The following is a 280247-nucleotide window of genomic DNA, read 5'->3' as shown; positions in this document are numbered from 1 at the left end:
TAAGCTTTCCTCTGCAACCATGACAGCTACAAACCATTTTTTTAAAACAAAAGCAGAGATTCGCATGTAATGCCATGACTCTAGGGGCTGGGCCTCTCACTTTGTGATGAGGCTCAACTTTACTTGGCCCAGGATGACAAAATTAGCAACCACCAATATCGTTCTTCCAAACACTGTGTCCCACAGGAAGAGTTTTTGGTCTCTCTGTGGGTTGGGGGTAACCCAAAGGTGCTGGGGAGGGGCTGGGCAAAAGGGGGACTGGTGCTGTTGGAGTGAAGGGGGCTTCTTCCGCCCCACTGCTTGTCCTGCCTCCCAGCTCCAGGGATAGGGAAGCCGGCTCCCCAGACCTGGAGCCCTGTACGTTGGCCCGTGGGGCGAAGAACTGCTCTGGGACGAGAGGGGGCACAGCGGAGATGGAATCAGCAACGGGATTGGAGGTCTGTGAGGAAAGCTGCTCCTCCCCTCCTCTGCCCTGGGCTCCCGACGCGTCCAGGCAACCCCAGGATTTTGCAGCTCTCCGTCAGCGAGGTACGACCCCCTCAGCGAGGTACGACCCTAGCCGACAGGCAAGCCAACTTCTTACATTTAAAGGGGCGGCCCACAGCAAGCCGACCCCCCCCACACACACTACAATCCACCCCCAGCTAGGAACAGGCCATCGATCGCATGCTGCCCTTGTCTCAGCTGGGGGAGGGGGTGAAGCTCCCCAGAGCCCAGCAATTCCATTCCTGGGGCCCAAAAGGTGAAGATCCCAGGACCTAAGACAAACACCCTCCCCTCTTCCGCCAGTGGCTCAGCTTCCCTCTGTCAGCTCTCTAGCCCCGTCTGAATCTGGCAGGGGCAGCTGGTCATACCCATTGCCCCAGCCCGTTGCTTTGTGCGGGAGGGGGCAGTGCAGCACCTATGCTGAAAACTCCTCCTGGTCCTGCTGCGCTGGCCCTGTAACAGTCTCTGGGGCCCAGACCCCACCCCCTAGAGGTCGCTGGGCTGAGGGCCCAGGGATTCCGCTATCTAAGCCCAGTGACCTGGAAGTATCTTCATTATCGTGAAGCAAATTAGACGCGTCTGGTTGTTGACACGCCTGCAACTGCCCCCACGGCAGCACTCAGCCACTGAAGCGCAAAAGGCCATTTCTTTTCAACGTTCCTCCCCCCCCCACGCCCATACGCTGCCAAGAGCCCTGCCCCCAACCAGCTGCACCACATGGGGTTCAGAGGGCCCACTGCAGAGCTGTCACCGCGTCCCACTCGGAGACGCTCTCGCTCGGTTCTGCACGGGCTAACGTGCGAGTTGGTCTCTCACAAGCTTGAAACCCAGGGACCGAGTATAAAAGGAAGAACAGCAGAGTTATCACGGCAGACAGCTTGAAAAACGGCTGGAGACAGGTAATGGGGAGGCAGGATAATTATGCAGCCAGTTGGTATTTGGGACTGGGGCACCGTGTGGATGGAACAGAGCTGTTTCCACGGGCCCAGACAGAAAGGCAGCATCACTCACGCTGGCCACTGGCTCTGACCTGGGAAATCTGTCACCACTAACGCAGTATCCTGCTCTCACTTAGGGTAGCAAACGTAATCCCTGCTGCGTAAGCAGGAAAGAACTCAGCCTGGTCTAGGATGGGAATCAGCCACTGGGGACCAGCGCACAGCACCAATGCAAACCCCTCTTGGAGGTGGGCAAAGCCACAATCTGCATTGCCTGAGCTCACCCTTCATGGAAACTGCACCAGCTGAGAGCTGCTAACTCTGTCTACACTAGGGGTTCGCTGTGGGGCTAGGCCGATTGCTGGCCCCCGAATGCTGAAATCAGGAGTAGCCCCACTTTAGACCAGGCCTTGGAATCAGTTCTGCTCAGTCTGGGGGTGGGAACATTTGGCCAGGGATAAGAGATGCTCAGGAGGACGTTAAGTACGTGTGAAACTCTGAACACCTGCCTTTTAAGGCAGAAGTTGCCAAACACTTGTGGCTCCAGGGTGCGATATTGTACAGCTGTCCTGGTGCCTTCAGAGCTGGCCCTAAGTACCAGCCAGGCAAACAGCTGCTTTGGACCTGGTCCTTTCAGGAGCCTCGCATTCAAGTGGGGCTTTGCACCCCAGGACCTCGTCCTCAGCACTGGGGCGGTAAGGGGAGGGACTCTGTGGTAACCACTCCAGTCTTCCAACGCCACAACACATGGGCTGATTCACCCCCCAACTCCCTTTGGGCACCTAAGAATCTCATGCATTGTAAGAACCTTGGCGGCACAGTGGGGTTTTCCTCCCTCTAAAGTGGGGGTGTCAAATTCATTTGGAGGCAAGGGCCAGATTCCAGGTTTAATTCCAGTCTGTGGGCCAGAATACAGACTCAGGCCTTCATTCTTCCCCATGGATGTCAGGGGGAGGATTTCACAGAGATTAAGGGGAGAATGTAGCCTTCACGTAGTGAATAAGTTGTCATTTATTATTTATCCAGGACCTCATCGTCCCATTCGGTATCACTCGGTGAAAAGATCTGCTCCCCTTTCGGTTACCGCTGCTCCTGCCTTTTGCTTCTCTCCCTGACTGTTTTCACCTCCCTCTTTCCAAGCTGTACATTTCCTTCCCTGCCAGGAACTCCCTCCCCACCACTCGAGGGCTCCATTCCCACCCCTTTTCGGATCCACTACAGTGACCAGCCACGGAACAGTCAGCACTGACAAGAAGTTTATTGGAGACTAGAGCTGACAATCCAAGACGATTAACAGGGGAGCTCACGCCCAAGTCATTGTTTCAGGCTGTCTGCAGACTCAAGCAGACATGATGTTGGTTTACACTCACTTCACATCTTGAAAGTCACTCTGCAGTCAGGAAGGCTACAAACGATATTTGCAAACGAAAGCCGAGGCTCTGCACAGTGCAGGTCATACAGGCCACCTCCACACACCACACAGGCTGGTCCCAGCACAGCCCACAGGGCCGGTGCTTGACAGCTCTAATGCATGTTGATATGCGCAGGTGTGATGGGGTGTGCCCCCCACCCTAGCCTAGGAAGGGTTAATGAAGCTGAGAAAGGGCCAATTAAGTGGATAGGCTCCAGCTTAGGGGAATTAGGTGGGCTAAGTAACCCTGGATTGATGAGGGAGCCAATCCAAGAAAGAACAGGTGGGGCTATTAAAGATATATTGGAACTGGAAAAGATACAGAAAAGGGCAACAAAAATGATGAGGGGTATGGAACCGCTTAATAAGACTGGGACTGATCAGCTTGGAAAAGAGACAACCAAGGGGGGCATATGATAGAGGTCTATAAAATCATGACCGCTGTGGAGAAAGTAAATAAGGAAGTGTTATTTACTCCTTCTTCGAACAGGAGAACTAGGGGTCACCAAATGACATTAATAAACAGCTGGTTTAAAACAAACAAAAGGAAGTATTTCTTCACACAATGCACAGTCAACCTGTGGAACTCCTTGCCAGAGGATGTTGTGAAGGCCAAGGCTATAACAGGGTTCAAAAAAGAACTAGATAAGTTCATGGAGGATAGGTCCATCAATGGCTATTAGCCAGGCTGGGCAGGGATGGTGTCCCTAGCCTCTGTTTGCCAGAAGCTGGGAATGGGCGACAGGGGATGGATCACTTGATGATTCCCTGTTCTGTTCATTCCCTCTGGGGTACCTGGCATTGGCCACTATTGGAAGACAGTATCCGGGGCTGGATGGACCTTTGGTCTGACTACAACATGGCCGTCCTTATGCTGTAGAAAGCTAGGAAGTCAGCAGTGGAAATGGGGCTGCAGTGAAGGAGCCTGCAGCCACTCTCTGGATGCTAGACAGGGAAGGAAGGTCACCCAGGGGGAGTGTAGAAACCCCCAGGGTTCCAGGCCCTGATGGAAGGGTACATCAAGAAGAGTGGTGGAGCAAAAGCCTGAGAGCAGTGGTGTAGGAAAAGGCTCAGGGAAATGACAGCAAAGTGGGACATTGCAGACTTTGGCCACTATTAGAGGGTCCCTGAGCTGGAACCCAGAGTAGAGGATGGGCCTGGGTTCCCCTACCAAAGACTGGGGAAGTGACACAGTCAGGGCAGCGAGGGAGAAGTCAGCCATTTTGGATGGAAAGACTAACAACCCCTGGAAGGCGAAAAAGCACATTGAACTGGCTGGAGGGCCAAGCTCTGAAGACAGAGCACCCTGAGTAACAGTGAGTGAGAGAGGCGGCCGGGCGCCCGAACGGGTGGCAGAAGGAGATGTCGGACGGGGAAGAAGCTAATCCCCAGAGCAGTTAGGAGGAAGCGCACTAGCGGGGATCATACCCAGTGACAATGTGTAGCACTGTCTCCCCACTCTTATGTAAGGGGGCGGGCCCACTCACCAGCCAGCGCATCAAGGGACGCTCCCACCAGGGTCAGGTTGTTGAGTCCCTTGCCCCAGGGATGCATTTATTGCTCCAACAAAACAGTTCAAAACATTAATCGAAACAGGTGAACCAGGCCCTGCTCCCTCACCTCTCCTAAGGCCAGGTAGCTTCTGCTGGTGCCGACACAGCAGCAGGTATCCCAGCCAGGTCTTTCGCCTAGCTGGTGGGGCGAGCCCCTTTCTGGGTCTGTTCTCCTGAAGCACCCTCCCTGCCCCATGCAGATTTCCATCTCACCTGAGCTACTAGCTGCTCTTCCGAGGACTGGGTCATCTTCAGCCCTCACCTGGTCCCTGGCCTCACAGCATCAGCTGATCAGATGGGGCTGGGCTAAACTTCCCTTGTGGGACAGGACCACTACAGGATATCAGACTAGACTGACCTGAAGCACCTAGGAGCTCCGAAGATCTTCTTGGTGCACAGGATAGTTCAGTCTGGTAACAAGTGTGGGATTCCAGTGCACTAGAAACTGGTTCACACCCATCCGCTTGCAGTCCGGTGATTCCCTCCCTTTTAGGCCAGTATTTTATTTCAGCTGCATGAGTCTCTTTAAATTACCACATTCCTCCCGGCCCTTCCTTCCTACCTGCTTAAACAGAAAGTAACCCGCAAAAGCTGGCCTCATAACTAACATCCTGGTCCAGTCTCTCCAGAACAAGACAGAAACTCACGTGACAGAGCGGATTCACGAGGGCCATCCTTAGAGATAACAAGCAGCTTTTGGCATGTGTGTGTAAACAGTCTGATGGGCTAATTAATCAGGACTTCGGGGATTACAGAGTGACTTGAAGCATCATTTTAGAACTGGGCTGCTGGCACAGAATCGGCAGTTTGCCCACATGACTTAAAATAAAGATGTCAAAGATTTTTCTGACTTTACAGGGATTTTTTTTTTTTAATTGTCCCTCAGCTCAAGGCTCATGTTCGATCACAAACCACGTCAACATCAGCAGAGTTAGGGTTCTGAGCAGCGATCTGTACATATTGAGTGGACTGTTAAGTGGAATTTCCTTGCAAAGGAAATAAACAGGTTGTTCCCTCTTTGTGGCTTCTTTATGACATCTGAAGACCTCAACTGTGTTATAAAACTAAAGTTTTCTTTGTTGATTGCTTTTCACCTTTGGTAAATCAAGTCTTCCCTGGAAGACCCAGAGAACTGGAGTGGGAGCCTTCTCTGCCCTTAACTGGAAGGGTGAGGATGCTGAGTCTTTGGGTACATCTTCACTACCCGCCATATCGGCGGGCAGTGATTGATTTATTGGGGATCGATATATCGCGTCTCGTTAAGACGCAATATATCGATCACCGAACGCGCTCCCCGTCGACTCCGGAACTCCACCAGAGCGAGCGGCGGTAGCAGAGTCAACGGGGGAGCTGCGGACGTCGATCCCGCGCCGTGTGGACCCAAGGTAAGTCGATCTAAGATACTTCGACTTCAGCTACGCTATTCACGTAGCTGAAGTTGCGTATCTTAGATCGATCCCCCCCCACAGTGTAGACCAGCCCTTTAACAAAGATTTTCCTCCTAACGGTTAGTTGTGTGTTGGAGTTAAATAAACCAAAGAGTTTAAAAACCCATCTGAATAAGAATTTCTTCTCTGTCCAATTGCTCAGGATCCAATCGTTACATCATGATCTTACTAGTACTCCAGTCATCTACAGGACAGGATAGGTAAGACCAGTGTAAGACAGAAGCAGGAGACATTTTTGTTTTAAAAGCAACAAAAGATGCCTTTCAGGCCTTCTGTACAGTTAAAAACATATCTTTTATTCCCCATTTCACAAGTCAGCTTAAATTCTACATGGCCTGGAAAGGAAGTTTACGTCATGTCTACACTCTGGCGACTATAGGTATGGTGCTGTAGCTATGCCGATTAACCCCGTTCCGTAGATATAGCCTATAGACCCACATCCGTCCCTCGGGACCCTTCTGCCCAGCCCCCGAGCTCCTGGCCTGGGAGGCTAGCCCCTGGCCCCTCCTCTGCTGTTCCCCCTCCCCCGAAGCCTCAGCTCGCTGCGTTGCCGGCGCAATGCTCTGGGTGTCTGGGCAGCGCAGCCCGGCCTGACCCGGTGCTCCATGCTGCACGGTGGCGTGGTTGGCTCCAGCTGGAGCACCCATGGAGAAATATTAGCGGGTGCTTAGCACCCAACATCAGCCAAGCTCCCCTCCCTCCCCCCCACTCCCGTGCGCTGGCGGTCCCTGCCGATCAACTCCTCCCCCTCCCTCCCAGCGCCTCCTGAGTGCTGCGGAACAGCTGGTTTGTGGCATGCAGGAGGCATGGGGGGAGGAGCGGGGATGGGGTGTGCTCGGCGGAGGGGGCGTAAAGAGGTGGGGAAGAGGTGAGACGGGTGGGAAAAGGCGGGGTGGAGGTGGGAGCTTGGGGAAAGGGGTGGAGCGGGACTGGTGGTGGAGTGGGGGCGGGAAGAGGCAGGATGGTGGTGGGGGCTTAGGGGAAGGGGTGGAGTGGGGGCGGGACCTGGAGCTGAGCACCCCGGGGAAAATTAGAAGCTGGCGCCTGTGCCTCTTGGAGCAAGGGGAACTGGGACACAGATTGTGACTCAGCCTTTTTCTGCAGTGAAGACATCAAGATTGCTACCTCCCTGCAAAATCCCAGAGCAGATGAGGTGCTGTGGCTTTTGCCTTGATGTCATTAATGGAGGCCAGTCTCAAGTTGGGGTCCTAGGGTTGTCCTATGTGGCTGATCCCTAGGGTAAAGAACACATGTTTGCAGCCTTGATCAAATGCACAGCAATCCATTAACTCCTGGTAAGGACGTCCGGTGAAGACGAGCCCTCAGTCACAACCCATTTGCCAGTCAGCTTGCGGCAAAGCTACACGACGTGCACTAATCTCTCTCCACGGTGTGTCACTCGACAACTCACATATTGTGTGGAATTAACTGGGGATCCTTCTAGGCCTCATGAAAAGAAACAGCTCAACTCTATGCAAAGCCAGAGTGCTTCAAAAGGACATCGTAGGACTTGGAGCTCATGGAAATCAAACAACTGAAGACACTTGTTGGAGTCAATGCCTGAGCCAGATCAGCAGGGAGCACTGGCCCTTCCTGTTAAAGCCAATGAGAGTCGCCGGTCGTTGGCCTCTCGCAGGCCCAGGCCTGTACTTGGGTAGCTATGGTACAGGTTTCTCATAGTGCTGTCACAGCACCTCGGTCCTGTCCTCCAGCCCACTCCCTCACAGTAACACAGCCTGGTTCTGACTTATCGCAAGCCTGGCTCTGCAGTCCCGGGGACTCTCCTGAAGCACAGACTGCTACGCAGCGCCGTGGGGCAATCTGTAGTGGGGCCAGCCACCCGTTAGGGAGGGGATCCAGACTACTATCACTTTGTGCCCCCACCGGGAACTGAACCCGTGGAGCTCCAAAGGCAGAAAGCTGGTGGACTTACCCCGTGCCAGGCTGCCTCACCCCCCCCTTATCATCAGAACCCAGGTGGTCCATCGCTCAACTCATTCTTCCTGGGTAAGCTGCAGTGCTGCCTGTTTGACCACAGCATACAAAGCTGAACAAAACACAGGAGCCCGAGAGCCCAGCTCCCAGACACGAAACACTGTTCTACACCTGAACGACAAGGAGTCCGGTGGCACCTTTAAAGACTAACAGATTTATTTGGGCATAAGCTTTTGTGGGTAAAAAACCTCAAGGTGCCACCAGACTCCCCTTGTTGTTTTTGTGGATACAGACTAACATGGCTACCCCTTGATGTTCTACACCTGGAAAGACGGGCTCTGTATTAAACAGCATTAGCCCTCCCACCCTGCATTCTATTCCACGGACCAATCGTCTCCTCCTCTCCTGCCTATTGTGCTCATCACAGTGCTACTGGAGCGTTTGTGTTTGAATGACACCTATTAAAATGAGGGGCACGGGGAAAAAGTAGAGTTCCTTATTTTAGATGAATCATTCTTACAGTCTATCCTATCCGTGGGCAATACGTATTCATTGTCCGTAAACTGTAGCAAAATTAACACATTTCCCATTGACTCCCACTAACTTTTAATGGGAGCAAAATTAACACCGACACTGAATGCTTTTCCAAACCTCGCCCACGGAGTTTAACCTAGGAAATGACTCAAACTGTATTATGTCAATAAATAAATCAGACATTTGTTTGCCAGTGTGTTATGGGCACTGGAAAAAAAAGTCAATCAGATACCTGGTCCAGTGGTTGCAGTGCCAGCTTGGGATTTGGGAGACTCAAGCGGAGTTCCCTGCTCTGGTACAGACCTTGGCTGAGACACTTGGCCTCTCTGTGTCTCAGTTCCCCATCTGGCAATGGGGATAAAAGCACTGCCCTACCTCACACGGGTGTTGAGAGGTTCTCAGGCACTACGATAGTGAGATAAGTACCTAGGATAAACTGCATCTCTTCACTCGCCTGAAAACACACACGGCACAAGAGGAAGACGGATGGTCCCTGAGTTACTAAACTGGGGCTCGGGAGTTCAATTCTGTGTTCAATTCTTGGCTTTGCCACTGATTTCCTATGTGTTTGGGTGAGTTGCTTAATGTCCTTGTGCCTCGGTTCCCCATCTGTATTATGGAGAGAACAACACTTCCTTACCACCCAGGGGCATAGAGGTTAATTCCGTGGTGCCTACAAGATGCTCAACTGTTGCAGTAACAGAGGCTACAAGTCCCTGAACAGAACCTCAAACTCCTAGTAGTCTCCGAATTCCATTGTATCTTGCCTTTGTCATTGTATCTGCCTTTGACATGAGCCTACAGCAGCGGGTCTTACTAAAATCAACAATGTTTAAACATACCTGAAATTACTTCTTCCCTAGATATAGCTGTTCCATGCCTTTAACGGTGAGACATCCCATCAGCTTTTAAACAGAGCTAGTTACTGGCCTGTTGGCTAAGATCAAACCCGGGATGTATCACTGACATCGATACATCCGCTACCAAGGGACCACAGCCTGTGTATGCAAGGGATGGATTAAGTTATCTAATAGGTCTTTTTTATCTTGCACTTCTAGGATCCTGTGTCCTCTAGGAGATAACAAGATGGTAAGCTTAATGAGTCTTGCTTTGAAATTCCAAGCCAAGGCAGGGATACAGATAAAAGGACAGACTTGTTAACTTACTGCTGCAAACTCCTGCTGCGTGGCCTGGGCAGCAAACCGAGCCACGTGATTGACAATGGGAGAGAAGTTGGTTGGTCCGTAGAAGCGTATGTGAGGCAGACAGGCGGAGTATGCTTGGACAATGCCTTCCACTCCTTAAAGAGAACCAGACAAACCAGACATTAACTAGACAGCCTCCCAGCCGGCTCCTTGCAGTAACCTTCTACGTACACATCAAAATGGATTTCAGATACAATGGGCAGAAGCTTGAGATCGCCGAAGCTAAATTTCACTTTGCTACTTATCTTACAGTAACATCTTGTAGCCCCACCGGAGATCTGAGCCCACTTCTGCGAGAGACCATACAAACAAGTGGTAAGGGAAACAGACACAGAGAGGTGAAGTTATTCGAGGTCAGTGGCCGAATCAGGAGAAGACACTAGGTCTCCTGGGTTCTAGTCCAGTGCCCTAACCACTGGGCCATACAGCCACAGTCTAACACCAGAGTTTCTTGAAACCACCTGCTGACTTCCTCTGGAATTGTGGATGCTCAGAAGTTCAGAAAACAAGTCTTCAAATGTCTTTGCTGGAAAAGGTTTGTTAACACCAGACACCTGAGCCCTCGTGGTTAAGAGAGAGAGCTTCTAATGCCTGAATTCAGATAGGGCTTCCTTTTGGTTTTTTGGAAATATACCAAGCCACGTGAAGAATCTGCCTGAGCAGGAGCACAAATAAATGCCCTGAAAGAATCTCACCATGCCTAGGAAGGAACTGAGACAGCCATAAAGCAAGGAAAGCGGTGGAGAGACGCCACAGTCACAGGGACAGTCTGGCTGGAAACTTGAACCAAAAAGTTTCACTGAAGTTTTGAAAGTGTTGCTCTGATCTGTGAGTTATAGGAGGCTCTTTTGCTTTCATTACTGATAGCCCTGCTCAGGTGTGTACATGCTGGTCAGCACGTTAGACGAGAGCTACAGAACCGTCTTAGCTCAGGCTACACGAGGAAATAATCCATCCCTGGAGCGGACACTCCTTACTGACTGTTTGCCATGGGTGATCATATGATAATGATTACATTGCTCTATCCCTACCACGTCCATTGTCTGAACTCTCCCCACCAACTTGCAGGGCACTTCTACTTTTGCCAGCAGATCTACATGCTCGGGTTATGCAAGTGGCTTGGGTGTGGCTGGCTCTGAAGTTACTATATTCTCTCTTGTTGGCTTAGTTAGCCGAGAAAAATGTTTTGTTTTTTTTTAAAAAGTTCCTCACTTCTGAAATAACGAGGCCAAATTCTGCTCTGCAACGTGGGAGCAAAGGGAGCTGGAATTTCAAAAGGGAGCCACCCACACACATCAGAGGACAGAATGTGGCTTTAAACTCAATGCTCAGCTAACGTGTGACGCCCAACTCTGTGGCCAGACGGGAAGCAGGAATCCAAGCCGCTTGGACAAGCGACTGTTATATTGCTCAAATGGAAATATCTAGGAGTAAAGACACACAAAAAGGAAACACACAGGCTATTTCATGCCTGCAGCTTCAGACCACTAGCTGATGGCACCGCCTTCCAGCCTGACCGGAACAGTGTGACACCGATTTCCTCGAGGGTCATCTGTGCTCTGATCACCTAGGAGACCAGCCTCCGCCGAAGTCTTTGCACAGATGCAAGACGTGAATGTGGCCGCACTGAGAGGTTCAATTTCCAACTGTGTCCTGAACTCTCAGCTCCATTCTTTTCCATCCCTTCACCTCTCTTTTAAAGTACACTCATGCAAAAGTTACATCTATCTGCCTCTGAACACACACACACACACACACATTTTGAAGACAGAATAAATAACAACTGGAACGAATCATTTTCTCTCCCCTTCTTACTGACGGGTTAAGGCTTTGGCTCCAAAGAATGGGGCGGGGTGGTGGGGGTGGGTGGGTTGGATCACTTGGTGATTACCTGTTCTGTTCATTCCCTCTGGGGCACCTGGCCTTGGCCGCTGTTGGAAGACAGGAGACTGGGCTAGATGGACCTTTGGTCTGACCCAGTAGGGCCGTTCTTATGTTTGAATATAGCTGATTCCAAGTGGTAAATTATTGCAGGACAGTCATGGTGGGCCCAGCTGCCGTATGCATAATTTCAGCTACCAGTAAGACCCCTAATCTACAACCACCTGCGTGCATGAGGGCTGCTGGGCCTTGCCTGGAGAATTATTGGAGTTGACAGGGCTCCCCTTTAAGAACAGCAATCTGCCTGTATGCAAGAAGTTGCAGGATCTGGGTCTAAGTGTCTATTTTAGGATGGGATTTTCAACAGCGCCTAAGTGACTCGGAAGCTCAACTCTCATGAAAGTCAATGGGACTTGTGCTCCTCAGTCACTTAGATGCTCTTGAAAATCCCACCTGTAATACAGTGGGGGGAGACCCCCGAGCCCTCTGCAGTTTGAAGTATGTTTTGGCAAGCTTCCAATTTACCAAGTATGTTGCTATGACTGCCAAGAAAACCTTCCAAGTGTGCGCAGAGCAGAATGGATGCTGTGGTACCTGCCTGAGACTGCAATGATAGCTCTGAGAGGTCTGAGCGGCCCTGTTCATTTCAGTGGGGGTGTTACCACTTAACCCTAATGGTGACACTAACCCCCTTTTTAAATATAAATCTTTGGTATTCAATTGTGCACCTAATTTATGCACAGAATTACTGTGATTCCATGCAAAAATGACCAAACAAAGAGCAGAAATACAGCAGTGGTTCTAAGAGGCCCGGTGCTATTTTCTCTCATTTTACGAATGAAAGGTTTAGCATCATATTCTTCCCTTTGATATTTGTGAAAGCATCCCATTGTTAACTCCGCTGTGCTTCAAGGGTAGTATAACGGCATAATTTGACATAATTTGGCTCTTTCCACAGAATGAGTTTGATATCCACTTCCGAATAGAAAGAGAACTGTCTGAACTAGGGTTACCATACCTCCGGATTTTCCCGGACATGTCCAGCTTTTTGGTCCTCAAATCCCGGTCCGGGAGGAAATTCCAAAAAGCCGAGCATGTCCAGGAAAATAGGGAGGGGTCGGGGGGCTTGGATCCAGGCTGGAGCCGCTGGGGCTGGAGCCGGAGCCGCTGGGGCTGGCGGTGCTCAGCCGCCGGCCGGTGCCGCTTGGCCAGGGCCAGGCGGGAGCCAGTCGGCCAGAACCGGGGCCCGAGCCAGGCCGGAGCCGCTGGTACCGGGGCTGGAGGTGCTCGGCCAGCGCCGCTTGGCCGGGGCCAGGCCAGAGCCGCTCGGCCGGAACCGGGGCCCAAATTGAGCTGGGCCGGAGCTGCTGGGACCGGGGGGGTGGGGGGGGGCGCGGAGCGTTCAGGGGAGGGGGCGGAGTTTGGCAGGGACTTTGGGGAAAGGACGGAGTTGGGGTGAGGCCGGGGTGGGGAAGGGGCGGAGTTGGGGCGGGGCTGGGGGCGGAGTTGGGGCAGGGCCGGGACCCCGTGGAGTGTCCTCTTTTTGTTTTTTTTAAACTATGGTAACCCTAGTCTGAACATGACCCAATGCAGTGCTGTCCGAGTCTGTACATATAGCCCGGAGTGTAGCAAGGACGTTAGATCCAGAGATTCCTCTCAGGTGGGTGTTGAATCTGAAGCCTACTGATGACAATTTAAACTATTTCATGGTTTCTGCTGAAACATTCCCAGCCAGCTTTTTCTTGCAGAGAGGACTGTTCATCTGTGAATGGAACTCCAGAACAATGCAATCACCACCACCCACGTCGAATCGGATCTGTGCTCTCTTCAGATGTCCCGTTTCCAGGGAATTTCCTCCCCCCCTCTTTTGATTGAAGGCAGTTTATCATGAATAGAAGATAGGGCATGATGTGGCAACCTAAGATTTATTATGTTATTACCAAGAGGTAATAAGGACTGGTGCCACCCAAGCATGTGTGTCAAATAGTATTTCAACCATTATTTCTATGCATATGCACAGACATGCAAATAGTGCATAGTATCTTGCATTGCTCTGTTTACCAATCAGAGAAGTGTATTCCTATTTAATCTAAATGCTTAGTACTGGGTTAACAGCATGATAAAAGAAGAACAGGAGTACTTGTGGCACCTTAGAGACTAACAAATTTATTAGAGCATAAGCTTTCGTGGACTACAGCCCACTTCTTCGGATGCATGGGCTGTAGTCCACGAAAGCTTATGCTCTAATAAATTTGTTAGTCTCTAAGGTGCCACAAGTACTCCTGTTCTTCTTTTTGCGGATACAGACTAACACGGCTGTTACTCTGAAGCATGATAAAAGGCTACAGTAGCACAGGAGGTTTATGGAGGACCCTAGCACTGTGGTTCTGCAGAGTTACAATTATTAATGTCACTGTCCAGCAACATCTGTTGAAGGTACTTATCTGTCCCCCATTACCAGAACATCTGAGCACTACAGTCTCATTATTTATCCCCAGGAGGTAGGGCAGTGCTGTTATCAGATGGGAAACTGAGGGAACAGAAAGTTTAAGTGACTTGCTCAGGGCAGTCTGTGGCAGAGCCGGGAATTGAACCTGGGTCTCATGAGTGCCAGACTGGTGCCCCAATCATTGGACCATCTTTCCTCTCTCCAGCCAACAGAATCAGGACTATCAGTCTTGTCAGGTCGTTATCTCCATCCTCCCACCCCTGCCAGTCTGCCCGCCTGGAGGAGACAGAGTTCTAGTTCCAGGTGACCGGGGGCCAAGTCACTTTGCCTCTCTTTGCCTCGGTTTCCCCCCTCTGTAACAACAGGAGTAATACTGACCCATGATTACAAAGCTGAGCAGGTGCACTGGGGAGACACACGGGCTAACCCCATAAAGGGTTAAGTGGAACCTGGATATTAGATTACTTTAATCCAATTTAGTAGACCAGGTCTACACTGCAGATCTGTATCGGTATAACAACATCGCGCAGGGGTGTGAAAAATCCACACCCGTGAGCGACGTAGTTACACCGACCTAACCCCCCATATATACAGCGCTACATTGATGGAAGAGCTTCTCCCGTTGACATAGCTACCACCTCTTGGGGAGGTCGATTAATTACGCTGGCGGGAGAAGCTCTCTCATCAGGGTAAGAGCATCTTCACATAAGTGCTGCAGTTGTGCCGACGCAGCGTTTTAAGTGTAGACCTGCCCTTGGTTTATATTATTTAGATGGCAAACTCCATATGTTGGTACAAGTGTCTAGGACATTGGGCCCCTGGTCTGTGAATGCTACCGTAAAGAATAAAGAACAGTAACATAGAAAGCTCTCTGAAAATCAGGACAATCGGATAGTGACCTAGTGAAGTAGGTACAGCACAAATACTAGAGGTGTTCTCAGCAAGTACAAGGGGCTGAGACAGCTCACCTGAGATTGTCCTATTCTTGCTAAGACCTGTGTTATGCAGGAGGTCAGACCAGATGATCATAATGGTCCCTTCTGGCTTCAAATCTATCGTGGGATCTGTGAAAGTCACTGTAACCAAATTTCAACTTCAAGAGGACTTGTAAAGGTACAGGAGGCATGCAGTGCTCTTTGTCCTATGAGCCTCCAGGACACTGCACTTTTGCTTGAACACAGGTTCTTCTGAAGACTTAGTTAGGACCTGCTACGCTGCTCTTTGGAAGACACGGGTCTTTGGAAGACACCACAGGGGAGGTAACAAGTCCTAGCAGTCAGCAAATTCAGGTCCCCAAGCCAGAAAGGTCTGGGCCCACATATTTACTTACCAGAACAGAATGGGTTGGTGGGGTTGAAGTTAATGGCAAATTCGTCAGATACCTGGAGGGAAAAAAAACAACAACCCAAATTGACATGGGAGCTAAGCACAGAGTGGGGTTTCTGGCAATAGGCTTGGCAAAAGAACGTAAGGCGGTTTTTGGGTCTGATGGGCAGAACTCCCCTGCACTGCCCAAAGGGAGTCTTGCTTTGTTTTGGCAGGGCCACCGATTTATTAATTCCCCATACTGGGTCTGCAACATTTCCTATGCCCCCAGCTATGGCAAGCATACGAAAAGTGAAAATTAACCCACTCTGACTTCAGTAGCTTTGGGGGGCTGGGATAGTTCCTTTTGCCTTAAAGCCTTTTGATTAAATCTCCGCTCAGCTTCCTGTGAAATTGGGATTCCCATCACTAATTCCTTAGTGAACAGTAAGAAATTGGGTTTGTCCACGTTGCTTCCCTTTGCCTACCTGGAGGAAGAGCACAGGGAGAAGGGCCCAGATCCTCAACGGGTATTTAGGCGCCTAGCTCCTATTGATCTCAGTGGGAGCTAGACACCTACATACCTTTGAGGATGTGGGCAGAGCCGCGGAGACGGGCCAGTCGGCTGGCACATCTCTCACATACCCCACCAAGAATCACACTCGCTAGAAGAAGTGACATTAATTCCATGTAAGGTCACAAAAGGCTCAAACGACGTTAACCACATGACACACAGTCCCTGTTCCCCATCCCTTTGCAAGCTGGCACTGCAGAGCAGGTGACAGAGGTAACCCCCTGGAATTGCTTGGACTGGCTTTCCCAACCGCCAAGGAAAATGCCCACCTTCCTAGGCAGTAGCAAGAGACACTCAAGGTCTTCAGGCAACTGACACCACATGGGAGGAGTTATCCGCCTCTCCGGAAATGGGGAGATGCTTCCGAAAGGGGATTCCTTGGGACGCTGGCAACTGAAGAGTGCCTGGCATTTCCTATCAGTTCCGTGGCAGCTCAGCCCGACCATTTGCAAAATTAATAGCAATGCTAATTGCAAAGCTCTCCTCAGGAAGCTACTCCCAGCATCAATCACATTAAGAGGCGCTTGCTTTTATTGCTCCTAATAATTTCTGCTCAGGCCATATGAATGAATGACTCAGGAAGTGCTCTACCAGTCGGGCTCCCGGGGGAGTGCACAAGCGTAAGTGAGAGCACGAGTGATAAGAACAGTCGATGAAACACAGCCTGAGCCAGGTCTCAGTGCACATCTCTGCCATTCCAGTGTAGAAGATTTGCTCAGCAGCTCTGGACTGGTGATTGCCAGAAACCACTGCACCGTTTCTTGGAACAACTCCACGGAATGCCCTGGTGATAGGTGCAAAGGATTCTAAGGCCCAGCAGGGAAAGACCAGGGGTGAGGGACTGAATGGGGAAAGAGGCTGGGAACCCCTTCAGTAGCAGATGCTTTGAACTAATCAGCATGTACTGTTCTCTGACGCGGCCTAAAGAAATTAGAAGAGAGGAATGACTCCTTGAGAACCACTAGCGATCTTGCTATGCAGATTGGAGACTGTGGATACTGGCACGACAGAGAATCTCAGACTAGACAGATCAGCAACAGGGAGATGCACCACTTTAATCATAGACTATCAGGGTTGGAAGGGACCTCAGGAGGTCATCTAGTCCCACCCCTTGCTCAAAGCAGGACCAATCCCCAACTAAATCATCCCAGCCAGGGCTTTGTCAAGCCTGACCTCAAAAACCTCTAAGGAAGGAGATTCCACCACCTCCCTAGGTAACCCATTCCAGTGCTTCACCACCCTCCTAGTGAAATAGTGTTTCCTAATATCCAACCTAAACCTCCCCCACTGCAACTTGAGACCATTGCTCCTTGTTCTGTCATCTGCCACCACTGAGAACAGTCTAGATCCATCTTCTCTGGAACCCCCTTTCAGGTAGTTGAAAGCAGCTATCAAATCCCCCCTCTCTCTTCTCTTCTGCGGACTAAACAATCCCAGTTCCCTCAGCCTCTCCTCATAAATCATGCTGGGAGCTGTGCCCCACCCCCGGAGCAGGGCATGCTGCTTTCTTTAGCCTAACTCTGCTACCAGAGAGTGCGATGCGTTGGTTCAAGCACAAGGGTGGGCTACAACTCGGGTTCTCGTAACGAACTCTGCCAGTGATTTGCTGTGGGTGAGCAATTCACTTAGAGCTTAACTGTCAAACTCAGAGGAGTAAATGTAGGCACTTAAACTGATAATTTAGGCACTTAAATAACTAGTCTGACTAGCAGTAGTGCTAAGCATCCCCAACTCCCTTTTTCAACACTGCTGACAATTAGGCCGGTTATTTAGGCCACTAATCTCAGGTGCCCAAATGTGAAGATGCAGCCTCAGTTTGCCAGTGACATTGGGGATAATAAATCCCCCATCTCTTACGGGTTTTGAGGGTTAAATAATGTATGCAAAGCGCCTTGATATCCTCAGACAGAGGATGCTGCAGTCCACGAATATTAATAAAGCTAGTGAAATGAACCTTAGGTTTCAAGGGAAGTTAGCGTTAACTATCCCTGTATATGACACAAAAACCTTCCAGACTGCCAGGGAAATACAGAGCTGTCTGCTTCAGCATGTCCCCCATCTCCCCTTAAAATACATGCTATCTAGAGAATAAGATGACTTTCTTTTTTTGTAAGAGTCAGTGGAAAAAACTCCTAAAACTCTTTTCTGCGTTTAAAGCCGATTAGCCGTTGTGCAAGGTAACGTTACCATTTCCTCTCTGGGGCTCTTCATGCTGGTTTAGGGCAATCAATAATGCTGCCATTCATATGCACAAGCCCTGACCTGATGACCGAAGCATGTGCCAAATCTTCAGTGACTGGGCTCTGTAATGCAGCGTTCCCTTGGCTGGCAGCGTTCCGCAGACATTACACACCAGGCCTGTGTACCAGAGAGCAGACTGCAAGGTGACAACGTTACAATGGCAGCATTGGGCACTCAAGACCCTTTCTGCTTCTCCAGTCCCCTGATATTTCCCAGTGTAACCCCCCTCCTATCTTTGAGGCCGTCAGGCTTCCCAGCTGAGGAGAACGGATGGCACAGCCCTTTGCAGAGCCAATCAACAACAGTTCCTTGGGGCTCATTCAGTGCCGGTTGAAGTGAGTGGAAAGCATCCCATTGACCTCAATGGGCTTTGGCTCAGACGCCTCAGCCGGTTAGAAACACCCCCGCCTCCCCCGCCGTATGCTGCAACTCTCCCAGATGAGGAGTACGCTCAGAAATGGAACCGGTCTCTCCTAGCGAGCTGCACAAGGGCATTGCTCCCAAACCACTGGGTTGGCTCAGCCGGCAGCAGGGTTGGAAGAGAAGAAGTCATGGTGCTCCTATAACCCCGTCCCTCCCAACTCGACTAGAAACCCTCCTTCTCACAACTCATGGCTAAAGGTGGGCGCGGACATTCTAGTTAATTCAGGATCTCTCCAGCAAAAGCACTGTCTTCAGCCAGATGGTGCCTATAAGTGCTGCTTTTAGAGCAGACAGAGGAACACAGCCAGGAAAGATGGACAGTGGATAAGGCCCAGGACTAGGATTCAGGAGACCTAGGTTCGAGTTCTAGCTCAACTACAGACTGGGACCTTGGGCAGGTCCCTGGTCTCAGGGTCTCAGTTTCCCTATCTGTAAAATAGGGATCATACTTCTGTCGTCTGGTCTAGGTACACTGCTTTTTAAGCCACCGTCTATTAGTACAAAGGCGCCAAACTCTGATGGAGGCCCTCGGTGCTACCGTAATACAAAGAATAATAAAACAAACAACAACATTTGCTTTGGGAGCCTTCATCTACCAGCTCAGAAATTAAATCAGGTTGGATTCCAGAGTCTACCCGTGAACCCAGATCTCACGCCAGGCATTAAGCGGCATGGGGTTGGGGGGTGGGATTTTGAGCAAAAATCCATCCAATGCCATATACCCTCTGTGTCTTCCCACTGAAGTCTAAACCCATCTGCTTCCTTCTCCCATCTCCGACAACGAGACGGCTTGAGGTTCTCCTTCTGGAGACGCTAGAATTTCAAGATGTTCTTTGACATTTCCATTTGTGTGCAAAATATCGTATTCATATCGGTTCTTTGAGAGCATTTGGCAGCACCATGGCAACAAGCGCATCACGGGAACAAAGCATGATTTATATGACTCTTATCTTTAATGATCTTCCCCATTTCTATTCCGGTCCTCACACTACGAGAGCCACACGCCTCTGTGGTCAAGTTTTAACCTGCTGCATGTACATTTTATTACACATGGGAGGGGTCTTATTTACAAATTAACAGAGTGACAGGGATCTCAGTGAGTAATGGCCATTTTGGTTTTGAATATCAGGAAAATCCGGGCAGTGCTGAGGACCCAGGACTAGAAGAGCAAGTTACATGTGGGAGTCCGCACCTGAACTGACAGAGGGCTGCAGACCCAAGACTGAAATAAGCAAGGAGCGCTGGAAGAGAGGAATAAGGCTTATTTGCCAGAGTGCAAAGACCCAGGAATAAAATAGCACAAAGGCTGCAGATCGGGACTGAGTGGTCTATTTTCTGGTGTCAACGGTCCAGGGTTCGCTACCCAGAGCATCATTATCAACGTGGTCACAGTTTTACGTGGAGTCAGTGGGAATTAAGGGCCCTTCATTTCCATATATTCATTAAAGGCTTGATCTTCTGGCATTCTCCTTTCTGAATGTGAACAGGACTGGAATCCGGAATGTGAAATTATTATTAAGACGGTGCCAGTGCTGGGCTGGGGGTTTTACAAGCAGCTGTGAAGACTCGGCCCCTGCCCAGACTACCTCTCAGCAGTTTGAGCAGCGTGGCAATATTCAGAGAGAAACCAGCCCATGATGCATCTGGAGCTTCCATGTTCTCTTCAGTCCCATTATGTTTGCAATTTCTGGTTTCTGTCAGTCATAACAACCGGTGGGAGAATTATTCACTGCAAGTTGTTTATGGAGATTTGTCCCATTGAAACTGGTGACATGACAGACAGTGACATGTACTAGTTAGGGGGAGATGAATCATCTCCAAGGTGTACACTGGGAGCCTGATCTGCAGGCAGTCAAATGGCAGTCTGCCTGCATGCAGACCACAGAATCAGACCCAGCGTGGTTAAAACCCTCACGCAGAGAGGTGACGGAGAAAGAAGAGACAAAGAAGCCTGGAGCATATGGTCAGTCAACATCAAGTCACTCAAACACTTCCAGCGACATACCCAAACCATTCTTCGGAGAGCGTTTCGTTACCACGCCTTCCTCTCTTGGCTCCACTGGCAACAGACCAATGTCGGACAGCACACCTCCGCCCTGCCTACCCTGCCACTCCCACCATTGTCCTTCCTGGAGGAGCTGCACCAGTGAAGAACGGCAGATCCCAGTTTTGCAGCTGAAGATTATTTGGTAACTTCAGTTAGAGCAGGAGCCAGCCAGAGCATGCATGGAGCAGGGCACCCTGGCGCTCTCCATAGCACAAGTTACCCATTTGTTGTCAGATTGAACACCAGCTGTTTATGTTGATCCATAAGGTGTTCATGGTTGGGGCCCTGTGCATCTCAGCTGAGGTGCATTAGCTGTATGGCTGGAGGGGGCAGGGAGGGAAGGGGAACGGAGTCTAGCAATGGCCTGATCTGCACTACAGAGTTAGGTAACTCTGTAAGCGTCCACATTAAAATGTAGCTCCCACCAATGTCAGTCGCCCACTACATCGACTTAATAACTCCCCCTCATGAGAGGCACAGTGCTTAGGTCAATGGGGTTCGGGCGACGCCGTGTCTGTGTAGACACTGCGTTACTGACATCGCCTGTTCCCAGCTACAGCCCGTGCTGACTACGGGCTTCCTGCAGCAGAGCACTAGCATCAGGACAGCAGCAGGGTCCACACCAAGGGAAGGAGGGTACGAACTGATTTTGGTGGGGGAGAGGGTGGCTGTAGCAACTGACTTATATGGGGCAAATGGCTCCAGGTCTCAACCCTAGGGCAGGGCAGGACGGGGGGGCTCCATCTGTCAATACCCCACCATGCCCCACACAGTTAAGTCGGCGGAAGCGCTCCTGGTGAGGACACGCACCGCCCACAGAAGTGGCCCAGAGTGGACATGAAGCATCGCTTTAATGACTTAAGTTGACTTAATTTTGTAGTGTAGACATGCCCAGTGAGGTTCCCTCCACACTGGAATTTGCTTCTCCCTTTGGCCCCCACCCAGCGCTGACTAGGGAAGACAAGGCCATTTGGGGCAAGTTGCAAGGCCTCTCGATGATACTCAGGCTATTTTCCAGAGGAGATGATTTGAAAGGAAAGTGCCCTGAGTTTCCTGTGATGGACGTATGGTGTGGCAGTATTTTTTCGTACATGCACCTAGAGAACACGGTAGGTGTATTTTTGTAAGTAACTATAAGTCACTGATGCAACCAACGATTTTATCTCCATGGGACTTTGTGGCTGAATAATCAACAGCAGAGAAACTGCATCAAGTTCACAGAATCATAGAATATCGGGGTTGGAAGGGACCTCAGGAGGTATCTAGTCCCACCCCCTGCTCAAAGCAGGACCAACCCCAACCAAATCATCCCAGCCAGGGCTTTGTCAAGCCGGGCCTTAAAAACCTCTAAGGAAGGAGATTCCACCACCTCCCTAGGTAATCCCATACTGAAAAAAGCATAAGGGAGAAAATGCTCCGAGGGCTTGGCCAATGGGCTACAGAGCAGTTCACCTTTAGCCCACAGGTTCAGGCCCAGCCCACATGGGTACAGACCTTAAGGGAATGTCTACACTCTAATTAGACCCCCATGGCTGGCTGTGCCAGCGGGCCCAGGCTAAGGGGCTGTTTAATTGTGGTGTAGATCTCCAGGCTGTACATTTTTCAGGGCAGGGCTTTCTTTTTTATTCATCTGTAAAGCGCCATCAAATCAATACTGAGGCTAGAAATCCAGACGCTCCCCAGCTGGTAGTTTTCAAACAGAGAGATAAGGAAAAAATCACTCAGCGGTATCAGCTCAGGTAAAGGCCTGTCTTTAAAGCTAAGGTGGGTTGCAATTAGGGGGCTAGGGGGCCACGACCCCATCACTTTTAAAAGTGGGAGGGCTTTTTACCAGCTGTAAGGGCGAGTGATGGGGGGAGGGGTGGACAGTAGCGAGCAGGGGGGCAAGGTCTTGGGAGGAAGAGGTGGCGCAGGAGCGGGACCTTGGGGTAAGAGGCAGCATGAGGGTGAGGGCTTGGGGGGTGGGCCACGGTTCGGGCTCCCGTGGCCTCTCCATTTTTAGGGAGTTTCCTCTGCTCCTGATATTGCAATACAAGGCGAGCAGGAGAAAACAAACATCTAAAACCACCTCCCTTTATAAGCCCTGTGGGACGTAGCCCAGGGCATTTCATGCGTCAATGGAAAGGAGATGGGTAGAGCTGACTGCAATGATTTTGCCTGGATGATTTTCAGTAAATGCCTTTTCTGAAAAACCAAACTTCTCCACAGGACAATTGTGATTTTCCACACGGAGAAGCGAAATGACGGCGCCGATCTCAGTCTCTGCCATGAATCTGACAAAAGCTCTGTGAGCTCCCAGATTCTCGGCTGCTGGAGCCGGGCAGAGAGGGAGGAGAGAGAAAGGCTGAGTTCTTGACTCAGCCTCTCTGGCCTCCGGGCTAACAACACTTTTCCCGTGGGAAGGGATGTCCGGCTAGCCCCAGAGCCTGGATGGGAGGTTAATTTATGTCCTAGATTGGTGCATTTTAAAGACTGTTTGAAAACCATAAAAACCAGGTTACATAGGCCTTGCTCAACATTTAGCATCCTCGCCTTTGGTTATGAAGTGCACAGCTCAATAGGGCAGAAAATCAGCAATGGGAAAAGACCTATTAGGCCATCTAGCTCGTGCTGACAGTGTATTCTCCAAAGATTCAGCCCGCGCAGTTTGAAGTGCTCCAGTATGGAGCCGCCAGATCTTCTCTTCTACAGTTCACAAACCCCACTGTCGAGAGTTTTCCTACTACTCAGATGTTTTGCTGCCTCAATGCAGAAGTCGATCCAAGGCTCATTGAAGTCAACGGAAAGACTACGAGGCCCCAAAGCATGTACCGTGTCTGGAAGTGGGAGAGTCTCGCTTGCAGTACAAAGAGTGCCGGGGCTGGTGGAACATCCTACTCACTAGATATGCCACGACGGGCACTGCTAGGATGTTTTCGCCATTCAGAAGCAGAACATTTCAGAGCGAGGGGGGTTAGTTAGCAGGCATAGCAATCCACCCACTCCGGACACAGAGAGCACCGCTATAGACATGAGACACAAGCTGAAGTTTGTTTGACCATTGTAACACCTCACATAAACATGCCTCTGAAGCCACGTGTGGAAACAATGCTGTCATCAGAATTCCCCATCAGAAGGCCAGCTTTGGGTTGCAGCCTGTTCATGATAATGAACTTCCAGCGTAACCACTTTTAAACAGCCTGACCTCACGTCACCTACGGACCCAATCGGTGGTGCTGAACATCCTCAACTCCTACTGATGTCACCAGAGGCACCCAGTGACTCATGGGATCGGGGCGGTAGACTACTTTCTTTATGGCAGGATCCACATTGTCCTGTCTGAAGCACCATGCATATTTATGGGGCTGGAGAAATAACAATTTCACCACAAAAGGGGGGAGAGATGTGTACTGAAATCTCCCGCTGTAAAGGCCTCAGAAAGGCAAACAGGTTACCAATAAATCGCTGTCCCATTGGACAAGACCAGGTCCCATGCCCTCCCTCAACCAAAAGCAGAGATGCGGTAGTCCACTTTGGTCTAGAACCCCGCCAGAACCAATCTGGATACCGGTCAGATTTTTGTCACTGTACAGAGGCCAATATTGCATGTACACAAGAACAGGACAATGGAATGAACACAAATAACTGTGATGGGGAGACGCAGACAGGTTCAGTGTTCAGCCTGTACTGTTCAAAAACACAGAGAGATTTGCTGTGTGCTAATTTACTACAGGTCTTAACCCGACAAGATTTCACGGGCTAAATTCATTCATAGACACCGGAGGAGTTCCACCACAGATAAACATGGCCCAGTATTTAGAGCCAGAAACTCAGCAGGAGGATCACATATACTCTAAAATGCCTTCTCCTATAGCACGGACTGGCTCTTCCGTGAGCCACGGGTGTGAATTCTTTGGGATCGTAATTCTGCCAGCTGGTCCAAAGTCTCTGCAGGACGTTACAGCAAACAAACAGAAATGCGTGTTTACTGTGGAAACGCTGACTGAGCTGGGTGTGTAACGATGCTCCGAGCACCGCACCATATGCTAGGGGAGATTTTTTTTTTTTGGCACGGGCATTTGTAGAACCACGTCTGCTTTAACCATTTGAGTGCCTATTCCCAACAAAGATCAACACGGCTTTCAGGAGATTCGCGGAGAGCCAGCACTGGAAGTGACCGGGCTTTCAGCACACCTGAGAACGCAGACTGTACAAGAGACAATCCTTAAGGTGTAAAGATTTTAAACCTATGACTATCTTGCTGGGTCCATTTCCACACTCTGCGTGTAAAACTTTACACAACGGACATTCCATTTCCAGCCCCTTTTGTTTTCTCCTCTGTGTCTGTCTGACACACTTACCAAGTGGGCTCTGCCACTTTCCCCGAATCATTCCTGCCTCCTGCCAGGAAAGTGACTCAGTGGCTGACTAGGCCAATTAGTGCCAATGCGGCTGCTTTAATGCCAGCTTGAAAGGGAGGGAGAAATTGGCTGCCAGCCTCCCTCCCCCCACTCCACAGACATATACAATCCTGTTTCCTTCTCCAAAGCCTGAAAACCAGAGCCCTTCTATCCCATCCCCCCAGCCCATCCCCTGCATAAAAAGCTCTTGCAGATGCAACAGGCAGCCATTCTGTTCTGAACCCTCAGGAAACGACACACCGCTTTATTCCTGCTCAAGTGAATGCACACATTTTAAACATGCAGCGCATATGGCAAGCAGAGTACTTTACCTTCCAGTCTGGCGGTAACTGGGCACCAAATCCCAGAGCAGGAAACATTTTGTCTCTTTAAAAAACCCAAAACAAAACAGGAAGTGTTACTGACTTTGCACCCCCCCCCCAAACACACAACAACACTTCTTTACTCATGAAAGGTCTGACGACTCTGGAAGGTACTCAGCACCTGAAGTGGTCACTGAATACAGTGGGCGCTGCAGATCTGTGGCACCTTCCCACAGTCATTCCCAAATCGCGAGATTATCTTTTTAATATCTCATGAGTCTTAGGCCAATAGATGTGGGGGCTTTATTAGCCCTTGGGTTTTTCAGCCTTCTAGGGGGTCACGTTTTCAGGCTTTGCTCTGCAATCACAAGAGCCAGACATTTCTGACCTCTAATACAAGGGCTTATGACTCAGGCTCTCTTCCTACTACACTCACCCGCAGCAGAGACAGCACAACTGGCAGCCATCTCAAACTCACATCCAAAAACACTTACCCTGACACTAGCACAGCAATGTGTCCTCTCTGCTCTCCCACTCTTCTCTGGGTGGCTCCCAAGCAAATACGGTTGCTGATGTGGTCTCCCAGCCACTTAAAGCTCCAACAGGCTCATCCAGGTATTCCGTGTGCAGGAAGTCCAAGCTGGGGAAGAAAGAGCAGAGTGCCCAGAGACTATTATACAGCACAGCCCTCCCCTCAAGTCACCAATGGCTCTTGACAGGGGGATGGGACACTAGGCACCATGTATCAAAGGAGATAGCCCCATGCACAGCATTCAGCTCAGGGGGAAAGGCCCCTAACCAGGCCCACTTGCCATCCCACACAGAGCGGTGCAGGGCTGCAGGTTCTGAGTGCCTGAACCAGCCCCATCAATCATGGAGTGCAGGGAACTCCAGGGGGTTCCTTCACACTGCCTGCTCCTCTCTACCAATTCCTTGGCCTTGACATGAACTTAATTCCTAGAGAGCCCAAGAGGCTGACTCTACCGCCCCCAGCAGCTGAAGAGCTGCAGTGCCGGGCTCACATCTGGGGGTGTAGGTCTCACCCAGCACATGGAACTCTGCTTCCTTTGGCAAGGAAACTTCAGGGGATTACAGAGACAAACACCTGAGGGAGAGGAGTCTCAGGCTTTCACCTTGGACAGGTGAGCACAGGGCACAGAGCTCCAGGCACACCAGACAGCTCACAGCCATTGGGGAAGCGCTGCCAAACCCAGGGCTCCATTTCAGAGCAAACTATAACATTGCAACAGAACCTCAAGCTCAGATCAGGCTCTGTGCAGCAAGAGCATAGCAGGCCAGCTAGGATTAATACTGCTCGGCGCAGGGGGAGGATCACTAGCTGCTCTCCTACAACGGGAATAAGCTCCTTCACCAAGACACCAATCAGTACCCTGGCCAGGACTGTGATAGCATCTCTAGAGATGAGAAAGTGCAGTACTGACAACTCTTGCAATTATATTGCACATTTCCCAATATTTGGTCTCTTTCTTAAAGCCACACCTCCTGAAATGCTGTAATGAGGGGAGAATCTCAGCTTGCTTTTTAAAGAGTTTCTAGCCTCCAAGTTGCAGAGAAAAGCTTGAAAACATCACCATTAAAGGCTCCGAAACCAAACACAAATAAACAAAGCCTCAAATATGGTATTAAAAATATCCCATGATTTTCTAGCCAATCTCATGATTTTGGGGGACCTGAATCATGATATGTGAACCTTTGGGGGTGGCAGTTATGGCAATTGACTCAGCTATGTGCCCATGTGTGGCTCTGTCCACCTGGAGGGTGGCACAAGCATCCAGAGCTTTGCTGATATTCCTGCCCTGCATGATTACAAGGGTTCTCTGACTTCCCACCTCCAGCTATGCATTGGTGTCTCCCCCTGTGCTTCACTCCCTAGCTTGGCCCTGCCTTGCACCAAGGGGATGAAAAAGGATGAAAACCCACTAATGAGTCTTTAAAAATAAAATTCATCTGATCTTCTAAAATGCCTTAATCATTATCACATGATTATTGTATGGTGTCAGGACAGGGCAGAGTTAAAGTTGTTTGGTGCCTTAATTGTGCACCAAATTCTTCCTTTACCATGTGTGGATTTCTTCTGTGAAACACCTTAACTCTCAGTTTCCTTTGTTTGTAATGTTTGGTTTTGGATAACCTCAGCACCCCTGCACTATTTTTGACCCTTAAATTAATGATACATACTCCCAACCTTAACTCCAGTTTAACTCAGAATTCCTTAACTTAGAATAGTTATTAAGGAGCTGCTAAAGTTCCCCAAAAGAGGCACATTGGCACTGGGGTCACAGCAATCTGTGTCTGTTGGGCAGAGGAGCCACATGGCTTGGCAAGGAAGCCAAGCCTCCATGTAAAGGAGAAACCGAGAAGCCCAGAGAAGGGGCTGGAGCCAGTCAAGGTAAAGGGCTGGAACGGAAGGTACTGAATGCAGGCTGTGCTTGCTGCAGGCCCCTAGCTTCTGCTGGCATGTTGCATGATGGTCACCTGGCTGCCATAACCCTGGAGACAGATTCAAATGGCAGCCGGGTCCTGCCCAAGTGGGCTTGGCCTCTGCCCACAGAGGAGGCAACAGAGCAGCTGCGGGGAGGGGAGCAGGGAGGCATCTGCCCTGGAGGAGTCTGGTGCCCCACAGGCTGGGAATTGGGCGCTAGGCCAAGCACTGGAGCACCCACCGTGGTGTCATGACCTCACAGGAACCCCACGGGGGCTTAGCTACATTATGCCCTGTCATAAATATACAGCTAAGGCCTGGTCTACACTAGGCGTTTATGTCGAAGTTAGCACCGTTACATCGAATTAACCCTGCACCCGTCCACACCGTGAAGCTATTTAGTTCGACATAGAGGTCTCTTTAATTCGACTTCTGTACTCCTCCCCGACGAGGGGAGTAGCGCTAAATTCGACATGGCCATGTCGAATTAGGCTAGGTGTGGATGGAAATCGACGCTAATAGCTCCAGGAGCTATCCCACAGTGCACCACTCTGTTGACGCTCTGGACAGCAGTCCGAGCTTGGATGCTCTGACCAGCCACACAGGAAAAGCCCCGGGAAAATTTGAATTTGAATTCCTTTTCCTGTCTGGCCAGTTTGAATCTCATTTCCTGTCTGGACATCGTGGCGAGCTCAGCAGCACTGGCAAGGATGCAGAGCTCTCCAGCAGTGATGGCCGTGCAATCTCAGAATAGAAAGAGGGCCCCAGCATGGACTGATCGGGAAGTCTTGGATCTGATCGCTGTGTGGGGCGATGAGTCCGTGCTTTCCGAGCTGCGCTCCAAGAAACGGAATGCAAAGATCTACGAGAAGATCTCTAAAGACATGTCAGAGAGAGGATACAGCCGGGATGCAACGCAGTGCCGCGTGAAAATCAAGGAGCTGAGACAAGGCTACCAGAAGACCAAAGAGGCAAATGGACGCTCCGGATCCCATCCCCAGACATCCCGTTTCTACGAGGCACTGCATTCCATCCTAGGTGCGGCCGCCACCACTACCCCACCACTGACCGTGGACTCTGAGGATGGGATATTGTCCACGGCCGGTTCCTTGGACATGTTAGCGGACGGGGAAGATGAGGAAGGAGATGAGGAGGACGAGGCAGTCGACAGCGCTTACAACGCTGATTTCCCCGACAGCCAGGATCTCTTCATCACCCTTACAGAGATCCCCTACCAACCGTCCCCAGCCGTTAACCCGGACACAGAATCTGGGGAAGGATCAGCCAGTAAGTGTTGTAAACATCTAAACATTTATTTGTAACAGAACAGGAATATTAACCAAAACAAAAATGGGTTTCTCATGATTAGTTTGCCCTAGGCGCTTAACGTTTCAGTCCTGGGCAGTGCAACTATTGAAAAAAATTCTAACAATGTCCGGTTTTGCATGATTGTCCTGCCCAAGCCGCTCTACTGTTTAGTCACTGCCAGTGCAGCTAGAGTAAAATGCGGTCTATATGTCCGGGGATAGAGCAGAAATCCTCCTGGGACATCTCGATGAAGCTCTCCTGGAGGTAATTGGAAAGCCGTTGCATCAGGTTCCCGGGGAGAGCGGCCTTATTGGGTCCTCCGTAGTATGACACGTTGCCGCGCCACGAGACAATCAAGTACTCGGGAATCATTGCTCTGCACAGCAGGGCGGCATACGGCCCTGGTCTTTGGAGGCTTTCCCAAAGCATTCTTTCTTTCTCGCTGTCTGAGATCCTCATGAGGGTGATGTCGCTCATGGTGACCTGCTTTGAATTAGGTAGGGGAATGTTAGTGTTGGGACTGCTTGCCCGTTCCTTTACAGAACTGTAACCGCTGGTTTGCGGCCACGCGGTGGAGGCGGGAGAGGGGCAGCCTACAGGGATCGTTCCCGGGGACAGCCGCGAGGGGGTGGGACAGGAGCACAGTTCCTGCTTGCCGGATTGCTGGCAGCAGGGACTGACATTGCTTTCTATGTGAAATGAGGCCATTGCTAATATTAAAGTTTTAAGCTGCCACAAGTCTACGGCTTACCATGTCTGCCTGCTACAGAAATTCCGGTGTCCTGCCCCGCTTCTCAAATCTGCTGTGCAAGACCCCAGGCACTGAATGCGAAGGCCGAGAATTCGACCTTGTGCTGAGTGCGCATGTGATAGGTGCTGTGCATGGTCTTGTTCACAGAAAAAGACTATGTTCTTTGTTCACAACTACATTTATCTTTCTGAGGAATTCACTCCCTTTTTCCCATTCCCACAGCCACATCTGCGACTGTCTCACAACCTAGCCTGGCATCACACTCCCAGAGGCTAGCGCAGATTAGGCGTAGGAAGAAGAGGACACGGGAGGACATGTTCTCGGAGCTTATGGCCTGCTCCCGAGCCCAGGCAGCACAGCAGACCCAGTGGCGGGAGAACTTGTCCCAAATGCACCAAGCAAACATGGATCGGGAGGAGAGGTGGCGGCAGGAAGACCAGCAGGCGACTCAAACACTGCTTGGACTACTGAGGGAGCAAACGGACACGCTCCGGCGCCTTGTGGATGTTCTGCAGGAATGGAGGCAGGAGGACAGAGCCCCGCTGCAGTCTATCTCTAACCGCCCTTCACCGCCACCAAGTCCCATACCCCCCTCACCCAAAGTCCAAAGAAGGAGGAGCGGCAGAATCTGTGCTAACTCTCACTCCACCCCTGCAGGGAGCTCAAGTAGTAGAAGGCTCTCATTCCCCAAAATGTGACAAGTTCTTTCCTTCCTGCCTCACACAAGCCCCTGTCCAAGTTTCACCTCCCAGTTCCATGTGTAGTTGATAATAAAAAATACGTTTCTCTTAATTACTGTTTCCATCATGTTCTTTTGGAGGAGGGGGGGAAGGGGGTTGGTAATTGGACAGGACAGTCACCTTTGGCAGGGTACATAGACGGGGGCAGGTCCAGCAGCAGGGCACATACACAGTGCAGTGACTAGTTACCCTGGTCAGTCTGGGAGGTGGTTTTCATGTTATGTGGTGGGGGGTGGGTTGCTCTGTGACTTTGTGGCGGGGGAGGGCAGTTACAGATCTTAAGCGGCGGTCCTTATCCTGGATCACAGAGCCACGCAGCAGGGGATCTGTAACCGTCCTCCCCCCGCCACAAAGTCACATCGCCCCCCCCATACACACAGTCCCGATCAGGAGGGGTGACAGGCTCCGTTGAAACAACCAGTCCACCACAGCAGAGCCTGTCAATCCTGGAGTTTAGAAGCTTTCTTTGCGTCACTACACTACACCCGCTCCCCATCACAGTCTACGTCCCAGTTTTAAAACATTCCCACGAAAACAGTAGTAAAGAAAACGGTGTTCATTAACAAAGTAGAAGTGATTTTATTTCGAAACGTGTGTTGGAAGGGGGTGAACGGGGTATGTAACTGGATAGGATAGTCAACATTAACTGGGTAAAGAAACGGGGGCAGGTTCGGCTTCTCTGTACACTAATTTAAAAGTCACAGGTTACCCTGCTCACTCAGGAACCTAGCTTTCAAAGCCTCCCGGATGCACAGCGCTTCCCGCTGGTCTCTTCTAATCGCCCGGCTGTCTGGCTGTGCGTAATCAGAAGCCAGGCTATTTGCCTCAACCTCCCACCCCACCATAAAGGTCTCCCCCTTGCTCTCACAGAGATTGTGGAGCACACAGCAAGCTGCTATAACAATGGGGATATTGGTTTCGCTGAGATCAGAGCGAGTCAGCAAGCTTCTCCATCTCCCCTTGAGACGGCCAAAAGCACACTCCACCACCATTCTGCACTTGCTCAGCCGGTAGTTGAAGAGTTCTTTTTCACTGTCCAGGGCGCCAGTATAGGGCTTCATGAGCCAGGGCATTAGCGGGTAGGCTGGGTCCCCGAGGATCACTATAGGCATCTCCACATCCCCAACAGTTATTTTGTGGTCCGGGAAGTAAATACCTTCCTGCAGCCGTCTAAACAGACCAGAGTTCCTGAAAACACGAGCGTCATGAACCTTGCCCGGCCATCCTACATTGATGTTTGTAAAACGTCCCCTATGGTCCACCAGTGCTTGCAGCACCATTGAAAAGTAGCCTTTTCTGTTAATGTACTGGCTGGCCTGGTGGTCTGGTGCCAGGATAGGGATGTGAGTTCCATCTATGGCCCCACCGCAGTTTGGGAATCCCATCGCTGCGAAGCCATCTATGATCGCCTCCACGTTTCTCAGGGTCACTACCTTTGGCAGCAGTACATCAACGATTGCCTTGGCTACTTGCATCACAACAACCCCCACAGTGGATTTTCCCACGCCAAAGTGGTTCGCGACTGACCGGTAGCTGTCTAGCATTGCAAGCTTCCAGAGGGCTATGGCCATTCGCTTCTGGACAGTCAGGGCTGCTCGCATCCGGGTGTCATTGCGCTTCAGGGCAGGGGACAGCAACTCACAAAGTTCAAGGAAAGTTCCCTTCCGCATGCGAAAGTTTCTCAGCCACTGGGATTCATCCCAGACCTGCAGCACTATGCGGTCCCACCACTCAGTGCTTGTTTCCCGGGCCCAGAATCACCGTTCCACGGCATCAACATGACCCATTGCCACCGTGATGTCCTCGGCGCTGGGTCCGTGCTTTCTGAGAGGTCTGTGCTACTCTCAGACTTCAGGCCCTCACCGCGGTGCCGTAGCCTCCTCGCCTGACTTATCTGCATCTGCCTCAGGGAAAGGTGGATGATAAGCTGCGAGGCGTTGAGAGCGGCCACAATTGCAGTGATGGGTCGCAGCGGGCTCCATGCTCGCAGTGCTGTGGCGTCTGCGCTGTCACTGACTAGAAAAGTGCACGAACTGATTTCCCGCCAGCGCTTTCAGGGAGGGAGGGCGGGAGTGATGGACGGATGACGACAGTTACCCAAAAGCACCCTCGAGACATTTTTTTTACCCAGAAGGCATTTGCGGCTCCACCCAGAATTCCAATGGGCAGCGGGGACTGCGGGAACTGTGGGATAGCTGCCCACAGTGCACCGCTTCCAATGTCGACGCTTTCCTCGTTACTGTGGACTCACAAAGTCGAATTACTGTCCTTAGTGTGGACACACACGATCGACTTTGCAATATCGATTCCAAAAATTCGATTTAAGTAAAATCGAACTACTCTCGTAGTGTAGACATACCCTAAGGGTAGCATAAAATCCCTCCTTACCTGTAAAGGGTTAAGAAGCTCAGATAACCTTGTTGGCACCTGACCAGAAGGACCAATGGGGAAAGAAGATACTTTCAAATCGAAAGAAAGGACTTGAACAGGGTGGAGGGTGCGCTAACCACAGAGCTATGGGGTATTATGATTTGGGGGGGGGTGTGTTAGGGTTACCAGACAGCAAGTGTGAAAAATCGGGACAGGGAGTGGGGGATAATAGGCGTCTGCATAAGACAAAGCCCCAAATATCAGGACTGTACCTATGAAATCAGGACATCTGGTCACCCTAGGGTGGGGACTCCCTCAATCTCTCCTGTTGATGCTGTTCCACTGTGGACAAATAATGAAAGGGGGATTGGACCTTGGATCTCCTAAATGGTTGTCCTAACCACTGGGTTACAGAGTCCTTCCCACTTGCTTGTTTTTTCTGTCTCTTTGGCCTAATGACTAGTTAATTAGTTAATTCACAGTGGAACAGCTTCAACAGGAGAGACTGAGGGACCCTCCTATCAGAATATCCATCCATAGCTCAGTGGTTAAAGCACACGCCTGAGAGATATGAGATCCCCGTTCCCCTCTTCCCATGGGCTAGCTTAGGCCTAGCGTGCTGGCTCATTTGCATTCACCTATCTCTCCCCATTCATTGTATAGGGAGCCTGGGAACCTAACTCACGCTTTGTGCATCACAGTGTTGTTCCTCAAGTATCGGGGTAGCCGTGTTAGTCTGGATCCACAAAAACAACAAGGAATCTGGTGGCACCTTAAAGACGAACAGATTTATTTGGGCATAAGCTTTCGTGGGTAAAAAATCTCACTTCTTCAGATGCATGGAGTGGAAGTTACAGATGCAGGCATCATATACTGACACATGGAGAGAAGGGAGTTACCTCACAAGTGGAGAACCAGTGTTGACAAGGCCAATTCAATCAGGGTAGATGGAGTCCACTCCCAATAATAGATGAGGAGGTGTCAATTCCAGGAGAGGAAAAGCTGCTTCTGTAATGAGCCAGCCACTCCCAGTCCCTATTCAAGCCCAGATTAATGGTGTTAAATTTGCAAATGAATTTTAGTTCTGCTGTTTCTCTTTGAAGTCTGTTTCTGAATTTTTTTTGTTCAAGAATGCTGACTTTAAATCTGTTATAGAATGTCCACGGAGACTGAAGTGTTCTCCTACTGCCTTTTGTATGTTACCATTCCTGATATCCGATTTGTGTCCATTTATTCTTTTACGTAGGGACTGTTCGGTTTGGCCACGTACATGGCAGAAGGGCATTGCTGGCCCATGATGGCATATATCACATTAGTAGAGGTGCAGGTGAATGAGCCCTTGATGGTGTGGCTGATGTGGTTGGGTCCTCTGATGGTGTCGCTAGAGTAGATATGGGCTTATGCCCAAACAAATCTGTTAGTCTTTAAGGTGCCCCTGGACTCCTTGTAGTGTTGTTCCTGTGATTCATTAGGCACTACGATGATGTTCATGGCAACGCTAAGTCCCTTTGCAGATCCGGGCTCACGTGTTTATCTGACCTGCCGTACTGTCTCTTCTTGCTTTAAATTAACTGCTCATTTGAAAGTTACACTGCTTTGAGCCTTAGGGCTTGGCTACACTCGGGACTTCCCAGCGCTGCCTCTCCAAAGGGAGTAGCGTGCAGCGCCGCAGGCACTGATTACACTGGCGCTTTCCAGCGCTGCACTCGCTGTGCTCGGGGGGGTGTTTTTTCACACCCCTGAGCGCAGCAAGTTGCAGTGCTGTACAGTACCAGTGTAGCCAAAGCCTTAGAGAGTTTCCTTAAATACACAGTTCAGCTCATAAACCCGTTATCCCACTTCTCTGAACTTGCTTAACTTCTTGGAATTCAAAGTATCATCCAATATACCCACTTTTGTGTATTCTGAATTTTTCTCATGTTAAAAACAATTGCAGATATTCCAAAGCATCTTTAGCTAAGGGTCTCAAATCTAACTTGCAAACATGAATTCTCCCAAACAGCCCATGAGGTAGGTATTATTCTCTTCCTTTCAGATGGGTACCAAAGAGGCTAGAGAACTTCCCCAAAGTCATCCAATGAATCACTGGAAGTGCTTCACTGGAAACTGGGGTTTAGGAATCCCCTGCTTATTTTACCATTATACAACTCTGATATCTGTGAGCCTGGGGGATCGGTTTAATTGCTTAACTCTACCAATTACTTTGAAAGGGACATTGCATTTTAATTGCATTGTAATTAGAGTTGAGAAGCAGCACTATCTCGTAGCAAGGAATCAGGACACTTGGGTTCTGTTCCCTGCTGCGTGACCTTAGACAAGTCATTTCCCCTCCACCCTTTCACTAATTAGAATTAATATCTTTGAGGCAGAGACCCTCTGCGACTATACACATGTATTGCACCTTGCTCCATGGGGGCTCAACTAATAATCAGGGATAAATTTTCTTAATCAGGATAATAAGACATTCTGATAAAGAGGCAGGTGATTCTCTTCTCTTCACCAAGGCACCCTTTTTGAGATGGCTTCTTTCCCCCGCTCTCTGATCTGAAAACATGTCTATGAAGATTTATTGCATCTGACGAAGTGGGTATTCACCCACGAAAGCTTATGCTCCAATACGTCTGTTAGTCTATAAGGCCTTGGCTACACTTGCAGATGTACAGCGCTGTGAGTTAAACCTGTCTTCGTACACCTGAGTAGGGAAAGCGCTGCAGTCTGTCCACACTGACAGCTGCCAAGCGCACTGTTGTGGCCACATTTGCAGCACTTGCAGCGGCATTGGGAGCAGTGCATTATGGGCAGCTATCCCACAGAGCACCTTTTCCCATTCTGGCGCCGTGGGTTGTGGGAAGGGGGCGTGGGTGCAGGGCATTCTGGGTCCTGTCCCAACGCCCCATGATGCATCACTTCGCATCCCAGAAATCCCTTTGTTTCCGTCCACCTTTGGCGCCATCTTTCAACGGTTTCTGTGCAGCGCGATCTGTCTGCGGGAAATGGAGTCTGAACTGCTGAGGCGTATGCTGACAAGTCTCGCCAGCACGTCACGTTTGGCTGTCGAACTATTCCTTAAGATCCAAAGTGACAGTGAGAGTGAGGGTGAGGAGTCCGACGATGCTATCGAGCCGCGTAACACGTACGACATGAAATTGCTTGTGGCATTCACAGACATACTCAGCACCGTGGAATGCCGCTTTTGGGCTCAGGAAACAAGCACCGAGTGGTGAGATCACATCATCATGGAAGTCTGGGATGACGAGCAGTGGCTGCAGAACTTTCGGATGAGAAAAGCCACTTTCATGGGACTATGTGAAGCGCTCGCCCCGACCCTGCGGCACAAGGACACGAGATTGAGAGCTGCCCTGCCAGTGGAGAAGCGGGTGGCTATTGCAATCTAGAAGCTGGCAACTCCAGACAGCTACCGGTCGGTCGCAAACCAGTTTGGAGTGGGAAAGTCGACCGTTGGAATCGTGTTGATGCAAGTTTGCAGGGCCATTAATCGCATCCTACTCAGAAGAACCGTGACTCTGGGTAACGTGCAGGAAATAGTGGATGGCTTTGCACAAATGGGGTTCCCTAACTGTGGAGGGGCGATAGATGGGACGCACATTCCTATTCTGGCACCACCCCACCTAGGATCCGAGTACGTTAATCGGAAGGGGTATTTCTCTATGGTTCTCCAGGCGCTTGTGGATCACTGTGGGCGTTTCATTGACATTAACACAGACTGGCCCGTAAAGGTGCATGACGCATGCATCTTTCGGAACACTTGGCTGTTCAGGAAGATGCAGGCCGGGACTTTTTTCCCAGAGCGGAAGATCACGGAAGGGAAGGTGAAATGCCCATTGTGATCCTTGAAGATCCCGCTTACCTGTTAATGCCGTGGCTCATGAAACCCTACACAGGGAGCCTTGACAGCAGCAAGGAACGGTTCAACTACAGGCTGAGCCGGTGCCGAATGACTGTGGAGTGTGCCTTTGGCCATTTAAAGGGCCGCTGGCAATCTCTGTATGGGAAGCTGGACTTGGCCGAAAACAACATCCCCGCGGTTATATCCGCGTGCTGTGCCCTCCATAATATTTGTGAAGGGAAGGGTGAAAGCTTCACTCAGGCATGGACCTCCGAGGTTCAACACCTGGAGGCTGAATTTGCACAGCCAGAGAGCAGGGCTATTACAGGGGCCCAGCGCGGGGCTGCAAGGATTAGGGATGCCTTAAGGGAGCAATTTGAGGCTGAAAACCAGCAGTGATATCTGGTGCCCTGCATGGGAGTGAAGTGCAGTAGTTCCAATCTTTAGGAATCAGTGTCTGCTTAGCAGACAAGCAGACTTGCAGTGCCTGTTTGTTTCCTGGGCTAAGGAGTCTTTTACTTTATGCAATAATAAAGAATGTTTTCAAAGCCAAAAAATCCATTTATTGAAAAGAAACAAGGGGGTGGAGTGGGGAACGGTACAATCATAGATTCGTGTATATCCTGTCTGGTATGCTGTGCAGTGAGTGCTGCACTTCAGGACAGCTATACTGCATGGTGATGGGGGTTGAGTACAGAGGGTAAAGGTCGTGGTTTTCAGGGCTGGGTGGTGAAGATACTGGTGTTGGAGGCGGTAGGTGGTGTGAAAAACACGGAAGTTGGGGAAAGTGGGGTTGGAGGTGACAGTGGGGCACAATGGAAAGAATTTTGGGACAAGAGCTGTGGGGGGGGGGCGTTTGCGGTACTGCTCCTCTTTCTGCATGGCTATGAGCTCCTGGATAGCGTCTGCTTGGCGCTCCAGTATGGTTATGAGCCAATCAGTGCTTTGCTGCCGGTGCGCGGTGCTTTGCCGCTGGTGCGCTGCGTTTTTCTGGCGGATCCTGCTTTCTCTCTCCCTCCAGTTCTGTGCTTTCTCATTCTCTTTAATAGATTGATGCATCACTTCTTGCAGCATGTCTTCTTTGCTTTTTCGTGGTCTCTTCCTGAGTCTTTGCAGTCTCTGAGCAGGCGATAAGAGGGACGGCTGAGGTCTCAAGGTTGATGCTGCTGTATAGGCAAAATGCAACATTTAACAGAGGCAGCACTGTTTATACCAGACAGAGTAATGATTCCCCCCGCACTTAAGGAGTAGAAAACACACAGGGTCTACACAACTGCATAATTTTCCCGTCCGAAACAGAACACACATATTCCACGGGAGCCTCAAAATGGTGAGTAAGGGGGACTGATTGTTTCAGGGCTGCACTGTCCTCTGGGTTTCTGTGCCTTGGGGAGAGCCAACAGCTTCAGGGGGCACCTACACTGAACACTGTCCCAACATTTTCCACAGGAGTTCGTCCTGGACGATATCTCGCTACTGAGGGTGACCTGGGAAGCAAGGGAAAGTCTTCTACTGCAATGTGGCTTCCGCCCTGGCCCATATGCAGCTTGCCTGTGTGCAGCAATGGTCCCCCCGCCCCTCATGGCACAGTGGCGCGGACACGATAGCCTGGCTGGGACAATGACCACGATGGCTCTCCCGCTAAACCTGCACAAGCGCATTGCACACGTTCTGGATGAGACATTCGAAGAGATTACCGAGGCCAATTACCGCGATGTGATAAACCACATCAATGCACTATTCCGCATCTAGGCATGCATGCCTAACCCTCCTCTCCCAAAGAGCCCGCACCGAAAAAATTCCCTCCCCCCAAAAAAAAAACGTTTCCCGGGAACCTGCTCTTCTGTTTGTCCTCCACCAAGTACCGACCGCTGCGACTGGCTACCTTCCTCCTGGCTTGAGAAGAGCTCCTGGCTGCATGGCTCCAAGGATTCCGGGGTGTCTCCATCCAGCCCACCACCATCACTCCCGTTTTCCTCCTCCTCCTCCCCCCCCACCCCGGCTCTGAAGTGTCCATGGTGGTGCTTGGAGTGGAGGTGGGGTTAACCCCAAGTATCGCATCCAGCTCTTTGTAGAATCGGCAGGTCGTGGGGGGAGCACCCGAGCGGCCATTTGTATCGCGGGCTTTGCAGTAGGCACTCCGCAGCTCCTTCACTTTAATCCTGCACTGCAGGGTGTCCCGGTCATGGACCCTTTCCATCATGTCCTTTGTTACCTTCCCGAAGGTATTGTAATTCCTACGGCTGGAGTGCAGCTGGGGCTGGACAGCTTCCTCCCCCCAAACACTGATGAGCTCCAGCAACTCGCCATTGCTCCATGCTGGGGCTCACTTGGCGCGTGGAGGCATGGTCACCTGGAAAGATTCGCTGGTAGCACTCCACGTCAGGCCGGGCTGAGCAAACAGGAAGGGGATTTTTAAAATTTCTGGGGAATGTAAAGGGTGGGTCACATGGTTGGTTACCTGAGGCCAGGGCAGTAGAGTTTGAACTGATGACCAGTGTGGCTAGAACAGGCATTGTGGGATACTGCCAAATAATTCTGGAGGCCATTCACAGCGCATTGGGCAGACACACTGGCGCTGCAGCGCTGCACTCGCTATTCCTCTCGCAACCACAGAGATACCGCGCTGCAAATGCCTTGCCAGTGTGGACGGGGAGTGAGTTACAGCGCTGGGGGCGGCTTTACAGCGCTGCAACTTGCCAAGGCCTAGGTGCCACAGGGCTCTTTGTAGCTTTTTACAGATTTATTGTGGCTGTCCCGGGCTGCATCCTCTCGGCCCTGCAAAGCTTGCTGCGGATGGCTCTGCTGGTTCCTCCCCTTACGGCTGCCCAGGCCCAGCCGGAGCAGGTCACAGAGCTGGAGCCAGCGGGCAGGTGGCACACACCGAGCAGGAGTCTCTCGGCCCCAGGTGAACGGGACATGGGCCAAAGCCTGCGGGCTGGGGGCGCAATGCACCCTGGGAAGTGTAGTTTAGCCCTGCGTGGCGCGGGCCCACTCTGGAACCCGGGGCGGAGGCGCCTCCTTTAGCCTGGGCCCGGCTAACGAACTACAGCTCCCAGCATGCAGCACGGGGCGCGGCCGGCGGGGAAGGGGCTGAGGTAAAGGGGCAGCGCCGGGAAGCCCCGTCCTGCAGCCGCGGGTAAGTCCAGCCCAGCCCCCCGGGCGTGCCGGGGCCGCCCCCGGGCGCAGGCCGCTCCCTTCCCCGCCGCCGGGGCTCGAGCAATGTTCCCTTCGGCGCTGGGGCAGGGCCCGCGTCACACCCGGCCGGGGGCTCAATTCGCAGCCGCGCTGGAGCCCAGCTCCGCAGGAAGCGACGGGGCCTTTGCGCCTCCCCGTAGCTGGGGGAGCTGCCCCGGGGCCGGGGCCGGCCGGCAGCTGGGGCGCGGGAGAGCAGCTGGGCGGCCCCGCTCTGCCGGGGCGGGTACTGCGTTGGGCCAGCCAGGGGCTCTCCCAGCAAGGACCAGGGGGCAGTGGTGAATCTGGCTCGGAGAGACCGGCTTTACAGCAACCTGGGCGGGCCTCTGATCCGCACGGGCGTAGGGTGACCAGACAGCAAATGTGAAAAATCGGGATGGGAGTGGGGGGTAATAGGAGCCTATGGAAGAAAAAGACCCAAAAATCGGGACTGTCCCTATAAAATCAGGACATCTGGTCACCCTACACGGGCGGGCAGGTGCAGCTGGCGAGGTGACCCCCTCGAACTGATAGGCACCTGGCATCCCAGGCACGCAAGGGTACAGCAGGTGTTCCCTACACACAGCCTCATGCTGGGGGGCGAGCAGGAGCTGCTGCTTCCTGCCCACATGCAGGCCCAGAGGTGCCGCTCCCGTGCACATACATGCTGACATATGACAGATGTTCCTGTCGTGTGTGCATAGGGACGTAGAGGCAGCATTCTCTGCGCCCCTTACATTGCAGGGCAAGTAACTATGATATGCACAAACACACCCTCCCTTCCATTTCCTGGGAGCAGTAACCTATCGATATTCATCGTGTGTTGTTTAGTTAGACTCTGGACACTCTTTGCAGCAAGAGTGTCTCTACTGAGTGGGTTTTTCCCAGTGATCATAGAATATCAGGGTTGGAAGGGACCTCAGGAGGTCATCTAGTCCCACCCGCTGCTCAAAGCAAGACCAATCCCCAACTAAATCATCCCAGCCAGGGCTTTGTCAAGCCTGACCTTAAAAACCTCTAAGGATGGAGATTCCACCACCTCCCTAGGTAACCCATTCCAGTGCTTCACCACCCTCCTAGTGAAATAGTGTTTCCTAATATCCAACCTACACCTCCCCCACGGCAACTTGATACCATTGCTCCTTGTTCTATCATCTGCCACCACTGAGAACAGTCTAGATCCATCCTCTTTGGAACCCCCTTTCAGGTAGTTGAAAGCAGCTATCAAATCCTCCCTCATTCTTCTCTTCTGCAGAGTAAATAATCCCAGTTCCCTCAGCCTCTCCTCATAAGTCATGTGCTCCAGCCCCCTAATTGTTTTTGTTGCCATCCGCTGAACTCTTTCCAATTTTTCCACATCCTTCTTGTAGTGTGGGGCTCAAAACTGGACACAATACTCCAGATGAGGCCTCACTAATGCCGAATAGAGGGGAAATGATCACGTCCCTCAATCTGCTGGCAATGCCCCTACTTATACAGCCCGAAATGCCGTTAGCTTCTTGGCAACAAGGGCACACTGTTGACTCATATCCAGCTTCTCGTCCACTATAACCCCTAGGTCCTTTTCTGCAGAACTGCTGCCTAGCCAGTCGGTCCCTAGATTCTCAGGGCTTATTTTGCGATAGGTTAAATCCCATTTATTAGGAGTGAAAACCCTGTTTGAGGAGCATTTCCAAGCACTTTCCGTTAAATTACACCAAAACCAAGCCTCCTCTGAAGCCCTGTGCCCTGCAGAGGAATTCGCAGCAGCGATAGGTGGGTCTCTAGGGTCTACCAGCCCTGCTGTCCCCTGCGAGCTATTTTCAGCACAACCTTTCTGTGACTGTTCTTGTTCAGATCCATTCTGAAATGCAACACAGGGTTTGTTCCCTGGAAGCAGAAGCCCTGCTCCAGGGGCACCGCTGAAGGCTATTGGAAAGTCCACAGAAATGAGATCAAATGGTTCTGCTTTATCCTCGGGTTTGCTGACGTGCTTGTGGACTCCTGGTAGATCCGAGGACAGACTCACTGGTGGGAATGTGAACTTGGCCTTTGTTCTCTCACCAGCTTCTGGGCAGGAGAGGGCTCCTTTGGGGCATTTCTTTCTGATTGCTAATGGATCGGCTGGAGAAAACTGCATATGGAATCACAAGCTGACCCCTCCCTCCCCCCGGCTGCTCAGGGCTGGATGTTGTTTATATCCCTCTGTACACCTAGTCAATGGGAACCTTTCCATTGATGTCGAGGGCCCAGGAGTTCACCCTCTGCGTTTATGGCGGATGGCACCTGCCTGACATTGAGGGACTGTTAGTGATACGCTTCTCCCATTGGTTACAATTTTGGAACGTCTCATTCACGCCACCGTCTCACAAGACAGGTCAGTGGTCAGCCAGGGGACATGACAGGAGGTGGAGCCAGGAGAGGCGTGAAATGATAGTAAATGCCTGCAGGAGAGAGGCAGGGTTTGAAGCAGGCGCTTGTAGCTGGGTGGCAGTAGGATCTAGTGGGTGGAGAGGAGCATTGAGGAGTCCATGGTTCTACTCTCAGCTCTGATGCTCCCTCTCTGTGTGTCCTTGGGTGGTCACGCCCCCTCTCTCCGTTTCTCGGTCTATCAGACGGGGGTGTTGTGGGGCTGAGCACGTTGAGACCCGCTATGGAAACGGAGAATATTAACATTTACCGGGGGGTGTGGCTGTGAAAAAGCAACTTCTGACGGCAGGGGGGGCCCAAGACCAGAGACAATGGAGTAGGGGAGTGGCCCCCAACTTTTGAGGGTCATGTCCCCCCTTACCCCGTCCATGTTTCCTCCCTCCCCTGGATCCGGGGCTGGGAGCAGGGTGCGGCTTGGGTGGGCATGGACAGGGGTACAGGCGCCAAGGCCTGGGCCGCAGCTGGGGATGGCTCTGGGGCAGGGAGCAGAGCCACAGCCAGGGGCCAAGGGTGGGGGCAGGAGCGGAGCCACATCTGGGCCCCCGTCCGGGTGCAGACCCACGCTGAGGCCAGGCCTGGGGCCAGGAGCTGTGGCTGGGGCGGGGCTGGGTGACGCTCCCTCTTTGCCCCCTGTAGGAGCTGACCTGGGCTCACTGTGCCCCCCTGAACATTCCTCCGCACCGCCATGGGGGGTGCACCCCACAGTTTGGGGACCTCTGCTCTAGAGGAAGCTGCTGCCATCATGTCTGGCTGAGGAGGCGGCTACAGAATGAGTCTTCTGGCTGCCTTGTGTCTTGCTCATCTAATGGTGCCTTCACCAGTGCCACTGCCTGCTCTGGTGGGACCGTGAGTGGGAGGAAGCTGTCCCTCCAGATGAGCGAACAAGGGACAGAGACGGTGCCTGGAGACCTGAGCATGAGTTGCTGAGCTTCTCGGGTGGTCTGAAATGTGCTGCTTTCACCCTTGATCTGCCAGCCAATGTGCATTGGATTTCTCCCAGGCACGTTTCTTCATAGGTTGTTGATTTGCGAGGTATTGCAGTGCCGCGTGCTGGCCAAAACCATCTAGAGGTACACTGGAGGAAGGGGAGGCACTTACACTTCACTGGTGGTGCACTGGCATGCATTTTGTGCATCGCTCTGTGAGAGCCAGTGCTTTTGAGCATTGGGCCAGCATCCGAGGTGCTAACAACCTGTATCTTACTTATATAGCACCAGTTGGGTCTGGACTTTCTTGGATTACTTTGTTGGGGCAGGTGAAATATTCTGGACTTTGTCCCTTATAATTCAATGGTTTTCTTCCCTCTTTTAGTCCCGTATTTCTTTGCTTCGATTCAGGGAAAGTTGGCAGTGACGATTGCAATGTACTGATATGTGCACGTAGTGTTTGGAGCGCCTCTAGTGGTATTTCTGATTATAATACTTCTTAGAACAAGTAATTTCCCATTGGGCTAGATGACCCAGATTTTTCACAGGAGGTTTGAGTGTTTCTGTGTCTAGAAAGTGGAGACACAATAAAGCCTGGTGGTTTCTTAGGAGAGGATACATTTGAGGTGTCTATCCTCTTCTGTAGATAAGCTTGTTTCTGGAGGGGATGGTACGATGAGGTTGCTTACAATGGTATGTGGCCTGTCTGTGACTGCTAGTAGCAAATATCTCCAAAGGCTGGTGATGGGGCACTAGACGAGGAGGACTCTGAGTTGCTACAGATAATTCTTTTCCAGGTGTCTGGCTGGAGGGTCTCACCCACATACTCAGGCTCCAACTGATCACCATATTTGGAGTGAGGAAGGAATTTTTCCCCAGGTCAGATTGGCAGAGACCCTGATGGTTTTTCACCTTCCTCTGCAGAGTGGGTCACGGGTCACTTACTGGTTTGAACTAGAGTAAATGGCGGCTTCTCTGTAACTTGAAGTCTTTAAATCAAGATTTGAGGACATCAGTAACTCAGCCAGAGGTTAGGGATCTATTACAGGAGTGGGTGGATGAGGCTCTGGGGCCTGCAATGTGCAGGAGGTCAGACTAGATGATCATGATGGCCCCTTCTGGCTATACAGTCTATGAGTCTGTGTAGAAACAAATTAAATCTTGTGCTTGCACAATACACTACAGGCACAAAGTGCAGTACAAGCATTTCCAAGATAGTATAAGATTAAATTTGATTTCTGAGCCTTCTGAATTCTGCAAACCACCTGGGTTTTCCAAGAAAACTCCTTGGCTTTGGAGAGAAATCCTTTTGGACGTACACCTAGGGAACTGAACAGAGCCAACAGATCCTCAGTATGCTTTGTGAATGCCAAACACCAGTTGAAAGTTCCTGATCTGTCTCATATCGTGATCTGTCTTTGCTAAATATTTACTAGCTAAGAACCTGTCCTCAGAGTTACGACCACCTCTGGAATGGAGGCTGTTCAGAACTCTGAAATGTTCGTAACAAAACATTATGGTGGTTCTTTCAAAAGTTTGCAACTGAACATTGACTTCATACAACTTTGAAACTTTGCTATCTTAACTATCTTCATTTAAATGCAACAAGCACAGAAACAGTTTCCTTTCTTTGTCAAATCTTTTTTTTTTAAACTTTCCCTTGATTTATTTAGTAGTTTACATTTAACACAGTACAGTACTATATTTGCCTTTTTGTTTTTGTCTCTGCTGCCTGATTGCATTTTCTGGTTCCAAATGAGGCATGTGGTTGAGTGGTCAGTTCATAACTGAGGTTCTACTGTACTACTGTTGCATAATGGGGCATAATCTGCAAATTAGGTACCAGTTGCAAGTATCAAGCCTTTTGTCTTTTATTGGACCAACTTCTGTTGGTGGAAGGTATACGTTTTCAGGCTACACAGAGCTCTTCTTCAGGTCGGTGTAGCTCAAAAGCTTGTTCCTTCCACCTTACAGAAGTTGGTCCAAAAAAAAGATGTTACCTCACCTACCTTGTCTGACTCAAATCCTCACAGCTACAACAGCACTGTAAACAAGTCCTATGTCTGCATTTTAGTGACTAGTGTCTTTGTTGTGCCATTCACCGCCGCAGCTCTAATTTAAGAGGTATGATCATGCTGACACTATTTGACCCTGGTCTCCAGCACCTAGCTTGTATGGCAGATGGGACTCTGTAAATACGTAGCTAGGTGTCTGTAGCTGACACTGGTCTAACTACATCGCTCAGGGGTATGAAAAAATCCACATCCCGGAGTGACGCAGTTATACCGACCTAGTGTAGACAGCGCTCCGTCGATGGGACGCTTCTCCTGTCGCCACAGCTGCCGCCTCTCGGGGAGGTGGAGCACCTTCACCCATGGGAGATGTTCTCCCCTCAACATAGGTAGCGTCTTCACTAAGTGCTACAGCGCATCTGCACCGCTGCAGCTTTTTAACCGCCCTCGGTTATTGCAAGAGAGTCAGATGCCATCTGGTTCCCCCAAAAAGGAATTGGCCAAAACTCCTCCACCACTTTCTGCCGTCTATGCTTTGACCAAGGGAACGTGCGCTCATGTACATTGCAGAGCCTGTTCCTGGCGAGTAAGCCACAGGATAGGTGTGGTGTTGGTCACCAGGAAGAAGCAAAACCACATTTGACCAGCAGTGATTAGGAGCTTTCGATTGGTGTCTGGCATTCATAGGGGCTCTGTAGGAAAGAGGGTTTTTCCTGGAAGCTGCAAGGATAAGACATTATCTGTCCTGCCTTGAGATGGCATTTGCAGGCCAGGCGGATGGACAGATTTCCTAGTTTCACCGCAGCATCTTAAGGTCTCAATAGCCTGTAACACGGGAATAGTGGAAATGCAGGCTGTGGGCTGGATGGAATTCTGTGCTGTAGCTTGTGGTTGCCCTTCTCTTCAATAGCAAAGTGGGGTTCGGGGTCACATGCCCACACATACCCATGCTACATTTTGCGTCAAGCAGCCAGCCACTGGGGACTAAATATCCCAGTATGCAATTCTACAACTCGTAGCTGGCCCATGGAGACTGCCCGTCCCAGCCTGGAACCAAGCAGCTGGAGCCTGCACATCCCAATAGGCAACGTCCCATCTCGTCCCAAGTGTGACCCATATTCTTGATGAGAGCTGGGGCAGTCTGCTTCATCAGCGGACTCCCTGGCAAGCTGCCAGTGTGGCCCTGGGCTGGGCAAAAGCTGGGTCCCCCTGTTGTGAGGCTGCAGTCGTCAGGGCCCACTGTGCTAGGTGCGGTACAAACACAGAGAAGCAGTGTGTGCCCCAAAGAGCTCACAGTCTAGACAGACAAGATAAAGAGCGGAAAAAAGCCACTTGCAACACTTTCAGTGCCAGTGGTTTGGGTGATACCCAGTGGAGCAGGCTGCAGCTCTTTAAGGCAGCTCCTCCCAGCTGGCCCCATTAAGTTGCCCTCAGCAGGTTCCCCCACGCTGGCAACAAAGTCTTTCAAACCCGAACAGAACTTGGACCAAAAACCCCTCCTGAGAGAAGTCTTTTCCTCTCAAGCATCTCTGCTGGGGCACAGCCTTTATCCCTGGCATGGAGGCCAGGTCACCCCTCAGTCCTTTCCCCTGGGTTGGGAGAGGTCAGCAGACCTTGCCCTGCTAACATCTTCCCCATTGCAAGGGAAGAGGCAGCTTATATACTGACCACTTTCCCCAAGCTCATCTTGATTGGCTGAGATGAAGGGGAGCCCTGCCCCACCCTACACTCCAAGACTCCTGTTTCCAGGCCCTGAAAGAAACAGTAGCCTGGCATTTCCCAGGGATCACTTCCTTTCTCCCAGCACCTGCCTCTGCCATTCCCTAGAAACTTGTCTGTTCCTAAACCCCTGGAACAGAGTAGCGTGGCCTCCCAGATTTCCCCCTCTCGCCTTAAAGGGCCAGTACACCCCATTACACCTGATTTGCACACAGATTCTTATAAGTAGTCCAGTTTTTTTAACCGACGTGGCTATACTGTCACTGGCCCAAGTGTGGACACAATTATAATAGCACCAAGGTGCCTTATACCAGCATATCTCATTCCCCTTCCCAAACGGGAATAGCTCTGCTGCCATAAGCGCACGTACTGATCTAACTGCGTCCACACTAGGGGTTGTCCAGTTTTAACTCTTCTGGCATAGTCAACTTATGTGAGTGGACAAGCAGGTCTTCGCATGTGACTGCTCAGGGCACAAAGCAGAGCCCATCAAGCAGGTGGGAGCTGCAGTGAGACCAGACTGCAGCGTTTCTGATTCCTGAGGTTAGGTGCCATTGCATGCTCCCTGGCAGTTTTCACTTGCCCCCAGTGGAAGGAGGCACATTAGAGAGCATAGTTAAGGTTGGCGCTTAAAGCCGGGCTTGTTCTGTATGAAGAACACAGCGTCTCCTTCCCGAATGTACAGCAAATTTCTAGAATTTACAAGCAAATCCATTGATAGAGCTAAAATAATGACAGCTTGGAATTGGCAGTTTTCCCCTCCTGCCTGCAGTTTGCTCCTGTTCTCCAGTCAGCGGGTGAGTTTTCCTGCCTGCCCCAAAGAGATCCTCAGGGTGCATCTACACTGCATTGTAAACCCAGGTCTGTAGGATCCAGGCTTGTGGACTTGGCGTTGCCAACCCCGCACTTAAGCATCCACACTGCATTGTAAACCTGGGTTTACAGTTCCCAGCGGTGCTAACACGTCCATACAGCGCTACGCAGACCTGTCTTGGGTCTGCGGTGTGAGTTGCATCCACACGGCAGCATGAAAGGGCTTGGAGAACTCGGGCTCTGACCCCCCTCCTTAGAAGGTCCTAGGACCTGGGTCCTGCGTGTTTGCTGAGCTGAGTCAGACCAATCGGTGTGTGGGCGATTGGATCTGAGCCTGAGTTGCAGTTTGGACAGACACTTGCAGCCTCAGAACAGGTTTTACCCAGTGTCTTTGGCTGTGCTCACAGCTAAGCTGTGTCCCGCACCGGTTCAGATGTATCCGCCGCCAATGATGGTCACTTTTGCAGCCTAGATAAGAGCATCCATTGTCCAGGCCACTGTGTCCATTCAGAGAGGAGCTGGTGGATGAGAACTGGGCTGGAGGCACAGCTACAGGGCCAGTTTATTTCACAAACCATCATCGGATGCAAACAGCTTTGGGTCTCTCCTGACCTGGCTTTGAACAGCGCCCAGACATGAAAGACTGGGTTCCCATCACCTGAGCCATGCCATCCCCGTCTATTTCATCGACTAGCATATTTATTAAATATGGAAAGTGTAGGGGACAATTTCCTGGTGCAAGTGCTGGAGGAACCAACTAGGGGCAGAGCTCTTCTTGACCTTCTGCTCACAAACGGAAGAATTAGTAGGGGAAGCAAAAGTAGATGGGAACCTGGGAGGCAGTGACCATGAGATGGTTCAGGATCCTGACACAAGGAAGAAAGGAGAGCAGCAGAATACGGACCCTGGACTTCAGAAAAGCAGACTTTGACTCCCTCAGGGAAGTGATGGGCAGGATCCCCTGGGAGAATAACATGAGAGGGAAAGGAGTCCAGGAGAGCTGGCTGTATTTTAAGGAATTCTTATTGAGGTTGGAGGAACAAACCATCCCGACGTGTAGAAAGAATAGTAAATATGGCAGGCGACCAGCTTGGCTTAACAGTGAAATCCTTGCTGATCTTAAACACAAAAAAGTTTACAAGAAGTGGAAGATTGGACAAATGACCAGGGAGGAGTATAAAAATATTGCTCAGGCATGCAGGAGTGAAATCAGGAAGGCCAAATCACACTTGGAGTTGCAACTAGCAAGGGATGTTAAGAGTAACAAGAAGGGTTTCTTCAGGTATGTTAGCAACAAGAAGAGGGTCAGGGAAAGTGTGGGCCCCTTACTGAATGAGGGAGGCAACCTAGTGACAGAGGATGTGGAAAAAGCTAACGTACTCAATGCTTTTTTTTGCCTCTGTCTTCACGAACAAGGTCAGCTCCCAGATTACTGCATTGGGCAGCACAGTATGGGGAGGAGGTGACCAGCCCTCTGGGGAGAAAGAGGTGGTTTGGGACTATTTAGAAAAGCTGGACAAGCACAAGTCCATGGGGCTGCATCTGAGGGTGCTAAAGGAGTTGGCGGATGTGATTGCAGAGCCACTGGCCATTATCTTGAAAACTCATGGCAATCGGGGGAGGTCCCGGATGACTGGAAAAAGGCTAATGTAGTGCCCATCTTTAAAAAAGGGAAAAAGGAGGATCTGGGGAACTACAGGCCAGTCAGCCTCACTTCAGTCCCTGGAAAAATCATGGAACAGGTCCTCAAGGAATCAATTTTGAAGCACTTAGAGGAGAGGAAAGTGATCAGGAACAGTCAGCATGGATTCACCAAGGGCAAGTCATGCCTGACTAACCTAATTGCCTTCTATGACGAGATAACTGGCTCTGTGGATGAGGGGAAAGCAGTGGATGTGTTTTTCCTTGACTTTAGCAAAGCTTTTGATACGATCTCCCACAGTATTCTTGCCAGCAAGTTAAAAAACTACGGGCTCGATGAATGGACTATAAGGTGGATAGAAAGTTGGCTAGATCGTCGGGCTCAACGGGTAGTGATCAATGGCTACATGTCTAGTTGGCAGCCGGTATCAAGCGGAGTGCCCCAAGGGTCGGTCCTGGGGCCGGTTTTGTTCAATATCTTCATTAATGATGTGGAGGATGGCGTGGATTGCACCCTCAGCAAGTTTGCAGATAACCCTAAACTGGGAGGCATGGTAGATACGCTGGAGGGTAGGGATAGGATACAGAGACAAATTAGAGGATTGGGCCAAAATAAATCTGATGAGGTTCAACAAGGACAAGTGCAGAGTCCTGCCCTTAGGACAGAAGAATCCTATGCACTGCTACAGACTAGGGACCGAATGGCTAGGCAGCAGTTCTGCAGAAAAGGACCTAGAGGTTACAGTGGCCGAGAAGCTGGATATGAGTCAACAGTGTGTCCTTGTTGCCAAGAAGCTAACGGCATTTTGGGCTGTATAAGTAGGAGCATCGCCAGCAGATTGAGGGGCGTGATCATTCCCCTCTATTCGGCATTGGTGAGGCCTCCTCTGGAGTACTGTGTCCAGTTTTGGGCCCCTCACTACAAGAAGGATGTGGAAAAATTGGAAAGAGTCCAGCGGAGGGCAACAAAAATGAATAGGGGTCTGGAGCACATGACTTATGAGGAGAGGCTGAGGGAACTGGGATTGTTTAGTCTGCAAAAGAGAAGAGTAGGGGGGATTCGATAGCTGCTTTCAGCTACCTGAAAGGGGGTTCCAAAGAGGATGGATCTAGTGGTAGCAGATGACAGAACAAGGAGTAATGGTCTCAAGTTGCAGTGGGGGAGGTTTAGGTTCGATATTAGGAAAAACTTTTTCACTAGGAGGGTGGTGAAGCCCTGGAATGGGTTACCTAGGGAGGTGGTGGAATCTCCTACCTTAGAGGTTTTTAAGGTCAGGCTTGACAAAGCCCTGGGAGGGATGATTTAGTTGAGGATTGGTCCTGCTTTGAGCAGGACGTGGGACTAGATGACCTCCTGAGGTCCCTTCCAACCCTGAGATTCTATGATTTAAAGCTCCTGCCCCAGTTTCTGCTCAGATCGTAACCCTCCTGAGCCCCCAGCGGAGCCAGTCACAAAGTGTCCAGCTGGGGGCACCATTCTGTGAGACCAGCTGTGTGTAGAACGGCCTCCCCTGTGCAGACCTGTTGCATCAAGGCTGCTGCGCCAGCCGGGGACTTTGACGTCTCCTCCTCGGATAAGGTTTATCTGGCTAACGCTGTTGGGAACTGAACTGAGCCCTGTTTGGCTGCAACTCGCCAGCCTCATGCAGCCCTCGCTCACCAGCCGCACAGCACAGAGGGGTCCCCGATCACAGCCAGGCCCTGAGCCTGTTACACAAGGGCCCCATCCTGGGGGTGCCGGTGCCTCGTGAGGGGTGGGTCGGTGATGGGCAAGTGCTGCAGCCTTTGCGTCCCTTGTACAGAGCTAGCGGCGGGTGCCAGGCAGAGACGTCCAGTGCACCTGGATGGCGCCGAGAGGGGTGGAGTGGACCGTCATCGTCCTGACCTGCCAGCACAAGGACAGCGTGTGTGCCTTCCAGAAAGGCAAGTGGGGCAGGGGCCCGGTGCTGACACGGACGCATCCCGGCTGGGGGCGGTTCCCAGCCCTCAGAGCTGTTTGCCAAACTGGGGATGGACGTGGGCTTTGTGCGGGACAAAGCGCTGGCCAACGCCACGCGTAGCCTGGGCCAATTCTCTGCAAGCTTCCCCCTCCCGCAGCTCACTGATCCCTATCTGCAGCCAGTCCCACATGCAGCTCTGCTGGTGCCCCACAGTCCCCACCTGCAGCCACGTGTATCCCAGCCCTGGGCTCCCGCCCGCCATGGCTGTGTTAGTGCACCCCTGCTTCCCCTCCCCCCCATCCTGGTCACTCAGCACATCCCTGCTCCCCCCTGGTCACTCAGCGCCACCAAATGCCTCTGCTCTCGTTTGCTAGAGCTTGAGATCCGATGGCGGCGGGGTGCGCTGGGCCCACACCCCCTCCTGCTGACTGTCGAGGACCCCGCAGCATGTGTGGGCAGCGGTGGCGCCACCCTCAACGCCCTGCTGGTGGCAGCCGAGCACCTGAGTGCCAGGGCAGGCTGCACGGTGAGTGGCATGGCACGACGGGCTCCGGACCGCATCCCGGTGGCACCTGTACTGAGTAGCTGCTGGGTGTGCACCCAGATGAGCTGGCTGGGCAGCTCCAATGCTCCCGTCTCCCTGTCCAAGGCTCTGCTGGCTTTGCCCACCCTGGAGGTGCCTCCCTTCCACCCTGCTCGCCCCCAGCCCATGGAGCTGGGAACCCCAAGTCACCCCCTCCCCCGTGCCTGATTCAGCTAGCACAGGCTGGCTGCCCCATGGGCTTGGTACCTCAACACTATCCAGCACCCGTGGGGACCCCCAGGTACAGGGAGCTGTTGCAAAGCAGAGCTATAATACCCTTCACTAATGCACTGTAGCGACCCAGGTGGGCTACAATGACCCCAGCTCCCTGCCTGCCCGCTCTTGGGGGCCATATCTGGGGAGCAGGGGCGGCTCCGGACCAAGATCCAGAGGAGCCTTGCTCCAGACAAGAGCCCAGGCCAGCCTGCAGCATGTAACTGCTGTGGGGAAGGGCCTGCAGCTGTGTGCCCAGATGGCGATGGCAGGAGGCACTGAGGCCTGGCTGGAAGGGTGCCCTCAGCTCTGTGGCCCCATAAAGCTGGCACAGGCTGTTCTGGGTTATAGCGTTTGTTGGAGAAGGGGACGCTGGTCAGAACTGCCCTTCCTTGGGGCTGGTTCCCCAGCTCGGCTAATGGGTTCTGTCTGCGCTCCTCCAGGTGGTCACCGCTGATGTCCTGCGTGAGGCCCGGATCCTCATCCTGCACATGGTGAGAGCCCGGCGGGGCAGGGCACAGGCCTGCTCTGCAGTGGTGGACAGCGTTCACCTGCCCCTCCTCCGGGGCTGCCAGCCTGGGGGCATCGTGAACCCCAGCCTGGCTGCCGGTGGTGAGTCTCCACCTGGGGGGGATGGGATGTTGGGCTGTCCCATCCAGCTGCCACCTCCCTCATCCAAAGCTCCTACCTCCAGGGCGCATGTCACGTTACCTCCCACCATCAACCTCTCTGGCAGCAAACCCAGCCCACCTGGCACTGATTGGGGAGTGACACCCTGGCTCTACCCCCCGAACCTCGGAGCACGTTGGTACCAAGGGCCGTGCAAACCATTGCTAAATGCCACTGCATGTGCACGGGCCACTGCGGGTAACATTAGTCCCAGGTAGGTTGTGGGGGGTGAACCCCAAAGAGGCTGGGACCAGCGCGGCTGCACCCCTCATTGATAAAATCAAAGCCTCCTGGTGCATAATCAGCTGAACACGAGCTCCCAGTGCGACGCTGCGGCCAAAAGGGCTAACGCGATGCTGGGAATCATGAGGAGGAGCAGAGCGGTTATTTCACCTCTGTATTCGGCACTGGTGCGACCGCGCCTGGGATCCCGTGTCAAGCTCTGGTGTCCACAGTTCAAGGAGGATGGTGATCAATTGGAGAGGGTCAGAGAAGAGCCACGAGAATGTCTAAAGAGTTAGAAAATCTTCCGTATAGTGCCACACCCCAGGAGCTCAGTCTGTTTAGCTTAAGGAAGAGAAGGTTAAGGGGTGACTTGATCACAGTCTGTAATACCTGCATGGGGAACAAAGATTCTTCAGTCTAGCAGGGAAAGGTCTAACATGACCCAAGGGCTGGAAATTGAAGCTAGACGAATTCCAACTGGGAAGAAGGTGTATATTTTTGACAGTGATGGTAATTCTCCATTGTAGCAATTTACTGAGGAGCATGGTGGATTCTCCGTCACTGACCAGTTTTAGCTCAAGCTCGGCTGTTTTTCTCAAGGCCCTGCTCTAGGGATTATCGGGGGGGCAGGTGTCTGGCCTAGGCTCTACAGGAGGTCAGACTAGCTGATCACAATGGTCCATCCTGGCCTTGCAATCGGTGACTCTATCTGAGGAGCTCCTCCCCTGATCTCCTGCCACTCCAAGGCACTGCAGTGGGAGAGCGGGTATTCAATCGGTCCCACGGCTCTGCTTTCCTGTGGCAGCTGCTGAGGTCCCAGTGCTGCCATCCCCTGCCTTCCACGGGATGTGGGTGGAGCCATGGGACCCCTGGGCAGACGGCTCACACAATCCATGTGGACCCACTGGCTGCTGGATGACATCCCCCTAAGTTGCGAGGGCCCCAGCTTTATTCCACTCCCACACATTCCACCCCTGGGTCTCCCCTGCCCTCTCAGAGCAGCAGAGCGATAATCTCCTCCTAGGGCTGGCGTCTGCTGTCCTTTCCATGGCACCTCTCAAAGCCACCACGCGTTTCAGTGCTGCCCCGATCCCCAGCCCTGGACTGTCCTATCCGCAGCCTGGCTGCAGATGCAGCTGTCCATGCCTGTCTGACCAGCCCCCACCCCAGCACTCAGCCCAGGAAGGGGCTCACCTGCTCATGGGGTTCCAGGCAAAGCACCCAGGGGGCATCTGATGGGGGGTGACATTGCTGGGAGTGAGAGCCAAAAGGCCCAGAGGCCACGGCTCCTGGGTCAGAGCGGGGCTTGAGGCCAAGTCTTTTCTCCACAAGGCCTCTCGCAGGACGGAGCCTGTCACCCTCTCTGCCCTGTCTCCTGCTGACCAGTGCTCCGGCTCTTTCTCCCATCAGGGCCGCGACTTCCCCTTCGATGACTGCAGCCGGGCCTTCACCTGCCTCCCCGTGGAGGACCCCGACGCCCCGGCCGAAGCGCTGACCTGCAATCTGGACAGCCTTCTGGGGACCATGACACAGCAGGTCAGTGCCAGGCGGGGGCGGGAGGAAGCGCCGGCCGGGCTCCTTTAGGAGGGCAAGACTGGGCCCCATTCAGCCCAAGACCATCTCATCCTGGTCCCAGCCTGCACTGCTTTCCCTCCATCCCCATCCCCACGGCCAGGTCACATAGCATGTGGGGGCCTGGGGTCTTCTAGAGAGGGGCCCCTGGGCCCCTTGCCCAGGGGCAACGATGAGATCCAGCCGGGCAAAGTGTGGGCACCCCCTGCTGGTGAGGTGAGGAAGGCCAGACAGTAAATGGCTGCCCAGCTCCCTTCCGCCCGGCCCTGCAGCGTTCTGGGGTGGGGAGGGCACGTACTCCGTCCCTGTGCTGATCTCCTGGCCCATGTTCGGGTCCCAGGGGACCGTCCTCACCTCTTGTGTGTCCCTCTGTAGCTGTGCAGGGGCTCCCCGCCGGGAGTGTGGGTCTGCAGCACCGACATGCTCCTCACCGTTCCCTTGGCAGCAGGTACGGGCTCGCCCTGCGCCGGGGAGGGGATCCGAATCAGAACAGGGCACAACCCAAACCCAGCCTGGGCAGGGTGCGAGGGAGGGCTCCGTGGGGTGCCAAGGTGGGGTAAATCCTGCCTCTGGCACCCCACAGGGACCCTGGCGGTGGAACCAGTGAGCCAGGGGAGGCTTTGGGGGGCAGTGTAGAGGGGGGTCAGAGAATTCAGTGCTCTATGGGTCCATCACTTCTCCCTGCTGGGGGCTTCAGCAGTCCCCGGAGGGCTTGCGTTGGGTGGCAGGAGCCGCTGAGAGAAGAGGCTTGGCCGGCTGTCCTGGCCTCTCTGCGCGGCCCCACGGAGCACGGGGCAGAACCCCTCGGGAGGCTGTGTCTGATGGACGCCTCTGCCCCTCAGGCCTGTGGCTAAGGGCAGGAGGCAGCTTGAAGCCCGTGTTCCTATGAGCTCTGGGCGTGCCCTGGTGCCGCTCAGCCCCTGGCTGTGCGTGAGGTAGGACCCAGTGCTCTGATCCCCGCAGCCAGGGCTCTCCGCCTTGCATGGGCAGTTGCTGTCGGCCTGGGGACTGGCCGGAGTGATGGCCCATGTCTGCACACCACGGAGGGCCAGGCGGTGCCCAGGTGAGCGCTGAGCACCTTGTGGGTGCGTCAGGGCAGCCTGATGCGATGGGACCACCGCAGGCAAAGCAGGGTTGTGACGGCCGCCCTGTGCCTGCTGGGGCCCAGCTCCAGTCCTCCCCCTGCCTCTGTCCCAGCAGGCCTGACCCTGGCGCTTCCCACCCACTGACCCACAGCAGGGGCTCTTGGTGGGTGGCTGGCACTGGGAAGGGTGAAACAAGTGCCCCGAAGCCTATGTTGTGGGGTCTGGGCTGCAGTCAGCTCCCCCCGGCCGGTAAAGTGTCTTTGGGGCGGGAACTGGAGTCCCCCATCCATCGCTGCAGCGGCCTGGGGCAGGGGTATTGGTGTTAACAAAGGGGATCCCCCATATGGGGAAGGGCAAGTGACTCTGCCCCCTGGGAGGCTGGGGCTCTCAGCTCAGTGTGGTCTGCGTCCCCAGTGCACCCCGAGGCTGGGCTTGTCCTTCATGCCCTTCTCGTCCAGCAAGTCTGTCTGCAAACTGCCCAGGCTCAGGCCTGCCACAGCTGAGCACCCAGTGCCCATGCAAGCCGGGGGAGCTAGAAGTGCCCAGTGCTTCCAGGGTTGGCCAGGAAGCCATGGGCAGGGGTGGGCATTTCTGAGCTGGGTGCCCGGTGGCCCAGCTGCACATGCCTGGAGTGCAGTGGGGCACATGCATTGTGGAGCATCCATTGTGCCCACAGCTAAACAAACGGCGCTCGAACCCTCCAGCTAACACGGGAGCCTTGCTTCGGTGCCGCTCCCTTAGCGACGAGCCCCCAGTCCAGCCTCGTGGTGGGTGGGAGGTCTCCGGGCAAGGCGTGCACTGGTGTCTGCTCCTCTCTCTCAGAGATCCACTGGGAAGGGTTCCAAGGTGCCAAAGTGATCTCCGTGCCGGGGAGCATCTCGTACGCCAGAAACCACGGCGTCTACCTCGCCAACCAGCAGGTACACCGAGCCCAACACTTAAAGGGGCGCCGAGCCCCAGACAATGCGCTGGCCAAGCTCCCACCCACCTCTCTTAAAGGGGCGCTGAGCCCAGGCTGTGCTGACGCCTCTGTTAAAGGGGCGCTGAGCCTGGGGCAGCGAACTAGCCAAATTCTGTTTGTCAATGTTCACCTGGAGATCTCTTGCTCTGTGATTCCTCCTGTGCAGCGCCAGGAGCGTCCGGGTCGAGGGGCCCAGGACAGAGGGCCAGCCTGCTCGTTCCCAGGCCACAAGCAGTGAGGAGAGAGCTGTGATATGCCTTGCCCTTTGGGAGACTAGGCTGTCGGACAGCACGTGCCGAGGGGTGGCACAGCGTGGGGGGCAGTGCCCACTGAAACATTCTGCCCTGAGCTGCAGGAGGGCCCCTCGAGAAGCCCCTCAGTCTCCGTGGCAGCTGGCTCTCTGGCTCTGCACTGCGGTGGTGTCAGGGCCCTGCGTCTAATGCCTTCCCCTGGGGCTGTCCTCCAGCATCCCCCCTCTGGGCCCTGGGCCTCTCCCCTGGGGCTGTCCTCCAGCGTCCCCCCTCTGGGCCCTGGGCCTCCCCTGGGGCTGTCCTCCAGCATCCCCCCTCTGGGCCCTGGGCCTCTCCCCTGGGGCTGTCCTCCAGCATCCCCCACTGGGCCCTGGGCCTTCCCCTGGGGCTGTCCTCCAGCGTCCCCCCTCTGGGCCCTGTGTCCCTTGGGCCGGGGGGCCACACTCAGGGTCTGAGGCGGGAGGGGGGCTGGTCTGCCCCAGGGCTTTCCCATGGGGTTATCACTAATGTGGGTACCCTGAGCCTTTCTGAATGGGGCTCTACAGCTGCCGGGAGAGGTGCAGGCACTGGTGAGCCCATGGCTGGGTCCCTGGCTCTGCCCTTCAGCCAGGCCCAGATTGCACCTGCTGCTGCTCACTAGCGGCCTGTGAGCTGAGCCAGCCACTACCTGGCCCCCTCCAGCTCTGCCAATGCAGACTTCCCATGCAGCCCTTGGGGAACAGCCTCCCAAGCAGGCTTCTCTGCGGCTCCCCGAGGGCGCCCGGCCCAGCATCGCACTCGGGCGCAGGCCTCTGGACCGCGCTCAGCAGTGAGTTCAGGATGTGCCTAGAAGCCTGGGAGGGCCGTGCCGGAGGGGTGTGCCACTGAGCCAGGGGGAAGGCTCCGTTCTCCATTGCCGATTCCCCTGGCTCCTGCACATGGGATCTGCTGCGAGGTTCGAGCAGGAGCCCTGGAGCGCTGGGGAGCAGCAGTCGTGGGCACAGAGCCGAGGGCAGAGCGAATGGGCTCCCAGGCACCATGGGTGCTGCGGGGAGAGGCAGGGCCAGCCAGATCTCCACTTTGCTGCCTCAGCACCACATCCGAGGTGGCACCTTATCCCCAAGCTGGCATGTGTGAGGAGTTACCAGGATGCAGGATGGCAGCAGCACTCCAAGAAGGGAAGGACACAGAGCTCTAAGTGAACCAGCTACCCCACAGGGAACTGAGGCAGCTGGGTCCTGCCCACGGGGTGCTTTGGGGACTGGCATGCTAGGCCCGCCCATCCCCTTAACAGCCCTGCTGTGTGTGGGGCCCATCTCTGACACACGGTACCCTGCCCCGGAGCTCGGGCTGCTCCCAGTATCGGGAGAGGCTGGGAGGCAGATGGCCAGGCCTCTAGACTGGTGGCCCCCAAGGTGCAGGATCCATTAACCAGCCCTGGCCATTCCCTGGCTGCTTTGCTGAATTGCACAAGGCACCTGGGAGCTGCTGCCCGAAGTTAACGGGGCCTTTCCTCTTGCAGGGGTTCGTGCGTGACATCATCTACCAAGGCCCGGAGGCCCGGATCCAGGAGTGCGCTGGGCCGGACGGGAAAGTGCCGCTGGTACGTCCCCTGGTTGGTTAATGAGGAGTTCGCGCCAGGGCTGCAGACTGGGAGGAAGGGCTGTGTAACTCGGCCAGGTGAAGGGGTGTAGCTGGGGTGGGGGTGCTGCATGAAGCAGGAAGTCTCTGGGTTAACGAGCATCGGCAGATCCTGGCTGCCGTAGATGCTGGCTAGGGGTAATGATTGCACTCGTCCCTAGAGACCTCAACCAAGAACAGGTCCTCGTACAAACACACAGCGAGAGACGGTCCCTGCCCCGAAGCCCTTCCCACCTAACTCGACAAGGCGGACGTGGGGCGAACAGGCCCAGAGAGGGGTGGGGACTTGCCCAGGAGGTCAGTGGCAGAGCGAGGACTAGGACCCAGAGCAGGGCTTGATTCAGTATGTTCCACTGCCAGCCTCCGCAGACAGTGGCTGGTGAGGAGGAAGGAGAACAGCATCTGGCTCCTTTCACCCGTAGCCCTCACAACGCAGAGCAATACCATTGCCCTCCTTTTACAGATGGGGAAACTGAGGCATGAGGCCGAGTGAAGTGATTTGCCCCACAGTCAGTAGCAGCTCTGTGACTAGAACCCAGGTCCTTCCAGTCCAGTGCTCTACTCACTAAGCCTGACTGTCGTCCCAGCTAGGGTACCTGCTATAGCAGGCGAGCTAATCCTGCTCCTGCTGGGGACAGGACAGAGAGCCGATGTTACAGGCTAGGGTACCACGGGGTGCCTGCTGCCTGACCTGACCGAGCCATGCCACCCCAGGGTAGGGGGACCAGACAGCAAGAGTGAGAAAGCGGGAGAGGGGTGGGGGGGTAATAGGCGCCTATATAAGACAAAGCCCTGAATATCGGGACTGTCCCTATAAAATCAGGACATCTGGTCACTCCCGCAGGGAGACACAGCACCAGCCCTTTTAGAGACAGTCCGCAGCCCAGACAGGGGAGCGGCTGCTCCTGGCCTAGGGCAGGATCTACCTCACAGCCTCCTCCCAAGCTGAAGACACCACGGGCTTGTGCTGTCCCATGAGCCAAAGGGGAGTCGCCATCAGCAGGGTCGGATTAAGGCAGGGACTTTAGGGGCTGCATCGGCTCAAGGGGGGCCCCGCAAAACCAAATCACAGGCAGTGCTCTCTGGGGTGCACAGGCTGCCTGCCCTGGCCCCACACCGCTCCCAGAAGCAGCTGGCTGCTCACATCTCTGTGACCACTGGCGGGGGGAGGCGGCTCCATGCACTACCCCCGCTCCCACCACTGTCCCCGCAGCTCCCATTGGCCGGGAACCAGGGGTGGCGCTTGCGGGCGCAGGCAGCGCACAGAGACACACTGTCCCCCTCCCTGCAGGGGCGTGCAGAGACATGCCAGCAGCCAGCCACTTCTGGGAGCAGCATGGCGCCAGGGCAGGCAGGCAGCCTGCCTGAGCCCTGTTGCGCCACCGGCTGGGAGCCACCTGTGGTAAGCGCCTCCCGGCCAAAGCCTGCACCCCACACCCCCTCCTGCACCCCACGCCCCGAACTGCACCCAAACTCCCTCCCAGACCACTCTCACTCTCCTGTACCCCAACACTCTGCACCAGCCCGGAGCTCCTCCTGCACTCAAGCTCCCTCCCAGACCATGCACCCCCTCCTGCACCACAGTCCCCTGCCCCAGATCAGAATCCCCCTCCTGCACCAAATTCCCTCCCAGGAAAAAGACTTGTATACAGAGGTCTCACAAAATTTAATAGCCCTGGGCCCACAGGAGAGTTAGTCCGGCCCTGGTCACCAGCCACCACCAGCAGAAGGGGTTAGCATCAGTAACTCTAGGGGGTGACATAATCACACACCAGCACGCAGGCCTGAGTCTGCCCACTAGAGGCAGCAGTGAGCAGCAGGAATGCTCTACATGGCCCCCAGGCGTAAATTGCAGTGACACCCCACCCAGCCGGCTCTGTGGTTTCAGGTGTGCGGGGTCGTCTTCTTCTCCTCGGAGACCGCAGAGCAGCTCCTGGCCACGCACGTCATCCCTCCTCTGGATGCCTGCACCTACCTGGGCCTGGATTCGGGGGCCCAGACCATCCAGGTGATGCTCTCAGCCGTTCGCCAGTGGCGGTGCTGAAGGGTGCCAGCCACAAGGAGAGCCGCCCTCACCTCTCCATAGCTGTCTAAAGCACTGCCAGGCCAATCAGCCCTTCCTTCCCCCCTCCCCCCAGCAGATGGGTCTGACGGGGGCAGAGGGAGACCCTGGAACCAAGGGTTAAATCAGCCCATGCTGGCGTCAGGTGACCAGCAGGGGGCACTCTGTGCACGTGCAGGATCATGGCTGATCGTACCTCCCCAACTCCCCGTGGTGGAAACTTCTCTGCACCCCACTCCCCAGCCGAGTAGCAGGGTGTCCCCTGGACAGGGTTCTGTTGTCTGCCATGCAGGGAGCCGAGTCTCCGGGAGTGCTGCGGGGGCAACACACAGCTCTGGGGCCCATTTTATCACCCCACGTCCTGTCCTCCAGACCCCATGCAGCAGCGCGAGCTCCCCCTGCCACCTCCTCCCCATGGGGCTGCCCCTGGGACAGCCCCCTACCCTGCCCTCCATCCCTGGGGCTGAGGACGGAAGTCATCCTACTTGCCCTTTGCCCAGGGAGGGGCAGGGCAGAGAGATGCCAACTGTCTGTGGCAGCCATCTTGCTCCAGTCACACAGCTCCCGAACCAGCCAGTGCTGGCTTCTCTTGCCATTCCAAGGGCCAGGTGCTGCTCCGTCCCAAACCCTGCTCATTGGCACAGCCTCAGGGTCTGTCACCCCTTTTCTTTTGTCCTCCCTTGGAATCCCCAACTCCAGGAGCCCTGCCCCTCCCTGGCACTCACACCCCCTCCCCGGCAGTGCTGTCACCGCTGTATCCAGTGTGAAGCCCACCCAGTGTAGACACACTGCAGTCACAGTCTCCAGCCTGTGGGTCAGAGCTGGAGGGCACTGCTCGGCAGGGCTGGGGGGGTTGCACAGACTGAGCATTTCCGGTTCTCTGCCTCCCTCCAGCTGTCCCTGTTCTTCGATATCGTGCTCTGCATGGCCGACGGGGTGACTGAGGAGGACTTTGTGACTGGCAGGATCCGGGAGGTGGGCAGCGGCCATGCCAAGGGGACGGCGGCCCTGAGGAGTGCCCGCTCCGTGCTGTGGAAGGCCCTCCATGCCATCCCTCTCAGCATGGGTGAGTGCGACCCCCCCTGAGCGCTGCCCCAGCCCCTCATGCCTGCCCACTCTGGCTAGAGTTCTCTGGGGCCTTGGTAGCCACCGCGTGTCCCAGCAGATGTTCCTTGGCTGGTATCTTGCCGAGGAATTGGGGATAGTCTCTAAAGACACCAGCGGCCTGTTTCCTCCCCCGCCGTTCCTCCGAGGACTGTTACAACTCAGAAGCCAGGCAGGTTTAGTTCTGGTCGGTGTGTGGAGGGGAGGCCTCAAAGGAGCCACCACAGTGGAGCTGGCAACTGTGCTCATTAGAAACAGGACATGGCTGGTCCCAAAGACTCTACGGTTGCTGGGGAGACGCGGGCTGTCAAGGGGTGCTTTGTTAGTGTATTGAGGATTTTGGCACGTTTCCGTCAGTCCCACATGGGGCTAGGGGGCGCTGTGCCCCGAGTGCATGCCCCGGCAGCATGTCGCTGGCGTCGCCGGCCGCCCTCTGTAAGGGAAAACAGGGCCCCGGTCTGCCAGGAGTTATTAAAAGAGCCTCAGCAGGGTAAGCAAGAACTGACTGCTTGGCTTGTATCACTTCAGTGCCTTGTCATCTAACCCACTGGGGGCGTGAGGGGCTGCGCATGTCCCTGCCGTGCCCTGGCTGGCTGCCGCGCGGAGGTGTTTGGACTGCGCTCGGCGTCTCCCCCTGACCTCCTCTCTCAGCTCGTGCGTGATGCCGAGTTTGCTCCTCGGGATCTCGTTGGTGGGCATCAGCTGCCAATCACAGCCAGATGCCAGGGCTGACCCCTTCGGTCTCCCGCTGGGCGAGGCCCTCCCTGCACTCTGGCCTGGGTTCAGTCCAGCACCCACCCTGCTGGGTGGTGCCCGGCTCATGGCGCCCAGAGGGGAGGGGATGGCCCTCTGCCAGAGACAGAGTGCTCCTACCCCTCCACTCCCCTGCCCTCCCCACCTTGATGGACCCCTGGCGCCAGCCAGGCCCCCATCCCTTGCAGCCTGGCTGCCACCCCAGAGATCTGCTGGCAGTGCATTAACGGTGTTGCCTCTCTCCTGTTTCCTGGCAGCGTGTATACCTGACGGTTGCTATGACTACATGACTATGGCCGCTAGCGACCACATCCACAACCTGACGCTTCGCACCAGCTCCGCCAACGCCCTCCATTTCCGCAAAGTGGCGCATTCCCACATAGCTGTAGGTACCTCCCGTCCCAGCCCCCAGTGTGCCCCTCCCCCTGGCATCTCCTTTCCTGCCCCCACTGCCCTGGGGCACCAGTGGCATCTGGACCTGCTCTGAGACAGCATAGCGGGAAAGACGCCAGCACCGTCTACACTACTACCCCATCCCTGTGGGAGAGGCAGTGTGGCCTGCGGGTCGGGAGACCTGGGCTGTGTTCCCAGCCTGGTCTTGGACCTGCTGGGTAGCCTTGGGCAAGTCATTGCTCTTCGCTGGGCCTCAGTTCCCCTTCCCCACCATGTCTGTGTTGGCTGCTGTCAGCTGTTTGGCGCAGGGCTGGGAGCCTAGGACAGCGGGGCCTCTGGTGCTCCCCTAACCCTCCATCAGTGCCACCTCCATGCGGGACCTTCAGAGAGTGCTCAGTACTCCTCCCCAGCTCCCTTTCTGCCCTTCCCCCTCTGCCCCGCCGGGCTCCTCTCCCCCACTGCTGAGCGCTGGTTCCTTCTGCTCCCGCAGCAGCCCCAGCTCCTGGAGGACGGCTGCTCCGTCACCAACAGCCTGCTGGAAGGAGCCGTGCGGGTGGAGCCCGGAAGCGTTCTCCAGCACTGCCACCTGCAGGTACAGCTCCCTCCCCATCCCGCTCACTTGGCTGGGTCCCTGGGGGTCAGGCGCTTCCCAGGCACAGGGCTGGATCGCCCTATGGCTTTGGACTCTCGCTCTAACCAGCCTGGGGCCTGGCTGCTGGGGCCCCCTCTCTCTGCATGTTCAGGCCCAGGCGGATCCTGGGTCTCTTCCCCCAGGCGCTTCAGCACACCCGCCCCAGCTCCTCTCCCGATGCGTGACCTTGTGTCCAGGAGCTCTAGGGAGTGAATGCAGGACTCCCACAATATCCCCCCTTGCTAGATTTTACCAGTGACCATCTCTGCCCCCCCGGCCGTGCCACTATTCAAAGCACGGCTGTGTATGGTACATGGAATTGAAAGTCTTTCTGAGCCTTCAGCTCCCTCTGGGGGTCCCCGGTGCTGAAGGGTGACCACAGACCACCATGACGGGCTGGTTGTGACTAGATTAGAGGGAGGGGCTTCCCAGAGCTCTGATGGGGGTGGGGATCTCCGGCACCGCCCCGCGTTTCTGGAACAGGCCATTTTGTCGCCCTCCCAGGGACCCTTGCAGATAGGCTCCGGCTGCCTCCTCACAGGGCTGGACGTCTCCTCCTCGCCTGCCCTGCAGCGCTGCCGGCTGCACGACGTGGTCCTGCAGGGGCACGCCATCCGGCTGCGGGACGTGCTGCGCCAGGTGTTCACCCTGACTGGGCGCCACGACGACTGGCAGGTGCTGTCTGAGACCGGGAGGGGGGGGAGAACCCGGGGATAGAGCTCCGAGGGTCATGTGACCTCCTAGGTGACCAGTCACACCTACGGGCTGCCCGCCATCTGTTTCCCCTGCTGCGGGGCCCTGATGGGGGTGCCTGGGGGGAGGAACGTTCCCCTATGGGGGTGCAGAGGGGACCATCTGCCAAGGAAACTGGGCACAGGGGGCCACCCATGGGGACTGAGTGCTCTGGGGGAGGAGCGAAGGCCAGGGACGCTGCCCTGCCTCCCTGAGAGCCAGGGCGGGGTTAACATAGGGCCTGCCACCAGGAGAGGGCAGAGATCACCCCACAGCGGTGGTGCGAGTCCTGTCCCCTTCTAGCCCCACTTCTCACTGTCTCCTCTCTCCCCCCTCACAGAGCCCTGCCGGGGAGGCCGGCACCTACCTGAACGTGCCCTGGGCTGAGTTCTTCCACAGGACGGGGATACGGTATGTGCCAAACAAGCTGGGCAGAGAAGGGTCCCGGATAGGGCACAGAGTGAGCCAAGAGCAACTGCTTTCCTCCCCTGCATTGCGCCTGGACTCTGCTCGGCTGAGACCTGGGAAACTCGCTCTGTAATGCTGCCTGGAAATGCCTCGGTGCAAATGGAAAGGGGCAGAGAGGAGCTGCCTGATGCACTGGCCTCCAGAGCGCTGAGCCAACTCCTGGGGGCCCAGTGGGGTAGAGCGAGGCCTACATGAAGCCAGCACGCTAAAGCAACCTGTGCTGCAAGAGGCTGGGACGAGATCACTGGGAGCTTCCCCGCATAACGAGCACGTGTATCTACAGCGCCTCCTGCTGGGAGAGGCTGGCAGGGCTGGAGCTGTGCGCCCCTCACTGTCCTTATAGGGGTGCACATGGCACCTCCTGCTGGGACAGGCTGGCAGGGCTGGAGCTGTGAGCCCCTCACAGCTGGTCTCCTTAGCGCATTTCCCTCCAGCTGGCCGAGGAAGAGGCTACAGTGGTTCTGCTGACTCCTGCTTTCAGTCTGGGTGGAGGAGGCTCCATCCCAGCTGTGCAGAATGGGGGCAGGGCGGTGCAGCAGCTATCAGCCTGGGCACGGGGCTGTCCAGCTGGTGAGGAGGCAGCAGAGAGCTGGCAGGAGCTTCAGCTCCATGCTTCCTTCTCCCCGTGCCTTAGGGAGGTGCAGGCCTCTCAGGATCTGCTTTCCCTGGGGCAGAAATGAGGCTCTCTTTGTAGGTGGGGAGGCTAGAGGGGCAGGTGCTCACTGCCTAGGCCTCCTGCCCCCATTGCACGTGGCCGCGTGGTGCCCGCTCTCTGAGGCTGCTTCTCACTCCATCAGGGAGGGGGATATCTGGGGCTCCGAGGTCCCCCGGAGGAGCCGCTGCCTGCTGAACGCCCGCCTCTTCCCCGTTCTGCACGCTGCTGAGCCCCTGGGGGTCCAGGACGTGCTGTGGTTCCTGGGCTCCCAGGAGGGCGAGGGGCTGGGACGGTGGCGAGCCTCGTGGCGCATGTCCTGGGAGCAGCTGCTGATGTGCCTAGACCAGGAGGCGGAGCTGGCATCCCGCCGGGCACTCTTCTTCCGCCAGGCCCAGGGCAAGCTACGCAGGGTGCTGCTGGAGCACAGGGACTGCAGCCTCCTGCCACTGATCCGCACCGCCGTCAGCGAGGGCTACCAGGAGGCCGTGCTGAGCACTCTGGACCAGGGTGAGAGTTGGGCGGGGCGGCTGCCTGTGACCTTCGGGTCAGCCATACGTGCTGCTCGGGGGCGTCCGGATGCAGACTCCAGCCCTGCAGTGATTTAGCCCCCGTGCAGGCCCACGAGTGCTGGGGGGGGGCCCTTGAACACGGCCAGTCCCTCTCCCTTGCTAAGCAGGCTGTGCAGTCCGTACAGCGGCCAGGGGACTATCACTGGGATGTCAGCCCAGAGGCCCGCTGGATTCCATCTTTGCGGATCACATTGTGCGTCTCTGAGTCCCTCCTGCTGTCTTTGCAGTTGGCTACAGGGCGTTCTTCGGGTCCCAAACAGCTGTTCGGACTATGCCACAGTCCTCCCCCTGCCCCACCATGCACTCACCTCTGGAGAGGAACGTGGCCACTTTGAACATCCCTCAGGCACGTGGCTTACAGAGGCTGCCGGAGGGCAGTTTCCTCCCGTTCTCGCTAGCGAAGCCGTGTGGAAGCCAAAGCCTGAGTGCACTTTCCGTTGTGGCAGACAGCAGGTTTCCAGCTACCCTGAGTGGGTGGAGCATGCTGGGTAACAACATGCAAATAAGTAGCGCCAAGCAAGTCCCTTCTGCTCCTGGAATTGCCAGGCCTTGCGGGCTTTGGAAAGTGGAGCTGGGCTTGCCCCGGCTAGGTGGGCTACCAGAGCCTAGGTTCATTCTCGGTGTGCTGCAGGAAGGTGCCGGCTTGAGCGCCTCTATCTCCAGAACAGGCACTGCACTGGCATTGGCGGTGCCAGCTTCTGTCGGCTGCCCCAGCTCAGTGCCCCACCCCCAGTTAGCACGAGGGAGGAGTTCACTCCAGGCCTCATTCAGCCCTTGGATCCACCCAAGATAGTCAACGAGGGAGTTGATGATGATGATGATGGTGGGTCATGGGCTGTGGGCACTGGGCTGAGACCCAGCAAACTCATTCTACTCAGGGACCACGGGGGCATGCTCTGGTTCAGGACAACTGTAGATAAGTGGCTGGAGGGGCTTAGGGGGCAGAGGAAGAAGGTAACTGTCGTGCTAGATGAGGAGGGATGAAATCCTGCCGTGGACAGCGGCCCTCTAAGTCTCCAGCCTGCTGGGCCATGACTGGCTGCCGCTCTGATGGCTTCCCTTTGCTTTCCAGTGGCATCTGTTGCCGCTGACCCTGGGGTGGCAGCCCGGGCTCTCGCCTGCATCGCCGATGTGCTGGGCTGCATGGCCAAAGGGGATGGGGGCTTACGGAGCGGGCCAGCCGCCAACCGGGAGTGGGCCCCGGCCTTCCAGCAGCTGGAGAGAGGCGACATTGCTGAGGGAGTGAAGGCGCTCGCCACAGAGAGGAGGAAATGGCTGGGCAGGTATGGCTGGACGCATTGGGCTGCTGGGCCCTTGGTGCCCGGGGGCCAGCGGGGGTGGCAGAGATGTTGTGTTGGGGGCCGTGGCGCTGGGCTTGCCTCCCTCAATGGACCGGGGTTCCCCACAGGGTCTGCAGGGATGTCATTTCCATTTTGCCGCATTTCCAGCCGTCTCAGGGCCTTTCTGCAGCGAGCAGCGGGGTTTGCTGTGAGGTTCCAGGGCTGTCAGCCATCCACTGACAGACTGGCCTGATTTTCCACTACCCCCCCTGTAGGTGGTGGACTGATTGCCCCTCCCCACCAGCAGCTTGGGTCCCAGGTAGGGTGACCAGACGGCAAATGTGAAAAATCGGGACGGGGTGGGGGTAATAGGAGCCTATATAAGAAGAAGACCCCAAATCGGGACTGTCCCTATAAAATCGGGACATCTGGTCACCCTAGTCCCAGGTCCTGCTGGAAACCCATCAACTCTCCAGCAGATGCTAAGGACGCTGCTGGGCCCGAGCCCTGTGTCTCTGCAGGGGGCTTTGCGCTGGGCTGGCTGATGTTCCAGGCATCTCCGTCTCTGCAGCCCTGGACTGTGGCTGGGAGATTGGCTAAGGACCCGGCCACACACCAGGTGGTCAGTAACCATGACAACCTGTGCCAAAGGCCGACACGGGCACCACTGCTGTCCTGTGGCCAGTCGAGCGTGTTTCTGCTCAGTGTTGCCAGAGCCGCTAACTGGCCGTGCTGCTGGCATCCCAGGAGAAAGACGGCTCTGATGGTGCCCTCTGCCAGCTGGTGAGCGGTGCCTGTTTCCCCCTGCCGTTTCAGGCCGGCGCTGTTGGTGAGGGCCGCCCGGCACTACGAGGGGGCCGAGCAGATCCTGATCCGCCAGGCTGTGATGTCGGCGTGCCGGTTCATCGGCGTCGGGCGGGAGGAGCCCCCGCCCGTTGGTCACTGGGTGCTGGTGGAGTGCCCTGCCCGGATAGACGTCTCTGGTGAGCACCTCTGGGTGGGAGCAGCTTCCACAGGCCCCAGTTCAAAGGGCTTTCTCTTCTGGCCTGGCCATCATTGGGGCTGGCCCTAGGCTCTGTCCCAGTGTTGGGGTGGATGAGGCAGTGCAGGGCCGGGGCCACGGGGAGCCCTGGTGCGAAGGGAGCAGCGCCCAGGGGGTGGACAGCACTGGCTGTAAAGGGGCACAGTTTGGCAGCATGGAGAGGACAGGAGATGAGGGCTGGTTTGTGGGCGGCCGTCCTGCATGAGGCTCCGTTGAGTGCGCACCCCTCTGCCTTGCAGGTGGCTGGAGTGACACTCCTCCAATCACTTACGAGCACGGGGGAGCCGTGGTGGACATTGCCATCCTGGTGGACGGGCGCCGACCAATCGGGGCCCGGGCCCGGCGCATCGCCGAACCGGAGCTCCGGCTGGTCAGTGCTAGCGGCGCGCTGGAGGGCGAGGTGGTGCTGGAGCTGGTGTGCCAGGACCTGGAGGACCTGCAGGATTACTGCCAGCCCCACGCACCAGGTAAGACCCACCCCGCTGCTCAGGATCAGGGCTCACCAGCTGCTCTGCTGGTCTGGGCCTCGACTCCCCCCTGTGCAATGGGTGACAGCCCTGCCCTGCCCCCCCCGGGGGGGGGGGCGGTGATAAGAGAGGCCCAGGCTGGAGGCCTGCGTAGCGGGGGATGGAGACGCTCGTCCTGTTGCTGCTTGTTCCGGACAGTGAGGCCATTGGCACCTTTCCCTGCCAGCAGCCCCCCCACAATGAGCCAGCAAGTCCCCCTGCCCCCTCCTCCAGGACCTGCTGTTCTGTGCCGCGGGGAGAGCAGGCCTCCGAGCCTGGACAGCTGGGGCTGCGGCTCTGCCCTCGCCCTGCTGGCCTGGGTGGGGTCGCTATGAGCACCCGCCTGTCAGGAGCTTGGGTTAATGGGTGATCCAACAGCCGTGACCTGGCCGGGGCACCATGTTAGTCTGCTGGCAGTGAAGGGGTTAAACCAGCAGGGGCTGGTGGCCAGGGCATGGCTGCGCTGACCAGCCTTTCAGGGCTTCCCCTCTCCTTTCCAGGCGCCTTGCTGAAAGCGGCTTTCATCTGCACCCAGATTGTCACCCTCGCTTCCCAGAAGCCCTTGCAGGCCCAGCTGCTGGAGTGCTCTGGTGGAGGGTTTGAAGTGCACAGCTGGTCCAGCCTGCCCCACGGATCTGGCCTGGGTATGTTCGTGGCCCCCGTTTGCACAGGGCACAGTCTGGGCAGCGAGCGTAGGGATCCCTAGACCAGGAGAGCTCTGGGCCTCGACCTCAGGTCCGTAGGAGGCTACAGGAAAGTCGTTCACAGCCATAACCAGCCAGGCCCACCCTGGTCACGTTCTCGGGGCTGGCGGGTCTCTCCTAACAGAGTGCGGGACATTGAACAGCAGCGTGGCTGGGGCTGGGGCTCCCCCAGCCGGGCACTCAGGAGAAACTCGCTCTCCCACAGCACTGCAAGGTCTGCACTGAGAACAGGCTGGCTCCCGGCCTCCTGCTTGGGCAGAGCACACTGGACGCCCTGCAGGAGGAGCCAGGGGCTCGGCCGCTGGGGAGGGATCCAAGCTTCTTTCTGTGGCTTCCTTGCTGGGCTCTGCAGGCCAGTCCCCTCCGGCCGGGCAATGCAGAGCATGGGGATTGCAGGGGCACCCAGCACAGAGAGCTGCTTACGTCCTCTTGCGTCTCTGCAGCTGCTCTGGGAGGTGGGGATGTAACCTAGCTATGGCCCCCACGGCCTTGCCCTGCCCTGCGGGGTGCTGGGTCATTTCATGGGCCATGGCTGAGATGTTGTCCCCATGCACCCTCTGCCTCACCTCCCTGACCCATCTTTGGCTCCTCCAGGCACCAGCAGCATCCTGGCTGGGGCGGTGATGGCGGCGCTGTATCGGGCGGCTGGGAAATCTGCCAACGCAGAGTCCCTCATCCATGCCGTGCTGCACCTGGAGCAGGTGCTCACCACAGGTAACGGCACAGAGACCAGTGGCGGGGGGCCTGCCATGGCCTGGCCCGGCTGCCTGAATGGACCCCCTGACCAGGTGTGCGGCATGAGTCTGTGGCAGCTGGGGTACGCCATCCCAGGCTGCCTCTGCGCTGCCCAGCCCTGGCCTGTCAGACCCACTGCCTCTCTGCCATTCCCGCTGCCCTGCCTAGGGGCCCGGCCTCGCCACACAGCTGGAGGTTTGAACTGTCCCGACGGCCCCATGGCCCCGGCTGCTCGGGCCCATTATTCTGCCCTGCTGGTTCAGGCTGTCTCTGCAACAGGCAGTGTTAACCCTCGTGGTGCACGCTGCCTGCACCCCTACTAGCCCCCACAGGGGCTGTTTGATCAGTTCCCTGTCCCCAACCAAGCAGCCCGCCTTCCTCTCCCCCACAGCCGGCCCCTCAGCACCACGCTGCCAGGGCCTCCCCCAATATCCTGCCTGTTGGACTCCTGGGGGACTTCTGCACCTGCACATTCAAAATTCTGCACCCAATATTTTAAAATTCTGAAAATGTTATTTGTCAAAATAACACAATATAATCATGCCAGTTTCAATTTATTTCAAAATACCTGTCAGCAAGTCTGTCGGTAACAATCCAGACAACAAAAAAGATTCAGGAAATGTTTTTTGACAAATAGATTCCTCACTAGGCTTATTAATTCAGAACTTCGAGTAATAATTCATTTAAACTGTAATTCAGAAACGTATTTCCCGCTCTGTTCAAAAGCAGCGCAAGGGCTCGTGGGCGTCAGGGGTAGCAGAGGAGCTGAGGGAGAGGGAAGGAGCCTGGGAGTGAACCTGGAGGGTTGCTGGGTGTGGGTGGGAGAAGTATGGAATAGATTTGTGGGGGAGGGATTGTTTGGGAGTTGGAGAGCCTCCCTCATGCAGACCCTGGCTGACCTGTAGCCTCTCCCATTCAGTCAGGCACATCTGCCCCTGTCCCCAAGTGTCCCTGCACCCCACACTCCTCCCCATCCCCCTCCCATTCAGCCCCTGGCTCTGCACCCCCCTCCCATTCAGCCCCTGGCTCAATGCTGCCACCCCACTAGCTCCCGTGCCGCCGCCTCAGACTGTCCCCCTCACTAGCCCTTCTGAACTCATGTGACACCCCCCCCCCCCAGCAGCCGCATGTGCCCCGCTCTGTCCAGTCCCTATAGCCCACGTCTGCTCACCTGGCCACGCCTCTGCCCCCTCCCCCTCCATGGCTGGCTGCTCCAACCCATGAGCCTGCTGCCCTCTCTTCAGGCGCCACATCAGCCCCTGTGGGGCTGAAGGTGTAATTGCAGCTTCCCTTCACCTCCCCGTCGGAATCAATTATTCTGCAGAGGAAAGAAAAATCTGTGGGGGACATTAATTCTGCGCTTGCACAACGGTGCAAAATTCCCCTCAGCTGCAGGGCTGGGACTGAAACCATTAGCGTCCTTGTGGCCTGCTGCTGTGTAACGGGCCCTGTTGCTGGCAGGAGGAGGATGGCAGGACCAGGTTGGCGGGCTTGTGCCAGGCATCAAGATCGGGAGGTCGAAGGCCCTGCTGCCCCTGAAGGTGGAGGTGGAGCAGATCCCCGTGCCGGAGGGCTTTCCCCAGACCCTGAACCAGCACCTGCTCCTGATTTACACAGGGAAGACTCGGCTGGCCCGCAACCTGCTCCAGGTAAAGCATGTGCCCCTCCATGCCTCAGGGGGCACTCCCCACCCAGCCCCCAGCAAGGCCACAGCAGGCGTGGGCAGATCTAGCAGCCCTCTCCAACACCAGTTCAGCCATAGCTCTCCCAGTGCTCTACAGAGCAGGGTCACTCCCCTCCCTGGTCCACATCTGAGGGCCAGAGCTGGGAAACGACCTGCTCCTGTCCCATGCAGCTGAGCTGAGCCTAGTACCCTGCTCCCAGCCCCCTGCTTGGTTCATTGGCCCCAGCTTTATTAAGACGTTACTTTAGGACCCAGGTGCCCAGCCATGGACCCAGCCCCTGCTGCGCTAGGTGCTGTACAGACACAGGACAGCCAGACGGCCCCATGCCGCACAGTTGTTGTGGCTCATTGCAGGGGATTGGCTGCGTCCCTCCCTTGGCTCTGTCCCCGCTGCAGTGAAAGTGAACGCTGGCTCCCAGGAGCAGCTGTCCAATGCTCAGTGGGAAGGTGGCTGGTCAGAAATACCCAGTACAAGGGGACAGTGCCCAGGGCTGGGCGGGGATACTGAGTCACACTGGGATTTTCTTTATTTGTAACTCATAGAAACAACCTGGGCGCGCATTCCCATGCTCTGGAGACCAGCTCACAGCGCCCGCAGGACGGGGGTTTCCCCTAAACTGCTCCGCATAGAGGCCAGGCTGCAAATCATTCTCACACACCACCTCACGATCCCGCTCAGCAATTGGGCTCCCCATGGGGACCCCTGCCCCACACTCCCTGCTAGCGGGGCGCAGCTCCAGCAGCCGGGGAGCCGTAGGCAGGGGAACAGCAGAATCTGGGCCCAGTGCCAGCCTGCAGCACTCTGTGCCCAGCCCACAGGACAGCCAGGTGCACATCAGCAGGAACAGAGCGCAGGGCTGTCGGACAGCAGCTCCCACCTCTAACGGCAGAGCCCTGCCCGACGATTGGTTCCAGTGCGTGGAACGTAGCTGCTGGAAGCGAGAGTTGGGGGTCACTCAGCAGGGGCCTAAAGTACCCAGCGCCCTGCCTCTCCTGCTCAAGTCACGGCTGGGGGGGCTCTGAGGCAGAGGGAGTCCATGCAGCATGGTGGAGACGGGCCTTAACCTGAGCTCCTGCCTGCACTGGGGGAGGGAGGAGGTATTAAAGCTCTCAGAGGAGCATGGGGTTGGCCTTGCCTTGCCCTCCGCAGTAGGGGGTGAGGCTCGCTGCCACCCCAGGCCTGGCTGAGTCCCCAGAGAACGTCTGAGCCAGGGGCCCTGCAGAGCCGACTGTGGCACCTCTGCCCATTTCCCTTCAGTTACACGTGCTGCCGCTCCCTGTTCAGTCCCGAGCTGGTTCAGGTGCTGGGGCCAGGTCACAGCTGGATCCAGGGCCAATAGCCCAGCCTCAGGGGTTAAGTCCCGGCTCCAGTTCCTGCCTCCCAGCACGGAGGAGCCGCCCTCTGGCCATCACAGGACCCCTCCCCCCTTAGGATCCCTGGCCCAGCAAAGCTGCCAGGAGCTGCACTGAACAGGTGTGAAACAGGCACTCTCCTGCTTTCCTTGTGCACCCCAAGTGCCGGGGTATGTGGCAGCAGCAGGGCAGGGCCCCTCGGGCTGGGAAGGCCAGGTGAAGGTGAAGGTGATGCAGTTCATGGCTGGCCTCCCCTTGCAGGACGTGCTCAGGAACTGGTATGCCAGGCTGCCAGCTATCGTGCAGAACGCCGACGCCCTGGTGAGCAACGCGGAGCAGTGCGCCCAGGCCTTTCGGCAAGGTAAAACAGCCGCACGCTCAGCTCCTGAGCCTGCCCTGAGTGCGTGGCCCCACGGCCTGGAGAGGGGGTGCCCCTGCTCTTGTGGCTAAGGGCGTACATGCTAGTGCTGCTGGGGCTAGCAGGCAGGAAAGGCACCACGGCTCCTGGGCTGTACAGATCCCTTGGCTGGCCCAGGCCTAGCCGCGATGGGATTTGTCCCCTAGGAGCCCAGCTCCAGCCTAAGCACGGCGGCTGGCCTGCATTGCCTGCTGGGACATTGAAGAGGAAGGCAGCTGCCGTCTGCTCCGTTTCATGCCAATTCCATGGACGCCTCCTGCCAAGGCAGCCCTGCTCCGATGCCTTTAGCGCAGTTCCCACTTGTGCTTAGGAAACAGAACAACAGCTCTGTCAAGGTGGGCTGGGAGCCGCAGTGCTGGCTAGGATGTGATCAGGGTGCCACAGGGCCATGCCTTCATAGGGAGCCCCAGAACCCCACAGGTGCACCCAAGAGCTGGCTCCAGGGCTGCTCCTGCTGGGGCACTGTGCTTACAGCCTGGTTAAACTACGGTTTTGATCAGTCGTTTCCAGCCGCTGCATGTCGATGAGCCCTAACACCGCATCAGCAGAGCAAATTGCTTTCCCAGTCCGTTCCCCCCACCATGTAGCAGACCGTACAGGCCAGCGCCCCCCCAAGGCGAGCCCTGCTCTTGCTGGGGTGCAACTGCAGCTGGGTTGAAACGTTGGAAAAAAGAGCAGAAGCGCTGGCGGCTTGTTACTGGGGCGTCAGAGGCAGGAGCTTGTGTAACCCCCCCAGAGCGCAGGAGCAGCACATAGATCAGTAGGAACCAGCGGGCGAGTGACCGTACCTCTGGGCTCTTTACATCGAGGTGGACGCCTTGCTATAAAGCAAGCTCGAGATCTAGGCTTGATGCAGCATTTCCCTGATGAGCCGCTGGTCTGATCGAATGGCCCCTTCTGCCCTTAATCCACGACTAGCCACCAAGCGCCAGCCCCCCGACGGCTGGTCTGCAGCGCGGCTGGCGCTGATAGAGGTAGAACTCAGCAGCTTTTCCAAGTCGATGGAGCTTCTACAGCTCAGAAGCTGCCTCGTCTCACCGCAGCCTGAGCCAAGGGGCAGGTTGGAGAAAGAGGGAGCTGCACCGTATTTGCGGTGTCCCTTTTCTGACTACATCTGCCCTAAGAACAGGGAAAGAGCCAGACTCCACCCCCCTTTCCCCAGTGGAGCATTACAGATATGCAGACTTGGCTAGCAAGGGGGGCTATGGCGTTCACCACCAAGCGGGTGCAATGCTGGGGTATCAGGCCAGCCAAGCGGATCATTTAGTTCTGATAGCACTGGCAGGGCCGACCCTGCCCACGGCCCCTGCGAGACCAGGGGTGGGGAACCCTTAGGGAACAGCTGTAGCTCTCCTGGGCATAGACCAATTCTTGGCATTCTCTTTGTCTGCTCTAGGTAACCTGCCTCTCCTTGGAGAGTGCCTGACCCGCTACTGGCAGCAGAAGAAGTGCATGGCCCCGGGTTGTGAGCCTCTGGCTGTCAGACGCATGATGGATGCTCTCCAGCCGTATGTCTATGGGCAGAGCTTGGCTGGAGCTGGAGGCGGCGGGTTCCTCTACATCTTAACCAAAGAGCCCACCCAGAAAGACTTTATACAGCAAATTCTAGCAAACACAGAGGTGAGCCCTGCACGTTCGCTCCCACCCATCTCAGGAGCGATCAGGGCAGCGGATGGCTCTGCAGGGCCTTGCGTGTCCCAGGCACTGCGAGAGGGGTGCAGACTACAGCAGCCTGTGCCACGTGACATGTCGGCCAGGCAGTGGGGAAGGGGTTAGAACTAAGCAAACAGCCCCCCAGTGCTACACCCACAGCTATTACCACATAGCAGCAAGGCCCCCGCTGACGCTTTACTAACCATAATCTTTCATTGTAGGGCCTGGGGAATTTCAGCATCCACACTGTTGAAGTGGACACAGCTGGCTTCTCTCTGCAGCTAGTGGGGAGCGACCCTAAAGCAAGAGGCGACACAGGGAATGAGAGGGCCCAACCAATCATGTGAAGGCCAACGGGCCCTGGTCTTTGTGCACTGCCAGTGAATGTTCAGACAGCCAACCTCCCACGCTGGCGTAATTTGCCACTCACAGGAGCGTCAGGTGAATCTGTCCTGGTTTGGTTTCAATTCAGAGTGACTTCTGGTTTCAGCAGCAGCAGCTGCACAGGTTGCATGATCGTCGCTGTAGAGTACGTGCCTCTACCATTGGGCTGATGGCGCTGGGAAGCCCTCGGCCCTACAGCAGCCTGGGCTAGTGCCTACCACAGAACCAGGCCAGGTTCACAGGCCGGCAGAGGGAAGAAAGGCCCCTCGCTGTTTGACAGCGTCACTGTGCTGGATAAATAGACTTGGCACAATTTGTACTTTTTATCATTTCGACTATCGACGTTCATTTTTAAAAAGAACAGGAGTACTTGTGGCACCTGTTCTTTTTGCGGACACAGACTAACACGGCTGCTACTCTGAAACCGTTCATTTTTAAGCATTTTTACTGTTCATCAATTAAAATGTTCATAAGTGTGGGAAATTCTGGAGGGGTCAGCCGTGTTATTTAATGAGACAGTCCGAAAGTTAAAGCTGTAACCGTTAAAACACAAATCGTGAACATCACGTCAAACTCTGCAAGTAACCTTACATCACACCTCCAAGGCTTCAAGCAGCAGTTTGTCTTACTTTGCCTTTCTCAGGGGTGGGCAAATGTTTTGGCCCAAGGGCCACATCTGGGAATAGAAATTGTATGGCGGGCCATGAATGCTCACAAAATTGGGGTTTGGGTGTGGGAGGGGGTGCGGGCTCTGGTTGGGGGTGCAGGATCTGGGGTGGGGCCAGAAATGAGGAGTTCAGGATACAGGAGGGTGCTCTGGGCTGGGACCAAGGGGTTTGGAGGGTGGGAAGGGGATCAGGGCTAGGGCAGGGGTTTGGGGCATGGGGGGGGGGGGGTGAGGGCTCCAGCTGGGGATGAGAGGTTTGGGGTGCTGGAGGGTGCTCCGGACTGGGATCAAGGGATTTGGAGGGTGGGATCAAGGCTGGGGCATGGGGGGAGGCTCAGGGGTGCAGGCTCCGGGCGGTGCTTACATCAAGCAGCTCCCAGAAGCAGCAGCATGTCCCTCTCTGGCTCCTATGCAAAGGCATGGTCAGGCAGCTCTACACACTGCCCCATCTGCAGGCACCGCCCCTGCAGCTCCCATTGGCCATTGTTCCCGGCCAATGGGAGCTGCAAGAGTGGCACTTGAGGTGGGGGCAGCATGCAGAGCAAAGCCTCCTGGCTGCCCCTACGCATAGGAGCTGGAGAGGGGCCATGCCGCTGCTTCTGGGATCTGCGTGGAGCGGCCCCTGACCCTGCTCCCTGGCTGGAGCGCCCGAGCAGGGCAAGTCCCAGATCTCTCTCCCCAGCGGGAGCTTGAGGGCCAGATTAAAACAGCTGGTGGGCTGGATCTGGCCCACAGGCCGTAGTCTGCCCACTCCTGGCCTATCCGTACATTTCAATCATTGACTGAAATTGTTTTTCATCTATTTGTGTGTACAATGAAATCAATGTTTCAACGTTCGCCAATAAAAAACTGATCCTCCTAAGCCTCTGTACAGCGGAGATGACCACCGCAGTTGCTCGGGTTGTGTGCCTGTATTTTTATATGGACTTTCTGCAGATGGCATCAGTAACTGGGGCCATGGGAATGGTGACTAAGGCTTGGTTTGCAGGTAGGTCCTGCACTGAGCCTTCTCCTGAGAACAGGTTAGTGTAGCCGCTTTTCCTATTGCCAGTAGGATCAGACCACAAAGCCCGTTGGATGACTCATGCCCGGTCGAGCAGGACGGTGAATGGTCCTGCATGCTTTGAGACGTGGTCGTAGCCGTGCAGGAGCCAAGCCCAGCCTCCACCTTCTAGCTGAACATTCCCTGGGGCAGCCCAAATCACAGGGGATCCTCTGCGACCTGCCAGTGCTGCCTCGGAGGGCGGGCCTGGCTTCCAGCAGCAGCCAAGTCCCTGAACACTACAGAAAGCTTTGAGTGTGTGGTGAGTCATTGCTCCCCCCCCCCCCTTTCTCTGACTACCAAGAGCTGAGTTTCCTCCGTGGGAGTCCACTGTCTAACCCCCCCCCCGCCCCCGTAGTGTGCTGTCACTCTTCCCACCCAGCTGGAGACCAAGGCTTTGCAGAGCTCGTCTGCACCTGGGGAGGGCTGAGAGCATCACACGGCCTAGCTGCACGGGAGGGAGACGAGGCTAGCATGGAACTAGGCTAAGCAGTGCAAATTCAGCATCACTTAGACTAGCCCAGTGCCACCTCTGTGCTCTCAGGGCACCAGGCAGATGGACAAGATAAGCGTACACCACACGGTAGGTAGGGAAGGAGCCTGCAGTAGGTTGCGGCCTTAGCTCCCCTTGGCCGTGCGCTCGCCCAGCCCGGAACACACTTCACCGGAAGAACGTTACTCCCCCCTCCTCCATCTTTATTCACCGCCTCGCCGCACAGTGTAAACAGGTACAAGAGGAGCCAGAGCCCTGATTCCAGAAGGGACTTGACCATCAGCAGCCCCAGTGTAAAGTTCAGACAATCCCCACTTAGGCCCCAGCCTGAAGAACTAGCCCAGGAGACAGCTCCTCCTCCAGGGCAGGGCCTCCCCTGGAACTCCAGCAGCTGAGCTGTGAACTATCACCACTGCAGGGGGAAGAACGCCAGGATTACACCCCTGGTGGGCCAGGGCAACCATGGACTCTGAGCCAATGGTTTGTGGAGGGCTGCACAAGGTCACCGCTGCTTGAATCACCGCATGGGGCAGCATCTGGAACTGCAGCCACATACTCCACAGAACCGGTCATGAGACAGGAAGGCGAGCAGAGGAAGGCATGAGCAAGCTCTAACCCTCTGTCAGAACAGCCTGATCCTTTAGTGTTAGTGTCATGGGGGAGGCACCTCAGTGAGGAGCCCTGCTGGAACGCCACTGCTCGAAAACATGGGTGATTGCACGGCCGCCGTATCTCTGCTCCCTGAAGGGCAATGGGCTGCACTGGGCCTTCTCGAGTCCAGGTCTCCCATACCAGGAAGGCCGTGTGTGGGGCACTGTGGAGAAGCACTAGAGTCATCACCGGGCTGGTGGCTGACAGAGCCAGCCGGCCACCCCTGGGCCTGTCACAGTCCTGCTGCAGCAAGTGCTGGAAGCACGAGGACGGGCCCCAGGGGTTGCTACGTTCACGCTATGAAGCGCATCCGAGGATGGCCAGGCGCTGCAGATAGTGTGACAGCTACAGGCGCAGCCTCTTAATGTCCTCGCTGCGGAAGTCGATTCGGAGGGCCAGCACCTGACGGACCTCTGCTGGAGTGAGGCGCCAGGTCAGGGGGCCTGAGTTGGGGCCCCAATAATCCAGGATCTCTGTCACCTGGAGAAAGAAAGAAAGTCAGGCTGTGGGAAACAACAACACATGAATATGCCATTCTACTCCCCAGCTCCAACTACATGGAAGATCAGACACTCCAGAGCATGGGGTGGGAGTGATAGGTGGGCAGAAGGTCTAAGCTCCTGCAACTACCCCCCTCCCCCTCCCCCAGCAACAAGTGCTGCAGGAACAGCAGGCATGGGGGGAGCGCGTTGGGGGCTGCGCCTAGGAGACCTCTGTGGAGGCTGGCTTAGGAAGAAGCTGCTGCTGATCATTCTACCACCCCCAGCACGGAGAGTCAGAGGAGAGCTCACCCTTTCCAGATTGAGGATGGTCGCCATCTGGGAAAGACGAGCAAACTTGTCCCGGATGGTCCATGTGGTCACGGTGGTGAGATAGGCTATCAGCGATCTCAGCTCCTTATCGAACTGCAGGCCGCCAAGCTGAGCGCACCAAGAAAACCGTGTTACCCTTCCACATTCCATGGGCACATGGCTTTGCATCTCACAGATGTCATGATGGGTGAGGAGAGGGAAGAATTCCATGGAACATGGTGCTCTGGGGCTGGAAAGTAGGCAGTGGCTTATAGCCGGACACTTCATGGGCCAACGCCTGTTTCTCTGCAAGGTCTCCCTAGCCCCACTGCCAAAGCTTCCCCTGACAGTTCGCTCCAATTGGGACTCTTTTGAGCTGGCTAAGTCTAGACACAAGCACTGGGGTCACTGAGTGGGGAGGAAACCCGAAGCTTTAGCTTCGAAGGCTGGAATTGCAGGGTAGCCGGAAGCTCAGTGGCGCTGCCGGCGGGGGAACGGCTGTACGGCGAGTTCTAGCCCAGCCTCCCCACCCCTCTTAGGGTAGGAGAGGGGCAAAGGCAGGACTCTCCCGGGCCTGCCGTGAATCTGGCGGCTGCTGCGCAAGGAAGGGAGGACACAGCTGTCTGCTTACCCTGCTGAAGGTAGATTTGAGAACCACCTTCTCCAGCTCAATGGCAATGAGACTGGTGGTCAGGCTGCTGAGGCTGTCGTAGATCACGGGCGAGAGCCCAGCCTGGGGACAGAAAACCACGTCATTGTCTTGCAACCACTGGGCAGTAGTCAACCGAAACCAGCGCCAGTGAAAGGCCTGGAGTCAGCGACAACAGCCGCATGTACGGTGCTAATGGCCGTGCTTAAAGAGCAGAGCCAAACCCGCCAAACCAAACCACAACGGCTCAGCGGTCAGGCCTGGGGCGCCGGGACTTGGGAACACCCGCAGATGTGAGGCCTCTCGGGGAGGGCTCAGCGCTGGAGAATCAACGCGAAGGGGGTTCTTTGGGTTCTTTTAAACAGCAGGAGCAATGAGGGGAGGGCTGTGTCCATCACCCGCCCGAGCAGGGAATCAGTCAGGCCATGCCGCTGGGCACGACTGGCCCAAAGCCTCGGTTAGGTTATTGGTGCTCAGGACAACTCACCTTGAACTCTGCCATTTGCTGTTCCAGGTTGATGATGAACTGCTGCACCCATGGGTCATTGGCTTCATAATCATTGAACTCTTCCTAGCATTGGAGCAGAACGAGGGCTAATTACTTATCCCCAGCACCCCTGGCTTGTGAAGAGCCGCACTCTGGCAGGACTGGGAGAACCTGCTTTAGCTACAGCAGTCCTAATGGGTCTGACGTCCCTGCTGCACTGCATCAAGTCCTCCACAGTTTCTCTGCTTAGCTTTATCTGGCCTGCAAGGTTTAGCAGGCCCCACGATGCCCAAGTTATTTGCACTAAAGGAAGAGTCTTTTTGTGCTCATCTGTCCCCCCGCTTGGGAGAGGCCAGGAGAAAGGACAAGGACATGCCTGACCTGGGCCCATCACTCGCAGATGGCTAGGTAGATAGTAGCTGTGCCCGCTCAAGATGATTTAAGGCCATACTTCGGGGGATAAACGGATTGTCTGGGATTCCCCCTCCCTCCACATAGAATCACAGAATCGTCGGACTGGAAGGCACCTCCAGAGGTTGTCTAGCCCAGCCCTGCACTAACGGCAGGACTAACTCTTATCTAAACCATCCGACAGGTGTGTGTCTAACCCACTCTTAAAAACTTCCAATGACTGAGATTCCACAACCCCCCTGGACAATTTATTCCAGTGCTTAACCATCCTGACAATTAGGAAGTTTTTCCGAATGTCCAACCTAAACCTCCCTTGCTGCAATTTAAGCCCATTGCTTCTTGTCCTATCCTTAGAGGTTAAAGAGAACAATTCTTCTCCCTCCTCCTTGTAACAACCTTTTATGTACTTGAAAACTGTTATGTCCCCTCTCAGACTTCTCTTCTCCCGACCAAACAAACCCAATTCTTTCAATCTTTCCTCACAGGTCATGTTTTCTAGACCTTTAATGATTTTTGTTGTTCTTCTCTGGACTCTCTCTAATTTGTCCACATCTTTCCTGAAATGTGGCACTCAGAACTGGACACAATACTCCAGGTGAGGCCTAATCAGCGTGGAGTAGAGTGGAAAAATTGCTTCTCGTGTCCTGTTTACAACACTCCTGCTAATACATTCCAGAATGATGTTTGCTTTTTTTTGCAACAGCGTTACACTGTTGACTCATATTTAGCTTGTGATCCACTATGATCCCCAGATCCCTTTCCGCTGTACTCCTTCCTAGGCAGTCATTTCCCATTCTGTATGTGTGAAACAGATTGTTCCTTCCTAAGTGGAGGACTTTGCATTTGTCCTTATTGAATTTCATCCTATTTAATTCAGATCATTTCTCCAGATGATCTTGAATTTTAATCCTATCCTCCAAAGCACGTGCAAACCCTCCCAGCTTGGTATTGTCCACAAACTTTATACGTGTTCTCTCTATGCCATAATCTGCATGTACTTCAAAGCACAACTTGACCAGGTGTGTTACTAGCAAGGCATTTCTGCCTTGCTCTAAAGTATCAGATACAAGGCAAGGATGCAGGACTACCTGGACCAATGGTCTAATCCAGTACAGCTACTTAAAGCAACAACCCGCAGAGTTAGCCCCTCGGGCACCAGTGTAGAGCATCCTAAGGGACGTTCCAGGGGTGGGGAGCAGATATTCCTTCATGCCAAAATTTACCCGTCCCACACAAACCAGCTAGTATGATGCTTTTCAGAACTGTGTCACTGGCATGAGAAGTCTTGAGTTGTGATACTGGGATAGGAACGGTCCCTGACAGGGCAGCATTCTGCACTCCTCACCACGTTTTCCTGGGGTCCCATATTCTAGGTTTCAGTCCCACGGGTGGTCCTTGGACGGCCAAGGAGTTCATTGCCTGGCCATGCTGAGGTAACAGCAGGGAAGATCTTTGGGAAGTGAGCCAGGCCTGTCCCTCTGACCCCTCCCCGCCGTTACAGGTGCAGAGCCCTACGGAGCTGGACGCTTGGGGAGCAGAGAAAGGTGAGGCTTACCTCCTCGATATTATGGGAGACCGAAAGGAAGAGGTTGATCCAGGGTTTCACCTGTGGTTTGACAGCTGTGCTGTTCAGCTCACTGAGTCCTTCCTGGGGAGGAGAGGAAGAGGACCCGGCAAATGACTGAGCATGCCTTGTTTCCAATGAACATGCACCTGCTCTTCGCACCCTCCCCGGAGTCTGCCCCGTGAGCCAGGGGAGTATGACCTCCAGGGGGGACGAAGCCTGGAGAGAGACTTGTGCAGGATCAGGTAGCAAGTCGAGATGGGAATGGAACCCAGGAGTCTGGATGCCAAGCGCCGTGCGCAGGAGCCAGGTGAGGCTCTAGCCCCAAGGTGAGAGGGGGAAGGCCACTGACTGACGCAGCCTTCTGCTTGTCAGGGCCAGATAGGGCAAGGAGGCAGCCATGGCCAGATTCCAAAGGAAAAGCTCCGAGAAGAGATAGCTGTCATCGCAGGGACTCTGCTTTCCCGGGGAGCAGTAGTTCCACGTCACCACGCAGCAGCTTGTGAGTGGTGGCCGAGGTAAGTCCTAGGTAGCGGCAAGGCTAGCGTGCTCGTGAAGGGTCTCCCTGCCTGGCTCAGGGGACATGAGGGGTCGCTCTGCAAGAAGCTTCTCACCAGGCAGTTGGTGGAAGTTTTTAATTACAACTGGCATCTGAGTCCGCTGCCGGCAGCTGCCCTTTTCCACTGAAAGGGGATGCCTGTGACTCCGGCCGCATGGGAGCCCAATTGCTTCCCACCCAGCTTTAACAAGACTGGGTTAGCAGCAGATGAAAGACGACTTTCCTGCGGGGTTTCAGCATTAGCCATGGGCCTAGGAACCCGCCTGCAGGAGAGGCTCAACGCGAGCCGGGGATGGTGCATGGCAAAGCAAGAGAAAACGCGTTTGCTCTCCCCGCTCCTCTCAAGGAGGAAGATGGTCTCAGGGTTTGCTCAGACCAAGTTCTCTGCTGCTTGGCTTCCATACCCCAAACATTAAACCTTCCTCGTCCTCTCTTTGGCAAACTCGCTGGAGGACACGAGATTATAGCCTTAGCAGCAGCTACCCACTGAGAGAAGGGGAAGCTGGATATTTCGCTAGGGGAAGAGAGATGCTGGTTCTTGGATTATACCTGTGAGATGGCAAGAGCTCCTCAGATGCCATCCTTACACATACCCGCTGAAGGCCTTGCCAAGCTTCCCCCCAAAGAGGGAGAAGGGAAGATCGGAGAACTCATGCACCTTTCCCTGGCGAGAGCACCTTCACTCAGCACAAAGCAGCAAGGGGAACCACATTCCTTCTGCTCCGCAGCTCGCCTTTAGAGCTCCTCCCTCCCCAGCCAGGAGGCATCACTGTTACTCAGCGTACGATCAATGCTTACCCCCCCTCCACACCATCTGGGCTGGACTCACAGCCAGAGCTAGCACAGGCCCTGGGCTGATGATCTCCCATTTGTGGATGCGTCTCAGAGCCAGCCGAGTGGCTGTGTCACCAGAGCGCACCACACGCACGGCAAGCAGCTCACCTGCAGCAGATCCCTGAACTTGTTCGACACGGCAGCCATGTCGGCGAGGCAGCTGTCGAGCTTGGCTTCGGCTTGTTCGCCCCCAAAGCCTTGGCTGAGTAGCTTGGCACAGTCGCTCTGTGGGAAAGACACCCCCATACGCAGGCTGTGCTATGGGACACTTGGAGCGCTCTGCACTGGCCTAGCAGATTGTCAGCTCTTGGGGGCAGGGATCAGCTTTTACTCTGTGTTTGTACAGCACACAGCACAACGGGACCCTGCTACGGTCATAAAAAGAACCCCCCCCACACACACACCGATGCTTGCGGAGAACACTTGGTGCCACTTGGTAACTAACGCAGCTGTATTACAAAGGACCGGCCAAGAGGCCAGAAGGGCATTGAGTGATTCGAGGAGAGAGGCTGAAGGGGATTGGACATGTTGTACGGGTGTCAAAAGCCGTATTCCCAGACAAGCCCTTGACTGGACTTGGTGGAAAATGGGAAAGGGGAGGACAACAGATGTCACAAGAAAACCATTGAGAACGATGCCGCTGCCGTGGAAACAGACTACAATGGAGCAGGAAACGTGGCACTAGACAGAGTTGGAACCACCTGGCTCCCTCTAATCCAAGCCCTAGGGAAATGATCTCCGTGTCACAGATGGAGAAACAAGGGCTGGAGGTTCTTTTAGCATTTTCACAAGGTCTAACCGAACGCTGACAAGCTAGCCCTTGGCCTGGCCAGAGGAGAGATTTCAGTCCATTCAACGTGGTTTCGGAAAAGGACAAGTCCCAGCGTGAAAGTCTCTTTTACTGGGATGAACATCAACAGCCCAACACTACCGGAAATGGGATGAGCACGAATATTTATTTATTTTGCAGTTGCACCCTGGAACCCATCATGGAGCAGCACCTCACTGTGCTAGGAGCTGTACAGACGTAACAAAGACAGTCCCTGCCCCAAATGGCGTAACAGATGGAGAAGTTCGATCTTCCCCAGCTGGCAGAGTCTCAGCACCAGCCTCTGGATTTGGGCAGGCACAAGTCTGCATGTGCTTTGTTTGCACTGGCAAATCCAGTTACTCAATTGTTTGCGCAAATCAGGTTTTTCGACCACCTTCTTCCCCCCGTCCACCCCCCAGCTTCTACTTCCCCACTCTACGCCCTCAATCACTGCCCTTTTCCACTACTTCCCTCCCCAACTGCAACCCCACACGCACCCCAATAATAAAAATACGGATTAGTATTAACACCTACTGAAAATAACCCCCTGCTAATTTAAGAATCATTAAGATACCTGCTCAACTCTAACCAACCACAAGTTTTTCGTAACTTGTCCCCCTTCCCACGGCCCCACCCACAGTCTTTCTGGCATCAGCTGGTTGGATCACATCTATTTAGACTATAAGCTCTGCAAGGCAGGGGCTAGGTCTTCTACACACTTCGGACAGCAGTCACTCTGGTTTGACACTAGGTATTAATTTAGCAGCTGAGCTGAATCCCCTTTAAAAAAAAAAAATCAGGTTCTCATGACTGGTGGGGTTTTATTTTTTTCCAAGAGTCTGTGTGTGTATGGACAGTATTTTCTTCTGGTTAGTCCACTGGGCTACCACATATAGGTAGCCAGGACAAAATGAGTTTGGAGATAAGTCGTTATTAAAAATAACGAGGTAAACTGAACCGAGTTCAAAGGTGATCAGCAGAAATGGTATTGGAGATTTGGGGCTTGTCTACATGTACAGAGCTACAGCGGAAGACAAGGGAAGCGTCTCCCATCAGTGTAGTTCAGGGCTTCTCAAACTGTGGGCTGGGACCTCAAAGTAGGTCGTGACCCCATTTTAATGGGGTTGCCAGGGCTGGCTTAGACTTGCTGGGGCCCAGTGCTAAAGCCAAAGCCCGAGCCCTTGGCGGCGGGGCTCAGGTTACAGGCCCCCTGCCTGGGGCTGAAGCCTTTGAGCTTCAGCTGTGCCCCCTCTCCCCTGCCAGTGGTTGTGGGGCTCAGGCTTTGGCCCCCCCGCCCAGGGTAGTGGGGCTTGAGCAGGCTCAGGCTTTGTTCCCCCCCCGGGGTCGTGTAGTAATTTTTGTTGTGAGAAGGGGGTTGTGGTGCAATGAAGGTTGAGACCCCCTGGTGTAGTTAAGCCATCTCCCCGAGAGACGGGAGCAGCTCTCAGACACAGCACTGTCTACACAAGAGGTTAGATCGATATAATTGTGTCATTCAGGAGTGTGGTATTTTCACATCCCTGAGCGACACAGCTGGGTCTGTAGTGTAGACCTGGCCTTGGAAAATGAGAGCGATAAAGAAAGGTTAAAACCAGAAGTCAGTCAGTCAAAAGGAAAGAGGTCCAGATGTAAAAGCTGTATGCGAATGAGCATGTTCTCATTAGATACAGATCGAATGTGTAGTAATGGCCCCACAACAGGAAGATTTAGGTATTAAACGAAAACAGGAAACAAATCGCTGTCCCTGTAAACAATGAAGGCTTCAGCCTCACAGAAAATTTGGAAATTCACTAGGGATAATTACATCTATTCTGCCAGGAGGTAGGTGGATGGACTCAAGTAATTGATAGTGGTCCCATCCAGCCCATTTTTTTCTACCAGTCTATTTGAACTAGCAGGACAGGTCACCCGAGGTTAAATAAGATCCCTAAAAGTCAAGTAAGGCCAAGACCACAGGAGGCTAGGAGCATTCATTCCACAACAGAAACCCCTAAAATGTACCCAGCTGGACGGGAGTTGATTGTAAGGCTGGTTATAGGAAGCCAATAAAGATGCCAGACATTACCTCCAAAGTCTTCTTCAGGGTCATGATGTTTTCGCTGCAGACTTCCACATTGTTTAAGGTTACCTGGAACAAAGAGGAAGGAGCATAATGGAACTGCACAGTAAGTCAACTGCAAATAGGTAAGTGTAGAAGACACCATACGTGTCCAGTGATGTCCGATCTACCCTCCCACCCACTACTGTTTTATATATAAAAGTGTTTGAGTGACAGCTCTCTGCCTCATTCCTGCAGGAAGTCCCACCCTTGTGTTTTGCACTGCTTTTGCGGCAGCATCACAGAGAACACTCTGGGTTGGGAACACCCAGAGCCAGCTGCTTACACACAAGTAAGTCCAGGAAAGCGGTGGTGAAAAGCAAGTCACTGATGGGCAGGCAGGAGAGCGCAGAAATTCTCCTGCCCTGTGACAATCCTCATTAAAACATCAGCAGTGGTGACATTTTGCTCTTCACCTGTTGAAGTAAATGTCAGTGCGATGCTGAGATTTCCTGGAGACAGGAAAACGAGCCAGGCTGACAGGTGAATGAGGGACTCCGGCAGGAGCGCTGACATTTTAAGTACTTTGCTTCAGGAAATCCAGAGCCCTGTCACCAAGAGCGTAATGAAATAAAGCGATCGGCCCTGCACTCTCCCTTCACTCACGCCTTTGATTTCTCTCCTCCAAGCACAATGAACCACCCGCATAGCCTCCTCATTGCTATGCATTCATAGTGCTGCCGGGGGCAGACAGAGCACACAGGTCCGTGACAGCCATCACCACTGCTGCCAGTCAAGGGACTTCACTTGAGGTCTGCTTGGCATCAAGGATGTCCCATCAGTGGGAAACCCTTTCAGTGCTGGATCAGGAAACCAGTCAAACAGTGCAGTCTCCCATATGCATGTGTAGGGCATGCGTGGGTGGGTGCAGAGGTGTCCTGAGATCTAGCCAGTGCTCCTCCAGAGGGAGGGAAGCAGCAGAGAGCCACAGAGGCGACAGAGGTGGGCTCACATTTCTTGCTCTGTAAAGTTGACTTCCAGGTTCTGACCCCTGAAACACGGCCGGCTGTAGCACTACATGAAGAGAAGACAACGGAGCGGCTCTCATGCTCCAAGCACAGTGGCCGCCTGTGATGAAAACCTTTTCGGCGTATCAGCAGAGCTCATTCATCCCATGCAATTCTTCTGTGCAAGAGTTTGCCCCGGGGGAAGTGGCCCCCTCCCAATGCCTCTCTGAGGGGCATCGATGATAAGCTCAGCGCAGAGCAGACCCACTTTCCAAGGGGAACACGCAGCTTGTGGGATGACTGGAGGATCTTGCCTGGCGAAGTATCCAGGGAGGAATGGTTTGGGAGATGCAGCATCAACCTTCTACCAGGAGTCAGAGGTCACCCTACCCCCATCCTGGCTCTCAGGCCATGGTCATATCACTCAAGCCCAGGAGACAGTCTTTCCTGTTCCTGGAACACTAGATATTCAAGCATCTCCCTTTCCTCACATTCTCCAGGCCCTCCTGCCTCGCCGCCTGCCCTCCCCTCCATCCAAGCCTGCACGAAACCCACCAGAAAGGACTGCTTGGCCTCATCGGTGCTTTCGATGCCTTTGGTGTCAAACTTGCCCTGCTGCAGGCTGCTGTGCATGATGTTCACCGCACTGGTCACCCCCCTCTGGATGTCTTGGAACGTGGTGGCCGGGAAGCCCAGCTTCAGCTTGGTGCACAGAACCTCCCTGGGGATGGACAGAGCAAGCCAATCAGGTGGACAGAGAAGCATCAGGCCAGGCCCAGTTGCACAAGCCCGGCCCTCTGGCCACGACTCACCCTGGGAACAACATAGGAGAATTAACATGGCCCAGTTCTGCTGGGAAATTGTATAGTCCGCTGCTTGACCATGCTTTGGTTCGCTATAAAATGCACTCAACAGACCAATATCAGGACAGGTTAACTGCTAAGAGTCAATGATACTTTAGTACCGGAAAAAAGGTTCAATACGCTACCAATTTCTGGGATGCCGACTCATGCAGTATTGTTGAAGTCACTTACACAGAAGGCTTGCTTCCAAAGCTGCACAGTTCAGCTAGGAGTATTTCTAGGATGATTTTAAAAGTTACAAAACTCTTTATATGTCACTAAAATCCAGCCCACCAGTTCCTCCCGGTTCCTTAACTTGTAGTTCTGTTCCTTCCTTAGCTTTGTTGTGGATACCAGCATTCCAGGTACTGGTCCAAGAAGGTACCTCCCTAGCTTGTACTGGGCAGAACATTCATGTATTTTGCCTTTGACAACTTTCTTATTTTCTAAAGCCAAAGTGGACTTCAGCGTTGCAAAAGCATTATGGGATACATAGCAGAAGTGAACAGGATTAGAGAACACAGACCAAGTCAGGCCATGTAACCACAAGAAAGAGATATAGAACGTTATATCGATATTGTGTGCTCAGTGCTTATTACCATACCTGGTGTGAATAAAGTGATAGACACAGATATAGAACAATTAGCCTAGCAAATATTGGTAAACAGTTCTCTTCTGCTCAAGTCAGGAGCCGGATCTAGGCACGGCAAACAGAACCCTGCCAAATCACTCTGCTCCTCACAAAGTCCACTGCCCAGCATCCAGGGATCCAGCCTCACCCAAATGGGCCGGTTGCTGTAGCTTGTTGAGAGCAGTCACTTGTGTGTTCACTCCGGCTATTGCCAGAGTGGGGGGAGGGATAGCTCAGTGGTTTGAGCATTGGCCTGCTAAACCCAGGGTTGTGAGTTCAATCCTTGAGGGGGCCACCTAGGGATCTGGGGCAAAATTGGTACTTGGTCCTGCTAGTGAAGGCAGGGGGCTGGACTCGATGACCTTTCAAGGTCCCTTCCGGTTCTAGGAGATAGGATAGGATATCTTGGGATGCAAAACAGGCACAGGTTGATTTCTGTACCCACATGCCCCTTGTTCAAAAGCATCAGGCAGCCACTCAAGTCATGGCAGGGAACCTCACCTGCCATGTGGAGCTCTAAGGTGAATGCCTGCAAGTGGCCCAGCACAGACTGTACAGTCGTGTAGGTAAACAGGTACAAGTACTACACAGATTTCCTCTCAGCCCTTTGGAGGACTTTTGATCTGAGGCTCTTGCACCCATTGGCCCCACCAAGGCTACCAGGCCCTGGACAGATCCCAGGGGCCTGTTTTCACATGGCATATCTCTTCTCTGGGATATGCTTGAGGTCAGAAGCATGGGAACCCAGAGGTTCTACATGCAGGAAACACCATCCTATTACAAACGCTGTGTTTGCTAAATACGCAACAAAACTAGATCCGAATAAGGGGGGAAATCAGTTATGGCCATTTCTGATAAATAGTGTATATTTTCTCTCATCCCCCCCATCCTTCCATGTGCCCTTTGGGGGACTCGGAGACAGCACTCAGCCCCAGAGATGCCTGCAGGCAGCCTGCCCCATTACCTGAAGTCGGACTCCAGCTCGGTGGTGGAGTGATTGATCATGGCACAGAGACAATCTATGCTGGAGCTTGACAGGGCGCGCCCGATGCACTTCTTCACTATGTAGAAGACGTCATCCACCATGCTGGAGGTCAGCTGACCCTTCTCACACATGTCCATAGCAACGGCCTGAAGGGAAAGAAAACTCACAGCAATGAGTGCAGCAGGTAAAGGACCAGCAGGTCCGGAAGTGACTGAGATAGGCTCGCTGAGCGGCTCAGGTTCACCTTTGGCTGCACGGCTCAAAGAAACATCCAGCCCCAAGCACACTCCCCCTTCCTGCAGGCTGCCACCCACCTTCCTGGGGCAACGAGCCCTCCCAGCCCCACTCGAGCAGCACATCTCCAAGCCTAAGCAGCAGAGTGTCTGTGGGTACAGCCCCATTTGTTAGTTCTCAATATTCAATGGTGGAACAGGGAAGATCACCAGGACGCCCCTTCTTCCACCCCCACCCCATGGGCTCAGAGAGCTCCACTCCCCAGGCAGCATACTGCCTCCCTACAGCACACCCAGCCAGGGACCTCGGGCCCGGACGTCAATCATCCACACGGCAACACAATACACTGCTGATAAAACTCAGAGCCAGGCTGGGGGTCTACCTATTAACACAATCTGTCTCATAGGGACCAAATCCAACCTGCTTACATCATCCCCCTCCAGATACATGCTTGTGACCGTGTGACGGAAGAGTCTCTTGCACTGCACGGGCCGTGAAAGGAGCTTGGGGTACCTGAAACTCATTGTTATGTCACGTTAGCAAGCATCTAACGTCCATTCCCGGCTAAGGGCCCTTTGGCGCGGCACGCTCCATGGCGGAGCGTGGGAAGGCAGCCTGGGGAGCAGCGCCGCACACGGCTAGAATGGCTTTCAACACAAGGATCCAGCCCGTCACAAGCTCTGCACACAGGAGTCACTTCATCCCCCCCCGTGCTGCCCGGAGCTGTTCAACAGCACACAGCGAGCGCTTAGCACAGGAAGCTAAGGATCCGAGCGTGGCTGACACTGCAGGATATCCAGGTCAGCGGAGTCATCCCCCAAGTTAGAACTTGGCCAGGACAACAAGGTTAACACTCCTACTCTAGCAGGAGGTGCCAGGGGATTAACAGCCCCAGGCGGGCAGGACCCTGGTTCTACACCCCATCAACGCCTTAAGCCACCCTTGGACTCCTACTGCCTCCAAGGAAAGACTGCCCCCAACAGCACCTCCAGCAGTGCTCTGGGGTTTCCTTCAGAGGCTGTGGCCAGGTGCAACTCTGCGAAGCCTACCGAGTCTGACCAGCCCGTGTGTGGGGGGGTGTCCGGTTGCAAGCCTCAGCTAGACAGCTCGCCCTTAGGGGACACTGGGCTGGGAAGCGCAGAAAGGAGTTTTTCCAATTAATTCTGTACATTGTTCATGTGAAATTGTTCCCAGTGAGTGCCCCAGAGGTAGTTTGCTGAAAGGGGGCAGGGGAACGAATGGAATCCCCTTACACCACTTGTGGCAGGGAGCTCAGCAGGACCGTGGAGCAGCATGAACCACAGGCTTCCACCTCCTTAATCCCCTGTGGATTTCAAGGCCCGGTCCCCACCCCAGGCCCTACCTTGTTGACAGTCTCCCGCATGAAGTACTCCTCCATGGTGATGTAATAGCCAATCAGCTCTTGCATGGTGCGGCTCAGCAGGCAGTTGTTCAGGAGCTTGTCCAAAGACTTTTGATGTGCTACAGAGTGCAAGGCAGAATCACCACCAGTGCCTGAGCATCTGAAAGCACTGCCCATGGCCACCTCAGCTCCTTAGAGGGGCAGCAGCTACCTGCCTGGATGGCACCCGAGAGGCCCACACTGTACAATCCCTGCTGCCTTGAACGAAGCGTGTGTCAGAACTGTGCAGCAAAGAGCAGCTGAGAGCCCTGCCAAGCGGACGCTGGATGGATCCTGTACCAGCACCCGGCAAGGCCCCTTGGCATGCCAACTGCAGTCGCACTGCCCGAGCGGAGAGAAGCTGGGCCAGCGCAGAAGCAGCGTATTTAGTTACTGGGCAAAGGACAACCACGGAACTCATCCGTCAGCTGCTCATCCTGAGGGAGAGATGAGCTCCAACGGGAGGCCCAGCCCAACGGCAGCAGGGAAGATGACAGCTATGGCCGTGGGGCCTCGAAAGCGCAAGGTGTCAATGACGGGCTCCTCAGGACTCCAGCAGTGACACTAAGCACCCAGTGGGATAGGAGCGGAAATCAAAGCTAGCCATGACCTTGATTAAGACACCAGACGAGCCCGTCATTTAAATTCCTCACCCCTTCCCCGGCTCCTGCTCCCTTCCCCAGCTCTCCAGCCCACGTGTATTGATGTTGGCTCTGCTCAGAGAGAGATTTCTTTACCTTAAGGATTCTACACTGAAAAGGGGGCTGTTTGCTTTAGTGCCATGGCTCCCAAACTGGGGTTTGCGGCGAGCGAGTGGGTCACGTGCTGCTGGCTCACCTCCGTTTCCAGCTACTACGCAACAGACAGACATGCGAGCGGGAGCTGGCCCATGCAGCCATGAAAGAAAGCGGTGGCGTCCAGCAGACGCTCTCCCCTCTTTCAGCTGCTGTCCACGCTACAAAAATATTTAAGAACCCGGTTTTAGAGAACTAAGGAAGTGCATGCAAAGCATGCCAGGCACCTGCCAGCGAGGGAGAGAGATAGAAGACAAGCCCCCACCAAAGAAGGTCCAGGGCAACACCACGATGTGATGTCACCTCCAAATTTCAACAACGGCACTATCCGCCTGCATTGGGTGGGCGGGGGAGAGAGTCCATCCTTTGCATTTGTTAAGTCCGACATGCAACCCCGCTAGCTGTGGGAAAGGAGACCAAGTAACAGAAGGTCAAAGCTCAACTCCAAACCAGCTAGCAGAAGAGGAGGGGCAGGTTGCCTGTGCACACCACTCTTCCGGTCTCCCAACAGTGAAGGAGGATGACAAGCTCCAAGAGACGTGCTACTGAGGGGTCAGACTGTGCAGGAGGTTGGATGCATGAAACGCTGTTGTGAAAATGGGGGTCCCCATGCCGCACAGTCCAGCCCTCCAAAGCGCTATCCCAGAAGCTGCCTTCAACGAGCCGCTGCACAGCAGTGCCTGCTCTCACCCAGCCAGTTCCCCACTGAGGAGCTGTAAAGACGGAGCCAGAGAAGCACTGGCATTCCAGGGATTACCTTGCTTTACCTCCTCCGAGGCCATGGAGTCTCCCACCTCGAAGTCCGAGACAATCCGTCTCTTGATAAATCTGAGGTACAGCTCGCTGCGGGCGTTCATCAAGGTGACCTCGGTTAAAATGGGGTCCAGTTCCCTGCAAGGGGCACAGTGAGAAACAATGTAGCAAGCCCAGGAAAGGAAGGGCGCTGGTTTCCTAAACCAAAGGCAGCACATGCTATAGAAGCATGAATGCTCATCCCGCGGGAGCCGGGAGAGCCAACGCGCTGCAAGATGGCTGTCTGCAGGAGGCTCAGAACAGCCCGCCATTCCCTTTACTTTCAAATGCATCGCTGAGCTCAGGACTGCAGAGACCTGCTTCTGGCCACTTTATCATGGGTAGTAACACACAGGACCTGCCAGCCTGGAGCAGGCCAGGAGTCCAGCCAGGCCAGAGTGCCACCTGAGAGTGGCCAGCACCAGATAGTTCAGAGAAAGGTGCAAGACACCTACAGTGGCCGGGCCCAAGGAGGAAGTTTCTCCTATCCCCAAGCAGTTAGAGACTTCTTGTGTCCTGAAGCAAAAGGGATTCTGATCGGTATTAAATTCAGGGTCACCAAGCAGTTTACATGTAAAATAACCACCCTGACGTATAATGCACAAAAGGAGCAAAGGATGGATTTATCAAAAAGCTCTGCAAAAAAAATTAAAGAACAGCGTTCTTTATGGTGGTGGCTGCGACTAACATTGCTAGGCTGGGACAGAAGTCATACTAGACCCAGCTAGCAGTAGGTGTGATCTCTGCCCGGCCAGGGCTGGAATCTCCTGGACACTGCTCCCTCCATGTATGCTCTGGTATGCAAACATGCCTTACAAACCCTTGGCAAGAGCTAGTCTGCGCCTGCTAATAACAAGGGGTTTGTCTGGATTCAGCAGGTGAGGAAACACACAATGGTACTTGCATGCAAAGAGCAGCACATTGAGTGTGCAAAGAAAAGGTAGTTTCTTGTGTAATTTAAAAGGAAATTGATACCCCTTGAGCCTTTCATCACTAATCCAAAATCTCCGTGCAAACGTTACTTTAGCCTTGTCTACGCTGGCAGCAGCACGTCGGGGATGTGTAGCTACATGCTGCCGTGAAAAGCAGGCTGCAGCCATGCTGGTGTGCACGACACATGGCAGTGAAAGGCTCTGGCACGGGGAGCTGCCGGAATCTTTCCCTGCTGCCCCCTCTGCCAGAGCCTTTCACTGCAGCAGGGATGTTACACTGCTAAAAATAGCAGGGTAGCCATGGGAGGCACCGCTTGGGCATGTGGAGAGCTGTCTAGGGTCCGTGCCCTAAGGGTCTGGCATGTCTTCACTCACCTAAGCCGTGCCCCACTACCTACACTGCTGTTTTTACCCCTGCTGGAGGGAGGTGCAGTATATGTTCTCTATACACCACCGTAAATGTAGACAGTGCCTTACACAAAGCCTCACCACCAACCTGATGGGCGGGAAATATTATGATCCCATTTTACAGATAGGAAAGCTAAAGCCCAGAGAAAATAAGAACATGATGGCCATGCTGGGTCAGACCAATGGTCCATCTAGCCCAGTATCCTGTCTTCTGACAGTAGCCAATGCCAGATGCTTCAAAGGGAATGGGCAGAATATGGCAATTAGCAAGTGATCCATCTTTTGTTGTCTAGCCCCAGCATCTGGCAGTCAGAGGTTTAGGGACACCCAGAGCATGGGGTTGTGTCCCAGACCATCTTGGCTAATAGCCATTGCTGGACCTTATCCCAATGATGAACTTGTCTAATTCTTTTTTGAACCCAGGTATAGTTTTGGCCTTCAACATCCCCTGGCAACGAGTTCCACAGCGACTTGCCGAAGAAGGTTACACACAGCGAGTGTAATAAATTGTCATATACAATCACAAAAAGAAATTGTTTGAAAAACAAAAATGTTTGTATTTTTTTTTACATGCATTTCTAGCCTTCCCCAGGGACTGCACCTTGACATGGTGGGAAGGCTTGTGTTTTCCAGTGCTCCTGAGAACTCTGCCGGTGGGAGCCTAAACTCCTGAGGGCCACCCAAGGGGAGGGACTGGACAAACAGCTGTTCCTCCAGGTTGGGAGCTGAGTCTCAGGCCAATCTAGCCGCGCTGAGACATAGGCCAACAAACTACCCTCATAAAGAAGTTAAGTTATAGAAACACACCAAGGTAGGTGTGCTGTTCAGAGATGGCAGAGCTTGGTGTGTGCTCTAAGTGACGTCTGACTGCACGGGAAGGATTCAGCTGTATTTACAGGGCATGCACCAGCGTGGTATCTGGGTACACTGCCAATGGCTTTAATCTGGGGCAACTGACAAGTTTAAGACCATAATGAGCGGGGAAACGAAGTATTTCAGTTCATTCGAGAGAAACTGATGCACTAGAATCTCGCTGTGCAGAGCCCAGAGTTCTGCTTCCAGCTCTGCCATGGACTTGCCGTGTGGGAAGTCACAGCACCCCATGGTGGCTCACTAACCCCAGCTGTAAGAGTCACCAGAGAGGGCCGGCAGATCGGGCATCAGCCTCCTGTGCTGTGCTATCCCGAGGCCTTCAGGGAAGGCAAGGTCTGATACTTCAGGTAATGAACAAGCAGAACAAAGAAGCGCGGACCCTAAAAGGGCAATAAGGACACACACCAAAGGGGATTTTATGCTTTGGTGGTTGATGGAACGTGCTAGCTACCTGCGAGGAAGCTACCAATGTGGAGGAAGAGAGCAGCTAGTGTTTTATTTTCTGTACCTTGGTTCAATCTTTTCTGTAGCTGAACTTCTCACCATGCTGTTTTGAACGTGCTGGAACTGCAATTGTGAGAAGAGGAGAGCCATCACCATCTCCACCCGCCATCGCCCTTAACCCCACGCTAGGTTCCCCATAGGACCTATCCTGCTGAGGGGCAGCTGGCACAGGGAGGTCCCTGGGAAAACCAACCCACCTGCATGCCCCGTTCCCAGCAACTGAACTCACTGTGGGGCTCAGTGAGGACTTAGGCCAGGCAGAGCAAGTGCAGATGGCCTCTAAAGGTGTGTGCCTAGGAGAGCTAGCAGCAGGCTGTAGCTGGCAGGAGGATCACTGAAAGAGTCAGAGACACAGTCTAGCTCAGAACGCCCACCGGATTTCTCCTGCTCACCCAGTCAAACCCCAAAGGATCATCTTCACTTCCCTCACTCATGTCCCATGGCCGCTGCCCTTCAGGGCAAAGAGCGGATGCCCACTTCCTGACACTCTGTCATCCATCAGGGCAGTGATGGAGTAAAGCCAGGTTCCTTCCACCCACTCACAAGTGGGGTTGCCAACTCTGACTGAAGCTCTTCCGGGAGATTTCCCCCCACCCCCCCAACATGACATAACGTCATGTTCTTAAAATATCCCATTGAAATCTCCCGGATTGCTTTCAACAGTCACTGGGAGATCGATGCCAATTCTGGGAGACTCAATCCTGGAGGGTTGGCACCCTCCTCACAAGGCTGAGCGTGCCGCCACAAACCTGCTGGCCTGGAAAGTGAGGTACGAAGCCCAGGCTTCCCACGTGGCCATGCAGAGCCCAGCAACGAGGCCCGTGGAGCACACTCCATTTGCAAAGGATTACGGGATGCTAGAGAATCACAGGATGAGGCTCAGAGCTGGCTCTAGGCCACAGCCCAGTCACTCTGCACTGCACATCGCTCTCACCTGCCTGTGATAGTCCCTCTGCGTCATGAACTTGTCCACCACCTTCTCCACCTGCCGGTCGCACTCCACCTGCAAGTGCTTGATCAGGGTGTACAGCTTCCCTGGCCCATAGTACGTCTCCACTATGGGCTGGTGGGTCTCCACGATGCGAGCGATTCCTGCCAGAAGACAGCGGTGGCAATTTTCCGTGGCTTTAATGGTGGTAGAAAGCCACAGGCAGGGCAATTGCCCAATCCGGACTAAGACCTGGGCTGTGGTCTCCTGATCTAGGGCGTAGGAAGGGGCACACAGCACCTCCCCAAGTGCAGCTCAGAATCCAGGCTGGTGGGATCCTCACATCTCCCCCCTACATCCTGGGGTGCCCTTCTCCCTCCCCAATGTTCAACCCTCCACCTTCTCTCCCTTTGCAATCTAGGTCTGCGATTCCCCTGCTCGGATATACACGTGACGGTAGCTCGGCGAGAGCCAGGAGGAGTATAAACAGCACTGTCACAGCTGGGCATCAGCAGCAGAGGGTACGTACCCGGCATGGCTCAGCCGTGCCGCCGCTGTCCAGGCTACGGTGCTATTTCTACTCGCGCTAGCTCTCACCGAGCCACTGCAGTACGTGCGCCTGGGGGCTGCCGCGGATACCTTGCAGCCACTCGCAGGCAGCGCTTCACGGGAGGGAAGCCACCCCCTCCCCAGAGACTGACAGGCCAGCCCCTCAACCAGGCTGCCAGCCAGCCTCAATGCACCTCCAGCCCCAGCACCAGGGCACGTCGCGCTTGCTGCCAGCCAATGCAGCCAGCACTGGATGCAGGTGGGCCACCAAGCGCACTCGCCAGGTATAAAGCTTTGCCTGCAGCTCCCTAATCACCAGCAAAGCCAACTGGAGAGGAAACCTCTTCCCACAGCCAGCACCAAAGCAGATCCTGAATGCCAAAGACTGAGTCCAATCACCTACACACCTGTAATGCTACAAGAGAACAGTTCTAGCTCTGGGCAACTCATCTCAAGGCAAACTCTGCTCTTCTTCCCCAGTCAGCCCCTCGGATAGCCAGCCCTGCGTTCTCCTGCACCTCGCCCCACTGCCAGGCAAGCCTAGAAGATACACGCTGGGCTGTCAGCAGCAGCAAAGACTGCGAACACAGGAGAGTGGCTTGGCAGCAGCGCAGTGTGGGATGACAGCAGAGCACTCTAGTCCTTTCCTCGCTGGGATGCCCACAGCACAGCACACATCCCACTCCCTTGCCCTCCACTCTCAAGGAGGGCAAGAGCTGCCTTAGCCCAACCCAAGAGATCAGCCCAGGGAGAGACAGCAGCTCTTTGGCCTTATGGGCTGGATTTGTTCATCTGGCCAGGTGAGGCAGGGGAGCTGTGTGTCTGGAAAACTCTTCAGCGACTAACCAATTTGTTCGGGGGAGCAGGAAGAGAAAAGGGAGGCTTCCATACCCCGTTCGCCAAGCCCCTTCACATCCAGCTGACTATCTAAGGCAGAGATCTACAACTCTTCCAGTCCGGCTCTGGTTCAGTCCCTTAGGCTGAGAGAGACTGCGAAGGATAAATTCCAGGAGAAGCCGGGCCTCGGGGAGGAAGCCAGCTGGTCCTTTACAAGTCCCTCTCCTGCCAGCCAAAACTGAACAAAGAGCGAGCTCCAGACCCAGTGCCCCCTGCTGGCCAGAAACAGACGGCACTCCAACCTAGCTGGGTCAACAGGCTGACAACCCTTGTACTTTATTCCAGCACCACAAGAGGAAAATGGCACTGTTCTGCCCTCCTGCAGCCAGAAATGAGAGCTTTGACATTGTCTGGGCACCTTCCATTGGGGAAGATTTCCAGCCGACAAACAGTGCAGGGAGGAATTACCTTCAAAGAGGAGCGTCAGTGTATCTGCAAAGATGACTGCAGCCCTACGGTCACTCATGTCTGTCTCCATCACCAGTAACAGGTTCTCCTTGGCTTTGTTAGCGACCTAAACTCCAGGGGAAGGAGTGGGTCAATATGGTTCTGGCAGAGCCCCGCCCCACAAGGGAGACTTTTGCCCTCCTGCCCCATGCAGCCCTTCCCTCTACCCACATCTGCTGCTGCCACCAGCAGGACAAGACACATGGACCTTACAGAGCAGGTGTCAATGCTTTGGGTCAGATGGCAGAGGGGACCCCAGGGGTAAGGCAGTCTACATCTCTAGCAGAGACAGGTGTATTTGGCTGTGCCATGCAAACAGGAACCACTATTAAAAGAGCAGACAAATCCTAGCTTCTCGCCTCTAGAAAACTCAGCTACAGGCAGCCTAGCAAATACCCCCAACGCCGTTCACTAGGGCTCTTACGCCCCGTGCAGAGAGCTGCAGGACATGAAATGAATGTTGTATAGCCTGGCTTCCTTCAGCACCTGGGTACCTGACTGTAATTCCCCTTTACACCACTGGGGGGCACCCCAAGTGCTTTCTGTGAAGAGAAAACAGCAGCAAGGCCCTTCCTGTCTCTTGCACCCAAGACTAGAAGGTCAAAGAGAAGGGCCATGGGAATCTCTAATGCACCTAACTCAGTGGTTCCCAAACTTTAACAACCTGTGAACCCCTTTCACCAAAGTGTCAAGTCTCACGAACCCCCTCCTAAAAAAAGAATATTTCCAGGGATTTTCTCCTTTACCCGAGTATAAACTATAAAAGCAGTGATCTTGGAAATATAAAAGTTGTTTTTATGACATCCTTATTACACACTATTTATTTATTATTTATCATTACAGTATTTTTAGTACATTATGAAGATGGCAACGCTCTTCCAAGATCTCACTTTTGTAGCTTGTATCATTTTGAATAAGCCTGTTCTAAGACAAGGCTCCTATGTTTCATCAAGGAGTATCAGATGTGAAACAGCAGGAAGGTATCTAAGAAGCCAATTCAAAGAGTTCCTCTTATACAAGCATTCAGGTCTTGAGCAGTTCAAGCAAACAACACACGTTACAACAAAGCTTAAACTTGTTCTTCATAATAATTTTAAAAACAATACTAGCTGCCTATTTCATTTTAAAAACAGCAAAAAAGAGCCACCTCCCTTTTCCATTTCTTATAAGGAGTCTTGAAGTTTAAATCTCCTCAGTGTGATAGACACGCTTGCTTTGATCTGCTTCGCTCTTGGAAATCCAGGGGCACCAGGCTGCTGGCCCCATGCTGCCAAGGGTCCCTAAGGACAGCTCTGTGCACCAGTAGGGAATTTTTTCCCAAGAACCCCCTGTAACATTTCGCGAACCCCAGTTTGGGAACCACTGACCTAACTGTACCTCTGACCTTGTTCTATGCCACGGGTTCTCAAACTGGGGGTTGGGACCCCTGAGGGGGTCGCAAGATTATTACTTGGGGGGTCACAAGCTGTCAGCCTCCACCCCAAACCCTGCTTTGCCTCCAGCATTTATAATGGTGTTGAACATATAAAAAAGTTTTTTTAATTTATAAGGGGGGGGGTCTCACTCAGAGGCCTGCTATGTGAAAGGGGTCACCAGGACAAAAGTTTGAGAACTACTGTTCTATGCACTGTGGCCTCCTTCCAGACACTCTGCACCATTCCCTCCCCATTCTGCCCCATCCCAGTTCTCCCTCTCCTTCCACTTCTCCCCACAGGCCTTCCCAGACCTTCCCCTGTTGGGGCTCTTTCCACTTCCTCACGGTTTCCATAATCGCCCACCACCCATCCAGTCTGGTTCCTTTTCCCTAGAACCACCATAGGCAACAGCACTAGGCACAGCCCCACGCACCAGCACCTAGAACCGGGGAGCAGGAGATGGAGGCCCCTCATGCTAAGTTCTCGTTTTCTGGGAGAAATCTGCCTAACCACGAGGGCTCATTTAATCAGATTGCGGCATATAATGGCACCGGAGAAACTGACTGATGTGGCAGTGCAGTAGGGCTGGGAGCAGAGGGGCCACGCTGGCCATAGGCTGAGTGCAAGCAGCACGGTGCTGTCTCTAAGTGAGATAAGGAGGGGGAAAGAAAGGCCACAGAGTGAGGGCCTGGGATCTGTGACTGGTCACCCAAAAGCCCTACCTGGTAGCACAAAGAGCAGGGAAAGTGCTGACCAGGCCCAATCTTGTCTCAGAGATTCACCCATTATTAGATGCACAGGAGCCAAGATCTCATTCCTCAACACCCATGTTGGCAGAGGCCCGATTTTACTCTCCTCTGAGGTGCTCTGGCCAGCCCAGGGGCCATGGCGGGTCCTGCAGCGCCCATTACCTGTTTGCAGAGATACTCTGAGAACTTGCTCAGCCCCTCCTCGTGTAAGCCCAACAGGGGGAAGATCTTGAAGAAACGTTCCACCTGAGGCAGGTCTCCCTGCTTCGTAGCCACGTCAAATTTCTCAGTCACTATGATCTTCAGGCGCTGCTCTGCCTCCTGCAGGAGCTTCAGGTTGGCATCAATTATGCTGCCTGTTCAGAGGGCACAGCACTGCATTAGTACCAGGTTCAGGACCAGGACCATGCCCATGTAGCTACAGCTCCAAGCTGGCAGTCAGGAGCCATCAAAGCCTGAAAGGAGACAGGTCCCTGGCTCATATTCATTTCTTCCCCCAAACCACCCAGGACCTTTAACCTAGAGGTAAAAAGGAGGGCGAGAAGGGTGTGTGTATACACAGACTCTTCCAGCTCTGGGGCTCACACTGAGATCATCAAATTCCTATGCTCTAGGCCTGGAGAGAAAACCTAATTAGGATTAAAACACGTTAGCAACTCTGATGAACATCATTAATCCCTCCCTCTCTCGCTATTGGCCCACACCCCCGTATCCGCTGTGCATGGCCAATCAGATGCTCCATTGATATCCCAATGAAATACCATGACATGCCTAATCCTGGGTCAGCAGAGGTGCTGTTAACTGGAACATTGCTGGCCATGTTTATCCTGGTTCTTTAGGAAGTCCCCCCCACCCACCCAATGAGCACCCACATGTTTAGCAAGAGGGCAGAATGCATACCTCCCAACCCACCAATGCCCAGGCATAGCAGATGGGAGCAGAGAGGGTTAGGACCAGCTAATTACAGAGACATGGAATGGTGTCTGCCAATCAGCGCTCTGGCAGGATGCTGTACAGACAGGGCTTTACAAATTCACTCTCCAGCCAGTAAGAAATTTCTCTCGGTGAGACTGGATGGGGCAGAGCACTAACGCATCAACTGCTGCACAATTTAAACTTCCATTTAAAAAACAAAAGGCGACAAGAGGATTTACAAGCCATTCGGCTCATCCGCGGCACACCCGGAAAGCTTTCATTGCCAAGTGCTGCCTGAGACTGCACCCAGACAGCTGCAGCGTCCCTACAGCTCAGAGCCTCCCCAACTAGCAGCAGCAGGAGATTGGCAAGACTCTGCTAGATTTTGCTGCTGCTGTTCAGACCTTGTGGGCAGCCAGGAAACTGAAAACAATCAGTCTTATTCTGCTGCCGCTTGGGGAAAAACTCGGAGCTGCAGCCCCGGCAGACACTGGAGCTATTCACAAGGACCCCAGAAATGCAAGAGAGGGGAGCAGAAGAGACAGGGCCCTCTTCAAAAGCAGCACATAGGAAAGTCTGAATAATAGAGAGCAGGGAGAGGAGAAAGAGCGTCCCCCCTTCCAGAAGCCAGAGGGCAGTGGGCACGTGTAGTCACCCTGAGCTTGGCACTACCACCTGCTGCATCTGTGGTGCAACAGCACAGAATGCTGTCCTGGAGAGACAGCCAATGAGAGGGCAGCTTGAGCCGGGGAGGGGGCTTGGAATCTGCCCAACAGGGGCAGTTGCAAAAAGTGGTTAGATAAGGAGGGAAGGAGAAGCAGTTAGATGCTGAGCAAGCAGATGAACAGGTGCTGGCGTAGGACGTGAGGGGGCAAAAGAAAGGAACAGGAGAATAAAAACAGGGGACTGGGAAGTGAGAAGGAGAAAAGAAAGAAAAATAGGAAAGATTTCAGGATCAAAAGAAGCAGGAAAAAAACCAGATCTGGGAAAAACCTGAAAGGAAATAGAATTGGTAAAAAAGGGAACTGATCAAATGTATTAGGTGTATGTTGTCCGGTCAAGCCAAGCCACATTTTGAAGTCCTCAACAATGTGCGTCATGGTTTGTGACTGTCCACACTGACCTAGTGGACTGTCTCTAAAATGCCACTGAAATTCAGCTGCAGCACAAATTCCATGTCTGGTACGTTGCCTTCATGGTAAATCAAACCTGGATTGACATTGAGTGGGTTCTGAGACAAGATAATTGATCAAAAAGCTGTATTAGATGAAAACAGATCCCAAAAACAGTAAGTGAGAAGCCCACCCTCAAGGGCCCTAAAGGACATGAACAGAGAGAGGGACTGTTTGAACATCTGTTGAAGGATACAGTTCAAAGGGGCCTAACGGACAAGTGAGGGCCCACAAGGTAAAGAAACTCAATTTGTGCATAAACTCAGTGGAAAGAGGTACACCCTCAAGAACATTGAATCTACAGAGCACTAAAAGTCGAAGAGAAGCAAAGAACAGGACAGCAAGAGTGGAGCTGAACTTACAGCCAAGGAGAAGAAAAGTTGATTCTTCCCTGAAGTGACACAGTCTATTGTTGAGTGATTCTTTTGTTCTTGTTAATAACAATGCATTTAATATTAACTGCAGAGTAAGACAGAGTAGCATGTACAAGCTCACAAAGATTAACATGCTGGTAACCTATAAGTTATTACTATATGTAGTAAGTACTTGGGACAATTTTGGGGGTTTTCCTTTATTAAGTTCTAAACATTTTAAATGACCCCTTTTGTCTTGGTTTGCATCTGCCTTGCCTCACAGTTAGCATAGCCGCACACGATTCAACTTTATCAGACACCTACAAGCCAGTGATTTAACATAAGAAATTAAACTATAGAGCAGAATTCAGGGACAAGCTCCTAACAGGTATTCCAGCAGCCCCAGGGCATCACACCATGATGCTGCACTGGGCCCTCACTGATGAGCATCCTTCCTCCGCTCTTTTCTCTCATGCACCACTGATTAGTGGATTTAGCCCGCTGGTTAGTAAGTGGCTGCCAAGCTCGTCAAGCCCCAAGTCAGTAACTCTACGTGTGTGGCAGTCTGCATAGATTTAAGGCCAGAAGGGGCCATTATGATCATCTAGTCTGACTTCAGTGGCCTTTTCAGTAACTAGCTGCCTCAGCACGTCAGCTTTCCCCCCGGTAATATTTTAACCTAACTATATCTCAGAAGTATTCAGACATTTCCATGTAAACAGCTACCTGCAGGAGCTGCCAACACACCCGTTGGCTTCAAAGTTTCTTTAGCACTGGACAAAGTTAGAGCCTCAAAAAGCAAGAGTACTCAGGTTATTTTACTAAACAGCTACACCTGGACAGCACCTACCTTCCTGGCCCTGCCGGCTCAGCTCAATGACCGATTTGTCCAAAGACAAGTAGCGGTGGATATGAGCAGCTGCTTGTTCATAGTCTTCATTTCTCAATGCTGTTTGAACCCCATCCATGCAGAACTTCAAGTCCAAGATATCATCAGCTCTCTGGATGGCCTGATAGAGGCGGTTCTGCAAGACAAACAGCAGTTAAGACTCCCCCTCCGTGGCTGGGCCAGAGAAACAGAACTCGAGAGAGGAGAGAGTACAGCAGGAGGGGAAGGAGAGACGGCTGTCAGGGATGGAGGGGCTACTTCGCTATCAGGTCAGCAACTAGTTGGATGAGAAGCTTGAGCTGCTTGGAGAGTTGTGATAGATGACCTTAAAGGAAGAAGGGCCCCAAGTCTATCCACCCAAAATCTGGATTGTACTCAAGAGCCACCCCTAATTTGCACAGAACAGAGCAGATTACAGCTCACACACCTTTAGCCGAGAGGCTGATCTGCAGATTACAGGTGTCAGCGTGCAATCTTTAAATCTACCTCTGTACAAAGAATATGGCAGGTCCTGACTACAGCATGGACCTCTGAGGTCCATGTCTACCTCCATTGTCTCAACCTATGAGGAGTGAGAAAGGGAGGAACAATATCTGACCAGCTCTGATAAACAGTTATCCTATTATATTACTTGTACATTGGTACTGCCTAGGAGCCCAAAGGAGGTACCAGGACCCTGCAATGCTAGGTGTAGTACAAACCCAGAACAAATCAGGGCTCAGCTTCAGCTCCTCTCGTCCCACATGCAGGTGAACAGCTCATGCTCTGTCACGGAGTGTGGGGGACGCAAGGCCCTGAACCGCCGGTTTCCTGCGATTCACCATGACTCTCAGCCAGCCAGTAAAGCAGCGGGTTTATTTAGATCACAGGAACACGTCCAAGACAGGTCTTGCAGGCACAGACAACAGGATCCCCCCCAATTAGGTCCATCTTGGTGTCCCAGGGGCACCACCGCCCCATTGGGGGATCAGAGCCCCGTCCGGTCTCCCCTCCATTACACCAGCCAGCTCCTGAAACTCCAGCTCCCTCCAGCGTCTCTCACCCAGCCACCCCCCAGCTCCTTCTCCAGCCTTTGTCCAGTTTCCCAGGCAAAGGTGTCACCTCGCCTCCAACCCCCTTCCTGGGTTCTCACATTACATGCTCAGGTATCTTCCTTCAAGGTCAGTCTCCCATCCCCCAATGCAGACCGTCCCAGCCAAACCCCCCTGCCTTCCCAGGCCAACACTCCCCACTCAGCATTCAAAGACCACATTAAGAACAGTCCCAGTTCGTCACATGCTCCGTTATCTGTTAAATGCAGTACTTGCTCATCTGCTCACCCATACACAGCAGAAAGAGAGCTCAGCACAGAGCTCCCACGTTGTCTCGTTACCTTGGCAAGATCAAGCTGCCGAACTTTACTGCTGACGTTCTCAGCCAGGTTACAAGTGAAGGTGATCATCCCAGATAACTGTCTGGCATCCCCCTCAATCAGCTGCAGGTTAGGACTGGAAACAGATGCAGGGAACATCGGTCATACATATGAAAGCGGATATGAAGTAGCGGTACATTCTGCAATGTATCTCCCCACACAGGCACTTGCATCTGCCAGCACCACGGGGTCTCACCCCTCATGAACTGCTGCGTACTTTCACTGAGGCAAGAGGCCAAATCCAAGAGTGAGATCTAGAAGACAGCAGCACATCCAGGCCTGACCAATGGCTGTCTCCCTTGCAGTAAAAGGGTGTGTGGAGTCGGATTGATGTGCTGGCCTTGTGTTTTGTGGAACTGCCATCTCGTATTCCAGAATCCAAGCTTTTATTAAATAGAATTGAGAATCTAGCTCTTATGTTCATAAAAATAACTTACAAAATGAACTAGAGGTAAGTAGATGCAGTGAAGTCTGCACATGTCTACAGACAGCCTGAAACAACAGAGCTGAAGAGGCATGCTATTTCCATTCAGATAAATTGATTGTTAACTCTTAAGCCTACTGTTAACAATTTGACTGTAATCTTTGTTTACCATTTCACTACCGATCAAAGCAAGAGTGAGATGATTATGAAGAACTTCACAATCTACTGTGAATTGGCAGTTCATTTTGTGGTCACATCACAAGAGAGTACCACTATTTTTTCTCACCCCAAACTAATGCTATATAATTTTTTTTCATGTACCTTTCATTTCAAAGTGCTTTCCAGACAGAAATTGCTTCCCCACACTAAAAAGCAACAGAGGGTCCTGTGGCACCTTTAAGACTAACAAATGTATTGGAGCATAAGCTTTCATGGGTGAATACCCACTTCATCAGACGCATGTAATGGAAATTTCCAGAGGCAGGTATAAATCAGTCTGGAGATAACGAGGTTAGTTCAGTCAGGGAGGGTGAGGTGCTCTGCTAGCCGTTGAGGTGTGAACACCAAGGGAGGAGAAACCCCTGATACTTCCCCACACTGATACGCAGCTTCATCTGTGGTAGAACGAAGCACCTGCTGAACAGCATAAGGTAACACTACAAGGAAGAATTTGAGATCCAGTTGACACTACAGCTTGCTTACTTGCTTTTTCTTTTCAAATCAAAGCATCAGATCACATGGTACTAGCTTCACGCAAGCAGGATTAAAGTGGTGAACTACTCACCCCAGGCGATGAAGGGCGACCATCTTGCTCTCTATGGTACTCTGTTGTTCCAGGAGTGCCTCCAGCTCTTCCTCCACCCCTTTCTGAAAAAGAAAGCAGCCCCATGTCACTTCATGCCCCTTTCAGACCGATCATCAACACCACTAGCTAAGAACCAAACTCTCAAACCAGGAGCATGAGCCGAGCAGGGCACTAAAGCTTCTGAGAGATCAACTCACAGGGCAATCCTTCAAAAGCCCAGCAATCCATCCTCATCTGACTACGCTTACACCCCAGTCTCTTTTCCAAGGCCAATTCTGGGGCAGGCGGGGAGGTCTCTACCATACAACTTTTAAAAAAAGATCACCTCTGCCCAAGGTACAGGTGACCAAGCTGCCTACATGAGGGAATCAGAGTTCAGCAATGTGCTCCCGGGCTTAGAGGATGCGGTTGCTGCAGAGGCAATAGAATCAGCCTGTCAGGGCTGTAACAGGTGGTCAAAGAAGCAGTTAACATTGTCTGTAGCAATCTTTCCTGGCCATCTAATGAAGTTCTGGCAAAGAGACATCCAGTCTTTCTGGTCAGAGGCTACATCACCACCACATCGGGGGCAGAGGGAGTGGGAATACTTGAATAACATGACGACAGCGGCACTAAAGTCACCTACATAGAAACGGCTGTGTGTTAATTTTGGAAAGTCACCTCCCCCCACTCAGGTAGGCCAGAGACATTGATGTTTTCCCCCCAAACGAGATGCAGGTGATTCCCTGCAGCGCTTTAGCGAGGCGTCTCAGCAGATCTCAAAGCGCCGTCGGAGGAGGTCAGTGACAGGGCGAGGCAGCCAGGCACCGAGCTGCACTTCTCGCGAGCGTTTCGAAGAACACCTCGCGGTTCTCCCGCAAAGGAAAAGGAATCAGATCGGGACCTTTTCTCCTGTGCCAGGGACCCGACGCCCGGAGGGGGGCGCGGGGCAGACCCGGGACCCGGCGCTGGGCGGAGCTGCCCCACCTCCTCCCCGCACAGGCGGCTGTAGGCGGCCTCCAGCTCTGGCAGGTCGGTGAGCGAGCGGATCCGCTCCATAGACAGTGACGAGGCGCCGCCGCCGCCGCCTCCTTCCCCCACTGGCAGCCTCAGGCCCGAGCCAGCCGCCGCCATCTTTGGTTCCGGGTGACACCGTCACTTCCGGAAGAGCCGCGGAGGCCCCGGCGGTGCGGTCCGCGCGGCGGTTAGGGCTGTCCTAATTGGCGCCTGAGTGGCGCATGCTCGCGAGGCCTCTCGGTTTGGGTTGGCGACGCGGAGCGAAGGTCTCCGGGGGGCCGAAAGCGGCGGGATAGGAGCCCGGCTGGAATTGCTTCGTCCTTGTGTTGGGTTCGTTCAGGCGTTGAGCGGACAGCCTCGCGTCGCGCGCGCCGGGCCCGTCGGAAGCCCCTGGGGGCGGGGCATGGCAGGGCGCGCGCTGGCTCGATGGCGGAGCGGGTTGGCAGGCTGGCGGCCTAGGGGGAGCGAGCGAATCCGCCGCCATCCCGCGCGGTGAGAGCCGCCGCAGCCTGCGCCGTAGCGCCGGGTAGGGGAGCGCGACGTGCCGTGACTGTGGGGCGGGGTATCGGCCGCGCTGGGCTCCGCGAGCGCGCCCAGTAACCGTCCTGGTTCTGCGGCCCCTCCCGCTCCGGGCGGGGGTGGGGAGCGCGGGGAGCCCTCGCGGGAGGGGAGGGAAGGGGAGGTCAGGTCGTGCAGATGGAGGTGAGCGTAGGCTGTACCGGCGGGAGCCGCACGTGGGATGGGGAGGGGGCAAGTGGGGGGAGTGCGCGCGGAACAATGGGGAAGAGGGAGCCGAGCATTGAACACCGGTGGGGAAAGGAAGCAAGACGGGGCTGGGGTGGGGAAGCGGCGAGCCTTAAATATATGGAGATATACCTCTGTCATAGAGCTGGAAGGGACCCCGAAAGGTCGTCGAGTCCAGCCCCCTGCCTTCACTAGCAGGACCAAGTATTGATTTTGCCCCAGATCCCTAAGTGGCCCCCTCAAGGATTGAACTCACAACCCTGGGTTTAGCAGGCCAATGCTCAAACCCTCCTGCGCTATCCCTTCCCCCTTCCTTCCTTCCTTCCTTCCCTCCCTCCCTTTTTGAATGGCCTTTGGGTGCTTTGATTGCACGTGTCTGCCTGGTGCTGTTCCTGTGTGTGCTGCCTCACAGTGAAGAGGTGACCAATCTTGCCTGACTTTTGTGTTCCCCGGGAGAAGCCAGGCCTCCTTCATAAACAGGGTGACTCCCTGGAGGTGCCTGAAGACAAATATTTCCGTGGGAGGGTGCCCTTGTTCCTCCAGGGCTTTATTAAAGGGTCCCTAGTAGCTTGAAAATCGAGTCTGCTTTTAAGAATAGCTGCAGGCGCTGAGTCACTGCTGTGTTTTGTGGTTTTATTATCGCTGGGAACTATTTTTTTGTTGTTGTTCTAAACGTTTTTCTTTCCTCTGTTGCTGTGTGAAAGACCCACACACTGTGGAATCTTGGTCTCCCCTGGGGAAGTGGAACTGACCACACAAAGGGTGCTGAAATGCACAACTGGAAAATAATTTTTAAAAATCTCTGTGTTTTCAGTTGTAATGTCTTAGGTGCTGCTTGTAACCATCATAGGTTACAGACTTCCCAACAAGATTGTAATCATAGAATCATAGAATATTAGGGTTGGAAGAGACCTCAGGAGGTCATCTAGTCCCACCCCCTGCTCAAAGTAGAACCAACACCAAATAAATCATCCCAGCCAGGGCTTTGTCAAGCTGGGATTTAAAAACCTCTAAAGAAGGAGATTCCACCATCTCCCTAGGTAACCCATTCCAATAGTCACTCGGTCCCTAGTCTGTAGCTCTGCACTTGTCCTTGTTGAACCTCATCCGATTTCTTTTGGCCCAATCCTCCAATTTGTCTAGGTCACTCTGGACCCTGTCCCTACCCTCCAACGTATCTACTTCTCCTCCCAGTTTAGTGTCATCTGCTAACTTGTTGAGAGTGCAATTAATCCTGTCATCCAGATCATTAATAAAGATGTTGAACAAAACCGGCCCCAGGACTGAGCCCTGGGGCACTCCGCTTGATGCCGGCTGCCAACTAGACATGGAGCCATTGATCACTACCCGTTGAGCCTGACAATCTAGCCAGCTTTCTATCCACCTTATAGTCCATTCATCCAATCCATACTTTAACTTGCTGGCAAGAATACTGTGGGAGACAATATCAGAAGCTTTGCTCAAGTCAAGATATATCACATCCACCACTTTCCCCATATCCACAGAGCCATCCGCAATCTTTATGTTGTCTCTTTAATTTAGATGGAAGCTGCTGCCCCTTTCCCCTTATCTACCGGTAGAAATAAGAATTTCAGGCTGGGTTTCTACAGTACAGGGCAGCCAGGGTAAACTGCTCTAAGCCACAATTTTCACTGGTACAGCTTACCCCAGTTTCAAGCAAAGGGTGAACTCCACTGATGAACATAGCAGCTTTGCTTGTCTATGTTAGGAGTTTGTGTTGTATTGCCAGCTGGCCACTGATGGCTGTGATCTGTAACCAGTGTCTCATTTAAAATGATGCCATCGAGGTTGATGAGCTTAACATTAAACCTAACCTATTTTTAATTTTTTTTAAATGAAGCCCAGATTTAGTCTTTCCTTCCTGTCAGCACTTCCAAACAAGAGCTGCAGTATTCTTGTCCATTACCTATAAACCCAGGGACCTAGAGAATGGAGCACTGAACTGAAAGTCAGGAGACCTGGGTTCTTTCCTTATCTCTTGATCTTGGACAAGTCACTTCACCTCTCTGTGTCTTAGTTTCTCCACGTGTAACATGAGAATAACACTTGCTTCCTCTGTAAAGTGCTTGGATTGCTACTGATGTGGCATTATTAGTGGTATTATTAAATCCCCAGAAGCAGGAATGGAGTAAAAATACACAGGGAACCAGGACTGAAGTCGGTTTTGACAGCTTGTCCTTGCAAGAGCGTAGCCAAGGGCCTGTGCAATTTCTGCTTGTCACTCAAGTCAGGTGCCTGCAGAATCAAACAAAGCTAGTATGTCAGTTTTTATGCAGCTCCTAGTCTGTCCTAAACTTAGATTGTAAATTGCATTAAAAAATCACTTTAGGCTAATAATTTCTGCAACAAATTACCAGGTTTATCCTTCGTTCCTTCTAAATGAGTGTGACATGGATGGAAACGTCAGAGTCAGCCTAAAGGACCAAAAAAAAAAAAAAAAAGCTGACCTGCTATCTTTGTTTAAAAAGGAACTAAATGTCTTTTAAAGTGAAATCCCTAAATAACTAGAGTAGGAAGCTAGGGCTTTCAGTGAATAGCTGACTTGATCTAGTGGACTGAGCCATGGAATGAAGAACCAGGAACACCCAAGTTCTAATCTTGGCTCTGACTTGGAAGTCTGTGGCTTTGAGCAAGTTTTCCTATTATTAAAATAGGCATAATCTCATGAGTACAGAGAAGGCTGGGGCGGAGGGGGGAGTCCTGATTCATCAGTGTTTGTAAGGTCCGTGAATGTTGGCCAGTTAGAATAAGATGATTCATGCAATCTCAAAATTGTGTCTGGGGCACAGAAACACAGGCTGTTAATGCTGTTCCTTTGGGCTGACACAATGTACTTTTTTAATGTAGATCCTGTTTTGCATAAGGCATATTCTTAATTTTTGTTGCTGTTTTGTTCACAGCCGACTCAATAAGTGAGACGCATGAGTGAAGTGGATCTGTCGCCACCATGTTCCTTTACAATTTAACGTTGCAGCGAGCCACTGGCATCAGCTATGCCATCCATGGCAATTTCTCAGGTAATCTCTGCTCCCCTGACTAGGGGACTTTCAGGCTGAAGCAAAGAAGATCTTTTCAGTTATAAGCTACTTAGCTACAGTATTAGTTTTTCATCGAGGTTCCGCTCCTATTAGTGCTGCTACCTGGGTTGACTAAGAAGCTGCAATTTGAAGGAAAGATCTGGTCTTGAGAAAGAACTTGGATCCAGGAACTTACAAGTTCAGATCCTGGTTTTCTCACTGAATTTGTGGGGCCTTAATTAAACCATTAAAAAAAATAACCCCATATATATATATGATGGGGGCTAATTTAGCTACAACGAATCAGGAAAAAGATCTTGGAGTCATCGTGGATAGTTCTCTGAAGACGTCCACGCAGTGTGCAGAGGCAGTCAAAAAAGCAAACAGGATGTTAGGAATCATTAAAAAGGAGATAGAGAATAAGATGGAGAATATATTATTGCCCTCATATAAATCGATGGTATGTCCACATCTCGAATACTGCGTACAGTTGTCTCCTCATCTGGCACTAGAAAAGGTTCAGAGAAGGGCAACTAAAATGATTAGGGGTTTGGAACAGGCCCCCTATGAGGATAGATTAAAGAGGCTAGGACTTTTCAGCTTGGAAAAGAGGAGACTAAGGGGGGATATGATAGAGGTCTATAAAATCATGAGTGATGTGGAGAAAGTAGATAAGGAAAAGTTATTTACTTATTCCCATAATACAAGAACTAGGGGCCACCAAATGAAATTAATAGGCTGCAGGTTTAAAACAAATACAAGGAAGTTCTTCTTCACACAGCGCACAGTCAACCTGTGGAACTCCTTGCCTGAGGAGGTTGTGAAGGCTAGGACTATAACAGGGTTTAAAAGAGAACTGTATAAATTCATGGAGGTTAAGTCCATTAATGGCTATTAGCCAGGATGGGTAAGGAATGGTGTCCCTAGCCTCTGTTTGTCAGAGGGTGAAGATGGATGGCAGGAGAGAGATCACTTGATCATTACCTGTCAGGTTCACTCCCTCTGGGGCACCTGGCATTGGCCACTGTCGGTAGACAGGATACTGGGCTAGATGGACCCAGTACGGCCGTTCTTATGTTCTCTGTGCCTCAGTTTTCTGATCTATAAACTGGATACTTGGAATACTCTGGAGGTTGTGAGACTTGCTTTGGTGATTAAGGTTTGAAAGACACTTTGAATTTCCTGATTTTTATATCTCCTAACTTATAGTTGGTGATAAGTTTCTCATGACTTTGGCTTCTTAGGAACCAAACAACAGGAAATTGTTGTTTCCCGGGGGAAGATCCTGGAGTTGCTCCGCCCTGATCCCAACACAGGGAAAGTACACACCTTGCTGACAGTGGAAGTGTTTGGAGTCATTCGTTCCCTCATGGCCTTCAGACTGACAGGTGGAACCAAAGATTATATCGTGGTGGGTAGTGATTCGGGTCGCATTGTTATCCTGGAGTACCAGCCTTCCAAGAACATGTTTGAGAAGATTCACCAGGAAACCTTTGGCAAGAGTGGCTGTCGCAGAATCGTTCCTGGCCAGTTCTTGGCTGTGGACCCAAAGGGCCGTGCTGTCATGATCAGTAAGTCAGTGGGGATCTGTACCGGCCCCTTAGTTGTAGCAGTTAAAGAAATGAGTGGGGGAAGCTGATTCTCCTTGGAATTGTTGCTTTGCCTTTTCCTTACTTCAAGGATGACCGTTTTTGCAGCCTGCATCTCAGCTGTAGTCTCAAGTGCTTTTCATGCAGACATTTCACTCAATTCCAGCCTTTGGAATGAAACGTCCAGGTGTTTGGAATTGTTCCTACCTATTGTCATGATTGCACAAATGAGTACCAAAAATTGGGCCAAAACAGTGTTGGAAAGAAACCTGCTCAGGTAGTGGTCAGCAAAGAACCCATTTGAGGATGATGATTGGAAAAAGGGAAGTTGGGATGCAGACAGCCCAGTCATGGTGCAGACAGCGTCCTCTGCCTGAAATGATGATATGAATTCATGTCTCTTCTCTGAGATTGCCTATGGAGACAGCTGTGCATTTCTGATCAGGCCCTACAGGTATAAACGCTTAGATTATTCCACCTTTCAGGGTTTGCATTACCAGGCAGCTCAAGAACTCTATTCTAGTGAAAATAATGACAAGACTGGCTTGGACGGAAGCTGCTTGCTTCCTTTTAACCTGAAGGTAGCATAGTACAATTCACCTGTTATTCAGGGTGACAGCTGAGAGCAGGACTTGCTCAGTAAATGACTGTGTGCGCTGTGTATCAGCAAAGAAACGCATACCTCAATTACAGTGCAGTTTGGGAGGGTTTCCATGGGACTGTTTCCCTTTCGTTTCATAGCTGCTACTCTTTCCTCATCTGTTAGCTACTGTGGCTGCATGTTTTGCCAAGGAGTTGGGCTCCTCAGGCAGATGCTGCTGCAGATTTTCGCCTGCGAACTGAACATACCTTGAGTTGCGGCTTGCGTGAGTGGAGCTTACAAAGGTCACCTGCACGGTTAACCTGTGCCTGAGTCACTGATTCATTCTGAAAGATTTTAAATACTGCAGTTAGGAAGTTGACATAAACTTAAGTGTGATAGGGAAATTTTGGGACAAGATGTTACGTTTCTGTTTCCCTGCAAGGCTGTCAGTTGGCAGTTTTTGTGCAAAGGCTGGTGCCGGTGCAGTTGTCTTCAGCTTTGCGTCCCCAATCTAGGTATTTTATGCACTGTTGTTCCCTGCAGGTGCCATTGAGAAACAGAAGCTGGTATACATCCTGAACAGAGATGCAGCTGCCCGGCTCACCATTTCTTCCCCACTGGAAGCCCACAAGGCCAACACCTTGGTCTACCACGTGGTGGGAGTAGATGTGGGGTTTGAAAACCCAATGTTTGCTTGTCTGGAGATGGACTATGAGGTAACCAGGGACGAGGTTCTTGTCTCTTACCCTACTCTCTCTGCTCAGCTAGCTCGGTCTCCTTCCTCTCTGTCCCTTCACCTAGTGTGTCCACTTATGTCAAGCCTTCTCTGCCGTGCTAGCTGTCTGGGACAACCTCCCTGGGTCTCTGCGCATTGACTGTCAGTCTCAGTGCCAGTCTTAGCTGAAATCCTCTTAATTGCTTGGTCCTTCTGTTACTAAACTGTGAACTACAGCCCTCAATGGTCGTTTTGTATTTTCGTCTCACTCTGGCCTTTGCACTTCATTCCAGTGCTACTGTTCATGTTTAGAACTGCCTCCCTCTGCTGCAGCAGTACCCCGCCCTTCACTCGCATTTCTCTTCCAAACACACTTCCCCTCTCAAGCTTTCAGTTAGCGATCCACCAGAATTACCGCCCCAGGTATAGCGGCATTGTCTGTAAACTCATTGAATTGGGAGTCATCTCTCTTTAAGTTGTTACAGCACTGAGCATATTTCTGGTGTTCAGGAAATTAATAATGGTGGTGCATTTTGGGAGAGAATGTGCATGGATGATTTTATGCAAAATAAAATTGCGTGTCGTAGTGTAACAACTATGCATTGTGGTTTCAAATGTGCCCTAGAATCTCTTCCGTCCCGCCAGGGGGCTAGTGATACCATAGCTGGCAGCTAGGGGAACATTGAAAATCAATGTAAGGTGTTTCTCAGCATATCTAGCTGCAAAGGCAGCTGTTTTTACAGTTACGTATTGCAACTAACCAGCGCTGCCTGTGTGTCTGCCTCTGACAATAATTCTACCCAGTTACTTCCCATTTGCTGCCTGTGGTCTTGATCCTTTGAGGTGCTGTGCCTTCAGCTTCCATTGACTTCAGTGGCAGTGGTGGATGCTGAACGCTTTTCAAGATCGAGTCCTGTGTTATCTTTGAATTGCTGTTGTGGTTGTTAATGAGTATAACACCATTCCAGAGACTTCATAAGATTTCTTTTCCTTTAAATGTACAGATAATGTTGCTGGCTGTAGACAAAATATTTGTGCACTATTTTTCCAGGAAGCTGACAACGATCCAACTGGAGAAGCAGCAGCTAACACCCAACAGACCCTGACATTTTATGAGTTAGACCTGGGTTTGAACCACGTAGTTAGGAAATACAGTGAACCTTTGGAGGAGCATGGCAACTTCCTTATAACAGGTACTACCCTCCCCATTGCCAAGTCACTGCCCGTTCTCCCAGCAAAAAGACAGGGGAGAACATATTGCACATTTGAAAGGGAAGCATTGGGGAGAGGGGTGTCATAACCTGAGCTGTTTTCCTGCTCTTTGTTGGGCCTGGAAGTCAGGTGAAAACTAAAAATTCTCATGTGCTACATGGAATTTTGAAGAGTTTGATTTTCTTGCAGCCTGAAGTGATGAGTTTTTCATGTCTCTTCTCTGAGATGTATCCTGGAGATAGCATTTCACTCTGATTGGGCTCTGAGATGGAAGTATTTGAAGGCTTCCATTGGAAAAGGGTGTGGTTTAAAAAAAAAAAAAAAAAAGCTGGAGAATGAGTTTGCCAGCTGACAAAATAAACAAATGGAAATACAAACAGAGTGGTAGCTCCTTGTGATCACAACTTGATTTCAAGAGCAGTTATGGGCTAACCTTAAGGTTTGATTTTGGGGGTGGGACTTTGGCCTGCTCTGCTCATTGCAGAGGTTAGTTTGGAGTTTTAGAATCCAGATTCATTTGAAGACCGTGATTTATGGTACAGATACCCAAAGGGTGTCCCAAAGGCTTAATGCTGACTGGGCTATTCTGCAGTTCACTGTATCTTATATGTGTCCTGTGGATACTGTAGGCTAGTGGGCTCCAGGGCTCTGAACACTCAGTTTGTGTTTTTTATTGCTGGTAATTTCAGTTTCTGAGAAGGAAGTACCAGGAGATCATGTGGGAACCTGCTTCTTGTGATTTGCAATAGCAGATAAATGCATGTCAGATACATGGGGTGACTGGGGTTGCCAGTATGGTGCCTGAGCATTTCAAAGGTTTGGGTTCATTTATGGGACTGGGTGAGAGGTGTAAAAACGAAATATTAGGCAGTTGTTTATGACCCCCAAAGTTTCATTCTCCATCCCAAACTCTGCCTTATGCAGATACAGAAGCCTATGCTTGCAACCCTGGGTCTTCTCCACCATAAACTGAAGCAGGTGTAGATACATCTGAGAATATGGAGTGGAGATTATCCAGATTTCTTTTGAGCAACAGGGCTTTTTCTCTTCTCTTAATGAAGTTTCCATCTCATCCCTTAGTTCCTGGTGGCTCCGATGGTCCCAGCGGGGTGCTGATCTGTTCTGAAAACTACATCACCTACAAAAACTTCGGTGACCAGCCTGATATCAGATGTCCCATTCCTAGGAGAAGGGTGAGAATTTCATCTCATGCCCTGCTTTATAGGCCTTTTCTTTAAATGTTCCACATGGACACTTAATATCAGCTTATTTGGAGGGACACTTTTGAGGAAGGCGGTGCGTAGTGATTGAAAGGCTGTGGACTTACCAGCCAGTCATGTCATCTGTACGGGAAGGTTTTGGAGTTTGCCTGTAGTCTGACGTGATGGGTTGAGTTCATCTTGTCTCTGAGGTTTACCCTTGAGATAGTCCTTTCTCTCTTACCAGGCTCTGAGATGGCAGCACTGGTAGTATGAACCATGATTTATATGGCATGGTGGGAAATATTCACCCTAGTACATGAAGATGAATTCCACAGCTGCTCTGTTCCACTTCGTGCTGTTTCCTTTTAGAGGAGTGCATAAAAATAGCCATACTGGGTCAGACCAAAGGTCCATCTAGCCCAGTGTCCTGTCTTCTGACAGTGGCCAGTGCCAGTTACTTCAGAGGGAATGAACAGAACAGGGCAATTATAAAGTGATCCATCCCTTGTTATCCAGTCCCAGATTCTCGCAGTTGGAGGATTTGGGACACCCAGAGAATGGGGTTCCATCCCTCACCATCTCGGCTAATAGCCACTGATGGACCTGTCCTCCATGAACTTACTAATTCTTTTTTTTGAACCCGTTATTCTTTTGGCCTTCACAATATCCCTGGCAACAAGATCCACAGTTTAACTGCGTTGTATGAAGAAGTACTTCCTTTTGTTTGTTTTAAACCAGGGGTTCTCAAACTGGGGGTTGGGACCCCTCAGGGGGGGGTCGCGTGCTGTCAGCCTCCACCCCAAACCCCGCTTGTTCTCCAGCATCCATAATGGTGTTAAGTATATAAAAAAGTGTTTTTAATTTATTGGGGGGGTTGCACTGAGAGGCTTGCTATGTGAAAGGGGTCACCAGGACACAAGTTTGAGAACCGCTGTTTTAAACAAAGTAGGCTGTAGCTAGCTGACACTGTGTTGCATTGGGCAAATATGACCAAAGCCTACACACAGCAGATGCCACAGGTCAGTTCTATATGGCTAGTGACCCTTGTGTACCACAATTGGTTTTGCAATGTGTGAGATTGCCCATCTGGGGGAAAAAGGGGTAGGAGGGAGAATACCTCACAGTTTTGGCTCTTCTGAAAAACGTCTGTCAGGAAGAATCAGCTTTCCTGAGAGCATTACGGATGAGTCAGGAGAACATTGGGAAGGGGTATGCTATGCACAAAACCCTTTCCAGATGCTATAGTCCCTCAAGCTTTCCCTTTTGCTAGGACCATTGATCAAGGGGAGTATATCCTGCCTTGCAGGGGAATGGCTTTGCTGAAAGGTGATCTTTCCACCTCCAACATTTATAAACCTCTGATTTATCTTCCCTGTGACAGAATGACTTGGATGACCCAGAGAGGGGTATGATTTTTGTCTGCTCTGCTACACACAAGACCAAATCCATGTTCTTCTTCCTGGCCCAGACAGAGCAGGGAGATATCTTCAAAATCACCCTAGAGACTGATGAAGACATGGTAGGTTGATTGAGGAGAAAGCTACTTTTACTTCTTGAAATATGTCCTTGAGAAGCTTTCCCATCATGCTGCATTTTCCCACTGTGATGATACTTAGTTTAAAGCATTTTCCCCTAATTCAAATGATTTTTAAGTTAGTCTCTAGCTGTGTGTAGAGACGAATGACTCTGCATCTACCCTATTAGCCGACAGCTGCCATAACTTGCTAGTCACCACTCGCGCAACGCACAGACAGAAGGTGACAAGACTTAGGTTGCTAAGTCACATGAGCACTTTTAAAAATGTTACCCGTGGTCCCTGCTCCAAATGGCTTATTCCAAAACATTGCCCAGGAGATTCTACCACACAGTTCCCTAGGACAACAGATTCCAGAGTGCAATGATCCGTCTTGATCTGAGCAGCCATACTTCGCTGCACCTATGGATTGAATATGGGGGTGCCTGCAATCCGTTCAGTTTTATGCAAACTAGGTGCAGTCAGTTGGGCAGAGTTTGGCCATCCCATGTCACGCAGCTTTTTCAGCTGAGATAACAAACTCTCCTTCTGAAACTAATAGGAAAAAATGAGAATTGCTTTGTGCTGCCAGTCACTGCTCCCCTGGCCATCCCGCCGCATCTCTGTGCTGCAGTGATCCCGTTTGTGGTCTCGGGGGGAAAAAACGTCTGAAATGTCACTAACCCCCATTGCCTTTAACATGACAAACCCTTCCCAAAAGTGTCATGATAGAAGACTGTGTTGGTTCAGTAGTTTAAGACTGGCCTCAGGCCTTTCATAGGAACCATCACGGCAACTTCAGGTCTGTCCAAACTGTAAGTGGCCATTCTAAGAGACATCTCCCCAATCCTCTGAGTGAATGACGTGGATGCCAGGTGGGAGTTATCTCTTTCTCGGTAGGACTGCTGAACTTTTTCATGTCTCTCGTAAGCCTTGAACTCAGATTCCCATGCAAAATAGCCTCAAGAGTAAAGCAGAAAGCCTGGGTTGTGTTTACGCTCAGAATGCCATCCAGTCTGAACTTGGGGAGTGAAGGCAGCTGCCCTAAACTATTGATAAGGCGAGCGCTCTTGACTGTGCTCAGTCACTGCTCATTTCCTTCCTCTGAAGGTAACTCCAGGGCAGTCTTGTAATAAACTACAATCCCAAATGCATCAGTTCCTGTATCTCTGAATGGGAAAGTGGGCTGCGCTTTTGTGTGTGAGGGGACATAGCCCATCTCCAGAGAGGGACTGAACTGAGCTGTCTCACTCACCGTTACTCCTTCCTCTCCGGTGCTTTCAGGTGACAGAGATCCGACTGAAGTATTTTGATACTGTTCCTGGGGCTGCTGCCATGTGTGTGCTGAAAACAGGGTTCCTCTTTGTGGCATCTGAGTTTGGAAACCAGTGAGTAAATCATTTCATTTCCTTCGTGTGCCCTGCTGAATGTTACTGGTACTCTCATTAGCATGACAGAGTGCTGTGGCCGTTGGTAGGCTGTGTAAAAAGACAGGGGCTCTCCCTTAACAAGTTGATGGTCTAACTTGTCCAAGTGCATTGACCACAGTTTTTAAGCCCATTCATGTATCTTGGAGAACCTCCTCGGTATTGATCGGCTTTGTGGAAGTGCTCGTAGATTGTCAGATCTTTGGGGCAGTGTTGTGGTGCTACCCCAGGATACCCAGGATTGTGATGCCTCTCTCTACCACCTGCCTTTAGCACCAGGGAGCCTTGTCTGTGCATGCCAGGGGTCAGCTCCCTGACTCCACCTTCCACAGGCAACATAATCACTCTCCTCTCAGCCTACAGACTCCACTGTCTCTCGGCAGATTAGCAATAGGCAAACTCCAACCCCTGAGCCCTCTGCGCGTCTCCCTAGAGTGTCCGGCCACTGGACACCCATGGAATGACCAGATCCACTGTTCCCAAAGGAACAGTGCCCCCCAACTTCACTTTAGACTGTTCTGCTTAATTCACAGCACTTAGATTTTGTTATAGCGGAAAGAAGGATAAGTTTATTTAAGAAAGAACAGAGGTTACGGGAGTAGAAGTATTGGAAACAATTGGTTACACATCAAATAAAATCAACACGCATTCTGGAACCTAGAGTTAGTGAATAAGGTACTTTCCTGTCTAATAAAGTTTAGCTCACCCCATGTCTTTGTCACAGCGCTTCACAGCCCTGGTTGGCTATGATCCTCCATTCATAAGACATGCACGTTGGCAGCATGTCCCCTTGGTGAAGGATCCAAGGCATACCTTAGTACCCCCACATAGACCCCTAAAGTCCATTGTCTTCACTTATAGACAGGAGACACGCACACACACACCCATACTGTTCTTGTTTTCCTGCAGCTTTTCCTCTCTTGAGATTTTGCAATCTTGATTAGCCTGGAGGCTCAGTATGCAAATAGATTTGCATTGTGAGGCATACATACACAGCGCCAGACCGAGAGAGAAGTGTCTCTTTCATCTTGCTTGAAAGGAACCTCTTTATCCTAACTCTCAGATCTTAAGAACAGAATTTCCAGCATCTATACAAAACTCCTTAAATATTATCCCTGCAGGTATTTCACAGTGATGATGATGATGACTACTGAGCTATTGGCTTTTGGTAGACACCGTACATGCCACCCTTTGGTGAATGAATTTGCACATACCAGACCAGGGGGGTGGAGGTCCTGTACCCCCTATGCATCCCCTCTATACCCTCAGCCAGTTGACACCAAGAGATCACAGGCAGGGACTGTCTGTAGAGCACCCAGCGCCATGGGTTCCTGGACCAATTGGGGATTTTGAAGGATGGATGTTGGTGCATAGGAAGTGAGAAGCTGTTCCACATATATTGCCAAGAGCAAATGCCTGGGCAGACAGTGAAGGGAATTGGAAGCTTGTTTAAGCAGGTGTCTGATCAGTTTAGATTTTGCTGCTACCAAATGCTACCATCAGACACGTGTCCATCAATTAACTGTTTTTGTCATTGCTCATGGTAGTGAATTTTTACCTTAACTCCCTTTCATTGGTGTTTAGGTTTGTCAACTTTCTAATCACACAAAAACTGAACACCCTTTCCCTGCTCCTTCTCCGAGGCCCAGTCCCCGCCCATTCCATCCCCCTTCCCTCTGTCGCTCGCTCTCCCCCAGCCTCACTCATGTTCACTGGGCTGGGGCAGAGGGCTGGGTGTGGTCTCTGGGGTGGGCCCAGGGATGAGGGGTTTGGAATGCAGGAGGGGGCTCTGAGCTCGGGGGGTGGAGCCGAGGGGTTCGAAGTGTGGGAGGGGGCTCCAGGCTGAGGCAGGGGGTTCAGCTGTGGAAGGGAGTGTGGGCTCTGGACTCGGGGTGTAGGTTCCAAGGTGGGGCTAGTAATGATGTGTTCAGGGTGTGGGAGGAGGCTCTGGGCTGGGGCAGGGAGTTGGGGTGCGGAGGGGTGTGGCATGCGGGCTCCAGGAGGGAGTTTGGGGCAGGGGGTTGGAGTGCAGGCTCTGGGATGGGGCAGGAGGTTGGGATGCAGGAGGGGGTGCGGGCAGCGGGCTTCAGACTGCACTTACCTTGGGGGGGGCTCCCTGGAAGCAGCGACATCTCCCTCGGCTCCTAGGCATGGGGGCAGCCAGGCAGCTCTGCGCAGTGCGCGCACTGCCCCTTCAGCTCCCATTGACCGCGGTTCCCATCCAATGGGAGCTGCAGAACCAGCACTCAGGGCGGGGCCAGCACACGGAGCCCCCTGGCCGTCCCTCTGACTCAGAGCCAGAGGGACGTGTCGCCACTTCCGGCAGCCATACTGAGCCAGGTATGGAGCCTGCCAGCCCCGCCAACCGGACTTTTAATGGCCCGGTCAGTGGTGCTTATCGGAGTCGCCAGGGTCCCTTTTCGTCTGGGCTTTCCATCGAAAATCAGACACCCGGCAATCCTATTTGTTAGACCAGTGTACGCCTGTCAAAGGACCAAACCATGTGAGCTTGGAAATAGTCTCTAGTATCTTTGTGGCCCACTCTCAGAAGCAAATGCGACATTTTACCATGACTGGTTTTCTTTTTCAATAACGACACTAGTTATTCTTGCATAGTAGAAGTGCTGTCAAGCACTTTTGTTTCATGTTTTGATCAGCCTTTACAGATGTTATAACATGTAGGGGCATGTTCTCTGATGTCTTGAGTATTTAGGTTTTGTTTCTCTGTGTGGCCGATTAAAGGTTTTGTTTCAAAGTTTCGTTTGCTGTAACCTCTCTTGGTCCAGAGTTTTACAAGTGATCCTAAGTTGCACACACAAAATTCTGTGCATTTCCACACAGTTACCAGAGTTGTGTATGCAAATTTGGGGTTAGCGTTCATGTAGTTTAGTACCTGAGTTTCCAAACATGTCTTGCAAGCTCCTGTAGAGTCAACCAGCAGGTGGAGCTCTAGGCAACTAACAAAAGTCTAGCTGTTAGCTCTGAACAGAGCAAACCAGAGTAAAAAGAACACAAGAAACAATTCAATCTGTCTTTATGGATCTGTTTTCCTTATGTGTGCAAAACTTGCTTATTTTAATACTCTAGCTTATAAGACAGGGTAGCAGGTGATTTTTGAACACCTAGAAAATAGCATTTGTTCCTCCCTAAAACATTCAGACTCAGGTGTTAGCCAGCGGTCTTGGTCTTCAAAGATTTAATCATTTAGCTCTTCCTGCTATGAGACAGGAAAATCTAGGAGCCAGGAGTGGGGTGAGCACTGAGCTGTCCAGAGTCTTCTGCCAAAAACAATGATAAAGTCAGGAAGTCAGAACCGGGCAAGAGCTTTAAAAATAGCCCCTAACTCTTTGCCCCTCCTTCCTCTCCCCAAGAAAACAATCCCTCCAGGTGAGAGTTGAAATAGCTAAGTGTTCTGTGGAAACAGTACTAGTTCTCACTCACCCTTTACCCACTCTGAATGCATGGCTGAACTGTAGCTGTACTCTGCTCTGACTATGCTGTTGTTCTTGCCTTGTGTCTGAAGTTACCTGTACCAGATAGCCCATCTGGGAGACGATGACGAGGAGCCGGAGTTCTCCTCCGCCATGCCCCTGGAGGAAGGAGACACTTTCTTTTTCCAGCCACGACCACTCAAGAACCTGGTGTTGGTGGATGAGCTGGACAGTCTGTCTCCTATCTTGTTTTGTCAGGTATGTCATCATCTGTGAACACATGGTCCTCCCCTTTCCCACCAACCTGCCCTCTGGAGATGTAGGGCCATTACAATTGTGTAACCACAGAAGCAGATCAGTGTATCATCCATTGTGCTGCTAAGTCAGTTGGTCTTTGAGGTGCCTTACAGAAGTGGAAACTCTTTTCAGGGAATCCGCTTAAAATGGAGAAAGAAAAGCACAAGTAATGATCTCATGTCAGTCTTGCTCTGGTTATTTGCCTGGGTTTTGCCAGAGTGTGACAGTGCTGCAAGCACTGACAGAAAGGTGGATTCGCTAAATCCTGAACCCTGGGGGAAAATGACAAGGTGTAAAGCTAAATCTCAGGATACGGATGTTTGCTGAAAGGGTTATTACCATTCATCAGCTCCATCAGGGGTACATATATACACCTCAACCCCGATAGAACGTGGTAAAGCAGTGCTCCGGGGGGGGCTGCGCACTCCGGCGGATCAAAGCAAGTTGGATATAATGCGGTTTCACCTATAACGCAGTAAGATTTTTTTGGCTCCCAAGGACAGCGTTATATCGGGGTAGAGGTGTACCTGGTGTTTGGAAATGGGGTGCAATGCACCAGCCCAGTGCTCGCCCTCTAGCATGACTGTTAGACAAGGCCTTGTGTATTCTGCAGCAAACTTGACCTAAATTTTGTGGTTCTCCATTGCAGCAGACTGGATGTTCTGTGGCAGCGTCAGTTACGTTAAACTACTGAAACTTCGTTCAGAAAGCAGATTACAGGGCAAACGTTTGAGGGTTTTAGTTCGTCTCCTTGTACATGTTGTGTGACCTACTGTTCCTCTGTGCAGATAGCGGATCTGGCGAATGAAGATACACCCCAGTTATACGTGGCCTGTGGACGGGGACCTCGGTCATCTCTGAGGGTCCTAAGGCACGGACTTGAGGTAAGATCCCCAGAGGCAGCTCCAGAAATCCACAACAGGAATGTGGAGTTGCCCTTCTTGAATTTATGGCGGGGTGCTCATGATGGCACTGTAATTAAACAATCTGTCCTTGGTGCAACTCTTGAAAGGCTTTGTTCTTTTACCCTTTTCTACCAAAGTCCCTGTGTAAATGTAATTTCTTCTTCAGACTCTACAATCAGTCCCTGTTGTCCAGTCATGAGGGTTGTGGTGCTGGAGTGTACAGGAGTGATACCTATAGGTTTTCCATTGACCTACTACCCTGTAATCCCTGAATGTGATCATTTTAGGCGTGTGAACAAATGGAATTAAGAGAGACAAGCTAGGTGGGGGACCAACTTCGGCTGGTGAGAGAGATAAGCTTTTGAGCTTTGTAGCGTTCTTTAGGTCTGAGAGAGGTGCTCAGAGTGCCACAGCTATATACAAAGTGGGACAGACTATTAAGCATAAGGGGTTAACGCTTTTTGCCGGCAACTATTTAAAATGAAGTAGGCAATTAACATCTCTGCAGACCTAGGACAAAGGAGAGTTAGTGGGTTAGAGTGTTGTAAGGTGCAACATGTCTTAACTCCCACCTTGTATGTAGCTGTGACGCTCTGAGCACCTTTCGCAGAGTTGAAGAATTGCTCTGTGTAGCTCGAAAGCCTCTCTCACTAACATACCCACCTTGTGTCTCCCGTATCTTGGGACCAACCCAGCTACCCTAGCATGCAAACAATGTATGGAATTGATATTCTTCCCCAGAGATTCTCTGGGTCCTTCTCTGATCCCTAACTCCCCATCTGGTGGAACCCAGGTCACAGCCACTGTCCTGGCCAAGAATGAATGGACCAAGCCGCTCAGCCTGCGGTATCACTTCATGAGATGACATGAGTCACTTTTCTCTCTGTGTCTGGTGTGCTGAAGACTTTGCCTCAACAACATTTCTAGTCCAGGGAGTGAGAGTGGGAACTGAGAACTGCCCTGGGTAGCTGTGCAGACCATTAACCGCTAGTCACTGTAATGCTTCAGTGTTTGACTGGGGTAAACATCTGTTCATCTGAACCTGTTTTCAAAGGAACCCTGCTCTTATTTCCTATTAGGTGTCTGAAATGGCCGTCTCAGAGCTGCCTGGTAACCCCAATGCTGTTTGGACTGTGAGGAGACACATTGAAGGTACATCATCCTTCCCTCAAGCACAGACTAAAACGATCTGTATTGTCCAAGGGCACAGAAAGGGTGCTAAGTAATGCTGCAGTATGCTCTCCATAACAGCTAGCTGTTCTGATCCAGCTGCCCTGTCTGCACGGTGCAAGGTGTGTGTAAAGACCCAGACATGCTCCGTGTCTAGAAACTACCTTTGGCTTCCCCAAAATCGTTACTCTTCCCATTTCATTGGAAAGGAAGCATCCAATATGTGTGGTAGGCAGCAGCATCCGTCTCCAGCGTGCTGCTCCTGGTATGCATTCCCAGTAGGATGCAGCTGGACTCAGTGCCAGGTGCAAATGAAGCCAATCTGAGTTCCAGGGGTTCTGGCTTTAATTAGTGTCAATGGCAGCACACCTGCTCGTGGTGGAGAGAGGGGTGTGGTGCACAGTTGTGTTTTACACACACTTAGTGGTAACTGCAGTAGGTTTGTCTCTGTAGGCCAGTAGGAGGCATATCCAGAAAAAGGCAGATAAGAATACACCTGCCTAAGGCTTTGATTTGTAATACTTCTGCACCTGCTAATCTGCAAAAGGTGGCCAATGCTCTGGGGTAGGCAGCATTTCCCAGCCAGACACCCAGCAGAGTGTGCAGGGGGACCAGTGCTAAGGGAGCGCTAGATGCAAACAGCAGCACAAAGCATAAGTTTTTCATTCAGCTGAAACAATGGACTCATTTTATTAAAACAGAGGAATACAACCCCCTCTTTGGGGTGAGATTAGAGCTCTTCAGAAATACCTTGGTTGCTAGCACTACCCCCTTTGAAGGCCTGAAGTGAAGCTATTGCAAGTGCTGATAGACTCCCTTCTAGATTATTTGTAGAGGATTTCACTAGCGCTGCTTACATGAGTTCTGTGTTGCAGTGCCTAGCAGAGCCAGCATGCTGGAATGGAGGCATCACTCTGCTGCTGGGATACAGCCTCTCATGTAAGCAGCCTTAGTGAGTGGCATGTCTCTTGCATTGGGCTCATCGTTCTTTAGGAACTTCTGCCCTGGCTATGGAATTCACTTCCTGTTGGAACTGGTTCCAGTTTATTTCCCTGACTCTTCAGGACTTTGGAATACAGCTTAAGTTGAGCAACATGAAAAGAACTAAACAGGAAATGCCTGCAAGCTCCCCAGTGATAATCAGGTCAAGGATAGAGCATTTCAGGTCTCCAGAGTGCTGTTGATACCGGTCTTGCTCATCCTCAGAAATTGGAAGCCAAGAAAGATTCCAGTTTGGCTACCACAAACCCAAGCTACTGGATGCTCTAGCAAATGAGGTGTCTCTAGAATGCACGAACACTCCACAGAGTAATGGATAGCTGGTGCCTCATCCTACCACATTGACTGCTCTTGAATGCATCTTCCGTGTCTGGGGCAGCCAGAGGATCACGTTAGCTACTTGTCAGGAGACTATGGGTCATGGCTACGTTTACATACAATGGACCAGAATACCACCCACCCCACCCCAGCCCCCACTCTTACTCCAGAACTGTAGCCCAGAGATACTGCCGGTTCCAGTTTACAATCATTCCTCTTGATCCATGCAAACAAGGCTGGACTCTGTGGGCTCCATGAGCAGCATTTCTTTTTTAAAGATGAGGGCAGCCACATTTGGGCACAATTGTTCGTTCAGCAGTCTATAAAACTGATCCCCAAATTGCAGCAATTTGTCTTTTCAGCTAGTTTTACTGGGTTTAACCAAAGAGAATGCAGCACCCTTTAAAATGTGCATCTCCTCTTGAAACTGTACAGAAGTGTCGCTGTCTGAGGGCTTTCGGTTTGTCTGTAATGCCTGTTATCTGGCTCTGACCAGGTACCAAATTGAATCTCTCTGCCACAACATGCACATGCTGGGAGGTTTCTGCAAGCACATACTGGTTTGCAGCCTTCAAGGCAAATACTAACCCTGGCTGGTACGTGGTGATACACACTACCAATACCAAGCCTCTTTTTCTCTTCCACAGGTGGCTGGTGGTGGAGGTGCTGATCACCACAGGTGTGTACCTACTGCTAGGGGCTACTGTGCTGTCTCGCAGGTTACCCAGAGAGAAATGCAGTCTTTATGTTGAGCTTTACAGTAAATGAATTCCAGAAGTATTTGTGCAGTTGGAAATCTTTATATTTGTACTGTCTGCCCCAAACCTTCATTGTATGGCTGGGGATCAGAAAGCAGCTCTTTGAATCCCCGTCCCCTCCCAGGATCCTTTGGGAACAAGTAGTGACTGTAACTTTAAAATCTTTGTCAGCTTTCACTAAATCTAAACCAGGATATTGCTAGCTAAGCATTCCTATAATTGCGTTAGGTGGGCTTTCCCCTTGGATTTGCTTCCAAACTGACCATGCAAAATCCCAAGAGGAGGCCAGTGAAAGATGAGCACGTTGAGTGTGTATATTTAGAGACTGCTTTGACACAGGAGTTGCCATGTAAATAAGGGAGTGTATCTATGTATTTGAATGGCGAGGTAGACCTGAGGCAAACTGGACACTCCTTTTTAACTGAATCAATATGAAGGTCCAGGGATTCAGAGAACAAGGTAGCCTATAATTCCTACCACAGAAATATCCCTGAGCTCTAACCTATGAGTGGGGCTTCCCAGGGAAATGTGGTGTATTGGGACTTGATCCCAGAGTCTCCATGAAATTGCATGTTCTCTGGGGCTTCCTTTTTACTACTGTTCCATCTGCACCTCCTAAAAATCGGCGTACTGCTGTGCTGTGTTGTTGTGCTCATCCATTCACATGCTCGCTGATCTCCCCACTTCCTTCTAGCGTTTATACTGAGCTTTGTGGCAGTGTGTAGAAGTTAGATTAAAGGCACAGATTGGTTTGCTAGGAAGGAATTTTAATAGACAAACTCAAATAGAATATTTTATTAATAACGTATAAGATCGTAGTATAAAGTACTGTGCCTAAAGTCTGCCATTTTTTATAAGTCAGATTCATGAAGCTACAGAAAATATGCTATCTGGAAACTGGAGATGGAATCCAGCTGTGACTCTTCTGAAATATCAAAATATTTTTCTCTGTTTACTAGTCCTGTTCTTGAAAGGAGGCAACTGAGATAATTATAGCAGTAGTAGGCATCTCTGACCTTTTATATATACATTCAGAATAATACATCTCCAGTTAGAACTCCAGCCAGTAGGATTTTCTCTACACTGGATTGTACTGTGTTAAATAGAAATTTTTCTTATGGGGGGAAAAAAAAGCCCTTTATTCTAATACTGTATTTTTCCATGTGCCTCAGAAACCTAGTTCCAGTTAACTTCTGTACAGTCTAAAGCAAAATTGATAAGCAGGAATCCTGATGAATGCATTTTATTCATTTATTTCATGCTGCTAAATCATGCCCTTTATTTCAAAGGTTCCAATGGAGGGACAATAAACAGCCATACAACAGTTCAGGCAAAAACATTTTATCTGTAATGGGACATGAATTCATTGAACACTCCAGTATAATGTGAGATTCTAGTTACTTCATCAAATTATAGAGTAAATCAGTACACAGAAAAATCTATAAGTAAGTAATAATGATCAAACAGGAATTTGATTTCGAACAGGACTCTTTCAGCTGTTGCTTTCAGATGGGAGCAGAGTTCTTTCTGTCTTGCTCCTAATCACACAGCTGCTGGGAGATAGTCATGTGTCTCACTGGTAGCCCCCTTGCAAAAAGCAACAGCCCTGTAGGTGGCTAAAAAGTGACAGGGATTTTCAAAATTTGCTCTTGAAAATGCATGTTTCAGTTTATCCTTTGACAGTGTTTGTATAGATCAGTAACTATTCAGCAGTCTGAATGATGGCTGGCTTCTGGAACTTCCTTTGAAGGAAGTTGGTCTAGGTTTCCAGTGATTAAGAATGAATAAGGCTTTCAGGTGATGGTGTCCACTCTAGTGGAAGTAACCAGCATATATTAACGAGGGTTCTGTAAAACCAGTAACATCTACTTTTAAAGATCACAATAACAGTGCTATTATTAGACCATTGCATACCTGAAAAGGATTTTAATCTTTTAATTGCCATTCACTGTCAAAGAATTCCATCCTTAGGGTCTGCCCTGCGATGTGATCTATCCCAGTGGGGACTTATACACACACAGAGTCTCCCTGAAGGCACTGGAGATCTGCAGGGTCTACCTCCATGAGTCACATTGCAGGATCAGAGCCAGAGTCACCTAATAGACTAGTAATTGATGTTAGTAATCTTGCAGCCCAAGATGGGATGGCTTTAGTTCTATTAAGACCTTCAGTATGGTGATGACAAAGCTGTGGTCTCTGTGCCGGGTATTGGTCAGTAAAATGTGCATATTTTAAGCTGTATGTAAGAGACTTTTCTCCCCCAAGTGCGATACAACAGGTTTTGCAACACCTGTCTGTCCGAACAGATGGGGGAGAGGAGTGACAACTTGCTGAACCATTTCAACTAACCAGTCGGGCCTTCAAAAATAACATGTGGCCTAGCTGTAGATTGACAACATGTTCGGGACTGGCCCCTGTAAGCCACTGCCCAGCATTTGCTGGCATCCTGAATTAAATCTAAGAATGTCCTGTATTTTATTGCATGTTTAAGAATTGATCTGCTACTTATCCATCTCCTGTTCACATGCTGATCATGGGAAATACTGATCAATGGATAAAGATCAGGACAGAGAGAAAACTCTTGGCCCTCTCGAAGTGTTCTTGTGTCATACTGTGATAAATAGGTCTGTAAACACTTCGCAGTGTGCTGAGCGAAACGGATTTTTCATAGGTAAGAAATGAAACTTACTGCCAGCAGTGTCAGCACTCTAGAGGAGTTGAGTTGTTTATCTGGGACAGTCTGGTTTCTACATCAAAGCTCCTGGCTTCATTTCCCCGGTGGGGTTGATGAGTTTTATATTTATCCAGCTGTATTTCATTGTAGGAAGATTTCTTGTTTTATTTAATACATTTGTTTAAAAACTTCCTGTTAGTTTCCTACCATGACAAGTGCTGGGAAAGCCTGGGACTGGAGCAGATGTGAGCTTCCTCTTCTCCCCATCCAAACCTCCTGCCTGTACTCCCTTGCTTTTTCTTCTGAGTCCTACTAGCAGAGGCTGGGAATGGTGTAGCTCCTCCACCTCCAAAGCACTGTGCCTGCAGCTGCACCCAGTGGGAGAGGCTGGCAATGAAGGCTAAATGCAACATTCCTACCGTGTTCTAGTGAGAGCAGAGGCAGGTGTTTATCGAGAGCCCCTAACAGTCACCACTCATTCGCCCGTAGAGCCCATAAAGATGGCTACATAAATGTAAGGTTGTTTAGCAACTCCTGGACAAGGCTGGAGCTAGGGGTAGTGATAAGGGCCTCCAAGACAATGCTCTTCTGACATTGTCTATATTCTAACTTCCTTTTGCATTAATACTAAATAACTCCATCCGCCCAAGTCCATTAGAAGCCCTTATTGATGTGAGTAATCCTGGTGAAGTCAACAGAATTGCTTGGGTGCGTAAAGGTCTCTAGGATGGGGCCACTGAAGCTGAGTCTTTCCAGTGCCTTCAGTGGGAGTTGCATTGGGCCCTTAAATTTCCAGAGTTGAGTGGAGCAAGCATAGACTTCAAGGTTTCTGCCTCTTCTTATCAGTTAAAGGGCAGCTGTAGGTGGTACGGTCTTCTAGAACCCAGCATATCACAAGCTGACTTTGTATTCTGAGCCATCACCTGAATCACTGGCTAGATCTTGAACCTTAGAGGGTCTGAGGTACAGTGCTGGCTAATTCTCTTCTGTGGTGTTTCCTGAAACGAACTTCTGCATAGTGCTGCTAGTGGATGAAGGAACTACTGTTGTAATATTTTTGAGGAATAACTGTTAGTCATTTGACAGTCTCTTCCCTTTTGTTTAGAGACCTTGTATCTAATCAGCAGCCCTTTTCCCTCTCTCTCTTCCTGACCAGATGAATTTGATGCCTATATTATCGTGTCCTTCGTAAATGCCACGCTGGTGCTGTCTATCGGAGAGACTGTAGAGGAAGTGACTGACTCTGGATTCCTGGGTACCACCCCCACTTTGTCCTGTTCCTTGTTGGGGGATGATGCTTTGGTACAGGTAAGGTTACCCTCAGACATCCTGTCCACCTGTATCTGCCATTCTCTACTTGGTGCAGGACCATGGCTTCTTCACTACTCCTGATGTCCATGCTGAAAAGGCTCTGCCAGAAGTTCCACAAGCTTGGCCAGTGTGGACTTCTGGGAACATGACCCTGTTATCCAGGCTTCTGTCCTTGTTCGCCTTATCAGTAAGATTGGACCTACTGGAATCTGTTGTCCCAAGTTCCTCCAGAGCTGGTTAAAACTCAGGGGTGACAGGCTCCCAGTCCTGTGCCCACAGAGGTTTTCAGAGGGTCCCTGCAATGAGCCCACTGGAGAGAAGTCTCCAGCTTGTAGGTTGCTTTGTTGTACAAGTCTGTGTATTGTATAATCAATAGGTCGAGAATTGCCTAGAATGACCTCTGGTACTGGACACTGTCTAGAGCCACTGGAGCTCCTGTGTCAGAAAAACAAGGGAACTGGGTCCCGTAATGGGTGGGTAAGTTGTATTTTATTTCTGTTTTATTTTTCTGCTTTAGGTTTATCCAGACGGCATCCGGCACATCCGAGCAGACAAAAGGGTTAATGAATGGAAGACACCAGGAAAGAAAACCATCGTAAAGTGTGCTGTGAACCAGAGACAAGTGGTGATAGCACTGACTGGAGGAGAATTAGTCTACTTTGAGATGGACCCAGTACGTGGATTTAAAACTGCAGAGAGTTTTGATGTAGAGACCTGAGGCTGGGTTACAGCCTCAGTGAGGATTGAACCTCTGACGTGTCCTCAGAGTAGGATTCAGTAGGGAAGTGGCCTTTTAGAATGGGCCCTGGGCGGGACTCCATAAAGCCCGTAGAATGTCATTGGATGAGATAATACAAATGGACAAATCTTCAAAGGCTTGTTTTGGATGGAGCAACCCAACCCCCCAAGTCTGGAGCTCAGGCTCAAAATTATGTGCTTTCTCTTAGTTCTGTCTTGTGTTCTGGTGCTTCCAGTGTTATGTGAACTAAATTTGAAATCCAGAGCCTTGTCTTGAGCAATGGTTGAAGGTTGAGGTGGGTGGTTGTGTCTGACCTAGTTTGCCCATTGCCTAGTTGATAATCCTTTTGTGCCTTTCTTCTCAGTCAGGACAGCTGAATGAATACACGGAGAGGAAGGAGATGTCGGCCGATGTGGTGTGCATGAGCTTGGCCAACGTTCCTCCTGGGGAGCAACGTTCCCGCTTTCTTGCCGTTGGGTTGGTGGACAACACTGTCAGAATTATTTCCCTTGACCCTTCGGTGAGCACATCCTGAGATCTGCTTTTTTCTTTGTGCTTGTTCTTTGCTCCTTGCAACTGGTCTGAAGTCTTCAGACACTTAGGCTTTAGAGCTTTTGTAGAGTCTTAAGACCAGAAAGAACCATTGTGATCATCTAGTCTGGCCTCATGTAGTACACAGGCCAGAGAACTTTCCCCAAATAATTCCTAGAGCAGATGTTTTAGAACAGCTTTGTTTGCTTCCTGTGCTGCCATGTCCTTATTACATGAATGCTTCAGTTGGGATTGTGTCGTGTTATCGAACCAATACCAAGATACCTTCCATATAGTCATCCGTTGCAGACAGTACAATAGTGTTGCTATATTTTCTTCTGCCTCCGATTTGGATGTACCAATGGTCCTAGGTTTATCCAGGCATTCTGTGAAATTAAGATTAGGGTGTGTCTGCACAGCAGCTGGGTGGTGTAATCCCCCAGCACAGGTAGACGTGCACACGCTTGAGTTAGCGCTTAAAAATAACAGTATGGCCATGGCAGCTTGGGCTAGCCACCTGAGGACAATCCCACCAGGCTCTCTGGGTACATATTTGGACAGCTAGCCCGAGCCACCGCCCGTGCCGCTGCAGCCACGCTGCTGTATTTAGACACTAGCCCGAGCCGAGCTAACACGTGTCTGTTTACCGATGCTGGGATGCTCCCAGCTGCACTGCTGTCGCCCACCCTAGCTCTGAGGGTAAAACTTGTGGTGTGCCTTTAGGGAAGACACTTGTGATGTGCCTTTAGTAAACTCCTTACTCTGTTTACTTTGGGCCTGATTCTCAAGCCACTCCACCCAGAGAGCTGCTGTTGAATCTAGTGGGAGCAGCTACAGAATGGAGCTCAGGATTGGACGTTTGGGGAGTTTGCTTCTGCTTTGGGGTTCTTTGGGAATGTTGCCCATCAGTGGTACGGCACCAACACTCTGCAGACATAGAAGTCTGTAAAATTAAAGTTTGTCATTCTTTGCTACTGCACCCTTGTAATTAGAACAGTCTGTTTCTTCAGCTAAACATAGTGCAGCCTGTGAACGCTCTTCCTGTGAGTTCCAGAATTTCCTTTACAAGCAAAGTTTGATGGTCCAATACAAACCAGAGTTTTGAGCCAGTGATGGGGAATGAGTAAAATTGAGTGTGTTTTGTCCCCCTGCTGAATCAGGACTGAGTGCAGTGTTTGATTTTGAACCCTTGGCAGACTCCCCCATCACAGCTACCCCTTGATGTCCACAATCAGTAGGGTCTAAAGCAGGGGTGGCCAACCTGTGGCTCCGGAGCCACATGCGGCTCTTCAGAAGTTAATATGCGGTTCCTTGTATAGACACCGACTCCGGGGCTGGAGCTACAGGTGCCAACTTTCCAATGTGCCGGGGGGTGCTCACTGCTCAACCCCTGGCTCTGCCACAGGCCCTGCCCCCACTCCACCCCTTCCCGCCACCTCTTCTGAGCCTACCCGTGCCCTCCCCCCCCCAAGCCTCCTGCACGCCACAAAACAGCTGATCGGGAGGGAGGGGGAGGCGCTGATGGGTGGGGCTGCCAGTGGGTGGGAGGCACTGGGAGTGGGGGTGGAGCTGATGGAGGGCTGCTGACATATTACTGTGGCTCTTTGGCAATGTACATTGGTAAATTCTGGCTCCTTCTCAGGCTCAGGTTGGCCACCCCTGGTCTAAAGGCATAGGAGGCTACACCCTGCCTCCATCATAAACTCTCAGTTTCCAGTAGGCACAGACTGGTTTCTCAAGCATGGTTGCTGATGGTCCCCTTGCAGACTTCTACTAATCCATTTACCTGAGGCAAAGAGAGCCTTTTTTTAATGGATAGTTAAAATAGGCTTGGTTTTGCGTTACCTTTTCATGGTAAATATTAGGGCTGTCAATCGCAGTTAACTCATGAGATTAACTCAAAAAGATTAATAGCGATTAATCACAGTTTTAATTGCACTGCTAAACAGTAGAATACCAACTGAAATTTATTAAATGTTGTTGGGTGTTTTTCTATATTTTCAAATATATTGATTTCAATTACAACACAGAATACAAAGTGTATTTTATATTATTTTTATTACAAATATTTGCACTGTAAAAGTGAACAACAAAAGAAATAGTATTTTTCAGTTCATCTCATACAAATACTGTAGTGCGATCTCTTTATCATGAAAGTACAACTTACCAATGTAGAATTTTTTTTGTTACATAACTGCACTCAAAAACAAAACAATGTAAAACTTTAGAGCCTACAAATCCACTCAGTCCTACTTCTTGTTCAGCCAATCGCTCAGACAAAGAGGTTTGTTTACATTGGCAGTAGATAATGCTGCCTGCTTCTTATTTACAATGTCAGCTGAACGTGAGAACAGGCATTCACGTGGCACTTTTGTAGCAGGCATTGCAAGGTATTTACATGCCAGATATGCTAAAGATTTGTATGCCCCTTCATGCTTCAACCATCATTCCAGAGGACATGCTTCCACGCTGATGATGCTCGTTGAAAAAAATCAAGCTTTAATGAAATTTGTGAATGAATTCCTTGGGGGAGAATTGTATGTCTCCAGCTCTGTGTTACCCGCATTCTGCCATATATTTAATTTTATGACAGTCTCAGATGATGGCCCAGCACATGTTCTTTTCAAAAACACTTTTACTGCAGATTTGACAAAACGCAAAGAAGGTACCAATGTGAGATTTCTCACGATAGTGACAACACTCAATTTAAGGTTTAAGAATCTGAAGTGCCTTCCAAAATCTGAGAGGGACGAGGTGTTGAAAATGCTTTCAGATGTCTTAAAAGAGCAACATTCCAATGCGGAAACTACAGAACCCGAACCACCACCACCACCAAAAAAATCAACCTTCTGCTGGTGGCATCTGACTCAGATGATGAAAATGAACCTGCATTGCTCCACACTGCATTGGATCGTTGTTGAACAGAACCCATCATCGGCGTGGAAGCATGTCCTTTGGAATGGTGGTTGACACATGAAGGGACATAAGAATATTTAGTGCATCTGGCACGTAAATATCTTGCGACACTAGCTACAACAATGCCATGTGAACGCCTGTCCTCACTTTCAGGTGACATTGTAAACAAGAAGGGGGCAGCATTATCTCCTGTAAATGTAAACAAACTCGTCTGTCTTAGCGATTGGCTGAACAAGAAGCAGGACTGAGTGGACTTGTAGGCGCTAAAGTTTTACATTGTTTTGTTTTTGAGTGCAGCTATTTTTGTACATAATTCTACATGTGTAAGTTCAACTTTCATGACAGGGATTTCACTACAGTACCTGTATGAGGTAAATTGAAAAATACTATTTCTTCTGTTTTTTTACAGTGCAAATATTTGTAATCAAAACTAAATATGAAGTGAGCACTGTGCACTTTGTATTCTGTGTGGTAATTTAAATCAATATATTTGAAAATGTAGACAACATCCAAAAATATTTAAATAAATGATATTCTGTTATTGTTTAGCAGTGCTATTAATCGCGATACATTTTTTTAATCGCTTGACAGCCCCAGTAAATATTAGACCCATAGTTTTTGTGCCTGAACTGATTGCTAACTTTTTCTGACACTTCTGACTGCTTACATTAGGCCACCAGCCTCTTGCTAGAGTGCTCAGCAGTTAAGTTCAGGACCACTACCCATTTTGCCAGACTGCTCAAGTGCAAATGCAACAACATTTGGGGAAAGCCAGGAGGTGAGGCAGATGGATCCAAAACTCTTGTGCACTAAGAAACCATAAATAAATCTCTTAGGGTTTCCTATGTGAATTGAACACTGTTCTTTACAAATTTTGAAAGGTGACCTTTAGGCTCCTTAGATAGAAAGCTGGATCTCTTGTGGTAATTGCATGTTCGTGTCCCTTTCTGTCTCTTACAGGATTGCTTACAGCCCTTGAGTATGCAGGCCCTCCCTGCACAGCCAGAATCACTGTGTATCGTGGAGATGGGTGGGGCAGAAAAACAGGATGAGCTGGGCGAGAGGGGCTCCATTGGCTTCCTGTACCTGAACATTGGATTACAGGTGAGGCGTACTTGCCTGGTTCCTACAAGGCCTTCCGAGAGACATTCAGCCTGAAAGACTTTATTAAATGCTCATTATATTGTCCATTGCAGCATCCTGAGACTTTCCATGTGGACATCCCCTGTCAGGATATAACGTCTGAGTCATGCAGTTAATTCCCCTTTGCATATGGGCCTGTCTGGAATACCCCAGTTGCTCCAGCTGTTAAGCAAGTCCCCATATGTAATTAGATTTTAAGTGAATTACCCCCATTGATCAAAAGAAAGCAAATTCTTTGAGACGTTGCCTAGCACTAATCATGCATTTTTATGCTTTGGCTCCCTTTTGAGAAGAGGATGATTATAAAGAAACTATTCCCTCCATGCAATGTTCTTGGGCAGCTGTGCAGAGAGCGCCTTGAGGGCAGAGCCCGGGTGCAGCATGCATGTCACCCCAGGGTCTGCTCCAGTAATCTCCCTGTTGTCCAGTCTTTTGTATGAGCAGAGCTAGGTGATGGTGTGATAGAAATGTTGTTTTGATAAGTCCTACGTGGGGTAAAAATTACCGGACTCTTCTAAATAGTCTAGCCCAGGATCTTTACTTGGGCATCTTGTTTGTTGCCAGACTGTAACTCTTTGATCATTAGGGAAGAGGGTTTGGGTGAGAGGAACTGTAAGGCACTGCACTTGGAATCTGGGGTCAATGACCAGTTCTACCATAGACTTCCCTTGTGACTTCGGGAAAGTCGCTTTGTGCCTCAGTTCTTAAAAAAAGAAAGAGGGAAAAAAAGACTAATTAGTTAAAAACTGCACCTTCTCTCATTAAGTATAATTGCCTCGGCCAGTATTGTCTCTGTGATCATGAACTAAGTGAGTTTTCTCTCTCGCCTAAATGAAAGAACGGTGTGCTGCTGCGAACTGTCCTGGATCCAGTCACTGGAGATCTTTCTGATACCAGAACCAGGTACCTTGGCTCACGCCCCGTGAAACTCTTCAGAGTCCGAATGCAAGGCCAAGAGGCGGTAAGTAAATCAAGATGTCACGGTGTAGTGTCAGTATTGGTCACTGTGCAGTGTGCCAGCTCCCCGCGTTGGTGGGAAGGGTGGAGAACAAGCCTCTGCTGCACAACAGGACCAGCTTACTGTACAGGAGGAAGAGCCGGGTGGCTTCATTCTGGAGCTGCTTGGGACATAGTTCGTGCTCGACATAACCACCCTGGTTTGTGTCAGTCTTGCCTTGGTTCTTAAGCGATGATGCACTGCAATGCTTGTCGGACTGCCCTCTTTGTGCTGGGACTGTGCTAACTGGCAGGCCACTCCACTGCTGTATGTGTAAAAGCTCTAAGCAGATTCTGTTAGGCACGTTCAGTGTCTCTTAGCTGACCTCTCCTGCCCGGATACGAAGGCTGAAAGCTCTGCATGAGCATCCACACAGTCTCCGGCTGCCTGATGTGTAGTGGCATTTATTTTGCTTTGACCCAAAGCAAGTTATAGTCTCCTCCCATCTGTGTTAAGAGGGCTGGAGGTGTTTAGCCAGGGACTAGTCAGCTGCCTTCATCTGTGGCTGAAGCAAAATATTTGGAGTTGAGGATCCAGTCCTTTAGAATCGTATTTGCAGCCCTTCTGTTGTGGCACTGGGGAAAGCAGCCAGCCCTGGGTTCACCCGGTTTTGGATCACACCTCATGGGTTGAGAAGTGCTGGGTTCGTGATGGCCAGTGCAGGGGACGGGGTGAGGGGGGTCTGGATTCTGCTCTAGGTTGTGGTACATTGGGTAAGTCTCATCTTGCTGTACACAGTCCCCTCATCTGTAAAATGGGGATAACGTGTATTATGGAGGATTTGAGGCTGAATTCATTAATACCTGTAAAGCTCTTTTAGATCCTTGAAAGAGAAGTGTTAAAATAGAGCAATACATTTTCTATTTAGAGGCCAAACTCTTGCATTCCCCTCTGTTCTGAGATCAAGTGACACCCCCTGAGTCTAATGTACATTATTTAGTATAACTCTGGCTGGCTGCCCAGCCAAGAACATGATCATCTCCAAATCATTTTAACTAATAATTGAGATATAAATAATCCTTTAGGTTAAAGTTGAAGGAGTTTTAAGTCTAATTTTTATGCTCTAATAAATGTGTTAGTCTCTAAGGTGCCACAAGTACTCCTGTTCTTTTTACTTTGCACTGTTTATGCCATTTGTTTGCTTTCTGCACTCCTCTTAGGTTGACTGCAAATACACTAGTTAGCTCCATTTATGTTTCTAATCAGTGTCACTTTTCATGCACTAGCACAATACTGCAATATTCCGCTTCCAACATGACAGGGAATGTTTGTTTAAAGAAACCTACTTCCTTTGAAAAACAAAGTTGTTTAAAAAGAAAAGCCATGTAAGCATTTCTGTTGATATTGGCTTTTGTAGAGAAAATTGGATTTTCCAAAACTCCGTTTGGGACCAGGTTGCCATGACGCCGTTCTTGTAATCAGTGATGTCTGAACCGGGAGGTTGCTCCCTTGGAAGTTGCTCCTTAGAGGGGGCGTGGTTTTGAAGTCAGTCTCTGGGCAGAGTGAAATTATGCCCACAGTGATTGATTGGATTTTCCAGTGACTAAGAGTGTAATTGCTGGAATGTGCACACTCTTGTTTAATGCTGCAGAGAATTAACTTGCCCCTCATGTCCAGATTGGTGAAATTGCTGTCTCTCTTCCTTCCCCAGGTGCTGGCCATGTCCAGTCGCTCATGGCTGAGTTATTCTTATCAGTCCCGCTTTCATCTAACCCCCCTGTCCTATGAGACTCTAGAGTTTGCATCCGGCTTCGCTTCTGAGCAGTGTCCTGAGGGCATTGTTGCTATTTCCACAAACACATTGAGGTAAGGTTGATGAAACTCTCATGCTTCTGAACCAGAGGCGCTGGTAGCTCTCAGGAGGGAGGAGAGGGCTGTAGAGGTGTTTCAGTTTGTTGGGATCTCCTGGTATGATGCCTGGATAAAGAAAGTTTTTAACATCACCTGCCTCTCCCTAAAAGCACTCTTTCACTGCAGACACATTTGTTCATATTCAACATCTGGCAGTTTTGCACCAAGCTAATTTATAGTGTTTGGGAGAATTTGCAGTAAAAATCCCACCTCATTGGGATCAAAAGATCTTTGAGCTTTGTCCCCCACTGGGAGATGGTCAGGCACCTTTGAGCACAAGCCAGTTGGATGCACAGTTGGTTCAAATATTTCACCACCTCATCATTTTGAATCTGTTTCTACCAGTGGATCTGCCGCTCGGCCTACAAAGGGCATTCTGCAATATACTCAGCAGCCCCATTTAGGGTTTCAAGCCATGACTAGAAGCCAGTTTTGCTCCAGATATTCTGTTTTATTAAATTGTCCAAATGTTGTTAATTCTTCTCCTACCAAGATTAGTAATCCAGGGCGTTCCCGTGGGGCAGGGTTGCTCCATGTTTGTAATAATTGGGATAGTTTTCAACTTTGGAACTGGTTTACCAATTCATATTCTTATTAATATATTTTAAAATCCATTGCAACAGTGTCTATCAGCTGATAGCAAGATGCAGACTCCAGCACTAGGCTCATAAAATGCAACTTGTAGTTAATTTGTAAAAGGAACATTTTTTATGGTGATTGGTGCTTCTGACCTTGAGTTTTTAGGTCATTGAATAAAATGGGTGTCGTTTTAGGTGTATTTTGTTCAGTAACAGTCTGATCTTATTTAAGCTAGAGCCACACTCCCAATGGAGAAGTTTTGGGGGCAGGAGTGTGGAGGAATAGAAAAAGGAGATAACAGCTTCCTTTTGTTCTAGAAGAATCAAGTAGAGCTACCAAGTAACATTGTCTATAATCCTGTTCCTTTCTCCATACCTACCGTATTGTTACGGTTTCTCTGTTCTGATTAGATTGTAAGCTCATCAGGGCAGGACATAAGAATACTTAAGCCTGAAAGCACCTTGTATGCTTTTAGTGGCACTATATTAAGGTGAGGTGGAAGATAACCATATTTGGGCAATTATAATCACAGATCAGTTTTATTTACAGAGCAGTACTTTTCTAGCAAGGCTGAGTTCTTGTGCATGTTTCAAAACATTTGTTCTTAGCGTCCAGCTTGGTCACCTCAAGATTTTAGAATTGTATACGGTTCTCAAGGTCGGTAGCTGTGTTAGACCAATAGGAACACAGACAGACTGAGCAGTTGGTTTATTTGGAAATGCACAAGAATGCACAGCGGAAATTTTTATTACAGGAACTTGTCCCTGCATACTGTGCTTGTATTTCAGCAAGTTGCAGTTGAGAGGCATTATTTGCAATGGTTCTGATTCTCATGCCTCTAAATGAGAGGAGATTACAACACCGCTGAAAAAGAACAGGAGTACTTGTGGCACCTTAGAGACTAACAAATTTGTTAGTCTCTAAGGTGCCACAAGTACTCCTGTTCTTTTTGAGGATACAGACTAACACGGCTGCTACTCTGAAACACCACTGAGAAATAGGATACACAGTCGTTGAGTGGGAAAATACACAATAAACTGGAAATAGGGGAATTTAAATGCATCTGGCCAAGCTGCAGGAGAAGTGACTGAAGGGCATGTCGAGTAGCTCTCTTGGATTTCATCACTGGAAAGTGCAGCGTGGGATAGCGACATTGTGAAAAGGGCCACAATGGGGACAGCTCCCCATTCTGTGGAACAGCCATGCTGCCCTTTTTAGCAGGGCTCCCAGAGTTTGTTTAGCAGCTTTCAGAGCACTAGGTAGGACGGCTTTAATGGTTGGTTTGGGTTTTGCTCATGGTGTGGCTCATTTGTGTATTACGAAAAGGCAATGAACAACTACATGTGAAGGCTGGTCTACCCAGCAAGAGCTCTGCACGGGCTGGCCTCCCTGACCTAGCTTAAATCCAGCTAGCTGGGTAACAATAGCAGTGAAGGCAGCATGGGCTTTGCAGCAGACTCACGAGCTGACTGTGTATTCAGGCTCTGTGCTAGCTTTGTACTGTCTGCTTTGAAGCCCATGCTGTGCTGTCTTCATTGCTATTGTTACCTGGATTCAAACTAGCTCAGGTAGGCTGGCCCCAGCAATGGGGCCCTGGGGAAATGAGTACATCTATGGTGGTTTCAGCATTTGGAGTATTTCAGGTCTGGGATCAGGCACTGTAGGAGTATCATATACAATCCCCTTATAGCTAGGAGATGACACTTCTAATATGTGCCCAAAAAAAAGTCCAACCAAGTGGTCGAAAACACAACTACTGATCCACAACGATAGTGCAAAGCTATTTTATAGGCCTCTGTTTAGAAAATGCAACTCCACTTCTAGCTCACCACTGTGATTTTGTTCTGAGCCATTGTTTGCCCTGGCCAATGCCAAACGTTTTCTCATGGAATGTCTTTCCTTAGTCCCCCATTGCTTGGTTCCCAAAATACCTCATTCTGTAGGCCACCAGAAAGGTCCATTAGTGGTCCATGAATTGCTGTACAGTTGGATGTATTTTCTAACAAAAGAAAAGTAATTCAACTACAAACAGATTTTAAAATGACTCTGGCTCTTACCAGGAGAGAGAAGGAATTAAGTTTTTCTCTGTATGGGGAGTTCTGTGGCTGGCCTACTGTAATTTGGCTGTATGCTGTAAAAATACAGAAAAGGGAAAGTGCTTCATGAACTGAAAAGGCTGCTCTGTAGGAAATGGAGTAAGTTTTTGGCTTGAAAATCAGAGGAATGACCATGTTTTTTGTGTTGCCTGTTCATCTCTCAGCCCGGGGCAGTGGGGGGATAATTAGGAAGATAAGTGAAAATGAAGGGGAAGCTTAAATTCAGGAGCCCTGCTTTATGTGACTACAAACAGGCACTTTCTTCTTGTCTGTCCTTTTTGGCATATTAAAGCATTCAACGGTTTTTTAAAGGAATCTTTCTGAAGGGACTCATGGTTATTCTGGCTCCAGATGAACTGGCATTTGAGGAGGCGAGCTACAGAAAGACCAGTCATTCAGACACTGATATTTTTCTTGTCTTGTGACTGGCCTGATTTTCATCGGAGAAACTTTTGGGGCCAGCTGTAGCCTCTAAACCACATTTGGACTCAGATGCCGTATTCACAAGATTCCCCAATTCCATTTGTTAACCTTTTTCCCCCTCATGAAATATGATTTCTTTTGCATAACTGCACCATTTGCAAAAGGCTGTTGATCACCCACCACTCATTCGGTCATCTCTGGCATAGATATAGCATGGTCTCATATATAAAACACGGAAGTGGGAGTCATCGGAGACTTGAATTCCATGCTCAGTTCACCCACTGATTGAGCCAGTCTCATCCCTTCCCTGTAGTTCAGTTTCCAGCCTGCAGAGTGGGGTCATCAAACCAAATGCATGAGATTAGTATGATCACCTGTAAGGGATTACAAAGAAAGTTCCCTTCTTCCCCCTCGCACACAACACTGCACAGTTGGCCGGGTGTCTTGGAGGCAGGAACATTCACTTTCCTCTGAGGCATCAGATATTGGCCTCTGCCAGGAAACTATTACCCAGTCCATTGCTGATCTCTCACGTAGCTCCGATACAGCATCCACTCCAAAAAGCTACAGTAGTATTGAGAACTCCTTGGGTTTGTGCTCTGAAGAAAGGACATTGCTCTGAGGGTTGGGAAAGAGCGATTAGCGCTCTCGCATCTGGCCTGGGCTGCTGAGAGAACATTGATTCATGAGATGATAGCTGAAGACTGAGCTCTATCCTCGCTGTCTCTGGGGAGTGGCTTGTGTTGGGAGTTGCTAAATGTGGCCTTTCTCTGTCCATGTAGGATTTTGGCGTTGGAAAAGCTGGGGGCAGTCTTCAACCAGGTTGCCTTCCCGCTGCAGTATACCCCCAGGAGGTTCGTCATTCACCCTGAGAGCAGCAACCTGATCATCATCGAGACAGACCACAATGCTTACACCGAGGCCACAAAGGCCCAGAGGAAGCAGCAGATGGCTGAGGTAATCAGGATAGCTCATACATGCACATGTGTCCTGAGCACGAAGGGCGGGATGGATGGAGTGCAGTGCAGGCCTGTGGGGATGGCAGGAGAGGTTGCTCAGAGTCCTGCATTGAGAACTGCATTCCACTTACAGTTTGGGCTTGGGCTAGTCACTTCACCTCTTCCTCAGTCTCCACGTGTAAAACTTAATGCTCAGCAGGTGACCCTGTGACACTGAATGTTTGAAAATCCACTTGAGCTCCTCTGAAGGAGCCTGTATAAGGACAAATTGTTCTTTACGGTTTGCTGCTGTTGTTTTCTTAATAGCGGCCTCAGACTCCACATTGCCAAATGACTAGTGGTTGGTTTTCTAGTTCAGTTGAGGCGCTTCCACATAATCATAATTTCAGCAGATAAATCGCAGTCCAAGTGCTGCCGTTCACAGCATGCACTACCCTGGTGCCTTGACAGACATAGCAGACCTTTCCGCTGAGCAATGATCCTGCTTGTGTATCACACATTCTCTAGAATTTGTTGTTGTTATTGCTGAGGTTACTTGGAGTTGAATAGATTGTTTTCCTCAAAGATTTCTCTGTGGCATCAGCTGGTGTTTTGGAGGATGTCTCCCCAAAGCAATGGCCCCATGGGCAGTGAGGAATCAACGGTGCCATGCTTTTGAGCTCCATAGCAACAGGCTGTATTGTAGCAAGGCGAGCGGCATCATGGCCTTGTAGGTTTCTTGTAGGTGTTGAGCTCTTGGCTCTCTGACTTTGTAAAACAGAGGCTTTAACATTCACTTGGCTTTCATATTAGTAGCACTTTGCCTTGGGGATCTCTCTCCATTGAAGCTCATCTTCTAAATCACCACCACGCCAAGCAGCTTGGGTATCAGTCTGTCTCGAAACGAACCCCTCTTGTGCTGAGTTCTTTCTCTTCCTGCTGTAATGTGTGCTGCAGGAAATGGTGGAGGCTGCAGGTGAGGACGAGAGGGAACTGGCCGCAGAGATGGCAGCCGCCTTTCTGAATGAGAACCTTCCCGAGTCCATCTTCGGTGCTCCCAAGGCAGGCAATGGCCAGTGGGCCTCTGTTGTCCGAGTGATGAACCCCATCCAGGGCAATACTTTAGATCTGGTCCAACTAGAGCAGAACGAAGCTGCCTTCAGGTAAGGAATAGTGCCAGACACAGTTTCTGGCTGTCTTGTGCTTAATACATTGCTGCATATTTTGCCCAGACGTTGATTGAGTTGAAAGGCCACATTGTTGGGAGGCTGGGTACTAAACCCCAGTAGACGCCTCCCTGCACGCCGAAGCTCTTATCTTCCCATCGCCCAGCCCAGTCATGCAAGGTGGGCATAGGCACTAGCTCTTAATGCCAACATGTTCACTGGACCTTTAAACAAGCAGTTGAAGGACAGTATTCTAAAAAGGCCTTATGGGGTGCAGATGATAGGAGCAGTTGTCCTTGTGTTCCCCTCCCTTCTTTCCCCCTCCCTTCCTTAGCATCCTCTCTGCATAGATTAAACTGCCAAGCAGTGTTGTGGGTGCATTTAAAAGGGCAGTTACTGTGTATAAGAGAGAAATCACAGCAAGGAAGATGAGTCCAGCCGACTGACCCGCAGACTGTCCATTTTGCTTTGTGTAATCAGTCCTCGAGCCGCCTGACCCTTGTGCTGATGGGCTGAGCATCACTCGGGGGAGGAGAAAGATGAAAGGAGGGAGAAGCCGTTGCTTATAAATGTCCAAAACGTAAATTCCCTCTCAAAAGAAAAAGCAGCAGCCCAGATTCTCACTTCCTGCCTGGGCACAGTGACTATTCCCTGCCTATATTGCTGTCTAAAAAGGACTACTCGGGGTGTGTTTGGGGGGAGCTGAGTGGAGGGGATAGATGAATGAAATCAGCATTGTGAAGTCAGGCTTCCAAAGCTGTCACCCAGCTTTACCATCCGTGTATGACATGCAGAGCCTATCCCGAGGCAGCTCTGGCTTTGGTTTCTGTCCTTTGCTCACACTAGCCTCTGGGCACCTGTCTGTGTTGTCCCCAGTGTGGCAGTGTGCCGATTCGCCAACGCCAGTGACGACTGGCATGTGCTGGTGGGAGTGGCCAAGGACCTGATTCTGAACCCCCGGTCGGTGGCTGGTGGGTTTATCTACACATACAAGCTGGTGAATAATGGCGAGAAGCTGGAGTTCCTACACAAGGTGAGCGTGCCCTGCGTGGAGTGGGCTGACCTCTCTTGTGCTAACGTTGGGGGAGGTACAGACCAAGAGAGGAGGAAGGGAGCCAGGCAAATCCACATTGAAGCTCACTGAGTGCATGAGAGGCCCAGACAATCTTCAGATGGGTTTGGAAAACTGACCACACTAAACTACACTTTGAGTCCGCTTGAGATAATCTTGTTCCAAAGCATATCCCAGATAGACTGTGTCAGCTGCCAGCCCCACATTCCTTTGTGTGGCTACTGCCAGTGTAGGTAAATGGGCAAGCCCTGAGCTGTCCCAGGCAGGTGATAGTCAGTGCAGATGCAGGAACTTTGCACAACTGGCAGTAGCTCCAAATCTCACGACTGATTTTCCAGGGCACCTCACTGGCACTGGTTGGGCTCTGGCAAAGTGACTAGATATCTGGGGAGACTGTAGACTAACCATCCTTTTTCTCCTGCTCTGGAAACTTTGAAGGAGGGAGAAGTCTGGCTGCTTTCCAGGAGGAACTGGCAGGAAAATTCTGCATCCAGAGTTATTGTCTATCTAGCTGCTTGTTTGGCCCCAACCCCATAGTATCAGCCCCTCACAAGTATCAGCATGTTTATTCTCGCAACCCCCGTAGGCGATAGGGAAGGATTATCCCCCATTACCGGTGGGGAGCTGAGACCCAGAGAAATTGACCTGCCCAAGGTCACCTGGGAAGTCAGTGATAGAGCTGGAGATTGACCCTGGGTCTCCTGAGGCCTGGCCAGTGCCATGTCTGCATTGCCATGCGCCGGATTGACAGGTAAGGACTCTATTCCCACTCCCAGAGAACAGTTAGTGAGGTTAGAAGGGGGAAATGCTGCCATTTTAAAATGCAGTATTTCCACGCTTGAGCTTTCATGGTGGCTATTTCTTTACAAAGCTGACCTGCACTCAGGTCACTTGTCTTGATGATGAAGGTTCCCTGATACCCAGGTTTAGTAGCATGGCCCTGTGCACCTTCCTTTGGTTACATGCATAAGTGATTTGATTGCTCATAGTAGCATAGATCACTTGATGGACCTCCAGGGTTTCAGCAGCACCAAGTATAGTTGAGAAATGGGGATGTGCTAAAGAACGTAGTGGCTTTCTTCTTTCTTCCCACATTTCCAAGTTCATCAAGAGGGTTCTGTCCTGGGCGAGGGCCGCTATGATGCGTTTTAACGCCCCCCGTGTAGCTCACAGAGCTAGCTGGGTGGACTGGCTCTTGTTAGCCAGTGTGACCAAACCTGGAAAAATGTGCTGATGACTGTCAGCACCAAAAACGCCAGTGGAATTAATTTTTTCCATTGTGATGGCTGACTGGTCCTTTTGGATTAACAAGAACATGGCATTATCCTTAGGAAAATTTGCCTGCATTAGAGCTGCCAAGGACATCTTGAGCTCTTTCAGATTTAACGTCTTCTCCACTGGCTGATCCAGAACTCTTACTGCAAGCACTGAATCGGATCGAAATTTCTGAGACTGAAGGATTGCTGATTGTAATCTGAACTGGATTTAGCAAAAAGTAAAATCTTGTTCATGCCGGGGAAACAGTAAAGCCCCTGATTGGGGTGACAGTGCCTTTTCTGCCTTGCTGCATATTCTGCTCAATTGCTCGTAGAATGATCTCCACACTCAACTCCAACTCTCATTTAAGTGCTATGTCTGATATTCAGTGGCGTGGGACAATCCTATCCAGGAGTGCAATAGCACCAATAAAACATGGTGTTCCAGCATATAGTGTACTGCTGGCATGGGGGTTAGGAATTCTGCAGGACACATCAAGGACTCTGATTAACCTTGGCATTGAGAACTCCATTGCCAGTATCAAGGCTTTAAAGCTTCAACAGAACCACTGGATAAAGTCCATTCTCCAGCTCTGCTTTATTTTTCAGTAAAGGTGCAAGTACAGTCAGTTGTCTTCGGGGGGGGGGTTTGTTTGTCTCACTGGACTTTCTAATGTGCGTTCCTTTCACCTCCCTGCGTAGACCCCTGTGGAGGAGGTACCTGCAGCCATTGCCCCATTCCAAGGCCGAGTCTTAATTGGAGTTGGAAAACTTTTACGTGTATACGACCTGGGCAAGAAGAAGCTGCTTCGGAAGTGTGAGAACAAGGTATTGGCTTTGGTTCTTGATGGGTGCCATTTCTTGGGGTGAGGGGTACGAGTAAAGAGTAACGCTTGGGGATACGTTTTCAAAGCAGGGTTTTAGGTGTGGTACGTTCGGTGTGAGTGTGTTTGTCCTATATAAACTCCACACCAGAGGGCCCCATCCAAAGTTCTGGGTGCCCTGTACATACACCCCAAAACAGAATAACATAAGAAATACCAAGTAAAAATCAACCACAGCAGCAACTGCTTCTCTCCTATGCCACGTCTATCATTTGATCACCAGTCATGTGAGCAATACACTTTAAAACTCTGCCACGCTTCGCTTCTAGACAGAAATGTCAGTGGGTTTTTCACACACTTGTTCTAATGAAATGCACAGTCCCTCCAGTACTGCTGTATGATATGTGGGTCACCTCTCCTCTAAATACAAATTGAGGGTCTGGTAACATTTCCCATTTGACTATATGGGAGACACTTTCACCCCTTACACTAGAGGACAGTCGATTCTTCCAACAGCCCAGCAGAGCATAGGCAGAAACTACGGAGTGATGAGGCTCTGGAGTGCCATTTGATCTGGACACACTGGAGAGCTAAAGTGGGCAGCTGTTAAACTCGTCACTCCTTTACGGCCACAGAAGGTGCTGTGTGCCAGGACAGAAGTCAAAGGCTGTGTCTACACTGCACACTAAGCCCGGGTCTGTGGCACCTGGGCTTGTGGACTCGGTGTTTCCAAATCTGCGCTTGAGCAGCCACACTGCATTGTAAACCTGGGTTTACAGTTGCTGGGCCTGGGTGTCTCAGCCATGCTGATAGGTCCGTACTGCACTACGCAGATCTTCTGACTCAGGCCTGCGGCTTGAGCTGCATCCACACTGCAAAATGAGAGGCCTTGGACCCAAGTCTCAGTGGGACTTGGGCTCTGAGCCACCGTCGTATTAGTGTCCTAGGACCTGGGTCCTGAGTGCTTGCTGACCCGAGTCAGACTGACTTGTGTGTGGACATTAGAAAGAGTTGGGCTCAGACCTGAGTCAGAGCCCAGCCTTAGTGTGCAGTGTACACATACCTAGAGAGGCTCATTAGGTTCCATTAGGACTGCCAAGGAAACTGCATTCCTTTAAGCTCTAGGCATATGGTGGGGGGTGTTTTGCTCTGCATGGCTGATACGTTATACAGCACGAAAGCAGTTAAAGAAACTGCAAAGCACTTTTTCTAGTGCTTTAGCTGGCTGCTTCTCTTCCCATTTCCTTCCCCTGCAAACTGCAGGTCTTAGGCCAACCTCTGGTTGTCCACTGCACATAGACACACCAGAAATCCACAGGGTAAAAAGGGAACATGGAGAGGACAGATTTTGCCTAGGTTTTGGCTCCCATCACAACTTGCAAAATTTTCTTCTCGGATGCTTTGTGACCGGAGCTGTGAAGGGGCATTGCCTGGCCTGGAGGTCAGGGGGCATAGTCAACACATCTGTAGATGTAGACCTGGCATCTGTGCTCCTACACACACCCTGGTCAGGCTACTTCTGCTCCAGACAGGGTTATTTATGGGGTCAAGAACTGTGCACAGCGGCCACTGTAGTTCAGGTATGCACTAACACCACTGCCACTGTCCATGTTCTGGAGCCATGGTGGGTCAGAACTGCAGCTGTGGTGTCGGAGCCAGGGTGTAAAATTGGGGACTAGTCGATGGAGCAAGGAAGAAAAGGCATTTAAAATTAATTGAGTCGGGTGGATTTTCTGAGTTGGAATGAAGCCCATTTGAGTTCTTTATCAGGGCAACTTACTGTTGTAATTCCCTTTCTAAAAGCACATTGCCAACTACATCTCCGGCATCCAAACCATCGGGCACAGAGTGATTGTGTCAGATGTCCAGGAGAGCTTCATTTGGGTGCGCTACAAGAGGAATGAGAACCAGCTGATCATCTTTGCCGATGACACCTACCCCCGGTGGGTCACCACCGCCACCCTCCTTGACTATGACACTGTGGCCGGAGCAGACAAGTTTGGCAACATCTGTGTGGTGAGTACGTGTGTCTGAACCGTCAGGACACCCCAGAGACCGCAAGTACTCACTGGGAACAGCCACGTGTGTCTACAGAAATGAGAAAATGTATGTTAGTTAGAGCCAACGCCCTATTGCTAGCGTTCACTTGTTACAAGTGCCCCGTGGGATAGTTATTCGTCAGTGAGATGGCTGGCTGTTGTAGTTTCACAGCATATTATTCAAAGCAAACAAGTTAAAGCATTGGCATCAGAAACCACCATACTCAAAAGTTCACTGAACTTACTTAAAAATAAAAACTTTCAGGGCAGATGTGCTCTTGACCTTTGGTAGCCACTGAGCATTCCCTGATGCTTTTGTCAAGAGCAAGGGTATTTACCCTTTGTATTGGCCAAATCCCAGCTCTGGTGTTTAGCTCTGCCTCCAGAAATTCCCTGCGCAGTTTGGGTTGGTTACAGAATTCCATGCTGCTTCCTGACCTGTTCTTCCCCCCACTGGGGGCTGAATTTCAGTGGCACATGGACCGTGTCTCCTGGTGGTAGTCTGATCAGTTTCTAAAGTGCACACGGTGCGGGTTTCGAAGCCTGAGTTCTAGACGTGTCTAATGTTACTCAGCTAGTATTTGGCTGAGGCACAAGCCCATCCTTGTCTGTCATTACGCCCCAGCCTCTGTCAGGCTGGTCTGGCACAACTTAGCTTCACCTCTGTGAACGCACTCTGTGAATGCCGGTGCTAAGGCAGCCAGAGACCTGTGCCATGTGACCAGTTCCGCCCTGGTGACTTAGCTCTTAATTATCATGAGTTTTATCTTATTTCCCCGTATGTTCAGAGGAAAGGTTCAGAGAAGGGCAACTAAAATGATTAGGGGTTTGGAACGGGTCCCATATGAGGAGAGATTAGAGGCTAGGACTTTTCAGCTTGGAAAAGAGGAGACTAAGGGGGATATGATAGAGGTATATAAAATCATGAGTGATGTGGAGAAAGTAAATAAGGAAAAGTTATTTACTTATTCCCATAATACAAGAACTAGGGGCCACAAAATGAAATTAATGCGCACAGTCAACTTGTGGAACTCCTTGCCTGAGGAAGTTGTGAAGGCTAGGTCTATAACAGGGTTTAAAAGACAACTAGCTAAATTCATGGACGTTCAGTCCATTAATGGCTATTAGCCAGGCTGGGTAAGGAATGGTGTCCCTAGCCTCTGTTTGTCAGAGGGTGGAGATGGATGGCAGGAGAGAGATCACTTGATCGTTACCTGTCAGGTTCACTCCCTCTGGGGCGCCTGGCATTGGCCACTGTCGGTAGACAGGACACTGGGCTAGATGGACCTTTGGTCTGACCCGGTACGGCCGTTCGTATGTTGTGGGTGCTGTATCCTGTGTTCTTACTCTCTGCCCTGATGCGTACATTCTTCCCTTTATATCCTGACACTGGCCACTGTCTGGACTTGATAGTATAAAATGGTGCACGCTGTTTTTAATTACACTGGTGCCAAGAGATGCATTTAGTTTCGGGTGAGGATAAACCTCCAGGCTGGCCTCTTTGGTGAAGGAGCTGCATTATTAGTCCCCTTTCTATCTTCCTGTTCCTGTACAGCCCATTAACACTGCTCTACTCTAGGAAGTTGGGCTGGCTTAACTACGTCACTCAGGGCTGTGAAAAATGTCTTGCCCTGTGTGACGTAACAAAGCCAACCTAAACCCCAGTGTCGACACCGCCAGGTCCCTCACCCTGGCTACTGCCTCAGAGAGGTGGATTCACTGCAGTGGTGGAAAACCCTCATCTGTCGCTGTAATAAGTGCCCATGCTACAGGGCCACAGCTGCAGCAGCGTTTCTGGTGTAGCCAGACCCGCTGCTGTGAGTGACAAGAGATGGGTCATTCCAGGGGCCTAAGGGTTTCCCCAAACACTCACGCATCCAGCCTTCCTAGTGCCCCACACGCATGCCAGCGAGGGTCTGTGTTGCATTCCCACCAGACCAGAGCACGTGATGTAATGCAAACTCAATGCCCCAGTGCTGGCAGTGTCCTTCTCTTCTCCGTACGGTGCTGGCAACAGACCAGCACGCTGACTGTGTCCTGCTTTGTCAATACAGGTGAGGCTGCCTCCCAACACAAACGATGAGGTAGACGAGGATCCGACAGGCAACAAGGCTTTGTGGGACAGAGGGCTTCTCAATGGAGCGTCGCAGAAGGTAACCTTGGGGTGGGGGGAGGCAATCAGCTCCTCTGTGGAGCTGTGCAGAGTGAATGCGAGTGTATCTTTGGGGATCCATCCTGGGGGGAGATGAATCCTGCCGGGTAAGGGTCTGTAACCAGAATGGCCACAGCCAAGCACCATCCAGTTCTGAGAGCGCTGGCGAACACCTACAGAGAAGTGAGTCTCTGGGAATGGGGCAGGGGCCCCCAGGTTACATTTCTCCTTCACTCCCCTGCCCTCTTATCAGCCACATCCATGTGTGTGAAGAGCTCTAAGCCACTGGGTAAAGGGCTGGATTTTGCCGCATGCTCTCCGGTGGAAGAGCTTGTTCCATTCCCCACTCCTGCTCCTGCCAGTAGAGCCATGCAAATCCGCCGGTATCTGCTTGATATGTGTGGACCATTGACGCGGATACAAATTTTGGATCTGCATAGAGCTCTGCCGGTAAGAGCGGGCAGGCAGCTGTGAGGAACTGCGGCGCGGATCCTCCACCTGCCCTAGGCAGAGAGCCTGGGGGTAGGGACAGGGGCCGGGGGCTGCTCGGGCCCCATGCCCAGGGCAGGTGGAGGGTCTGCCACTGCTCCACACAGCTGCCCGCCCAGCTCTTACTGTGGCCAGGCTGCGGCTCTGAGCTGCCCCCCTCCCCAGCCAGAGCTGGGTCGGGGAGAGCCGTGCTGGCAGCAGTGGGGAGCCTGGGTCCCTCCAGCTGCCCTGGGTGTGGGGCTGGGACACTGGGAGAGGGGCTGCTCGGGCCCCCCACCCAGGGCAGGTGGAAGATCTGCCGCGGCTCCCCACAGCTGCCAGCACGTCTCTCCCCGACCAGGCTCCAGAGTGGGGACGGGGGTGCCGTCTCGGAGTCTCAGTCCAACCCCTGGTGTAGAGCCCTGCAGATCCGCGGGGTTTGTGGCTCAGATGCGGATACACATTTGTATATTCACGCAGGGCACTACCTGCCAGCCCCTTTTGTGAGTCCGTCTGTTGTGGATGAATTCCAGAGGAAAATACTGACCCGTGACTTGTTTGCAGGCTGAAGTGATTATGAATTACCACGTGGGAGAGACGGTGCTGTCGTTACAGAAGACCACGCTGATTCCTGGAGGGTCTGAGTCTCTCGTGTACACCACCTTGTCAGGGGGCATTGGTATCCTGGTCCCCTTCACGTCCCACGAGGTAAGAGCCATCCTGCTGCAGAAGCACTGCATGACTACCCAGCCACACCCAGCTCCTGTGTCAGCCTCCTCTTGGCTTGTGTGTGTTGGTCGTAGACTATAGGTGACTGCAGTTTGTAAAAGTCAAGTGTGCAACAAAGCTCCTGCGAAAGGGAGCTGGTGAGATCAGGGCATATGGAAGGAGGGTGGGAAGAGACAGAGCCCACTAACTGGTCTTCCCTGTGACTGCTTCCTTAGGAATGAATCACAGGTGCTTTGCTGTCTGGGATGGATTTAAATAGTGGTGCACATGTTAAAGGGTTAGCTAAAGTGTGGCCCACTGAGTTATATGGCTTGGGACAACCTGAAGCCCTATATGGTAATAGGAACGTGCAGCTTGTAGCAGCTAGCTCCAGTGCTTGATGCTCCATCTTGATTCAAGTAGAGGCTGCTGGAGCATTGCATGCTGGGAGCTGTACTACTTTGGCCACACTTCCATCCTACACGTGAGAGCAGCTGCCACTTGTTTGGATTTACGCAAGTTTGGGGAGCCCGTTGTGTTTGTGGCAGGCTGGCAGCATGGCCCTGGGTAGGCTGGTTTTGGATGCTCCCGTCCCAGTGAAAAAGAAAATCAGTGTCTGGAAGTGGTGGGGGGGCCTTTGTGGCCAGGAATTAACTGCGCTGTGCAGGGCACAGGCTGCTAATGGAGTGTGACCATGTCCTGATGTTACTCCAGCGTCACGTGGGTGGGAGGAGCAAATTGTTCTACCTCTCAACTACTTCTGTCCCTTCAGGATCATGACTTCTTCCAGCACGTGGAGATGCATCTGAGGTCGGAGCATCCCCCTCTCTGTGGACGGGACCACTTGAGCTTCCGCTCCTACTACTTCCCGGTTAAGGTACGTCAGGAGTCTAGCGGTAGCCAAGGTTGGCAGGTCTGACACCGGACACGTTAACTGTTCCAATATATCATGTGAGCGTGTCATGGAATAACAGGCCCACAACTCCCTCCAGGGAGCTTGTGACAGCATAAACTACGAGAGTGTGAAGCTGATGTCACAGAGCCACTATTGAATGGCATAATACAGAATACTCCCAGTTATACGAGTAGTGGGGGGACATGGATTTTATTCAACTAATGGAGAGTTCTTCTTCGAGTGCTTGCTCATATCGATTCCAATTAGGTGTGCACGTGCTGCGTGCACGATCATCGGAGAATTTTCTACCCTAGCAACACCCGCTGGGTCGGCTGTGGAGCCCCCTGGAGTGGCGCCGTCATGGCGCTGGATATATACCCCAGCCGACCCAGCGCCCCCTCAGTTCCTTCTTACCGCCCGTGATGGTCGTTGGAACTGTGGAGCGCGGCATAGCTGTTCTCCACTCTCCCTAGCTTTACTTGTTCATTCTTGTAGATAGTTGTTGGTTATATACTTTTAGATTAGTAGTTTGTTGTTAATAGTTTTGTAGAGTAGTTATAAATAGTTAGCGGGGGCTAAGGGGGCTATTATCCCCCCTTTCGCCCCCCGGCGCGCAGCCGGGCTCATGCCCAAGGCTCCTGGCTTTAAGCTGTGCGGGACCTGTGCTAAGCCTATGCCAACGGGAGACCCTCACGACTCTTGTCTGAAGTGATTAGGAGAGTCTTACCAGACGGGCAAGTGTAAGATCTGCAAGGCTTTCAGGCCCAGGACCAAAAAGGAGCGGGACTTTAGACTTAAGCAGCTCCTTATGGAGGCAGCACTTAGCCCAGATCTCCCTTCGGCACGCCAAGTTCCGGCACCAAGCGCCTCGGTGCGCAGCGCCCCAGCGGTACCCTCCGGTACGGCACCGCGTCCGCCTCAAGCCCCTCGGCGCCGTTCCCTGTCTCCAGGACATAAAAGACCCCGCAAGACCCAGGACATTGCCGTCCAACAGGCACCGGCTCCCCCCGCACCGGTGGTAGAGCCGTGTCCGGCTTCGGAGCGCCAGAGGGTGCAGGCATCGTCAACACCGTTGACTCCGGCACCGGATGTAGGGCCCTTGAGTCCGATGTGGACTGGCTCACCGCCTCGTCCTGTGGTTGAGCCCTGTTTCCCTTCTACGCCAGAGACTTTTGCAACGGCGAAAGACCTTATCGTCCTCACGGAGCCGGCGCCGTCTCAGCCCGCGGCACCGCATCCCCTTCGCACAGTGCAATCCAGGGGCAAGCCTGCCCTGATATGCTCTCCATCTCCGAGCGTGGACTTGCGGCACTGCTCCCGGTCTCGGAGCAAGTCCCAATGCCACTTGCAGTCCCGGCACCGATCTTCATCTCGGCACTAGTCGTAGTCGCGGCCCAGATCTTCCTCCCGGCACCGGTCTACTTCTCGCCATCGACCTGAGCATCGGTACCAGTCGGAGTCCAGACGCAGTTCCCGGCACCAGTATGAGCGCCGCTCCCGTTTGCGAGGCCGCTCCCGGCACCGAGTCTGCAGATGGTCTTCATCTTTGCGATCTGGATCTGGATCCCGGCACCGGCATGGTCATCGGCACCATTCTCGATCCCGGTACTGCTCACCGGCACCGCACAGAGACCGCTCGCCTGTGGACCGGCGCCGCTCGGCACCGTACCAGGACGAGCCCCTGCAATCACGCTCGGCACTGCCCTGGCCCTCAAGATCGGCGTCTCGCTCATTGGAAGGGGCTTCCCGATCAGCATACCCTGCTCAGGGTCAGCTGCAGATGACTTGGGTCATTGGCAGGAGGGGGCAGAGGACCCTAGACAGGACCCTGCACATTGGTCTTTCTGGACCCCATGGGCATATCACCAAGCTCAAGGGGCTCCACCAGCGGCCTCTCGCTCGGCACACTCTGAGCCCAGGGTTCCTGAGGCCACCATCTCCCGTCCTCCCCCAGGGGGCATGGAGGCTCCAGTGCCGACACCCACGCAGGCCCCAGACCCCGGTGCTGGGGATCCTGCACATCAGGGACCCTTGGAGCCGGACCCTCATCTGGATCCTTTACCCCCTGAGGCATCCTCCTCATCCTCCCCAGATGAGGCGGTGGCGGGTACAACAGCCTCAGGCCCACCTCCAATAGATCTCCATGCCCACCAAGACTTGTTGCGTAGGGTGACATGGAACATGGACCTACAGGCTGAGGAGATAGTGGAGGTGGAGGACCCGGTGGTGAGCATCCTCTCAGCTGATGCCCCATCCCGGGTGGCGTTGCCCATTATTTGTACGATCCAGGCTAACGCTAATGCCATATGACAAACCCCGGCCTCCATCCCTCCCACTGCCAGAGGTGTAGAGAGGAAGTACTTTGTCCCCTCTAAAGACCATGAGTACCTCTATACACACCCTCCGCCGTGTTCACTAGTAGTCTCCTCAGTGAACGCAAGAGAGCGTCATGGCCAGCAGGCGGCAGCGCCCAAATCGAAGGACACCAAACACTTGGATTTGTTTGGGCGTAAGGTGTACTCAGCGGGGGGTCTGCAGCTCAGAGCCGCAAACCAACAGGCGCTCTTGAGTCGGTACGATTACAACTCATGGAATTCCATGGGTAAATTTAAAGAGTTGGTCCCCCAGAACTCAAGAGAAGAGTTCGGGGCCCTAGTGGAGGAAGGTAAAAAGGTGGCTAGGACCTCCTTGCAGGCCTCCCTGGACATAGCGGACTCTGCTGCCAGGACACTGGGATAGCTGGGATAGCACCTGGACGCGTGCTGGGATAGCTGGGATAGCACCTGGACGCGTCTCCTGGCTCCAGGTATCGGGTTACTGCCAGAACTGCAGCAGACCCTGCAGGATCTGCCGCTCGAGGGCCAGGGGTTGTTCTCGGACAAGACGGACTCTCGGTTGCAGAGCCTCAAGGACTCCAGAACCATCATGCGCTCCCTGGGGATGCATGTCCCAGGACCCCAGCACAGGCCCTTTAGGCCCCAGCCACAAAGGTTCTACCCTCCCCCACCTCGTCCAAGACAGGACTTCCCCAGAAGGCGGGGGCGAGGTGGTAGACGGAGGTCGACCGGACCCCAACCCGGTCAGAACCAAGGCCCTCCTAGACCACCTTCAGGATCTAGGCAAAATTTTTGAAGGTGCGCTCGAGGACGGCGTGCCAGCCACTACCCAGGATCCAGTCCCTTTCTTTCGGGAGCGCCTCTCCCGTTTCCACCGTGCTTAGTCCCTTATAACCTCGGACCGTTGGGTCCTTCGCACAGTGGAGAGGGGATACACTCTCCAGTTTTCTTCGTTCCCCTCTCCCACCACCCCTCCCCGTCCCTCTTCAGGGACCCTTCTCACAAGCATCTTCTTGTACAGGAGGTTTTTGGGTTTCTCTCTATGGGGGCCATAGAGGAGGTTCCGTCAGAGTTAAGGGGCAGGGGGTTTTACTCCCGCTACTTCCTGATCCGCAAAGCAAAAGGGGGTCTGCGACCCATTTTAGATTTACGCGGACTCAACAAATTCATAGTAAAGTTGAAGTTCCACCTGGTCTCCTTGGGACCATCATCCCTTCCCTGGATCCTAGAGACTGGTACGCCACCCTCGACATGAAGGACGCATATTTTCATATAGCAAACTACCCCCCACACAGGCGCTTCCTTTGATTTGTAGTAGACAACGTGCACTACCAATTTGCCGTCCTTCCCTTCAGCTTGTCCGTGGCTCCGAGAGTGTTCACCAAATGTATGGCTGTCGTGGCAGCATACCTTCGTCGACAAAGGATACAGGTGTTCCCATATCTAGGCGACTGGCTGGTGCGCGGCCGCACCAGGGAGCAAGTTCAAGCTCACGTCCAGATAATACTACAAACATTCCATGAGTTAGGCATTTTACTCAACAAAGAAAAGTCCACTCTGGAGCCAACCCAGAGAATAGAGTTATCGGGGCAGTGTTAGACTCCAGACTCGCCCGAGCTCTTCTGCCAGAGACTCGGTTTCACACCATCACAAACATTATCCACGGACTCCAGGTCTTCCCGATCACCACAATAAGGACGTGCCTCGGCCTGTTGGGACACATGGCCTCTTGCACTTACGTAACCAGGCATGCCAGACTTCGGCTTCGCCCACTTCAGACCTGGGTATCATCAGTGTACCGTCCTTATCGGGACAACCTGAATATGGTGGTCACGGTTCCGAACTCGGTCTTGACGTCTCTCACCTGGTGGCTGGATCACAAGGCGGTTTGTGCAGGAGTGCCGTTTCACGCCCCACAACCCTCCCTGCACCTGGTCACGGACGCTTCATCTCTAGGTTGGGGCGCTCACCTCAGGGAGCACCACACCCAGGGCCTGTGGACCGCATCCCAACTAGCTCTGCACATCAATGTTCGAGAGCTGATGGCCGTGCGCCTAGCATTTCTCGGTCTCCTACATGGCCGTTGCGTGTCAGTCCTCACAGACAACACCACGGACATGTTCTACATCAACAAGCAAGGAAGAGCCTGGTCGTCTCTCCTATGCCAAGAGGCCATTCGCCTGTGGGAGTTCTGCATTGCCCACTCGATACATCTCATGGCATCGTTCCTCCCTGGAGTCCAGAACACTCTAGCGGACCGTCTCAGCAGATCCTTCCAGACGCACGAGTGGTCGATTCGCCCATCTTCCAGAGGTGGGGATTTCCCCAGGTCGACCTGTTCGCCTCATGAGCCAACAGGAAGTGCCACGTGTTCTACTCCCTCCAAGGGCATTTTCCGGGTTCCCTGTCGGACGCTTTCCTCCTATCATGGAGAGACCAGCTGTTTTACGCTTTCCCTCCATTTCCACTGGTCCACGGGGTACTGCTCAAGCTACGCAGAGACAAGGCACGTGTGATTCTAGTCGCTCCAGCTTGGCCAAGACAGCACTGGTACACCACACTTCTGGAGCTATCGGTACAAACTCCGATCACGCTTCCCTTGTGCCCAGACTTGATCTCTCAGGACCACGGCCAACTCTGTTACCCCGACCTGCAATCGCTCCACCTTACAGCGTGGATGCTCCATGGCTGAATCGGACAGAGCTACGATGCTCACATCCCGTGCAACAGATTCTACTGGGAAGTAGAAAGCCCTCTACACGGACCACTTACTTAGCCAAGTGGAAACATTTCTCCTGTTGGTGCGAGCAGCGGGCCACGCCCCCCTTGCAGGCGTCTATTCCACTTACACTTGAATATCTCCTATCCCTAAAACAGCAGGGCTTGGCGATATCTTCGGTCAGGGTTCACCTGGCCGCTATATCGGCGTTCCACCCGGGAGAACACGCTTCCTCGGTCTTCTTTAACCCGATGGTTGTCAGATTCCCCTGGGGCTTACACCGGCTATACCCACAGCAATGTCAACCCGTTCCAGCGTGGGATCTTAACCTGGTTCTCTCCAAGCTCACAGGGCCCCCGTTCGAGCCATTGGCTACCTGCTCACTCCTTTACTTATCTTGGAAGACAACCTTCCTTGTAGCCATCACTTCAGCAAGGCGTGTTTCTGAAATCAGGGCGCTCACGTCTGAGCCTCCATACACAGTCTTCCATAAAGACAAGGTGCAGCTTCGCCCCCACCCTGCCTTTCTTCCCAAGGTGGTATCAGCTTTTCATGTGAACCAAGATATATTTCTCCCGGTCTTCCATCCTAAGCCGCACGCCACCCGTCAAGACCAGCGTATGCACTCCTTGGACGTACGCAGGGCCCTTGCTTTCTATATTGAGAGTACGAAACCGTTTAGGAAGACGACGCAACTCTTCGTTGCAGTGGCCGACCGGATAAAAAGTTTACCAGTCTCCTCGCAACGTCTCTCCTCTTGGATCACGTCCTGCATTTGTGCTTGCTACGACCTGGCCGGTGCCCCGACGCCACGCCTCACCACCCACTCCACGAGGGCCCAAGCCTCCTCAACTGCCTTCCTGGCTCACGTCCCGATCCAGGACATTTGTAGAGCGGCAGTTTGGTCATCAATCCACACCTTCGCCACTCACTATGCGCTTGTACAGCAGTCCAGAGATGATGCTGCATTCGGATCAGCGGTTTTGCACTCAGCGATGTCTCACTCCAACCCCACTGTCTAGGTAAGGCTTGGTAGTCACCTAATTGGAATCGATATGAGCAAGCACTCAAAGAAGAAAAAACGGTTACTCACCTTTGTAACTGTTGTTCTTCGAGATGTGGTGCTCATATCCATTCCAAACCCGCCCCCCCTTCCCCACTGTCGGAGTAGCCGGCAAGAAGGAACTGAGGGGGCGCTGGGTCGGCTGGGGTATATATCCAGCGCCGTGAAGGCGCCACTCCAGGGGGCTCCACAGCCGACCCACCGGGTGTTGCTAGGGTAGAAAATTCTCCAACGATCGTGCACACGGCGCGCGCACACCTAATTGGAATGGATATGAGCAATACATCTCGAAGAACAACAGTTACAAAGGTGAGTAACTGTTTTTTTCAGATAATCAATAGGGCAGGCAGCATTCACCAGTGGGGTGGCCTCCCCGTGGCTGGGGGCTCCTCATAGTCCGGTCCCGGGGTCTCGCTTCACCTCATTCATTCCCTCCCAAGACTGCGGGGCTGCAGAGGATTCCCTGCACTGGCACAGAGCCGGGGACACCCCATCCCTGCAGGCTCAAGGTATGGACAGGGAGGCTGCGGTCCTGGCAGAGCAGAGACACCCCCCATACACCCTCCCCAGCCAGGACTGCAGCCTTCCCTGCACCTTGTGCCTGCAGGGATCACGTGTCCCCAGCCCTGCAGCAGCACAGCGAGCCTGCTGTCATGGCCCCGCTCACTCACTCCCATGACAGCGGGGCTGCAAAGGGCTCCCTGCGCGGCCGCAGGAGCCATTCAGCAGCAGCGGGGCATCCCCCATAGCCAGGGGCTCGTCCTTCTCGTGAGTCTGTGCTCTGTTAGCTGAACCAAACCCTGGTCCCCCAGCATGAGCCATGTATCTCCTGCTGTGGGACAAAGAAGGGATTTGGATTCATTTATAGATTCATAGATTATAGGACTGGAAGGGACCTCGAGAGGTCATCGAGTCCAGTCCCCTGCCCGCATGGCAGGACCAAATACTGCCTAGACCATCCCTAATAGACATTTATCTAACCTACTCTTAAATATCTCCAGAGACGGAGATTCCACAACCTCGCTAGGCAATTTGTTCCAGTGTTTAACCACCCTGACAGTTAGGAACTTTTTCCTAATGTCCAACCTAGACCTCCCTTGCTGCAGTTTAAACCCATTGTTTCTGGTTCTATCCTTAGAGGCTAAGGTGAACAAGTTCTCTCCCTCCTCCTTATGACACCCTTTTATATACCTGAAAACTGCTATCATGTCCCCTCTCAGTCTTCTCTTTTCCAAACTAAACAAACCCAATTCTTTCAGCCTTCCTTCATAGGTCATGTTCTCAAGACCTTTAATCATTCTTGTTGCTCTTCTCTGGACCCTTTCCAATTTCTCCACATCTTTTTCAAAATGCGGCGCCCAGAACTGGACACAATACTCCAGCTGTGGCCTAACCAGAGCAGAATAGAGCGGAAGAATGACTTCTCGTGTCTTGCTCACAACACACCTGTTAATGCATCCCAGAATCATGTTTGCTTTTTTTGCAACAGCATCACACTGTTGACTCATATTTAGCTTGTGGTCCACTATAACCCCTAGATCCCTTTCTGCCGTACTCCTTCCTAGACAGTCTTTTCCCATTCTGTATGTGTGAAATTGATTTTTCCTTCCTAAGTGGAGCACTTTGCATTTGTCTTTGTTAAACTTCATCCTGTTTAACTCAGACCATAATGCGGAGGTTTGGATAACAGGGTTTCAGATAAATGGGACTGTCCTGTAATACCTGGCTTCTGTCTAGTACTTTTCATCCTCCACTTTGCAGAGGAGATCAGTATCATTACAGCTGGGGAAGCTGAGGCACAGAGTGGTGCAGTGATTTGCCCAAGGTCACCCAGCAGGCCAGTGGTGGAGTCGGGAACAGAACCCAGGTCTCCTGAGTTCCAGCCCAGTGCTCTCTCCACTAGGCGACACTGCTGTCTCCCCAGAGCCCCATATTAACAATCAGGAAGATCTAAAACTAGGCCGTGGCGCAGAGTGTTGGATCTATACCCTGCACAGGCGCCTGCCTGTTGCACCCTCCCCCGGTCCTGCTTTGTCCACCACCCTTGGGCGCCTGCATGGCTTTGTCTTGCTGTTCTGGCCGTCATGTTAGCTGTGAGCAGTCGCTGTGCCACATACCCAGGTCTTCCACAAAGCATTTTTACAGCTGGCAGGATGTTTATCATTGCAGCTCTTGTAGTGTCCCTGGAGCTGTTAAGAGGGCATATAAGCAGATACATGTTCCAGGTACTGAGGAATTGCCCAGAGATAAGTCAGACCTATTATTGATGGCTTGGGGCTGAGTCCCAAGACCTCAGAGACCTTTGAAACCTGACTGGAGACTTTCCCCTTCTCCAATTCCTCACTCAGAATCTTCTCCTTCAACCCCCTCCAGCACATACCATCTAGAGACCCCGTGCCAGCCAGAACTTGTCGGCTGAAGTGAGATCAGCCTTGTCCTTCCCTCACGTGGTCTGGGTTTGCTTGTTGTTAATTACTTTGACTCCAGCTGCTGTTCTCCAGCAGATGAGGTTACTGAGCGTGGGCCTGTTTCCAAAGCGGGATTAAGAAACTCCTGGCAAAGAGCTATTTGCCGTGCTGCCCTTTTGTCCTTTTCGTCTGTTCGAGCCCGTTTGATGCCCAGATTCTAACGTGTTCCCGTGTTCTCTCACTAGAACGTGATTGACGGGGACCTTTGTGAACAGTTCAACTCCATGGAACCCAACAAACAGAAGAATGTCTCGGAAGAGCTGGACAGGACCCCCCCCGAGGTGTCCAAGAAGCTGGAGGATATCCGCACACGCTACGCCTTCTGAGCAGCAGAGCCCCGCCTGGGACATGCCAAGGACGCTGCTCCCAGCTGGGTTGGAAGGAAGAATGTGTGCTTTTTTTTTTCCCCCTTTTTTACTTCAGTTTGCTCGTCTTGCTCTGCCCCCTGGGGCTGGGTTTGTAAACTTAAAATCCAAAGTCACGAGCATTTCCCATAAACTCGGTACCAGCAGTTGGGCTTTCCAACATGGCAAGGTGCTGCTGGAGGCCTGGACACCCTGTTAAACCCATCTAGTGATCGTAACTGCCTGCGAGAAGAGCAGGGAAGCTCTCCAGGCCTGCCCTCCATCCCTGGGGGCAGGGGCACATGGCTGTCAGTTGTCCCTGCCTTGCTGCCCCTCTCTTTGTCTAAGACCAGAGCCCAGACCCATTTTCTGAGGCCCGTTGGGGCTAGACCCCGAATGGCCTCATGAAGCGAGCTGGGCAAGGCCGTGCTTGGCAGAGCCCTCTCCCCACTGATGGCAGCTGGGTCAGGAGCGCTCAGATGGGGGTCTGGAGCTGCCCAGCCCTTTGCTGGGCTGTGACTCTGAGATGCTAATTGAAATAGCCCTGCCCCCACATACACACACCCCGTGCTAGGGATTGGGGTTCCAGGAGCCCCATGGCCAGTGTGTGGAAGTCCCAGCACATGAAGCTCTGCAAAGGGGACATGGCCTGAACCCCCACTGGAAAGGCTGGGGCCAGCCTGGATTCCTGCACTCTTCGTTTTTAACTGGTTTCCCTGTAAATATAGTTTTGTACAATGTTGACTCTGGTGGGGCGTGGGCAGAGGTTGAGCTGGGGCTATATTTGTTTTGTAACAGCTTTTGCACGAGCGGTGCCCTGTCTCTGAGCTGTGATTGGGAGCAGCACAGAAAGAATAAAAACCTGGTTTTTAAATTGATTTGAGTGCTGACCACCTCTGGTCTTTACTCCCAAACAGTGTCTCCCAGCCGGGGGGGACAGGGTCATTGAACATGGGGAATGCGGCATGTCCTAGATCCACCTCCCCAACACTTGAAAGCCAGCCACCCTCCCTGCTTCTCCTTTGGCCCTGATATAGCTGGCAACAGGGGCCACTTGCATCCACAGGGCTGCAGGTTCAGGCAGTTGGTCACCAGCCTATGCTTCTCCTACGGTGCCGCAATCCCCAGCTACCAACAAGGAGCTGGGGTGGATGTCAGTTAAAGCTTGTGAAATAGCAGAAATGAGTGGAGGAAAGGTGAGAGAACGGACTGGAGAAATGAGACGGGCTGCCTCCCATCTGCTTGCTGATTGGCTGTGCTGGTTTGTCAGTAGAGCTAAACACCTCCCGGGCTCCTTTTCGCAGCTTTATTTTGTAAGCTGCCTTGCTCTGCAGCCAGCTGCCGGGTGTGGAGTTAGATGCTGCCCAGGATTTACAAATAAAGTTCTTGCCTGTTTTGCCGAAGCACAACTTCTGCTCCCTGGCTTCCACTCCAGCTTTGGAGGGCTAAAGCAGAGGCCAGCAGAGCCCTAGTCAGCCATCAGCATGGATCTGATTTTGTCACAGTAAAACTAGGCAGAATTCACGGAACCGTCACATTAAAAATGTACAAAATCGGGGCGGTCGTGGCAACGAAAAAACGTGTAACAGTTTAGCAATGAAGTATTGCAGTGTGACGCGGCGGCATTGACAGTGACCCACAGGCTGCGTGACCCTCTGAGGGAGTCACGGGGTGAAAGGGGCATTCCCTTCCTGAGCCCCACCACCCGGGGCAGAAGCCCGAACTCATGGACATCTCTTAAAATCATGGAATCCGTGACGGAATCGTAGCCTCAGCCATCAGTAGCGGATGTATGGATCTGCATCTCGGGTATCGATGCAGTATTGTGACGGGGGACTCTCTGCAGAGTCCCCGGACTATCTCCTGATCTGTATTCCAGAGTCAGAAAGATGATTAGTGGATATGGCACTAGACCAGCATTTTGAGTTTGATTCTTCCATCATCTTGGGCAAGTCACAATCCATGTCATGCCCCAGCCCTCTACCTGCTAAAGAGGGGTATTACTTCCTGACCTCACTGGGGCGTAGCGAGGGTGAACTGGTCACGGTTGGGAGGTGCTCTGGTGGTGAGTATTGAGGTAGATCACCCCTCTTGTGCCCCTTCAGTTTTCCTGATTCCTTCATCCCATTTCCAGGATTTCTCCGAGTGGCAAGCCGGGGGAAGCAGCGGATCAAGGCTGAGGGGTGAATGCTTTGCTCTGCTTCAGAACTGAGCAACAACTTCTTCCAGCAGGCTCAGGTTTGCTGCTGACACTGACGCTAGGCTCTTGGCCAGGGCCGCAAGGACTTTCTGTGCTACAGATGTTCTTTATCACAGTAGCAAATCCCTCCCACTCTTGTTGGCCCGGGTGAAGGGCCTGGGAGTCTAGTCCGTAAAAGGAGAGTTGGCAGGTCAACTAGGACAAATCTGCAAAGAGTCCTGTGGCACCTTAGAGACTAACAGACGTATTGGAGCATAAGCTTTTGTGGGTGAATACCCACTTCGTTGGATGAAATGAGGTGGAAAGCTCATGCTCCAATACGTCTGTTAGTCTATAAGGTGCCACAGAACTCTTTGCTGCTTTTACAGATCCAGACTAACACGGCTCCCCTCTGATACTAGGACAAAGCTGTGGCTAGTGACACAATATCCTGACCTCTGCACTTCGCAGTGGGCCCTCGGTTCGATTGCACAGGAATTGAAAGCATGGCTGCTGAGGCCTGTCTCACCTTGGCTTGGCCACAGCCCCATTAGGCTCCCGTCTGAACATGGACCATTTGACAACATTGCTTCCAGGGGGTCTCCTGTTTTTCTGGGTGTGATGGCTGCTTCTGCCACGCTCCTGCAGTTGGAAGCGGGCTCAGTGCTCCTGGCTGATGGGAATGGGTTTGAGAGGGACATCAGGATCTGGCCTGAGGACGTTTGGAGGCTGGGATGGAGCAGAGATCGGCAGCTGTTCTGATTTCCCTGGGATGCCTTTCGGACAGACGGATTCCTGTAGGATCGCTGCAGCCCCAGCTGCATTATCCTCATTAGCTGAGGGCTTGAATTGGATGTGGCGAGCAGTCAGACCTCTGGCTGCGGCACTGTATGCTGTCTGTTTCCTCACCCCTCCTCCAGCCTTAGGATTCTCCTCCCAGGAGCATTGGTCTGACCTCCTGTCAGGGCTCGGTACTTACCTCTCCTCTGCGAGCGGGTGGTGATTCTGGGGCCGAGAGCTCCCTTGGCAGGTAGAAATTACAGCTTGTGTTGGAGGATCCCCCAAACTAGACGTGCAGCACTGCTGAAATTCAGCCACTACCCAGGCAGAGGATTGGAGGGTAGCATCCAACCAGCCTTTTCAACAAACGCATGGCCCAGGCACTGAGACTGACACCCCCAAATGCCACCTCCCCCCACTATAAACAAACAAAAATCCATATCAAATCCAACACAACAAACATGAGTGATGGACCGGGAGCCAGAGCGCCCATGCTCCATCTGGACGTCCTTGGGGGACCTGCCATGTGGTGAAGCACTGAGGAGAGACGGGAAACTACCTCCACCTCTGCCTTAGTGATTCCCAGCAGATCCCCTCGCTGCTGCGCTCCTTTGCCTCTGGGACTGGTCTCTGTCCCCAGTGGGGAGGGAAACAGGATGGATGTGAGGTGCTCTCCTTCCACCTAGCAGAAAGCACATGGAATAAACGAACTGCTCAGCCAATCTCCCCGTGGACTGGCTGGGGAGAGAACGATGCTGTTGCTGGAAGGCTCTGGGACATCACAGTGATGGGGGAAGGCAGTGGATAGACTGGAGATGTCTTACCCTAGGGAAGGGTTTGACCTCCCTGGGGGGTTTCTACACTTCATCACTGTAGAACAGTGGTACAAACTCCCTATTGTGCCAAAGCAGATAGCTGAACTGTCTTCTCTTGCTGCCCATGTCCAAAGCCAGACCCGTCCCAGTCCGTTTCTTCTGTTGCTTCATCTAATCCAGCGTTGTAGGTCAGCCAGGCTGCACCCTCCTGTGACATGTGCATGGAAGATCTCCAGCGCCCCGAGGCTGGCAGCCAGAGCATGTTCGCAATGCACTGAGGTAAAGAACTGAGCGGCCGAAGGGAACTCAGGTGAGGAATGTGTTTGCAGTGCGGGTACAAAGGAGGGCGCACTTTGGGAGCTGGATCAAACCCCTTGTGGTCTTCATGAGCTGTTGAATCCAGCATCTGTTTTACCATACCCTCGTTCTCTCCTCTGGAACAGGGTCTCAATGCCATAAGAACATAAGAACGGCCGTACCGGGTCAGACCAAAGGTCCATCTAGCCCAGTATCCTGTCTACTGACAGTGGCCAATGCCAGGTGCCTCAGAGGGAGTGGACCTAACAGGCAATGATCAAGTGATCTTTCTCCTGCCATCCATCTCCATCCTCTGACAAACGGGCTAGGGACACCATTCCGTACCCATCCTGGCTAATAGCCATTAATGGACTTAACCACCATGAATTTATCCAGTTCTCTTTTAAACGCTGTTATAGTCCTAGCCTTCACAACCTCCTCAGGTAAGGAGTTCCACAAGTTGACTGTGTGCTGCGTGAAGAAGAACTTCCTTGTATTTGTTTTAAACCTGCTGCCTATTAATTTAATTTGGTGACCCGTAGTTCTTGTATTATGGGAATAAGTAATATTCCCATCATACAAGATAACTTTTCCTTATCCACTTTCTCCACATCACTCATAATTTTATATACCTCTATCATATCCCCCTTAGTCTCTTTTCCAAGCTGAAGAGTCCTAGCCTCTTTAATCTCTCCTCATATGGGACCTGTTCCAACCCCCTAATCATTTTAGTTGCCCTTCTCTGAACCTTTTCTAGTGCCAGTATATCTTTTTTAAGACGAGGAGACCACATCTGTACGCAGTATTCGAGATGAGGGCGTACCATCGATTTATATAAGGGCAATAATATATTCTCCGTCTTATTCTCTGTCCCCTTTTTAATGATCCCTAACATCCTGTTTGCTTTTTTGACCGCCTCTGCACACTGCGTGGACATCTTCAGAGAACTATCCACGATGACGCCAAGATCTTTTTCCTGACTTGTAGCTAAATTAGCCCCCTTCATATTGTATGTATAGCTGGGATTATTTTTTCCAATGTGCATTACTTTACATTTATCCACATTAAATTTCATTTGCCATTTTGTTGCCCAGTCACTTAGTTTTGTGAGATCTTTTTGAAGTTCGTCACAGTCTGCTTTGGTCTTAACTATCTTGAGCAGTTTAGTGTCATCTGCAAACTTTGCCACCTCACTGTTTATCCCTTTCTCCAAATCATTTATGAATAAGTTCAATAGGATTGGTCCGAGGACTGACCCTTGTGGAACACTACTAGTTACCCCTCTCCATTCTGAGAATTTACCATTAATTCCTACCCTTTGTTCCCTGTATTTTAACCAGTTCTCAATACATGAAAGGACCTTCCCTTTTATACCATGACAGCTTAATTTACGTAAGAGGCTTTGGTGAGGGACCTTGTCAAAGGCTTTCTGGAAATCTAAGTACACTATGTCCATTGGATCCTCCTTGTCCACATGTTTGTTGACCCCCTCAAAGAACTCTAATAGATTAGTAAGACACGATTTCCCTTTACAGAAACCATGTTGACTATTGCTCAACAGTTTGTTTTTCTATGTGTCTGACAATTTGATTCTTAACTATTGTTTCGACTAATTTGCCCGGTACCGATGTTAGACTTACCGGGCTGTAATTGCTGGGATCACCTCTAGAGTAAATATTGGCGTTATATTAGCTAACTTCCAGTCATTGGGTACAGAAGCCGATTTAAAGGACAAGTTACAAACCTTAGTTAATAGTTCCGCAACTTCACATTTGAGTTCTTTCAGAACTCTTGGGTGAATGCCATCTGGTCCTGATGACTTGTTACTGTTAAGTTTATCAATTAATTCCAAAACCTTCTCTCGTGACACTTCAATCCGTGACAGTTCCTCAGATTTGTCACCTACAAAAGCCAGCTCAGGTTTGGGAATCTCCCTAACATCCTCAGCCGTGAAGACTGAGGCAAAGAATTCATTTAGTTTCTCTGCAGTGACTTTATCGTCTTTAAGCGCTCCTTTTGTATCTTGGTCATCTAGGGGCCCCACTGGTTGTTTAGTAGGCTTCCTGCTTCTGATGTACTTAAAAACATTTTGTTATTACCTTTGGAGTTTTTGGCTAGCCGTTCTTCAAACTCCTCTTTGGCTTTTCTTATTACATTCTTGCACTTAATTTGGCAGTGTTTATGCTCCTTTCTGTTTGCCTCACTAGGATTTGACTTCCACTTTTTAAAGGAAGTCTTTTTATCTCTCACTGCTTCTTTTACATGGTTGTTAAGCCACGGTGGCTCTTTTTTAGTTCTTTTACTGTGTTTCTTAATTTGGAGGATACATTGAAGTTGAGCCTCTATTACGGTGTCTTTTTAAAAAGCGCCCATGCAGCTTGCAGGGATTTCACTTTAGTCACTGTACTTTTTAACTTCTGTTTAACTAACCCCCACATTTTTGCATAGTTCCCCCTTTGAAATTAAATGCCAGTGTTGGGCTATTGAGATGTTCTTCCCACCACAGGGATGTTGAATGTTATTGTATTATGGTCACTATTTCCAAGCGGTCCTGTTATAGTTACCTCTTGGACCAGCTCCTGCGCTCCACTCAGGACTAGATCTAGAGTAGCCTCTCCCCTTGTGGGTTCCCGTACCAGCTGGTCCATGAAGCAGTCATTTAAAGTATCGAGAAATTTTATCTCTGCATTTCGTCCTGAAATGAAATGTTCCCAGTCAATATGTGGAAAATTGAAATCCTCCACTATTATTGGATTTTTAATTTTGATAGCCTCTCTAATTTCCCTTAGCATTTCATCATCACTATCACCGTCCTGGTCAGGTGGTCGATAATAGATCCCTAATGTTATATTCTTATTAGAGCATGAAATTTCTATCCATAGAGATTCTATGGAACATGTGGATTCACTTAAGATTTTTACTTCATTTGATTCTACATTTTCTTTCACATATAGTGCCACTCCCCCCCTGCATGACCTGTTCTGTCCTTCCGATATATTTTGTACCTCGGAATGATTGTGTCCCATTGATTGTCCTCATTCCACCAGGTTTCTGTGATGCCTATTATATCAATATCCTCCTTTATCACAAGGCACTCTAGTTCACCCATCTTATTATTTAGACTTCTAGCATTTGTGTACAAGCACTTTAAAAACTTGTCACTGTTTATTTGTCTGCCCTTTTCTGATGTGTCAGATTCTTTTTTATGTGAATGTTTATCATCTAATCTGACCCCTATTTTATCCTCTTCCATCCTCTGCTCCTGACTATAACCTGGACATTCTCTATTATTAGACTCTCCCCTAAGAGAAGTCTCTGTCCGATCCACGTGCTCCTCTGCAGCAGTCGGCTTTCCCCCATCTCCTAGTTTAAAAACTGCTCTACAACCTTTTTAATGTTTAGTGCCAGCAGTCTGGTTCCACTTTGGTTTAGGTGGAGCCCATCTCTCCTGTATAGGCTCCCCCATCCCAAAAGTTTCCCCAGTTCCTAATGAATGTAAACCCCTCCTCTCTACAGCATCGTCTCATCCACGCATTGAGACTCTGAAGCTCTGCCTGCCTACCTGGCTCTGCGCGTGGAACTGGGAGCCCTAGAGGTCCTGGATTTCAGTCTGTTCCCTAGCAGCCTAAATTTGGCCTCCAGGACATCTCTCCTACCCTTCCCTACGTCATTGGATACTTACATGTACCACGACCACCGGCTCCTCCCCAACACTACACATTGATCACTGCTGTTAGCAACAATTAGGGTAACTAGGAGGCTGTCTGGCCTGCAAGCAGAATGCACCACACCACACCCCATCTCCACAAGGAATTGATAGAACCAACTCAGACCCAGCACATCTGGCTGGTGACTCTCCTTTATCATCTGGCTGTTGCTACAAGGACAGGGGAAGGAATTTTCCCTGCCTTATTTGCACATCTGCTTCCACTGCTGTCTGTCCCCCCGCTCCACCGGTGTCTAATGCATCCCGGTGCTTGAGGCTCTCTTGCATTTGGTTCTCTTCCAGTTACCCCGGCGTCACCCTGCAGGAAAGGGGTGACATCACAGCGTAAATGTGGCTCTTTCTGCTGGCATTTGCCCCATGAGTTGCACCCCCTGTAGAAAAGGGGAGGGGAGGCATCTTTAACCTGCTGACTCTGCATGTCCTGCCCAGGCCATGGCAACTGCCCATCTCAGCTGGTTGAGCTCTGACTCGCACATTTGTGGAGCACCTGAGCTGGAAGTGGGGTTGGGGTCTTGTATCCCCCCATTCTGTTAAGTGGGTTAAAGCACTGGAGCCTGGGTTTGCACTCTACCCTGGGTCATATGTGAAAATGACTTAAGTGGCTTCCAGTCCCCACCCTCCAGATCAACACACGTGCCAGTCCCTGTCTGAGCTGGCTCATAGAGCTGGGATAACAGCGTTACTTGGTGGTGGTCAGGACAGAGCGATGTTAACTCCTGTTACATCATCTTGGGTGGCAGGAGACGATGTTTGGTCCATAAAAGGGCGGGTACTGCAGTGAAGCAAACCCGGCAGGAGGAGGTGTTGCTGTGGAAATGGCAACCGTAGAAAATGTGCCTGGGTTTAAAACAATGACTGAAGCCAGTTTCCACATGATAGCTGCTCGGGGCTTGTGTCACACGTCAGATCTCCATCCAGGTCCAAGTGGCCACATAGAAACCATGGCTGCATGTTCCCCATGGCTCATCAGTTTTAGCAGACAGGGATCCTGCCGTGCATTCTGTGCCCCCCCTCTCACCCGAAGGCCCTCCAGTGCCATGTGACAGAAGCTGGCACCGCCAGTCCCCATGCTGTAGCAACCTGCAGGGAGAGGATCCAGAATCCAGAGCTCCCCGATCCAGCCCCATTCCCCAGCAGGGATTTTACCCACAAATGTGGCTTTGATCAATCACCGTAGATGTTTCATATGTTCTCTGGGAATACCTTGCCATGAGGGAAATCAGCCCCTGCTTTCTAGTGGGTGACAGGCTGCTGGGGCAGAGGGAGAAACCCCCTTTGTAAAGAGCAGGTGTGCATCAAAGGCCCAGCCTTCAGTGCTGGGGAAACTCCCAAACCTCCACCAGGGTTTGCCTTTCCCCCGTTCAGGCTCAGACAGAAGGGTGACACCGACCCTTCAGGGATGTGGCTTCCTCCTGCATCCCCCCACCTTGCACATGCATCCTGCTGCAATCACCCAGGTTTCTTTAAGCATGCAGGAGCCTCTGCCAAGCCGTTGCATTGCCAGTTGGCACTTTGTGTCTCTTTCCATCTGGTGGAAATTCCCAGTGTTTTATTTTTCAGGGAAGTGCTCTGCTTGTTTCAACTGTTGTTTGTTTCAACATCTGAACTGTGGGTTCCTGCCTTCTGCCCCTATGGAGCTGCACATGGCTTCTGGGCTGAGGACCGGACAGGTCAGAGGCAGAGCCGAGGGATAAACCTTGTCTCCCTGGCGCTGTCTAGACTGCCAGGCAAATGACTGCCTGGGCCAATGATATTAATTAATGGCTCTGTCTTGTGCCTAGCCCCCTGCCAGCAGAGAGCTCAGAGCAGCTTAGCCCCGCCAGTCAAACTGCCATCAAATGCTAAACCCAGCCCATAGGCCTCCCACCAGGCCCTGCATGTCCCAGTTCTGGGCTGCTGAGGGCAGTGAGCGTCAGAGCCACGGGCACCCTGCTGCCACTGCCGGGTGAGCTCTGACAGAGGCCTGGCGCTGACCCAGCTTGCAGAGGACAAGGTGTGGATAAGAGCTGTGAGGCCTGCTCTAGAAAGCCGCAGCTGCAGCTGTCAGACGGCCGTAGGTGCTGATGGATTTAGTGGCCTGCCCTGCTCCCTGTGAAGCCCTGAGCAGTGACGAGTTGGATGGGACCTATTCCATACATCCTCTGTAGACACCACAACCACCTCTCTGGGCCGCCCTATGCCAGCAAGCCTCACCTGCCTAGTAGCCAGGCCCTGTCACACTGCTCCCTAGCTCTGCTGGGCCTCGGGAGAGCCATGAAACCGCAACACCTGAGGGCAGTGGGGAGGAGACTCGTTGCCGAGTGTCCATGGGACATAGGTGGTGCCACAGCAGCTGGACTCCCCTCTGACGCTGAGGGAAACTGACAGGCAGGGGCCTTCTGGAGAACAATCGCCCACCACAACCCTGTGACCCACAGCACCGCCGTGCTGCCCACCCCACAACGTCCTCCAGGCGAGTCAGCAGGGCCACACGACTGGTCTAGCATGGGTACCTTACTGGTGTCCGTCACTGAATCATCGGCGGTGTCGATGCAGCCTCCGATGCAACCAGACTTCTTCGCTGATGGGCGCCGGCAACGTCTCCTGGCTGCTACAGCAAGTGGGATGTGGGAGCGATGTCCCAGCATGGTGCGAGGCAGCAGTATTCTTCTGCAGGGGCAGCTTTCAGATCAGCCTTGGAACCAAAGCTCTGCATTAAAGATCTCAGCACCTTGGGTAGGAGTCTGCGTTAGCCTTGCCCAGCATTCTAGTGCTGGTATGCAGCCCCCTAGACTCTGCTACAGAGCAGCAATGACACCTCTCAGCATGTCCCCTCTGAGGGCACGTGGCAAGGCAGGGTCAATATTATTAACCCCTTCACAGCAGGGGAATCAGGCAGTGGGCGGGGCTGCAGCTGGCCCAAAGGCATAGGTGGGAATAGAACCAGATCTCGTCCCCCCCGGCCCCTGCCACCTCCCTAAGTGAAGAGAGTCTCCGTTTTCCCCTCTGCCGTTGCTGATGCAGAGGTGATGAGCAGTGCCTCGGTGCATCCCAAGCACGGTGAGGTCTCTGAGCAGGAAGATGCTGGCTCAGTACCAGTGTGTGTTATTCCCACCCCTGTCCCTTTGTTTGCCTGCTGCTAGTTATTTAGGTGAAAGGCAGTGACCGGAAGCAAAGGCAATAGACTGGCTGGAGTCTGGGGGGCCCTGCTTAACACTGACTCTTTGCCAGGGGATTCTCCGAGCTCCCTGCTAGTGTGCAGAAGCACCGTCCTTCCCACACATTTCCCTCATCCCCATTGCCTTCAATTCATGGCCTGTTTACAATGAATTTCCCCCTCGTGCTGCTGCCCCCAACCCCTGGCAGATCTGGTGACCAAGCTGCTGGCACTAGTTCAGAGAACAATTCGAGGCTGAAGCCTGGTCCTGCTTTGACACGCTGGCCGTGCAACCCCCGTCAGTGAAGGGACCTATGGCACAGTGCTCCCCCAATCAATGTCCTGCGCTAATACATTTACTGTTGTCTTGGAGGACTACAGAAAAATTCCCATTGGACTGGGTGCCAGCCAGAATCCCAGCCATGTTTGTAATGAGCGATGTGAGTACTGCACAAATGCACACGCTCAGCCCTAATCCAGGCAAGTGCTTGTGCAGTCCCATTGCAGGCTGCCGAGCTACTCACGTGCATAAGGAGCAGCGCACACTTCAATGCTTTGCTGTATCAGAGCCTGAGCACGTCCCCCCGCTCCCCCACATACGGAACTGAGCCACGGAGAAGTTCCTGACTTGATACAAGGGAGTTCCCCTGGATGTACACTGTGTAGCTGTCCTCGGCGTTTGGCCCACTGACCAGAAGTGGAATTGCCCAGGCAGGTGCTGGCAGCTCCACCAGTGCCCCTCCATCCTGGCCTGCAGACCCATCTCCCAATGTCCCACTCTGCCCAGGCATCTGAATCCTGCCCTGCACCAACCCCTGGCTGCTCCAGGCTGGGGAATGTCTCCCTCTGTGGGGCGGGTCCTTTTTGGCTGTGATATCCAGCGGTTTTCAGGTGCAGGTGCCCATTCTGGGCTGAGTTCCCTGTGCGCTCAGACTAGCTGGCCTGAGGGACCCTTCCACCACTAGGTCACGTGTGCAAATCTGGCCCAGACTGGCAGTGACTGAAAATTGCCCCCATGTGATGGCTGCCCATCGGTGTCCTGGGTGAGATGAGTTTGGTAGCCCTCAGCATGGAAACTGGCTGGCTGGGAGGTGAGATTGGCAGCGTGACCACCTCTGGGTCCCATTTCATTACCAGCTGTATCACACTGATCTTGAGCAAGTCACTTTTGTCCTCTGTGCCTTGGTTTCCCCCTCTGTGAAATGGGCACACTCTCACCCATCTCACGGGGGGGCGGCTGATTTGATTAAAGTGCTCTGAGAGCCTCAGCCACAAGGGGCTGCTGAAGGCCAAGGGGTTATTATTCGAATCAACTCCTTATCGGAAAGCTCCACTTGGCTGAAACTTCTGGATCCCAAACCTTCCAGATTCCCGAACAGCATGAACAGTTTGTTTCTCATTAACAAATAAAACCTGCAAAGAAGAATGCCTAGCCATGTCCATCTGGCTCTGGCGGGAGTCACATTCTGCACTTAAAACAACCTGGAAAATTGCGGTTGAAACACAGCAGGCCGGGTGTGACAGGTTTGGTCACAGAGACCCCCTTGGGACTGTCACCTGATGTGCTGAAATTACCTTTGAACCCATTTTCCCTGCCAGCTTGGGACTCCAGAACCCTGCCTTGTTGAGCCAGACACGCTAGCCTGCTGCAACACAGACCCAGGGTCTGTACCATGCCCCCAAAACTGCAGGCTTTAAGTGAAAACAGCTCAGCAGGTTACCTGTCTCCAGCACCCAGACACCCAGCTCCCAATGGAATCCAAACCCCAGATAAATCTGTTTTACTCTGTATAAAGCTTATGCAGGGTAAATTCATAAATTGTTCACCCTCTATATCACTTAGAGAGATATGCACAGCTCTTTGCTCCCCGAGGTATTAATCACTTAACCTGGGTTTATTAATAAACAAGTGATTTTATTAAGTATAAAAAGTAGGATTTCAAGTGGTTTCAAGTATTAACGGACAGAACAAAGTAAGTCACAAAGCAAAATAAAACAAAACATGCAAGTCTAAGACTAATACACTATGAAACTGATTACAGGTAATATCTCACCCTCAGAGATGTTCCAATAAGCTTCTCTCACAGACTAGACTCCTTCCTAGTCTGGGCCCAAACCTTTCCCCTTGTTAGTTCCAGCAGACATCTCGAATGGTAAGCAGGGGCTTTCTCATGGCTGGGACCCTTTTGTCCTGTTCCACCCCCTTTTATAGCTTTGGCACTAGGCGGGACTCTTGTGTCTCTCTGGGTCCCCACCCCTCCTTCTAAATGGAAAAGTACCAGATTTAAGATGGATTCCAGTATCATGTGACATGGTTACATGTCCTGTGAGACTCCAGCCTCCATTCTTCCTGGGCTGGCCCACACATACACAGGAAGTTTTGCAAGTAAACAGAGCCATTTACAGTTAATTGATTCTGAAGCACCCTTAATGGCCTCCATTTAATATGTTTACATCCGTGATACAAGTTTATATCTTATTCTCCTAACTCCAGACATAGAAATAATACATGCAAACAAATAGGATGAACACACTCAATAGTTTATAACCCTTGTAATGATACCTTACGAGAGACCTTTTGCATAAAGCATATTCCAGTTACATCATATTCACATTCATACGCATATTTTCATAAAGCATACGGCGTGCAACGTCACACCAGGTACAACCAGGCCCTTTGCTAACGCAGCACTAAATGATGCATTTCTCACCTGTTGAAGAAGGAAAGACGCACCAGGCGGGTAGGATTTGACGAGGTTGGTTTAAAGCAAGACCAAATCAGGAGAGTCCATGTTCGTTTGCAATTTCACTCCCCTCCCTGATGCGGCAGCCGCAGGGAGGCACTGAAGGAGTTAATTCAGAGCCGCACTGACATGGCATTCCTTTCCTCCTTAAGCAAGAGCTGGGAGAGAGCTGAGTGGGTGGCAGTGATGAGCTGTGACTGAAAAGGCCCAGGACAGACAGACAGGAGGGCTCCACCCAAACCGCCAGCCCTTGGGGTAGCGTTCCCCATGCTGTAGAAGAGCGGCTGTTGTTGCCATTGGCTCAGAACACCTTGCTGTGGGTGCTGCCCCATGGAGAATTCCCCACAGGCTGCCTTGGGCCACAGCCCAGGGCCGGAGGGGAAATGTCAAAGGGGAGACGCTGACCAGGGGAAATCTCTCGCCAAGCTGAGCCCAGCTGTGGACTTTCCCAAGTGAGGTCAGCTGAAGATTCATCCCAGGAGAGGCCGCTGCTGCCGAGCTGGGGAGAAGTTACAGGAGAGGCAGGGAGGTCCTGGGCCTATCACTGCCCTTTTCTCAACAGGGAGCCAAGGGGGCTTGTTTGGAACCTGCACGATATTAGTTTAGCCTGTATTATTTGCATAAAAAGCTCCCCCCCCCCCCAGCTGATGGCCAATAAGAGCTGTTTCCCCAGTTAACAACCTCTCCTTCCCCCTGCCCTCCCTCACTCAGAAAAATCCCTCCCATTCCACTTTCTTCTGCTCAAAGATCAGCTTATATATGTTGCATCAGTGTGAAGGGCTGGTCTGCAACAGAGGGTGTTACGTCCTGCCCAATAGGAAAGGCCCATCAACACCAGGCGGACTATAGTGTAGGGTTACCATTCGTCCGGATTCCCCCGGACATGTCCGGCTTTTTGAGCTAAAAATAGCGTCCGGGGGGAATTTGTAAATATCCGGACTTCCCCCCCCTGCAGAGCACGCGCGGCTAACAGGGCAGTCGGCCGGATGGTGCCACTTACATAGGGCTCCGACAGCCAGAGAGAGCCCCTCCTCCGCTTCCCCTGCAGCAGAGATCACTCCCTCCCTCCTTCCCTCCCTGCATTCGCAGATCGCCTCCGGCAGTCTGGAGCTCCTCCTCCCCTGCTCCCCAGCGTGCCGGGACGGGCGGCTCCGGCTGTTCCTGAGCAAGTTCACAGAGACGTTAGGCGAAGGCCAACAACAAGGGGGCCAGGGGGTCAGAGAAGGGGCAGGGAGGTTTTGGATGGGGCAGTCAAGGGGGGGGGGTCGGGAGTTGGGGGGGGCTTTCTGGTGGGGGGTGGATAAGGTTTTGGGTAGTCAGGGTACAGGTAGGGTCCTGGGGGGGAGTTGGGGGGGGTCTTAGGAGGGGGCAGTTAGGGGACAAGGAACAGGGAGGCTTAGGTAGGGGGTGGGGTTCTGGAGGGCAGTTAGGAGCAGGGGTCCCAGAAGGGGGCAGTCAGGGGACAAGGAGCGAGGGGGGGGTTGGGAGTTCTGGGGGGGGCTGTCAGGGGGCAGGAGTGGGGAGAGGGATCGGAGCAGTCAGGGGACAGGGAGCAGAGGGGTTTAGATGGGTCGGGAGTTCAGTGGGGGGGGGGCTGTCAGGAGGTGGGGAGTGGTTGGATGGGGCGTGGGAGTCCCAGAGGTCTGTCTGGGGATGGGGGTGTGGATAAGGGTTGGGGCAGTCAGGGTACAGGTAGGGGGTAGGGTCCTAGGGGGCCAGTTAGGATGGGGGGAGGGGGCAGTCAGGGGACAAGAGGCAGGGAGGCTTAGGTAGGGGGTGGAGTCCTGGGGGGCAGTTAGGGACAGGGGTCCCAGGAGGGGGCAGTCAGGGGACAAGGAGCGGGGGGAGGGTTGGGAGTTCTGGGGGGGGAGTGGGAGGGACAGGGGCGGGGCTAGGGCAGGACAGGGGCGGGGCTAGGGTGGGGCTCCTCCCATCCTCTTTTTTGCTTGCTGAAATATGGTAACCCTACTATAGTGGGACGATAAAGAGGACAAAAGTTGTTGATTGCTATGCCCTGTCCCCCCCCCCACCACTCTGATAAAGATGAGTCATGTAAGTGGATTCCTCCTGGGGGAGAAAGGGGATAAAAATGCCTCACCGAAAGGAACTGGATTTCTATGCTGCTTGGACTCTGAAAGGCAAGGTTTACTAGGCATAAGTTTGTTTTCAGTTTAAACCAATTTTTACAAAAAAATTCCTGGGTTTTACAAAAAGTATTATTCATTTTTTTCTGATTTTCACCCTACTTTTGTATCATTCACATATACCAAAAATAACTTGTTTTATTAGGAAAATACAATACATGGCATGAGATATATGTATTATGATAATACATTAGTCTGTGGGTCTATACAAAGCTGCCTGGTGAAGTAAGGCTCTGTATTAGTCTAGAAGAGACACACAATAAACAAACAGGCAAGCTCTGAAGTGCGTGCGCATCTGAACGTACTGATGAATCTCACGCTCACATTTCAAGCTGTTAGCAGATAATGGTTTAAAGATTTGACCCACTAAAATGGGAAGGAAACAAAATCTGTATCAGAATACGTTTCAGAACACAAGGAAGCATTCGAAAGTTGGGGGGAAAACAGGAGAAAAGGATGAAGAGTGTATGTGCTGCAACTGGTGTGGCGCAATTATTAAATGTAAATATTTATAGGCTAATAGTTCTAACTCTATACCGGTAAACTGTTTATTCAGAGGAAGAGTTTCTGTTGGGAATTAGAGAGATTGTTTTCTTAAACTCAGACGTGGCGGCATGTGTTTTGAGTTCTGTTTTAGTTCTGCAGCAAACCACATTGATGAACAGAATTCAAAGCATTAAATCTACCGAATACTTTTTCTTCCTGTCTTTCCGTCCACCAAAATAAACCCCAATATTTACCCACTACAAATATTAATCGTTTTTTTGCACTGATTTTCACTTGTTTTTGTTGTGGGGTAAGAAACACGGATAAATTCCTGGGGAAAATGAAATCAAATAAAAACTGAAAACAAAGAGCCTTAGACATAAGCAAGAGATCCTCGGTGCTTAGCCTGGGTTAGCCCTAAAGCCCATATAGACCTTATGATAGAAGCTTCTATTACTTTTTGAAACGTAGGATTGGAACTCATTTGTGTGTCTCGAGGTTACCAGCTTTAACCTTGGAAATAACTCTTATTTCCTTGTCCTGTTCAATAAACCTTTATATAACTTATTATAGGATTGGCCAAAAGCCTTATCTTTGGTGTGAGATCAAAGGTGCCACTGACCGGTCCTTTGGGACTGGGAGAAGCCTGAATATTGCTGTGATTCTTGGCATAAGAGCCCATCCATCACAGAGATACACTCACCTGGGTGGCAAGACAGATCGGAGTACGCCAGGGGACCGACTGGCTGACTCCGTGGTATGGCTGACAGTGCCTGAGGCGTTTCGAACTCACAACCAATGGAGGGTTTGTGCTGGTTCTTACCAGCCTGCCCTGTGGTGGGTACTCATGTGCTCTTGAGTTACTGCAGGCAGTTTGACAAGGCCAGGGCATGGGCTGCAATGAAGTTGGGGTGGGGGCGGGCGGATTGGTCTCTCCTTCCTGTGGCTACCTCTGCTCTGTGAGCTCTCCATGGACTGGCTATGGAGGCTGCAGTGGGTGCAGAGCACAGCTGCCCGTCTGCTCTCCATTAGGGCCCAGAGGCGAGGGAATCAGTAACAGTCCATGGTGGTGAGCTTGTAAAATGGCAGGGTCAGTGTGGGTTCCTGCTGGTGATCGTCCATGGAGCCTGTCCCAGGCTGGCTGGCCCTAGTAAATGAAGCAAGGCCGGGGCCCCTGTGCCAGAACAGGTGCTCGGAGTTATAAAGGATCAGGGACTGGTGAGGGAGAGACTGGATGTGTCAGAGCAGCCTGGGAGAGTCAGCCAGGAAAAGGGGCAGGTGCCGGTGCCAGCTGCCGGGGAGCCTGGAGAGGATCCCTGTGGCAGCTGCAGAGAGCCCTGTGCAGGCCCTCCCTGGAAAGAGAGAGGAGTTAGCTGGAAGCCAGTGGTCGGACTAGCCTGCTCACTTTCAAGAGCCAGTGGTGGGGTGGAAGGCTGAAAAGGGCCGAGGGGAGCGACTGGCCAGCTCCCAGAGCCAGGGCCGAGAGGGCTGAAGGCAGGGAGCAGCAGCGGGCGAATGCAGCTAGCGCTCAGTGCCAGAGAGGGCTGAAGGCTTGAGAAGAAACAAGATGATGAGAGACAGTGGGGCTGATCTGTTGATGGACCATGGGGACTTGTCCCTTTTGTTATGGTTTATGTACATGGGTCTTTTATAACAAATGAACCCCACCAAGGCTATATCTATACCAGGGAAGACTGGTTGAACTATTGCTGGGGACACTGTAGGAGGGAAACTGAGGCAGGCGTGACTCTCCTGACGTGGCCTGCTGCAGGAGGAGGCTCCAGGCAGGGCTGCCCTGAAAGAGCCCTTAATCACTGGGGCCGGAGCAGCCACCTCTGCTCCTCTTCCCCTCCTCCCCCCAAGAATGAGTCAGGTCATCTTTGCTGGCCAGCCTGAGTGGAGTCAGGGTTGCTGGATCCTATAGGGCAAAGGATGAGAGGGAGAGAAATGGAAAAAGCCAGGGCTTGGCCAGGAATCTGTGCCCAATCTGTGGGATCCCAGGGCCCCAGCACGGGGAGTGGATTCCAGTCCCTGGCCCCAGATGTGATCTGTGATTCAGCGTCCACCACCCCAGCCCCCCAAGGGCCAGCTGTGAGCTCAGCTCAGCATTGCCGGCGTGCGGGGCGGTGCGGTGCGGGGCTTTACACGTGTCTATTGCGGGACACAGCGAGCGAGGCCCCAGCTCCCTTATGGGATCCGCATGGCCGGCCCGGCCGCTCTCGCCCACGGATCTGCGAGGCGGGCTTGAGGCCCAGCTGTTCCCGGTAGCAAGAAACTTTCAACAGACAGAAATTCCGGCCGTGACCTTGTTCCTGCTCAAGTCCAGCGGAGTTTCCCCCTGGGGTTAATTGGATGCAGGACGGAGGATTGAATCTTTGCACGAGTGCGGGGCTGCAGGACTCTGCCCCCGGGCGAAGGGCCCGTTTCCAGGCTGGACAGGGAGGCCCGGGGGCAGGTGCATTTTCAGTCGCTCGGGGTTAATACAGGGGAGACAAACGCGCGCGTCCAGCCCCTGGTCCGACCGGCCGCAAGGCGCAGCGCCGGGGGCCCTTTGCCTTTGCACGACCCGCGGTGCGGAGCATTCAGGGCGCTGGGCGAAGGGCCCCGCGCGTGAGGTTTCGATGCCCCGCGGCCGCTCCCAGCGAGTGCGCGTCGCCCAAGCCGCGTGCAGCCAGTGCCGGGGGGCGCGTGGAGCGAGCGAGGAGAAAGTCCCTGATTTCCCGGAATCCACGTGCTCCTGCCAGCCAGCTGCAGGCGCGTGCTCCCCCCCCCCCCCCCGGTGCGCGAGCCCAGCCCCCGGCCGTGGGAGCGGGACTGGCCGCCGCAGACCGTCCCGAGGTCCCTTCCTGCGCGAGGCGGCCGCCGCGAGACCCCCCGGCCCGAGCCCGAGGCGGCCGCGCAGGTAACCGGGGGCTGCAGGAGCGGCTCGCTGGGGGGGCAGTTGCACCTGGCGGGTCTAGCAGCGTGAACAAGTTGGGAAGGGGGCTCAGGGCACCCCGGAGGGGGGCAGGGAAGGGCGGTACATGGGGCCCTGCCAGCCGGGGGGCGGGGTGGGGGGTGTGCGCTCCGCTGAAGTGCGACACTCCCGTGCATGCTCCAGCTCTGACCGCTGCTCCCAGGCGTCTCCCCGCCTGCATCTTCGCCTTGTCCGGCCACTTTAGGGTCCCGATCCTGCGCCCCCGGAGCGGCCGGGCTGAATGCTGCTCCCCCCGCCCCGGGCGAGCCAGTGTGCCCCCCAGAGCAGGATCTGCGCCGTTGGGGGGGCGCCAGGAAGGTAGGATGGCGGAGGAGCCCGGGCTGGTGCACACCCAGCCAGAAGTGCAGGGAATGGGGCTGTATTGACACGCACTGGAAAACCCCTTGGCTTGAAGTCTTTAGACAGTGCCTTAGAGCAGCGGGGTTCAAACTTTGCTTCTGGCGGCCCAGTTGAAGAAAATTGTTAATGCCTACGACCCAACGGAGCTGGGGCTGAGGGGTTTGGGGTGTGGAAGGGGCTCAGGGCTGGGGCAGTGGGGTGGGGTGCGGGGTTGCAGGGTGGGGCTGGGAATGAGGGGTTCAGGATGTGGGAGGGCTCTGGGCTGGGGCAGGGGGTTGGGGTGTGGAAGGGGCTCAGGGCTGGGGCAGGGGGGTGGGGTGCGGGGTTACAGGGTGGGGCTGGGAGTGAGGGGTTCAGGATGTGGGAGGGGGCTCTGGGCTGGGGCAGGGGGTTGGGGTGTGGGAGGGGGTCAGGTCTTCGGGCTGGGGGTGCAGGCTCTGGGGTGGGGCTGGGAATGAGGGATTCAGGATGTGGGAGGGGGCTCTGGGCTGGGGCAGGGGGTTGGGGTGTGGAAGGGGCTCAGGGCTGGGGCAGGGGGGTGGGGTGCGGGGTTGCAGGGTGGGGTCGGGAATGAGGGGTTCAGGATGTGGGAGGGGGCTCTGGGCTGGGGCAGGGGGTTGGGGTGTGGAAGGGGCTCAGGGCTGGGGCAGGGGGGTGGGGTGCGGGGTTGCAGGGTGGGGCTGGGAGTGAGGGGTTCAGGATGTGGGAGGGGGCTCTGGGCTGGGGCAGGGGGTTGGGGTGTGGGAGGGGGTCAGGTCTTCGGGCTGGGGGTGCAGGCTCTGGGGTGTGGCTGGGGATGAGGGGTTTGGGTGCAGGAAGGGGCTCGGTTTGGAGGAGCTCAGGGCTGGGGCAGGGGGTTGGGGTGCAGGCTTACCTCGGGCAGCTCCCGGTCAGCGGTGCAGTGGGGGTGCTAAGGCAGGCTTCTTGCCTGTCCTGGCACCATGGACCGTGCTGCGCCCCAGAAGTGGCCAGCAGCAGGTCCAGCTCCTAGACGGAGGCACGCAAGTGGCTCTGCGCCGCTCTCGCCCGCAGCCATTCCCCCCAGAATCAGACCTGTTGCTGGCTGCTTCTGGGGCGCAGCGTGGAGTCAGAACAGGCAGGGACTAGCCTGCCTCAGCTGGGCAGCACCGCCGGGACTTTTAATGGCCCGGTCAGCAATGCTGAGCAGAGCCGCCGCGACCCAGTGCTGGGTTGCGACCCACAGTTTGAAAACAACTGCCTTAAAGTGAGTGCTTGGACTGTGTGCACAGAGGAACTGCTGCATTGCAAAGCTTAGATGCCATCCCACTGTGACTTGGGCAGCTCTGCACCTTGGCGTCTACCCTGTCACTCGCTGTGACAGACGGAGGGTCATGTTCCCCCTCCGAGGCCAGGTGGCTAATGCGGCTGGTGATTTTGTGGACAAATGCAGAACTTTGCAAAAACAAGCCCCCCTCCCCCAGGTGTATTTGGGTGAGGCGGCCGGGGGCTCTGCTGGGAAGGATTAAAAATAGCATGAAAAAGAGATTTAAAACTGAACCTTTTCCAGGAACTTTTCATAATAGAGCAGATTGGCGGATTTGGAGACTAACTCTGAGTCCCGTATCCAGCCTTCAACCCGAAACTTTTCCATCTGCATCTGTTCCCCTCCCCTTCCCACTGTCTAAATCCCACCCTGATCCTCAATTAGCAAATGGATTGAGAAGTCCCCCGCCCCGCTGACTGCCCAGTATGCGTGGCTGTGGTGAGGTTGGTGGCAGGTGTGTCGGAGCTCCCAGCTGGTGGCAGACATGAGCATGGATGGAATTATTAGTCATTATCATGACACATGCCCCAAAAACACCTCTCATCAAAAATGTTCCGGTGTCTTTTAGCAGTGCATCTGTCAGCACTGCATGAAAAATCAGTTTTGGACAAACTGTGGCTGTATAAACCACGTGTAATTTCAATATTAGTATTGGCCTTTGCACACCTGGCCCATTCATCCATACCAACAGCCTCTTCTGCTTGTGTTTGTCTCTGCATCCACCCACAGCAGCATGCTTGAGTGGAGCAGCGCTTTGCCTCCTGGGAACGTGCCTCAGGATAGTCCAGTGGCTGGGATGCTTGCCGGGGACTTGGATTCAATAACCTATTCTGTCACAGACTTCTTGTATAGCCAGCCATGGTCCAGACATCCCTTGGGAACAACTAGGAGAGGGCGTAGGGGTGCATAGGGCTTATAGGGATCCCCTGGGTCTGACGTCTACATAACAGTGTGCGGAAGGGTGGCATGTGAGGTCTCTACCAACCTCCAGGTACACACTTGTTGTCTTAATCATTGCAAGAGGGATGTCTGGATGATCTGTAAGGAGTTAAGTATCTATACTGAAAACTATGCTCTTAAGGTATGTGAGTTAAGACAGGTCGCCTGGAGGTAATTGGCAGGTTCTGTTCAGGCAGGGGGCAGGAGACACTTATCTCCCTGGCTGACCATTATGATGTGTGGCTTACAATGTAAAGCTTGTTGCATACGGAGCCAGCAGCTTTATTGCAAAGTCGACAAGAGATCACAAAATCTACAGGAAGGAGCACACCATAGCCAGGTGGCCTGGTTCAGGCTAAGATCAAAGAATTAGTCTGTGTCAGGAGAATGCAGAAAGACCCCGGGATCCTTCACCAAGGAGAAAAGCTTCCAGCAGATGGTTGAAGCTGGTCTGGTTAACACTGGGAGAAAGACTTAGGGTGGGAGAACCTTTATGAGACAGGACGTGTCTTGGCAGTTAAGTCTAGGTGCTAGAAGGTGTATTATGATTTGGCATTATCAGAAACAACTGGTTATGTCTATTTTCTACCTACTTGCTAGTACTTGAATTGTTACGTAAACTTGTTCTGGTTTTCACGATTAGCTAATCGAAGCGGTGTGTAGTTGGCGACGCTGGGATCTCAGGGGTCAGCTGCGGTTACTGTTCTTTGGGGACCAGGTAATTCTGACAGTCCAGTGGAGCAGGGGCTGGATGCTCAGAGGGGGCGGGGTTTGGGCCTGCTTATCGCTACCCTCCAGAGGGACAGTGGAGCTAGTGTGGGCCGAGAGGGGAGGGCTTGTGCTGCCCGTGGTTGGCAGAGCCAGGGAGCCAAGCCGTGGCAGGCACAGACAAGGTTCCTCATGGTAAGGTGCTGCACAGCTCTGGGTACTTCGGCCACTTTGTCTGTCTGTCTGCTGCAGGTCCCTTCTGTAACCTACGGGAGAACTGCCCTCCCCCCAGGGGTGCCTGAAGGTAAACACACTGATGCTGGAGAGGTTCTCAGTGTGACGTTGTGCAGTCGATAGGATTTTATAACAAATACGCTAATGAGTGAATATAATGTAACTGGAATATGCTTCATGCAAAAGGTCTCTTGTAAAGCTTATAATCTACTGAGTGTCGTCATCCTGTCTGTATAAATGTACCACTCTTGTATCTGAAACTAGAAATCTGAAATAGAACTCTGAGGGCCTATTGTAATTATGCAAAGTGTGGGCAATTAATGATGGGTTTGGACTCTTGATGACTCCCATTAACCAGGACAATTGACTGTGGATGGCTCTGTTTGCAGCAGGCTGGGAGGAATGAAGGCTTGGGGTCCTACAGTGACTTGTGATCATGTCATCTGAACTGGAATCCATCTTTAGCCTGGTGCTTTTCCAGTGGGGGGGGGTGGGGTGGAAACCCCGAGGGACAAAGGGTTCCTTACGCAAAAGATATATAAATGGGTGGAGCAGAATAAAGAGGAGGAGCCATCATGAGGAATCCCCTAGCTACCACCTGAGCTGGAACAAGTGCTGGACCAGGGGAAAGGATTGTGCCCAGACTAGGAAGGTGTCCAGTTTGAGAAAAGAAACTTATTGAAACATCTCTAAGGGTGAGATTTTACCTGTAATCAGTTGTATTACTGTATTAGGTCTAGATTTGCATGTTTTATTTTATTTTACTTGGTAAGTCACTTTGTTCTGTCTGTCACTACTTGGAACTACTTAAATCCTACTTTCTGTACTTAATAGAATAACTTTTTACTTATTAATTAACTTATTAGTACCTGGGTGGGCAAACAGCTGTGCATATGTCTCTATCAGTGTTATAGAGGGTGAACAATTTATGAGTTTATCCTGTATAAGCTTTATAGGGCAAAATGGATTTATTTGGGTTTAGACCCCATTGGGTGTTGGGCATCTGAGTGTTAAAGACAAGAACACTTCTGTAAACTGCTTTCAGGTTAAGTCTGCAGCTTTGGGGTAAGTAATTCAGACCCTGGGTCTGTGTTGGAGCAGACGGGTGTGTCTGGCTCAGTGAGACAGGGTGCTGGGGTCCCGAGCTGGCAGGGGTAGTCTTGGCACATCAGGTGGCAGCTCCCAAGGGGAGTTCTGTGATCCAACCCATCACACTCAGATACTACAGGAACAAGGGCAAGCGGAGCACCACAGGGAGGGAGAGCGTGTCACAACTGCTGTGCCCAGGGTAGAGAGAGAGAGAGAGAGAGAACCAGGGCATCCCAAAGCCCCCAGGTCCTGTGCACTGCGGGGCGATGTGGGGAGCTTCTTGCCAACGTACCAGGGCTCCCCTCTGCGCCAGCTCTGTGTATTACAAGTAAGGGCAATGGCAGCTTAGACCAGCTTGCGGCAGGGTGGACAAATGGCTCCGGGCCGGCTGCTCGAGGGACGCAGCCAGGTTTTCGGGAGGGCTCAGCCCGATGCTGCAGCCGAGGTGCTGAAAGGTCTTCAGAGGCCTAACTCCCATTGATTTCAATAGGTGCCTTGAAGGAGCCAGGAAATTGGGCTTGTAAAGCAGAGAGAGAGAGAGAGAGCGTGTGCGCGTGCGTGCTACTAGTGACAGAATTTAGCACAGGTTTCAGAGTCGCAGCCGTGTTAGTCTGTATCTGCAAAAAGAACAGGAGTACTTGTGGCACCTTAGAGACTAACACATTTATTAGAGCATAAGCTTTCCTGGACTACAGCCCACTTCTTCGGATGCATATAGAATGGAACATATATTGAGGAGATATATATACACACATACCGAGAGCATAAACAGGTGGGAGTTGTCTGACCAACTCTGAGAGGCCAATTAATTAAGAGAAAAAAAACTTTTAGCACCTCAGTTCACCGGTACAGATGCAGCCAAGGCTGTTTGCTAAATTTATTTATTTATTGCAGCTTTTTTTTTTTTAATGCGCCCTATGAACCCACTCCATTGCTGTGCCAATCCTTCTCACCCCCGACACACACTGTGCCCACGCAGCAGGAGCTGGAATTTCCTCATGCAGATACCCTGTGGTAAATGTTTAACCCAGATTACTTCCCTTCCTTGCCCCGTGTTATCTGTGCCGAGATTTGCTCTGTCCGTTGAGTGCAGGAGCGTGGTGTACGCTATTGTTCGTGGCTAGGGTGGTTGTTTTACTTTCCCAGGGCTGGTACAGACAATCAATACGCTAATCTAGCTCCCTGATTCAGTGACCATTATTGCTAGAATATTTGAGGGCCAAAGTGGAACTTGGCAGACTAGTTAACGAAGAGGAGATCACAATGTGAGCTCGAGGAGGGGGCCAGGGCTTAGAGACTTGACTAGCACGGCTCCTTGTTTAGCCTTGGCGATTTTGAGCTCTTCGCACTCTCAACAGGGCAGTGAGTTAGCAGTGCAGAGAGCCATTAGAGATGCAAACACGTTGGGTGCCAGGAGCTGCCTCCAACCTTGATGAAATACCAGGGCAGAGCAATATGTCAGCGATGGGAGTTACGCAGCAGGAAGGAGGAACGCAGACATTACAGTGGGGTGGGGGAAGGGTTCTTCATTGAATTGACCCTGCTTGTACACTCCTGGGAGTTGCTTTACCTGCTGGCATGTCAGTCCCACCGTCTGAGAGGCTCTTGCACCTGGTACTGACGGGTAAAATCCGTCACCTTACCCATTAATCCAGCTCTTTGCAGCTAGATTAAAGGCCGAGGCCTGGAAAGGCTCCCTGATCCTAGCCCATAATCCTGGCCCTTGTCTTTTCCAGGCCGTGGTTTGCTGGAGGACACTGTCTGTCATGCACACCTTGAGCTGTTGCTAGATGCCGCAGCGGTAGGAAGCTGGGGGTCATCATGGTTATTTCAGTCTGCCCCAGGGGATCTCCCTGGGTTTTGCTCAGCGGCTGGGGGAGCGCGCCAGTTTGGGGCTGTCTGGGAAGGTGTTTCATTTGGGAGCGAGGTTCCCTATGCGACGGCAGCTTGGCAATCGGTGTGGGACACGGGCGCTCTCCTGCCAGATGTCGCAGCCAAATCACTTCTGTCTTCAGAGGCTGGAGGAGGCGGCGCGGCTCCGAGTGCTGCTGTCATGCACAGAATAAATACGAATGAATTCATCTCCCCGCTCTGAAGGGGAACTGGAGCCCAGCTCCGGCCAACCCCCTGCCCCCAGGTCAAAGGGTGCCCGCCCTGAGGGCAGTTGCTGAGCATGGCGTGAAACCGGCAGAAGGTAGCCTGGAATCCTCTCCCTAGGGCCTCTGCTGGCCTCCATCACCTGAGCTCTGCTGAAATCAACAGAGCCATCTGGCTCCTTCCGGGGCAGGGCTGGAGCGAATCCTTCAGCTCAGACTTGCCTACAAAAGCTCCCAGGTTCGCGCAGCTGGAAACACCTTTAATCCGTTTGACCGTGTGACTGGCCAGGGCCGGTCCCCAGAGGGCCGAGTCTGGGGCCGAAGTTTAATGCTGATTGTTCAGTGTCGTTTTGCCCAAGAGAAGACCTGCTCCCGGTTTAAAGCCAGTTCTGCAGCTTGGAGTTTGTGTCTGTGTTGGGGTCACCAGCTGGTGCCCTGAGAGAGAGGAGGAGGGGCAGGGGAACGGCGCGCAGGCAGCTCAGCCGGTGGAGAGGAGAGGGGGGAGGGCCGCCTTACTGGGCACTCAGCTTTCTGAGCTAACGCTGGACGCAGAGTGCGGGCCTCGTGCTGGTGAGGGCTCGTGGCTGCACGTGGTGCTGTCGCCACCAGGGGGAGCTGCTCCCTGGAGTGACCTCCACGTGGGTTTCGAGGTTCAGCAGAACCTCCGAGTTCCGGACACCTCGGGAATGGAGGTTGTTTGTAACTCTGAACAAGACACTATGGACTTCAGCCATGGGTGCTTTGGGGCTGCAAGGGGGGGGTCAGGGCTTCTGACCCTCGGGGTGGGAGGCTTGGGGCTCTCCATGGCTCTGGTCCTGGTTTTCAGCTGGGGTGGGGGGGAGAGCGCACTGGGGCTCAGGACTTTAGCTACAGGGGAAATGTTGGCACTGAAACCAGCGCGCTCTCCCCCCCCCCCCCCCATAGCTAAAGCCCCAAGCCCCCACGGGGCTGAGGTCCTGAGCACTCCTCCCCTCCGTAGCTGAAACCCCACAGCCCTGAGGCCACCCGCTGGGCCCTGGAGTTTTTATAGTATATTGGAGGAAGGCCTCAGAAAGAAAAAGATTGAGATCCTGCAGCACAAGATTTGTGTGGAGTCGTTTTGTTTTGTTTTCCCGTCTCTGCTGCTGTCTGGTTACTTCCAGTTCCACATGGTGTCTGGTTGACCAATCAGTCCGTAACTCTAATGTTGGTATCTTTGAGGTTCTACTGTAATGTATTAATGATGCTGACGACCGCGGACGGGTTTATAGCAGGGACCCCTTGTGCTTCGTGATTCCGTGGTGGCGGGTTGTGCTGTGGGATCCACCCTGTGCTCCACCTCCCCAGGCCTGATCTACCCCCATGCTTGTATGAGCTAGTGGAGAGTGTGTTTGAACCCAGCTGATGCCGGGGAGCAGCTCCCTTCCCCTAACTGGAGCGAAGGCCCAGATCACACCCTGGCCAGAGCATCCTCGCAGCATAAGCACCTTGGCTTTGAAGCCGATTGAGTCAAGCAGGTGCCATGGTGGTGGGGAGACAAGGCCCGAGGGGAGGATCTTGGATGCGCAGTTACAGAAACAAGCAACGCCGGCGGCTGCTTCCCCGGTGGCACCTGCTGCGGTGGCTGTAACCGCTGCACTGTGGAATCAAGGCGCGTGCACAGAGCACTGTCTCGTCAGAACTTGAATGGGGGTCGGTCTGCCCCCACATCCCAGCGAGGCCGTCTCCTCTACCCCTTGTTGCAGGAGCCAGTGATGGGATTGGGGTAGATCGGTGCTGGGTGTGGGGGGAGTGGTGAAATCAAGTCCCCTCCCAAAAATGCAGCTTCCTTTGTCCCGGCCCCGTGAGAGGAGGGGAGAGCAGAGATGCGCCCCTCTCTCGCCAGGTGGACAAGCCTCACGTGCCCCTCGTGTGCCAAAAACTCATGCAGCCTCCTGTGCCCCCGGGTGCCAAGCCCTGCCTGTCTCGAGCCCCACATTCCTCCCTGATCATGGCCACAGCGCAGGGATGTGGAGCCAGCTCCAGCATCTGCAGTGCCTGGAAACCTTGGGGGCAGCTGGGAACAGCCTGAGTTGCAGAGCTAGCACAGGTGCTACAGGACAGGTTGTCTTCGTCTCTTCCTGACCAGCGCAGGCTGGCAGTGTGGCCTTGTGACTGTGCTGTGACTCGGGAGACCTGCCTTCTATTCCTGCCTCTGTACTGGCCCGTTGGGTGACTTTGGGTGAGTCATGTCCCTGTGCCTCAGTTTCCCCACCTGTGCAGTAGGGATAATGATACTGACCTCCTTTCCATAGCGCTCCTGAGCTCTGCAGATGAGATGCACTAGATACGAGCTAAGGATTATTATTCATTTCAGAAGAAAGACCTGGATCTGCACCGTTTGAAATCAGGTAGCTGGGTCTACCCAGAGCGAACCATCCAGACTGCTCTCCCCAAGCCAGACAGCTCAGCCCGCAGTAGCTGTGAGGCTCTTGCTGGGTTTGAGTTTTATTAGTGGAAATCACACGTAAAGGCAATTATAAGAAAGTTACGGGCGGTAAAACGCAGCCACAGCTGTGACTGGCACCAGCCTGGCTGTAGTGCGTGAGAGTGTTTAAAGTTTACCAGACCATTTGATTCCTCCTGGGATTGTCCCCAAGGGGCAGCTTCTCTTGACTGGCCTGGGAAGACAATTTGTGTCCAAGCAGGGACCCTTAATCCAGAGCTGTGGCTGGCCAGTCTGGTTGTTTGACTGCCAGGGAGTTATTGACAGTGCCTCTGTGATTGTTACGATGCTCTGGGTTCAGGCACCATGGTGCTAGGTGCTGTCTCTACACAGAGCAAGGAGATGGCTCCTGCCCCGCAGAGGGGGACAATGACCTGCAGGCAGGACGTAAGAGCATGTCTTCGCTGCAGCGTCAGCTCAAGCTGTAACTCAGTGGAGCTCCTGCCCTGACTCGCGTCCCCACACGAATGTCTCTCGGTCCAGTAAGGGGGGCTTTAAACTTGAGCAAGCCAGCCTGGCGGGGGAGGGTCGAAGCTGGAGTGCTGCTGATGCCGGCGGGGCTAACACCCTCTGGCTAACCGGAGAGGAGTTTGCTCGAGGGCAGATCCCCTCCAGTGGGGCCAGCCCCTTAGGCCACTCCGCCAGCCGGCCGGGCTACATTCAGGTTAGTTAGAAACACTCTTTCCCCAGGTGTTGATAAAAGAGTTCCCCACCAACTCCAGCCAAGCCTCTGCTGTGCTTTGGCTGAGAGTAAAACTGCTTTTCCGCAGTTCCCCAGGCAGGGAGAACCACAGATTAACCTTTTCCTCCCAGCCCCCCCTCCCCAGGCATTCTCACCACAGTCACGCTTGGCAACGGAGCTGCTCGTGTTTAAAGTTCAGCGTGTGGCTAAGAGTTTGCAGGATCAGGGCAGGGGCTTGATCCAAAGCTCAGTGAAGTCAGAATGGATCAACCCTAAATCACTGGAGCCCCGTCAGCGAAGTATAGAGGCATGCGCCTACCTGTCCGCACATGACTGACCCCATGGAGTTCCCTGGGGCTCGTCTCTGTGCATAACACTAGGCACAAAACTAAAACCCAACACCCCCCGCCCCTGCCCCCCAAAAAACTGCAGGAGTGAAAAGAAATGCAGGCGGAAGTCCAGTAGCAATGTGGGGGCTATCCACTTTATTGCACTGAATGCAGCATATACGATTACCTGCCTTGTGGGTGGGTGCATTCGGTGCATGCGTGTGCATTCGGTAAGGAGCTCCTGGCCCTCAGAGACCACGTACAGGCTCTGGAGATCAGAGTGGCTGAACTGGGGGAGCTAAGGGAGACACAGAGGTACACAGATGAGACTTTCTGGGACACAGTGGAGTGATCCAATCCCCAGGCTGACAGCCTCTGTGCTGTTGAGGAGGATGAAAGTCTCAGGAAAGGAGAACATCCAACTGGAGCAGAGGGAATGAACCCACAGTTGGGACCCTCCCTCCAGATGATGATGTGGTATCCTCTCGCACTTAGGCTACCCCTCTGCGGGAGGGAACTCCAGTTATTAGGAAAAGACAGGTAATAGTAATGGGGGGTTTGAGCATTAGAAACATAGATAGTTGGGTTTGCGATGACCGGGAGAACCACATGGTGAATTGCCTGCTGGGTGTGAAGGTTGCAGATCTGTCGAGACAACTAGACAGGCTTATGTGCAGTGGTGGGGTACCAGTGACACAGGGAAAGGTAGGAGAGAGGTCCTGGAGGCCAAATTTTGGCTGTTATATCATAGATTACAGTCCGGGACCTTCATGGCAACATTCTCTGAAATGCTTCCCGTTCCACGCGCAGGGCTAATTAGACAGGCAGAACTGCAGGGTCTCAATGCGTGGATGAGACAATGGTGTAGGGAGCATAGGCGCCAACTCCGTGGGTGCTCTGGGGCTGGAGCACCCACGGGGAAAAATTGGTGGGTGCTCTGCACCCACCGGCAGCTCCCTGTCCCCCCTCCCCAACTCATCTCTGCTCCGCCTCCTCCCCTAAGCGCTCCACTTCTCCCCTGGGAGGGAGCAGGGAGGAGAGGGAACACAGCACGCTCAGGGAAGAGGCGGGGCTGGGGATTTGGGGAAGGGGTCCAATAGGGACAGGGAGGGGGTGGAGTTGGGGCGGGGCAGGGGCAGGAGGGGGTAGGGCAGGGGTAGCGGCGGGGCCAAACACCCACCGGTGCCTGGAAAAGTTGGCACCTATGGTAGGGAGGAGGGGCTTATTAGGAACTGGAGAACCTTTTGGGAAAGGGGGAGCCTATACAGGAAGGATGGAAGAGCATGTGGTTTGGACAGAGACATCCCTTAAGGGAGGGTCTAATAATGGGGGTTCTCTATATCCTAGTAAGGAGAAGAGGATGGAAGATGATAAAGTGCAGGTAGGATCTGATGAGAAACAGTCAAATGAAAAAGATTCCCATTCAATTACCTCACATAATGGCAGCTAAAAAGTGACAAATTTTACAAGTGCTTATATACAAATGCTAGAGTCTAAATACTAAGATGGGTGAACTTGAATGCCTGGTATTAAATGAGGATATTGATATAATAGGCATCATAGAAACTTGGTGGAATGAGGATAATCAATGGGACACTGGAATACCAGAGTACAATATATATATAGGAAGGACAGATCAGTAGGTCCTGCTGGTGCGGGAGTGGCACTATATGTGAAAGAATGTGTAGAGTCAAATGTAGTAAAAATCTTAAAGGAACCAAACTGTTCCATAGAATCTCTATGGATAGTAATTCCATGCTTGAATAATAAGAATATAGCAGTAGGGATATATTCCCGACCACCTGATCAGGATGGTGATTTTGACTGTGAGATGCCTTGGGAGATTAGAGAGACTATAAAGATAGAAAACTCAGTAATAATGGGGGATTTCAACTATCCCCATTTTGACTGGGTACGTGTCACCTCAGGACGGGATGCAGAGATAAAGTTTCTTGACAACATAATGTCTTTCTTGGAGCAGCTAGTCCTGGAACCCTCAAGGGGAAAGGCAATTCTAGATTTAGTCCGAAGTGGTGCACACAGTCTGGTCCAAGAGATGAAGATAGCTGAACTGCTCAGTAATAGCGATCAGAATAGAATTAAATTTAACATCCCTGCAGTGGGGGGGATACACCAAAGAAGCCCACCACAGTAGCACTTAATTTCACAATGGGAAACTCCACAAAAATTAGGATGCTGGTTAAACAGAAATTAAAAGGTACAGTCTCAAAAGTGAAATGCCTGCAAGTTACATGGAAACTTTAAAAAAAACACCACAATAGAGGCTCAGATTAAATGTTTACCCCAAATTAAAAAACATAGTAAGAGAACCAATAAAGTGCCACTGTGGCTAAACAACAAAGTAAAAGAAGCGATTAGAGGCAAAAAGGCGTCCTTTAAAAATTGGAAGTTAAATCCTACTGAGGAAAATAGAAAGGAGCATAAAATCTGGCAAATGAAGTATAATTAGGCAGGGCAAAAAAGAATTTGAAGAGCAACTAGCCAAAGACTCAAAAACCCACAGCAAAAATTTAAGTACTTCAGAAGCAGGAAACCTGCTAAACAATCAGTGGATGGTTGATGTGCTAAAGGAGGACTCAAGGATGATAAGTCTATTGTGGAGAAACTAAATTAATTCTTTGAATGAAGTCTTCACTGCAGAGGATGTGAGGGAGATTCCTACACCTGAGCCATTCTTTTTAGGTGACAAATCTGAGGAACTGTCCCAGACTGAGGTGTCGGTAGAGGAGGTTTTGGAATAAATTGATAAATTAAACGTAATAAGTCACCAGGACCAGATGGGATTCACCCAAGCGTTCTGAAGGAATTCTCATATGAAATGGCAGAACTACTAACTGTGGTACATAACCTATCATTTTAAATCAGCTTTTGTACCAGAGGATACAGGATAGCTAATGTGATGCAATTAAAAAAAAAAAGGCTCCAGAGGTGATCCTGGCAATTACAGGCCAGTAAGCATAACTTCAGTACCAGGCAAATTGGTTGAAACTGTTGCCGGCACAGAGTGCCCGAGGACAGCAACAGCGGGGTTCGTTGCCCGGTGTGCTTCACGCCAATAAACACACCAGGGTGGAGAAGCAAACAAAGTTTATTTGAGATCTCAAAACAGTGCAAGGAGACTGGCACATCTCAGACAAGCAGTTTTCCCTTTTTATTCTTTTTTTTTTCCTTCCCTACCTTCCCCCCTTCCTCCCCCTTCCTCCCTCTGCAGTAGTTACATTTAAGCAAGTAGCAAGCAATTACATTTAAGCAGTTAAGTCATCTTGGCGGCTATAAGTCCAGCTTGTTAGTAGCTCCTTTAAACCATTATCTCGTCCTTTTTCCCTTTGATTTATTATCTCCCCTTCAGCCAGAAACATGCAGGCCTCATTATTACCGCTTGGCACTGGTATGCAGCCTGTTGCACCCGATAACTGGCTGTTACACATTCCAATTTCTGCATCTGGCTTTTGAGGTCAATTAGAGTTTAAATATGGAAGAACTTTGGTTCATTTAGGCCTAGTGCAGGAAGGCTTCATCGACACTCGTGGTCTTCCACCCTCCCAAGTTACCTAGGGTTATGCCTAATGACACCAACAAAACTATAATAAAGAACAGACTTATCAGACACATAGATGAACATGATTTGTTGGGGGAAGAGTCAATACGGCTTTTGTAAAGGGAAAACATGCCTCCCCAATCTACTAGAATTCTTTGAGGAGATCAACAAACATGTGGACAAGGGTGACATAGTGTACTTGGACTTTCAGAAAGCCTTTGAAAAAGCCTGTTAGGGGGCTTATTCCTTCACCCTCTCACTTCCCTGGTCCTTCTCGAATGAACAGAGAGCAACAACACCTGAAGTCCGAATGTGCAAACAATTCGATGTTTATTGGGCTGAACTTCCAGCAAGCATGATTCCAGTTTCCTTCCTCAGTGTCCCCCTTCCCAGCTCTGACACCTCAGAGCCATCCCTGTTCCCATTTCCCCCCTTAGCAAAACATGATTCCAATTCCCCCACCCCCAGTCTCTATTCCCATTCTCCCCCCCCCATACTTCCTGATTGACTGCAGACTATATACTAAAACTTGAGTTCTGCTTAGCTATACCTTAACCAATCATTTTACTGAAATTTAACTAACCAATCCTAACATACTGTAAGATGGTTATTTAACCAATTATATCCCATCACCTTAATTGGTTTACACCCAACAAAATTAATGATACAGCAGACAGAAACAATCACAGAACCAGACAGAGATTATACAGACAAACAATAAGGAAGTGGAGACTACAGTGATGGAACAATACAGAAATGAGGATTTCACATCCCAGCTATTGATAAGTGAGTTCTTGCCAGACAGGATGCTATCAAACTAAGTTTCCTTTTACATCTTCTAGGCTCTTCCCTTTCTCTGGAGGTGACAGGAATATCAGGACAGGATTGTATTCCTAACAGCCCAATAGCACCTTATTTCAGTGTGACTAATTTGGAATGTGAGGATGTGACTGTACACTACCCAGTTTATGGCTGGCCTCTGCTGCTTAACCGAAGGCCTTAGCCTAAGAACCAGGCCTCAGACTGTCACAGTAAGAGAAGTCCCTTACGCAGACAAACAGTGATTTTGATTCTCTCTTTTATACCTTTATAACTAGCTAAGTGATAAGAATACACCTAAATTCTTATAGGCCTTTACAGACAGGCCTGAATATCTATATCCTAACAAGGCCTTCACCGAAGGCTCTTAAGCAAGGTAAGCAGTCATGGGATAAGAGAGAAGGTCCTCTCATGGATCAGTAACTGTTTAAAAGACAGGAAACAAAGTCAGAATAAATGGTCAGTTTTCAGACTGGAGAGAGGTAAATAGTGGTGTCACCCAGGGGTCTGTACTGGGACCAAGTTGCAGTGGGGGGGGGGGGTGTTTAGGCTGGATATTAGGAAAAACTTTTTTCACTAGGAGGGTGGTGAAGCACTGGAATGGGTTACCTAGGGAGGTGGTGGAATCTCCTTCCTTAGAGGCTTTTAAGGACAAAGCCCTGGCTGGGATGATTTAGTTGGGGTTGGTCCTGCTTTGAGCAGGGGGTTGGACTAGATGACCTCCTGAGGTCCCTTCCAACCCTGATATTCTATGATTCTGTGACCAGTGCTGTTCAACATATTTATAAATGGTCTGGAAAAAGGGGTAAATAGTGAGGTGCCAAAATTTGCAGATGATACAAAATTACTCAAGACAGTTAAGTCCAAGCAGACTGCGAAGATTTATAAAGAGATCTCACAAAACAAATGACTGGGCAACAAAATGGCAGATGAAATTCATTGTTGACAAATGCAAAGTAACGCACATTGGAAAACATAATCACAACTATATATATATATATATATAAAATGAGGGAGGTCTAAATTAGCTGTTACCACTCAAGAAAGATCTTGGAGTCATTGTGGATAGTTTTCTGAAAACATCCACTCAATGTGCAGCGGCAGTCAAAAAAGTGAACAGAATGTTGGGCATCATTAAGAAAGGGATAGAGAATAAAACCGAAAATATCATATTGTCTCTATATAAATCCATGGTACACCCACACTTTGAACACTGTGTGCAGATTTGGATGTCCCATCTCAAAAAAGATATATTGGAACTGGAAAGGGTTCAGAAAAGAGGCGCAAAAATGATGAGGGGTATGGAACGGCTGCCGTATCAGGAGAGATTAATAAGACTGGGACTTTTCAGCTTGGAAAAGAGACGACTAAGAGCGGATATGAGAAGGCTATAAAATCATGACTGGTGTGGAGGAAGTAAATCGGGAAGTGTTATTTACTCCTTCCCATAACACAAGAACCAGGGGTCACCCAATGAAATTAACAGGCAGAAGGTTTAAAACAAACAAAGGAAGTATTTCTTCACACAACACAAAGTCAACCTGTGGAACTGTTTGCCAGAGGATGTTGTGAAGGCCAAAACTATACTAGGGTTCAAAAAATAACTAGATAAATTCATGGAGGATAGGTCCATCAATGGCTATTAGCCAGGATGGGCAGGGATGGTGCCCATAGCGTCTGTTTGCCAGAAGCTGGGAATGGGCGACAGCGGATGGATCACTTGATGATTCCCTGTTCTGTTCATTCCCTCTAGGACACCAGGCATTGGCCACTGTCAGAAGCCAGATACTGGGCTAGATGGACTTTTGGTCTGACCTAGTACGGCCGTTCCTATGTTTGTACACGCTGAAGTACCTCGCTGAACCGGGGCTTACCACATGTCATTGCTTGTTTCTCTTCTGGCAGCGAGTCTGAGCTCACTGCAGTGAGGAACTCTCTGAGCGCTGTGCTACTTCAGATACACTGCCTTGTCCTAGAATCATAGAATATCAGGGTTGGAAGGGACCTCAGGAGGTCATCTAGTCCAACCCCCTGCTCAAAGCAGGACCAACACCAACTAAATCATCCCAGTCAAGGCTTTGTCAAGCTGGGCCTTAGAGGTTTTTAAGGATGGAGATTCCACCACCTCCCTAGGTAACCCATTCCAGTGCTTCACCACCCTCCTAGTGAAAAAGTTTTTCCTAATACCCAACCTAAACCTCCCCCACTGCAACTTGAGACAATTGCTCTTTGTTCTGTCATCTGGTACCACTGAGAGCAGCCAAGCTCCATCCTCTTTGGAACCCCCTTTCAGGTAGTTGAAAGTAGCTATCAAATCCCCCCTCACTCTTCTCTTCTGCAGACTAAACAATCCCAGTTCCCTCAGACTCTCCTCATAAGTCATGTGCTCCAGCCCCCTAATCACAGTACTCTAGATGAGGCCTCACCAACGCCGAATAGATGGGAATGGTCACGTCCCTCGATCTGCTGGCAATGCCCCTACTTATACAGCCCAAAATGCCGTTAGCCTTCTTGGCAACAAGGGCACACTGTCGACTCATATCCAGCTTCTCGTCCACTGTAACCCCTACGTCCTTTTCTGCAGAACTGCTGCCTAGCCACTCGGTCCCTAGTCTGTAGCAGTGCATGGGATTCTTCCGTCCTAGTGTGGGACTCTGCACTTGTCCTTGTTGAACCTCATCAGATTTCTTTTGGCCCAATCCTCTCATTTGTCTAGGTCCCTCTGTATCCGATCCCTACCCTCCAGCGTATCTACCAGTCCTCTCAGTTTAGTGTCCTCTGCAAACTTGCTGAGAGTGCAGTCCATGCCATCCTCCAGATCATTAATGAAGATATTGAACAAAACAGGCCCCAGGACCAACCCTTGGGGCACTTCGCTTGATACCGGTTGCCAACTAGACATGGAGCCATTGATCACTACCCGTTGAGCCCAATGATCTAGCCAGCTTTCTATCCACCTTATAGTCCATTCATCCAGCCCATACTTCTTTAACTTGCTGGCAAGAATACTGTGGGAGACCGTATCAAAAGCTTTGCTAAAATCAAGGAATAACACATCCACTGCTTTCCCCTCATCCACAGAGCCAGTTATCTTCTCATAGAAGGCAATTAGGTTAGCCAGGCATGACTTGCCCTTGGTGAATCCATGCTAACTGTTCCTGATCATTTTTCTCTCCTCAAAGTGCTTCAAAATGGATTTCTTGAGCACCTGCTCCATGATTTTTCCAGGGACTGAGGTGAGGCTGACTGGCCTGTAGTTCCCCAGATCCTCCTTCTTCCCTTTTTTAAAGATGGGCACTACATTAGCCTTTTTCCAGTCATCCAGGAGCTTGCCTGATCGCCATGAGTTTTCAAAGATAATGGCCAATGCCTCTGCAATCACATCCACCAACTCCTTTAGCACCCTCGGATGCAGCGCATCCGGCCCCATGGATTTGTGCTCGTCCAGCTTTTCTAAATAGTCCTGAACCACTTCTTTCTCCACAGAGGGCTGGTCACCTCCTCCTGACCTTGTTCATGAAGACAGTGGCAAAAAAAGCATTGAGTACATTAACTTTTTCCACATCCCCTGTCACTAGGTTGCCTCCCTCATTCAGTAAGGGGCCCACACTTTCCCTGACCATCTTCTTGTTGCTAACATACCTGTAGAAACCCTTCTTGTTACTCTTAACATCTCTTGCTAGCTGCAACTCCAAATGTGATTTGGCCTTCCTGATTTCACTCCTGCATGCCTGAGCAATATTTTTATACTCCTCCCTGGTCTTTTGTCCAAGCTTCCACTTCTTGTAAGCTTCTTTTTTGTGTTTAAGATCAGCAAGGATTTCACTGTTAAGCCAAGCTGGTCGCCTGCCATATTTACTATTCTTTCTACACATTGGGATGGTTTGTTCCTGCAACCTCAATAAGGATTCTTTAAAATACAGCCAGCTCTCCTGGACTCCTTTTCCCCCTCAAGTTATTCTCCTAGGGGATCCCATCAGTTCCCTGAGGGAATCAAAGTCTGCTTTTCTGAAGTCCAGGGTCCGTATTCTGCTGCTCTCCTTTCTTCCTTGTGTCAGGATCCTGAACTCAACCATCTCATGATCACTGCCTCCCAGGTTCCCATCCACTTTTGCTTCCCCTACTATTTCTTCCCAGTTTGTGAGCATCAGGTCAAGAAGAGCTCTGCCCCTAGTTGGTTCCTCCAGCACTTGCACCAGGAAATTGTCCCCTACACTTTCCAGAAACTTCCTGGATTGTCTGTGCACCACTGCTCTCCAAGCAGATATTGCTCTCCAACCAGATATCAGGGTGATTGAAGTCCCCTATGAGAACCAGGGCCTGTGATCTAGTAACTTCTGCTAGTTGCCTGAAGAAAGCCTCGTCCACCTCATCCCCCTGGTCTGGTGGTCTATAGCAGATTCTCACCACGACATCACCCTTGTTACTCACACTTCTAAACTTAATCCAGAGACTCTCAGGTTTTTCTGCAGTTTTATACTGGAGCTCTGATCCGGCCCGAAGGGCACATACTCCTTTATGCCCAGGACTGAGCCACCTAATAACTAGCTACTATCTCAGCTTTCACATTACATGGAACAAGTTTGAAGATCTCAGCTCAGGGACTCCGCTCAGTCACTTGGGATCAATCCTTGCTGCTGTTGGGCTGGATGTGAAACTTGTTGTTTGTCCACAAGAAAATGCCCCGTTACGTGGTTGAAGCCATTGAGCCCGGCGCACGTTTCTGTAGCCCAGGGGCCCTGTCTGAGTAGCTTAAATTGACCAAGTCATTCCAGTGACAATCCAGACACGTGCAGGGTGGCGCTGGATGTGACTTTGCCAGCTCTCAGTCCAACAGGCTGTGAGAACTTGGTGTCATGACTGCAGCCTTTTCTAGTAACCAATGGACTGAAGCAGCAAGGCCGTTAAAGAACGTGGCCGTTTTCAAACGGGCTGTTACTAGTAGGAGGGCTTCCCCGGTGGCCAGTCAGGCTCCCGAGTTATCTGTCTGTCCAGATATTCTGTGGCTTAGGGGAAGGAAGCAAGTCACAGTGTATCCGGTGTTGAGGGGTGCATCCTGCTTGTTCTACCTCCTCCCAGACAAGGTCCTTGGAGCAGTAGCATAGATTCCACCTAGCATATTGCTTGTTTCTGGGATTTCCTTTCTGGACACTCACCGGTCAAAAGGCCCCATCCCTGGAACTCACTCCAGTAGTTCTGGCTCAGGGCCAGATCACACAGCATTAGCTAATCTAGGTCATCTGACTCGGTTGTGTATTTGTACATTTTTGCTCTTACCCTGCCCTTCTGCTGCCGAGAAGACGTGCCCAGCTGCACATGGCCACATAGCGCATTAAAACAAGGCTTGTGTCTGGACCCACCGAGGCCAGATTTCTCCTGGCTCTAATCAGCCGCACAGATCTCTGCTGTATGATCGGGGTGCGAATGGCGCCAGTGCAGATGTTGCACTGGAAATCCGTGAGGCGGAGGTCCCCAAACTGTGGGGCATGATCCCCTAGAGGGGCACTGAGCTATATCTTTGGGGGCACAGCGGGGCCTGGACCAGCCCCCCACAGGGGTGGGGAGGGAGCACCACCCAGCCCCTCCCTGCCCCCAGCTCTGCTCCTGTCCTTCCCCGAGCCATGTCCCTGACCCCCAACCCCGCACCTGGCCCTGTCCCCGGCCTCGGCGCAGCTACGTTCCTGGCCCGACCTCCGCCCCCAGCCTTGGCTGTTGGCTGTTGGCTGCAGCTCCATTCCCGGCCTCAGACCCACCCCAGCCCCAGCTTTGGCCCCTTTACTCCCTCCCCACCCCCCAAGCCGCGGCCCGGCTCTGGCGGGGCACGGACAGGGATAAGGAGGGGCACGACCCTCAAACATTTGGGGATCTCTGCCGTGGGGCGTTCAGGGGGGTATTTCGCCCTTGGCACAGACATTAGGGGATCTGGTAAAGCACCAGGTACAAGTTCTGGGGTGATGAGGCACGTGCGGAGCATCACAGCGGGAGCTGGCGTCCAGCCGTCAAAGACAGCGTTTGTCGTTTGTGTGCTTCTCCTTGGTCTTAGCGCGCTGAGATCTGTCTAAGCCACCATCTGAGGGACCGGCAAAAATGGTTTGATTGGTAGAAGTAGGTCAAACAAATGGGTCCCGTTGATGTACAGTGCCCCGGAAATGCAGCCAGCTGTGGGTGGAGGTGAGCACCGGGGGCAGCTGGCCCACAGCAGAGCTCTCTGGGGCTCTGTTTATTAGCGAACAGCCGCGTTCAGAGCTCCGAGGCGCTCTACCCCCGCTCAGTGCGCTGGCCTCTCATTGGTTCCATGTGGTTTATCACCCGTCTCCCGTTACAGAGCCCGGCTTCAGGGGCAGACGGAGGAGAACACTAGCACTGCCCACCCCCACCAGCCTCGGGGAGCCGCCGCCTCCAGCCATTCACCCGGGTCTGGGTTGTTCCTTCCTCCTGGCACCTTGCGATGGGAGCAGGTTGGCAGCAGCTTTTTGCCCAATTGCAGTGAACACGCACGGCACCCTAGAGAGCAGGGGCTGCAGGGAGCCTGCAGGGCCTTCCTTGGCAGCAGCGTCCCGGGGCATCCACTGGAATCTCTCCCGGCACGTGGGAGACCGTTTCCGCTGACGCGGTCATTGTCATGTAGGCCGGATTGTCCATTTGCTCGCTGCCCGGACACACGCCGTCAGCATGCAGCGGGGCTACGCACCCTTCCTCTGTGAGTACGATGGGGTGCTCGCTCCCCCGTCACATCCAGAGCTGGGGGAGGGACGCGCCTGTGGCCCTGTTCTGGTTCAGAGAGCGCCAAGACCAACACCCTCCCAACAGCACCAGGCCAAGCCCCTTTCCCCAGGCAGCCCATGGCTGTGCCAGCTCATGGCTGTGCCTCCCACTGGCTGGCGCGCTCAGGCCTGCTGTGGGCCCCGCGGGGGCTGCCCCAGAGAAGCCAGGATGGCCAGAGGGCCCACGCAGGGATGCAAGGGAGGATCTGGATAACAGCCACCCAGGGCCGAAGTCCCAGCGCTGGTCCATGCGCTCAGCGGGTGGGACCCAACGCACTGTTCAGGGACGCAGCCGGGCGGGGGAACGTTCTCCGCTTTCCCCTTCGTTCAAATGACCCTGAGCCGTGGGGCCAGTTGTCTCGCCCTCCCCTCCCCAGACTGCTGCTTTGAAACCCTGACCGATTGCCCTCCTCTCCCGAGCCCTGCTCTGCAGCCTAAGCCTGTTCCTCCTGGCCCCCAGCGTGTGACGGGAGCCAGCTGGTGCATGGCCTTACACCTCTTGTTCGCCCTCGGGTGTGGGGGCGGTTGATTTGCAGATTTCATGGCTGTCCTGGGGCTGGAGGCTGCAGTGCAGGAGGAATGCAGGATTATCGAGGCTCTCCAGAACAAGCTGACATATCAGCAACGGCTCCAGTACATGGTAATGCTTCCCCCCTAGGCTCAGGCTACGTTACCGGTTGATTTGTGACTCCCTTTCCAAAGGCCCAGACACGCGTCTCTGGCAGTCGTGCGGCCTCTGCCTTTCTGCCCATAGTGCGTTGAATGCTTGGTGGGGGCCATGGAATCGGAACCGTCTCCTGTTTCATCCCCCTTCGGCTTCTCCGGGGCCAAGGTTTTCCAAACGAGCAGCCCGACGCCAACCTGCTAACTGCCCATCTTGGACGCCAACTCCAAGCCCTGGTTTTCTAAAGGGCAGAGCCCCAGCAGCTCCTGCCGACGTTTGCCCTGCCGAGCAGGGTCCCTCCTGGGGCTGCCGGTGGGTTAATTTCCAAGCCCTGGTTTAGGTGCATGACCAGGTACCCAAGTGCGAACTATTTGGCGCTCATTTTCAAACATCCAAGAAGGTGCTGCAGCCCCCGAGGAGAGCAAACTGGTGCTGAGCTGACTTGTGCGATGCTGCCTTGAGTCGGAACTGCCCAGCTGTGTGTCACAGGCCCTAGACTGCAGGCAGCTCCTGACGATTCTCCTTTAGCTCACGTGGTTGGGACTTTTGGAGCAGGAAGGTCCCCGTGGCATATAGTGACAGTGTCACGACATTAGGCGGCTGCACACCTGTTCCAGGTGTTACAGCCCAAAGGAGTTTTCAGTATTTGTTTACTCACAAGGAAACGTGCCCCAGGTGCCTAGCAGGGTACGCACTTCCCCGTCAAGGCAGGGGGAGGGGACAGGAGCAGTTGCTGATGGGGGCACAGCCCAGGAGGATCTGGGGAAGAGAGAAGCTTTTAGTTCGCTGCTAGGATTTTATTTTTCTTGCCTTTGCAGAAACACTATTTCCCCATCAACTACACCGTGAATGTCCAGTTTGAAGAGGTTCTCAGGGTGGCCAACATTACCAGGCTGGTAAGGTGTCCGGTGCTCCCTGTCCATCCTCAGGCTGTTTACCATCCCGGTGTCCCAGCTCACCTGGGAACAGCTCTGCTGTCAGCTCCGTGGTCTTTCTACGGGCGCTCTGAACAACTGCTCCCTTAGCTCATCTGGCCGAGACCCCGGTTCTCAGCCTCAAGGCCCATGCGTTCTAGAAATTCCTCACTGCCTCTGGGCTGGCGGAGGTACCGCAAAGGTCAGGAAAATCTGTGCCAGGCGTGGATGGCATCTGACACCTGGCCTGGGCATTGGGGCTTTTCATCCAGGACACTTTGGCAATCAGCCGTGGCTATCCCTCGTTCTCACTGGGCCCCAAGCAGGAATCGAACAGTCCCAGAGCAGCGTGAACTTCTAGGGTGATGCCATCTAGGGCTCGGTTCTCCCCAGTTTCCCGCTAGGGAGCAGCTGCGAAGGTTAAATGCTGGGTTGAGAGGGAGGGATGCTTTGAGGAGGAATCAAACTTCGCAGAGGCCAGGGGTGTTGGGTTCTGAATTTTGCTCACGCCCGGGGAGTCGGGATCTGGGGGCAGCTGCCAAGTCTGGGTCTGGCTTTCCCCAGGGCTTAGGGATGATCTGATCCCAGGAGCGAGCTGGCAAGCAGGGCCACTGAATCCGGATAGTGCAGAGAACAAGGCACATGCCAGCCGGGGGCACTTGCTGAGCAGAAGTGCTTGGAGGCTGCAGTGGAAATGGCAAAGCAGCCGGGGGCAGGGCTGGGTGTGGACTCAGGTGCTCTCCAGGGCAGCAGTCCCTTAGGAGGTTCCCCCAGAGGGTGGCCGTGCGTGACCCTTGTCCCCTCGTGCTCTCCAGCGGGATCAGAACGTCAGCGAGCCGTCCCTGCGCTTCCTGTGGTTCAATGTGAACACCCAGGTGCTGCTGAAGATCCAAGCTGTGCTGCTGGAGAAGCACCCGGCCTGGGAGTACACCCGAGATCTCAGCCTCCTCTTTGAGCAGCTGACTGAGTACGAGAACTGCGAACAGGTGGGGAACCTCCTGGGGCCCCAGGACCCCCCCGTTTTGGGTTCGATTCCCATGTCTCGTGCAGTGCTCAGCGAATACCCGCCCGGGGGCCAAACAGCAGGGCGGGGTGAAGCGGGGAGCCAGGGCAGACCCTGGGGCCAGCCCCAGGTGAGGAGCTGCCCTGGGGTGACTCTTGCTGTGACCGGGCAGCCTGGAAAGGGGCAGGCCTGCCCCAGCCCACCTGTGGCTGTGTCCTCCTGGGGTGGCTGGCGGGTTGGGAGGCCCCCAGTGAGGTTATTCGTTGGGGCTCCTGGCCCCTCAGTCCCTCCTCACCCCATTCCCTTGGCTCCCGTCAGAGAGGGGCCGGGCTTCCCGTCACCCCAGATAGCAGATCCCACGTTACCCCTCCCCCCCACGGGCTGCAGGCGGGTTTTGATCACTGCACTGGGCTCCAGACACGGAGCAGCCCCCGGCAAAGGGGGCTCAACCCCTCCCGCCCTTCCCCCCACAGGGTCCCAGCACCAGGGCTGTGCCCGGGGAGGCCGTGGGCGATGGGGGAGCTGAGATGCTGTTTATGGGCCAGACACACCCTGTGCGCTTGGCACCCGCATGGGCTGCATGCACACGCTGTGCTGTGGATATGGCAGCTGGCCCACATGAGCACCCCCCCCCCGCCACACACACACACACACACACACACTCAGTGTGTCTGGCTGCTCTTCAGGGCAGGGGTTTTCTATTGCTCTGTTTGTACAGCGCCTAGCACAACAGGGCCCTGATCTCCAGGTACTACTGCAGCCAACACCATTAATGACACACCCCCGGCAGGAAAATCTTGGGGGGCTGGTGTCTCCCCAGCAAATGGGTGCTGGGCGGCTGGTGGGGAGGGGGCAGCGCTGTTGGAGTCAGGCCCTGGGGCGGGGGCAGCCTTGAAGTCCGTGAGAGCTGCATGGGAGAGAGCCAGGCCTGAGGAGGGAGCCTGCAGCCACACGCTGCTCACTGCTGGGCTTTACCCTTCCCTGCGGCCCTAACCCCGGCCGGCGGCCGCTTTACGGCCCAGCCTGTTCCCTTCTAGCGGGCAGCTGCTGGGGGGTGCAGTGAACTGGAGCGCCCTCTAGTGTCTGTACGGTCTGGAAGGAGCCTGACCCTGGCCCTGGGCTGCAGGGCACATGCTGGGCGGGGCCAGTGCCCTCCAAAGGGGCCTGGCCTGATAGTGGGCTTGCTGCCTGGGGGGTCTGATTTCCCTACTGCAGGAGCCGCCCCCCCCCCGAGTTCTCTGCCAGTGAGAGGAGCTCAGGGGAGCAGCGAGCTGGTTCCTGGTACAGCCCGGTGGATTCCCCTTGGCTCCTTGGGTGGACCCAGCAGCCAGCCCGAGGGGCAGCTTGCAGCCTCTGCAGTGCTGTCCTGGGCTGTGAGCTGCTGCTGCTCTCTCTGGGCCAGTTGCTGGCGCCCTGAGGGCGGCTCACTGCGGTCTTGTGGCACAGCCAGCGTCTTGTTGCTGGTGCGGCAATGCACTAATTGTACGGGGAGATGCGGGCGGGGTTTCCAGCACCACTTTTTGGAGGGTTCAGCCAGCTGTGAGGAGGCCCTGGGCAGGCTGAGCATTGGTGGTTCAGTGGTAGAATTCTCGCCTGCCACGCGGGAGGCCCGGGTTCGATTCCCGGCCAATGCAGCTGTGTCTTTCTTTTTGCCTTCTCTTTTGCAGCCCTGTTGAACTGCAGTCGGGAAGGGAACTGCAATCTTTTAAAATAAAGGTCCCTCTTTACGGATATTTCTCACCCCCTGTTATTCCCCTGTAGAAATCTTACAGGAGTTTTAAGGGCTGTTGCCATCACCTGCTGTTATCCTGTAACTTGACTCTGTTCCATCACAGCTGTGAGCCCAGGCTTGCCCAGAGCTTTGGGCTGTTTTAGCCCCTAAGGAAACGCAGGTTCTGTGCTCACGGGCCTGGCTGATTGAGTAGGTTCCCCATCGTATTCACATGGCAGCGTGCTGCTCTGCTCTGTGGCCTTCAGCTAAATGAAAACCCTGAGCATTTGTCATTAAAAATCCCAGGGACTTTCCCAGGCAATTATTCCTGGCCAAATCCCCTCGCAGACATTCCCCACCGTTGCTGTCCCTGGTCTAGATCCAATCGTGGAGCTGTTGCTATGGTTTATAGAGAAGAGTGGCCAGACCAGGACTGGGGCCCAGGACACGGGATAAACTGAAAATAAACAGTCCCTGCTTCAAAGAGCTTCCAAGCTGTACAGGGATCCGCTTTCTCTGCACTGTCTCCGGTGTGGGAGATGCTGGGTCTCCCACAGGCAAAGAGCTTCCAAGCTATACAGGGATCCGCTTTCTCTGCACTGTCTCCGGTGTGGGAGATGCTGGGTCTCCCACAGGCAATGTACTCCTAGCTCATGTCAGTGAGCTCTTGGCTGAGGTCTGGTCTAGCTGGTGGCTCAGCAGTAGAACCTTGCTGTGTTCCTTAGCAGGCCTGGGTTTGATTCCCAGCTGATACAAGTGGCTTTTTATTAACGTCTATGTCTCTGTACAACCCCGCTGCAGGACCACAATGGAGCTGACTGACAAGCTACAAGCATTGTCTTTGCATTCGGCAAACGCCCATTGTTCAGGGACCTGCCTTGGTTGTCACTGACAGAGTCCAGAAGAGCTGACTTGCAAAGAGAAACGGTGCCGCACCCATTTGTCCTGTTGGTGTCACCACTTGGCAGCTGTGATCCTCTCGGATCGACAGTGTGGGGAGGGCTGTACCAAGGACCAGTCAGGGCGAGGCAGGACAGCCTAATGCTCAGGGGCAGGGGTTGGGAGAGGGGAAATGGGGGTGCTGACCAATTGTGCTCATTAAAGATCACAGCCTGTTTCACAAGCATAGCTATGGGAACCTCAGTGTCGTGGCTAAATTCCAGTGTGGGTGAGTGCCTCCGGCAGCCCAGGAATTTCCTCCTGCACATTCAGTGGGTTTAGATACTGTTTTCCTCGTGGCATTGCTGCTGCTGTTGTTAGCTAGCAGCTGCATTCCACTCCAGAAGTGGCTGCGTATTAGTGCTGGGTGAAGTGGTTTGTAATTTTGAGATCCTCCTGCGTGACAGTTAAGCAGTTGGGGACATCAGTCATGGCATAGTGACAGGCCCTCTAACACTTCTCAGCGATGTGTGAACTGTGCCTAGTCATCACAATGCATTGTTAACGCTGAAGCCTAATGATGACAATCAGGAGTCAGTGCTAATCTCACTGCCGATCATTTTAGTAGAAATCCTCAGCTTTTTTGAGCTGAGCACCCTGGTTTAGACAAATCTGTTATTGTCCTTAATGCCTTTGGGTGTGTGTCTATACAGATGAGAGGTGTGGAGGATGCCTCTCTAATCAGGATATCATCATTCAGCAATGCTGTAGCCAATTCACTTCTACTGTGGTAGAAAAATCCTCTCCTAGTACCTAAGCTAAGCTGCGAAGTTTGAGTCTGTTTTGTTTTTTTGTTTTTTTAATGGCTTTTATGGGAGATGTTGAGGTTTAATAGCCATGCCCATCCCGCAGGGCTCCGTGTGCAACCCAGGGGCCAACTTTTGCATTGTTCAGGAACAGGGCCAGCCTTAGGGAAAATGGCACCCGGGGAGAACTTGCATTTTGGTGCCCCTGGCCCCCATGCGCGTGGCACCCCCCATTGCCCCTGGCCCCCGTGGGCTCCCCAGGCTCCCCACCCTCCCTTCCCCCCAACCCCTGCACTGTGCCCCTTTGCCCTTAATGCCTGTTCCCCCTCCTGCATCACTAATCCCTACACCCCCTTCACTCCCAACCTCTGCCCCTCCTGTACCCCAACACCTGCCCTCTCCTGTGCCCCTAACCCCTGCATGGTGCCCCTTTGCCCCTAATGCCTGTTCCCCCTCCTGCACCCCTAATCCCCACACCCCCTTCACTCCCAACCTCTGCCCCCTCCTGTGCCCCTAACCCCTGCACTGTGCCCCTTCACCCCAACCCCTGCCCCTCCCCCTCCCTCCTGTGCCCCCAGCCCCTGCATCCCCCTCCTGCACCCACGTGGGGAACCGGACCTGGATGCACAAAGCAGCTGGCACTGCTGCGCCTCCGCCCGGCGCAGCCCTAGGGGGCTGGGAGGGGGGAGCAAGGAGCTGTCAGGGCTCCCTGCACCCAGGGCACTTTCCCTGCCGGCTGCGTAAGGGCAGCTCCTGATGCCTCAGCACAGCCCAGGGGGGGAAAGTGACCTGGATGCAGGGAGCCCTGGCGTGTGGTGGGGGGAGTGTGTGACAGTGTGTGTGTGTGTGTTGTGCTGAGGGCAGTGTGTGTGTGTGCCTGAGTGAGTGACTGCGCTGTCTCTTTAAGAAATCACTCTGGGTCAGGAGCCTGAACTAGGCTCATTCAGACACAGGCAGCTGCCCACAGCTCGGGGCCCAGAGAGGCAGCAGCACAGAAACCCCCCGTCCCATCCCCCCAGCCTTACACGGGTGCAGGGGAGGGGGACACCCCGCCATCCCCCCCGCAGAGCAGACAGGCGGCGCTCCCAGGGCGAATCCAGGGCTGAACGGAGGGCAAGCGGGACAGGAATCAAACACGGCTCTTGGGTACTGGAGGTACAAATTTGGGGTGTTTGGCCGGCCCGGCCCGGCGCTCAGGGGGCGTTTGAGCGGCCCAGCCCAGCGCGGTGCTGGGGGAGGGCAGGGGTTTGGGCAGCCAGGCGCGGTGCTGGGGGAGGGCGGGGGTTTGGCCAGCCCAGCCCAGCGCTCCAGGGATTTCAGCGGCCTGGCCCGGCCCGGTGCTGGGGGGAGGGCGGGGGTTTGAGCAGCCCGGCGCGGCGCTGGGGGGGAGGAGGGAGGGAGGGGTGTTATGGCGGGTCAGCGCTCTTCCTTTTCGCCTGGGGCGGCAAAAAAGTTAGAGCCGGCCCTGTCTGTAAGTGCAGCCAGGGTGTCTCATGCGCTCCTCTCCGGGAATGCCGAGGGTGGGTCGGTCACTGTGGTTTGTTCATTTCTTGTGTTCTTACCATGGGAGTGCCAGGAATGTCAGCTGGAATGTCCTGTGAGGGCCTCATAGAAGACCGGCCGCTCTTCCAGCCCTACGCTGAAGGCAGGGCCGGCTCTAACTTTTTTGCCACCCCAAGCGAAAAAAAAGCAGCGCCGCTCCGCCAAAACAAAGCTCCCCCCCGAGCGCCGCCCTGCCCCCCTGAAACAAACAAACAACAAACCCGAGCGCCGCCCCCCCACCCGAAGATTGGCCGCCCCTTACAAGGTGCCGCCCCAAGCACGTGCTTGGTTGGCTGGTGCCTGGAGCCGGCCCTGGCTGAAGGGGTTGGGTGCTGATTGATTCACGGGGCTGGCTGTTCGCCCCACTGCTTGAGTGAACGAATGTAAACTCCTCAGACGTTCTACCACCCTACCCCTAGAGTCACAGACAGTCCCCTTGGGTATGCGATCTGTCTTGCCCCCCCCCGGTAAGCTTACCTTTGTGTCCCTCACACCAAAGATCACAGCAATATTCAGGTTACTTCGCCAGGTCAGTGGCACTTTAGATCTCACACCACAAACAACTCTATAACAAACTATCTAGAGATTTATTATATAGGAAAAGGAAATAAATTGTTTACAGGTTAAAGCAGGTAAACCTTTGTGCACTCAAATGAGTTCCAAACTTAAGTTTCAAAAAGTACTAAAAGGTTTGTGATAAGCAAACTGTATCCGTCCTTTAGGGCTGACCCCGGCCACGCACTGGGGATCTTTTGCTTCTGCTTAGTAACCCTTGTCGCTTTGAGTCCCAGCAGCACAGACACAGTTCCCCCTTGTTAGCCTCCCCCTCTTCCAGCCCCCTTGAAATTGCAAACTCTGAGGTTGGGAGGAATTCTCTTGCAAGTCTCCTCTTCAGTGGGGGGGGGGCGAGGGGAGGGAAGAGAAATCAACAAAGTCTTTTTGTCCTCTTTGATGTTCCACAGTAGTTTGGGATGGATTTTCCATGTGGTGCAGGACATATGCAGCCTCCAACAGGACATGTTTTCACACTAATTAATGTCTCCTGTCTGGTGATTTACGCAGTCACAGAGGCTCACAATGCAGCTTACCTTATAACATGGGCTACAGATGTTATAAGGGAGATGAATGCAGACATCAATTCACAAGCATTCAATAAAGTCTAAACACTAAGCACATTTTTTATAACTCTTAACAATACTAACACGCAGGCAAGCCGGATGGATCCCAGCTAGGTATCTGTCAGCATTCACGTGAGGTGTGGGGGCCTTGGCATGAGCCAGTACCTGGTTTGCAGTGTCACACACAGCTGGTCAAAACCATTTAAAATCCGCAATTTCAGTGACATTTTTCATCAACGTTTCAACCGTTGTCATAACAGGGTGACCTTCCTGATGGAAGTTATAGTGAATATTTTGCCCCATTGTTTGATCAGCTCAAGAGATGATAAAATTCTGACTCATGTTCATTGAAATTTTGACCCAATTAAAAAACAAACAAAAACTCATGTAATTGTCATGAAAATTTCTGCCCAAATTGTGCTCTGGTTTTCAGTGAGCGCCACTGAATTTTTAATGGAAAGAAGAAGGGAAAAGGAAAATGTTCGTTGCCAGCCCTCCTTTATCCATCAGCCAGAAGCAAGGAAGGGCAGAAAGCCCGTCCTGTTTGGAGTTTTTGGCAGGTCATCTTTGACATTCTAGATGATGATGACTCATGTGAGCGAAACATCAAATCACAAGTGAAAGAAACTTCCCAGCTGCAGCATTGGTTCTTCTGTGGCAATACTGTCCCCTGCTACATAGGAGGCCTCAGTTTGATTCTCAGCTGATGCAGATGACTTTGTTTAGTGTCCTTTCTCTCTACAGTCCTGCTGCAGGACCATGGCGAAGATACAAGCATTGTCTTTGCTTTCGGAAAATGCCTGTTGTTCAGGGACCTGCCTTTGCTGTCACTGACCCTCTAGCAGAACTGACTTTCAAAGAGAAACGGTGCTTCACCTACAAGTCCTACTAGCACCAGTAATTGGTGTCACCGCCAATGTAGCCCCTTGAGCTGTCAGATCCCCCTTCAGGTGGGCTGGGACCAGCCAGGGCGGGGCGGGATCAGCTGGCAGCCTCCCCTTTGAGTCAGCCCTGAGCCAGTCCCACAGCCTAGTGCTCAGGGACCAGGTTCTGGCCATTGGGAGAGAGGAAATGGGGGTGCTGATTAAAGATCCCACAGCCCATTTCACAAGCGTGGAACCTCGGTGTCCTGGCTGAATTACAGTGTGGGTGAGCGCCTCCTGCTGCCCGGGCCTTCCTCTTGCATTTCCTGTGTGGCAGGGGAGAATTCTCCCACACACCCTCTTGCTGGGCACCCTTAAGCTGCTCTTTTCCTGCTACACATACCTGGTCTGTTTCGGACTCTACCATTCAGTGGTGGATTCATGATTCCCTCTCTTCAGGATTGTCTACGTTAGGAACAGAGACCGAGGTTAGGCCAGGGTAAACTAGAACAGGAGCTCACCCACATGCCTAAACTAGAAAACTCCAACGGGCCTGGGGGCTTCACAGTCACTGAGGTTAGCGTCGCTCTCAAGATGACTTCTAAGGCGAGATCTATCAGCTGACATGTTCCCTTCATTGTGTGTCTATAGAGAAAGACCAAGAGGGGACTTGGGTTCCTTAGAGGGTTCTCGTGTCTTAGTATCGTGAACCTCATATCTGGCGTCTCCTGGTTCTGTAGGAGACCTTGGATGAGAACTGACGTGGCAACTATCTTTGCCCTAAACTGTAGGGGTATTATCTGTGTGTGGGAAGTGAGGGGACACTCAGAATTGTCATTCAGGAGGCATGTATCCAGTCACTTCTAAAATGCCTGAGCAAAGCCAGCAAACACCTAGATGTGAACAAAAAGAAGCTGAAAACAAGTTTGAAACAAGCCGATTAAGAAACACTTTCCCCTCCCTCCATCTTCAAATGTGGTGGAAAAATTCGGCCAGCCTGACCTGAAGTCCTGCTGTTTTGGCCAGTCTGTCTGTGTGGGTGTTTGTTTTAGCGGCTGAGGATTGCGATGAAAGCTCCAGGCCTGTTGTTCGGGCGAGTTTCTCTGGCGATGTCTGAGCGTGAGGTGACTTTGGAATGACAAGGAGCCCGGGCGGAGAGTTGAAGCAATGCTGCTGGCTTGTGTGGCTAAGCCGCCAAAGTATGTCTGAAAGCGTCGGCTCACAGCTGGAGCGCTGGTGGTTCTCTGTTGCTCTTTCAGGCTGGGACTAGATTAGGGTTTGGTCTACACAGAGTTTGTCTTGGTATAACTGTGTCGGTGGTGGGCGGGGGGGGTGATGTATGACTGGTGTAGTTATATCAGTATAACCCATGGGGTAGGTGCCTTGTCCCAGTATGGCTCCCCTCTCCATACAGGAATAATCTACACACAGTAGACACCGGTGTACCTACAGCTACAGCCACACTAGGGCTTGTACTGTGTTGCCTAGGCCAGTACAGGTAAAGTGGTACAGCTTGTGTATAGACAGCTGCTAGGCTAGGATGGTCTCACCTTTTCAGTGACATGCATAGTTAGGCGACGCCTCCATAGGCAACATACAGAAACGAAATGGCGTCTCCCACGCAGTGTGACCTCGCTTGTACCATGCGTGTGAGGTCATGCTGTGTGGAGGACGCCATTCGATAGAGCAGAATGGCACGGGGCCAGATGCCTTCATGGGGGAGGGGGTGGACGGATCGTCCCGAGGGTGGGATCTAGCCCCCCAGTGCTGTTCTCAGTTGGGTTAGCTCAGTCGAGCCAACCGAACGGCCTGCCCAGACATGAAGTCACTCCGCAGGAGCTCTCCCCCGCCTCATTCTGGAAAAGCTTTCACATGGAGCCGTGTCCGGAGTTGTCTGGAAACCCCACTTAGCACCAGCGCGACTTGGGTTAGCACCATACGCTCCCTCCTAGGCGTCAGCTCCGTTTAGCATGGGCCAAAGTGCCATTGCCCTGTCTTGACTAGAGCCGGGGAAGGTGCTAACGAGATGGAGCTGGGTGACTCAATCCAACAGCCCACCTTTAAATCCCCTCGAGGTTTGGGAGCTGTGCAGTTCCGGCCCGTGAGGGAGAGGGGGTGTGGAGAGCCAGGCAGCAGGGGAGGGGCAGAAGGTGTCCGGGGAGCAGGCCATTTACTGCCCTGCGTGTGTGTTGTTTCTGCAGAGCGACACAAACGTTTGCGAAGTGGTAGAGCAGGTTCTCAGCAGCGACGCAGGGAGCAGCTGGAAGGCCGTGCGCCCCAAAGCCCTGCTGGATAACTGCGCCAAGGTCATGCGGATGCTATACAGCGAATCGTGTGAGTAGAGATCCCTTCCAGGGCAGCTTAGCCGGACCGGAGACCGCTCCCAGCTCACGGGGGTGCTATCTGGGGGGGGGGGGGAGTCCGCGCTCGGGACGGGAAATCCCAGCCTGCAGATCGCTCTGGCGTTGCTCCCAGGCCATGGGCGAGGGCAGTGGAAACGCCCTAAAAGTGGGGGGCCACAGGTGCCTGAACTGTGGCCCTGCCCCCAATGCCATGCTGCCCCCAAGGCACCACCCCTTCCCCTGGAGGCTCCGCCCCCCACTGCTCGCCCTTACGGCCAGTAAAAGTGGGAGGGCCCTGGCCACCCTGTCGTGGCCCCCTGGCCATGGGCAGTGCAGTCAGCAGAGAAGCTGTGAACGCACCAGGAGAGCAGATCTGCATGGTACCAAAGGCCCTTTGCATGCTGGGACAGCGGCCCACCCCTCATGTTCCCTGTTCCGTGAGCTGGGCACAGAGACTTGTGGAAAATGGGTCTAGCTCAGGCATTCTGAGTGGCTGCATGGGGGGGCCGTGTTAGTGACGGACGCCTCGGCTCTCTCCTGCCTCAGGTAAATAGGATTCTGCCTATGATCAGGAAGGGAGCGTAGCCATTTCGTCCCTCTCTCCGTGCCCTCTGCGCCGCTTCGGCATGTGGTCTCTGTTGTCGTGCTGCCTGTCTGCTTGTGCTCCACAATCCCGGCTTCTGTGTTGCGTTGTGCCTGCCATCTCCCTGGGGCCCAGAGGAAGCCAGCGCCCTACGAAGCATCTTCCAAGGTGCCTGGCAGCGAGAGCTTTGCCTTGCTCTCACAGGGAAGAATGAGAGCAAAGGTGAAGGATGGAGAGCGCAGAGGAGTGGATTTTCTCTACCGGTGCCACAGGACAAGCTCAGGAAATCTTTCGGGCACGGGGAATCCAAGGAAGGTGGTGGCTTCTCCTGCCATGAACAGGCTGCATTTCTGTTGCTCTGAGGGTGCGGTTCTGGGTTGCTCCCCACCAGAGTAGGTGTCTGAGGGCCTGCTCTGTGGCAGCAATGGAGACTTGCCTCACATTCGAGCCTGCCCCAGTGGGGGATTTTCTCACCAGGGTTGTTGAGGAGAGAGCACAATGTGACCTGGCCTGGGGTGTGTTGCCTGAGTCAGAAACACCGCCTGCTGTCTCCTGCCCCAGGACGCCCAGGTGGTGCACGGCAGCCCCCGCAGAGGAGAGTCGCTGGAGGGATTCTGGTGGATGGTCCCTGGACACTGCTGTGACTGGACTGGCACCTTCACGGCAGGGACGTTCCAACCCCTGAATGTTTAACACAAAGCCGCTCCAACACGTGTGCTTTGATCACAAATCTTATGACATTTGGTGTTTTCTTTAAAGCCCCGAGCCCTGGAATCACCATATAACTGCACCTTGTCAGCTTGCGTTAACGAAAAAAGCTGGTCTGTAGCTCTCCTGGTCGCTTGTAAACGTGTCCCCTAAAGACTCCAATGCCAATAAACACAATAAATAGCAAGTGAACCCAACTCTAAATGTAAAGTCTCATGATTCTGTGGGGTCTGGGAACCCCTTGGATGTCATGTGTCCTCCCTCCCGCCCCCTGGGAGACTCGTTGGCTATGTGCTGGTGCTGAACGGTTTCTGTGCAGGCTAAGTGACGAGGGATGCCCTGATCCCCCCCCGTCACACAGAGCTTTTTGTGTCCAGAAGCTGAAGTGCTTTTCAAAGGGAAATCTGTAGATGCGGGAGGACTGGGCTGTGTCTGCTCCAGCCGACTTTGTAGCTGGAATTCTCCACCAACTGGAGCAACAGTGGAAGCTGGCATGTAGATGGCGCAGGGGTGCTTTGCACTCTGTGCTGTCTAACCCCACCTTGAGCATGGATAGAGGACACCATGATAGAAATGCCCAAGTCCTCTCTCTACTGCAGCTTTCACCGTAGGTACCACTGGTGGAGAATGATGTCAACATTTGCCTTTGAAGGAGCCAGAAGTTCAGGAAGGGCTGACCACACCCTGATCTCTTTAAGACATCTCCATCGGTCCCCCAAAGGGTGGGTCACCCCACACTAGTCAGGAGTGAAACTTGACGCCTTGACTTCTCGTCTCTCTCCCAAATCCAGGGACTGTTCCCACGGCCCCAGTCTCACTACGGAGCCACGCCAAGGCTCGCGTTGCTCATGGAGAAGCGAACGGATTCAACAATGGATGGGGCTGGGCGGGGGAATTTTTCAAGTTGTTGTTGAACATAAAGAGTAAGATGCAGCCCGTTGGCAAAGAATTACGTAGCAATAAATGGTTCAGGAGAGCGGCTGGAGCTGCAATGCTAGACAGCCTCCGCTGCTGGAGAATCAGAGCACCTGTCAATCTGGAATGTATTTATCGCAACCCCCCCCCACCAGGCAGTGCAATGGGGAACTAAGGCCCAGGGAGACTAAAGCATTTACCCAGGGTCACGCCAGGAGTTTGTGGCAGAGCAGGGAATTCCATTCATTTCTCTTGCATGACAAGCTGGCACCCAGACCACTGGGCCATCCTGGAATGACCCTGTAGCATGATTCAGCTGCCAGTGTTCATTACCTAGGTGATCTCTCCCTGGGTTGTGACCCCCAGTGGAGTCTCACACAGGCGTCAGGGGGTCACAACCTCCCTGATACTCCATAATGCAAACGGGGAGGCAGGTCCCAGCTGGTGGAGGTTGAGATACAAACAGAGGAATGATGCTTTCCCGTTACCCTTTCTCTAGAGAAGCAAATAGGTTACACGGCAAATAACTCCAGAGTAGAGCCCCTGGGCCAAGTCCAGACGCCATGTGTGTAGTGGATGTAAGTTACACATGGAAGAGCAGGTGGGGAGGAGGGGAAAAAAGCGGGTCTAAGGTCTGGTCTACATGACAGTCAGGTTGACGGAAGGCAGCTTATATCAACCACGCTCCAGCCTTGCCCCTGCCAATGCAAGTGCCACTACACCAACGTCCTAACGCCTCCAGGAGAGGCGTGGGGCCTGTGTCGGTGCTGTTAGAGGATGCAGTGTCCGAGTAGACACCGCAGTTACTTACATCAGCTGTTGGGGTCGCTCTTGTTGATTGACAAGTGCCCATCTAAGTTGGCAGCAACAAGGTAGGCAGCCGGGTTCTGTATCTAGGGATTCTGTTTCATTAACGCAATGCAAAACGGGCTCGGGCCCCCACCCAGTGACCTGGGACAATTACATACCACCCCCTGGGCGCCTCTAAGAGGCAATACTTCCCCTCTCGCAAGCACGGAGTCTGAGTGTAACAGAAAATGTTTAATAACATGAGGTAAACGACATCAGCATTAAATTGGAAAAACACACAAACAGGAATCATAACACAAACCATGATCAAAAGACCCACCCCAGCAAATTGGGCTGTGTCCTTTCCCTTTGGTTCTTGAATCCAGCAACCCAAAAATCACCCAGAGTCCTCAAAGTCCAACACCCCCAAAGTCTCTTGGGTCCAGCAACCACCCAAAGTCCCAAAAGTCCAACAGACCCCGAAGTCTCTGTCCCTGGTCAATGCAGCCCCAGAGTAAAAAGGGGGGGCATGCAGAGTGTTAAGGGGCACCTTACATGATCCGAGGCCCCAGGGGGTTCTGCCACAGCCTTCACCATGAGCCAGTCCACTTCCTGCTGTCCCCACAAACTGGCCCTACAAGGCTTCGTGCCACTCCTCCAGTTGTCACCACAAATTGCTCCACCAGCTGCTTAGCAATATAGCTTCAGGCTCCCGCACTAGTTAACACAGCACTCAGTGATCTCAGCTCATAATAACTTTAGCTCTTTTGTGATTTCAGCTCTTGGCAATTTCAGCTCATAGGGGAGCCCCAGTGCTAGTGCACCATCGGCCAAAGTGAATTCAGCTCAGCAGTCTGTAACTAGACTTTTAGCTCTGACATTCAACAGTGGAGAGAGGAGATGGTGCAATGGGTGTTTCAAACCCTTGGGCCGGCGCCGGCCCCAGCCCATCAGGTCCCGGTCCCCCCCCCCAGTTCACTGGGTTTTGTAACCCATGCCCCTTGTCGAGCAAGTGCTACTTAGGGTATGGTGAAGGACTCACTCAGTCCTTCTGTCATACAACAGTTCCACTGGCCTTGATTCACAGAATCAGGATAACAAAACTTTATACTTCCTGCCCCAATAACAGAGAAAACTGGGGATCCCACACCAGCCAAAGTACCCACTTTGAGTTGCTGTGGTTGCATGCCAGGCGGGTGAGTGTGCCTATGCAAACAAGATCAGCCCCTGGAGTTCTTTTCCACACTCGCCATAATTCACCACCAGATGTCAGGGTAGAGCTCGTCCTGACTCTGCTTACACAAGAAAGGCTGGTTGGCTCCCTGCTGTGAACCGCGCACCTCACTCACCACATAGGCTGTCACCCTGGGGCGGGGGGGCTCCAGCCAGAAATCGGCTGTCCCTCAGGTTTCCAGCTGCCCTCTCCCAGCAGGCTGCTGCCTGGGCCCTGCTCCGAGCTGGGCTGGCTCTCCGCGGGGAGCACTGCTGCCCCCAGGCTCCCCGCTCCAAGTGGGCAGGCAGCCGACTCACAGCTGGGATTTGGGAGCCCCGTGGGTAGCCGGGCTCCCACTGGGGAGCAGCCCAGATCCAGGCGGGGAGCTCGGTGCGGAGCTGAGAGTCCAGACTCTCAGCCCCCCCTGCCCCCCACTGCACCTCTTCAGTGAGTGGAAACTCCTGGTGAGGACGTGCACCCCTGACAGGAGGGTAGTGTAGACATGAGAAACCAGCAATTACTGTGGTGGCTGCACGTGGACCTAACATAGAGCGACATAAGTTTGTAGTGTAGACATGCCCTAAGGCAGGGCAGGGCAGGGCTGGGATGTCCTTATGGACGCTTGAGGTTTGAACAGATTTCATTGATTTCCAATTAACAGTTTGCACCTTGGTAAAGGCAAGTCTGTGCACACCCCGGCTATTTCTTCCAAGCTAGGAATGTTTGTGGTTCACTTTTTAAACTCTACTCAGAAAACCCTTTCCCGCACAGGACACAGCCACCGCTTTCACTGGTACAGGTACAGGGCATCAGAAATAGGTGGTTCATGAGATCCTGGACTCTTAATTTAAATGGGGCAGGCTCTGGTAGTCTCTGCTTGGCATCCCCATGGGTGTTCCCAGGCTGCCTCAGGCCATGCAAGTCTTTGAACCACCACCTCACTGGGCCATCAGGGGCATGGACAGCAAGAGGGATCTGGGTGAAGGAAACAGTTCTCATCCCTCTGGGGTGTCCCCCACCACCATCCATCCTGATTGAGGTGGGTCATGATGGATGGCACATGGAGTGGTTAGCAGCACCTGCGAGCTGCCTACGTGTGCCTCGGGGGGCATCATCCCAGAAGGTGCTCTGATGAACCGCTGCCATGGCCTCGCCATCTATTTTTCATCACTCCCTCCCCGGGCTGAGAGGGTGTCATGTGGATGCCTGCTGCCGTCCTCAGCTGCGGTAGCCGTTTCCCAGGCTCCGTCTCTGGAATCGAACCCTGATTCCCTGTGGTCGCGGTGGTAGGTACCACCATCAAATGTTGCTAGGATAGACATTCAGTTGCACCATCTCAGCACAGGGGTGTGTGCTTGGCCCAAGGTTAGCTAGAATCATGAAAACAGATGGGTGGGTTGGTTTTGGTCTGATGAATGGAAAAAAATTGGTGGGTGCTCAGCACCCTGTGGCCCCGCCCCGGCCCCTGCTCCAGCTTACCTCCACCTCCGCCTCCTCCACGATTGTGCCGCCGATCTGGGTCACAGCAGGGTAGGATGACAGAAGAGAGGAACGGCCAACAAGACCCCCTTCTCCCCATTTCCCCCAGCTCCCTGGGTCACACCAGCAAAGGACAGTGGAATATAGGGTGAGCTATGGAGACCCCCTTCTCCCTGCTTTCCCAGAGGCCTTTTGAGACAACATGGCTACGTGGCATGGGGCCCATGCATGCCTTCAAGGCAACTGCTAGAGAACACAGCAGCAACACAGACAGGGCTGGAGATCCAGCAAGAGGGGGCTATGAGGGTCCCGCCAAGAGGGGAGTGGCCACTCCGGCATGCACAAGGCTGAGCCATCGAGTGTGGTGGGCTCCACAGCGGGCCCCTATTCACTTTTGCAACTGCTTTGCCCTGCCAACACTCACATCTCTGGGTCGTAGCCGATCCCGGATGGGCTAACACAGCAGCTCAGCCTCGCTTGGCAGAGATCGGCCAGCCCCCCGGAAGGGGAGGGCATGCACCCAGACCCTGTTCCCTGAGGAGACCCTCGGTTGTCCCTGGGTATGGTACACAAAAAGGAGGCGGATCCCAATCCGCTTCAACACTGGCACCCTGGGAGAGGTGCTGGCCCGTGGAGGACCCCCCTCCCTGTCACTCTGGTGAGAGCCACGTTGGTCAAACAGAGAGAGGCAGGAGCCAAGGCGTGCACCCACACCCATTCCCTGAGGGGCCCCCACGCCCATTCCCTGAGGGACGCCCACGCCCATTCCCCGAGGGACGCCCGTTCCCCAAGGGGCCCCCACGCCCATTCCCTGAGGGACGCCCGTTCCCTGAGGGGCCCCCACGCCCATTCCCTGAGGGACGCCCACGCCCATTCCCTGAGGACAGAGTCAGTGTCCTGGGGTCTTGCAGGAGAAAAGGAAGAGGGACCGGGCCCCATTCCACCTGTGCACTGGCACCTGGGAGCAGCGCACAGAGGGCCCTCCCAGGCAAGCTCTCCCACTGTCTGATCTCAAGTCTGGGCCACTGGGATGGCTCTGGAGAGCAGAGAAAAACATCAGTGTCACCAGAGACAAAGAGCCAGGAAAATGGCACTGACTCAGAGGAGCACCAGAGGGCTGGTTCCCACCTTTAACTGTCTGCTGTCCCCTCATATGGGTCAGGAGCCACACTGGGATTGGGCCCCTAGGCTCAGCTCTGTTCTCACCAGGTGCTGAAAACCCTGTCCCCAAAGTCTCCATGGACTTTTTGCACAGGAATTAATAGTGGAAGCCAGGGGTCGGCAACCTATGGCACGCGTGCCAAAGACGGCACGCGAGCTGATTTTTAATGGCACGCTGGAGCCTGCCGGGACTCCAGCGTGCCATTAAAAATCCTGCCCAGCCCGGCCCGCTCTCCTCTGCCCTCCGCTTCCCCCACAGGGGCAGGGAGCAGAAGCATAGCCATGCGCATGGGGTGTGCAAATGACCCCACTCTCCCAGCACGGCAAGCCGCAGGGTCTGCGCTCCTGGGCCGGAGCGCAGCAAGCTGCCGGCCCCTCCTGCGCCTTCTCCCCTCCCCTGGAGCTCTGCCGCCACGCGTGCAGCGCTCTGGGAGTTGGGGCTGCACGCTCCTGCAGGGCAGTGTTTGGCTCCGCGGGGAGGGAAAGACGCTCCCCGCTCACCCGGAGTCCTGCCGCCGTGCGCGCAGAGCTCTGGGGGCCGAGGCTGCGCGCTCCCGCGGGGCAGCTTATCAGGCTCTGCGTGGAGCCTCATAGTAAGGGGTCCGGGGCTGGGGGGGGGTGGATAAGGGGTGGGTGTGGGGGCAGTCAGGGGACAGGGTGGGTTGGATGGGGGGGGTCTCTGGAGGGGGCAGTCAGGGAGCAGCGGGGGTTGGATGGGGCATGGGAGTCCCGGGGTCTGTCAGGGGGTGGGGGGTGGATAGGGGTCAGGGGACAGGGAGCAAGGAGGTTCCGGGGGGGGCAGTTAGGGTGGGGGGTCTCTGGAGGGGGTAGTCAGGGGACAAGGAGCTGGGGGGTTGGGAGTTCTTAGGGGGGCAGTCACCCAGCCCTCTCCCCTGAGCCCTGACCCCACACACACACACTCTGCCCTGAGCCCCGCACACACCCCAGACCCCTGCTCTGAGCCTTGTACCTCCCTCATACACACCCAGCCCTCTGCTTGACTCCTTCATCCCACCCCCACAACCCTAGCCCTGACTCTGGCACCCCCACACATCCCCAGCCCCCCCCTCTGCCCTGACACCTGCACCGCCTCACATCCCCAGCCCTCCCACACCCTATGCACCTGCCACATCCCCACCCCCACCCGGAGCACCAAACTGGAGCTCCTGCACCCCCCCCCCACATTCCCATCTGCACCCCTCGCATCAAATGGGAGCTGCCCAGGTAAGTGCCCCACACTCAAACCTCCTGCCCCAACCCTGAGCCCCCTCCCTCATTTTAGCTCCTGGCCCGACCCTTCACCCCCAGCCCTGTGCTCAGTGCACTGCCACCCTCAGCTCAGTGCAGAGAGAGGAAGAGAATGGCCAGAACCAGGGAGAAGGTAGGTACCCACTGTATGTGGGGAGGGCCGGGACCCCAGGCTCAGCCCGCTGCCGGCCTAGGTGAACAGAACCCCAGACTACCAGCCGGCTGAGCGGGCCAGTGGCATAAGATCAATATTTTAATTTCATTTTAAATGAAGCTTCTTAAACATTTTGAAAACCTTGTTTATTTTACAATACAACAGTAGTTTAGTTATATAATATATAGACCTATAGAGAGAGAGACCTTCTAAAAAACGTTAACATGTATTACTGACACGCGAAACCTTAAATTAGAGTGAATAAATGAAGACTCGGCACACCACTTCTGAAAGGTTGCTGACCCCTGGTGTAAGCAGAGTCAGGATGAGCTCTACCCTGACATCTGGTGGCAAATTGTGGTGAGTTGTTGAAAAGAACTTCAGGGGCTGATCTTGTTTGCATAGGCACACCCACTCACCTGGCATGAGTCCCAAATGGTCACTTTGGCTGCTGTGGGATCCCCAGTTTCTCTGTTATTGGGGCAGGAAGAATAAAGTGATGTTACCCTGATTATGTGAATCAAGGACAATGGAACTGTTTTATGACAGAGGGACTCGCCATCAACTAAGTAGCACTTGCTAGACAAGGGACATGAGTTCCAAAAGCCAGTGAATTGAAAGAGGTTGGGGATAGGTGTGTGTACCTGATGATATGGGTGCTTGTTGAGTGTCTGAACTACTAACTGCATTTTTTTCCCCCCTTCTCTAGTGTGAAATATCAGAGCTGGTTTTGATTTCATTAGGAGTCTAATTATAGGCTGCTGTACTGAATTCACTTTGGGCTAATAGTGTACTAGTATTGAGGCTCTCTTACTACAAGCTGGAATTTCTGAAGAGCTAAAATAAGAGTTGAAGTTGTTGGGGGTGGGTATGTGGAGTGGCTGGTGGAGTAGAGAATGTTTGTGGGGTGGCTGGAGCAGCTCCTGGGATGGTTGGTGGAGTGGCTGGCAGAGCAGTTCACAGAATAGGTGGAGCAGAGTGGCTTGTGGGGCCATGTAAGACACCCCTGCACACACTCCATTTCCACCCAGGCTGGGAGGTAAAACTCTGCAGATACACTTTTGAACTCGGGGGCTGCACTGACCAGAGACTTTTGGGTTGCTAGACTTAAGACCCTGAGGGGAAAAGGACACTGCCAAACTTACTTGGAAGTGGGTCTTTTGCTCATGGTTTGTGTTAGGAACCCTGTTTGTGGTGTTTCCCCAACATAATGCCGCATTGTTTCCCTCCTTTATTAAAAGGATTTTGCTACACTCAGACTCTGAGCTTGCAAGAGGGGAAGAAGAGGTGGTATGTAGTTGTCCCAGGTCACTGGGTGGGGGCTCGAGCCGGTTTTGCCTTGTGTTATTGAAACGGAACCTCTAGATACTGAACCCGGCCCTTGTTGCTGCCAACTCAGATGGGCAGAAGGGTTACAATAGGAATGGCACAGTGGAGCTGTGCAGGTAGGGTGACCAGACGTCCCGATTTTATTGGGACTGTCCCGATATTTCCTTGTTTGTCCCGCGTCCCGACCGATGTGCGGTCGGGACACTGGACAAACAAGGAAATGCTCCGGAGCCCGGAAGTGCTCGTGCCCCCCCCCCGCCCCAACTCCGCCCCCTCCTCCCCCCATTGACCCCCTCCCCGAATTCCCGCCTCTTCCCCAGGCTCACCATTCCTCCTCCCTCCACAAGTGCTGGAGGGAGGCCCGGGGGACGCAGGGGAAGCGCGGGGCCAGGGTGAGTGAGAGTCCGGCCTGGCCCTGAGCAGGCAGGACTCAGTCAGGCGGTAGGGAGAGTAGGGGGGCGGCCCGCGGGGCCAGGCGGCGGCTGTTCTCTCCCCCCCGGGCAGTGGGACTCGGGAGCAGCCGCTGCTGCAGCTCCCACTGCCGTGGTGGGAGGAAGTGGCCGATGGCCAAGCTCGGCGGCTGCGGCTTTGGCGCCCGGGCCGGAACCCCCCGAGCCTGGGCCTGCTGCGGGGACCTAGCAGCGCGCACGCTGCGCCCAGCCCCTCGCCAGTCGCGTCTGGGCTGCTGCCCAGCTGGTGCAATCCCGCGGCAGCCCCGGAGTGGGGGCATCGGCAGCCCAGGCCCATTCGTTCCCCTGCGGGACCCGAGCGGGATGGGGGGGCTGGGGCCTGCTGCCCCCACTCCGGGGCTGCCGCGGGATTGCACCAGCTGGGCAGCAGCCCAGACGCGACTGGCCAGGGGCTGGGCGCAGCGTGCGCGCTGCTAGGTCCCCGCAGCGGGCCCGGGCGCCAGAGCCGCAGCCGCCGAGCTTGGCCATCGGCCGCTTCCTCCCCCCGCGGCAGTGGGAGCTGCAGCAGTGGCTGCTCCTGAGTCCCGCTGCCCGGGGGGGAGAACAGCCACTGCCTGGCCCCGCGGAGTCCTGCCTGCGCTCGGGGCCAGGCCGGACTCTCACTCACCCCGGCCCCGTGCTTTCCCTGCATCTCCGGGACCTCCCTCCAGCGCTTGTGGAGGAAGGGTGTGTTTTTTGCTTTTTGTTTTTGCCACGCCCCTCCTTCCCCACCCCCCCCCCCGCATCCCGATATTTGAGTTGGGTGATCTGGTCACCCTATGTGCAGGGGGACGAATCTGCCTGTGTGGGTTGAACAAGTGACAAACAGTATTTGAGTGGCCTCCTGTGGACAGCTGTGATATTACCAGCCATTACGTCAATCAGACGACTAGAATGGGCTTGACCTGTTGGCCAGTCGGACATAGAAAATGTTTTCACCTTTTTCTGCGGTTGACCTGTTGGCTGGCGGCACTTGGCCTGATGGTGGGGGGAGGAGCCAGGGGAGCCCCAGAACTCAAAGGGGAAAAAGGCCAAGCCCCCTGGGACAGGCTGCCTGCCACCCAACAAGCTGTCTAGGGCTCTCCCTCCCCAGCAGCAACAATGGGGAGCCTCCCTCTCAGCCAGGATCGGGCCCCTGGAAGTCTGTATTTTCTCCCACAGCCTGCACGCCTGGCTCCCCGGGGAGAACGGGATTTGACCAGCCGAAGGGGGCGCTAATCCCACCCTCCCACCCTGGCAGGGTGTGTGGGGTTTGGTTTAGTTGGGGTTTTTGCAGACTTGTGTGTCAGTACAGGGAAGCTGGTAAGGAGGGAGGGAGTCAGGGGCCTACAGCTATACCAGGCTGAATGCGCTCGGTCTTGTCTGATGTCGGAAGCTGAACTCTCGTGGGCCTGCCTAGTACTTGGTTGGGAGACCATCTGGGAATCCCAGGAGGTATAGGCAGATTTTCTTTATCATTTTTTCTTCCTGTTGCAATTGTTCTTTTTGCTTTTTCCCCCCTCCCCCCCCCCCGTCCTCCCCTTGCCTGGGGACTACAGTAATTTTTGGATGAATTGATGAGTTAGTCAAAAGGAACCATGCTTCCATCTACCCCAGCTCGAGCTACTAGCAGACTGAATACAAGTGAGAACTGGAAATCTAGAAAGGTGCAGTGAAAGTCTCCTAATGTCTGGTGGGAGATAACATAAGAACACCTGCCCCCTCCTGTGCCCCTAACCCAGGGGCGGCTCCAGGCATCAGCCAGGACCCTGGTGTGACAGTGTACCCCATGAGGCTTTATGGGGAGGGGGTGCTTATAAATGTCTGTATGACATAACTGGAATATGTTTTGTGCTGCCTGTGCCAGGTAACATATCTCCGTAAAGGTTATGGTCTACTATATCTATTCATCCTATTTGTACATATCTATCATTTTCTACTTGAGGGTAAGAATATGGGCTGTATGCTGGCTTGATTTCTAAGTAAGCTTTGTGAGGCATTTGGTCAGCTTCTTTAGGAAGGAATTCTCCAGGTTAAGTACCTGATCAGGAAACACTTGGGGAACAATGTATCTTGGAATGCTCCAATCCACATGAGAAGTCTTCCTGGAGACATGCAAGATACCATGTGGACAATGGCATTGGCCTGTAAAGACTAAGTCATGCAGGGGCATGTAACTTGCCCAGGTGACTCCAAAACTCCATCTTGGAGCTGGACTTTGCATAGGAGGGAGGAGGGGAGTCTCCACCCACAAGAGAGTCTATTTAAAGCTGTGGGAGACCCCTCCATTTTGTCTTCAGCTGGCTAAAGAAGGAGCCTCTCCACCCACCCCCAGGATACTTGAAGGAGACTGAAACAAAGGACAGTAATTGCAGGGGGTGTGAGTGATTGCTGGACCCAGGCTAAAAGGAGATTAGCCTGTAAAAGGGAGCACTCTGGAACTGGTGAGGAAATTATCTGTATTCAGTTTGATTAGGCATAGATCTGCGCATTTTGTTTTATTTGCTTGGTGACTTACTTTGTTCTGTCTGTTACTACTTGGAACCACTTAAATCCTACTGTCTGTATTTAATAAAATCACTTTTTATTTAGTAATTTACTCGGAGTATGTATCAATACCTGAGGGAGCAAACAACTGTGCATCTCTCTCTATCAGTGCTATAGAGGGCGAACAATTTATGAGTTTGCCCTGCATAAGCTTTATACAGGGTAAAACAGATTTATCTGGGTTTAGACCCCATTGGGAGTTGGGCATCTGAGTGCTAAAGACAAGCACACTTCTGTGAGCTGGTTTCAGGTAAACCTGCAGCTTTGGGACGAGTGATTCAGACCCTGGATCTGTGTTAGAGCCAGACAGGAGTGTCTGGCTCAGCAAGACAGGGTGCTGGAGTCCTGCGCTGGCAGGGAAAACAGAAGCAGGGGTAGTCTTTGCACATCGTATGGCAGCTCCCAAGGGGGTTTCTGTGATCCAACCTGTCACACCTGGGGCCAAGCAGCCAGGAAGCAGCCGGACCCTCTTGCTGCCTGGGTCTTGCTGCCCACCTTCTTCCCTGCCTCCAGCAGGCTGCAGTCCCCTTCGGCCACCAGGTCAACCCGGGTACTAAGGCAGGAATGGGGCAAAGAAGCAAGTCAAGCAGGCAAAACTAATCTTGCCTTGATGGGCCTCTTGCAATAGCTTCCTTCTTGTGCGCTATGGCTGACGAAAACATCCCCAGGAGAGATGCGGCAGGCCTGGTGGGCATTCAGCAGCTGCTGAAGTAGCTCGGTTGGGAGAGCATTAGCCTGAAGATCTGAGCTTTAGCAGGGCCCTTTGTCACTGGGAGGTTTTTGGAGTGAGGGTAAAGCTGTGCCCCATGTCTTCTGAGTTGGAGAGAATTCCTCATCTTCAGTTCCTCCATGGAAGGACGTTGCCTGACTCTCTGCTGTGCCAAGATGCCCTTCCTTTCTTCTCTTGCTCTTCCTCAGGAAGGGGTGGAAAAAGAAGCTCGCCTTCGAGCCACAGTCAAACCAGCCTCCTAAGGATATCTTGCTGAGATATCTCGCTGTCCTCCGCTCTACCAGCTAAGCTATCGAAGGGCAGCTATTGGCCGCTGCGGCCGCCATTCTCTCAAGGTTGGCCCATCTGTGCGTGTCAGAGCAAGGGCCACCCAAGTGGGTGGAATTTCAGGGGAATGGCAGAAGAGCTCAGTAGAGTTTCTGTGTTGTAGTGGTTATCACGTTTGCCTGGCACGCAAAAGGGCCCCCATCGAAACTGGGGAGAAACAGTGTCTCATTTTTTGCGGCTCCCCTTGCTGTCCTGGAAGGCGGTTTTCCTTCTACCACTGACCTATGCCTAGGCCCCCCCAATGACAGAGGGTAGGGACAGAACGCACTTCTGCATCAGCTTGGGCAAGCTCGAGGCGTTAGGCCAGTCACCTCTTAGAGGCTTGTGCCTTGGCCTCCTCTGCCCTTGGAATTTTGCATGCAGAGGCATGATTTGCCAAGCGGCTCCTTAGCCAGTGACTTTGGGGCATCTGGTGGGAGCTTGTTGGGACCCTGCATGGATCAGGCTACCCTGCCTGTGTTGACCGGTATTTTACCAGGGTCAGCAGAGTCTGAATGAGCTCTCCCCTGACATCTAGTGGTGAGCTGTGGAAAAAGACTTCAGAAGCTGATCTCATTTGCATGGACACACCCACCCTGTCTAGGTGCTCAGCATGATGGAATTAGTTGCCCAAATGATCACTTGTGACTGGTGTTGGATCCCCAGTCTCCTTGTTATTGGGGCAGGAGTATTAAAGGGTTGTTATCCTTGTGTGAACCGAGGGCAGCAGAACTGTACCTGGCATACCCCAATGGAGGGACTCAACCTGAACTGAATGGCATGTACTAAGCAGGGGACATCGGTTCCAAAGTTTAGTGAGTTAAAGAGTGTGGGGGAGAAGTACTTGTAACTAGTGGAGTGGGCCTGGTTTAAGGGTTCTAGTCACTGTAACCCTCATTTCCCATCTCCACCTTTAGACTCAATAAAGAGCTCAAATCACTGATAACTAGGTCTAAGTGTTGGTGCTACTTTGGGATAGTGTCTATTACTAGAGCTTCCCCCATTAATAGCTGGAATGGCTGAGAGCGGGGCCCTGACACTGCCCAACTTACTCAGGAGTGGGTCTTTTGCTCACAGTGTGTGTTTATGAACCCTAGTTGTGGTGTTTTCTCAAATTAATGCTGAGTTAATTCCCTCCTTTTATTAAAAGGTTTTACTACACTCAAGGGTCGGTTTTGTGTTGTATTGTTGAGAAGGAACCTCTAGATACTGAACCCGGCCCTTGATGCTGCTGGCTTCACCTGGCAGAAGGGTGACATTTTGGGAGAAGACACTTCCAGTGGTTCCTTACCCAGTGACTTTGGAGCATCTGGTAACATTATGTGGGAGCTTGTTGGGACCCTTCATGGATCTGGTTACCCTGTCCGTGTCGACCGGTATATTACCAGCATCCCTTCATCTCTTTCCCCAGGAGGAAGGGAGCCTGTAGTAGAATCAGGAAAAAAGGGAAAGGTTTCCCTGAGAGACTCATCAGGTAAATCTTAGGCGCTGGTGCGACGGGTGCCCTACGAAGCCAGGCCCTTCGGGTTGTTCATTACCCTTGCAGAAAGTCCTACTTCTTGCCTACCGTGCACGTGTAAGAACCATTAAAGGCTCAGTGCCAGGAGAAAGGAGATCCCGCACTAGGCGAGAAAGGGTTAATTCCACACTATAGCTGGAGGAAGTCCCGCCCCTCAGACTCTGCTGGGCATGCTCCAACTGCTGTGTAAGTATAAAGAAGAACAGCTCAGTCTGGGTGGCCACAGAGGAAGAAGCACACTTGGTGGAGGCTCCAGGCTAGGAGCTGCTACAGCCCCTGACTGTGGGAACCTGAGATCCCAGGGACCAGACCGGAGACCTGCTACCTGCAGTCAATTGGTGGGAGTCAAAGTTCCATGGAGCTGCCAGTGCCAGGGAACTCGGAGACCCCGACGGGCCAGATGGACGACAGATTCAGGAAACAAGGTAGGAAGTGGCCCAGGGAGGTGGAGTGAGTGGTATCTCATACCTATGTAAGGTCAGCATGTTGCGGTAGGATCCCGGCTGGCTGGGTGGCGAACGCACTCAACCTGAGAGGGCCTTGGGCTGGGACCCAGTGGAGTCAGGTAGGCCCAGGTCCCCTTACTCCGGCCGCTACCCCCCTTTGGAAGCAGCCCCCGGATCTGGCCATTAGGCCTTGCAGCCCAAAGGGTGGCCATAATGACTCAGGCCATTAGGCCACGCTGTCCTGAACCCAAGGACCACCATGTTGACTCTGGATTTAGTGCACCTAAATCTTGAATTCAAGGACAGTCTGGTAGACTGCAACTGCAGTGCCCTCACAACCCTGGTCCACCCCCAAAAGGGGCGGAGTGAGCATAAACTGCAACACCGCCATATAACAGTGACCGAAACACCCCTCTATTCACACCCTACACACGATTGTAATAATCCTTGAACACAGTGTGGCTCATGAAGTATCATTTAAAAACCAACAGCTCTCTGGTCAGTAATATCATGTTGACACGTATGTAGCAACATTATATGTAGTTATGAAATCCCCTCTATGCTGTTACACTGGTCTACAATTTTTGAGAAGTCGTCTGCTTCAGAGATAAAATGTGCTATTTATTATGTATTTTGATGTGCTGAATTCAAATATGACAATTAAAACAACTGATTGGCTACTGTTTCTAAGATATTTAAGTTTTTACATTTTATGTCTATGTATATTGTGTAGATAGTAGAGTTTTAATCATAAATTGTAAACCTAGGTCTTTTCATGTGTTTATGGTTGCTTTACATGATAATATTTCACCTGTCCTGTTTATGTAACATTTTAAAAATCAGCAAAGGGTTATATAAATAAAATTTATTATGAAACAAAAGGCAAAAAACTATTATGTACATAGTTTAGTCCTATTCAGTGTCTACTCGGCACTTCTTGGCTTATCTCTTGTATTCATTAAATGGAGCATCTCTTGTCACTGTCCAGCAATAGTCTGCAAGCATTGATGGGTTCCATTTGCCCTGATAGCGTTTCTCCATTGTTGCAATGTCCTGCTGAAATCGCTCGCCGTGCTCGTCGCTCACTGCTCTGCAGTTCGGTGGAAAAAAATCTAGATGAGAGTGCAAAAAATGTATCTTTAGTGACATGTTGCAACCAAGGCTTTTGTATGCCTTGAGGAGGTTTTCCACCAACAACCTGTAGTTGTCTGCCTTGTTGTTTCCGAGAAAATTTATTGCCACTAACTGGAAGGCTTTCCATGCCGTCTTTTCCTTGCCACGCAGTGCATGGTCAAATGCATCATCTCGAAGAAGTTCACAAATCTGAGGACCAACAAAGACACCTTCCTTTATCTTAGCTTCATTTAACCTTGGAAATTTTTCACTGAGGTACTTGAAAGCTGCTTGTGTTTTGTCAATGGTCTTGACAAAGTTCTTCATCAGACCCAGCTTGATGTAACAAAATCTTCCTTGATTCAACAAGTGGTGGATGCTGAACACTTTTCCTCCCAGGCTCCAATGACTGTAGGAGTGGCCAGTCTTTCTTGATGTAGTGGGAATCTCTTGCATGACTATCCCATTGGCAGAGAAAACAGCAGTACTTTGTGTATCCAGTCTGCAGACCAAGCAAGAGAGCAACAACCTTCAAATCGCCACAAAGCTGCCACTGATGTTGGTCATAGTTTATGCACCTCAAAAGTTGTTTCATGTTGTCATAGGTTTCCTTCATATGGACTGCATGACCAACTGGAATTGATGGCAAAACATTGCCATTATGCAGTAAAACAGCTTTAAGACTCGTCTTCTATGAATCAATGAACAGTCTCCACTCATCTGGATCGTGAACGATGTTGAGGGCTGCCATCACACCATCGATGTTGTTGCAGGCTACAAGATGACCTTCCATGAAGAAGAATGGGACAAGATCCTTTTGACGGTCACAGAACATGGAAACCCTAACATCACCTGCCAGGAGATTCCACTGCTGTAGTCTGGAGCCCAACAGCTCTGCCTTACTCTTGGGTAGTTCCAAATCCCTGACAAGGTCATTCAGTTCACCTTGTGTTATGAGGTGTGGTTCAGAGGAGGAGGATGGGAGAAAATGTGGGTCCTGTGACATTGATGGTTCAGGACCAGAAGTTTCATCCTCTTCCTCGTCTGACTCAAATGAGAATGATTCTGGTGCATCAGGAACCGGCAGTCCTTCTCCGTGAGGTACTGGGCGTATAGCTGATGGAATGTTTGGATAATGCACAGTCCACTTTTTCTTCTTTGACACACCTTTCCCAACTGGAGGCACCATGCAGAAGTAACAATTGCTGGTATGATCTGTTGGCTCTCTCCAAATCATTGGCACTGCAAAAGGCATAGATTTCCTTTTCCTGTTCAACCACCGGCGAAGATTTGTTGCACAAGTGTTGCAGCATATGTGTGGGGCCCACCTCTTGTCCTGATCTCCAATTTGGCAGCCAAAATAAAGGTGATAGGCTTTCTTAACCATAGTGGTTATACTGCGTTTTTGTGATGCAAAAGTCACTTCACCACAAACATAGCCGAAGTTATCTGCACTGTTCACACAAGTACGAGGCATCTCTGCTCACTTTGGCTAAACAGAAATGTGTCCCTTTGCAAAATCAAACACTGACAAATAAGAGAGCACGACACTGTATGATTTCTAGAGCTGATATAGGGCAATTTGTTCAGCAGAATGATGTACGCTTCCTTATGATTGCATCATCCATGGCTTCTAGGAATAACATGATGCAATTCATATCATGTATGACGCAATACCAGCTTCAGATTGCATCATTCATTGTTTTGCCTAAAAAGCAAGTACTGTCCAAACCCAGTCATAGATTTATTCATAGATCCATCAAAGATGTATTTTAGTCATTTCTGGTTTAAATTGAGATCCTTTCCCTTTATAACTCACTTATCCTCCGCCATTCCCAAGTCAAGGGTCGTATATACTGACCCAACAGCATATCTTGAAAACTAGAGCCAATCAATTTTAAGCATCATTTTCATTCTCAGTGACCCAGAATTAGTAAAGTTTGACTACATTTATTTCAGAAGCATTTTGGCTGTAGAGCAGTGTAATTAGCACATGTTCAGAATCACACAACCCTGCCTGGGCACAAATGATTAAACAGGCCTATCTTGAACCAAGGAGTATGCGTTTACCAGACAAGTTTGGGGAGGGGGGAATGGCTTTTCCCAAACACAAAGCACCAGCTGATGCCTTCAGCCAGGTGTCATCAAAGTTGACTGGCAATGACCTGTCAAGTGACTGTTTTTGGCCAGGAAGGGGAGCAGGTGCAGATTGATTTACATTTTGGCAAGCACTGCATGGAACCTCCTTCACCACAAGGCTCCATGTCACCTTCTTTACTCTTTGAATAAACATTGCTTGAGGGGTAATCATTAGATGAATCCACTTCAAAGGGTGACTGGACTATAAAAGAGAGGGGCAAAAACACCCCAGGTCACCTCTCTCTAGTTCTCTCTCTCGTACCTCAGAAGACAAAAGAACCAGCCCTTTGACTTTAGGGGCAGGTCATGACTTGTGAACATGGTAACTTTGTTGCTGGGATCATGTGGGAAGGATTTCACCTCGAACCAAGTCCTGCTTGTTCAGTTAACTTTACAAGGGCAACAGATCTATAATATCTGAACTGTCCAGGAATGGGGCCTGTAATGGGGTGTTCACTCCACACTAGCAAGGAAGGGGTTAAAAGCAGCCAAGGGAGGCTGCGTAGGGAGCAACCAATTAGAGCCCAGCAGGGTCACATCAAAGGGAGCCGCAGGGCAGAAAAGGGTCTGTTACTGCCGGGAGAGGACTGAGTTCCTAGAGGGCTGCAGGGAGGTAGCACCTGTGACGGGTTACCCCCCGCTCCGGGGTGCCACCAGATGTACTGGGGTCCCACTGAACCTGCCTGTTCCACCATCCTGGGGCCCCTCACCCTGTTCTGCTGTGCCAGGTCTTCACGCCTCCTCCAGTGCGCACACACACACGCGTGCACGCGCACACACACACACGTAGGGACACACCCAGCGGCAGAAAGACACAGACACTGAGATTAGCTCTGCCTGGGAAGAATCAGATTGGGGATTGCCCCGCACTCAAGTGCACACCGCCTCTTGTGAGCAAACCCAAAATTGTATTTTCTTGCGCTGCACAGAGATCTGTACAGCGTAAGCTCATGAAAATCGCCCCCTCCCTCAATGTGGAGGAAGTTATGCACAGCTTTTTGCCCCCCCCCCCCAGTTATTAATTCCACAAACTGGATTTTAATAAACAAAACAAGATTATTAACTACAAAGGATAGGTTTTAAGTGATTAATAAGGGTTAGCAAACTGATCAAAGTGGATTACTGAGCAAATAAAACAAACACTTCCCTTCATTTATTGTTTAGCCCTGTGACCTCACTCCCGTTCCTGTTATCTCATTAGTTGTCCCCTGCAATTATTTGGTATCTTGGACCTGTGGATCCTCCCCTTAGGCTGGGGGGAGGTCCTTTAGCAACAGGATACCAACAGGACCACTGGGGAAAAGGCTGGATTGGGAGATACTCCCCCGCCGCCTTTCCGTTGCACTGGAAGGGAGGAGCATAGATCATGACACGAGTCATAAAGAGGAAGCTGCAGTACTTGAATTGAGGCAGGTCTGCAAGCGGTGATGATGATGGACGAGGCACCACCAGGAGAGGGAACACCGGCTGAGCCACCTAATCCCTGAGACAAACAGCAGGAGGCACCACTCTGGTGAGTGAATCCCATTACAGGGCCTGAATGCATGCCCTCCCCTTCCTGGGGGTCTGTGGAATCTCTGCCAAGTGAGCTGAGCTGCTCTGTGAGCCCATGCAGGGATCTGATATTACCCAGACATATGAGTGTCCACACAACAACGCAGTTGCAAAAGTGAGTAGGGATATGCTGCAGCACACACCACACTTGCTGGCTCAGCCTTGTGCATGCTGGGGTGGCCACCTCCCCATTGGTGAGATCTGGTACCACCATCTTGCTGGAGCTCCTGTCTGCCCTGCTGCCATTCTTGTCTGTGTTGCTGTTGTTCTCTCCAGCAGTTGACTGGCAGGTGCACTTAGGCCCTATCAAAGCTGATTCCCCGCTCTGGCACTTCAAGTCCAGAAGGTGGGGGCCCACAAGGATTCTAAAAATTAATACTGGCTACTCCAGGCTTGTATTAAACTCGCAAGGTTACAGCTTTTCTCTGACCTTGGCTGGGTAGATGCTGCCACCACCCAAGTGCAAAAAACCCCTTTGGACCCAGGAAGGCGCACTTGGGAATTCCTCCCTGTGGGGTACACTCAAATCCTTCCCCTCCCCCCCGGGGAAGAGCTGAAAAAGAAAACAAAGGAAATCTGCTATTGCCACCAGCTAATTAAACAATATGTGCACAAACCTCTTAGAACACAAAAATCCAATCCTGTTCTTAAAAAATAAATGTTATTAAAAACAACAAAGAAGAAAATACAATTGGACCTTAGGCTTTTTGCTAGGTTTGAAAAAAAAATACCATACGAATTAAGCATCAAGATATCTCTCTTGAGGTCCAGCTTAAAGGTTACAAGAAAAACAAAAGCACCTTGGGCTAGCACAGAGGAGTCCACAAGCCAGAAAGAAATAAAAGAGATAAACCTAATTGCGTCTTCCTAGACATTCCTGATCTACTTACATAGCTGGGGTTCAATGAGTAGTTCTAGGGATGATTTGATGATTTTTCATACCTGGTTTAAAGCTTTTTACAGCATCACTCCAGCCCTGTCCCCTCTCTCCAGAGAACAACAACCACAGACAGACAAAGGGAATTTTTTCCCCCAATTTTAAAAAGTTCTAGCCCTCCCATTGGCTCTTTTGGTCAGGTGCCCATTCCCTTCCTTTTACCTGTGGGCTTTTTCAACCCTTTACAGTAAAGCAAGTAGAGAACAGCTACTAGCAGGGATTTTGTAGCTAACTGGCTGGCTGGGTGTCAATAAAGGGAGTTCCCCCCCCCCGCCCCTTTCATTTATCACAGGCCCCAGGCCATGTAGCCATATAGTCTCAGAGGGGGAAAGCAGGAAGAATGGTGTCTTCATAGCCCACCCTATATTCCATAACATAATTAAGGAAAATATTTCTCAATGAACTCCCAGGAAAAGGTCAGAAACAGACAGTGTCTGCATCTTGCTAAGGGCATTGGTATTTTCTTTAAATTTGCCAGACCAACCTAATGCATACACCTCTACCCCGATAGAACGCTGTCCTCGGGAGCCAAAAAATCTTACTGCATTATAGGTGAAACCGCGTTATATTGAACTTGCTTTCATCCACCGAAGCGCTGCTTTAATGCGTTCTATCCCAATTTGTGTTGTATCAGGGTAGAGGTGTATTTGAACCTCTTCTTTTCACACCCTTGCTCATTCTCAGGGGCTGCTTTGTCTCCAGATAGATCCATTCTCTCTCTGAAGGGCCTTGCTCTTTCCGGCTGATTCACCCATTGATGTTTCTGAGTAAACACTCCCCTTCACGCCATTCTCAGACAAACGCTACTATTAACTGTTATGCTACTGATGGGTCTAGAAAGCTCTCGTTGTGTGGAAGATGACATTTCTGGGGAATTGTTCCCAAGATCCAGTACTTTGTGTTCTAACATCCCTCAGCTTTCTTGGTGAAAATAAGGCCAAGGGTTCTTTGCGATATATGGGAAGAAAGTAGCTCTTTACCCCAAGTGGGACTTGAACCCACAATCCCTGGCTTAGGAGGCCAGTGCCTTATCCATTAGGCCACTGGGGCACCACAGGGCAACAAATGGAGGGAGGGAAATTCTCTCTCACAAATGCACATTCCTCACATTAGCTTGGAAGCCAAATACCCTCTTTATGCACCTTACAGAAATGTCTGAATCCGCTGTCAGCGAGGCAACCGGGCAGGTCGCTGACAGAGCTAAGCATCCCCTTTCTGCCAGCCATTTTAGAGACGCCCCCATCCTACTGTCACACCTCCCTCCTTCAGCACCTCCATGTCTGTGCCTCTGGGTGGCAGCAGGACGATTGGGGTGAATGTGGGGCTGGAAGGGGGGGTACGGTCAGCCTGTGAGGAGTAACCAGGTGGGGCACAACCAGGGTGAGGCTGTGGGCTGCTGAGTTCAGAGCTGCACAGCGACCTGACACCCAGGATTATAGGGCAGACAGAGTGACCCCCTTACTGGCCTCGGTGAACCCCAAACCCTTGTTACTAAGGGCATTGAGGAGTCTCTGTCCCTTAACAATTTCTGGGAGCTCCCCAGCAGGCTGCTGGCGTCAGCTGCCTCCTGCCTTAGGATCTTAGCGCTGCGCTAGCCGCCCCCGTGCTTGACGGCCCAGTGTAAGAAGAAGAGCCCAGTGCGAGCAGAACAGGGTTTTGATCCATTGGGCTACGGGCCCAGCATGCTTCCACCGTGCCACGCTGCAGTCTTATCTTAAGCAGCAGCTAGTGGCCCTGGCTCCAGGCTAGTGCCTTGCGAGCTCTGGCACTGGCAAGAAGCGGTGCAGGGTGCTGGGCAGTGGCCCTGGCAAACCAGCTGCTGGTAGGTGTCAATGTGGCATCATGGGTGAGTGCGTTCGGCTGTTAATTGAGAGGAGGGTGGTTTATGCTCCCCCGGGGATGCTGTTGAAGGCGTGCTCCTCGTGGGCACATCAAAGTCCACTGGGAGCCATGAAGTCCTCTTTTCCTGCCTCGAAGGAGTCCTTGGACACAGTGGGTTGACCTGCTGCCTGGAAGTCTGCGGGGGCCGTGCCGCAAAAGCCCATCTCCGAGCAGCCATGCCAGGGACTCGGGCTTAATCCTCAAGCCAACGTGCAAAACCTTCACCCAGGCACGAGTCGCTACCCGAACACCTACGCCCCAGTGGGAAGGGAGAAACGCCGGCTCTAAGCCTGCCTCCCTCCCACTTTCCCATCGCCTGCGCAAACTTCTAGGCCTGCCTTGTGCCTCACCAGGGAAGCGTGGCCATGCTGCCCGAGCCTGAGTCACGTCCACAGCCTGGCCTGCCCCAGGTGACGGAGCACAGAGCCACGTGAGCCAATGGCAGGTCGAGTTGGGAGCCTCGGCTCTTTCCCCTGACAGCCACACAGAGCTGCCTAGTGTCTCGAGAGCCTCCCTTGTGTGCTCCCACAGCAGTCGCCTGCCCGTGTGGGCGGGAAAAGGGGACGAGGAAGCACTGCTGCCTCAGGCCGGGACAGGAGGCCCTCACCATGCCCAGGCCTGCCTCTTGCCTTCAGCCCAGGCAGCCAGAGGTGCTGGGGAGCTCCCTAGCAGGCCACCGCCTCTTGCCTCATGGCCTAGGCTCTTGGTGCTCTGCTGGTCGCCGCCTTGCTTGAAGGCCCAGAGTCATAAGAAACAGGCCCATCTTTTACAAAGGAGAGTTCTGATCCACCCCCCTCTGAGTTATGGGCCAGCACGCGTGTGCGGCACCACTTTGCTAGCTCGGCTCAGAGAACACTCAGCATCCAGACTAGCGCCTTGCAAGCTCTGGCACGCAGACACATGGGCCAGGCACGTGTCCACTGTGCCACTGTGCTGGGTGTTTGGGTTTAGTCGCCAGGCTCCATCCTAGCGCCTTGCGAGCTCTGGGGCTAGCAGGAAGCCACGCAGGCTGCTAGTCCGCGGCCCTGGCAGGACAGTGTAGGGTGTTTCTGTCACATGATTGGTCAGCAATTTCAGCCGTTAACCAGGATTTTCCCCCTTTCTGCTATTTAGAGAGAAAGCTGATTAGACTCAAATGATAATTTTTTTTGAGTGGTCGCTAGAGCTGAAATGAGGGAGTGCGATCTCTAAGTGCTAAGTGTTAGATGTGCTATTGTGGGACCGCGTTGCACATGGGTGGTGGGTATCATAGGCTGGGAGAGGCAGTGCCTCCCCAAACAGCCAGGCAGGGCCCCACCCATGCTCCACCCCCAGGCTCCCCTCTCCTGCTTCCACTCTGCGCAGCTCAGGTCTCCCAGGGTGGCCCAGGCTTGGGCCACACCGTCTGCCCTCCGGGGCTGAGGCCACGCTGCATGTCCTCCTGGTGCTCCAGGGCTGCAAGGGCCGTTCCATTTCCAACCCTTTCTTGGCCTATTGTGCCTCTCCAGAGTTGGAAATCCCATCTGACTCTGGCATTGAAATCTCCCAGGGGGATGTGTTTGTCTGCCTTAGGCGTGGCTGTGAGAACTGCATCAAGGGTTCTATAAAACTGCTCCTGATTGTCTTCCTCATCATCGAGTGTGGGGCACGTGCGCTGATGACTTGGGTGTTGCTAAGCTTGAGCCGAGGAGTCATGAGACACTCGTTGATCCCCATGGGAAGCTCCACAAGCTGACTGGGCAAAGCCAATCCCGTGACCGCATCTCTCTTTGGTGGCTTTCCTTTCCGAAAGAAGGTGTAGCCACCTCCATCCTTTTCCTTGGCCCTCATCGGCCCGGCGGGTCTCACTAAGAGCTGCAATGTCAGTGCTGAGTCTTGCCAGTTCTCTGGCAATTATGGCAGTTCTTCTTCCTGGGCATTCGCCGCGCTGAGAGCGCATAGGGGTGCGGACATTCCAGGTGACGAAATTCATTGTCTTCTGTCTCTTGTTTCGGCGGCGGATTTGAGCGATCCCACTGGAGGCAGCCATTCCGTTGGAAGAATGTGGGACGGCCGATGTTTGGGGCACCTTTTCTAGCCCCCTCCCCATTTGGGGTGAGCAGAGGGGATCCCGAAGAGGCCCTGCTCATTCACAGCCACTGCTGCCGAAATGCACTTCTGTCTCATCCAAGCACAAAACGACCATCACGCGGCTGCCGTTGTGACTAAAGACTCCCAGAGATCACTGCTCCTGTTTTCCCCGACACTCATCCGTCACCACAGGACTTTGTGTGGGTCTGAGCCCTTTGGCAGAGGCCTGTGTGTGAAATCTTTTAACGTGGGGAAACCGGTGCGCAGGCGGTAACCACGCCAAACTTGACAGGAGGAAAACCCTGACCCAGTGGCAAGGAGATCCAAGACAACCAGGGGCCTCCTTCCTGCTGCAGCCTTCATCCATCTTCATTGCCACAGAGTACCAGAAGGTCCTCTATGTGTGCCCGATCCACCGTTGGGGTCTTGTGAAGTTGTACCATGGTTAGGCTGGAGCCTCGCCTCAGGCCTGCTCACCAAGGGGGACCCGACGAGGAGTATAAAAGGTTTTAAGGTGGCACCCTCTGTTACCGGGCTGGGGCCAGCGATGCTGACACTTGCCTGGTCCCTGACATAACACACTCAGGGGGGCCACAATCTGCCAAGCCACTATCACCGTGCTGCCTTGGCTGGGATGAACCGAGCCCATTAGTCTGCTGGGGCTTAGGCACGCAGCCCACATTGACTTTAATGGATAAAACCCTCCCCTCAGGGGGAAGGGATGTGAGGAGAGCCACGATCAACTGACCTTATACCCCTGCATTTCAACGGTGGCCCCTCAGGAGCAAGACACGTTTAACACATTCACTGTGTGCACTCAGGTCTCCTTTCTCCCGCCACAGAAATGCAGCCACCTCTGGGGCACAGCATGGCCACTGTTAACTCCCATGCAGTGACTTCATGCAAGACCCTAGGGCAGGAAATGAAGGAGAACCCTGTCTCCAGGCGCGGCTGCGTGGGGCTGGGGAGCTAAGTCCCAAGATGGGATTTTGCCAAGGTGCTGGGGCTAGCGCCCGATGTAGGAAAAATGCCACGAGGCAGCAGAGCCTCTATAAAAGACCCTCCAGCGGCACAGGGCATTGCTGGGCATTGGGCTCGGCACCGGCTCGGGAGGGACAGTGCCCCCTGCTGGAGACAGGGCAAGCTGGGCTTCCAAGGATTTCCTGGTGCCAGAGGGAGGCTGCCAGCCTTGGGCTTGTGAGTGGCCAGTCTGGGGAAGGGGCGCTTTCTCTGACTTGTGTATTCACAGCAGAGTAACAGAGTGTCCCCAAGCGATGGGGCTGAGGTGCGCAGCCCTCTCGTCAGGCGCCGCAGGCAGAACCTCAGACACCCTCAATCTGCAGCAGCTGCCCGTGCGGGGTGGGGGGAAGATCCCCCCCAGGGCTTTCTAATCTGAGCCAGGCTGCAGCTGGCGGCTGGAGAGATGTGATAAGGTTCTCTGGAGTCTGCCAAGGTGGAGTCGCTTTGTAGCCAGGGCCCAGCACTGAGCTGTCTGCCTGGGGTCCGGGTCACACTGGGCTGAGCCCTCTGGCCGTTGGTAACAGGGGCTCTGTGCACTGCAGCATGTCCCTGCCTTTCTGGGCCAGTTCCCTGAAGTGCATGGAGGTGCCAACCTGCCCGGGGAGACTCCAGCCTGGGCTCCCCCTCCGGCCCCAGCCCCGTTCTCCCCTCTCAGCATGGTGGGGGTGTTCCTATGGAGCCGCCTGGCCTGGCTCACTCCTCCCATGCCTGAGATTATCACTGCAGCAGCTGGGCCCCACCCCAGACACAGGCGCTGGAGGGCAGCACTGGCGAGGAAGGGAAGAGAGGCACCAAGACAGACGTGTCCCCCCCAGCCACATGTGGGGAAAGTGTGGGGCAGAGAGACAGCAGAGGCTTGAACATTCCCAAAGCCCCCAGCTACACCCCCCGTCCCACCAGCCAGCAACGGGCCCATCTGGCCCCAGGAGCGGGGGCGTGCCGGGCGAACAGACCCTCCACAGCGCAGGAGCATACGGAGCCAGTGGCAGCGTAGGGCACTGAGGCTGAGGAGGTGGAACCAGGATGGGCAGTGTCCCAGAATCCTTTGCACTAGGACTCAGGGCCCCAGCCATGCCTGTCTCCAGGGCCTGGGCCGGGGGAGGGTACACGTTGACATGGCTTTGGGGGGGGTGTCAGGTTGGATGCAGAAGATCCCCATTTCCTCGGGCCAATGTAGCCCCAGCTCCCTGTGTCTGCCATTCCTGGCCTTGAAGGCCGTTGAAGCCAGGAGATGCGTGAAGGACCAAGGAGATTGGGGCCTTCTCCAGCCAAAAGCATCGTTCCCTGTGGCACTGGCCAACTGCTGTCCCCAACCCCATCCATTCGCAGGGGCCAGAGCCCTGGCTAGCCCCAGGAATAATGCTTTGAGTTAGCCAGTCTTGCTAGGGGGCTGCATTCCTGCAAGCATGGCTGGAGAGTCAAGGCGCTCTTCCCGCCCATGTTGTGCTGAGGGCAGTTTCCCAGCCTGCCACTAGGGGTGCGGTCTCTTTGAAGAGAAGGGGCTTCTGGGCCACTTGTGTTCATGGGCAGGGTCTTTCCATAACAGCGGGAGCATTAGCCACTGGGTCCTGGCTATGGGTCCAGCTCAGCCAATTACATTCAGCTTCCACAACCAGCTTCCTGGGATTCCCCTTCCTCCTCTGTTCTAACTTGCCGTGCTGTGGTGCCAGGCACTGGGAAGCAGCTGCTGTCTTCTACCCCAGAGGTGGTTGCATTGCAGGAGTGGGTGAAATGATTTCTTTGTACCAGGTGTCCTAGGCAGCACTTTATATCACCTGGCAGATACCCTGCAATAACCAGCACTGCCGTCCCCAAACCCTCGTCCTCTCCCCCGCGGTTTGACAGTAGATTTGATTTCTTTTGTGCTGTCCCCATGTGACAATGCGGTTCTGGCGGAACCCAACTGAGAGTGCCAACTCAGGACAAATTGCTTAAACAGGGCAGTTGCAGCCCAAGGCTGGGGTATTTTCCACCTCTAAGGCAAACCAAACCAGCCAGACTAAGGGAACTTCGGTCTCACCCCACTGGCTAACCGCAAGTCTCACAAGCAATCTCCTTAGACACTCCAGTTTCCCAGTATAACCACCAGTGCCACTCGTACGGGGACAAATGGTTATGAAAACCAGTACCCAAGTAAAAGAAAAAGGTTCTCCTGATCCCAAAGGACCAAGCCCCAGACCCAGGTCAATATACAAATCAGATCTTTCCCACAAATCACGCTGTTGCCAATCCTTTAGAATCTAAAATCTAAAGGTTTATTTATAAAAGGAAAAAGATAGAGATGAGAGTTAGAATTGGTTAAATGGAATCAATTACATACAGTAATGGCACAGTTCTTGGTTCAGGCTTGCAGCAGCGATGGAATAAACTGCAGGTTCAAATCAAGTCTCTGGAATACATCCCCCGTTGGGATGGGTCCTCAGTTCTTTGTTCAGAGCTTCAGTTTGTAGCAAAGTTCCTCCAGAGGTATGAAGCAGGATTGAAGACAAGATGGAGATGAGGCATCCACCTTATATAGTCTTTTCCAGGTGTCAGAATACCTCTTTGTTCTTACCATGGAAAATTACAGCAAAATGGAGTCTGGAGTCACATGGGCCAGTCCCTGCATACTTTGCTGAGTTACAAGGCGTACCTGCCTTCTCTCAATGGGTCCATTGTATAGCTGATGGTCCTTAATGGGCCATCAAGCAGGCTAGGCAGAGCTAATCTCAGCTTGTCTGGGATGTCACCCAGAAGCATAGCATAAGTTTGCCATACAGACAGCATAGAGCCAATATTCATAACTTTGACTACAAAACTGATACACACATATAGACAGCATAATCATAACCAGTAAACCATAACCTTGTCCTAGACACCCCATTTGACCCCCTTTATACCAGATTTGGATGCCACTACAGGACCTTGGTTGCAACAATGATCTATACGGTCCCAGTTTATGTCAATAACGTCACACCCCCAACGCAAAATTGATGCAGGAAGGGATGACACAAACATCACTGACTGCATCCCAAGAGCTCCCCATCCTGGGTTCTGTCTCACTACAGCTAGTATTGGGTTAGAAGCCGTACCAGTGTATAACAGAAACGGTTTATCAAAATCATGTTCAACCACATGATTGAACCTCTTTACAAACTCAAGGTAAAACTTGGTTAGAACAATAGTGGATTGGATCTGCTCTGGCAGCATGGTTTCTGTATGTCTCATGTGAACTTTCCAAGAGCTAAAGGAAACCGCTACTTTATCCACACAAGCTCGGGCAAATGTTTGGAACCCAATTAACATCGAATAAATGCAGATATTAATGTTCTTCATAGTCCAGGAATCTTGGCATTTAGCCATGAAAGCAATATGGTAGTGTGCCTCAGTCCTCCTTTTCATACAGCACATTAGGTCTGGAATGTCTTTTCCCCTGCGAAAAGTTCCCATATTGTTTACAGGCATCAACTGTGAAACATCAATATAGCAAGGCCTTTTAACATAACGCGTGTTCTCATGTATTCCTTTTAACATGTTCAAGGGATTCTCCAAAAGATTAGGCACATTGTACATTTTTACAGTTTGTGGCAATATCAACACATTCATTACAAAATTTAGCAATAACCACAAGTTTATTGCAAGTGTCCATCTACAATCGTTTTTGACATGCCACACCTTTGGCTCAATACCATCGGAGTTTGGGCATTTTAGGGTTAACCTGTGGCTTCCCTTTGCAAAATTCGGTTTTCTCTTTCCTCCTTGTCCTGCAGGATCAAACCCTGATTTCTCTTGCTTAACAGAATTCACTGGCTGATGGGGTGGGCCCTCTGTGCTAACAGCTATTAGCAAGTCCTTCCCCTCCCAGCCAGGCAAGTAATTTGCACTACCCCAGACCAGAGCCAGTCCACCAGTTTTCATATTCGTAACTGCTATCATTTCCAAGGCTGGACTCTGTCTTAAAGAGATACCACACAAATCCAAAGAGTCTGCGGGTGAGAGTTTGCTTGCTCTCCCCCGCATGCTCAAGCATTTAGCCATAAAACTGCTCTGCTCTGACACATCAGTAACCAAATCTGTCCTCAAACCCTGAAGCACAAACTGCTCATTTAAAGAATCAGAAAGGAGACATTCCTGTTCCAACACCATTGTCTCCCCAACAAGTTGGCCCCACACAGCCACTTGGTTATAGGGTTGCCTCAATTCCTTAAGAACTTTTACTTCTTCTGAGACCTTCTCAAAGCTACCCACACTGGATCTTTTAAAAGGAAAGTCAGTGGATCCATTCACAACAGACAATTGTTTGCTGCTAGGAACTGAAACTTCCTTGATTAAATCACTCTCACACCCTTCAGTTGCAGGGAACTGCTTGCACCGAGTACCATGAGGATTCCTTTCTCCAGGAGCTTTTCTAAGCAGCAATTCACCCCTCACAGAAATTCTGCCCTTACCCTCTTCACCTAGGGCTTGCTCTAAAGGAACACTTTCCTGAGCAACAACAGACTTTATCCGGGTCTTACTTACATTCAGGATCACCTTTGGCCCAACAGGCAGATTTCTACACAATCCCCTTTCAGGCGAACCCATAGACTTCCTAGATAGAAGGTTAGAAATAGTTCCCTTCTCTTTGCCACACACAAGCTTAGGACATTTTTTCTTTTTGCTACAAGTTGTTAAACTGTCCGGAGGTACCACAACCAAATTACCTCTCTGCTCTCCTTGTGCCCTGGCTAGGGTATCACCCTGATCAGACAGAGTTGTTACACCCTTCTCCAACCACACATGAGCAACAGGCAAAATACAAGCACCAGAATCTTCTGATCTCTGGGATTTTGCTAAGACACTAACTGGATGCAACCTAGTTACGGTGCCATTCTCCCCAGCAGATGCAAACTTAGGACCATTCCCTTCCTGGGCTTTAGTTGAATCCAGAACCAACTCTGAGACAACTAAATTACTCTCAACCATCACAGGCCGAAAGGCACCTTCTGTCTGCTCCACAGACAAAAAAGAGTTGGAGACGCATTTCCCTTTACTAGACATACAGCTTGGGATTTCATTTCCCTTGTCCCAGCACACCGGGCTGTTCACAGACAACTGCTTGGAGACTGGGGTAGCTTCCTCCATAGGCAAGTCAATACCCCTGACAGACACAGGCACATTTCCTTCACTGTCACTATTCTTTGCACAGGAAACAGGTAAGGTATAGGGACACTCATCTTTCACTCTCCTTGCCTCCCCAAACTGCTGACTAGATAAAGCCATCAGCTCACAAGACTGCCTAGGCTCATCCAAAATCTCCTTGTTTTCCTCTCCCTTCGCTTGATCTAATTCCAGATTTACTTCTGAGACATTAGATAGACATTCAGAAACTTCATTCACAGCCGAACAGCTACTTTCCAAAGACAAACTTTTGGAGAAACCCTCCATAGGCACAACCTTAGGATCAATCCTCTCCTGTGCCTGGTTTGTATTAACTTGACTGACCATAGCTTTAATATCATTTCCAATCATAATATCCTTAGGGATTATGTCTTTTACTCCCACAATCATGGTGCCCTCCAATCCCTTCCATTTCAGGTGGATTTTAGCCAAAGGCACCCTGACAAAATACTTAGATAAGGCTACAACAGTTACATCTTCACCTGGCAAATAATCTTCCTTCCTGACAAGACTTGCTTTAACCAGAGTAATATCTGCTGCGGTGTCCCTCCATGCCATACACCTCACTCCATTCACTTCTGCACTGCTAATAAACTCTGCGTTATTTCCCCCATATTTAGCTTTAATGTGAGTTTTAAGGTCAAATTCTTCAGAGACCACAGAAACAGCATTTGCACACAGGGCACCAATGCTGGGCTCTGTGTGGCTTGCCTGTGAGTTTACAACAACAGGGTTAGCATTGGCCATGGCATTTGGGGTTGCTGGTTTTGGGCTGCCCTTCCGTGCCGGGCAGTCTGGTCTCATGTGGCCCAGGATACCACAGTGATAGCATGTAACCTGTTCTGTCCTGGGATGTGAGTTCCTACCCTCCGGGCCCCCTTGAACTCCTTTAGAAGAGTCAGGTTTATTTTTAAATCCTTCCCTCCTCTTGAACTGGGGAGAATGGTGATCAGTTTTCCCCGGGGTTTTACACCCTTCTCGAGCCCTGTTTTGGGTATGGGCATCCGCAATCTCTGCTGCCCGTAGGACTGACTCAGGGTCCCTGTCACACACAGCTGCTCTCACATTGTCAGGCACAATATCTAAGAACTGTTCCAAAGTTATTAAATCCAGCAGTTTTTCAAAACTCCCATGAACCTTGGCTCCCATAACCCACTTTTTAACAAAACCCATCAGCTTATGAGCACATTCTACAAAAGTACAATCCTTAGACATTTTAAACTCTCTAAACTTAACTCTGTAAGATTCAGGAGTAACCTTGAACCGCCTTAACACAGAATCCTTAAACCGCTCATAATCTAAGGCTTCTTGTTCCCCCAAGTCATTGAATACCTCCCTGGCTTTTCCAGTCAGTCTGGTCAGCAGGACAGGCATTCGCTGACCCTCAGGGATCTGGTACAGATTGCAGAGGCGTTCAAAGGTAGACAAAAACTCCTCTATATCCTCAGTATCATTGTAAATGGGACACATCCTTTCCCAGTTTTTCTCATGGCGGGGGGGAAGTGGAGTACCAGGTGGGGACGACTTTCTCCGCTCTTCCATTACTTGGAGCTGAAGTCTGGCCGTCTCCTGTTCCATCCTGTGAGTCTCCTGCTCAGCAGCGAGCAGCACTAGACGTCCCTTACGAGCTCTCTCCTCTCTCACATCAGCCTCCTTCTTTCTTTGATCGGCTTCCTTCTCTAATTCTGCTATTTTTTGCTTCTCCAGCAATCGAAGATCTGCTAGTTTCTGTTCATGCTCAAATTGCAGTTTACTTGTCGCCTTTTGCATCCTAATCTTTTCTTCATCTTCTGTAGCCTCAGGTAAGGGCTGTGCTCTTGCCCCCTGATCACTGGCTATTAACAGATTTCTCAGTTCTTGATTTGTAGCTTTCTTTCTAAAACTTATCCTCTTTTCTGAACACAAATTTTCCAGGGCTTTTTTGCCAAGTCCCTCATATGCTCTTTGCTCAGCCATTGCAGCAGCTCTTTAACCAACAAAACTCTCAATCCCAAAATTCAAATTTAGATAGCGCGGGGTTCTGACCCAAAGCTTAATTGACCTGGTTCTGTGGATCCAAGAACGACTACGCCTCTGTGACAATGCGGTTCTGGCGGAACCCAACTCAGAGTGCCAACTCAGGACAAATTGCTTAAACAGGGCAGTTGCAGCCCAAGGCTGGGGTATTTTCCACCTCTAAGGCAAACCAAACCAGCCAGACTAAGGGAACTTCGGTCTCACCCCACTGGCTAACCGCAAGTCTCACAAGCAATCTCCTTAGACACTCCAGTTTCCCAGTATAACCACCAGTGCCACTCGTACGGGGACAAATGGTTATGAAAACCAGTACCCAAGTAAAAGAAAAAGGTTCTCCTGATCCCAAAGGACCAAGCCCCAGACCCAGGTCAATATACAAATCAGATCTTTCCCACAAATCACGCTGTTGCCAATCCTTTAGAATCTAAAATCTAAAGGTTTATTTATAAAAGGAAAAAGATAGAGATGAGAGTTAGAATTGGTTAAATGGAATCAATTACATACAGCAATGGCACAGTTCTTGGTTCAGGCTTGCAGCAGCGATGGAATAAACTGCAGGTTCAAATCAAGTCTCTGGAATACATCCCCCGCTGGGATGGGTCCTCCTCAGTCCTTTGTTCAGAGCTTCAGTTTGTAGCAAAGTTCCTCCAGAGGTATGAAGCAGGATTGAAGACAAGATGGAGATGAGGCATCCGCCTTATATAGTCTTTTCCAGGTGTCAGAATACCTCTTTGTTCTTACCATGGAAAATTACAGCAAAATGGAGTCTGGAGTCACATGGGCCAGTCCCTGCATACTTTGCTGAGTTACAAGGCATACCTGCCTTCTCTCAATGGGTCCATTGTATAGCTGATGGTCCTTAATGGGCCATCAAGCAGGCTAGGCAGTGCTAATCTCAGCTTGTCTGGGATGTCACCCAGAAGCATAGCATAAGTTTGCCATACAGACAGTCTAGAGCCAATATTCATAACTTCGACCACAAAACTGATACACACATATAGACAGCATAATCATAACCAGTAAACCATAACCTTGTCTTAGACACCCCATTTGACCCCCTTTATACCAGATTTGGATGCCACTACAGGACCTTGGTTGCAACAATGATCTATACGGTCCCAGTTTATGTCAATAACGTCACACCCCAAATGGCCCAGAGCTGGGTGGGGCGGGTATCCTGGTTATGGGGATTGCAGTAGCACAACCGGGCCCCACACAGGGGTCAGGGCCCCGTTGGGCCGGGCACTGGATGCATTTGGTATTTGCCCTAATTAGCCCCGTACCAAAGGGGCACCACAGATCCCTGGATTATCCAGCTCTTTTGAACCTAAACCAGACCCACAGGCTCCACGGCCTCCCAAAGCATCCCTGCCTCCCAACACAGGATTTGACTCCGGTCACAGTTGAATGGTCCAGGACGAATGACTGTCAGGAGATGGAAAGCAGCTTAATAGATGAGGTCTTTGTTATCATGGAGGGAGGAGCTGCGGGTCAGGATTGAGGGGCACCAGCAGGGCTGGCATAACAAGGGGGCTGCGGGTCAGGATTGAGGGGCACCGGCAGGGCTGGCATAACAAGGGGCTGCGGGTCGGGATTGAGGGGCACCGGCAGGGCTGGCATAACAAGGGGGCTGCAGGTCAGGATTGAGGGGCACCGGCAGGGCTAGCATAACAAGGGGGCTGCAGGTCGGGATTGAGGGGCACCGGCAGGGCTGGCATAACAAGGGGGCTGCGGATCGGGATTGAGGGGCACCGGCAGGGCTGGCATAACAAGGGGGCTGCTAGTCGGGATTGAAGGGCACCGGCAGGGCTGGCATAACAAGGGGGCTGCCAGTCGGGATTGAAGGGCACCGGCAGGGCTGGCATAACAAGGGGGCTGCGGGTCGGGATTGAAGGGCACCGGCAGGGCTGGCATAACAAGGGGCTGCGGGTCGGGATTGAGGGGCACCGGCAGGGCTGGCATAACAAGGGGGCTGCGGGTCGGGATTGAGGGGCACCGGCAGGGCTGGCATAACAAGGGGGCTGCGGGTTGGGATTGAGGGGCACCGGCAGGGCTGGCATAACAAGGAGCTGCGGGTCGGGATTGAGGGGCACCGGCAGGGCTGGCATAACAAGGGGGCTGCGGGTGGGGATTGAGGGGCACCGGCAGGGCTGGCATAACAAGGGGGCTGCGGGTCGGGATTGAGGGGCACCGGCAGGGCTGGCATAACAAGGGGGCTGCGGGTCGGGATTGAGGGGCACCGGCAGGTCTAGGTGCGTTCAGCTCACTCAGGTCCTGTCTGCCCCGTGCCTGGGCCCAGCCAGCTCTGTGTGTCACTGGCTCCCTGCCACGTGAAGCCTGCTCTGCCGTTTCTTGATTTCAGGCCAGAGGGCAGGGACAAGGAATGGTTGTCCATCATCCTGTGCCAGGGAGATTGAGAGGGCCCTGTGCCCATTTGCACGAGGCCAGCGAGCAGCAGCACAGACCAGTGCCCTACAGAAATGGGGCTGTGGTAGCCTGCCCAGATGGGACTGTGGAAGCCCCACAGGAGGGTGGGGGCTGAGCCCAGGGACCCAACCCTCCGTAACCCACAAGCTCGTACCCTGAGGCAAATGGATCCAGTAGCGTTTGACCCCCCCCACCCGCCGGGTGCAGGGGTGGAGCTCCGGTCCCAGGTTGTAATGGGGAGCTCAATCAGACGGTGCCAGAGAGAACCCTGGTGCCAGCGCCGCCTACCAGGCCAAGACACAAGATCAGGGATGCTGCATCAGCCAGGCAGTTCCGCTATAAACTGTCACCGCTGGGCAATGAACCGAGACCCGGTTATTGATCCATGTCAATCGCAGCGTGGCCCTTTACAAATATTCACCAGAAAATCACCACAGCCCACCCACAGGGCAAGGACCTCCAGAGCGGGGAGACCAAGACAGAGCGTGGGGGAGAGGCAGAATTGGGACTAGATTGCAGGTCTCGGCTCCCAACCCTGTCTTCGGACCAGGAGAACCCCCCACCCCTATGGCTCCCAGAGTGCTTTGCGCCATTCTGCCAGGGTGTGTCTAGGGGGAGCCCAGCAGCGGGGCAATGCTGGGAGCGCGGGTCCAATGAGTTGCTCTGTGTCACTGGAAACAAAGCAGCAAGGAGTTCCCAGCATACTCCAGCCAGCACCTGAGATTCCATTTCCTGCCCTCTGGGATTTTGCATTGGCATACCATCCCCTCCCCAGTGTGAGTACAGGGGAGTGGGGTCAGCACAAGGGTTCTGTCCCTCCCCTGGTGTCAGTACAGAGGGGTCCCCCAGTGGAAGTACAGGGGGCAGGGTCTGCATGGGGGATCCCCCCAATGTCAGTAGCAGGGAGACACTCACAGGGGCTGTGTTGTCCCATGCTGTATGAATTTCTGAGCCACATGCTGTGATGGGAGCGCAGTGCAATTCCCCCTCCCGTTCCCCCAAGGGCCGCAGTGCCAGGGGCAGGAGACAGCAGCTGCTTCAGAGCTGGAGGGATGGCCTCACCCAGGGAACGGTGGGCACCCGCCCTGGCCTGCCTGCACTGGCAGCACCATGGGCAGCAGACTGTCCACTGGGTGCAGGAGAGCTCTCCCAGACAGGCAGCAGACAGCCCCCCATGATCCCAGGCAGCAACAGAACTCACCCTGCTCTCAGCCGGCCCCTCCAGAGGGAGCTCATGGGGGCATGATAAGGAGCAGGTGCATGGGGAAAATCTGCCCCCACCCTCATGTGCAGGGAGCTCAGGGGCAGGGCCCTGCCCCCCGGCTCTCACAGCTCCAGGCCCAGGCAAACAGTGGCTTGGCCTTTCCTTGGCGAAAGCGCTGCACAGCCCAGGCACTGGGGCCCCACTGCCAAGTCCAGCCTGCACATGGGATGCAGAGCCCAGAGCAGGGACTTGGCTAAGCCCCCAGCAACTCCCTGCCCCTCGGGCCTGTGCTCGGACCCCAGCACACACGGCCCCTTGTGCTGCTCCAGGGCTGCTGAGGCCAGAGACGCTGGACAGGGCCTGGGGGAAGCCTGTTCTCAACTCCAGGACTCAGCAGCAGCCTTGTGTTCAGATCGGGTGCAGATGAGATCTCACAAGGTCCCAGCTCGCCCAGTGAGTCAATGGGGCCAGATCCCAACTGGTGTCAATGGGCCGTGGCTCCAATGGAGTCGATGGGCCAGATCCCAACTGGTGTCAATGGGCCGTGGCTCCAATGGAGTCGATGGGGCCAAATCCCCAACTGGTGTTAAGGGGCCATGGCTCCTTTGGAGTCAATGGGGCCAGATCCCTGCTGGTGTCAATGGGCCGTGGCTCCAATGCAGTCAATGGGGCCAGATCCCAACTGGTGTCAATGGGCCGTGGCTCCAATGGAGTCGATGGGCCAGATCCCAACTGGTGTCAATGGGTCGTGGCTCCAATGGAGTCGATGGGCCAGATCCCAACTGGTGTCAATGGGTCGTGGCTCCAATGGAGTCAATGGGGCCAAATCCCCAACTGGTGTTAAGGGGCCATGGCTCCTTTGGAGTCAATGGGCCAGATCCCTGCTGGTGTCAATGGACCGTGGCTCCAATGGAGTCAATGGGCCAGATCCCTGCTGGTGTCAATGGGCCGTGGCTCCAATGGAGTCAATGGGCCAGATCCCTGCTGGTGTCAATGGGCCGTGGCTCCAATGGAGTCAATGGGCCAGATCCCCGCTGGTGTCAATGGGCCATGGCTCCACTGGAGTCGATGGGGCCACATCCCCAGCAATCATAAGGGCTGCTGTACCCATCTGCCAAGGGGCTAAATTACTCGGGAGGTAGAGAAAAGGTTGTGAGCACATTGTAGGCGGGGGGTTGATCAAACATAGTTTAAAGGTAGGAGGGAGCATTTAAACACACACACTCCCCCGTCCAGCCTGACACACAGAGCTTTTGTGTATGTGTTTATTGGCTTATAAACACCAGCTGTCTCATTCACACCCACACCCACACACCTAGCAATAGACCGAGCACCCAGCTCCTGTTTCCAAAGACGTTGCCAAATGCACATGCCTGCAGGGACACCAGCCACCAAGTGTCTGGTCTAGGAGGTTTAATTCAGGCTCAGGTGAGCGGAGCTAGCTAAGCCCAACCTAAACCCTCTCCCTGCTGGAGATGTCAGAGTAACATCTCTAGCTTGACTGTAGCTGGTCGTGTCCTAGCCCAGGCAGGAGCCCAGGTGCAGCCTGACCAGTTATATCAGGCGACGAGGTGTTACTCTGCGTCCCGACTCGGAAACAGGTTGCGTGGAGGCCAGGCTTGGCTAGGACAGGGAAGCTGAACCTGCCCTAAGCTCCACCACTTCCCCACGTCTGGACAAAGCCACTGGGAGCAGAACAGTGCTCGCTGCAAGTGTGCCGCGAAGGGGCTCTCCAGCCCAGCACCAGCTGGACACCAGACAACTAGACAACGCTTGAGGGCAGCACGGGCCTCCCCGTTCCAGGGCCGTGGCCCATGTTCCCGTTTGCACCACAGTTACAAATGGTGGGGGACCAAACTGCACGACAGCTGAGTCCTGGTTTCCCGTTTTCTTTGGAGCTCCCAAATGCTGCCAACACCTCAGGCGTGTCTTGTGATCCCAGCCATGTGTGATGCCTGGCAAAGGGCAGGTGGGTGAACAGAGCGTGTCTGGTACCACAGACTGCAAGGGCCTGAGAGATGCCATGACAGCCGAACCCTGCAATGCAGCCACAGTTTGGCAGGCCCAGCCACACAGCGGCAACACCCTGTCAGACCTTGGGTACAACTGACAATCACACTGCAGCCCAGCTGATGGGCAAAGACAATATCAATGTCAGCACTGACATCTGTTTCACTATTGATAATTTCAGTAGAACTAGCAAGCTAATTTTCTTACCCCACATTGCCTCCCCCACTTTCCCTGATGCCATAAGCCCTGACTGTTCCTTCCCCTGCTGCCCAAACCTCCAGCTTTGCCCTAACACAGTGGTTCTCAAACCATTTTAATGGGGTCACCAGGGCTGGGATAGACTTGCTGGGGCCTGGGGCCAAAGCCCAAGTCTGAGGGCTTCAGCCCTGGGTGGCAGGGCTCAGGTTAGAGGTCCCCCCACACCCGCATGGGGTAGTGGGACTTGGGCTTTGGCCCCACACACACATCCTGGGCCACGGGGCTCGGGCGGGCTTAGGCTTCGTTCCCCCCTACTGGGGTCATCCAGTAATTTCTGTTGTCAGACGGGAGTCGCGCTGCAATGAAGTTTGAGAACCCCGGCCCTAGCTGATATGAAGTGAGGCACTTATGTGTTGTCAATAAAAAACTCTATGATGTATTGAAACCTAACCGTGTGGGGCCTTGTGAAACGAACAGAGATGAACATCACCGGAACTAACTGGAGCGGCTGGGCTGGCTGCACTGTTCATGCTCCCAATATCTCCATGCCCACAAGCTGCTGCAGAATGCCCGCCCTGCTGCACTGGAGCCTGGCACGGAACTTAGGGCCAGCTTGGTCAGTCTCCATGCATCTGCAGAGTAGCAGTACCTGTCCCAGTCAGCAGACTCCTAATGCAGAGACCCTTCCGGAAAGCCATCCTCATCACATTGAGCCTCATTCACCCCCAAACGGACCAGCTTCATCCCCCCCCTCCCACCACCACCCCAAGCCACCTTCATCCTCCTCACCTCCCCTGGGGCAGGTCCCCCATCCATGGCCTGGCCCTAACCCCTGCACTCCTGGGGCATGGCCTCTTCCATCTAATGCCCCCACACCCCCAGGGCATGGCCTGGCCCTAACCCCGCACTCCCGGGGCATGGCCTCTTCCATCTAATGCCCCCACGCCCCCAGGACATGGCCTGGCCCTAACCCCATCTCCTGCCCTCTGGGGCATGGCCTGGCCCTAACCCTTGCACTCCTGGGGCATGGCCTCTTCCATCTAATGCCCCCACACCCCCAGGGCATGGCCTGGTCCTAACTCCATCTCCTGCCCCCTGGGGCATGGCCTGGCCCTAACCCCTGCACTCCTGGGGCATGGCCCCTTCCATCTCCTGTGGCAGGGGCGGCAGGTTTGGGTTGGAAGGGGCTCAGGAAGAGGGTTGGGGTGCAGGGGTGAGGGCTGTGGGGTCGAGCTGGGGATGAGGGGTTTGGGGTGTGGGAGGGGCTCGGGGCTAGGGCAGAGGGTTAGGATGAGGGATGGGCTGCCCCTTGCCCAGCGTGGGGCAGGAGCGGTGGCTGCGGGCGGGTGGGGATGTGCTGGTGGAGGGCCCCGCCGGAAAAGGGAAGGGTCCGAGGCAGAAGGGCAGGGTAAGGACAGCCTGGCCTGGCACTAGTGAATGGGGGCGCTAGGACCCTGCGGCGGCAGTTAATGCCCGGAGCAAGCGGAGGGAAGGCAGCGCGGAGCTGCAGGGTTGAGACAGGGTTGCTCCGGGGCCCGGGGAGGTGCGCGGGGGCAGCAAGTGGGGCCGGGAGAGAGACCTGGCCCCAAACATTGGTGGAGCCGGACCCCCGGGCCCTGAATATTGCTGGAGTCTGGGCACCATGGGGCAATACTGCTCGCCGCCCCGGCCCTGCGCCCCCGGGGGCACGGCCCCCCGGACACGCTCCTGCCCCTGCACCCCCTGGGGCACGGCCCCCCGGACACGCTCCTGCCCCTGCACCCCCTGGGGCACGGCCCCCCGGACACGCTCCTGCCCCTGCACCCCCTGGGGCACGGCCCCCCGGACACGCTCCTGCCCCTGCACCCCCTGGGGCACGGCCCCCCCGGGACACGCTCCTGCCCCTGCGCCCCCGAGACACGCTCCTGCCCCTGCGCCCCCGGGACACGCTCCTGCCCCTGCGCCCCCCCCCCGGCCACGCTCCTGCCCCTGCGCCCCCGGGACACGCTCCTGCCCGCCGCCTCAGACCCTGACACTACACCTTGGAGAGCTCCCACCCCCGTTACCTAGGCGACGTTGTCAGCAATCTTCCATCCAGACGCAGGGGACGTTCTGAGCCCGCCCTCGGGCCCGGCCTCCGCCAATCCCGTGGCGGCCCCTAACCTGCTCGGGATGACGTCATGGCCGGTGAAAACCCCCCGTGGCCGCAGGAGCCGCAGCCAGTGCGGGGCGGGCAGGCGGCGGGAGCAGCAGCCGGGCCCGGCCCGGCCCAGCTCGGCCCAGCATGGCCAAGCACCATCGCACCCCGGCGCGGAGCCCGGAGCCCGTCATCGAGGTGAAGAGCAAGGTAAGCGCCTGCCCGCGGCGCCGCCCGGCACGTCCCGCCCCGCCCCGCCCCGGAGCCCCGCGGGGCGGCGCGAGCAGCCTCCCGCCCCGGGGCAGGCCCCGGGTCCCTGTTGCAGGGGGTCCCGCGCGGCCCGGGGCTGCAGCCGGGGCAGGACGGGCGCGCTCCGGCTGCCACCAACTCAGCCCGCGTCTCCAGCGCTCTGGCGGATGCGGGGTCGAGCGGGTTATTCCGTGCGCGGGGCTGCAGCCTGGCGGGCTCAAATCGCCCTTCAGTGCCGGGGCTGGAGCGCCCCGAGTCCGAGCAGGGGCTAGCTCGGGTGCCCTGTGCGGCGCGAAGCCCTCGCAGTAGCCGGCAGGTTATGCAACGATGCAACAGACCCGCGCTGCCGTCTTGCAGGCTGACAGCTCTAGCATCGGTCCCCGGGACACCCGGGGGCTGCGCGAGGAAGGGCCCTCGCCCGTGGAGCTCTGCCCGGCTTGTGCCAGCCGGAAACTTTGCCTCTCTGGCCTGGGGGAGAGAAAAGCAGGTTCCTGGCTGTGCCCCCCCCCCCCCCCCCCCCCGGAATCCACCTGGCTTCTGGAGTCTGGCGAGCGGCTGCAGGACAGCGCCTTGCGCCGGCTGTTTTGATCGGCTTCCCTTTGTCTCTCTGTTGGGTGATTGATTTTCTGAGGGGAGCAGTAATGAGGGAGGTTGCGGGACGAAGCGCCTGGGTTGTCTGAGGAGAGATGAGGGGCTGTATATGCAGCCTCCCTCTTCCCGTGCCTGGCGTAGGGCAGAGACGTTCCCTTGCCCCCCCCCCCCAACCCTTTATTCTGCCAGCCCTGACTGGGTGCCACAGCTCTGGGTGCCACAGCTCTGGGTGCCACAGCTCTGGGTGCCACAGCTCTGGGTGCCACAGCTCCGAGTGCCAGGGCAGTGCGGGTCCGCCAGCGCAGCTGAAGTTGCCCTGTAGATTTTTTTTTTTTAATGTTGCCTCTGGTGCGGGGCTCCGCAGGAGGGAGCGTGGGACAGAGGGCACACCCAGGGCTTGGCTCTCCTGCCAGTCGTCTCCCTGGGTGGATTTTAACCTTGCTGCTCAGAGGCTCTAGTAGGCAGCAGCTCCTCGTGGAAATGTGACGGTGGAATTGCCTCCTGGCACCAGTGCCTTGCCCTGCTGCTTGCATGTGCCAGGCTTCCAGTTGGTCAGGGAGGCCTCCGCAAACCCAGCGGTGGAAGTGGAGCACTGGCTACCGGGTCTCCTGAAGCTCGGCTTACAGGGGAGTGAGGGGACGTAGAGGAGGCTCTTGTGTCCCTTCCTGCGCGGCAGTCTAGCTAGAGGTGACCCAGGTCTGCTTTCTCTGCCTTGCAAAGTAATGCTGGGCAAGGGACTTTCCATAGCCCCCTGCAATGGCGAACACACGGTGGCCAGAAGTGGCTGAGTGCAGGGGCAGTGCTTCCGGTGAGACCTGGGTGTGTGACCCTGTTCAGGCCTCCTCGCACCTGGGAGCGTCCCTCTGCTCTGCGGTGCCACCTCTCTTCCCACTGGCCTGACTCCTCAGCCTACATGCTAGTCCAGGCAGACCCCATATGGGCCAGAGGATGCAGTGTGGGATGGGACGGAGCCCCGGGGAGGGTGCTGGGATGAAGCTCAGGGCTCCTGGGGGAGGTGTTGGTGTGAGGGACCCAGTGTAGTCTGACCTCATTCCCTGTGTGTGCAGGCACCAAGCCCTGGCCATCTCGGCTGGTGAGAGCCCCTGACTGATCCCCTATGGTCTGGACGTGAAGTGAATCGTGGGGCAGAGCTGAGGCTGAGACCCCTGGCTACCATGCTGGTCTCTGGCCCTGACCCCTCTTCTCTGCCCCCAGTTTGACGCCGAGTTCCGCCGCTTTGCTATGAAACGCTCCAGTGTGGGCGGCTTCCAGGAGTTCTACCAGCTGATCCAGACGGTCCACCAGATCCCCTGCGTGGATGTGTTGTTGGGGTACACGGACGTTCACGGGGACTTGCTGCCCATCAACAATGACGATAACTACCACAAGGCACTCTCCTCTGCCAACCCGCTGCTCAGGATCATCATCCAGAAGAGGGGTAAGTCTGGGGCAGTGCCGGGCACCGTCGGCTGCCCACGTTGGCCTCAGGTTCCTTATCTGGCTGAGAGCTTCCTCCAAGGGGAAAGTGGGGAGTGGATTTCGTTGACCTGCTATTCCAGAGCACTAAACATCAGACCAGCTGCAGCCTGTGTTTTGTGATAACTTTGTGGTATGTTGGTGCCCAGGCACTTCAGCTGTGTGTTACAGCCTCCGGTACACAACAGTGTTGGGACCTCTTGCTGCACAGGGGAGCATAGCCAGCTGGCACATGTGATCAACCCGTACATTTTATATCCTGGCGCTGGTGGGAACTGTTAGCTGTGATGGTTCACTTGCTTTGATGGTGACTTGTGGTCCAGTGGGAGTAGGGTGACCAGACAGCAAGTGTAAAAAATCAGGATAGGGGGTGGGGGATAATAGGAGCCTATATAAGAAAAAGCTCCAAATATCGGGACTGTCCCTATAAACTCGAGGCCTCTGGTCACCCTACTCTCTCCCCAGGACTCGAGCAGGGCCTGGCTGCCTAGGGCAGGGAGGCGTGGAGGAATCATTAACAAAATGCAGAAGTTGTCGCCCATCTCACAAACTGCATTGATGCATCGTTCCCATCAATCAAACAGGGCAACAGTGAAGTGTCTGAGGGGGCTCTGCCTGTGATCTCCCTCCTGCGCTGGGCCTCGTTTAATGGTTGTGTGAGGCCACCGATTAAAGCCCTTGCACTGTATTGTGGGACCGGCTGAGTCCTCTGGGGACTAGTTACGTTTCAACAGAAGAAATAGCAGAGAGTTAAACTCCTGCAGCCTTAAAGCCCCACTGCCCTGCACGGTGAATTCAATTAAGGAACACGTTGTTCCTGGAAAGTAGCTCGTCTCTTCCACAGTGGGCAGGTGAAACTCTAAGCCACCGGGCCTGGAATTTATCTCCTCCCAGCATTCTTCACTTGTCCTGATGTGCAGTGCTGTTGAGCAGTGACAGTGTTCCACCCCAGAGATGGGTGAATGTTCCCTGGGTAGGGAAACGTCTTTCATTACCCATATATGCCGATCATAAGAACAAAAATGGAAATACATGTGAACCTATGGGAATCTGCTGCATGCCTATAAGTTCTTTCATCTGGAAGGATCTCGGAGTGCTTCCAGTGGTCTAAGGCATGCAGGCACTAGGGTGACTTCGGTCGCTGCTGAAATGCAGCTTCCTCTGGGGTGAAACAAGCTGTACTTCAATGTACACAGCAGCTTAGGACAGGAAGTGGAGGCTACCGTCTCCGATCACCACTGCAGGGAGGATTAGTCAGCAGATTGTGAGGCTGAGTGTAACCTAGATTGAGTCCTGGGCAAACGTCATGAGTCTGGCTAAAGGACCAGTGGGTCTGAGAGACCAAATGTGGCCAGTAGCAGTATCGGCTGCCTGCTCTGAGGGGCAGCACAGCGCCCTCTAGGGCTGTGCCATAGCACTGCGTTGAGTTCCGCTCTCCCAAAGTGTTGCCTATTGAATTGCCAAACATCATCCCTGCTGATGCCTATGGCGTGCTCTGCTGGTGCCCTGTGGAGCCCCAAACCAACTGGAGGGCTGGGGATTCCCCTGCTGTCCCGTACAGGGCACCCGAAGCCCCGAGTTCCTAAATGGCTTGGAGTAGCCAGTCATCTGCCTCTGGCATCGGTGCTCTCAAAGCACGAACTGGAGGGAGGAGACTCCTGCTCCTCTCAGGTCTCCACGCAGCCCTGAGCGGTTTACTCTCTCGGATCTGAATGCTCGTCGGGGGCCAGGTCCCAACCCCCCTGGGGAGCCCCCTGGTCTCTGGGGTGGCTGAGAAGGGTTTGACCCTCCTCTGCCCAGTCTGCATGCTCCTCAGCGGGGCTTACTGCCGGCTACAGAGGGAGAGGAAAATATTGGCAGATCGCTGTGGGATCAGAGCCCAGGACGCGCAGAAGACAGAGCCTTGGCCCTTCTCTAGCCCCTGCCGTCTGAGCCAATCCCAACCCTGGTGAAGTGAGGCTGGCCCTGTTTCCCAGGTCAGGAAAACTGAGGCACAGAGAGGGGCAGTGACTTGCCCCCGATCAAGGAGCTGCCAACTCCAGTCCCTGGGCTCTAGACGCTAAAGCAGCCGTCCGCTCCCCAGGAGTGCAGGCACAGCCGGGCTCAGGCTTCCAGCCACACCGAGGGGGAGCAGGGTGGGGACTTCACTTTGAATGACATAGTCACACGTTTCTATCTGTGAGTGAACAGACCTAAAACCCAGTGTCTGGCGGCCGCTGCCTGGAGCGCTGGCTTGGGAGCAGGCCATGGGCTGATGATACCGTCTTGCCCATTGGAGCAAGGAGGGGGCAGCAAGCTGGCCTGCTGCCATGGGGCTCTGCCGTGCACGGCACTGCCAGGCCCTGCTCCCCACGCTGCTGCCCCCCCAGCCAGCACTATCGCTCAAGCTGAATCCGGGAGGCCTGAGCCCGCTGCTCTGGGAAAGGCCTTGTGCGCAGTCAGCGTGAAGGCATGGGAGACTCTGCCCAGATCTAGAGCACGGCCCAGCAGTCTGTCTGCCTGCACGGTGCTGGCTGCGTCAGCCGGGTGCTCAGAGCAGCCAAGATAAAAGGGGTGTGTGTGTGTGGGGGGGGAGAGTCTGACTGGACTCCCCGGTGAAAACAAACTGCTCCGTGGGGTTTCCAGGCTGGCGTTCCCGCAGCAGGCTGCTGGCCAGTGAGGGGAGAGATGTCTGGGAGCTGCTGATGTGAGGGTTCACCTCCAGGCTGGGCGGGAGCTAAAGCTGGCCCAGATGAAGGCAGCGTCCCCTGGGCCCGGTGGCTCTGGGCCCCCCCTTCCCAGATGGGTTCCTGCTGAGGTCCCACCAGCGAGGCTCTCGGCAGATGGAGGGCTGAGGCTCTGGCACTAGCCAGCTGGAGGGCAGGCCCCCAAGGGACAACGTCCTGGGAGGGGAAAAGGAGACAGGCTTGGGTCTGCCCCACAGTAAGCAGGGCCTGTGTGTGCGCATCCCCCGCCCCGGAGAGGGCTTGGGTCCGGGGTGCTGCCCTGGAGCCGGGGGGCTGGGCTCTGGGAGCACCCCAGAAGTCCTGGAGGATCCGGTTCCAGGGCCCCCCCCAGTCCGGGGCACCTCTGCTGAGGCTGGAATGGCGGTGGGACCCCCAAGTCCCAGGGGGCTAGATGGGAGGGGCCCTTGCGTAACCACCCCTCTCCTCCGCACATGCCCGTCCTCAAGCACTGGCTGGAAAGGGGTCACAGCTCCCCTGCGCTGGCAGGGCGGGGGGCACTGCCAGAAGCTACCCCCGACTCCAAAGCTGGGTCTGCTCTGCCTCTGCGCTTCCCACTTCCTCCTGGGAGCTAGTGAGAGAGTGGGGCTGGGAGCTGCCAAGGGTCTGGCTCTGACCTGCTTGGGGAGAGCAGTGCCGCTTCCCTTCCCGGCAGCCGTCTCGCCTGCTGGTCTCTGGACAGGCCTGGAGGAAGAGTCCAGCTCTCATGCAGCCCCTCCCTTGGCACAGCCAGACTGTGCTGGGAGCAGAGCCTGGGATGGGCATGCAGGGCACCCCCGCCTCAGGCCCCTCGCTGGGCAAACCCGCAGCTGGGTCCCCCCGGCCTGTGATTCTGCAGAGCAGCAGGGCCTGGCCAGTGGCTGGAAGGGAGACGGGGAGTGTGGGGCTGCCTGTGCGTGTGTGTCGGGCCTGAGGTGTTCCCGGGGGCGGGACAGATTTAAAACAGAGCCTCAGAGATCCATAGCACAGCCCTTAAATCGCAGCCTGTACTGAGTTCTCCTGCCTGGATCCCAGCCTGGGTAGCCGCCTCCTACCCGCCGAGACTCCCCCTGCGGCTCCGCTAAGGTACGGGATTCCCCTGTCCACGCTGCTGCTTTGTGCTGCGAAGCAGCTGTCGCGTCCCACCCCAGAGCGCGCTGCATTTTGGGAGCGGGGGAGCAGGTGATTCTGCGCTGGCTCTGGGGAAGCAAGGCGCCGTAGAGGCGTAGGATAACGAACCAGGATGCGCAGGCTGGGGAGGGATAGAGCCAGACCTGCTTGATCTGGGGTCGCTCCCCTTCCCCCCTGGCCTGGGGTCTGTGTGTGAGCCCAGGCCACTAATGGGAAGCGACTGTTGGGAATTAGTGCAGTAACAAGGCCTGGAGGGCGCTGAACCTAGGAAAGGGAAGTGTTGGGGGAGGGGGCTTCCTTCTGGGGCTGTGTTTCTCCTTCCCCCCCCCCCCCTTTTCCCCCCCGTGCTGCTCCATTCATGGGGGGAGGGGGCGCTGTGCTGGCAGCTAGTGAGTGACTTATTGTAACCAACTGAGCGTGGGGAGATTCCCAAATCTCTGACAGTACGTCCACGGCCAGGTGCTGGATGGGCTGGCCTAGACTAGAGACTGCACGGCAGGGGCAGGGGCAGGGCTGGCTTCACCCCCGGCCCTGCCAGCCTGCCCAGCAAAGACAGGGCTGCCCAGAGGGAGGGGCCAAGTGGGGCAATTTGCCTCGGGCCCCGCATGGGCCCCCACGAGAATATAGTATTCTATAGGATTGCAACTTCTTTTTTATGGAAGGGGCCCCCAAAATTGCTTTGCCCCAGGCCCCCTGAATCCTCTGGGTGGCCCTGGTCTGGAGAAGAGAAGACTGAGGGGGGACTTGATAACCTTTTATGTGCTTTGAAAACAGTTACAAGGAGGAGGGAGAAGAATTGTTCTCTCTAGCCTCTGAGGACAGGACAAGAAGCAATGGGCTTAAATTGCAGCAAGGGCGGTTTGGGTTGGACATTAGGAAAAACTTTGCAACTGTCAGGGTGGCTAAGCACTGGGATAAATTGCCCAGGGAGGTGGTGGAATCTCCATCATTGGAGGTTTTTAAGAGCAGGTTGGACAAACCCCTGTCAAGGTTGCTCTAGGGTTGCTCGGCCCTGCCTCAGCACAGGGGCTGGACTAGGTGACCTCTCGGGGACACTTCTGCCATTCTGCATCTGCTGCAGTGACAGGAAGCCAGGAGAGAGCGCGGCGGGTTCCTCCTCCGTGCAGCAGCTGCCCCTGCACGACTCCTTGGAGGGTTAAAGGAACAGATGGGACAGATGCAGAGTCAGCTCCGCCCCACGCCTGGGATAATGCAGGGAGTCACTGAGGGCAGTGTGCACACACATTTGGGGGGACTGGAAGGGGGGAAGCTCCAGGACTGTGGGTTCAGGAGGACCCAGCTCATCTCAGATCCCGGCAGGAAAAAAAACCCCAGCCCCTTGGCTCACGGGAGCCCATGGTGCCACTTCCCCACAGCGAGGTGCCATTGCCCAAGATGGCCAGAGCCTGCCCCTGGCCTCCCGGGGATAAGTGCATCCCGCCCAGCAATACTGCTTCCAACAGCCACCGTGCAGCATGCACACGAGCCACTTTACAGCCAGGCTCGCACCTGAGAGTGCGGAAGTACATAGCACTCGGCAGCAGGCCTGGGATGGGGCTTTGCAGAACACTACGCTGTGTAATGGCATATGTCACCCTGCGCAATGCACCCCCCAGCCCCAGCGATACCCAGGGCACCGGCCCTGCTGACGGGAGGGGACCGGGGCGAGTGGAGAACTCGGAGTCTCACCCTCCTTGCCCTGGACTCCAACATGTCTTGGCAGGGCCTCTCTCTAAGGGTTGCCAGGGAAGGTCTGTATGGCTGGTGTCCCGTCCTGGACCCAGACGGCAGGGGCCCACCCCATGCTCAGAGGCCCAGCACCCATCAGCCCCTTGTTGGCAACCAAGGGTGTCAGAGACAGAACCCGAAGCTCCTTGCTCAGGGCCACCTGGAGGATTCAGGGGGCCTGGGGCAAAGTAATTTTGGGGGCCCCTTCCATAAAAAAAAAAGTTGCAATATTATAGAATACTATATTCTTGTGGGGGCCCCTGCGGGGCCTGGGGCAACTCCCCCCCCGCCCCCTGGGTGGCTCTGCTCCACACTAACCAAACCCATTTTTTAAAAATCTCCCTTCACGGGTCATGTTTTCTAGACCTTTAATCATTTCTGTTGCTCTCCTCTGGACTCTCCAATTTGTCCACATCTTTCCTGAAATGTGGTGCCCAATACAGCCCAGAATGACATTAGCCTGTTGCAACTACATCACATTGATGCCTGTATTCAGTTTGCAGTCTATGAGCCACAGATCCTTTTCAGCAGTACTACCACCTAGCCAGTTATTTCCCACTTATTGTATCGGTGCATTGGAGTTTTTTCCCTCCCTACGCGTCATACGTGGCACTTGTCTCTATTGAATTTCATCTTGTTGCTTTCAGACCAGTTCTCCAATTTGTCAAGGTCATTTTGAATTCTAACCCTGTCCTCCAAAGTGCACGTGACCCTCCCAGCTTGGTGGCATCTGCAGATTTTGTAGGCAGGCTCTCCACTCCATTAGCCGAGTCATTAAGGAAAATACTAACTAGCACTGGACCTAGGAGAGAACCCTGCGGGATCCCACTCGATACGCCGTCCCAGTTTGACAGTGAACCATCGAGAACGACTCTTTGAGTATGACCTTTCAACCAGTTGTGAACCCACCTAGCTTGTTTAAGAATGTCATGTGGGACTGTGACAAAAGCCTCACTAAAATAAAGTTTGATCGCATCTACTGCTTCCCCCCCATCCAGTGAGGTCAGTAGCCCTGTCAAAGAAGGAAATTAGCTTGGGATGACATGATTTGTTCTTGATAAATCCATGCTGGCTATTCCTTGTAACCCTATTATCCTCTAGGGCAGTGGTTCTCAAACATTTGTACCGGTGACCCCTTTCACATCGCAAGCCTCTGAATGCCACCCCCCCTTATAATCAAAAACACCATCTTATATATTTAACACCATTATAAGTGCTGGATGCAAAGTGGGGTTTGGGGTCGAGGTTGGCAGCTTGCAACCCCCCCCTGTAATAACGTCGCAACCCCCTGAGGGGTCCCAACCCCCAGTTTGAGAACCCTGCTCTAGGTGCTTACAAACTGACTGATTGCTAACTTGTTCTGATATCTCTCCCGGTATCAAAATCAGCCTGACTGGTCTAGAATTCCCCGGATCCTCTTTGTTCCCCCGTTTGAAGACAGCTCTGACAGATACGGCAATTTCCTGCAGTGACACTGGGAGATCTCGCTGTATTACGTTTGTGTCAGCATGGTGGGCCAGGGATTGCCTGGAGTTCCATGGGGGAGAGTGGCCACAGCTCACCCCACAAACTAACAGTGCCGAGTGATGAGGTGAACTCACTCCCCTTCCCCACCCCCCCGATGTGCCACCATCTGGAGAGGTTCACGTGCGCTGGTTCAAACTGGATTCTCCAGAGGCCCCCAGACAAGGGAAGGACTTTTGGATCAATAGCCCGAGTTTAAACTGACTCGGGGCCTGCTTCTGATCCAGCAGCTGGACAGGCCCTTCTGACCCAGGGAGGATCGGGGCCCCCTGGAAAGGGCTGGGGGCTTTGGCCCCCGGAGGCCCCGTAAGACTGAGTGACCACTGGTACGTTTTTAGGATGTTTGTAGGAATTATGATGATTTTCTCTGCAGTGCTTTCATCTTAAGAATAAATGTGCTGGCTTACAAGGGACTGCATGGTGACTTGTCACTGTGGGCGATTTACAGCTGTTCGGAGCGTCTGACGAGAGATCAAAGGTCTGTTTAGACAGTCTGGCTTGCTGGGAATAGCGCTGTCGGCAGAGAACTGTGCAGCCTGGAAAAACCCTGGTCAGGGGGTGGTGACAGCCGAGGAGCTGGGAGCCAGGAGCGGGTGCCTCTGCTGGACCCACAAAGGGGAAATACCGGCGTGTTGCCTGAAGTGTGACATAGGTACTATCTTTGCCTAGTCCTCTGGTGGAGCTAGGCAGGGCAGGAGCGGAGGGGGGTGGCAAAGGGCCGGGCAGGCAGCTCTGCTTCTGGGGAGCATCGGCGCCACCGGGTCCCTGACAGTGTTACCAGGGGCCTAGGTGCTCCCCAGCACTCCCCCTCCCACCGGCCTCAGCTGGGACTCTCCAATGGCGAAGGAGGGCAGTGTGGCTATCGCCACCTCACAAAGGGGAAACTGAGGCACCAAGGGGGCAGTGACTTTCCCAGGCTCGCCCAGCCCAGCTCTCCTGAGTCCCAGTCCTGTGCTCTGCCCGCTCAGCCTCGCTTCTCTGGGCACTGCCCCTGTAAACGGCAGGGAGCGAAGCGCCGAGCCCATGTTGCTGTGAGTCCCTAGTGAGCCTGCCTCCGCAGCAGAGACCTGGCCCCAGTCCCCAGGCCTCTGCTCCCGCGGCTCACTGACGCTTGCACCGCTCTGCAGCAGCCCCTGGGCTCAGCCTGGGGGCAGAGACTCCGCTGTGGCCAAGGAAGGCTTCTGTGATGTGGGGGCCCCCGCCACCTCCCCCTTGTAGGCCAGGTGCCCTGCGGGCAGCTGCTGGGCAGGGTGGGTCCCGGGGGGTTCTCGGGGTTGGGGGGAGCTTGCAGAAGGAAAAGCGCAGCCTGACAAGAAATGGCCCTGGGCATGTGGATTCTGGCTCCAGCATCGGCCTCCTCCTCAGGGTTGCGTGGGCCGGGGCAGCCAGGCAGCCCCGCGGTGGGGTCGGCAGAGGCAGCTGCCCCGGAGGAGGTTGTGCTGAACTGCTCGCATCCCTCGCTCACAGAAATAGCTGGGAAAGGCCTTGCCGAGTTTCCTGGGCTAAAAATACAGCGTGGTGTGTGCACGGCGAGATATTTATAGCCACCAGCCCCTGCAGGCGGGCGTGCACTGGGAGAGGCACTCGCTGCTCAGCCAGGCGGCAGGGCTCACGGGCTGGGGCTGGGCGGCCCCGGGGTCTGACCCTTCCCAGCCCGACCTAGGCTCTCGCCTCCCCCCACCTGTCCATAAGCTCCACATCAAAAGCTTCGTGGCACTCGGGAAAGAAACCTGCGGGCTGGCAGGGCCACGCTCCGCTCACTGCCCCAGCCAGGCAGCCCCGGGCTCTGGCCATCTCCAAGGAGCAGCCAGGCGCTGCAGGGGGCCGGGGTCTCCGTACTGGCTGCGATGCCCCAGTGAGGTGCTAGGGGGCTCTGTGGTGTCAGTGACTGCGAAGTGCGGGGGGGGGGAGTGTCTCTCTCTGCCAAGTACAGGCAGGGGTGTGAGTGACTGGGGGGGGCGCTCTTCTGACCCCGTTGTGGTGCTAGGGGCTGGATGAGCCTGACGGCTCCTGGCTCCATGAACCCATGGGCGCACTGCCAGAGTTGAAGCCTGGAGTGTCATTAGCTGGGGGTGGGCTGCCCCCCTGGGCTCAATTCTACCCCCATTCACTCCCCCCCCCCCCCAGATCAGCCCTGCCCCACCCCCTCCCCAGGGGAAGGCTGGGGCGCACTGTGGCCAGAGACCGAGCCTGCGGGGGGAGCTCCTGGCCCTTGCCCTAGGGACTTGGGACATGCTGCCGCAGGGGGAGGCTGTCTGCTCGACTTGGCACCTTGAGCTGCTCCGAGCTGGAGTCAGTTGGCGTGGCCGGGGGATCCCAGCATGCCCTGCTCCTTGCCGTGGGTTCTCTGCTTGGGGGGACTGTGTCTGGAGTCTCCCTGGCCCCAGTGGCAGCAGCTGGGACTGGGGCGCTGGCCCCACCAAGGGTCTGGGGTCGTGGGGAAGCTGTGCGCAGATGGGCATCTGTGGAACCAGCTGCCTGGGCTGGGCGCACCAGGGGCCTATCCGTAGCTGTGGCCAGCTGGGGAGAGGAGGGTTGGCTGGGAGCTGCCAGTCCCATGGGCCCCCCTCTATATGCAGAGGGCATGGGAGTGGGCTGGGAGCCCATCTCTCCCTGGCTTCTCATGGGGCATGGCTGGTACTCCCCGCTGCCGAGAGCTGGTAGTCTGCCTTGCCTGGCATAGAGACGTCCCCACTTCTGGTGATCCACCTCAAGGGGTGGGCCCTCTGTCTCTGCTGTGGGTGCCCTCAGAGCGCTGGGTGATGCTGCCCTGAGCATCATGGGACAGGCACGGGGGGAGCGACCAGCGGAGCTAGGAACATGCCTGCGGGCTCCTGCATGCCAGCCAGCCCTGGCTCTCTGCCCCAGCGGGAAGAGGCCAAGCTGGCATGCAGGTGACCTGAGCTGGTGCTTGTGGGAGCTGTCAGCTCCAGGGTTAACTCCATGGGGCATGACTCACACTACGATTAAAGCCGAGTTATTCAGATTCCTCTAATCCCAGCCCGGCACATGCCATGTAATCCCCCAGGCCCAGCTCGACTGGCGGGTACAGCCCCACCGCTGCTCTCACCCACCGCTGTGCCAGCACCTGCCCGGCAGCAGGGAGGGACAGCAGCAGGCTAGGGCAGAGCGGGGTGTCCTCGGCGTGGGCCCCAATCAGCGGCTGCATTGCTCCCCAGGGCTGGGCTAGTGGCCGGAAGGGAGGGGAATCGGTCAACGCCAGCTCCTCCGGGACCAGGCCGAACAGAGACCGTCCTGAGCTCCCCCTCCCAGAGCCACGGCATCACGTGCCAGTCAGCCTGGGGAGGGGGACTGGGCTGTCCCAGGGAGACCCCCCACGTCCCCCCCCACAGGATGGGGGGAGTCAGCAGCTACAGTGTGGCCAGCTCCTGTGTGAGGGAGGGGAGTGATGGGGGTATGTGAGCAGGGGAGGGGGTGTTTTGAGGAGGAAGTGGTGGGGCCGCGTCCAGCGTGGTAACACCCTCAGCCACGGGCTGCCTGCTCTGGGCCTGGCTGCATGGGCCTGGCATCTCTGAGTGTCCCTGCCCTGGCGTGGCGCTGGGGGTCTCGACTCGCGCCTCCCGTCACCAGCACGAAGGGCATAACCTGGGTGGGGGCAGCCGAGGCTGCAGAGCGTGATGTGATCCATGGGCACAGGCTGCTCTGTGGGGCAGGGCATGAGGAGGGGCAGCTGGAGTGGGAGGGGGCAGTGGTCTCTCAGGCAAGGGGTCTGATGGCTGCCTCAGCGGAAGCAGCCCCTCCCCCCGGTGGGGCAGAGGGCAGTCTGGTGTTGGAGGGGAGCAGGGGATGGGCTGGAGCCCAGGGGCGAGAGTGCATCCCAGAGTGTGAGGCAAGGGGGCCTGTGGCAGAGATCTGGGTCTGGCACCTCTGTGTCCATCGGCGGGTGGGCTGAGCTGGGGGGAAGGATTGGGGAGATGGGGTGTGCTGAGGGAGGTGTCATGGGGGGGTGTGCTGTGGCCTTGGGGGAGGGGAAGTGAAGCAGGGAGGGTTTGGTGGAGGTGGCGAATGAGTTGGGGTCCTGGGGAGATGTCCGGGGGGCGGGCTCGCAGAGCATTCGGGCAGTGCTGTCTCCCTTCGCCCCATCCCTGGGCTGACATGGCCCAGCCGGCCTTGGCAAGGAGAGCCCGGTGCCAGCCGATAGCAGCGTTCCCATGGCACTGCCCTCTCCGGGCTGGGCAGGAGCCCGTGTGACGCCAGCCGGGCCTGGCCCCCGCTGAGTGCCCTGGGGAGCTGTCAGGACAGCACGGGGGTGGCATGAAAGGCTCGGAGCACTTCACGGCCAGGGGAACCTGCTCCCGTCACCCCCAGGTGCCCTCCCCTCAGCCTGAGGGACGCTGCCCAGCTGTGGCCGGCCCAGGGCAGGGCTGGAGCCCTGTTGCCATGACGCTCTGGGGCAGACATGGGGCATTGTGCTGCTCGCCCCCTGGTGGCAGGCCTGCCCGGCTCGACATCTGCATTGACCCCCGAGCATCAGAGGATGGGGCTTGCGGCCCCCTCCAGTCCTGCAGGACGGGTCCGTCGCCCCAGCCTGGGCACTGCCTGGCCAGTCCTGGATTCTGCCATCTGCAGCTGGCTGGCGTGATGCTCGTGTGGGCAGCGCCAGCCCTGGCTGGTGGCCAGCAGGAGCGATTGGTGCCCCGGGGCTGTGCTGAGCGAGACCACGATGCTCTCGGCAGCCAGCCGAGGGCGCTGCTGGGGCACGCGGCTCTGGAGCTGGGGCAGGCATAGTCTAGGGGGAGGCTCCCGTTGGCCCCATGGGCAAGGCAGGTGCCTTGGGGAGAGGCCCTGAAGCTACACAGACAGCTCAGTCCCTGGGATCCACCAAGTGAGGAGGGACTTGCCCAGAGCGATGGACCCAGGAGTCCTGGCCCCTGCTGTGCCTAGGTGCCCTCTACTGCTCCCGGGCAGGCTGTGCGCCATGTCGACATGGTCCTACGTGTCCCCTGCACAGCACAGCCTGCCCGGAGCCGATACCGGCCAAGGGCCCCGCAGCCGGGGCCTGGCTCAGGGCAGGGGCAATGGAATTTCCCCAGGACGCCGGGGTTCACACCGTGCCCTGGAGCGGGGTTGTGGGACATCACCAGCACAGCTGCCCAGGTGGGTGAAACCCTCCACTCTGCTCCCTTGGGGCTGGGACAGCAGGATGCCTGCCTGACTCCCCCCCCCCCCCCCCCCCCTCTCCACACACCCCGCCCCCCCCCCGCTCTCCAGCCACCCACAGGCCAGTGAGCTGGGAACCCAAGGGGGGCAGGCCGTGAGATCCCAGAGAGGGACGGGCCCAGCCCAGTCCTTCCCCTCCCCCCCCACCGTTGCTCTGTCCTTATCAGAGGGCTCCAGGCCTGCCGGGGGAGGGGCTCATGCTGGGTGGGTTTGGTGGGGGAGGGGCTCTTCCAGGTAGGCTGGTGGGTGGAGATCATGGGCTATTGCGGGGGTTGGGGGGGGTCCAGCTGGAGGGGTGGGGGCTGGGACACGGGTTCGGGGGCTGAGCAGAAGCAGCTGCCTGGTCCCTGTGGGGCTGGTGTGGTTGGCAGAGCCCAGAGGGTTCCCACCCAATTCAGCCCATGGGTGGTACCGTGGAGTCTCTCTGCCGCCTGCTGACCCCTCCTGCCCACCATAGCCCTGGGCTGGTCAGCCATGCCAGCCGCTGCCTGGGCTAGCGAGGACAGCGCCGTGCGCCAGAATAGCTGCCAAGGGCTGCAGGGGGCTCCTGGTGCAGGCGGCAGCACCCAGGGGCTGGAGCAGGGCAGAGCCAAGAGGACGAATTCAGGCGTCTCGTCCTCGTTGGTGGCTGTGATACCTGGAGAAACATACAGATGCCTCAGGGGGGACTTGGGTCTCCATTCAGGGAGAGCCCAGACCCCAAGTCAGGAGGGGAGGCAGGGGAAACCTAGGGATGGGCTAGCAGGGGCTGCGGGTCGGGAGTGAGGGGCCCCGGCAGAGCTGGGGGAGCGCAGGGCAGGGCGAGCCGGGGGCTGCGGGTCGGGAGTGAGGGGCACCGGCAGGGCGGGGGGAGCCCAGGGCGGGGCGAGCCGGGGGCTGGGGGTCGGGAGTGAGGGGCACCGGCAGGGCGGGGGGAGCCCAGGGCGGGGCGAGCCGGGGGCTGGGGGTCGGGAGTGAGGGGCACCGGCAGGGCGGGGGGAGCGCAGGGCGGGGCGAGCCGGGGGCTGGGGGTCGGGAGTGAGGGGCACCGGCAGGGCGGGGGGAGCGCAGGGCGGGGCGAGCCGGGGGCTGGGGGTCGGGAGTGAGGGGCACCGGCAGGGCGGGGGGAGCGCAGGGCGGGGCGAGCCGGGGGCTGGGGGTCGGGAGTGAGGGGCACCGGCAGGGCGGGGGGAGCGCAGGGCGGGGCGAGCCGGGGGCTGGGGGTCGGGAGTGAGGGGCACCGGCAGGGCGGGGGGGAGCGCAGGGCGGGGCAAGCCGGGGGCTGGGGGTCGGGAGTGAGGGGCACCGGCAGGGCGGGGGGAGCGCAGGGCGGGGCGAGCCGGGGGCTGGGGGTCGGGAGTGAGGGGCACCGGCAGGGCGGGGGGAGCGCAGGGCGGGGCGAGCAGGGGGCTGCGGGTCGGGAGTGAGGGGCACCGGCAGGGCGGGGGGAGCCAGGGGTTCCATGTGATTAAAATAACCCAGGAAGACGAGTGCAAAGCCAAAGCAGGGAGGGGCTTCTGCTGGGGGTGAGCCTGGGCTCTGGGTCAAGTTCCTGATCTCAGCTGCGTTGGGGCAGCTGGCTAGGGGGGCCTGGCTGGGGCGCTGTCTCCAGGAGGGGCCGGGGCCGGCTGCTGGGGCCAGTGGGTTCCTGTCTGACCCAGGCACTCTCCTTGCTCCCTGCAGCAGAAGCCGACTCCAGCGTCTTTGCCTCCAACTCCCTGCAGCGGAAGAAGAAGGGGCTGCTGCGGCCGGCGCACCACCGGTCCAAGCCGCAGCTGCTGATCGGCCTGCCCCAGGACTTCCGGCAGATCTCCTCCGTCATCGACGTGGACATCCTGCCCGAGACGCACCGGCGCGTCCGGCTGCACAAGCACGGCTCCGACAAGCCGCTGGGCTTCTACATCCGCGACGGCGTCAGCGTGCGCGTGGCCCCCCAGGGCGTCGAGAAGGTGCCCGGCATCTTCATATCCCGCCTGGTGAAGGGCGGGCTGGCCGAGAGCACGGGGCTGCTGGCTGTCAGCGACGAGATCCTGGAGGTGAACGGCATCGACGTGGCCGGCAAGTCACTGGACCAGGTGACGGACATGATGGTGGCCAACAGCCACAACCTCATCGTCACCGTCAAGCCGGCCAACCAGCGCAACAACGTCATCCGCAGCAGCAAGACCTCGGGCAGCTCGGGCGTCTCGACGGACAGCACGCCCAGCCCCGCCTCCCACTACCTGAGCCACTACAGCACGGCCGAGGGCGAGAGCGACGAGGAGGGGGACCTGGTCATCGAGAGCGACGGCGCCGCCCGCTGCCCCAACGGCGGCCTCCTGGACAAGAGCTGTCAGCAGAGGCTGGCGCTGCCCGGCTCCCTGCACTCGCTGGGCAGTGCCAATGGCAGCCGCGGGGGCAGCCTGCAGGAGGACGGCACGCTCCTCACCCTATAGAGCGCCGCCCCACCCCCTCGCTGGCAGGGGGGCGGCGGGCAGTACGGAAGGCCCTGGCAGCCAGCCGGGTCCTGCCCCAGCCAGTCTCCTCCTCTCCGGCAGGGCCAGGACGCTGGGCGCCCCGTCCCCACCACAGGAAAGGTGGCAGCCGGGAGTGGAGACGTTAGCGCCAAGCCCTGCCCCTCCACCGGCTGTGGGGCTCCCCACCCTTGGGGGGAACCAAATGACTAGACACTGCCCCTCTCAGGCCTCACCCCCTGGGCCAGACCCACCCCTCCCTCACCCCTTTCCTTCCAAACAAGTGGGTTTTTTAAATTGTTTTATGAAAATATGCATCATAAATTAATATATTGCGATGGGCCATTAAACCTTTTTTAGGAAGTGCTCGCTCATCTCTTGTGCTCGCCCCCGGGGCAGGTCCCAAGAGGGGCCAAGGCTCAGGGGTCGCCCCACCCCCAAGGCTGGGTAACGAGGGGCAGGGCAGGGTGGGCAGAAATGCCAGTGACTCCAGCCCTGAGTGTTCCTGGCTTGTTAACACGCCTGGCAGGGAGGGGCTGGTGCCTGCCTGGCCCCTTGGGCATCTCTGCTCTCTGGGGCCAGTGTTGCCGCTCACACCCATGAGGGGAATGGCTCCTCCCCAGCCCCCACCTCTCTGCAGGGCACTGGCTGCACCCTACAGACCAGTGGGGCCTGTTCCGGAGCCAGGGAAGTGCCCAGTGCAATGGCACCCCGCCCCTCTATCCCACAGACATCCCCTGGGGCGCAGTGCTGTCCCCATGGAGCAGGACTTCTGCCTCCCCAGCTTCAAAAGGGTTAACACCCACCCAGCAGGGCCTGGGTGTCCATTCGGCACGAGGGCACTGGGGTCTGCCAACCTTCCATCACCCCTCCCCCCAACTGGTTCAGGAGTCATAAATCACCACCCCTGGTGCAAGGATGTGGCGTGAATCACGTCACAAGTCCCATGGGCGCCCTCCCCAGCAGGGCCGGAGGTGCTGGGACGCCGCTACTTGAGCCGCTGGCAGGCAGCCTGGCCCTGCTCTCGGGGGCCTCGTTCCCTGGGCCCAGCGCCCGCTCCTCCCTCCAGGCCTGGGCCCTGCCCAGCCCGCTTTCGTGCAGTACCACGAGGAGCAGCCCCCAGGTGCCCCTGCCACGGGCCAGAACGGGGTGAATGTGCCCTGGAGAATCCAGCCCAGCCCAGGAACTAACTCCTGCCAGGGCAGTGCACCGGACAGGGGCACCACCGCCAACCCCTGCAGGGGGCAGAGGGCTGGGCCCCTCCATCCTGCACTGGTGCTGCCGGGCCCGCCCCCTGCTGGCAGGACATGGATTAGCTGAGCCTGGTCCCGGGGCCAGCAGGCCCCTGGGCCCCCTGTGCGGGCTCAGTGCCTCCAGCTGCCTGCAGGCCAGGGGGGCACGGTGCCTGCTGCCGCTGTTCTCTCTGCCTGGCCTGCGGGGCCGTGGGGTGAGCCCCAACTGTGGCTCTGTCCTAACGGGCCCTAGGGGAGTTCAGGTCCCAGTGACTCCGCAAGAGCCGTGGCGGGGGGCTAATGCTGCTCGTGTGGCTGGGCTCTGCCTTGGGGCTCCCCTTCCCTGCTGCCCCCTCCCTGCACCACTGAAATGCCCGGGGGCCCATGGGGCAGGCCCAGCTGTGTGGGGGCGGGGGGGAGGGGTCCTGCCCCATCTCTGCTGCAGAAGGAAACTAAAACCACTCGAGACAAAGGCTTGGCTGTGCCCAGGCTTTGCTACCTGCCCCACCCTCACCCCCTGCTCACGGGTGACAGCATGTTGTGGTGCCCAGATGGGGCGAGAGGCGAGGCTGGGCTGGTTGCAGGGAGCCGGGCAGGGGACATGGCTGCAGTGACCCCCCTGAGCACCACAGAGAGCAATGTGCCCCCGTTGCACCTCCCCCCAGGAGCTCAGAGCACAGCAGTGCCACATCCCCCAGCCTGACCCTAACCCAGAGACTGTCCGGGGGGTCAGGGGGAGCAGGGCGTGCATAGAACTAACCCTCCATGCCATGGCGTTAGCGCTCCGGTACCCCCAAACTTCCCCTCCAGGAGCAGCCTGCATCTCCCTCCCCCACATCACCTCTTCCCTGCCAGCCCCCACGGGCTGCCCCCGGTATTGCTAACGGTGTTGCCCAATGAGTGCTGGCTGGAGGGCGGCCCAGGAATTAAGCGTGCCCCTGGGTGGCCAGGCAGGGAGAGGTTCTGGGCCAAGCGCTGGCTACAGGACGGGGGGGGCGCCAGATGGGATTCCCGGGCAGTGGTGCAGCCTGGGACCGTGAGCACCCAGGGGTGGAGCCAAGGGCTCTGCAGGCCTCAGCACAGCTGTATTCAACAGGGCCCCCTCGCTGCTCCAGGGCTGAGCCGGGCCCCAGCTGGGCCTGGGCAGTTCGTTTTACCTCCCTGGCCGCCTGCCATGGGGGCAATGCACCCGCAGGCCCCCCATCCCCCCCACGGCCAGCCCCTGGGGCCACCCTCATGGTGAGGCCAGGGGGCCCAGCTGGCACTGGGGCTGGGAGAGGGAGCCTGCCTCTGCAACAGGTCACAGCTACCAATGAGCAGGGCCTGGCCTGCCCCACTCTGGCCCTAGGGCTACTACCTGGGACATGCAAAAATAAATTAATGACCCATCCCCCAAATCTCACACACACAGGGCAAGCCCACCACACGGCAACACTGCGCGCGCACACACACACACACACCCTTCAACAGCCACTTATCGTAGCTAGAGCGCACACACGTCTAGCTGAGCTCGCTAACGGCGCCCGTCCACTCACACCCGGGGCGCTTGTGTGGTGGTGGGCACTACAGCTGCTGGATTGGCACCAGTTTTAGTGTGTAAACGGAGGCAGTGGGAACGCGTTCGTGGCCACTGACACATTTCCCAGTAGCTGGCCCCGTGTGCTGGGCTCGGACTGCAAAGCTTTAGCCCCACATTAAAAACAAAACCCCCCTGGCAGAGTAAATTAGTTCTCTGACAACGCCCATCCATTAGAAAAAAGGCCAGGCCAGTCAGCTATTGGCCAGGTGGTAAGCCTGGCTGGCTCTGCCATGGGCCAGCCCGCCCTGAGCCCCTGAGCCCGCCGCCTGTCACCCCAAACACGCAGTGCTGCCTGGCTCCACCGTTAGCCGGGGTGGTCTGGCACGGGCACCGTGACACCCTGGGACCTGGGGGCAGCAGGGGTGCAGGCGCTGGCCTGGACACAGCAGGGCGGCCCCAGAGGGCTGGGACTGGCTTGTTGTGTGGCCGTACAGCCCCTGGTGCAATAGGGCCCTGGCCAGAACAGGGAGCAGCTGTGTAATGCAGCTGATCGCTAATAAGGGCGGGGTGCTCCCTGCCTGCGCTGGGGAAGCAGCTCCAGCCCCCATGTAGCTGTGCCAGCCAGAGGGGCCTGCCTGGCCGCTCTCCTCGCTGCAGCAGGCCCCCCATCCCCCCCACGGCCAGTGTCCAAGGGCCCTGCCTGGGCTTCCCGCAGCGCCTGTCAGGCCGGATCCGGCAGCCAGCCCTGCACATACTGGTGGGGAACGGGCAGCAGGATGCACAGCCCCGGCAAGGCAGCAACTCCCCTGCGGGAGCCGGCGAGCCAGTCGGGTTGAGCCGGGGGCAGGCACGCGGCTGGTTTCAGTGGCTCATGGGCTGCAGGGAGGGGCTGCCCCCGGCCTTTCAGCGCTAAGGCGCAGCCCTGCCCTGGACGCGGTTTGGCATGTCCCAGCCTCTCCCCCAGCACTGGAGCCTGGGACATGCTGCTGCTGCTCGAGGGGTGTGCGGTACTGCGGCAGCCAGGCGGGCCTGGAGCAGTGCCGGGTCTGGGTACAGGCCTGGACAAGCAGTGGGGCTGCAGGGCAGGATGAAGGGGTCTCAGCATTGACTCGGGGGGGGGGGGGGGAAAGCACTGGACCAATGCTGGCTGTGGGGCAGCCATGCAGGCAGCTCGCCCAGGCTCCTACCCCTACCCCAGGCCTGTTCTAACCGTGCCTCGCTCACACAAACATGGCTCCACCTCCAGAAGAGCCCCGGCCTTTGCACGGGACAGGTGCAGTAGCGTAGCTAGTGGGGTGCAGGGGAAGCAGCCGCTTCCCCTCAGCACATTTCCCAAAAGCGGCGCCTGCCAGGCCGGCACTGGGGGCAGCACGGCCGGAGGAGCCATGGGGGTGGGCACAGCCGGCGCGGCCGGAGGAGCGAGGGGGCCAGCTCCTCGGCCATTGCACCCCACGCGGCCCCAACATCGCCGCGGGCGCAGCCACCTCCTGCGGCAGCTTAGGGCTCGGTGGCCAAGTGCTCCCCGCCCTGAGCCGGAGCCGGGATCCGCCCGCAGCGCGGGGCCGGGATCGGCCAGGGACAGGCGGCGGTGCAGGACAGAAGGTGAGTGGTGGGGGTCCTTGCCGGGCGAGGGGCTCCCTGGGGCTGGGCCCGCAGGGCAGGGGCACAGGCCACGCTGTCTGGACAGGGGGCCCTGGCGCGGCGCAGGAGCCTGGGGCGGGGGGATGGGACCCCGCAGGTGGGACCAGGCGGCGCAGCCTGGCGGGGCACACCTGCAGGGTGGGCTGGGCAGGAAAGACTCTCCCGGGACCGCGCGGGGACGGGGGTATCTGCACCCCCGGGAAGCCCGCAGGAGTCCTGAGCCGGGCCCCGGGGTTAATCTTGCGGGGGGGGGGGGAACGGGAGGAGCCAAGGGGGGGCCTTTTTTATGTTTGCTCCCCCTACACTTAGACCCTGGCTACGCCACTGGACAGGTGCCAATATGGGGGGTGTGTGTCTGGGAGAAGCACGCGGCTCTAACACGCCTGGGGCTGGAAGAGACAAGCCAGGTTGTCCCCAGCCTGCTGCTGGGTTAGCACCTGTGTGCACTGAGGCAGCTGAGTTGGAGAGAGCTGACATCAGAGAGGAGAGGCAAGAGGGCCCGGCCCTCTGCTACACGGCTAGGGCTAGACAAGGGGGGGCTGCCACCGAGGAGTCCCGGAAGCACAGCTGGGCGTTTCCAATCAATACCAGGTCCTCAATGGGGCCACTAGGACAGATACCGCTCAAGCTCCAGCAGGCCCAAGGGACCAGCACAATGTCCGGGGCCCACCCGTGGCCGGCAGCTCAGCCCCCCCCCGTAAGAAAAATGAAGCTTATCCACAAAGAGTTCTCCAGCCGTCCAAGCCGCGCTGGGCCTCAGTGCACAGGAGCATGAACAGAACATTCTGCCAGGGACAGAAGGATGAACAGGACAGCGCGCTGCCTTCCTGGAGCCAAGGCGGGCGGCACCATGAGCGGATCCATTGGGGATGGCGTTGCCCTGCCCTGCAGGGGCTCCAGAGCACTGACATCAGGGTAGGCTGTTACGAACCAGGGCACAAGCCCCCAACTGGGTGCGAGCTCTAGACTTAGATTTCACCGAGTGTGACCTCCTCAGGCACTAACAGAGTCACGGCAGTCCCCTTAGGCACCCAGGTGAGTATCTCTGTGATAGATGGTCCCTTATACCAAGACTCACAGCAATATTCAGGTTACCTCCAGGCCCAAAGGACTAGTCACTTACCGCACGTCACTTGCACCTTAGATCTCACACCAAAGACAATGCTTGTAGCCAGTCCTATAATAAACGATCTTCAGCTTTATTAACAGGCAAAGGAAATGAGAGTTATTGACCAGGTCAAAGCAGGTAATGAGTTCCAATCTTCAGTTTCCAAAGGTAATAGACATTTCCATAATAAGCAAGTTCTGTATGTCCTTTAGGCCTAACTCAGGCTAAGCACTGGGAATCTTTTGCTTATGCCTAGAAACCTTGCCCCCCACTGTCCAAGCAACATGGACAACCAGTTCCTCCTTGTTAGGGGTTTTTAATGCCTGCCCCACTTCTGCTTTGAGCTGCAACTTCAGCTGATGGGAGGAATTCACTTGCAAGACTACTCTTTATGGGGGTGGGAGTCAACGGTACAGTCCTTTGCCCTCCTTAGTGTGTTCCACTGTTGTCA

General features: G+C 53.5%; 8 protein-coding genes and 4 non-coding genes across 27 annotated transcripts in view; 7 read left to right on the top strand and 5 right to left on the bottom strand.

Moving 5' to 3' along the window:
• Positions 1–8681: 8681 nt before the first annotated feature.
• Positions 8682–25189, bottom strand: LOC128848977 (copine-2-like). Its single transcript, XM_054049289.1, has 4 exons — positions 25142–25189; positions 15171–15222; positions 9472–9605; positions 8682–8759 (listed from the first exon to the last, which is right to left on the bottom strand). Exons 1-4 carry the CDS (start codon positions 25187–25189, stop codon positions 8682–8684), a joined length of 312 nt encoding a protein of 103 aa, XP_053905264.1.
• An 11906-nt stretch (positions 25190–37095) lies between these two features.
• Positions 37096–39257, bottom strand: LOC128848859 (uncharacterized). Of its 2 annotated transcripts, none has more exons than XM_054049086.1 (2): positions 38427–39257; positions 37096–37757 (listed from the first exon to the last, which is right to left on the bottom strand). In XM_054049086.1, the coding sequence occupies exons 1-2, from the start codon at positions 38792–38794 to the stop codon at positions 37634–37636; spliced, it is 492 nt and encodes a 163-aa protein (XP_053905061.1). In that variant the 5' UTR covers positions 38795–39257; the 3' UTR covers positions 37096–37633. The 2 variants fall into 2 exon arrangements, with proteins under 2 accessions (XP_053905061.1, XP_053905060.1); XM_054049085.1 differs by having other exon boundaries at positions 38461–39257.
• A 314-nt stretch (positions 39258–39571) lies between these two features.
• On the top strand, positions 39572–76234 carry FCSK (fucose kinase). 4 transcript variants are annotated; one of them, XM_054049090.1, is made up of 24 exons: positions 39595–39730; positions 51088–51208; positions 51600–51751; positions 52465–52515; positions 54326–54451; positions 54863–54935; positions 56395–56492; positions 58286–58366; positions 60293–60412; positions 61361–61532; positions 62581–62708; positions 63207–63308; positions 63852–64022; positions 64420–64490; positions 65345–65709; positions 66844–67054; positions 67868–68034; positions 68333–68560; positions 69079–69243; positions 69898–70017; positions 71500–71687; positions 73337–73436; positions 74890–75113; positions 75368–76234. In XM_054049090.1, exons 2-24 carry the CDS (start codon positions 51130–51132, stop codon positions 75491–75493), a joined length of 3318 nt encoding a protein of 1105 aa, XP_053905065.1. In that variant the 5' UTR covers positions 39595–39730; positions 51088–51129; the 3' UTR covers positions 75494–76234. The 4 variants fall into 4 exon arrangements, with proteins under 4 accessions (XP_053905068.1, XP_053905065.1, XP_053905066.1 ...); XM_054049091.1 differs by having other exon boundaries at positions 39597–39730; positions 69100–69243; XM_054049093.1 differs by lacking the exons at positions 73337–73436; positions 75368–76234 and having other exon boundaries at positions 39572–39730; positions 74890–75015.
• A 1686-nt stretch (positions 76235–77920) lies between these two features.
• Positions 77921–108012, bottom strand: COG4 (component of oligomeric golgi complex 4). 2 transcript variants are annotated; one of them, XM_054049109.1, is made up of 19 exons: positions 107852–108012; positions 106865–106947; positions 105618–105732; positions 104207–104381; positions 101079–101272; positions 98714–98819; positions 96866–97023; positions 95936–95994; positions 93180–93313; positions 91590–91708; positions 89972–90138; positions 88090–88255; positions 86555–86617; positions 83787–83903; positions 82277–82369; positions 80311–80394; positions 79806–79907; positions 79175–79303; positions 77921–78863 (listed from the first exon to the last, which is right to left on the bottom strand). In XM_054049109.1, the coding sequence occupies exons 1-19, from the start codon at positions 107996–107998 to the stop codon at positions 78729–78731; spliced, it is 2346 nt and encodes a 781-aa protein (XP_053905084.1). In that variant the 5' UTR covers positions 107999–108012; the 3' UTR covers positions 77921–78728. The 2 variants fall into 2 exon arrangements, with proteins under 2 accessions (XP_053905084.1, XP_053905085.1); XM_054049110.1 differs by lacking the exons at positions 106865–106947; positions 107852–108012 and adding an exon at positions 106528–106719.
• Positions 108013–108279: 267 nt separating this feature from the next.
• Positions 108280–164368, top strand: SF3B3 (splicing factor 3b subunit 3). Of its 2 annotated transcripts, none has more exons than XM_054048810.1 (26): positions 108280–108373; positions 111547–111663; positions 112908–113234; positions 114379–114551; positions 115602–115743; positions 116843–116955; positions 118346–118483; positions 119762–119865; positions 123428–123593; positions 124421–124516; positions 125617–125689; positions 131613–131764; positions 132285–132440; positions 132871–133026; positions 136914–137057; positions 137935–138057; positions 139745–139899; positions 143825–143999; positions 144938–145143; positions 146023–146179; positions 148177–148302; positions 150102–150314; positions 152392–152490; positions 153522–153665; positions 154438–154542; positions 163332–164368. In XM_054048810.1, exons 2-26 carry the CDS (start codon positions 111594–111596, stop codon positions 163470–163472), a joined length of 3654 nt encoding a protein of 1217 aa, XP_053904785.1. In that variant the 5' UTR covers positions 108280–108373; positions 111547–111593; the 3' UTR covers positions 163473–164368. The 2 variants fall into 2 exon arrangements, with proteins under 2 accessions (XP_053904785.1, XP_053904784.1); XM_054048809.1 differs by having other exon boundaries at positions 108297–108407.
• Positions 113622–113701, top strand: LOC128849091 (small nucleolar RNA SNORD111). Its single transcript, XR_008447169.1, has one exon. It is a non-coding gene; the product is annotated as a small nucleolar RNA SNORD111 (small nucleolar RNA).
• LOC128849092 (small nucleolar RNA SNORD111) lies at positions 115949–116025 on the top strand. Its single transcript, XR_008447170.1, has one exon. It is a non-coding gene; the product is annotated as a small nucleolar RNA SNORD111 (small nucleolar RNA).
• An 18244-nt stretch (positions 164369–182612) lies between the features above and the next one.
• On the top strand, positions 182613–217412 carry IL34 (interleukin 34). Of its 5 annotated transcripts, none has more exons than XM_054048965.1 (7): positions 182613–182700; positions 203644–203776; positions 204619–204722; positions 205565–205642; positions 206476–206646; positions 215784–215916; positions 216471–217412. In XM_054048965.1, exons 2-7 carry the CDS (start codon positions 203767–203769, stop codon positions 216476–216478), a joined length of 504 nt encoding a protein of 167 aa, XP_053904940.1. In that variant the 5' UTR covers positions 182613–182700; positions 203644–203766; the 3' UTR covers positions 216479–217412. The 5 variants fall into 5 exon arrangements, with proteins under 5 accessions (XP_053904940.1, XP_053904939.1, XP_053904936.1 ...); XM_054048964.1 differs by having other exon boundaries at positions 203644–204018; positions 216479–217412; XM_054048961.1 differs by having other exon boundaries at positions 203644–204018.
• Positions 208227–208297, top strand: TRNAG-GCC (transfer RNA glycine (anticodon GCC)). Its single transcript has one exon. It is a non-coding gene; the product is annotated as a tRNA-Gly (tRNA).
• A 20787-nt stretch (positions 217413–238199) lies between the features above and the next one.
• TRNAR-CCU (transfer RNA arginine (anticodon CCU)) lies at positions 238200–238272 on the bottom strand. Its single transcript has one exon. It is a non-coding gene; the product is annotated as a tRNA-Arg (tRNA).
• A 19118-nt stretch (positions 238273–257390) lies between these two features.
• Positions 257391–274659, top strand: PARD6A (par-6 family cell polarity regulator alpha). Of its 4 annotated transcripts, none has more exons than XM_054049379.1 (3): positions 257391–257492; positions 259338–259560; positions 273530–274659. In XM_054049379.1, exons 1-3 carry the CDS (start codon positions 257430–257432, stop codon positions 274276–274278), a joined length of 1035 nt encoding a protein of 344 aa, XP_053905354.1. In that variant the 5' UTR covers positions 257391–257429; the 3' UTR covers positions 274279–274659. The 4 variants fall into 4 exon arrangements, with proteins under 4 accessions (XP_053905354.1, XP_053905353.1, XP_053905355.1 ...); XM_054049378.1 differs by having other exon boundaries at positions 273527–274659; XM_054049380.1 differs by having other exon boundaries at positions 257408–257492; positions 259190–259560; positions 273527–274659.
• Positions 274660–279888: 5229 nt separating this feature from the next.
• ENKD1 (enkurin domain containing 1) overlaps positions 279889–280247 on the bottom strand; it is a 19970-nt gene continuing 19611 nt past the window's right edge. For all 3 annotated transcript variants that reach the window (XM_054049375.1, XM_054049377.1, XM_054049376.1), the window contains one exon: positions 279889–280247. This exon is cut by the window's right edge and continues 4042 nt beyond it. The gene's annotated coding sequence lies outside the window, so the exon portion shown is untranslated.

This window comes from Malaclemys terrapin, chromosome 14 (genome assembly GCF_027887155.1).
Source record: "Malaclemys terrapin pileata isolate rMalTer1 chromosome 14, rMalTer1.hap1, whole genome shotgun sequence".
Taxonomy (NCBI): Eukaryota; Metazoa; Chordata; order Testudines; family Emydidae; genus Malaclemys; species Malaclemys terrapin.
Note: the sequence above shows the minus strand (reverse complement) of the source record. Positions and strands in the feature narration are given on the sequence as shown.

What these genes read in the sequence shown, in the direction of transcription:
- LOC128848859 (XM_054049085.1), bottom strand. Translation starts at nt 38,794, where the DNA reads ATGATGGAAAGGGTCCATGACCGGGACACCCTGCAGTGCAGGATTAAA. An exon ending in GAAGGTAGCCAGTCGCAGCG is followed by an intron (nt 37,758 to 38,460) that starts GTCGGTACTTGG and finishes TTGCCTATACAG; the next exon opens with CAGCATCAACCTTGAGACCT.
- PARD6A (XM_054049378.1), top strand. Translation starts at nt 257,430, where the DNA reads ATGGCCAAGCACCATCGCACCCCGGCGCGGAGCCCGGAGCCCGTCATC. An exon ending in TCATCGAGGTGAAGAGCAAG is followed by an intron (nt 257,493 to 259,337) that starts GTAAGCGCCTGC and finishes CTCTGCCCCCAG; the next exon opens with TTTGACGCCGAGTTCCGCCG. An exon ending in GATCATCATCCAGAAGAGGG is followed by an intron (nt 259,561 to 273,526) that starts GTAAGTCTGGGG and finishes TGCTCCCTGCAG; the next exon opens with CAGAAGCCGACTCCAGCGTC.
- LOC128848977 (XM_054049289.1), bottom strand. Translation starts at nt 25,189, where the DNA reads ATGTTTCCTGCTCTGGGATTTGGTGCCCAGTTACCGCCAGACTGGAAG. An exon ending in AGTTACCGCCAGACTGGAAG is followed by an intron (nt 15,223 to 25,141) that starts GTAAAGTACTCT and finishes TTTTCCCTCCAG; the next exon opens with GTATCTGACGAATTTGCCAT. An exon ending in CACCAACCCATTCTGTTCTG is followed by an intron (nt 9,606 to 15,170) that starts GTAAGTAAATAT and finishes GTTCTCTTTAAG; the next exon opens with GAGTGGAAGGCATTGTCCAA.
- FCSK (XM_054049090.1), top strand. Translation starts at nt 51,130, where the DNA reads ATGGCGCCGAGAGGGGTGGAGTGGACCGTCATCGTCCTGACCTGCCAG. An exon ending in CGGACGGGAAAGTGCCGCTG is followed by an intron (nt 58,367 to 60,292) that starts GTACGTCCCCTG and finishes CTGTGGTTTCAG; the next exon opens with GTGTGCGGGGTCGTCTTCTT. An exon ending in AGGAGGAAATGGCTGGGCAG is followed by an intron (nt 67,055 to 67,867) that starts GTATGGCTGGAC and finishes CTGCCGTTTCAG; the next exon opens with GCCGGCGCTGTTGGTGAGGG.
- IL34 (XM_054048961.1), top strand. Translation starts at nt 203,991, where the DNA reads ATGCAGCGGGGCTACGCACCCTTCCTCT. An exon ending in GGGCTACGCACCCTTCCTCT is followed by an intron (nt 204,019 to 204,618) that starts GTGAGTACGATG and finishes GTTGATTTGCAG; the next exon opens with ATTTCATGGCTGTCCTGGGG. An exon ending in AGCAACGGCTCCAGTACATG is followed by an intron (nt 204,723 to 205,564) that starts GTAATGCTTCCC and finishes TTGCCTTTGCAG; the next exon opens with AAACACTATTTCCCCATCAA.
- COG4 (XM_054049109.1), bottom strand. Translation starts at nt 107,998, where the DNA reads ATGGCGGCGGCTGGCTCGGGCCTGAGGCTGCCAGTGGGGGAAGGAGGC. An exon ending in AGAGGGACTATCACAGGCAG is followed by an intron (nt 95,995 to 96,865) that starts GTGAGAGCGATG and finishes TCACAATTGCAG; the next exon opens with TTCCAGCACGTTCAAAACAG. An exon ending in CCCTGAAGAAGACTTTGGAG is followed by an intron (nt 83,904 to 86,554) that starts GTAATGTCTGGC and finishes TCTTTCCCACAG; the next exon opens with AGCGACTGTGCCAAGCTACT.
- SF3B3 (XM_054048810.1), top strand. Translation starts at nt 111,594, where the DNA reads ATGTTCCTTTACAATTTAACGTTGCAGCGAGCCACTGGCATCAGCTAT. An exon ending in GGGATGATGCTTTGGTACAG is followed by an intron (nt 131,765 to 132,284) that starts GTAAGGTTACCC and finishes TTTCTGCTTTAG; the next exon opens with GTTTATCCAGACGGCATCCG. An exon ending in AGCTGGAGTTCCTACACAAG is followed by an intron (nt 146,180 to 148,176) that starts GTGAGCGTGCCC and finishes CTCCCTGCGTAG; the next exon opens with ACCCCTGTGGAGGAGGTACC.